Source organism: Atractosteus spatula, chromosome 1 (assembly GCF_055471065.1).
Source record: "Atractosteus spatula isolate fAtrSpa1 chromosome 1, fAtrSpa1.hap1, whole genome shotgun sequence".
Lineage (NCBI taxonomy): Eukaryota > Metazoa > Chordata > Actinopteri > Semionotiformes > Lepisosteidae > Atractosteus > Atractosteus spatula.
This window is the reverse complement of record NC_142706.1, coordinates 50,787,882-51,028,676: the sequence shown is the minus strand read 5'-3', so window position 1 is coordinate 51,028,676 and position 240,795 is coordinate 50,787,882. Positions and strand designations below refer to the sequence as shown.

General features: G+C 37.1%; 4 protein-coding genes across 5 annotated transcripts; 1 reads left to right on the top strand and 3 right to left on the bottom strand.

Moving 5' to 3' along the window:
- The first annotated feature begins 37,092 nt into the window (after window positions 1-37,092).
- On the top strand, window positions 37,093-138,079 carry fam13a (family with sequence similarity 13 member A). The gene is made up of 26 exons (XM_088909914.1): window positions 37,093-37,345; window positions 42,339-42,528; window positions 51,187-51,396; window positions 58,566-58,743; window positions 63,854-64,001; window positions 73,699-73,785; window positions 74,638-74,724; window positions 80,926-81,107; window positions 99,383-99,424; window positions 107,366-107,407; window positions 107,819-107,998; window positions 112,481-112,664; window positions 114,534-114,604; window positions 115,278-115,320; window positions 119,704-119,854; window positions 123,132-123,197; window positions 125,752-125,968; window positions 126,977-127,118; window positions 127,422-127,503; window positions 128,817-129,022; window positions 129,938-130,021; window positions 131,089-131,184; window positions 132,099-132,182; window positions 133,815-134,011; window positions 134,417-134,518; window positions 135,270-138,079. Exons 1-26 carry the CDS (start codon window positions 37,274-37,276, stop codon window positions 135,391-135,393), a joined length of 3,267 nt encoding a protein of 1,088 aa, XP_088766040.1. The 5' UTR covers window positions 37,093-37,273; the 3' UTR covers window positions 135,394-138,079.
- A 2,715-nt stretch (window positions 138,080-140,794) lies between these two features.
- Window positions 140,795-190,039, bottom strand: herc3 (HECT and RLD domain containing E3 ubiquitin protein ligase 3). Of its 2 annotated transcripts, XM_088909819.1 has the most exons (25): window positions 189,968-190,039; window positions 180,264-180,549; window positions 177,812-177,971; window positions 176,978-177,054; window positions 176,430-176,651; window positions 176,106-176,197; window positions 175,449-175,579; window positions 174,883-175,040; window positions 172,654-172,730; window positions 171,401-171,525; window positions 170,984-171,043; window positions 167,579-167,690; window positions 165,730-165,919; window positions 165,363-165,526; window positions 164,404-164,517; window positions 163,300-163,323; window positions 163,102-163,191; window positions 161,440-161,610; window positions 159,520-159,663; window positions 157,912-158,078; window positions 154,972-155,038; window positions 153,546-153,628; window positions 149,538-149,721; window positions 145,016-145,118; window positions 140,795-144,034 (listed from the first exon to the last, which is right to left on the bottom strand). In XM_088909819.1, exons 2-25 carry the CDS (start codon window positions 180,487-180,489, stop codon window positions 143,826-143,828), a joined length of 3,150 nt encoding a protein of 1,049 aa, XP_088765945.1. In that variant the 5' UTR covers window positions 180,490-180,549; window positions 189,968-190,039; the 3' UTR covers window positions 140,795-143,825. The 2 variants fall into 2 exon arrangements, with proteins under 2 accessions (XP_088765945.1, XP_088765955.1); XM_088909829.1 differs by lacking the exon at window positions 164,404-164,517.
- An 889-nt stretch (window positions 190,040-190,928) lies between these two features.
- Window positions 190,929-208,527, bottom strand: LOC148841233 (putative E3 ubiquitin-protein ligase HERC4). The gene is made up of 24 exons (XM_088909864.1): window positions 208,166-208,527; window positions 207,427-207,553; window positions 206,971-207,047; window positions 206,289-206,483; window positions 205,205-205,296; window positions 204,688-204,818; window positions 203,144-203,271; window positions 202,214-202,290; window positions 201,969-202,093; window positions 201,791-201,850; window positions 201,313-201,418; window positions 200,124-200,316; window positions 199,426-199,583; window positions 198,530-198,604; window positions 197,776-197,832; window positions 197,585-197,677; window positions 197,203-197,319; window positions 196,047-196,190; window positions 195,476-195,642; window positions 194,644-194,707; window positions 194,498-194,556; window positions 194,154-194,337; window positions 193,417-193,516; window positions 190,929-192,451 (listed from the first exon to the last, which is right to left on the bottom strand). Exons 1-24 carry the CDS (start codon window positions 208,389-208,391, stop codon window positions 192,237-192,239), a joined length of 2,970 nt encoding a protein of 989 aa, XP_088765990.1. The 5' UTR covers window positions 208,392-208,527; the 3' UTR covers window positions 190,929-192,236.
- Window positions 208,528-213,702: 5,175 nt separating this feature from the next.
- Window positions 213,703-237,538, bottom strand: LOC148841232 (putative E3 ubiquitin-protein ligase HERC4). Its single transcript, XM_088909853.1, has 23 exons — window positions 237,139-237,538; window positions 234,056-234,197; window positions 233,248-233,327; window positions 232,910-233,116; window positions 231,662-231,753; window positions 231,218-231,348; window positions 230,955-231,085; window positions 230,440-230,516; window positions 229,469-229,563; window positions 227,949-228,008; window positions 227,483-227,591; window positions 226,325-226,517; window positions 225,530-225,687; window positions 224,855-224,971; window positions 223,789-223,896; window positions 222,797-222,928; window positions 222,379-222,519; window positions 221,306-221,472; window positions 219,626-219,692; window positions 218,077-218,147; window positions 217,092-217,275; window positions 215,749-215,851; window positions 213,703-215,258 (listed from the first exon to the last, which is right to left on the bottom strand). The coding sequence occupies exons 1-23, from the start codon at window positions 237,356-237,358 to the stop codon at window positions 215,047-215,049; spliced, it is 2,997 nt and encodes a 998-aa protein (XP_088765979.1). The 5' UTR covers window positions 237,359-237,538; the 3' UTR covers window positions 213,703-215,046.
- Window positions 237,539-240,795: the final 3,257 nt, after the last annotated feature.

Here is a 240,795-nt window from a genome sequence, read left to right as displayed (position 1 = left end):
AACAATAATCGGTATATTGTGATTATCATCATCCTGTTGTGGATTGCATTCATTACGGGCTTTACGATCAATATATCACTGCTTGTCGGGGGACTTGGAGACAAGAAGATTACTTCAAGACGAGCCAACAGTATCAAACCATGTCCTTGACAGATAAGATGAACAGAAGAATTATCTTTTGATGCAAAAGCTTTCATTTTAGAGAGCTCACAGAGAAGTATAACAATGAAGAAAAAATGTGAAATCCTTAAGATGAAATTGATTCAAATGTAAAAAGTTTGAATTAGAGATCAACATAGAGAACTTAGGTATTATACGGAAATGTAGTTAACAGTTGACAAATTGAGCTCTTAAGTGATTTGTTTACAAGAAGCTAAAGACCAATATTGATTGAAAGTTGAAGACATGACTGTCTATACAATTTACCTTCTCCTTGGGCAACCATTGATTATTTACAATAAATTAAATTAGATTAAAAGTTTTCTTTATGTTGGCTACTTTATTTATGTTGGGTAACTATAGGTAACAATAATAAACAAGCTTCTATTTCAAAGGGCACAAGTTATGACTATAATAAACATGAGCACAGCAAAGTTTTTCATTTTTGTCTTCTGCATAAAGACATTTGCTTCTAGAAGTAGATAATACATTTGTGAGTCACTACAATGCACGGATTCAACAATCTTGGAAAAGACCCTCATCTTCCTCCTTGACTTGCTCACAGGTATTTGTGTGTGATTGGTGATAATTTATTGATCTCAAAGTGGAAATGTTCAGGGTGAGTACGTGTTGTGGTTACATGTTCTAATAAATTGTGTTCTATGGAGCTACTGTACATCTCGATATACTGTAGCAGTTAATATGCAGTGTAATTATATTGCAAAGGAATGTAGACCAGGTATGAAATGCAAGATCATGCTGAGCTCAGTTCAGAGGTCTTATTTTAATTAATAAGAGCTCAGCAAGAAATGAATCACACAGTGGGTCTTGTCTTTCACTATGAATGAAACCATAGCAATTTGCAGAGCTCACATTTTATTATAGCCAAACCAACAAAACCAAAAGCTCAAATTGTGGTCAGGAACTTTCGGCAAAACAATAAATTCACAGACCTGCTTAGACTTGTGTTTGTGAAACTACCAACCATTATGCTCCAACTATTAATACTTATATATATCACTTACATGTATATTAATATATTAATACTTTCAACTAGTCAGTTCACAAATTGTGTGTTATATTTGACCACTAACCACAGCTCTTTGAACCATAAAAGACTGAAATATATCATCATCTTATTTAAAACATCCTTAGTGCTCCCTAGGGATGTAGTAGGGATGTAGAGTAGGGATGCATTAAGAAATTGTCATTAGTTGCTTAATTGTAATACTTCTAAACAGGCTTTGAGGTCATTGACAGGCAACTGTACCTGTAATGAAGTACAGTAAATATCTTGTGTGATCAACTGTAAAACACTACATACACTACATAAAAACACTACATACAGTATGCCTAATTTAGAAAGTAAATTACTTAAATTTCAGCCAGACTGCTCAGGCTGGAACTAATACCAGATGACACAATGTCCTCCAGGAAGTATGTCTGATAGCCCTTCTTTGTGATATTAATGACATCTTGCTATGAACTGTTCTGTGGATTTACCACATTATATTGAGTTTCTGTGTATGAAGTTTCTGTCAACAATTAACAACTGTAAATTGGATTTAAAAAAGTAAATAAATTGTGATCTTTGATATTGTAATGTACCAGTGAAAAGTTTAATAAAGCTGGAATTCAGGCATTTGTAACCAGAAAGATTAAAAAAATATATTTATAGTATATTGTGTAAAGACATATTTGAGTGAACATTATTTGAGTGGCTAGCATTTGCTTGAAGTCTAGGTTCAGCCCTGCAGCCCAGAAATTGACAGTTTACATCTGGACTACTGTATGTCACTCTTAGGCCATGGGCAGAGGCCCTTATGACTTGCCTTTGAGTTTTCAGTATTATCAAAAAAGATCTCCAGTATGGCATCTCCAATACGGTAGCTTTGTTAGAGCAGGGATTATGCCTGTGTATTAATCTTTGGTCATCACTGGACACTGGTCATTGACATTTTTGGTTTCCTATAAAATTTTAACAACCAGAAGGTGAAGGACTCTGATTTGTGAAGCTGTGAACTTTACCATGTTACTGTAAGTAAGCACATTACTGATAAATGTAGGGGTACTGCATCTTCTACAGAGACTAAGACTTGGATCCAGATACTTACAAATTATTAAATTCATACCTATGTAGTCTGGAGCCAGCTGGCTTTCAAACATGCTAGAAGACTTTGGTTAAACCTGAGAGAGTAATATCAATTTAACATTGTCCTTCATAAGCATGCATTGATAATCGGTACACTGCTCCAGTTTTTAAATGCCCTTACTTTACACTCCAACCATACAGTGAAAAGAAATAAGAAAAAAAACTTCATAGTACTGCCTTCTGAGATACTAATTATCGTGTCTCACATCTTTCTCTGTGAGATAGTCGGGAATTTAAAAGTCCAAAAACAGTTAGTGTGACTTAAATCTTACAGAACGAATTTATATAGTCATATAGATTTGGAAAAGTCTCCCTCTTTTCTTCAGACATTCCATCTTTAACTTTTAAATTTTCTTTTACAATATGAAAATAATAGAGTGCAAATAATGTTAACATAATTATTCGTTATTATCATGGAATTGCACTTATAAATCTACCCTGTTTTTCAGAATTGGTTTTCTTTATGTTTTAATGAGGATGCTTGTGACATTGTATTTTTATAAGATATACACATTAATCAGATTGATACCAAGCATTGATCTCTCCAGGCTCCACATACTAAGGAAAGCAAGACAACTACTGAAAATCCAATATATTCATATAATGAAGAGTGAGCACTGGAATGAAACGTATTGATCAACCACAAAGGTAGATACACAATTATTTTGACTGAGGTTTTAAATTGTCTGGGTTAAAAATGTAATGTCTTGTCTGGGCTCTGGAATTTGTATTCTGAAATGCACTGACAGTAACAACCCATCAGAGCAGTCTGAATAATGTATAATGCCAGCAAGCCACAGCTGCTGAGACAAAGAAAACACTGTGTTTTCCCTCTGGGATGACCCAGCATGGAGACTTCAGGGAAGCTCTGAGGAAACAGGGAGCATTATTTAGCCTCATCTACTCTGTCTATTGCCATTTGGGAAAGCCAAAGTTTCAATTTTGTTAACCTAGTGCGAAGCACACTATATACCTTTTGGTTAGAATTATGCATAAAGTGCATGTTTGTTCACCCCTTTTATCTACATAAACATTGATATAACAGCTTAAAAATATAATTTCTTAAATTGTTATGGGACAGCTCTGCACAGAGTCTAATATTCTTAAAATTTGCCTTCAATGTCCTGATAGACCAATAGTCTAATTATCTTTGACAAGTTTTATCTGCTAACATACTGTAGGTAAACATGAACAGAAAAGCCTCTGGAATGAAATACAGATATCTTCCAAAGAATACTTAAAAATGTTTCTTTTTTTCAGGCAAGTTTGTTGCTTAGTTTGTGTTATTTATTACACAATTTCCAGGGGTCTCATCTTCTACTTGAGAGGTAAATCTTGAGCTATTTAATTTCCTTTTCCCAGTTCTTCTAAAAAATGTTGTGTTTCGTCTGATGTCTACTAGGTAAACAGAATGCATTTAGGAACTGCAAATCAAACTGCTAAGTTTATAGAATTAACTGACGCAAAAGATAGTTGTTTAGCCAAGGTGCCAAAAACATTGTTTTACAGAATTTATTGATGTCAGGACAAATGAATTGACAACTTGTATTAGCAATATGATTTCAATCAATAGAGTGTCACATCACATTTAAATGGATTGTGATATTTTGATTTTGCTAGCTGCAATTGGTCAAAAGAAAGATATGTCTACCTATTAGATGCATGTCTGTAAAATATCAAACTGCAATACATTTGAACATTGAGGAGTCCCGAGAATACATATAAAATCCCAAGCAAGGGAAAACACACAGGTTGTGCATAAATGTCAAGCTACACCAGCCTTAATTGGACTATACCCTGTGTTTCATGAAATATGTAAGTTGTTTTCGGTGTTGCCATTCCTTGCGGTTGAAATTCATGTTAAGCAAAATATGTTAAAGATTTAACTGCTTTAGTTTACAAACAGCTGAGCTTAGTGCGATTCAATTTTAACACAATATATACTGGAAAATGATACAAGTGGAGGGAAAATGTGAGTCTTAAAACTCTGCAGGTTCATGTCCTAAATGTTACCCTCACCTTTATCTTTTTTGATATACAGTATATCTTATGAGAATGAGACACTGAGCCTCCAACAGGTGTAAAATTTGTGATGCTATCTGTGGACCCACTGTATAAAGCAGACTAAAGCTGTATTTTAATTTTCTTTTATGGAGTATAAAGCTCCAATTCACAGTTCTTGTACAGGAGCCTTTCTACAGTTTTTGCTTAAAGTACCGAAACACTTTCGGGATATACTGTAGGGGAAAACACATTGACCTGATTCCCTAGGCAGTCCTAGTTCAAAACAAGACCAAACTCTCACAGGCTGTTGACCCTTCTAGCCATAATCAGACACATGAAGAGCAATGATATAAAAGATCTGCATCAGTGACAAAATGTTGTTTACATCTTCATTAGTGCTAGAAAATGTATTGTGGTAAAATTAAAATGACCTCTTTAGCATACAGTACTTTGCCCCTTTTTTAAATGGGAACTGCAGTCCCAATCTCTGAAACTACATACATTACTTGGTGGTATTTTGTAATATTTTACAAATTCCCAATTTTAACACAATGCAAACTGGGAAATGATACAAATGGAGGGAAAATGAGAGCCTTAAAACTCTACAGTTCCATGTCCTAAATTTATCCCTCACCCTTATCAGAATCGAGAACTTTGTAATAGTACTGTAAAGTCACCATATTGTCATGAATTGTGACGTGAAACGGCCCCGCCTCCTCGCTAGCCACTGTAATGAGTAATGGAATGTGATGTGTGAGCGAATAAGTACAGGTAATGCAGCAGACATTTCACTGCAGAAATGTTCCAACGTGATCTGCATGCAGAGTTAACAAGTAAGTAGTATTTGTTGGCAAAACTGTCTCATATTCGAAAGCATTATTTCTATTAGATTAAAAGAGAGGTATTCACAAGCCTGCTTGTTTACCATGTTATAGGGCCACTTCACCTTCACCAATCCCAGAATATGGAGCTGGAAATGACATTGTTTTTTTATGTAAATTGGAGGTTTTACACGCTACTATGTACATTTTTCTTTCACTGTGGTTTGAAATGAACTCATCAATGCTGATTCTTTCTAAACCCAAACTAAAAAAATAGCATTGCAGTTCCCCTTTAAGATTAAAGATTTATTTCTCTTCTCTTGGTTCGAAACAGAGAACAAGCCAGAATGAGTAAAAATTTCTTTCAATCACTACACACCATTGAAAAGTAATACTACACAGAAAATGTTAAAATAATAACATTGAGTGCCTGTTATTAGTGGGGATATAATAGTACTCTGCTTCCCTACAGAGCAGAAGAGGTATTCATGAAGTCTCCCCCAGGGTCTGCAGTCAGAGCCCTCTGGTTGTTGTCTTGTCTTCCTGCTTCTTATCCTTCAAGGCACAGGTGGGTTTATAAACCCTAAGTGATCAATCTAACCTTGGCATTAATGCCATGATGTCCTGGACATACAGTATGTATTTTTCATCACATTGAGTGACATTTACATATTAGGAGTTGACTGTTCAAACAATCTGATTAAAACACATGAGTGGCAGAGTACACATGAGTGGAAGCAGTAAAATCAATCTAACAATCTTGTGAACATTGCTAAAAATCCTTAAAAACAGTAACCTAATGAGAAGAAAAGATCCAAAGTAAGAGCAAAGCAAGAAATCAAAAGGAAAAAATAAGAAAATCAGAATGGAGTAAGAATGTACAGCATATATAATTGCTAAGAAACATAAATTGAAATACATTATGTACTGGAGTGTAATTTATAATACAAAATAATATTTGTATTATAAATTATGATTATTATTTAAATAAACCTGTTAATAATACATTTAAATGAAAAGTCTTACATTGGACTCATGCTCGTTTATTCTGTGTTATGAGTGCAGGTTTGCTGAACTACACTGCATGTTACAGTAAATCCATCTTTTGTTAATTACAGTATGAAATGCTTCAAAGTCCTCCCAAAGCTCTTTGCTGTTGAGCCCTGTAAGAGTTTAGAAATGTAATGCCACTAAATGTAATACAACTGAGTGTTTCATTTCACTGCTTTTTATAGAACATGATGCACAGCTACATTTGAGAAATATCCCATTTTTTAACAACGTTATTCAGGGAAATGATTACAGCGATTAAACACAGTAATGTATGAATGAAGATAGAACTCTTCTGACTGTTCAGGATGAGATAAAAAGAAAATTAAGCAAAACATTTGGTGTGAACTAAAGTTTTTTTCACACTGCAAATTGGAACTACTGTATTTCCCTTTTGTACCGCCTGTGTGTACTGAGGCAGTTGTTGATTCTGGATGAGGGACTCCACAGCAACAAACTAGGCACTCTGGAGAATTCACTAGTGAAAATTACAGCAGCTTGAGCAGATATGACAATGGCATAAATTCTTCATGGCATATAACAATTGTTCCAAATACAGTAAACATACTGTACGGTGATGATAACAACAAACCAAGAACTACAGTATGTGTTCATTTGGTGAGCGGTTTAGTTTTTCAATCATGTGTTTTAATTGCGGTTCCTAAATAGATACTTTACATGAAAATCAAGCTATTCATAAAGAAGTCAAGATTTTTGCTTTGCATAATAATGGAACAATATTAGTTTAACTTGGCTTAAAGTTGTGTATCTCTTCCCAGCAAGCAAAAGCAGGATTTTACTGTGTAAGCAAGGCTTTTAGTAACATCCTCCTGAGAAATGAAAATAAATGTCAGCAGCTTTATGGATTGTAGCTGAAAATGCACTTTCTGATGTTTTAGGTTATCCATTTCTGGTTTTAAGAATTTTCATTGGAAAAGACTAGCATGTGTACAGGGGATTATGTCACTATGAGTGTCAACTTGTGGTTTGTCGCTAAGTACTGAAAAGGGATTTATTTCCCATTCTTATGCTGTATCATGAAGCCATTCAATAAATGCAAACAATAAGAAATACACAGATGAGAAAAGTCTATGGGAAACATGGGTGGTTTGATGACTTGCAGAACAGGGCTATGCCTATAACTTGTGCAGTTCTATACTAGTACTTTTTTGGGGAAAATGTACTGTAGGTGTCAAATTTTATCAACACTAATTGTTATTAGTGTTTTACATTATTAGGGATATTAGCTATATCACCTTGCAACTCACAACTGGCAATCTACTGAAGTTCAGCAGGTGTGAGCCTGGCCAGTACCTGGATGGGAGACCTCCTGGGAAAAACTAAGGTTGCTGCTGCTGCTGGAAGAGGTGTTAGTGTGACCAGTAGGCAGCGCTCATCCTGCAGTCTGTGTGGGTCCTAATGCCCCAGTATAGTGACGGGGACACTATACTGTCAAAAGGTCCTTACTCTCTGTGGTCAATTGAAATTTCCAGGGCATTTCTGGTGTCTTGGACAAATTTCTCCCTGGCCTTTACCAAACATGGCCTCCTAATAATCCCCTATGAACTGCGTTTCTTGGCTTTATTAATCCTTTCCTCATCTGAAAGCTGATGTGTTGAGCATACTTTGGCTGCTGTTGCATTAACCAGGTGGGGCTACACATTGGTGGTGGCGGAGGGGAGTCCCCATTACCTGTAAAACAAAGTGCTATGTAAGTGTAAGGGATTAAGGAATTAATGAATTGACCTAATACAACTGTATTATTTCTTCCATAGTTCTGTGTACGTCTGACCACCCAAAGCATATACCCATAACAAACAGAATCACCTGAAGGATACCAACAGTTGCACAACCTCTCAGAATTAGAGAAGTTTATTAGAACAGAATGAGAGAAGATAACTCAGCAATGTGCAGCCTGTGAGTCTGTCTGTATGGAGTTTATTTAACTAAAGTTCGGGAGGGATGACAACAACCACGCTCAATCATTCCCAGCTGTCAGCGATTTGCAATCACCCCCTTCGTCCTTCCTCCACCAAACGCTATAAATACCAACGTGATTTCTCTCTCCCTCACGTGCGACTTTTGCATCCCACCTCCACCCCAGCTCCACCTCTGTAGGTGCCCCTTGGTTACCTTGTGGGGGGTCCTGGCCTCCTCGTCCTATGGCCAGGAGGTTGGCCCTCAGCCAAGCGGGTTAAGCCAAATATTCACTCTACAATAGTTTGTTATGCTTCGATTTTGGGCGTTGTCATTCCTCGTGAATTGAAAATGACCAGGCAAACTGGTCATTTTTAAACATTTTCTGTTCATCTGGCATTGCAGTACAGCTGCATTGCAATCTTACTGTGCTAGGAGCCCAGAGCATAGCATTTGCATTACATTACCTCTGCTGCTATCCCATCACTCGGACTGACAGAATCAGCACTCCGAGTTCTCATCAATCACTTGGTTTTTCCCTCTCAGACAAGTGTTGTAGCTTTGCTGCAGGAATACCAGAATTTAAGTAGGTTTATCCGAAGGGATAGGCATACTTTCTGATAGGTGACACTGCTTGATTTCTGTTCATGAAAAAATTTCCAATATCAAGAAAAGCAATGGAAATAAGCAACATTTAGAATTTGTTATTTTGAGGAGCATACAATGACCATTTATTTTTTCTACTTTATGAATGTCCTTGCATGTATTTTGTGTGCATCACAATTCTCATGCATCAATGTTTGCAAAGAGGACAAAAACTGTACATACTGTATGGCTTTCAGATTGGGCATTCTTCATATTTACAGTATGGAATTCTTTGAAGTAGTATTTAGGTTCTTTTCTCTGTCTTGCATATCTGTAGAAATTTAGTAGTGACCATTATGAGTATGACAAATATAGAACAAGAAATGAGGTATCATAAAGACAAATGGTAAGAAATCTATTTTGATGTGACAATTTATGGAAAAAATTATTTTGCAGACTATGGGTACTGAGCATTTGTGTTATTCTAATTACAGCTTCTTTGGTAACATTTAAGTTTATGTGTACATTCTAACAGTCCATAAACAATTCATTAACATGTTATAATCATTTATATAAAAAAAATCCCCAGCTCTAGCATTATGGTTAGAGTTGGTTCAGGGGTATGGTTCAGACTGTGGTAATGACATTTGCAACCCCTATTGTTGCTGTTTCTAGATTGTAAACAATCTAGCAACAATACCATTATCAATATTCCAATGTCATCTTATCATCAGCTCCGACAATAAGATAACTGCTACCAAATACACAATGATATGGGCCTTAATAAACGGGATTAGCACAAAATTTAAAAACAATCATAAGAGTTCATAATGTTTCTATTATTACTTAGCTTAATGTAAGGTATATTGCAATATGATGTATTTTTCAGTTCTTTTTTAAAGAAGTGTCTCACTCACTTCATTGACCCCCCAAAAACTTGTACTTCAGTAGCAAGAGTGGGGAATATATTTCCTTTGGGTGCCTTCAGAGCTATAATCCTCTCCTTTTGTGTTTCCAAAAATAGCAGGCGCTACTGGCCATTTGCAAGGTGAAAATGGCAATAGGCTGACCTCTGGTTTTCCTGAAACAACAACTATATGAAAATAGTGTTCTCTATCAGATAAAGCAAAACTGCTGTTCTCAGTGGCAGAGGATGATACGATTAATTCCTTTGTATTTAGTATGTTTTTGGACAATTATTTAGATGTGAATGTTTAAGGGGAAAATTAAACACATAACCACTGGAGAGTTACTGAATGAGAGACTAATTGTAAAGTCTTACATGCTTGCAAGACAAAAAAGATCAGCAGCATTTTTTTCAGCTGCTGTCCTCTCGTGCAGATGTCCCCATCACCTTATTCTTAATTCCTGAAAAAAATAAAACTGATTCCTCCCCTCATAAACAATGCACAGTACGACTGTTTCAAGAACTAACAAGATTTCCCACATTTTTCAGTCCAGGTACTGTAGTTTCAGTTCAAAATATCCAGAAGCACATCTGTTGCCGTCAAAACACAGAATCTTTTTACAAAGCAATGTATTGTCTGTTAAAGCTAGAAAAACATCAGAAATACTATATGTTTGGAACCATGGCTGTGTCCTTTCTTTTGCTTGTGCTAGAAGATCACAGTGCCCACAGGGGTTTGTATGAAGCTCACATTCTCATTTTTTTTACCTAGTAGCAGACACTGGAGACCAAGTGGATGTGTCTGACAGGCATTTTAATCGCCCTCAACTGTTACATAAGAGTCACAGCACCTTCATTATACCATTGATCCAGATAGAACGCTACAGTATCTTCTGAAGTAAAACCTGCTGCACATCAGATTTTCATGAACAAGTATGTATAGTATACATTTTTTTTTCTCCATGAGGTGATGTTGGAAGGTTTGTACTCAAAGACACATGTGGGCCTCCCAAGTGGCTCAATCACTACAGGTGCTCATTCAAGTACAGGCTGAGTGCCATAGTCATGGGTTTCAGCTTGGAACTTCTATCACAGTCCTGCCACAAGGTAAAAAAAAGGGAACTCAATTCATTCCGGCTATAGCTTTGTTCAGAATATGCACAGATATATTTTGGATTTTGATAAAAAGATCGAGTCCAGCTATCTAATTTCATTGAAAATAAAAGTGGCTTCATGAAGGCAGGTTTTTTTCTGTTTTAGGAAGAATATCTTGAATAGAATTCTGTAATTCACTGACTCACTCTCTCTGCTTGGCGTATTGGAGGAAAATGTAAGTCCTGGCTTGGACTGGTTGCTGTCCTGTGGTTGGAAAAGTCAGATTGCCAGTTCAGTTGGAGAGATTAAGAAGTCAGTGGTTGACCAGCAAAAAATGTGTTGGGTTCTTGATTTTAAGGTACAACATCATAATCTGGTGATTGGCTGAGATACTTAGTGGTGTACCTTTGGTATTCACCTTACAGATCACTTATTGGTGAACCTTCCTTTGGGTGATGAATAGTAACCTTTGACCTGTGGTTTTAGGAAGAAACAGCATATACATTGTCTGGACTCCATCTGTGCTATACTGTATATCTTTAAATGTACTGAATTGGACACAGCTTCATGATGTCTGTTATCAGAGGGGCCTCTTTAGCCAAACTCCTATGCAATCAGACAGGGACCAGGCTGCTTGGTCAAGGCACACAAGAAATTTTAGAAATCTTCAATGACTCTTAATTCTTATTGAAAGAATAGGCCTTGTCCCTACACTGGTATTGTTATGTATTACTGTAATGTAATAATAATAAAAAGACTGGCTCACTGAGTACCTAAAACTATTTTAATCCCTTTGTTTTAAGTACTGAATGAAGAGTATACTAATTATTACTTGACAGTGACAGTCTGTTACAAACACATGTCTTTAGAATACAGATGGGTTGGAATTATTATTTAAACCCGGTGCTCCAGAAGCTCAGGGCTCTGCATTGGAAGACAGATGCCCGGAGGCCCACATACCATCAAGTCGCCCTATGTCCGCAGCTTGAAGGCATATGCTCCCTAACGGCGTCCTGACCAAGCTGAGTCCGGGGCTCAGAGCGCCTGGCCTCGTCACTCCATTTTTAATTTCCTTGTTCCATGTCACTGTTCCTCTTTTTAATCGTCTTGTCTTGGATGGATCCGCTGGTTCTGGATTTTGAACTGCGCCCCAGATTTCCTACATTGGACTGTTTTTAGACTTGTTTGCCTGCGTTCTCCCCTTGCACCTGGATTCACTGTCGGCACCGCTCCCTGTTCGCCATCCCTTCCATTCCTAACCATGTTTTCCAGTCACTTCCGGATTATACCGTCTGCACAGGGTCCTAAACTACGCACTACACGGGGGTCAGGACCGGCTCCCGTCACACTTCAGTGGAAAACTGAAATTTTCAGACAAGTCTCACATTTTCCCACTTTTCTAAAACACTAATGCTGCAATCACATCTGAATGTTTTTTCAGTATCAGTCACAAAAAGAAAGCTTTATACACCAGACCAGTTAGACATACGTAGACAACAGAATTTCTGTACTCTTGTCTTTGAAGTGTATGTATCTTATAAACTACAGAAACTTAATTAGATTACATGTAATGTATACTCAGGAGTCTATTTCTTATTTATTATGCTGCTCAGTCCCTTATAGAATAGATGCAACAGTGGCTCCTGATTTATAGGTACACAGTGTGGCCTATGGCTGCACAACTATTGATTTTTCCTTCTGTTTTGTAAACGAGAAAATAATTTAAATTTTAAGGAAAAACCTCTAAATATCTTGTTAGAGTGGCTGTCTTATATCACAAAGAACATGTTTCTAAAAAAATCTACCAGTTCTCCCAGCCTGGTCCAGTGGTCATTTTTTGTTGTTCTCATTTGCAATTAAGGAAATTAGGGGAAACAGTTATGTATTTTTTCAGAATTACAGTAGCTATCTCTATTTCCAGTTACTATGGTAATGACCAAGAACATAGGATATTATCTTGTTATTGTTCTGCACATGGAAAGCACATAATTGTCATTTTGTCCTTGACTTTCCGTAGTGTTTCCCATTTCAGTAATACGACACTGATTTCCATAAAGCGAAACGATAAGCTAAATAAATTGAGAGCTATTGGAATTGCAAATGATTCAGCAATGATGCCAGCATAATAAATATTTGCATGTAGTAGCACATTTAACTCCAAGTAATTTACAATGTACTGCATGAATATTGTAGCTGTTCAGTTTTCCAAAGTAGTTTACAATAGATCTTTTCATAAAGAAAGACAATTTTATTGAAATTGAATGACACACTAAAAAGCCATTTTTAAAAGCCATACACAATATAATAAAGTAGAAGTTTTGTGTCAAACAAGATACTCATAAAAATTGTTAACTTTATCTTCAAACGGTTGTGTGAGGATCACCCTCACTCAGCATCAGTGAGATTTATATCAATCCTAGAGTGTTATGCATTTTCCACGTCTTAAATATGTTATTCAGATATGCACACTGTATATAGAACAGATGTTTGAGATTTTTCTCAATTATCCATTAGTTTGAAAGTATGAAAATTAATAAAATAATAAAATGAAATGGATGTTTAGAGATATATTAGCAAAACTGTTTTTAATCAATGACCAGTTGCTTAATGATATGACCCGATGGCAGTGACTACACTGGATTAAATGTGCTTTTCAGCAGGATTGATTTATGAATGGACTGCACACTAAAAAAAGTGCCACCACGCATGAAAAGGGATTTTTTCTATGTAACCTCTAAAAATCACATTTAGAACAATGGACTGACAAATCTGTATTTCAAAAAATGTGTAAAATATAAAACTGAGCTAATCCTAACATTTGGTGCTGTCCTCAGGGGTTTAATGTAGGGGGGAAAACACTCAACTTGTTTCACGTGGTCTTGGATCAAGATTTAATTCTCCCTGTGGCTTAGAATTTCACTTTGTTTTCTTCTTCGTTGCAGTGTCACCTCTCAGGTGATTATCCACAGGATAGTCCTTCAGTGACACACAGCTTATTTGGAATGCACTGCTAGAAGAAATAGACTTCTGTGAAACTAACTAGTTCCCAGAGAACAGATTAGTAATGTAAAACCTTTTGGGCTGTAACGGAAATATTGATCATAGATTGGCACACACATTGGCATTTCCTTAGATCAGCCTTAATAAACCGGACTTCTTTTTAGATTCCGGCTCTGAGAGCAATGAGGCGCATTATGACCACAAGGGAACAATTCGCTCTGAGAGATTCCAGGAATCCTATCCTGCCGACCTCCACTGTCTGTGAAACATCTCCATCCCACAGGTCTTCCTGCCTTAATATCAAATAACTAGTATGGCCTTGTAGTGGAGGCAGGGCAGCATGGCAAAGACGAACTTAAACTTTTCCAACAATCTGAAAATATGCGGTATGTAAACTACTGTTCGTACTCTTGTCCTACATGATGAAATTGATATTTACCACTGGCATTAATCAGAGGTAGCTGATTGCATCGGAGACTCTGGGAGCATATTTGTAACACCATCATGCGAATTGCTTTGAAAGCATTCAACATCAGTTAGTTGTGAAATTATAAGGATGTCTTTCAATTAATGATCGTAAGAGAATGCATGTTGCAGTCCACATTTTCATTGATCCCCACCCCCCAATTAACCAAAATTAATTTGAATTATTGTTGAGAAATAGTGCATTATAATATTAATATTTATATAGTACACATAATATTTTAGATATGCAACATTAATATTAATAAGCCTTGTTTTCTGAAATATCTGCAAAACCAAAGCTCCAATACATACAACAAAGTTTGTTGAAGTTAAAATCAAAGGTGATCCCTTATTGATGAAAAAAGAAATCTTCATATTGCCTTGGACTGACTTTGTAAGAGTGTGCCAGAAACAAGTATAGTAATGGGAAGAATGTTTTGCATTGGTGAGCTATTTGTGATCTATTAGTTTTATTGTTTGTAAGTGATAATCAATTCCATCTTTCAATTAACTGTACAAATCATTAGTCAAATACTACAAAAAGTGTGATCAATGGGAATTATTAAGTACAAAATCACAAGATTACATATAGAAATTTCAGCTTCCAATTGTCCTGACATATTACCTTTTTTCAGTCAATAAATAGCTTTTTTCAGGTGAACTAGCATTTTTTCCATATTTATCCTCTGTGATGACAATTGATCAAAAACTGTATAACAGGTTCAAGAAGAAGCTGCTACTCACTATGGTCACTGTTGTTCCTTTGTTTCTATTTTAGGGCACGTTAAGAAAATTGTCATTTGTTAAAATCCTGTAATTATGGGATAACCATGGTGACCCTACCTGTTAACCTTGAAAACAAAAACAGGTCACTTTTTGCAAGTTAGACTATTCTCACAACAACAGTTACAAACAAAAAGAGGTCATTCAGGCCATCTAGCCAATTTAGTAAGTACAGTAGTAGCTCAATCCAGGGATCTCATCCAGCTGTTTCATAAAAAAAGCCAGTAAAAGCCGTAAAATCTATGGATTTGTAAAATTTTAAAGCATAAGACATGATGTTCTATTTCTTCCATAGTCTCTCCATCCAATGAAAGGTCCACAGCGATTTGGAGCCTAACTTGTCAGACACTGGGCACAAACCAGAACGGCATCCTAGACGGGACACTAGTTCACCAAAATAATAATAATTGAATAACTGAAGCTGAAAGAAAATGTGTTTTATGGGAAGTAGGCACCACATGTATGAATTTCTGTTTTTCTGTTTCTTTAAGAACCTGGACTCTTAGCTTGTTCTGTGCTGTGTGGATAAAGTATCAGACTGCGTTAAACTTCATGCTGTCCTTGTGTGCCCTTGCTTAAGTATGTCACGTAGCTTTGTTATTGCCGGTTGGCTCAATGCTGGTCCAGGAGCCCGTCTGGCCGACCTCATCAGAGACCCAGCTGTCTGAGCAGCAGCGGTCCTTTGCCAGACACTGCCTGATTCGCAGCAGGGGGAACGCAGAAAACTGACAGCACAGCTTAAATAAGAACAAATTGGGTCCCGCAACATTCTTTAACCAAACAAACAAAAAGTAAAAGCAAAAACATATCCACCGCAGGGCTGTCTGCTTCATGATATGTGTGGCACTTGAACTAGCACACAATGCTGAAGCAGCTGCTTCCACTAAATTACCCATCACTCTTTGCACTAGAACTGTAAAAGCTTATGGCAGTACAGTCTGTATCATGCATTGCCAAAGCTCTCTTCCCTTATCTTAATGCCTCCTCTGAAATACTAAAAGATGGAATTCAAGTTCAAAGGGTTGTGGCTCAGTGTTCTCTGTACTTTGGCAAATCCTCATAGTGGCTCTTACTTTAATGCCTGCCCTGGAGTATTTCACACAGCTAAGCTCAAAGCCACAGTTATTACAGAGCTGCTGTCAAATGTGACAGTCTGCTGTATATACAGTAGGATGTTTCGTGCATGCATAGATATTCATTTGTTTTTACAAACATTATTGTCATGAAAATATAGGATCATGAGGAAAACCTAGTTTATAGTTAATATCCTGTAAATAAGCCTTGTTTTCATTAATATCTGTAACACCAAAGCTCAGATACTTACAGTATAATAAAGTTTGTTGATAAACAGTAGGGTACTCTAAGTTAATACTGTATGTGATCCCTTATTGATGAAAAGAGAAATCTTCATATTGCCATGCATGGACTCTGCAAGATTGTTAATAATGTTTTGCATTGTTTTGCATCTGTGGGCTATTTATTGGAGTGTCTTTCTCCCGGGTGCACACTGCAGATTTCTTCACCCTCCGGCGGTTGTCAGCTCCAGAAACAAACTGTCCCTGAGCTTTCAGTCAGGCGCACGTTTGGCTGACCATGGATTTAGTGCAGAGTGGGAAGCAGTTTAGCCAGAGGACATTGATGGTAACACATGGACAATTAGAAAAGCCATCTTCCCATGACACCCATGACAATGATTTCTGCTTTCATAACAGCTATTACCAGATAGCTGTAATCCATGGAATTTGAAGGTGCAGAGAATCTATGTAACTTTATATGTTCATAGAAGTTGTGTTCTGTGAGCAATCTTCAGCAAATGTACAGCTAAGTAACTGCACAGATTTCAAGGAGAACATAGATTGAAAATTATGATTTGACCAGAACTGGAGTAGTTATGTCAGAGTGTTTCGACAGCATTGCTGTCTCTCTGAGTTAGACTAAGACCAACAAGATGCTATAATGTTATAATGTATTTGAGAATTTTGAATACTTGGATCAGGTTATTTGTTGTCAGTTATTTCAGACACTTAGTGTAGGACTTTACTTCAGAAATATATCTGGTTGCTGGTGATGGTGACCAAAATTATATAGAATATTCTAAATAAAGTTTTACAATTGCATTGTACAATTTTAATATATCACCCCTTGATTGACATTCTGTGCCACTATATATCCTAATTATCTATTTGCCATCTTAATACTTACACACATTGTCTAGAAAATATAATTGATGTATCAATATAAACACCTAAGAACTTTTCTTAAATATGTTTTGTTACCCACATATAATATTTTATGTCTTACATTATGTCATCTGATTGGTATTTGCCAAGTGCTGCTTCAACAGTGTTTACAAATCATCCTTTTTTGACTTAACTAATAACTTGAGTGGTTTACTAACTATACCAGAATTTTTGATACATACCTGTATATATATTTTTGATACATATACTGTATATTAGGAAGAGCAGCAATCCTAGTATAGATCCTTGTGTACTCCACTTATTACATCACTCCATTTTCCCCAGTAAAATAATCTGCAAACTTAAAATTTAACTGATCTGATAATTGTTTCAATGTGATTTTGTTACATGGGATTGCATTTAGGATTCTATTCACTGTTAATTTCTAGAAAAGGGTTGTGTTGGCATTTTCTATTAAGGGACTGGGATTATAAACTCAAAGAATTGACAGATTAATTACCCAGAGAATTGTCTGTGTTACTGACATGCCAGCTGGGAAGACAGCATTTCACCCACTGTGAAGTGGAGGAACCTGGAAAATGGAATGATAATTACTTCATAAAAGTTTAGCCAAACTTACAGAAATTTACTGAAGAAAGAGAACACAACGTTTCGGCCGTGGAGCCTTCTTCAGGTGTGAGAGAGACAGGGCAGTAGGCAAAGGTAAAGTAGCGGGAGAACAAAGGTTGGGAGGGAGGAGGAGTGAGAGGCGGGAGCAGGGGACAGAAAGAGAGGCCAATCAAGAGGTGTGAAACTTCCAATGAATGGAGAAAATTTAAAAGAACAGTAGTCTGTCGTTAAGGGAAGGGAGAATGTGTGATCCTAGCTGCAGAATAATTTTAGTTTCGGTGGTCTTTCTGGTGTTCTCTAACTGACGTGTTAGAGAACACGTCAGAGCTGTGAAGATTAAAGATCTCTCCAAGCCCATTGTTTCTCATTTCACCTCTGACGGCCACGACCACTCTAATCTCTCCGTCTGTGTTCTCAAAGACGGTTTTCCGAACTCATACATCAGAAAGACCACCGAAACTAAAATTATTCTGCAGCTAGGATCACACATTCTCCCTTCCCTTAACGACAGACTACTGTTCTTTTAAATTTTCTCCATTCATTGGAAGTTTCACACCTCTTGATTGGCCTCTCTTTCTGTCCCCTGCTCCCGCCTCTCACTCCTCCTCCCTCCCAACCTTTGTTCTCCCGCTACTTTACCTTTGCCTACTGCCCTGTCTCTCTCACACCTGAAGAAGGCTCCACAGCCGAAACGTTGTGTTCTCTTTCTTCTTTTTTTCAGCATGGAATAAACCTATTACTTGTTCCTTTGCAGCCTACGCATGCTGACGCAGCTACCCACCTGAAATTTACTGAGTTTCTCTTTACAATGTGTTTTTCCTTGTTGTAATCTTCTGAATATATCTAAAAACAGATTGGTGACACTTCATTGATTAAGAGCTATTTTTTCATATAAAAGAAAACTGTTAATTCACAATTAGTTTCTATAACTAGGTCCGTACTTCCACTAATTACTAATTACAAGTTCAGGGGAAACAAGCTTACAATCTGTTTTCATACTGATTCCTCCACTGAACCAGAAGGTTAAACAGCCTGCTGGACAACTGACAACACATGACCTCCTCCAACAGAGCCCCAGCAGAGCCTAATCCCTAGGATAATATCCCCTTTGATAATTATGTTTACATATTGAACACTAATGTCAGGATTACTTTTTGAGCTCTAATCCTTTGTACGCCATGGATTTTGTCAGAGTTCAAAATTGAGATTAAATAGTTTTTGTAGAGTTCTATTTCTGTCTGAAGCACTATGAGCCACTCAGTGCAGTGTTTTATACAAGTCACTTTGAGAAAATTGCTACCACAAATATTCAGTGCCTTTATACCCTTCTGCCAGAAATCGGCATAAAAGAGGTAGCAATTTACAGCCACTATAGGCAGTTTCTCCACCTGCTGTCTCCATTATTTTCATTACTGCTGATAGCTAACAGTAATAGAAGAGTTCCTGTTAGGCAAGTCTTTCAGAGATATCTACAGTATGCTATCAAGACCATTGATATTCAAGACATCATCCTACTTACTTTCGGCTATGATTTTACAAGTGGGCAGTATTTTAATGTCAGCTGCAATGCAAAAACAAAATCAGATTCCAAAATCATTGTATTTGATTCATTACTGTATATTATTTAGTTAGACCCAAGAGAACCTTCTCCTTATGCTGTAGCTAAAACTGTCCTGTATGTGTTGAAACTTAAACGCAAAAAAACTGAATACTGGGGTTTATTTTAATCGTGAATAAACATGTAGCAATCAAAAAAAGTCACGTCTCTCACATAATTGTGCTACTGTACGTCTTGTAAGAAACACTTTGGGCATGTAGCTCTAGATTCAAGTTTAATCAAATTTATTCTTATAGACATTTTGGCTGTTACGAGGTTTAATGATTTTGGAAGCAGGTTTCTCACAGGAAGAACATGATTTTTGATACATCTTGCAGTGAGATTACCACTGTCAAAAACAAGCTGACTCCTGAACGTCATCGAACGCCACTTAAATGGTATGGCTTTCTGCAGCCATTTTTTTCTTGTGTGTACTTATGTATCAATTAATATTATCAATCAAAATACTTCCTGTCAGCTGGTGACTTCATGTTGCTGACGTTTCTACTAGCAACATTCTCAGAGCGAATTCCCTATCTGTTTCAATGAGGTATGGCATTGAAATGGTGCCATAACAATCACAAGCAATGCATGGCCATCTATCACTATCACTCATCTTTAGTAATGATGTAACTAATTATGGTTTACAGAAATATTTTGTCTGCTTATGAAGAACAAAATGCTTACAGGGCTCAGTGCTTAACCATGCAACATGACAATGACCCAGAAATATACAGATCATCCGGAGAAAGAATTGACTGGCCAAGTCACTCTCCAGATTTAATTAAATCTAATTGAACATGACTTTAGATACCCAAGAACAAGTTGAAGTCAGAACACCCCATAAATAGGCATAAACTCAAGTGGCTGCTGCCACATTATACAAAGAGTATAGTGAGCTCAGTGAATCACAGACTTCAAGCAGTTATTCCCTCTGACTAAACAAGTAACATTTTTCATTTTAAAGTGATTATTTCCCAATACTTATAGTTACTAGAAATCGTTAGATGGAACACGAAACATATTTTTTCAACTATTTTTTTGTTTAAATATGATCAAAAGTATGGATGGAATTAGCTAAAAAATAAAACATTCTACCGTGCCTATACAGTATTTCATATTAATTTCTTGGAAACAAATGCAAATTGCTTGACTGTAAGGTAAAATTAACTTGTCCAATATGTGTCCAATATGTACAGTGACTGCTTTCTTAATATTGGTGATTCTCTATGTAAAATGCATAACCATTTGAAAATGGGTTAAAAAAAAAATATGTGAAAAGAATTTTACCTCAACATGAAATTCCAGATTATGGGTGTTTCTCCTGAACCTGAATGAACTTATAGCAAGCAATGAAAGTCCTCTGTCATGTAGTTAAGATACCTCTTGTAAGAATCAGCCTGCAAAAGGGGAAGAAATAAGCATTTAATACCTCAGCTGTCACGTCTCGTACCTTCTCCCGTAAGTGCCCTGGCATTCCCACGCATACTAGATTCCACACACGCTCATCCAGGAACTAATTGTTACGAAGCGTCTTTCAGGACCCTATGCAGACGACACAATCCGGAAGGGAGTGAACACACACAGGGGGGAGACGAGGAACTGGGCTGGTAGAGAAACCAGGGGGGCGTGACAAAGGTGCTCCGGGGGGCATTGTTCAGGCAAACAGTCCAAGGGAGTCCGAGGCGAATTCATGAATGTAGCAATAGTCCAAGACCGGGTGATCCATCCTGACAAAGATGAACAAAGTTAAAAGCCGAAGTGGAATCTGGCGAGGGGTTGTAGACAGACATGACAAAGTTAAAAACCGGTGCGGGATCCGGCGAAGGGTCGGAGGGAAGAAAGGGGGAACGGAACCAGGCGCTCCAGGTCCAAGCCTCGGCTGGTTCAGGACATCTAGGAGGCGAATGCCACCTGAGCCGCAGACGTAGGGTGACTCGGTGATAGGAGAGCCTTCGGGCGTCCCTATTCCAACACAGAGCCCGGAACAGAGAGAGCGTCTGGCTTTTAAAGGTGGGCTGGAACAGGGAGCAGGTGCACAAAATAAAAAAAAGTGAACAAGCCGGAGCACCCTTAAGGGGGAGGGATTACAATTGTGACACTAATTATCCAATCACGTCTCTCTCTCTTCAATATTTAAACACTCTTCACCGGCTTACCCACGCTCACTATTGAAAAGTCTTCCTCAGCTTTCTCTTGTACGTGCCCTACTATTCTCGGCCCGACTCCTTTGTCTTCCCGACCTGGTTCTCCTAATTTTGAATTCGCTCTTGCCTAATGACTTGGATTTGGAATATTGGATTTACTTTTGCTTGTACTACCTTCCTCACGGCTTCGCACAGGGGTCCAACAACTCACCCCCGTCAGAACCTCTGACATCAGCAACTTCCCCTTCATTGTGTAGTTGTTTCTCAAGGACTGTCCTGTTCTGAATACATTTTATTTTATCCTGTAATATTCCCTCGCTTCTCCTTTGTGGCCTTTCTGGTTTCCTTTTTATTCACCAGTGCTTGACATTAATTGTACTTCTATTCTTTAACTTGGATCTTGTTGTTTTTAATCACTTCATAAAATGATATAATTTCCATCATATTGGTCCTAACAGATTTGTTGAACCGTATGGAGTACTGTTTTTTAAGGGCAAAACAGCATCACGCCACATCAGAAGATGCTGGTGTCGTCTCTCATCTGTCAACGTTACTCCTGAGCAGCTTCCAAGCATGCAGACAGGCTGCCTTCATCCATGTCAATAGCAGCAGGTGATCTTCATCACTCAGTAAGGCACGGTTGTATCTTTCATGGTTCCCAGGTTAATTAAAATTGTATCTTTCTAAAAGGCTATTTATACAGATTGTTAATATGCACATTTTGGCAATTTTAACTCAACTCAAATACCAAACACTGAACAGCTGGTGTTTTTATGCATTATGTGATGTAAGCTTAGTATTTTGTTATCCTGAAGAGCAAAGCTGCTCAAACAATAAACAAGCCTATTTGTTCACTAATTAGAATTTGAATACAACTTTTTATGCATTTATGAACTATTGATGTTAATTGTACCATGTTTTCAGTGAGCATCAGCTTCTTCACATTGCTGAGAAAACAATGGAATAAACAATATTAGACATTCTTTTTAATGTGTTTCTTATGCTTTAATTTGAGAAAATGTTATAGAGGTCTCTAATGTGGTCTTTGTAATGCTTTATCATTATTTATAGAACATTTTTCAACTATTTGTTCCCAGCAAAAAATCTTTGAAAGTAAAACTTTATGGCCCTAGATATCAATGCAATTCTTCCCCATCAACCCCATCATTCATAGCTCTTTTTCTTGACCTATTTTATTGGTTTTGTCAGGTAATATTTACTTTCCAACATTTAACAAGACAGAATGCCATTCAGTAGAAGGAATAGTTCCTTAAGTCGAATATGTAACCAAGATTAAAAACACAAAAAAAACCATATAAAAATAGCAATAAAAAATGTACAACATTCAAAATCATTTTTAGTCTTAAAAATGAAGGATCTGTTGACTACTTTGGTAAAGAAAAAGAATCTATATTTCTTCTCTGTTCAAATTATTGCTCTGCTAACTGGTAATTTACCAGCTTCCTCTCACAGATTATCAGGCCTTCAGTCCAAACTCAGACTGTCTAACATTAATGTAAACTAACTCATATTATACTGGCTGCAGCTTGAATAAACAGGAACATTATCAGAGCTTTCAGAATTCTTTCGGTAGCTACTGTAGAAAAAGGTAAAATTATAGTTGGAGTAAGTCCCTGTTGGTTTGATCAGATGACATAGTAATAAATCCTCTTAGGAATAAGAATAAGAAATGTCTTGAAATTGCTTGAAAAACAATTGAAATTTGGTCAAATCCTAAATGTTTCATACGAGGCAGTCGGAGATTCTGAATGGCTTTTGAGTAACTCAGCTGTCCTAAACAACACTAATGCCAAGCTGTGGAATACTGCCGAGACACGCTGTCTCCTGCCTTGTTATTGGATTAATTTCTAGTCTTAAATCTGAGTCATATCCCTTGGTTTCTGGAAAGTAACCAAGGTGCATTTAGAACATTAGTACATTTAATTCAGAGGGGGGCATGATATGTATACCATATATAAATCATTGAGGATAGGGGGTTAACTTTATTTTTTCTTGTCATTTAATCTTGATTTAGAACACAATAGATTAGACCTACGCAGTTTGTGACCCTTCCATTTCACTTCTTGGTAGCTCCTTGGCAAATGACTGAAGGAAAATGTAAGGTAACTATGTAAGGGCGTGGATTAGAAGGGTCACAAGTTGAGTATTGCACAAGATAAAAATCAAGTATAATGAGGGTAATTAATGAAATCTTCCATAAACAAGGTATTATTCTACAAATTATACTCAAAATGTGGACATACTGTATATCTAAGCTGGTCGGGAGGTAATGCCAAGTCTTGTCAGCTCAAAACATTAACATTATGTGAAACCTTTTTTTCTATAGAAATTGAAGGATGCCTGTTGAATCCTGGAGTGTTTTCTCACTGTTTTCCTGTCTTTATGCATGCCCTTATTTTGTAATACGAATTTGAACTACTTGTGAAGTGAAGAAAAACCAGGTCAGTTCTGTGTCTTAATTATTTTGTCTTTTAAGCTGGAAAACATAGTATGTTTAGTTGCTGAATATTCTGACACAGTCAGATCTCAGGCATTATAGAGTGTTGTCACTCATCTCTCTGTCACAGATGCATGCACGTCAGGAATGGCGTGTTTTACAATGCTTTTCATTGTGTGTGATTTACTCTCTATGTACTTATGGATGGGATTGGTGTGACTGTACCAAGAAGCCCTCGGCCTCTCCTGCTTGTCAATGATTCCCAAGATGAATCAGCCTTCAGGCCTGAAGAATTTAGTATACAGATATAGCTGCCACCACTCTAAGTTTCCAACTCTAAATTTCCCATTGGCCATTGGCCACAGCGAGCATTTTGTGCTTTTTATTGGCTAAAGTATTAAGAAATCAGTGTCATACATTAACTGGAGAGCCTGGGAGGGTGGGGGCTGATTTAAACCAGGATAAAGCTGTTGGAGAACTCACCGCCTTAATCAACTCATTCACATTCCAGCGCAGTTTCCAATTAACTAATCAGACAAACCTTCTTCCACCTGGCTACTTAAACCAGCCTGACACTCCACTCCTTGCTCAGTATTAGGTTTTACCTAGCTAGAGTTGCCCCGTGCCCCGTGCCCCGTGCCCCGTGCCCCGTGCCCCGTGCCCCAAGATGTCTAGGTTTTTGGTTCTGACCCCCTGGCTTCTTCTTCTGGGTTTCGACTTGGTTATTGTGGATCTCTCTGGTTTGGACTCTGCTTCCTTTGTTGACTTATGGTTTTTTGTCTCTCTCCCCTGAACTTTCTTTGTGGATTTACTGGTTTTTGACCCTGGCCTGACCTCCTGACCCCCGTTTCTGGATAAACTTCTACTTGTACTTTTGGGTTCTGAGGATTCTGCATAGGGTCATTCTGCCAGATTGTAAAAGCCTTTTGCCAGTGAAAGATTTAAAGTCTTTCATTGTTTTCTCCATAGAGAAGATAAACAGAAGATAAATTGGGTTGATAATTAATCAGTAAAACATTGAACAGAAAGAAAGGTATAAGTTTAGGGGATTGAATTGGAGGTTATGAATTATATTTAATTCATTTTACTGGCCTTTTGATTATTTGACTATGCCTTTCAAGCATATGCATTTTAGTAAAACTATGATTTGAGAAATACTCTTAAATACAGTCATGCTAATTAACAATTTGCACTTTTGGCGATATGACAATTGCAAATTATTCTCCTTGATAATAACACAATACCAGCACAATTTAGGTTCTTTCATTTGAAATTTACTGTACTGCCTTTTTTGTAGTTTTAATGATGTCTATTTTTTTATTTTCACTTGCAGGAAAACACTATAAAGAAATCTGTACATCGCCAGTTATTTTAATGTCACTATATCCTATTTGTGCTAGAGCAGTTCAATATTTTAAGCCTTTAGGACCCCTTGGGGGGGAAAAAGACCCACCAATGTCCATATTGACATTGCTATGGAGTTTTTTTAAAATCTGTATTACTTTTCCAAATACTGTACAAAGACAAGGAGCAGCAATGAATAATGAATGAGATAAATAACAGACACAGAAAGGGAGCTCACGTGTTAAAAAAGGAAAGGAGGCTAATTAAACAAGCTTTAAAGATAAAAACGGTTGAACATGCTGGAAATGTTGTGTTTTATTGAGCTGTCACTCTTACACACTCTTTCTCTGTCTTCAGGGCTAATTTGTAGAAGCTCCAGTGAGTGAAATGTACAGTAAATAATTTCAATATAGATCTTTGAAGACAGCTCTCACCTTCTCTGACGTTATCTCCTTTCAGGTCACTGGATTATAAAATGTATTTAAGAAGCAGCTTCGGTTTTTTCTGGTAATGGGTGAAATTGATTTTTTTATGAAGCATATTTCCTGGGTTAAAATAAGAACTCAGCAAAGCAATCACTGGCTTCGTAATGGTTGTTACCAATATTTTCAAATAGTCTGAGGCTGAGTACTTTTCATCTTTGTGACCAATTACTGTGCTTCATACAGATCAAAACATATTCTGCATCTTGGAAAAACAAATATCACCAGGTAGTAAAATGAATACTGTATATAATACCCATATGTACTTTCTCAGTCATTTTTCTTTTCAAGCATATTAGATCTTCTATTCACTAGCCTCTTAATCATACTATCATAATGCTGACTCTCTCTGATTTTATGATTATGATTTTTTTTCTGAATGTTGTTGAATTTTATTAATGAGCAACATACGTGTCTGCTTGTCTTTCTACTTTTAGGAACGAGCCGAGTGTCCAGGGGAAGCCAGAAATCCGAAGGGGACCGAGTACCGAAGCCGAAACGAGATCCGAGGTCGTAGTCCGTAGAGCAATCCGAGAATCCAGGGGTAGCCAATAATCCAAAACAGAGCGAAAGTAACCAATCCAAGCCGAGATCCGAAAAGCCGAAGTCCAAAGGGAAAAACCGCAAACCGAAAGCCAAGACGAACACAGAGTAGAAGAAGCGCAACCAGGAAGCTCGAAAGGGAAAACCAATACTGAGCAACGAGGTAGGGAAGGACAGGTGTATAAGTAGGATGAGACGGGGGTGTGGTGGTGAATGCGAAAACTGATAGGTGAACTGATGGATAGGGGCTACGCCTACTTCTGCCTCCTCTGTTGCCGAGAGGCAGGGATCGTAACATTACCCCCCCCTCTACGGGCGGCTCCTGACGCCCTAACTGGACGATCCGGGAAGTGAAGGTGGAAGTCTTGGATGAGGTTGGGATCCAGAATATCCTTCTCCGAAACCCACGAGCGCTCCTCCGGGCCGTAGCCTTCCCAATCGACGAGATATTGTAGGGCTCCACGAGACCATCGGGAATCCAGGATTTTATTGACCGTGTAAGCAGGGAGTCCATCAATTACTCGAGGCGGTGGGGGTTTTTGTTGCGGTTTAGACAGGGTGGATCTGTGAAAGGGTTTAAGGAGGGAAACATGGAAAGTAGGATGGATCCGAAGGGTAGGAGGCAAGGCCAGTCTGTAAGTTACAGGGGTGATCTGGGCGAGGACACGAAAAGGACCAATGTACCTGGGAGCAAGCTTGCCAGATGGTTGCCTAAGAGGGAGGTTACGAGTAGATAACCAAACAAACTGACCACGTCGAAGTCTGGGTGGGATACGACGGCGCCGATCAGTCACCTTCTTCTGCTGAGCGGAGGTGCGAAGAAGGGTGGCCTTGGCCTTCCTCCAAAAGGTCTTCAGGTTAGAGATGTAGTCCTGAACCGAAGGTACCTCTGTGTTGGGATGGGAGTCAGGGATAAGAGGAGGCTGATAACCTAAAGCACACTTAAAGGGAGACATGCCGGTAGCTGTGGTATACAAAGAATTGTGAGCATACTCTGCCCATGGGAGCAAGGACACCCAATTGTCATGGGTAGAGGAGATATAAGTCCGTAAATAGGTCAGCAGTTCCTGATTCATTCGTTCAGTCTGACCGTTGGCCTGAGGGTGATAAGCTGAGGTAAGTGAGACTGAGGCGCCCAGTGACTTACAGAAGGCCCTCCAAAATCGGGAGACAAACTGGGGGCCCCTATCAGAAACAATATCCTTAGGGATACCATGCAGTTGGAAGATATGTTGTACAAACAATTCCGCTAGTTCTCGAGCTGTCGGTAAGGCTGATAGGGGAATAAAATGGGCAGATTTAGAAAAACGGTCTACCACCACCATAATAGTCGTGTGTCCATGGCTGGGTGGAAGGTCAGTAATAAAATCTACTGAGAGGTGGGTCCAAGGACGGTCCGGGATGGGTAGGGGTTGAAGAAGGCCCGCTGCCCTCATCCGGGAAGACTTCGTTTGGGAGCAGATAGAGCAGGCCTGGACATATTCCTTGACATCCTTGGCCATAGTTGGCCACCAGAAGTCTCTGGAGATGAAATCCAAGGTACGGTGGAATCCAGGGTGTCCGGCGAAGCGGGAGTCATGTCCCCATTGTAAAACTGCCGATCTGACGGAATTAGAGACAAATAACTTGTCCTGAGGGCACTGAGGAGGTACCGTCTGTCCTACCAAGGCTCGTCGAACAATTACCTCAATGTCCCATCTTACAGCTGCCAGGAACTTACCAGACGGGATGATGGGTTCTGGAATCAATTCGGCCTCAGGGGGGTCGTGGATCCGTGAAAGGGCGTCTGCCTTGATGTTCTTGGAACCTGGAGTGTAGGTGATCAAGAAATTAAATCTGGAAAAAAAAAGGGACCACCTAGCCTGGCGAGGACAAAGACGTTTGGCCGACTGCAGATACTCCAGGTTTTTATGATCAGTGTAAATTAAAAAAGGGTGATGAGCACCCTCTAACCAGTGCCTCCATTCCTCCAATGCCAGCTTAATGGCCAAGAGCTCACGGTTACCGACGTCGTAGTTCATTTGGGCAGGTGATAGCTTCTTAGAGAAGAAGGCACAGGGATGAAGAATCTGTTTTTCTCCATGACGTTGGGAGAGAACAGCACCCACACCATGGCCAGAAGCATCCACTTCGACCACAAAGGGCAAAGTTGGATCCGGGTGTTTTAGGATGGGGGCTGTAGTGAACAGGTGTTTCAGACGCTGAAATGCTTCTTCGGCTTGAGGGGTCCATTTGCCTTGTTTAGGTCCTTTACGGGTCAAAGAGGTTATGGGAGTGACCACCGAGCTGAAATTTCGAATAAACTTCCTGTAAAAGTTAGCAAAGCCGAGAAATCGTTGAAATTGTTTTAGATTCTTGGGAGTGGGCCAATCAGTAATCGCCGAGACTTTACTCGAATCCATTTCCACCCCCTCCGGCGAGATGACGTACCCTAAAAAGTGAATCCTCGAAGCATGGAAGGTACACTTCTCTAGTTTGACATATAGCTTATTCTTAATGAGCCAGGAGAGTACTTCTCTGACATGGAGAACATGATCCTGGAAGGAGTCAGAAAAAATTAATATGTCATCTAGATAAACCAAGACAAATCTTTGTAGGAGATCCCGAAAAATGTCATTAATAAAAGATTGAAACACTGCTGGAGCATTAACCAAACCAAAGGGCATGACCAAATATTCGTAATGTCCATGGGTCGTCATAAACGCCGTCTTCCATTCATCCCCCTCCCGAATGCGGATTAGGTTATAGGCCCCTCGTAAATCCAGTTTTGTAAAGATCTTGGCTCCATGCACAGACTCAAGAGCTGCTGGAATTAGAGGCAAAGGGTACCGATTCTTGATGGTGATCTCATTGAGGCCACGATAGTCAATGCAGGGATGGAGCCCACCATCCTTCTTCTCCACAAAAAAAAAACTGGCACATGCTGGTGAAGTGGATGGACGTATAAGCCCAGCCTTCAGAGAATCTTGTATATAGACTTTCAGGGCCTCAGACTCAGAATTGGAGAGTGGAAAAATACGACCTTTGGGAGGGATAGTACCAGGCAAAAGGTCAATGGCACAATCGTAAGGTCGATGAGGGGGGAGGGCCAAGGCCTCCTGCTCATTAAAGGCTTCTTGTAGATCAGAGTATTGAGGGGGTATGGTAGGAACCCCTGAAGGGGACGTCGCCATGAGTGCAATCTTCACTGGTAGGCGACAGCATTTTCTAACACATCTGGGTCCCTAAGCTACTATCTCTTTACGGGACCAAGAAATGTGTGGGTCATGCTGCTGTAGCCAAGGAAAGCCTAGCACCAGAGGATGTGTTGGGGTCTCAAGGAGATAAAACCAGATGTCTTCCACATGGGTGGCGCCTATCTGCAGGCTTATAATTTCCGTTTGCCACCTAATAAGTCCTGGAGATACGGGGGAGCCATCAATAGACTGGACACGAAGAGGGGTAGACACCAGGGTCAAGGGTAGTTTCCAAGCTCGAGCGACGGCGGCGTCTATAAAGTTACCCGCCGCCCCCGAGTCTATAAAAGCAAGAAGAGGTCTCCTTTCATTACCCCAGAATAGTGTAGAAAAAATAAAAAATCCTGAGGAAAGGTGAGGGAATTGAGTATTCTCACTCACCTTAGGATTCTGAGAAGGTGGGCGGCACTTCAAAGATGAGTAAGCAGCAGGGCAGGCCGCTTTAAAGTGTCCAAATTTCCCACAGTACAGGCAGCGACCCTCTCTTTGGCGCCTCTCACGTTCTTCAGGGGTTACCCGGGTGCGGGCTATTTCCAAAGGTTGTTCTGAGTCGGCAGATCTGAAAGGTGATATCCGAGGAGCCTCTAGTATAGGGGACCGAGATCTCTCAGCACTCCTATGACGAATTCTGAGTTCTAATTGCAGTACCTGCGAAATAACTTCCTCCAAGGTATTGCCCAATGGCGGCATATTTACCAGATGGTCCTTAATTTCTTCACTAAGTCCTTGACGGAAAAAAAAAAAATAAGGACCTCATCGTCCCAGTGAGTCTCTGCTGCTGCTACTTGAAAATCAATAGCATAATCATGTACAGACCGACGCCCTTGGTGGATGGAGGAGAGGCGGAAGGCAGAGTCTTGGCCAACTATGGGACGACAAAAAACCCCCTTAAATTTTTCTAAAAAAAAATCATAATCCTGAATTTCAGGAGCCCTGCGATCCAACAGAGCAATAGCCCATTCCAAAGCGCGGCCGGTTAGCCGTGAAACTATGAAGGCGATCTTGTCCTGAGGAGAAAAAAAAGTCTCCGGGTGAAGCCTGAGAACCAGTGTACACTGTGCTAAGAAGCCCCGACATTTCGTAGGGTTGCCGTCAAACCTGTCAGGTGGAATTAGTGGAAGAGGCCGAGGAGCAGGTGTAGGAGCTGGCGGGGGCGGAGCCGAAGCGGCAGCTCCAGCGTTGCTTCCTCGATTGCCGATGGGCGGCATTGCAGACAGGTGCGCAGAGATCTGTTGGACAGAAGCCTGGAGCTGGAGTAAGGCTTGTCCGTGCTGATCCAAAGCCGAGCGAATCTCCTCTTGCTCCGCTGGGTCCATGTTAAAAGGCTCAGTATTCTGTTATGGGTTCGGTAACAGGGACCGAACCAGTGAGTGAACCCACTTGCAGGAGCAAACAAAACCAAGTCGTAATCCGAAAGCAAACCGTAATCGTAGGAACGAGCCGAGTGTCCAGGGGAAGCCAGAAATCCGAAGGGGACCGAGTACCGAAGCCGAAACGAGATCCGAGGTCGTAGTCCGTAGAGCAATCCGAGAATCCAGGGGTAGCCAGTAATCCAAAACAGAGAGAAAGTAACCAATCCAAGCCGAGATCCGAAAAGCCGAAGTCCAAAGGGAAAAACCGCAAACCGAAAGCCAAGACGAACACAGAGTAGAAGAAGCGCAACCAGGAAGCTCGAAAGGGAAAACCAATACTGAGCAACGAGGTAGGGAAGGACAGGTGTATAAGTAGGATGAGACGGGGGTGTGGTGGTGAATGCGAAAACTGATAGGTGAACTGATGGATAGGGGCTACGCCTACTTCTGCCTCCTCCGTTGCCGAGAGGCAGGGATCGTAACAGTGGTGGGAAGAGCAGAATACTCGCAAAAATATTTTAGAATTTAGTTCAAGTAGGTAGCTGTGTCAGCATGCGTAGGCTGCAAAGGAACAAGTAAAGGTTTATTCCATGCTGAAAAGAGAAAAAAAAACACGTTTCAGCTGTGGAGCCTTCTTTGAGTGTGAGTTTTAGGAGTTTGTTAACTCTCTAAAACCTAGCATTTTCGGCTATCTGTCTTTAGAGTGTAATGTAACATTTATCCAGTGAATTACAGTACATTTTAACAATTGTGCCAGTTTAAAGTGAAATGATATCATACCCAAACAGAATATATTATTTTTCAAAGTCAGTCAGAAAGTCAGATCAAGTGTTTGTTGGAATGCACTTTATAATCTTCTGGGGGTACAGCTATGTTGAAGTGCAACTGAATGTGCCTTGGGAAACACCTCAACCTTTATAGAGCCCTGTGAAAAATGCTGTAGAGTTCAGGGAGCTACAGGCACAGGGGGCTGCAAGTACCCTCAGGTGCCCTCAGTGGAGAATGACTTTGCCTGGTTGGGCAGGTGACAGACAGTGCCCACATTGCCTTTCCATGCTCACCACCTGTGGAGGAGACTGCCTGCAGGCATGAAGTGCTCCACAACAGGCTGGGGTGATGAAGCAGGTGAACCACTCATTCTCAAGGAGCACTGTGTGTCCTCTGTCTACGGTGTCCTGCTCTGGCCTCGGGGTATGAGATGAAGAGTGTGTGTGTGAGTCAAAACTATCACATCTAAAAAAAAAGGCCTTGGAGAGACTGTGGGACCAGCTTTCTGCTAAGAGGCTTTAATTTTTAATGTTTTACAACACAGAAAAATCACAGCAGGTCATGGTGCAATCAGTTTTATGATTAAAAATACCTCAGACAGCAGATGCAGTGTTTAGAAAAAATGATAAGACACACAGCATGTAAAATACATATTTGTGGTTTAATACGTGCCAAGAGCAAGTAGCTGGTAGACCATCTAACTCACAATAGTTCAAAATAGTTCACTGCATGAATACCGATTATAATTTTTACGCATTACTGTACTACTGTGAGTGAAAACAGTTTAGCACGCTTAAAACGTATTCAAGTTCCAATCTATTTGAGGGAGCGAAAGCCTGACAGTGGGTACGAGGCGGAGAGGAAATCCCCTGTCTTCACGAGGGAGGAACCAGATAGCTGTTGCAAGGGTAAAGACTGTGGAGGGAGGGCTGTAAGCAAAGAACATGGAAAAGGGGCGTTTAGTGACAAGAAGTTTACAGTATGTGTAATAGAACAGAATCTGCAAAAATAACAATTTGGCTTCCCCTCGAACTCGTGCTAAAGAACAAAATCATGTTTCATCCTCACCTTATCTCATCAGTCATCTTATGCGATTTCTTTTTAGATATGCAAAATTATATTTGTATATATTCGATAGTATAACTCAATAAATTGCATTTTTCCAAGTGTTGAGCAATTACTTTCAGCGGACGCAAAGCTAGAGCTCCATCTGCTGGTTAAAGTCTAAACTTACGGATGTGAGAACAGACTTTTTTATTTAAAACGCCACGCCAGTATTTACCTCCGAAGCCACTCGTGTATGTAGCTGTTCCTGTACGTTGAGTTTTTAATTATTTTATGAGAAATCGTTTTTAAAACACTGATTCTCAATAGTATAATTACGGTCTGTGAAACTGATTTTTTTAAGGCGGGGTGGTTTAAGGCACACACAATCGTATCGGCAGGACCTTTCCTGCTTACCATGACCTTAGAAGTCTGGTGTCTTAAAACATAGATTAAACAGGTTCACACAGGAGAGTGTGTATACCAAGGCTGGTATCTCTCCTTTCCAGCAGCTGCCCCCTTTCAGTAACTACCTGTAATGTAAAGGTACTGGTCATCTCAGGTTCTGCTAAAAATATTTACAGCTCTGTAACGGAGCATCTGGATCTGAGGTGTCAGTGACCACTAGTGGGCAGCTGCTGTAGGAATAGTCTCCAGCTTGCTGTAAAAAGATTTGATGCAATTGAAAATGTATATTTGTTCCATTTAGTTCTTAATATTTTGATTTGTACTGACTTAAGGTCTGCTGAAAAACAGAAAAGAAGCAAGGAGAATTTGGCCTTAACTCGGGAATGAGCTACTCCTGTCCTATAGGTTATGGGTGCTTTTCAGTTAACTGAGTTGCTCATCACTATCTAACTACTCAATATTAAGCCAGTGACTTTTTATCTTTTGATACTATGATCTCTGTAGATACTGCTACATAAGACTCCTGATATGAAGTTCTTAATCTCCTCCTGTAATAAAGTATCACTTGTTTTTGTTGTGGCTAGTATAAAAAAAATCTGCATTTTTTGGAATTACAGTAATATTGAAATACAGCACAAGGATTCTGCCTGACTGATCGGAGTGTGGTAGAATCCTTTTAGAAACACAAGAAGTAATTGAGAAAATTAACCAGAAAGCAGGGCAAAGTGGATTAGAATAAAATGCAGTGTAGTTATTAAAACCATTGCCCAAAGGCCCAGTCTAGCCTCTAATAAGTTTCAAGATGAATATGTTCTAACCCATAATCAATATAAAAAGAGGCAGAATTATGGTATTCTACTTGATCGAGACTCCTTTGGAGAAACTAGGCTCTGTCTGATAAATATCCTTGTGTTTTCTTAGGAGTCCACTGCAGGAATAATGCACCCGTTGACCTGGTGAGCATCAGACAGGCCCTGATTGTCCAGTTCTCTTCTAATAACAAGACTGATGCAGTCTTCCCTGCTAAAATGGAAAGCAGTTGATACTGCATATCTTCCTAGTTAGCCACACATCTTCATACTGCCGATCTATTAAAACATTTGGGATCCTGATCTTCCTGACAATTTAAAACTTGCTGCACTTTACGCTGTCAGCAAAATCTTTTTTGTGATTTGCAGTGACCAAATTTTGGACAATAATCGAATTTTGTTTTTCATATGTTTTTTTATAATTTTGTTTTACTATATGTTTAAAATGTGATTTATTCATCTTTCATATGAAATGTACCCTCTTGTCCTGAGTATGTCAGCTGAAGAAGTTACATTTTCAGTCCCGATTAGGTCCACCCTTTGCAGCAATGACTGCATCAGCACCTCATTGACTTAAGAGAGCTGGAATCACATCATAGGAAGTGGCTGATATGACTGAATGTCAGGAATTGGGCAAAAGGGCTATACTGGTCTTTCTGCTAACAAACGTGAAGTTTAAATACACTAGTGCATTTTGTTGCCACCTAGACTCATAGTTGCTGCTTGAGTGCGAGTTATGAAGTTTTATCCAAGGGCAAACAAACCAATTAAAGGATTTAATTGTTCAGTGACTTGGAAGATACATACACTCCTTAAAGTGCTATGTCAAAATGTCTTGAATCCTTATGGGCTGAAAATATGAAATATCTACTGTACCTGAAAATCTATCTTGCTATCATTGTGAATAGTTTGCCCAAACCTTGCATTTCTTGTAAAAGGGTATTAAATATACAGATGTTCAGGTGGGGAGCTGCGTCAGCATGCGTAGGCTGCAAAGGAACAAGTAAGAGGTTTATTCCATGCTGAAAAAAAGAAGAAAGAAAACACAACGTTTTGGCCGTGGAGCCTTCTTCAGGTGTGTTCTTCTTCAGGTCCACACCTGAAGAAGGCTCGACGGCCGAAACATTGTGTTTTCTTTCTTCTTTTTTTTCAGCATGGAATAAACCTATTACTTGTTCCTTAAATATGCAGATTTCCATTTGTGGAGTACACTGTGTCCTTAAAATATTTTAGAATGAAGAAAATGTGTTTTGTCCAGAGGGTTAGCAGAATCTTTCTGATCGGTTTCCTTAGCACTGTTAGGTTCAATCCTGCCTGTTGTTTCTCAAGTTAAACCATGTCCATTGCTCCTTGTAAAACCTGCAGTAAATCACAAGACACATGAAACAGTTTCAGATCATCGATGATCATTGTTGAATATGAGTTGCCAGGTGAGCTCAAATCTGCCTGCCAGGAAATGACAGTCATTTTCTCAATTCTAAACAGTAAAACTCAAAGCTGCTCTGAGCCTTCAGGCTTCAGATGAACATCACTTTATATTGGAAAAAGTGACAAGCAAACTATGCTGTTTTTATTTCCTCCATTCTATACAACCTAATTTTTATAATACAGGTGGGCAGTACATGCTGATAAATAACTGGTTGTTTAATTTAAAGGACAAGCCTTTAAAAAATAATATCTGTAATTAGAAGTATGAGTCAACTCAGAAATAATGATGAAATTGATTACTTGGTTCCTGACTTGTTCAGTGATTTTCCTTTTCCGTTAATCTGCTTTGGTGACGCTGGAGGCCCACTGGGATGTAAGTCAATGAGGGATGGCATGGGAGGTCCAAGGTGTGGTAAGTTTAATACCACAGTGTTCTTTGACAAGAATCCTTTTGCTTTTACTTACAGTACGTCTCTGCAGTGTAATTGAACACAACACGTTTCGTTTACGAAAGCCGCACTGCATTCGATTGAACTGAAGCCATGACCAAATGCTCTCACAATTGCTTTGCTAGAAATGAACATGGCTTTCAGCCCTCTGTAATTTTCAGTGAATTAAGAAAACAAACTCTTCTGATTACTTGATTGAAAGTGTTCTGAAACCTTGACAACTGTCCCAGGTGTTAGCAGAACAGCCAAGAATGGGGGGAAGAAGTTTTGAATAGAGTTTAAAGAGAAAAACAAAAGTAAATCTCTGAATAAATAATAAGAATTCTAACTTCCTACTAATGAATCACACTAAACGATGAAGAATTTGCCTTTTTGGTCAAAAACAAATAAGAATGAATCACTTTATTTTAACAAAAGTAAAGAGCAGACACCATAAAATAATGTTTTAACCACATTGACTGACTTTTGGTTTCATGGCGGGTCAAAAACTTTAAAATAATTCATTAATAAATAATTGAGGTTTTAATAGCAAAACTAATGTAAAAAATGGTTAAGGCATTTATTCTATGGAAAATTAAAAATGAGAAGTGATTTTGTTGTGTACTTAATTAGGTTTTCTTAATCCACCACATTTCAAGTAGTCAGGTCAAAACACAATAAAACACTATTCACTAAATTCTGTTCTCCATTCTTTGTTCTGATGGTGATGGATTCCCTGCTGCTGCATGTATTAACATAATAAAAGGTCCTGTTTTTTTTATAGAGAACTCCTCCTGCTCCTTAATTTATCCTTTCTTACACTTAGGTGAAATATCATGGACAGAAGTTTGCTCCTTGCCTTGAACTGGCCTGGTGTTGACTTAAATCCCCTCAAACAAGGTGAAAATCTGTAGTAATACTTCTTGTAATGTTTACTACTTCCAACTTGGGAAAAACAGTGAAAATGTTACAAGTTTCCCAACATTTAGTAATAGCATTCAGTATCCTACAAATAAATGTATAAATAATTAAAATACCTTTGTGAAACATGAGTACAAATTCAGTTAAAATTGTACACTCTAGTTTAGACTTAGAGTGAACATATTTGCTCAAGAGTATTTCACAGTGTCCAATACTAGAAGTCCTATCTCTTAACCTTTTAGTAAAAATGAATCTGTTTTCTCCTAAACTTTATCCTTAAGGGCAGCAATACTAATTTAAGGGAAGTTCTTTCAAAGTTGTGCTGTGTAGATCACGTGATCAGCACATCTAGCCAATAGAAACACGGAGCTCAGATTTCAGTCTGGAAGAGTGTCTGAGCTGTGACAGGATTGTAAATCGGAGCAGCCAACTAAGAACTCTGAGCACAGTGTTTCACAGAAATTTGGTGTTCACTATCTGCTGGATGCCACCTCTTTTGTAAAATTTGCTTTGCTTCAGTGGGATGGAAACTGGGGTGTTTGTTTCTTAGCCTAACATTAATGACCCAACAGCTTCATCTCTTTCTGCAGACTCTTCCTGAAAGAATGGGGGCAGGAGCACTAGCTATTTGTGTAAGTAGAAAGAGCCGGCTTTCTTTTTCATACATGTGGACTGTTCTGATGTTTTCTCCTTTTTCACTCCTTATGTGCTGTGTGGAAAATGACACACAATAGTCTTTTTTTAGTATGTTGCTCTTTCTTTCTACTAAGCACAGAAAGCATTTAAATCTACTGTCCATCCATGTCTGTAGCTACCACTGAGGACAAGGCCTGTTTCTACAAATTGTTTTAAACTAACAAAAACAGTTATGCTTCAACAGATACCGGGCAGAAAATATACAAACACCATTTCACTGGTGTACCATTATAAGATCATGATTTATAAATGAGTAGAGGAAGAAATCTTCCAAACTTTTTACCACAGTATTTTGTACTAAAAAAACTTGCAATACCATGAGACATTGCCAATAGGAAGTTTTGAAAATTAATTTGGTATTAGTCTTAAAAAAACATGTCGAAAGTCGTACTATTGTTTTTATAAAAAATATTGATATTTTTCTTACTCTTCTAATGTCTGTCTTTCTGTTTTGATCTGACATCACATTCAAACTTTGCTTTGTGATTTCAACATACAAGAATGAAATTTAGAATTGTTTCACTGAATTTAGCAATTGACCACTTAAATTAGTTATATTTGAATGAAACTTGATATTTGTGTCAAATGAACAAATTAGAAATGTGCAAAGTAAAAAAAAAAACTACAAAGAATTCTTTGTATAAGAAATGTTCATTCTTTTAAGTTCCAGTAAGACTTTTATTTACTTTGTCAGCATTGAAATACATTTGCTGTGGCATTTGTTTTTAGCATTTGTGATTCAAAGGATTTCGGTCTGAAATGTTTCTTCCAGTAAAGCTGGTGGAGGACTTTTTGACTGGGTTTAGTTGCACATGCAAATGCCAGAGCAGCTGTTGATGTTAATGCACTTCCTGTGGGTCCTGCCAGTTGTCATTTGGGCCACACACTGAGAGTGAGATGCATGCTGGAACTTGTTAAGGTTGAAGCCTGGGAAGAACTAAAAAGGAAAGAAATAAATGTAGAGCAAAAATAACTATTGTAATTTTTTTAAAGGTACAGTACGTATCTATGTTTTGAAACACAGATCTTTTCAGTCTCACGGGGAGTTCACCTTTTAGTAAAAATAAATCTGTTGAAAATGTTTAAAACTCTAATTCTCTGATGCAACTAATTGTGCATCTTCTCTGAAAGAAATGTAGTTTTCCAATGACTGGTTTTTAGTTATCTTTAGTGCAAGCAGGAGATAGCACAATTATAAATGTCATAAGTGTAAATGAACGGGTAAAGGTTATTTCCATGTTGAAAGGAAAAGAAAAGAGACACAATGTTGTGGCTGTGGAGCCTTCTTCAGGTGTGTGAATAAATCAGTTGTGTCATAAACATAATACACGCCAAGCTTGTATGAAGAGAGAAGTATTACAACTTCCTAGCCTGATCTTGTCAGATCTCAGAAGATAAGCAAGTCAGTACTGGGAACTGAGGTCCAGTATTGTGAGCAGGTGGTACTCTCCCATCTGGAACAGAATTCCTCAATTTGGCGAGCAGACATTCTGAATTGTAGGAGACATCAAACCAAGGTATTGATTACTTGGTCAGAAAAGAGTCTATGGCTCATTTGTAACAGTAGGAGTGTTAACTATAGTTTCCTGGCTAAATTACTCTTTGGGTTTGCACAATTGGAACTATCTGAATTTCCTCCCTACGTTAATTGAGGAAGTAATTTCTCACTACAGTACCAGATCTGCCATGTAGTGTGGATGCTGCCCATCACCCAGGTGAATACCACACCTTGAAGGGGGATGACATGAGTCCTTTCCTATAGCTAGAGCTGTGGGATCCCTTGGGATGCAAAAGGGCTATATCAATTCAATTAAGTATCAGTTCTTGGATAATATTATCTCTCAACAGACACCCAAGTAAATTAATGGACAAAGGAACTATAGTAGGGTATAGTATTCTTCTAAGACTGTTTGAAAGACAGTTCTTAAAAGCTTGTACATACATACTGGAGTCCAGATAAAGGTTTTAAATGCTGGAACTGCTAAAAATGTCATTGCAAAATCGTGGAGGAGGTCAGAGCAGTTTTATACATATGCCTGTAGGCACAAATTAATATGTAAACACTTTACAATAAAACATCTCATTGAGTAGAGGGGAACCAAATCAGAACAGGTTTCCTACAGTATAAGCTCTTTATTGCAAAGCTCAAGACCGTCTGTACAGTACATGTGTGGAGGAGGGGACTGCTGAGGGCACATATGTTAGCCAAACATATCAAAGGAAGGGCAGCTCAGACTGCCTGATCTTCTTTAGCACCTTCTACAAATTAGTACAACTAAATGAGGTCTGTAAGAAAAAAATGTGTAAAACACTACACAGTGTGTTGGGCAACCTGAGCCTTTTCAATTTGTTCATATCATATTTCTTAAGCTGGTTTTGTGACATACAGTACAGTATGTGATGGTCCTAAAATGAATTTTTGCACATGGTGTATACACACAATATGTGTACCATTTGCCCTGTTTCATGACATACATATTGATTTAAGGAAACTAAAATGATCAGAGCAACTAATGATGAACGTTTATACATTACTACATGATAAAAAAAAATCAGCTTTGACTTTAACTGAAACATCTTAGACTGAATGCCTGAGTGAACATTATTGTTTGTGATATTTAGAATAACTGTTTCACTGTATGTACACAGCAGCTCCTGGTGACAGCATTTGTTTCAGCTATTGCAATCTGTTAACAGCAACACTGTACTGTAGTAAAGTAGTGGCCATATGTCCATAGTGGCAATATACTGTACATTTCATTCTTGATTAAACTGTCTCACCCATAGACTAATATTATGAAAAAAAGACTATCATGTGTGTTTAGATATGTACTGTATTATAAATAATGTATTATATAATTTATATTTTGGATTATTTAAATATGATGTTTAATGTTTCTAAGAAAAGCATTATTTTACAATAAAAAACATACTGGGGTATAATGGAGAATATACTGTATGACTGACCCAGGTATAGGTCAGTACATTCCTGTTTGGTTAGTATGGTTTATATTTGAAATTCCTAAGGCAATTTTACATTCTGTTGCACCCATTTTTGAGACAAGAAAATACAGATACTAGGAAGGTGTGTGATTTGTTTATGCTTAATAAAGGACAACACTGCTACATTAGTACAAATTAAGGCAATCTCTCAGTCAGAAGATGACACATCCTCAAACCTACAGTTGTGTGTGTAGAAGGCTTTTTGAATCTGAAAATGGGGTGTGCTTGAAGATTGTAGCTTCTAGCGCTTGCTAGAAGAAGATACAGCAGATATATGAACCTACAGGACCGGGATTGAGAAATCCTGATTTACAGTACTGCAAAGCCAAGCAAACTGACCCCGTGTTGAAGTAACACGTCAAAGGACAGGGTACCCCACAACTGAGCCAACCTCCCCTCCCAGATGCACTGAAAGAGGCACTAGACATGCCCATGGTCAAAGTATTTTCTTTTCACCTTTAGACCACTTTCAGTGCAGTGGCTTTAGTGACACCAAAAAGTTTGAACTTAAGATTTTTGGAAATCTGAATGTAAATGAATACATTGGTCTGGGACCTGTAATAAAGCTGCATGATGTTGTTTTGAAAGTGGAACTTTCACTTGTTAATTTTACTTGTTGTTTTCAAAGATAAACTTCAAATGCTAAGTTGAAGGTTTTGTGCATCTATTAGTCTATTGTCTGTTGTGTGATGTATTTTAATAGATTAAATATGGACACTGTTTCTCAAACTTGAAAAGTTTAAGGTTTAAAAGAGCAGCATAGTGTAGTGGGTAAACTGTTGGACTGATAACTGACTGATGGTGGGTTCATGTCTCTACTGTAGACACTGCTGTTTACCCTTCAGTGAGGTACTTTATCCTGCCTGCTCCAGTTCACCCAGTTGTATAAATAAGAACCAGCACTGTTTGGGGGTATTCTCTGCAATGGACTGGTATCCTATCCAGAGGAGGAATCATAAATTCTGTAGTCTGTTTAATGCTACTGAAACCAGGATGGGCTGTAGTATGGACTTTGCCTTCTTACTGTTAGAGAGGAAAAGGCTTACTTATGTCCGTCAACTGAATAAAGTGGCTTTCTGGAGTATTTGCATGTGTCCATGACAGGATGTCTTTGACTAAAGACACTGTTACACATGATCACCAACAAAGACCTACAGCTTACCCACTTATAGCATGGTACAATATGCTACATACGATGTGATAAACATTGTGGGTTCAGTCTGTGTTTGTATCCAGACTTTCACTAAAAGGAGAGATTCTGCCAGTGTTGCTTTAATACAGTGAAAGACTCTGAAAAAACAGCAGTGGAGCTTTGTTTTGATATTTAAAATTAAAAATGTGTACCAGGGTATGTTCCCTGTTAAACTTGGTATAAGAGGTTGTGTCAATTTTACTGACGTTCCTGTTCCTCCTTTTCAAGAACCTTTTCAGCATGTTTGTAGCCTACAGCCCTATTCACAGTGGATCAGGCGATTGGGTGTGTGTGAGGGTGTTGGTTCATACCCTTAGCTCCTTTGCTCCTGCTGTTGTAATAGACTGTATTTGCCACAGGGAATGCATTTTTCGCATTGTTTCAATGTGCATTTAGATGTGACTGTTGGTCTGAGACACACTGTGCAAGTTCTCTCCGTAGGCTCTTGTGACAGCATGGCTAAGATCACGCCTCCTGGTGTAGCGGTTACTGTAGTGACACAAGCAAATAGCAACCAAATCCTGTCTTGGTAACAGGTGCATAGGTCACACCTCTCCCCTTTCTGCAATGAATTTTTGTTTTTATCACAAAAAGACAAGTGGATTTGGGTCAAAGCTGGAAACCAAAAGCTCTGTGCATTTTCTAGAGTGAACTCAATGTCCTACAAGTAGACAATAATGAACCCCCCCGTGGTGACTGTGGTGGACTGTGCACCTCTCCTCTGCTCTTTGCAGCATAACAGGACGGCGGTACAAATTAAAGAGGACATGAAGAAGATTGTGCAGCTGCCACTCATCAAGCAGAAAGAGCCCAGCATGTGGAAGGTGTTTGGCGTCTCACTCTCAGATCTCAAGAAGCAGGGCCTTCTGAAAGATGGGATTCCGCTGGTGGTGAGGAACATGGTGGAATACTTAATGGAGAACGGTAGGTACAGAATAATGTGAACCCAACATCCCAGCTGTGCTGTGGCCCATATTACTTTAGCCAAATGTACATTTGCATATTTATTTAATAACTATTGTAAAGAACCATGATTTAAATCATTGTTTAGATGTATCTTTTTCACTTTCAGTTATTTCCTTATAGCAAGGTGTACATGTCATGAGAAAAAAAACAGGTTGCAAGTGCTTTGATTTGCAAATATTCTCTGTATTTATAATATGATTATTTTACGGAAAGTATAAAGTATGGTTTTAAAAATGCCCTTTAGGGTTGTGGGAGTATGGAACAAGGCACCCAGCCGACATCTTTCAAGAAACAGCTGGATAAGATCCCCCAGATCAACTATCCATGAGCAACTAAACAAACCAGATGGGCCAAATGCTATTGTCTTGCTTGTTATATTTTCATGTTCTTGTAACTCCATTTATTTTAGCCTTTGGGGACATTCTTATCCCATTATTCATTTTCAAGAGAGCTTCAGTCATTTGAATAATGTTTGATACAGATGTGTACAAAGCTATTCTGTTCTAGAGTGCTGTGAATGATAATGAATTTGTGGTAATTACACTAGCCAATATCCAGACATACTGTACAACTTTGTGTTTTGTTTCTTATATCTGCATTTCTAGAAGGGCAGCAGGGTGTAATGCCAGTTAGTGCTACTGTCTCACAGCTTTTGGGTTCTGGATATGAGTTCTCACTGGGGACCTGTCTACTATCTGTCTATTGTTTGCATGTTCTCCTTGTGAACTTCCACAGATACAGTATGCTGTCTAGGTTCGTTGGCGTTTCTATATATCCCTGTGTGCTGTGTACTGACAACCCATCCCAGCTGTAGTCCTGTCTTGTGCATTATGCTTTCAGAGTATGTTGTGGGTTGCTGAGACTATAAGCAGTAATAAAGGCATCCTTGACAGATGATTCAGCACAGTGATAGTTTACAATGAGCTGTAACCAGACTCAGAAATCAAAATGGAAGGGATTTCTTCTTCCTCTATGGGCTTTTAATTTGCAGCAGTGTGGGATAGTGATTAGGGTTCTGGAGTTGTAACTGGAAGGTTATGTGTTCAAATCCTGGGTGTGCCAGTGATCCCACCATAAGCAAAGTACTGTACTTCACTCAGATTGCTGTGTAAATGGGTAAAATGACTTTGGATAAAAGTACCAGCCAAATAAACTAATATTAAACATTTCTATACAGTATATGTAAAGTGATCTGCCCCTTTGACATTTTCATAACAATACAAGCATCATAAATTCATGTTTTAAAGGTCATCTCTGTGTGCATGTTTTTTTTTAAATAAAGAGAACTTCTTTGGATGTTAGAAAGTGATCATCACAGTGTCATGTGAAAATGCTTAGAATAATAACTCTGGCCTCTGGAAGCTGGAAGGCATAGTTCAAGGTAATGTGGGAGAGGTGGAGCTGAAGTGTCATCTGAGTGCGAGATACAGTTTTTCTTCTTAGCCTTTTATGACATTGTCTTTTCACACTTTGGCTTTGTGTAAAGGTAATCTATCTTGCTGAAACATAAGACTTCATCGCCTTGAGTCATTGACAGTGTAAAAACTGTCACCATGGAACTACCCAGAGAATCCTTTGAAAAGTGCCCCAGTACATGTCAGGCCTCCTTGGAACTAAACTACACTGACCTTTTATATTTTTTGAAAGGTTTCTGTAGACTCAGGTGAAAGAGACATAATTCAAATAATCTTAGTCATATATCAAACAGGCATTCCATCCTATAGACTTTGACATCAATTACTTTATGGCTCCAGACACTGAATTTACAACTATGATGTTGACCATTTTTAATGAGTTTGAGCTGGTCATAGTAATGGTAATTTTCTCTCTTATTCACAGTCCTATTGGTTTAAATGAAAATAATCAGAAAACAGAATTAGAATATATTTAGATATTTCTAAACATTAAATTTTAAGAACAATTCCCAAAATCTCACATTAGCATAGAGTGATATTTTGCTTCTAATTTACAAATTGTATAAAGCCTGTGTACAGGATTTCACAGGCTGTTAAATCCTCATTCAATACTTTGCCACAGTTAAACATTCAACTGTAGTAGTTAAACTGGTTAACTCCAATGACTTTAAATACTTAAGCATGTGTTAATAGATCAGTGAACAGGAGCTCTGTTCTTTTGGTCTTGAATGTCAAATTTTAAAATGGTGTAATTGTGCCCTGTAATATGAGCCTTTGACTGGGCTGAACAAAAAAGCTCCTGATGAGATGTGGTCAGAAGATGAGTCACAGTGACATTTTCTCTTGCGCTACTTATATGGTTATTGCTGGCCTGTTGTCTGGAAATCATTGTTCAGAAATTCAATCACAAAAGTGTCCCTTTTAGGAGCAGATCTGGACAATTTCAGGACAATCCTGCCAGAAAGGCCTCTGGCATTAAGCTATGAATACTATTTTATTGGGTCTTTTTTCATAAACTACTCAATAGTAATAGTAGTGTTATGAAGCTATTTTGGTATGGTTAGTCTTTTATGACATTTGTTTTTATTAAAAAAATGAATAGGATTAACAGTAATTTGTGGTGGTTTAGCAGTGCAGGCTGCTTTCATGCTTCCTTCATAGGTGTAAAACATTTGTTACAACAAGTAGCAAATACTAGTTTGAAGGCTTTATATCCTTTTTAAAAACAAACCTGATTTCAGTGCCACTTACTGAGATCACCTTTAGAATGTAACAAGTAATAGGTTTATTCCATGCTGAAAAGAGAAGAAAGGGAACACAACGTTTCAGTTGTGGAGCCTTCTGTCACGATCCAGTTCCTTCCGGGCCCTATGCGGACGACACGATCCAGAATTGTGAAGACACAAGGGGAAAAATAGTCATGCAGGAAAGGGTCAGGATACAGGGGGGCGTGTCCAAGGTGAGCCGGTGTCCTGGGGAAGTGAGTCCGGGCGAACAAACAAAGCCAAAGTCCAAACGAGGAATCCAAAAGGGAGAGAAGAGTCCAAAGCCAGGAGATCCATCCAGGGATTATAACCATGAGCCGGGTAGGGACCGGCGGGGCAGGGGATCAGGAACAGAAAGTTAAAACCATAACGGAGCCAGACGCAGCAGGACCCCGGGCTCTCACGATGCGGAAATCAATGATGAGCCAGGAGTAAGGTCCACGTCTGGCTTTTAAGGGGGAGCGGGATTAGGGAACAGGTGCAGACAATGGGGCAGAACAAGGAAGGGCTGGAGCACCCTTAAGAGGAGGGGTTAGCGATCGTGACACCTTCTTTGGGTATGTTAACCTTTAGAATGCCTGCTTGATTGCTTGAATATAAAGGCTTATTCAATAATTCCATTAGATCCTTTAATGAACTATAGACTTCCAGCACTGATCCCAAAACAAATGGGTTCAACATCTTTTAACTTAATGCTGTTCTCTGGTAATCAACCATCAGGCATCAGGTAGTGAGTTTCAAGTAAACATACAACCCTGAAGTCTAAGGAGTTTTCAGAACAACTCAGGGACAAAGTTGTATAAAGGCTTTGAAGTAAATAATTCAAAAAGGAAATGGACCCAGTCACTGAGGAGCTGGGCAAGAAGGTAACTGGTTGGTGATGCCACTATGAGACCAATGACAACTTTGAAGGAGTTACAGAGTTCAGAAACTAAAATGGGCTAAAAATTTCCATGGGTCATAGGATTCTACACAGCAGGCTAGTATGGAATTGAAAACAAATCTCAATTCCCGAATGACATCTAAGTGATACTGCAGACATTTGGCAAAAGAGTTTGTGGTCGAACAATACAAAACTGGAATGTTTTGCTCTATGTACAAAGCCAGATATTTGATCCAAACCCGACAGTGCATCAATCTGTCAACACCATCTCTACTGTCAAACATAATGGTGGCAGAAATATGTTGCAGTTCTGCTGCTCATCAGCAGAGTCTGGGAATCTTGTCAAGACTGATGGGACCATAGAAGGAACAAAATACTGGCAAATCAGAGAAGAAAAAATGTTTTGGTCAATAGTCACACTATTACTTGAGAAGCCTAAACTACTGTAATATTTTTTGCTTCAAACTTCTTTTAGCCATCAACATATTTAAGATAACTGGGAAAACATTTACCTTTCATCAGGACTATAAACCAAAGCATAAGGCTAATGTTACACTGACATTGCTCAAGGATAAGAAAGTGAATGTCCTTGAGTGACCCAGTCAAAGTTCTGACTAGAATCCTATTGGGAATCTCTGGAAAGACTTGAAAACTGCTGTACAGAACTGAATCCCAAACAACCTGAGAGAGCTTGAGGAAATGTGTAAAAACAAGTGAGTAAAAATTGCATTTTGCAATTATGCAAAGTTGGTAGACCAATATATAAAGGCTTGTGGCTGCGATTGCTGCCAAAGTACCAGCAAATCTTAGAGGAAAAGAAATTGTTTCTTTCGTTTTTGCCTCATCATAAGCCAGACAGGGCTATATTTAGACATTTCTCTCTATGTTCCTCACACTCTTATTCAAAGGCTGTAGACTTAAGCAATCAACATATTTCATTTTTTCTCTTTAGTTTTTGCTTACATATATTGTAACATGTCTTAACCTTTCAGATCTTCAGTTTGAGCATTCAGCTTTTAAAGTTTAAAAAATGCGAATCCAACCTTTTAAAAAAGGGACACCATAGGAAGGGACTGGCTACTTTTTCAAGAAACTGTATCACTAAAGCAAAGTTCATGAAAAGGTCAAACATCAAGTCCTAGTCTCCAAATCCAGACCTTATTGCGCAGAATGCTGTGGCCAGAGGTGCCTTTTCAGCTTCTGACGTTCTGCCTCTAAGTGGGCCTCTGATCAGTCTAAACTGGGTCTGGGCTCCTCCATCTCTCTGCTATGTCTCCCCTACTTTTGTCTTGGGCCTTTGCCTGCATGCACCAATAGAAGTATTGGGCATCTCGCAGCTTCACCTCCAGACATCACAAGTCTCCCGGAAGTCCCGGGAGTCTCCAGAAAATCAGCGTCTCCTCCCTGACTCCCACAAGTGATCCATAATCTCCTGGAAATCGTCCCCGGGCTCCCAAATTTTTCACTTGGCGCGGTCCGAAAAATCATCAGCGAATTATCTAAGAAGATAATATGACCTTGAACCATCTGAGAATCTACTCAAATCTGCTAAACAAGCCGCATCTCTGTACAACGAAAGTTTTCAAAGAAAGTGAGATTATTCAACTGGAATGGTGAGTTACAGTATTGTAGCGAATCCGGGTTCTTGGGCAGCCAACATCCCTGTTATCCGCAGGGGCAGATTCGTTACAGTATCTATAGTGTATTGCATAAATATTATAGTATCCGTGAATTATTTAATTATATTGCTGTGATTTTTTTCAAGGACCCCCCCACCCCTGATCCGCAAGTTTTCACGGAAGGGACGACCCCCCTGTCATGATCGTAATCCCTCCTCTTAAGGGCGCTCCGGCCCTTTCGTATTTTAGTTTATTATGTGCACCTGCCCTCTGTTTGTCCCTCCTTATTTAAGCCTGGTGCTCTCGCTACTCCTGGCTCTGCATTGGAAGATGGACGCCTGGAGGCCCACCTAACATCAAGTCTCCCCACGTCCGCGACTTGAGGGCATAGGCTTCCAAACGCGTCCTGACCAGCTGAGTCCGGGGCTCGGAGCGCCTGGCCTTGTCAGTCAATTTTTAACTTCCTGGTTCCACGTCCCCATTCCTTGTTTTTACTCGTTTTTGTCTTGGATGGACCTCCCGGTTTTGGATATTGGACTGTGCCATGGTTTCCCTATTTGGACTGTTTTGAACCTGTTCGCCTGCGCCACATCCCCTGAGCACCTGATCACAGCCATCACGCCACCCTGTCTGCCATCCCATCCTGCTCCTGCTGTGTTTCCCTTGAAGTCTTATTCCAGTCACTTCCGGATTATACTGTCTGGATAGGGTCCTAAACTATGCATCGTGACACCCACCCCTCCCTGAAATCAATTTTTCAAAATTGGGATGTCTGCACCTCTGCCTGTCCAATCCATGATGACTTTACCTGACTCTCCCTTTTCAGTCCATCCTCTGCTTGCTTCAGGATTTGCCCTCGCGATACAGTTACGCACATGTATTCTGGTTAAACCACCTCACCATTGACTTGTCCACTTCATAACTTCCCTTCTCCCAGCATTAACAGCGTAGTCCCTAGTTCGGACTTTCTCTGTGGTACGCAATCATTGGCCAAGATGTAGCTGATAAGAGCAGCAGAATGAGTGACTAGCTGGCGACAGCCATCATCACTGCCATTGGCTCTAAATCTCAGGCAGCTCATTGGATGTGCCTGCCAAATCAGCACTAAGTATTCACAGCTGCCACACCAGCTCAAAATTATTTCAATACAGTTTCAGATGCATCCCCCCATTCTAGCTCATTCAGCCTTAACTCTGTTTATTGAAATATCTGATTTCCTCTCTGTACAGAGAAACTTAAGCAATTCCAGTTTACGTGAGTCTCTAAGGATTGTCCTCAATTCCAACGTTTTTGCCTCATCATAAGCCAGACAGGGCTATATTTAGACATTTCTCTCTATTTTCCTCACACTCTTATTCAATGTGAGAAGTTACACTCCTCAGTCGCTTAAAATATCCTATGCGCATTGCGCTTTGGGGTGCACCATAATTTATTTCTCATCCCTCCCATCACCCCATCTTTGCTGCAGCTGCCTGGCTCATGCCTCATTAAAGCAGAGGGGTTCCGACAGCCCCACCCTTAAAGAAGGATTCATAAAAGTTTCTCTTGGCCAAGCGAGTAATACCACTTAAAGCTCACCTATTTCAATCATGCCTCTTCTCTGTTGTGATTGGGGTTTGTCCAACCTACTTCAACATCTCTGAACAGAAAATTCCTCCTCCACCAGTGACTCACCCAGTCACAATAGAGACCAGTAAGACAACATTGAAGGCCCTGAAATGTCATCTAAAAGAGCTAGTAGCTCAGGAATGTAAACTGATCCAAAACTGCAGGGCTCTATGTAAGTGAAGAATTCGATTCTAAAAGATTCATGAGGCATGAAAATTAACCAGTGTTATTTTGCAAGAACTGCTGTAATGTGCTTTGTGCTACAATGACACTTCATGCAGTGGGTCTCTATACTAACTGCAAACCACACTGCGTTTATACAGTCAATCTGGGAGGTATTTCCTTGCACCTGAAGGAAACGTCTTTTAACTTATTATTAACATATATTTTTGGTAAGTCCATCTTCACTGAATATCTTTTGTTGTTTTCATCACATCTGTGAACTGAAGGAACAAACTAGGGTGTTCCTAGTGTGTTTTCAGCTTTGTCTCACTAGGTGTCAATGTTGTGCTTTCAATACTTATATAGAGAGCAGTTTCCATCACTTCATGAGTGCACTGTTGAGTGCCCTGTTACATGTACAGTAAAAAAAAAGGGGCTAAAGATAAAAATGTACAAAACAACAAGGGATTGGTCAAGAACAATTATGTAAATTAATTAAAATAATTAATTCAATAGAATTTTTATTTAACACTTTTCTTTGCTTTAAAGCTTGATTCCAAAACAAATAACTTTATTATGCTACAGTATATGGCTGATACAGTACTTTCTATCCATAACACCTTACCATAATAACAATCTAATAAGTACAGTATATATTATAATCTAATAAGGACGAAGTGTCTGTCTTAAGGGTACAACAGTGCACCCCCTGGGATTTCAAAATAATTTCAATTATTAAATGGGAAACACGGTGATGCAATGGTTAGCATTGATGCCTCACAGCACTGGGGCCTGAGATCAATTTCTGGGGTGCTATCTGCATGGGTTTTGTGTTCGCTTCCTCCAGGTGCTCTGGTTTCCTCCCACAGTTCAGGAACATGCTGGTAGATCAATTGGTTTCTGAGAATCTGGCCCTGAAATGAGTAGGAGTGTCTGTGTGTCTGCTCTGGTTGTCCTGTCCAGGTTGTATCCTGCCTCGCGCCTGTTGCTTGCTGGGATAGGCACTTAATTGAATAAGTGGTTAGAAAATAAATGGATGTATAATTATAATTATTATTTATTATATATATATTAATTATAATAATATAATTAATATTTTTTATAAATGAAAATATTTGGGAAATTTGTTTGTATAAAGTTTACACTTCCTGTCAAATCCTCAACTAATATCTGTGTAAACTGCACAGTGTCCTAGTATTCCCTAGACATTATTCATGGGTAATAGCTTTGTTTATGTGCATAACAACCTTGATTGGAATTCTGATGAAACTACACTGGTATGTGCTGGAGCACCATGTGAGAATCCGAGAGGAAAAAGAATCACAAAAAACTTGTTGGCATTCTGAACGGCACTCAATGCAGAATTGCGCCACATGGCTATTAAATTTAACTGTCAGATACTGTCAATAAGAATCCAGCAAGCAACAGCATGTGATAGCTTTTCACATAATTAACGGCATTCTTCACATGAGAAAACCAGTGCACTGTAACTATAATAAAACCTCAATTAAAATGTGCCTGTTCCATGATGTCAAAGAGACTCTTAGGACTGATTATAGCGATCTGTCTACAGGTGGCTTTGCTGCCTTCTTAAGTACCAGAGTAATGATAATGGGAGTGTTTCTCAGGCAGGGTCACTCATCTCCTCTTCTCTCCTAATGCAGGGATGCAGCAGGAAGGCCTGTTCCGAGTCAACGGGAATGTAAAAGCTGTGGAACGGCTGCGCAGGAGGTGCGAGAGCAGGGAGACGGTGGACCTTCTCCAGGAAGCAGACATTTGCTCAGTAGCCAGCCTCCTGAAACAGTTCCTCAGGGATCTCCCTGGGGGGGTGATCACCTCCACTGTTCAGACAGCACTGATACACCTGTACCACGGTGAGTGCAGTGCTATTTCAAACCGGGACAAAGAAGGGCCTGTTCGCTGTTTGCGTCCACTAATGATTTATCGCCTCCCAAAAGATTTTTGTCTTTGGAGAACAACATCCTTCAGGCTGCTCTGGGTTTTTATTTTACTATATTATAGTCTTTTTTCCCTTCCACTCTAAAAAGCAGAGCCTCTTTTTGTGTCATGATAACTTCTGTTGAAAAAAGTCAATCAAAGGTACAGTATTAATCTTAAAGTGTTGAGTTTGACAATGTGGTGGGTAGCTTGTTCAAGACTCCTATAGCCTCTCATGAAAAGAGGTGCCTCCTGTTATTGATTTTAAATATGCTGCCCCTTATAAATATGCTTCCTGTATTTAGTTATTTGTGTTGATTGTGAAGAAATCCATAGAGCTTACTTTACTCAAGCTTTCGTAATCTTCTCTGGTCAAGACTAAAAAGATTCAGTTCTTTTAGCCTATCGGAGTAGAACATTTCTTTGACTTGAATGTACTGTACCTAGATGTTCTTCTCTAGACTGGTTATTATTACTTCAGAGCAGTAATAACTTTGTTGAATCATGGTGACCAAACTGAGCAGTTTTTTTTTTTATTTCAACATCCATATACTGTAATAGTTGTATGATTACAACCTTTGAGTACTGTGGTGGTTCATCATTGGTTTAAAACATCTGCTTTCCATTTTCCAAATACCACAACACAATGGCCTCAACCAGATTGTCCTGTGCTCAAAAGAGATATAGTGGCATTTAATATCACCCTCTCGGGTTTCCATGAACTATGAGGAAACTTGATTTAGAGGACTTCTCTACTTGGAAGCGAATGCTCTATATCAGTGTTCAGACTGTGTATGGCAAGGAGAGATGTTTTGACAAAGGTCTGCATCAAGAAAAGTGTCCTGAGAGTCAATGGTACATGGGCAAGTCCAGTCTAGACCTTCACTTTCACAGTAGATCATGTGGTATCACAGGATCCATGGTTTATATTCCATACTGTAGTTTGGCTAGATCCTAATAAATGCGAGACAGGGATGAGATATGCAGAGTATATTTGGAGTAGAGAACCTGGCTGAGGGAATTTTGGTGGCCTCACCATAAGGATGAATATTATATAAGAAGGTGAAAGAAAGTGTGCGAGATTAAGACCTAACCTTCTTCCCAAATTTCTATTATAACTTTGTTATAACTCCATTTATGAGTATAAAACAAAGTCTGTTTGATGCAGATACTGTATTGACCATCTATCCATTTTTAACCGCTTCTTCCAATTCAGAGTTGTGGGGGAGCCAGAGCCTATCCAGACAAGCTATAACCCAAAAAAAACTCTTTTTGGGTTATAGAATTACATTTTTTGCTAAATCTCTTTATAGATTCACCAGAGCATTTGTCGGACCTAAATGCAAAATTCTGGATGAATAATTTATCAGACAGAGGCAGATAGTAAATATGGCATAATAGATGTCTACAGTCATGTTTGGAAGTCCAGGACTCAGGATACCTGTAGGTTAAAAGCTGAGATGTAAAAGCATTGAATGCTTACATCTCACCAGAAGACTGATGTATTTATGCAGAGTGACCTTAATACTCCTGCACTACACATGTGTTTCTAAATATTATGTGCAGATGGTGCACCCTCTGTGCCAGGAGAAATTCATATACATTACCTTCCCTCTGGTCACTGGGATTTGATTTCACTGCACATAGATGTAGATACTGTTTCACATTAACTTTTACATTATATGGCACCTCATGTCAGAATTGCATAATAAATGGTACTGATTATTTCAGGTTAAGTACCACTGAGTGAAAGGACTATTTCAGTTTTTAAAATGTCTTTTTTCTCTGTTTTTATCATTTTGCCTTAATTAGTATGAACAATCTCCAAAGAGCTTAACTCCGTATTATGAATGTTAATTCATCTCTCATGTTTTGAGCCAAGGAGAATTGTTTTCCGGAAGAAAGAAATTGTATTGTTTCTCACAAACAAAGATTGATTAAAAATTATGTAAATCTTACAAACAATCGTGTATGGGCCTATTTCCTCCCTATTATTATGCTTGTTCATGCTAGCTCATTAAAATACCTCCTTACCTGTTATGATATGACTTGGCCATGAAGCATGATTATGTGCATATTCATTAAAATTCATACTGGCAGTAATTATTCCTGTACAATTATGGTAGTGTTGAAATTACAATCAGAAGACACTTTCTCTTCATGCCAGTGTTGTTATAGTTAGTCTTGGAGATGATAGATAGGCTCAGAGTTATACTCATCTCTCTTTTATTAGTATTACATTACATGAAATAACACTGACTTCTTCTGTGTAATAGAAGTCAGTACCTAATTTTTACCTTTAATGAAACTTTATGAGTTGTTAAAAAGTATCTGAGGAGTTTCTTGAGGAGGTGGTGAGTCATTTCAACACAGGCAATAGAGCTTTCCATTCTCATTGTGCAGATCTCTTTGCTGTCTCCAAATGATTCTTGTCAAAATTATTCGTAGCATTTATTTTTCCAATGGTTGGGAAAATATTCGACAATATCACCCCTATTTAAACCCTTGTTAAATGTAAATGATTGTACTGTGGGCCCATGGTAATCTATGTATATTCTATTTGTGTTTGAATAATTCAGTTGTTCTTTTCAGAGGTGATAAGGAACAATAGACTTATTTGATGCGTTTCCTCAAAGACATGTTGCAATTTTAACAGTGTTTGTGTATCTCAAAGACAACTATTTCTCTTTGAGAAATTCATAAAAATGTTTACTGGAAAATTACATTCATTAGTCTAGCAAATGAAACCTGATGACTTGCAGAGTGAAGCACGGTGCAGTGTTAGAAATTATTTGTCCATAAATGTTCACCATTTTTTCCTTCAAATAAATGGTGGACAAAAACTTTGATTGCTTGGATACACTGTAGTACAGATTTAGTTGACCAGCAGACTAAAAAATGCTGTTTTTTGTCCTGCTGTGACTCAATTGCAGGTGCTCACAGGCGACTATGACTTCAGAGTCACACAGCACCATTCCTCCTCCCCCTGCAGGAGAATTTAACACTGTCTAGGGTCCAAGGGGGTGGTGTCTCCTTCTGTAACAGTCTCAGTGCGACTTTCCCTACTTCACTTTCGTATAGTTGAGTTGTTTGCCATCTACTGAACTCACAGACACAGGTCATTTGGCACTCCTACTGGGTACAGGGTTTGCTCTTGGAACATGTTGCCTAAAATGAACATGACTGGATGAAATAAGATATTGTTGTATGCAGTTAAATCATGAGTGCAGCTGCGAATGTCAATATACCGGGCTTTCACTGTATTTATTGTTTGGTACTTCCCAATGTACCCTTTAAAAAGAATGTGTCGATGCTTTAACTTCAATGACACTTAAGCTATAAATTAGATTTGCAGATTTGGACACTTGAATGAATGCATATAAAATACCTAATTCTGGCAATAAAGCCTAATCATATTAACCAGACTTCAGAAACTAAAGGAAAAAATATAATACCACACTAGAAATAAAGAACCACAGGCACAATTTAAAATAAAATACCAATATTATTTTTCCCCAAAATATGTGTTTAGTAGAAACTTTCCTATGTTGGGAAAGTTGAAAAAACTTCTTAAAAACAGATGAAGGATGACAAGCACATTTCAATTATTAATCAACAGATACAAATCATAATGCATTTTAAAAGTCTGTCAACTTTTTGCAGACATTCCTATCATCAAACTAAAAATTTTCACTTTACAGACATTTTCTTGATATAATTATATAAATCTGTATGTAATAATAACCAAAAACAACCATATCTCAATTGGATTTGTTATGGCATAAAATCAATTTTAATATACAGTACATTCTACAGTACATTGGGGTCTTTTTTCCACCTATAAAATAAATGTTTAAAGCATATGCAGACATTTTGCTATGAAACCCATAGCATTTAAATATTATTGTTAGATAATGCACATTTATTGGCTCTATACCAAATATGAATACTTTATCTAATTACATATTTTGAACACTCACTTTTAAGGTATGAGTTATAAAACTCAGAATACAATGTTACAAAACCTTATGAATTTTAATTACAAAGATAACTTCGATATCTCCTTATTTCTGCTTGGGTCAGTAAGATTACATTACAGCAGAGAAGACTTGAGAAAATGTTTAGCTTCAAACTATGAAAAGCAAGAATACATTAATAAGACCTGTTTTGGCAAAAGTAAATATATTTCTGTGTGTAGTATTTAACCTTTTTTTCTAGTAGGTCTTCAGTTTACAATAATGATCTTCTTAAAACAAGCCCCCAGTTCAAATCGATTACATCAAATTAAACTAGTCTAAAATATCAGTAGATCATGTAGAAATAACCCTTTTATGTTTTAAAAGTGTTAGTGAGATTACACTGTTATTGCGGTTTTTGGTGCTGTTTAAACAAATGGTTGTCATATGTTTGACTGTTTCCTCATTTTAACACCAAACCGGATTTTGGAGAAGTGCGCTTACTTAGTCATGTTAAATGGTAAAGTTTAGGTTAAACCAAAAATGATTTCAAAAGTACAGGAGTTTGGAGAATTTGAAAGCATATATTTGAAAACAAAATGTATAATAAATAATAATCCAAATCCTGGTTTGCCGCAGGAAAAGGTTTAGGCAAGGTGGTAACCTCCCGCAGATGACATGTGGCACGTTAACGTCAGTCCTGCCCCCAATACGCTGTCGACAGCTAGATTACTGTACTGGCTTGTGATCTAACTAGCTATCTGTATTATTGTAACTGGATAATAACAGTCCTATCCTGAACAAGACATTATTTGACCACATCAACTTGCCTGATAATATAGAATTCAAAGATTTAGATTACACATAATGCTGACCGAGGAAGAGCTTTGCGCTTAAACCACGTTGTTATTTGCCGTTTTCTGTCTGTATGACACCATCATTGTGTTCTTTTTTGCTTATCAGGCTGTGTATATCATTTTGTGCTCATTTAGGCCATAAGTATTTTTTCACTTTGAAAACTGTCTTCCACATCCATTATTATTCTTTAGAAATTATGTTCCTCACCAATGTCAGCAAGCGGCGAAAGGACACACTGTGACCTGATGATTCGGCTGCGAGGAAATGCTGTGTTTTTCTTCTGCGTTGATTACTAACATACAGTAGCTATCAAGCCTCCAAAGCTGTCTGCACACTATTTGTATTGATGGTTTCTTTTATTCATGTACAACAACCACAGAGGCACGCGTCTCTACAACAGTTTCAAAATGTTACATTCATTACGTAGTTTTTTTAACCAACTAGGCTTGATACAGATGTGTGAATTGTTCGGGCCAAGGTACAGTACAAGACTGTTAGATTTGGTCCCAATGCTTGAGATTTGAGAGCTATGCGATTACGTACAGTACCACCTCAGCTGCTAGCTGGCAAATGATCTTATAGCATAGGTGTAGTACTATGAAACAGTATTTCAATATAGATTTATGTGTACATTTTGTCTGTGTTCACGCATTTGTTTGGCAAGGCAGTGCTGGTTTTTCACCAGGCAGCACTCCTGGCCTGTATACAACTGGGAACTCTGGCCTGGTATTCTGTGTTGGGGTGTCCCAGCCACAGTTGGCTAAGGACGGGACTCAACCTGTGCTAAGGAAAACAGCTGTAAGTGCTTAAGAAAAGCTGCTTGGGAAGCCCCTTAGTGTGGATGGTTAATATTAAATACATTTATAATACAATTTTTAATACATTTGTAAGATACTATATACTGTATATTGATTTATTACAATTATTTATTATTATTCCTTACACTTATATAGTGCTTTTCTGGACACTCCACTCAAAGCGCTTTACAGGTCATGGGGACTTCCCTCCACCACCACCAATGTGCAGTCCCACCTGGATGATGTGACAGCAGCCAAAGTGCACCAATACGCTCACCACACATCAGCTATCAGTGGGGAGAAGAACAGAGTGATGAAGCCAATTAATAGATAAGGATTATTAGGATGCCATAAATGGTAAAGGCCAATTGAAAATGTGGCCAAGACGCTGGGGTAACACTCCTTCCTATTCTTTTCAAGAAACACCCTGGGACTTTTAATGACCACTGAGAGTCAGGACCTCAGTTTTACATACAGTATCATTGAGAAGAGTGCTTTTTTAAAGTATAGTGTCCCCATCACTACACTGGGGCATTAGGACCCACACAGGCTGCAGGGTGAGCACCCCCTACTTGCACCTCTAATATGTCTTCCAGGAGCAACTTTAATTTTTCCCAGGCCTCTCATCCAGGTATTGACCAGGCTCACACCCGCTGAGCTTTAATGGGTTGTGAGTCAGTTGAGAGTTGCAAGTTAGCTGCTGGCTAACTTATTCAACTTTGATTTTATAAACTAAGATATTTACAGAAGATATGTTACTACAGTACTATAATTACATAAACCAATGTTTTAATTAATTGTGTTAACTAAATAACGGTCTACTTTCATCTTTTTATCCACTTTGTTTTCTTTGCTTTTTAATTTGCTTTAATTTTGTGGTATGCGCGCTTAAGGTACTATAAAATACTTAAGATTATTATGTAAATATTGACATTAAAGTTTATATACAGTATTCACATTTTGTAAAGTGTTGATAAAGTGTATTGTTATTGTTTCTGTTATTAATATAAGACCTGTCACATTTTGGCACCTCCCCTTGAATTTTCCCAGTGAGACTCATATCATGTGGAGCTTTTCCTTAGTCTCCTATAATCCTGGATTTCCCATTGCTTTTGACTCCATCCATGACAGCCACTAAGACCTGTGCCTCAACCAAATTCTTGAACATACTGTCCTGTTTCTAATATTATCATTGCCCATTGGCCTTCAGTCCTGAGAAGCATCTGTGTGATCTAATCTAATCAGGGACAGAAAACTTAATAATGAAGATGATTGAGAACAATAGAGGACATACCCATGTGATGTAATCGGAAATATTTTTAATTTGCCTTTGAGGTCTCACTTAACTATTTCTTTACGCTCCTTGGGTTCAGTCGTACCATGCATGCTTACCTTTTTTCAGATCATCTGTTTTTGTTTTGATTCCCAGTCGTTGCATCTCTGTTGTGAAGTTCATTTATACAGTTCAATTTATACAGTTCTTTTACTTTGCAGATTATAACGAGGATCAATTAAAGCAAGATCTGAAAGAAATATTACAACAACTGCCTGAGATACATTACTGCCTGCTGAAATATCTGTGTCATTTTCTGACCCAAGTGGAGAAACAGCAGAAGGACAATCGAATGACAGTGTTCAATCTGGCCACCGTGTTTGGACCAAACGTCTTTCAGTAAGTAAAAATTTTAAAAAATGTGCTGGCTTATAAAATTGATAGATAGTTGGAAAAATGACTGTGTTAACGTCTGCCACAGGAAATGTATTATGAGATAAGGTATCAATAATAAAAGCAATAAAAATCTTGTTTACAAGGCATTTGGAAGTTTGTAGTTTTCAGTAGTTTACACTCACTGCTTTTTAGATTCAGTGTCCCTTCTCAAACTGGTAACTAGTTTTCACTACAACTTTTTAATCAAATCATTAGCTACAAAGCTCACAAATTATGTCAAGGTTTGTGATATTTTGACTGAACTCTAAAAATGGAAACATTTCTTTATCTTGCTTATGATCCTAATAAGAGCTTGCAGTTTTTACAATCTCATTAGAGAATTTAAAGAATATTAGAAGGGTAACAACCAGAGGAGGCTGGTTTTAAAAGAGGTTTTAAAAAATGCTTGTGTACATTACAAATGCATGAATAGGGTCTACTTTCCTATTGCATGCAGATTGCTGCTACTCGAGTCATTACATCACCTCAGCTGGAACATTCACCCAAGTATTCATCTGTACTGTGCCGTTCTATACATGAAACAGTTCTCAGTCAAAACAAGTGCATTACCTTGAACGCCTACTGGCTGCAATTTGACAATCTTTTCTTAGGATCTTTATCAAAACCCTAAATGCTTTGCAATACTGTATATTGTGTACTTTGTGACTTAGAGCACTCAGAAAAAATATTCAAATAAGTTGTGTTTATAATCGAAATAATAATGTGCTTGGGCTAGCGATATTTTGTATGTGTGTGGGGAGGAAACAGAGTGTCACTCAATTTTTATATTGATGTAAGTGTCCTGAGGCATTGAAAGATTCAGAAACACTACCTTAATATCCTATTGTCATGGGTGTGCACTACATTAGAAACATTTCCAGTGAGTACTGGCCCTGTGTGGAGCATGAAGAGCATCTCTTGTTTTCTTGAAAGACTACCATCAGTATCAGGAGATTTGATGGCCTTAAGTGTTTATAGTACCTGCAGCACTTGGGGTTCTATTTTTTACTTTACTCCTTGAAGATTTTCTTTGGATTCCACCCCTTTCCATTCTAGTTCAAATGCTTTTGAGTGGCTGAGTTCTAGCCCACAAAGTGGTGTTAAAGGAATGTATTGATGTAGAAAAAGAAAGGGGAAGAGGCTTTACTGGAGATGATGGTACACTACCTAATGCATCCTTTGGACTATTATACTGTTTCTGCTGGTGATGGGAGTAGTGCCCTCAGACTGGTTTTGTTTGGATGCTAACTAGATTGTTCCAGAAAACATTACCACTGTCCTTCCTGTGTTTGTTTACATGAACTGAATATAGAATTATGTTTTGATTACAAAAGTGGCTCATGCATAGTAATATGTCCTTTTTTCAATTTTCTACCCACTAATCAGGTTAATGAAAGACAAGCAAGGTTCATCCAGAATGTTTGCTTCAATATCACATATTAATATTAAATTAGTCTGGAAATATTGCAAACAGTGCACATGTTGCTAAGCAGATCTGCTTTGTTGCCTCAGTTGAGGTAATTAAATGGTACTTGAGGGGTCTCTATCTTTTTCATCTGTTGGCATTGACAAAAGCTGATTCTTTTGAAAAGAAACAAATCACTTTGTTTTGGAAATGTTTTAAACAGATGCTACAACACAAAGGGTACTATTGAATAAGAAATTAATTGAAAGAATTAAAATGTATGCAAATGATAAAGCATCTCATTTCTCTTCACAACCAGTGGACGTTTGTTAGAATGGTTATTGTGCCATTAATGATTGCTATTCTTAATTTGTAAACAAAAACAGAATGGAAAAAAAGGCCTCCCCATAAATTCATCAGGTTATTTATTGTGTTTGTTGCAAAATCGATCTCAACACAACTTAAAAAATCATTCTCAGTTTCTCATTTTGCTGCACATTTTTATGTGGAGGTGATAGCATCATGTAGTAAAAAAGTATTAGTCATAAACAGAAAGACTCATTCAAAGAGAAATGTAAAATAAAAAATGGACGACCTCTTACAACAGTTGAATATGATTTGCTATCTTGTTTAGATTGAACTCCATAATTACAAAACCTGAGTGATTTTTCATATGCTAATTAGCATAGCATTTATTACTGTAGAAAAAAACCCTTCATATGCATTAAGAATTCTTTAAGAGAACAATGGAATGTCTAAGCAATAACAAATACATTATAACAGTTCTTTTGAGGACTTGACTGTTGTGAACCCTACCTCTTTAGTGGAAGCATCTGCCAAAAGTTTTAATTTTACAATTAAATGAGTTAGAAGAAAGAATGTACTTCAAATTCACTTCTGATCTTTTTTCCAATTCTAGAATTATAAGGTAATGAGTTCCATGCCAGGTACAATGCAGTGCGTTTTTTCTGCTTACTACCCTACAGTATGTACTGTAGGTGTACAAAGTGTTTTAAATTTTAAGTATTTCAAACATCTACAGTATATCAACAAACGATGCCAGGAACTGTACAGTGACTTTTTTTGTCATTAGTCCAAAAATAAGCCCAATTCCAAGGGACACATGAAAGACTTTCATTTTTAAAAACAAAAATTCCCACGTCAAGCCTTCAGTGGTGAACCTGTGCTTCTCCTGGTATTTGCTTTCACATGTACAAGTTTGCGAGAAAATGCTGTCTGGCATCTTATCCTAGCTGGAATTGCATATTCTCCTGACCTGGGTTGTTGGGTTCAGAGTGAAAAGTCGGATATTCCATTTGACTGCTCTATAGCTAGGGACGCAAAGAAGCACTGGAATGGTAAATCAAATGCCATTTGAATAGAACTGAGGACCGAGGCTCAGAATGGAATTAAAGAGAGTGTACCTCCAAGTCAGAAATATACTGTAGCATAACAGAAACGAGGCTCTCTCTGCAACTCAAAATTGACACTTGAATCGACAGCCACAGTGCTCACCATAAGGCAACAAGCAAGGCTTTACTGCTTTTCTATTTTTCTTCTCCCAGAGCTGTACTGTTACTTTAAACCGTAACCAGTTCAGAATTCTCAAATACATCAAAATTGGTACTTATCCTGATCGATAGCTGACATTTCACAGCTTCTGGAACATTTTAGAATTATATTCTCACTGAGCACTCGTTTGCTTACTCATGTAAACAAATCAAACTTGTACTGGTCCTGATAAATGTGATGACCAAAACTTGTGTGCCATAACACTTTTATTTGCTCATACTATTACTAGTATAGACTGTGACTGTAGTAGCATTTAGACTGCAGTGAGTTTAGGGCTTGGAGTTCCACTTTCAGTCTCAGCTGTCATTTCATTGGAATCCTTCTCTGGAGCACGACACTAGAGCTTAGTTTGTAACTTGTTTTTCAATGAGGGTCATACAGGCTGTGCGTCCGTTTCTGTAGAAGTGTGTAATTATTGTGCACCTCTCACACCTGAAAAAGAAATTCATGATTTATTCATGTCAAGGGCAGCGTGGTGGCACAGTGGTTAGCATTGCTGCCCTGCTGCAAGATGGCCCTGGGTTCAATTCCTGGGATGCTATCTGCATGGAGCTTTAAGTGTTTCTGTAGGCTTCCTCTGGGTGCTCTGGTTTCTTACCACAGTCCAAAGACTCATTGGGAAATTAACTGACTTCTGGTACGTCCGTGTATGTGCACGCCCCACGATGGACTGATGTCCTGTCCCAGCTGTATCCTGCCTTGTTCCTGTTGATTGCTGGGATTGCCTGTGGCCCTGTACTGCATGAAATGGATGGATGTTTATAAAAGAGATGAGCTTTTTACTTTACTACAGTATAAATAGAAACATTATACTAGAGATACACATTTTCTATAGAAGAATGTCCAGAATAATTAATAGAGAAATAATTCATTCAATCTCTTACTCTAATGTTTTCATTTAATAAAACGTACTGTTTGCTTATGGGCACAGCGACATTTTGAATCTTTAAACATTTAAAGTCACTTGAATAATCCCAAGCAAGGCCATGTAAATGATTAACTACATAATATAAAATCAACAACAGAGAGAACTCATATCTAACCTCTGTTAATATTAACTGCAATATAGATTTAATTATTACTAATATTACACAGTTACATGTACTGTTGAGGTTAGGACTGGAGTTGGATTAAGCATTAGGGTTACCACCGAGATTTGAGATTGATGGTGGATGATGGCGTTAAGGTCAGGGATGTAAGATAGGTTTAGGGTCAGAACTAGGGCTGGAGATGATGTTAGGGTCAGGGTAGGGCTAGTGTTAGGGTTAAACTGAGACATGCAGCTAGGTTAAGGCTTAAGGTTGGAGACAAAGTTAAAGTTGGAAAGTTAATTAAGAGGGCAGCATGAAGGAGCTGTGGTAAGCACAGGGATCCTAGGAATTCCTGGAGTTCTATCTGTGTGATATTTGCATGTTTTCCGAGGTTCATGAGGGTTTCCTTCCACACTCCAAAAACTGTGGAGCTACAGTAGGTTGATTGGCTTCTGTAAAAATTGACCCTGGTGTGAGTGTTTGTGTTTGTCCTGTGATGAACTGAAATCCTTTCTAGGGTGTATCCTGCCTTGCGCCCAGTGTTTCCTGGGACAGGCACTGGGCCACCATGACCCTGAATTGGATAAGTAGTTATTGAAAGTGATGTGATAATTTGAGTTATGTAAGAAGACAACACCCATGGACACATCCATCATTTTAGGGTCCTATTTAAGTAAATGGGGTTCTACGTGTTTCCTGTTTGAATAAATATTTTTAATTATATTGTGCAATAATGTCGACTATGTACTGTAGCTTGATTGGTTAACTATGACCATAGACAGAACTGTGTCTAGGGAAGTGTTTTATGTCAGTTCTGAATGTTTTCTTTCAAAATTGGAATTGAACCAGGAATTAAAAGAGGAAGAGAGGAATGCTGTTTTATTCCCTGGTTTTCACTCTTTAACTGAATAAACACAGATGTTAGATGAACAGATGAACAGAAGGACCATAGAAAAGAGGATAAAAATTGTATGTTCGAGACATTTAATATGAGAGCTCTAAAAACACATAAAAGATTCATATTCATCTCAGCAGGCAATTCACAAACTCTTTTTTATTTTTGCAGTGTCTCAACTGGTGTTGAAGGCATGAAGGAGCAAGACATTTGCAACAAAATCATGGCTGTACTGATAGAAAACTACAGTACCATTTTTGAGACTGATGGCCACCAAGAAGAACTCAAAGAGGAGCATCCTAAAGTGATTACAGTTAGAGTGAGTACATTAAATAAGACATTTTTAAATGAAGGGTGGTAATGGTTAAGAGGAAGGCTGGAAAACGGATTTACTCAGATTTATCTACAGTATATAGGTGCAGAGCAGTGACACCAACATCAGCTTTGCTTTGTGAATTATTCTATTACATCACTAACAGATTGTAATATGGAACTGTTCAGAGGGTATATAATGTAAGCATTTGTTCTGACAGTTTAACAGGTCTGGTAGTTCTCTTCAGGGTTAAATCAAATGAATATACCATTAACTTTTCATCTTTATCTAAAATTGTTAATCTTTATGGAAACAATATTGTCTTAATAAACAAATATAACTGGGGTTCCAATATAACATTAACAGTAAACGCATTTGCTCAGAGCAAATCCTGCAACCCAGACCAAGGATCTCTAGTCCTGGTCCTGGAGAGCTCCAATCCAGGTGGCTTTGTAGGCCACCATTAGAGCAACAAATTCCAAAGATCTGGAAAAATCCCTGTGATCAAGTGATTTGTTAAGTTAGTTAACAGATATTTTTAGTATTAAAATTTACATACTCTTCAACAATCAAAAGCCACAGTTCTTTTAATTGAACACACTACTTGCTTGATGCATCAGTAGTTTGCAGGTTATGCTAGTCTTTGAAAACAGGTGACCCATGAGACTAACTGGAACAGGGCTCCCCAGGAACAGGGTTGGAGACGCCTGGACCAAACATTACATTTAAAGAATTGGTTCAAGTCCGAGTTATATCACAGTTCAACTGTGGCAACGATTCCCTAAGTGAACAACACATCATTGTCAAGGTGCACCATTAGTTGTCCACGGATGTCCTCCTTTCTGCAAAATGGGAACCCCTGCAATTTGGCAAGCACCTGTAAGTGTGTTAGTAAAAGATGTAATTAATTTCCTATCAGGTGCTGTGGAGCGTCTTGCGTGTTAAAATGGATATGAACCTGCTGGGTTTGTCGGAGGAGCAGGTCTGCAGGTTCTCCTTCTCTCTGTGTGTTATAAGATTTGATGTAGTAAAGCCAAGCCTTAAGCAACTGAAAGTTCCCTATTAGGTGGACATATAACAAGTAATTAAGTTGAGATATAAAGCAGAGAATAGAAGTGGAAGTGCATCTGAAACAGAAAACATGAGACACCTCTTTGCCCACCACTGACTACGAAATGAGCCAGATGGGCTGAATGCCCTCAATTGAACCTTTGTTATGTTACTACATAACTTGTGATTCCAATTTTGTGAAGCTATAGAATTTTCACTTTGCTATGAAAATATGCAAATAGAACAGGTAATTGATAAACAGATCATTAAAAAAGATAAGAAATGGACAGCAACATTTTTGATATGGTTATATGATCTCGGTGTAGTGACCCGACTGTCAAAACACCAAGTTTTAATGGAAAGGAAACAGGCAACAGTTTCCCATTCTGAGAGAAATGGAATTAAAAATATTGAGAGTTGTGTCACTCTAGTAGGGGCAGCATGGTGATGCAGTTGTTAGCGTTTCCTCCTGGCAGTGCTTGGTCCCTGGATTCATGCATGGAGTTTGTATGTTTACATGGGTTTTTGTGAAAACTATACCTGGTGTTAGAGTGTGCGTCTGTCTTTGTCTGCCTTGCAATGGACTGACGTGTTGTCTAGGGTATATTCAGCCTCTTACCATTGCTTGCCTGGATAGGCTCCAGCTCCCCCATGACCCTGAATGGGATTGAGCGATTAGAAAATGGATAGATGGATGTATCTAATAGGAACTCTGCCTTAATAACAAAATAATCTATGGTAATTGGCACAAAAATAGGATTTACTGTCCTCTGAGCAGAGAGCTGAGATGTTATGAACAGAATGTTCAAGTGTAATTTTCATCAAATCAGCTGGATTTCATGAGCATAAAACTAGAGTAGAAGACCATGCTGATTAATTATATGGCCTAGATGAAGCATATACAGTACAACAGAAAAAGCTCAAGAACAAAACACTGGGGAACACCACACTTGAGTAAAAAAAGATAGAGGAGGTTGAAAAATTGATGTCAAGGTATGAAAAGTCCTCAGCGGAGCAGATAAAGCTCTAATATCCCAAATTTTGTGTTTGAAAAGGAATCGGAATTTAAGAGGATGAAAGCTCAGCCTGCTACGCCAGTGCTTGGGTAGATCCTTTTATCAAGCCTTCTAAAGTGCACTTACCACTTACTTTTATCTTGACAGCAACTCCTTCATAAACTCCTTGTTTATGAACTCGGAGTCATATTTTATCCAAGCTCCAGGGAGAGGTGGTCAGTTTAAAAAAAAGCCTATCTAGGAATAAGAAGACAATTGGCTCTATTACCACTCAGTATTGCATTTATGGTCTTAAGCTGTCACAACTCAGGAATGTACCAAGGGCAGGGGCAATAGACTTCCAATCTAGAAGTGCCGTATCCATGATATTTGCCAGAGTCATAGGGCAGCACTACATCCTGTACGGCAGATGGAAAATTAGTGCAGGGGGTAGAGGAAGAAACATGAAGGGACAGAGTAGAAATAGCAATATGATTCCTAGAATGATAAGGGGGGGGAAGAAACAGGAACAGATGGAGAAGTGCATAGATTAATGTCAGCTGAAAACTATCAGCTAAAGTCTATGGTGGAGATACAGTATTAACAAGTTCCAAGCCCTGAGAAATAAGAATTATTCGAAATTCCATAAGACACACATACTACATAATATAATATAATAGAAATGTCTTATATTAAAGCATTTGCATTTAATTTAATCTTAATTCACAATAAATTTGCATTTAATTCACTCTTCACAACATTCTCACAAGTCTCTCAAGTCTCTTTTTTTTCTTTTGACATAATGTATCAGCCCAATCAGCAAATGTTGCTAGGGATATTGAACCCAGGAGCATGGGGTGATGGAAAATGGTCTGAATGATCGCTGTGTGTGCTTCACCACATTCCACTTAGTAATCATAGCCCTGAGGGATACTGAGCCCAGCGTGGTTATCACTGTCCAGCAGAATCTGACAGGTCCCTCAGAGATCACTTTACAAATAAGGAAAATGTGCTGGCTTAGTGAAAAGTGTCTCTGGTCATCTTACTCTGTTTAAAACTTTGCTTTGATCGCTCCTGCCTTTCTGGTGTAAGGGCAGTCTCTCGTGCATACAGTTTGGTATGAGAAACCTTATAACCCTTATATTAAAGTAATCATGAAAAACATCAAGTTGTCTTTTTATGCTTGGGTCTATGTTTTACATGATTGACATTCCAGAACAGTTTTGGAGTTATTACACATGAAAACATTAGCATAATTAACAAATCTTCTTTTTTCAAGTATAACAAAAATAGTGTCTGATGGTATCTGTAAGCACTGTCTGTGAGATAAAGCATTTTGACTAGTTTGCAGATGGCTTCCAAACACCTCTTCTACATTTTCACAACCCTCTGGATATGACCCAAACACCTGGACCTATAAATCTGTTAAAAACATGATCTCTGTTACAGTAATGCAGGTCAAACTTTCAGAGCAATTGTTTAGAACTGTAAGAACTGCATATCTGCTTGTAGGTTTTCTGATACAAGTAATAACCATGAAAAAGAGTCAATAACCACACATGTGAAGCATGTTAATAATCTCAAGAAATGGGAAAATTTGTCTGTTCTGTGAAGCCTAAAGGTGTAGTAGAAATATCCTTGTCTGATTTTTTTATTCATATAAACATTCCTTTTCTGGAAAATCAGAAGGTCAGCTCTAGGTCTTGCTAGGCGTTTACAGTTTCAATTGCATAGTGCTACAAACTGCAGTTTTATTGGACATTGCAAAACATGATTGTTTTTTTATTTCTGATTATGCTTTATGTTCTGCCAATACTTTGATAAGGGTATTTTATAACAAGTACATTCTGAGAAGTGTATTAAAACAAAATAATCTCTTGTAAATGAAAAAAGCCTTTTTTGTATCTCGGAATAATTTTTGGCAATCTGTGTATTGTAGCAATATTGGTTGGTGCAGTTGCCCTGGGGTCTGGATTCCTGCAGCTGTTAATTTTATCCAATTTATTTATATTTATTCGTGTGATTTTAAGATGAAAACAATTAGTAGCTACAGTATACATTCAATATGACTCTGGGTAATGGCTCTGTTGCCTGTACAAAGCTACAGTAAATCAAACACTATCATTGCTAGCTTTACATAGCTAAGTAATAAAGGATACTCTGTAAACTACACATCATGAGGAATAACAACATCCAAGAATCAGATGCTTTGCAAATGACCATAGAAGGAGGAGGCTTGACCGCCCCCCCCAATTAGAGAGAGGAGCTGCAAGGGTAGAGATGGAGTGGAGGCCGAATGAAAAATTCAAGAGGAGGTGTGTGCAAGAGTTATATACTGTATATATACAGTAGCGAACGCTAATGTTATGATTTAAAACAGCTGAGAGACTGGCTTGTCTATTGTTATGCCCACCAAACTTCAGTTGAGAATTTCCATATCATGGAGAATAACGACATCCAAGAATCAGATGCTTTGTGAATGGCTGTTCGGTATTTAAGTGTAATACATTTTGGCTTAATCTGTTTGGTTAAGAGAAAGCCTCCATGCTGTAGGACGAGGAGTCTAGAACCCCCAAAATCACCAATGCAGAAACAGATGGAAGGAACGTACAGGCACAGTGTCGAAAAATGCAATAAAAAGAGAAGGCAGACATTTAAAACCTCAAAAGAAACAAGTGAACCCCCAAACCACCAATGGAGAAATAGACAGAAGTCTATTCATGCCATGATCTCTCTTTAGGTTGTCATTTGTTGTTCAGTGGTCCTGTTTTGTCTTACTGATGGGGATCCGCAGTCTATCCTTGTTTATTGTGCCTCCATTTGGTGTCAGGTTACAGAGCTAGGCCCTCCCTTGTCTTAAATGGAGGTTTAATGTCAATCATGGGGAGCTGGGGGATGAGCCTAGGGTATTTAAACCCTGCACTGATGGTGGGGAAGGTAGTCTTGCTTGAGTGGGGTTTGTTCTATTGTGTTCTGGGCACTTTATTTTGTATGTTAATAGAGGATAATTCCTTTCCTTTCCTTTATTCCTTTCCTTTATTCTCTTTATTTGACTGGTTATTTTTTCTACCATGAGTCCATCCCTGATTTACTCGACGGGTGGTGATTTCACAAGAAGGAGCATGGAAATACAAACGTTAAATAAAGGAGGCTGTGTGAGGCCTGCTGACTGAGCCAGGGGAAAGACACCAGACAGACCCAGGGCCAAGGAGCTGGCATCAGGAGCAGTAGGAGCCCAGAGGGGGGGGAACCTGGGGCCCACTTGGATGCTAGGGACAGTGGAAACTGTAGGACGCCTGAAAGACACAGGAACCAAGGTGATGGCTTTAGCAGCAGCAGGGACTGAGAATGACGAACCTTAGAACAGAAGCAAAAGAAAATGCAGAAGAACATGAAGGAAAGAAGTTGTGAGGCTTGAAATTCTGAGGAACAAGGTTCACGTATATATATGAATAATCCCACAAATTGAACACGAGTCAAGTAGTATATTTTCTCTTTCATTTGTCTTGTTTTTGTTTTCCTGCTTGCTGTCCGAAGCACACTCCACATATAGCATTAATGAGATAAAAATCCAGTCTTGTTTTCTTTTTCCTGCCTGTTGTCTGAAGCACGGTTCACGAATTGAATATGAGTTATAGATATAGCAAAAGTCAGTAATGATTGTGATTAGGGACAGCTGGGTAAGAGTGCCTCTGTCCCTCCTGAACTTCAGTTAAGAACCTCCATTTATTTTCCATTTTGCTTTTCAGAATACAAATACTGGAAAAACAATTCAGACACATTATGAAACAGAATACACCAGGGGGTCATTTTCTATGTAGGTTTTTAAGTGACCGAGTAAAATATTTTGTATTTTTCCTGAGGGATGAAGCATAATTACTTTAATGAATTGATCCAAGGATCTCATCCAGTCATTTCTTGAATGAAGTGCTTTGAAGCTTGTTCTATACTCTCAGAGAGCTTTAGATAAACAAGTGCCTCCTGTTCTCAGTTTAAATGCACTTTCATGTAGTTTCCTCTTGTGTCCTCTGGGTCATGTTTCACTGTTCATTCTGAAGAATTCCACTGCATTGAGTTTGTTTATGCCTTTGAAGATTTTGAATATTGTATCAGGTACCTTTGTGGTCTTCTCTATTCAAAACGATAACGATAACAGTTCAGTTCCTCCAGTATGTCAGTGTTGGACATTTCCTTAAGCCCCTAAATGACTCTTAGTGCTTTTCTCTGGACTGATTGCAGAGCAGCATTATCCTTTCTACAGCAAAGAGCCCAAAATTGTACACAATGTTCCAGATAAGGCTTTATGACTGTATTATGCACGTTTAAATACTGTAACATCTAAATTTCCAAAACTTATGAATATGTGAGCAATCCATGATTGTCATTAAATACAATATCTAAATCACATACAGTAAGATGTATAGTAGCTGGTCAGAAAACTGTCTACAGCAGGGCTATACATCTTCCAATCCACAGCACTTATTTTGATGTACTGTAACCAGATCCTTTGTTGTTATATTGATCTTTCATATTAGCCATTAAGTAAATAAATAGCCAGTTGTCATAAAAAAGTTACTGATTGTAGGGGCCCCATCTTGTATGGTCACTGATCTGCAGGTTATTTAGAAATACAGTACAATAGTACAATTTTCATATAAAGTACTGCACTTATCTGTAGGCTGTAATGTAAAGCAGCAGTGTTCTGAGCACAGATGCTCCTGGAGCGTTTGCTTTATGTTGTTTTCTTCAGTGACACATCACACTTCAAACATGGTACTGTTTTTAAACATGCAGACTAAGCTTTCTGTTACAGTCAGATCAGTGTGATGTTCAGTTTTGCAGTTTTATCATGTAAGATAACCTACACATATTGTATTAACAACGTATGTGCATATATTTAGGCTTCTCTGTTTCCACTTGGTGATTCACATAGCTGATCACCCGCCAGTTCCACGTTCAGCTGAAAGAAGGAGGTTGTGTGCTGGGCCAGTCACCTGCCCAGGTAAAAAAACAACAGAACTGTACTATACAAATCAAGAGTGCATCTGAATGTGGACCATTTCCAATGAAAACCCAGAATGAGATGTTAGAGATGAGAATAAGAACATCTTACTGTCAACGTCTTCTCAGAGTGGGAACCTGGAATACATGAATCATGTACAAAATATTCAAGATAGCCCAGATCCTTGTCAGTGTGAAATGCTGCATTCAGGAAATTCTACGATATCTGAATACTGCTGGGCTGGTGCAGGACACACAACAAGTGAAGGAACAACCATTCTTTACTTGGGAAATGAGGGCACACACGAAGATGGTGTCATAAGTATGAAGAAGCCTGAACTCTTCAGGAACGTTGGTCCATTAACAAGCTACTGTACTTATCAGAGCCCCCTTGAATTACAAGCATTGCAAACTGACCCTGTTATAGAAGAAAGAAAATAAAACCGAATATTCCCTGAATGTATTCTTTCAAATTGTCATGAAACAATGGCTGGTGATGTGGTAACTCTTTAGTTTAAGAGTTGCAAAGTACACTAAATTCAAAGATAATAGGTTAATTGTCAATCAATAGAACAATGCAATGGACTATTGACAACAACTGAAATTTGTTATTAAATGTGTTATTTATAACATAACAGGAGCAGGTTACTAACATTCTGTTAATGCTTTGTTCAGCAATTACAGTTTATTAAAAATGATAAATAGAATGAAAATTAATTTGAAACCCCAAATCTAGAGTATGACTGGTAATTTCTTGTTGCAAGCTTCCAAATCAGTAAGATGCACAGAAAGAGAAAAACTCAATTCTGTACGATATTCTTTTCAAATCTATTTTGAAAAATAGATTTAAAAAAAATGAAGAGGTAGTCTAAGCCTGAACAAAATGTAAAGATTATTCTTAGTCACATGCATTGCCCTTATTTTCCATTTTTGGCTGTATTGACTAATCCTCACCCATCTATCTCAGGGTGATAAATTACTCTTTAGTATGGGTGTGTCTGCCAGATGTTTTGGTGGCTTGCACAGAAAGGAATGTATTCAGTGCTGGCTGCCTGTCAGGCAGTTTTTTGGAAAAAAATAAGAATTATTGAGATTTTATGAGACTCAAACTGAAGAAACAGTGGCAGTCTATTTTCTATTATTAGTCTGAATGTTCTGAATGTTTCAGAAATAATGTTCTGAAACATGAGAAATATAAAGGCACTTGACCCAGCAGCTCAACTAAAGCTGTAACATTAATGTCAAAACATAAGAATAGGAGACTAAGTTTACTAACAAGATAGGGCCATTGGGATGTTATTATATTATCTTAGTAATAATAATAATAATAATAATAATAATGACTTGAATACTACTGTAACTTGACTTTATGTAGACAAAGTGAATTAGAAGTATGCCTGAAGCTAATGCAATAGCTTGATTAGAAGTAATAAAAATTAATAATAATAATAATTGCTTACACTTATATAGCTCTTTTCTGGACACTCCACTCAAAGCGCTTTACAGGTAATGGGGATTTCCTCCACCACCACCACCAATGTGCAGCCCCACCTGGATGATGTGACGGCAGCCAAGTACACCAGTACACTCACCACACATCAGCTATCAGTGGGGAGGAGAGCAGAGTAATGAAGTCAATTCATAGATGGGGATTATTAGGAGGCCATGATTGGTAAGGGCCATTGGGAAATTTGGCCAGGATGCCGGGGTGACACCCCTCAAGAAACGCCCTGGGATTTTTAATGACCACAGAGAGACAGGACCTCAGTTTTATTTTGGATCCAATAGACAGCACCTTTTTACAGTATGTGCTTGTGCTTGTCACTATACTGAGGCATTAAGACCCACATGGACTACAGGGTGAGCGCCCCCTGCTGGCCCCACTAACACCTCTTCCAGCAGCAACCTTAGCTTTCCCAGATCTCCCATCCACGTACTGACCAGGCTCACACCTGCTGAGTTTCAGTTGGTTGCCAGTTGTGAGCTGCAGGGTGACCTGGCTGTTGGCTAGTATATTATTGATGGGAGGATCTAATTCATTTCTTCAAAGATGCCAAGTACCTTATTAGAAACATCAGCAGAAAAACCTTGTACAAAAAGTGCCTTCTATTTTTATTTCTCCGACTACGTCCTGGTAATTTTTTTGCTTTGTGCTCTACTAATGAAAATTTTAAAAGCATTGGGAGATGCCGATAATTATTTTTTTATATTTTAAAAATAAAAAATAAATTGGTATAAATTCCATCATATCATCCTTTGCTTTTGTATTTTTATGCTTAGATTATTACTTAGGGTGTCATCATTAAATTAACATTTAGGAAATTATAAGAAATGCAATTGTATAGCCTATATCTTGAAGGGCCCATTGATTTAAAAAAGGGGAGATAATGTAGGATAGAGCATGATTAAACTATCTATAAAAGTAAAGCCTGCATGGCACCCACACTCCTAATAAATAATACCTTTTCAAAACAATCTAATGCACATCATCATAATAAAGATTCAGTACAACTCTTTGAAGAGCTGCTAAACTTTAGGTTGGGACAATACATTCCATTTCAGCAGCTAGAAATTAAACATACAAGCCCCCAAAAAAGTGAAGTAAAGCTGAAGCGAACTAGGCTGACCTGACAACTCTGTGCTTTCTGATGTTTTAGGAAGCACGTTCTAGCATACCTGTGAGAGATACGTTGTCAAACACACTCGGAGTAGAGGTCCCAATTCCACTTCAAAGAAAGAAAAAGGTAGGTGCGGTGGAAGTCATTTGTAAATAATTCTCAGTTTTACCCATAAATTACTGTTTTTTCCATCTTCATCAGTTTTGATATATTGAAGACTTTGGACGAACTAAATCTAGCAGTAATCACATATTTGATTCCACCACACAACGTACACAAATATGTTTCAAAACATCACAAAGTAGTCATTAATATGGTGCTATTTGTACTGGAAACAAATGCGCGGATTCAGATACGTTTTACAAAAAGAGGTCTACAATGATTAACTTGGATCCCCTAAGGTACCTTTGAAATGTTATATATTAGACATTGTGGAATATATTATGTTCATACCTAGTACATCAAAATAAAAAATAAAATATGCCCTGAAGAAAACATAGATTAATATAATCCTCACTTTTAAACAAGGAGTACTTAATATGTGAAAGCATTCATATACCAGTTCTCCAAAAAATTAACACCATCCACAAATACAAAACATCTAAAACCAAGCCTAAACATAAGAACATATCAAAGGTTGCATATGAGAGGAAGCCATTTGGGCCCATCTAAATCACTTGGTTTCTACTAACTTATTTAACCGAGGATCTCATCCAGCTGATAAAAAAAAAAAGCCAGGGTACTCAGGCACTGAGGAAGTGAAAATAACATACAAATTGAAATTCATTTTCTGTCTATTAATTTGAAATTAAATCTTACTTCTATATTTATCACACTGACAAAAATACTATATTTATCACGCTGCCATCAACAATGGTGCTAGTAGGACCTCAGGCCATTTCTCTTCTGGAGTGAGTTTGTAACCTAATGACAAATATTTGTGATATCAAAGCTGTTAACAGTTTTCTTGTCTTACAGGCCACATACTGCCATGTACCTCAGCAACTGGACTTTCCAAGTGAATCAGCCTCTGAAATGTCAACATCTGTCACAAGGAAAAAGAAAGTATGTATTAATTTGTTTAGTACGCTGCTGATTTCAATAGAAACGTGAATTGTTTGTCAGAGAAACCCAAGGAGTGCGGTACCCCAATCTGTTATGTCTGCTATGGTTTTTCTTTGAAATTCAAATCTCTGTTGTTTCACACCTGAGGTCAAAAGTGAATAAAGGTTGGAAACCTTTATCTAGCTCCTGGTGGTCACTATATGGCAGAGTATATTTCACTCTGATAAGACAGAGGCATTTGATTTCATGCATTCCAATATCCATCCATCCATTTTCTAACTGCTTCATGCTATTCGTGGTCGCAGGGGACCATGAAAGACCCTATCCCAGAAAGCACTGGGCACAAGGCAGTGTACACCCTGGACAGGACGCCAGTACATTGCAGGGACACACACACACTCACACCAGGGCTGTTTTTTTCAGAAGCCAATTAACCCAATAGCGTGTCTTTGAACAATGGAAGGAAATTGGAGCACCTGAAGGAAACCCATGGAAACGCAGGGTGAAAATGTAAACTCCACGCTGATAGAGCCACAGGTCCAGAACTGAACCCAAGGCCCCAGTGCTGGGAGAAGCACAACTAACCACTGCGCCACCATGGCAACCAGCATTCTAATGTCCGTCATTTAATTCTCAGTGGAAAATGCTGTTTGTAAGACAAAACTGACTGCTTGGTTTAATACGCCTGAAAGATACTGATTTTCCATTTGTGTGTGGAAAATTCTGTATTTAATTAGATATGATGAATAAGGATGGTTACATCAGGGCTTATGTCCTTGTTTGCTTACCACGCTTTACGTTTTATCATCATAATCATGTGACTTATCTTTATTTTCTTTACATTTCCTGTTCTTTCCTAATGGTTTGTAAGTGAACCCAATAACCTTAAAAAGGGAAAGCATGACAGCCATGTGGACATATTAAACAAAAGGCAATAAATAAGCAATGAAATAATGATATTTTAAATGCCAGTGTGGATTGCAAGGTAAACAATTAGTTGAAATGTACAGTATGTAGCTTATTGATGGAAAAAATCACTTGATAGTGTCTGCTTTACTGCAGTTGTTTTCTAGTTTGCACAAATAACACAAGGACTAAGGGCAAACTGAGAAAACTTTCACTTATCAGTGTTTTCAGCTTATTGAAGCTGTGTGCTGACAAAGGTCATAACTAATCTGTAAATGTATGTAGATAACAATTCCTCAGCACACTTAACAAGCCTGCTCTTGGCATACAATTTAAAAGGACACATCCCTTCACTTTTGCTATACTGTCTTCAAATGGCCATACTGTAGTTGTGTGAAGCAGACTGGAAGAATATGTTTTAGATATTGTATGAGAGCAACAGCTAATGCCCACCTGTGAATCAAGAGACATGGTGCTTTAAGATAGAACTGATCTCCTAGACAACATACAGTAGGTGAGTTAAAATAAGAAGGCTTCTATAACACATACCGTACTATAAAATCTGACTGAGGATCTGAATTCATGCATTCATCTTGATTGGAAAGCTCTGTAACAGTGGAATGTTATTTTAATCTCTGTACCTCATTTTTAAATATATGCTTTTGTTCTCTTTTGCTTTTAACTGCATGTTCTGTTCTGTTTTCTTTGACTTAAAGTGAAGTGCCAAGGACAAATTCTGAACTGTGGTGATTTGACAGGTTTTAACTAGAAACAACATACAGCATAAAAGCTGTATACAGTACTGCAGTATAAAGTACTCTATGGATACAATGTGGTTCTAGATAATGATGTTTATAGTGGTACAGAACAATTAAACCTTGGCATAAGAAATTACAGGACAGAAAATAATTTAAATCCTCCAAATTTCTTCTTTAAAGTGGAATCACATACTATGTCTGGCTCTGACACTGAATGTTTTTAAGATATTCAGTACTTACTGCAAAGCATCCTTCAACCAATTAATTACACTTTTTCTCATAAAAGAGAAAATAAAATTTCTCATATACGTAACTTTAAAAAAAAATCCTTGTAAGTGAGGTAAGCCTAGCTTTATGTCTTTCAGTCTCTATGTTAAAGAAACTTTATCTGTGAAGCTGTTTTTAGTTCAACTAGTTATCTATTTACAAACTAATATAATCTACAAAAAACATGCAAAAGACATACTTTTACTACTTTTACTTAAATGTTAAACATGCTTTTTAGCCCTGCTCAAAAATCATAAAGTAAAGTTTTGTTTATTTTAGGAATAGTTTTCATATAAAATAGGTTTGTTTTTAAATTTTATTGGTATGTATTCCACTGTTAAAAAAGCCATTTGAGAGAACATTCTCAAGAAAATTTGTGAATTGTTAATTTCCTGTTTAGACATGTTCTGTTCAAGTGATTCAGCAAAATTGTTATAATTTAAATAGCAGCTTCACATAAAACAGAAGATTGCTAATATACACAAAAGCATTTAACTATTCCAATTTCATATTCAAAGAGCCTTATTCACATGACTGAATAATTATAGTCTTGAAAAGCTGATTTTAGAATGCTTTTTTTAGAATGTCCTGATGCTTCCAGTGTGGCTCAGGGTAGTAAACGTCAGGACCAGTCTTTTCTCTGAGTCTACCACTTGGCTCAGCAGAGCCTTGTGGTGGTAGTGGTCCTGGTCACTGCCTTTTAAATTACTCTATCCTGTATATTAATTAAAAAGAGGTCTGCACATATTTTTCTCTGTGAGTGAATAATGATTTCACCTTGACCAGGGCTTCTATGGGGTTTTCTGCCCATTTTGTGTATGGCCCATGATAGGACCCCACACTTTACCCAAATAGAAAAATTGGTTGCATGGCACTTTCAAATATTCTTGTCATCCTCACCCCCACTGGAGTGGTGTGAAGTAAACTAGTGTTACTGAGGCAGCCAGCCATGAATTTACTCACCTGTCAGTCAGTGTCGGTTGAAATGGTTACAGAATCAGACAGGAAGCCTGTTTCACCTGTGGGCGATTATGACCTCCTCCATCTCAGGTGAAACAGGCTAGTTAAGGTCTGATCTGGCAGGGCCCTGTGTTCTGTAATAGAGTTTACTCAGAGCCTGTAAAGTATCAACTTACCTATTTTCCTAGTTCCCATCTTTCTTTGTGCTTGCTTTGCTGGACCTTGACTCTGACTGTTTCCCTTGCCTCTACCCACCTTGCCTGTTCTGGGGTTCATCTCACCACTCACAGACCACTGCATAACTCCAACATAAGCAGTGGTTTTTACAATTCTAAAACAGATTTTTATTGATATTGTAGAGCCTACTCGCTATGGCATAGGATGCCTTGCTTGTGTTCTCCGTCAGCACCCTCAGTGGTTCTAGATGGGGCCCAATTACAGACACACCCTACACAAGAGTACACGCAGCCCCTCACAGTGTCAGTTTGTATTCTAAGAGGTTACAGGGGTCTACTGGTGATCAGTGTGTTGAAATAAAAATATGCTTAAGTAATGAAGATAGTAAAGGGGTGTAAAGGTTACTGTTTATATTTTCTAATTAAAATAAATAATTCCACTTTCATTTTAGCTTTACACTTACTATATGTTCAAAATTCACAAGCATTTTCAAATGCCAAAACTGAATTATCCCCACATTTTATTTTCAGCAAATAAATAACCTTTGTATTCAAAAGCTGGAGATTGTTCATTCGAGTCTCATTATCAGTGTGGGAAAGAACAGCTGTAGACTCACAGAAGGCAACAAACATTCTTAAAGTGTTATGTGCAAGTTTGATTAGTTGGCATAATATAACACTATCCAGTATATTGAAATCTAGCAGCTTCAGCTTTCAATTTGTCTAATAAGACCTACTGATACCTTAAAATATATGTTATTCTTGTTTTGGAATAGGGGTGTAACATGAATGTTACACTTTGAAACTATTGTGTCTGAGAAGCCTCTAACCATCTCTGGGACAATAGGTTCAATAGCTGGTGAAGACAACTTCTTTTGAGATACTATAGTTTACTAATTTCTGTAGCCTGTATACTATAGTATGTTATAATTTTCATAACACTATTTAATTGCTGCTCCTTAGCTTTTTTAACTGTGTGTTAAGCCTTCTATGCACAAGTTTTTTGCTTGAATTTCTCTATTTAAAGTTATTTTTTATATAAGCAGAAATGTTCCAACTCTAACCATCATGTTCTTGAAACAATGGTTTTTTAATAGGCTTTGGGCTCCAAATCTGTTTGCTACTGATTTACTGATTTCATGCCTGTGTTGAAGTGTTTTGTAGAAACTGACATCATTTGCCATTAATTGAAGACTTGCTGTTGTTAATGGCATGAGAATGTCCTTTCAATGACAACGTTTAATGTGCAGAAGAGTTCCAGCTGAAAAACCATTACCATTCCCTTCATTCAATGGATTTGTGCAAGTGAAAGACCATAGTTGTTGCTTAACCGGAGGGTCTACTGAGGCATGTAATTATTGCCTGGGGTAGAGCACACTTTCCACAGTTCATGGCACTAAAATGGGCTATTAACAACTTATTTTAAGTCATATTAATACTATTTTATAAAAGTAAATTTGTGTCCTCCTTTTCACACATGCTTTTCTTTGCCATTATAGGAAAATAGTGTTCAGATTGTTCTCTGCCTAATCAAACAAGGTCATGATATATCAGTGCATTCAGTATCTCATGCCAACACCGTGACCTTACTTTAACCTCCACTGTGCTCAAATGTTCTTCCTACCCTACACTGTACCCATGCGGTTTATAAGTGGCAAGAGCTTTTTATGCTGCACAGTCCTGCTTTGGACTTTGGTTCGGCATTATCAGATACTGATTTTACTTAAGACTAAGCTTCTGTTGACATTTTTCTGTTGAGGGCTAGAAGCTCAGTGATAACGTCATAGTTTAAGGTGTAACAATTCCAGCCTTAAAAAGGGAGCTTATATTTTTAGTTTGAAATTGATCAATCTCTGGTGGTGAGGATCCTGTAACTATATGCATTCCCAGTGATTTTGTTTTAACGTTTCCTGTGTTTTTCCTTTTACAAGAGGTGCATTTCTAGAGAAAAGTCTTAGTGTTGTACAGATATCCTTACGGAACAGTGGATTGTAGGCCACATTTTGCATAAACCATATTGCTGTTTGCGTAAACTGCATTCTATGCATTTATTTTTGCCAGGAAGCACATCTATCTTATAATCAGTAGGGAATAGATATTATATCAGATTATTAAAATTTAGGAAAACTTTGCTTTCTTTCTTTAAAGCACATGTGCTTCAGAAAGGTTCTTGCAAGGGCTATAATACATTTCTTAGATGTTGTTAAAATTTGTAGCCTAATTTGCTGAATTTGTAATTTATTGCCATCACCTGGTAATACACCACAAGGTCATTTTAAAAGCATACCTATCTACTGTAGTTGTCTGGGATCAGCTTTTATCCATCCTTCATACTAAAAGGATCTGCAAGCAGTGAAGAAGATGAATACTGAAATGATTATTAAGTTACGTTTCTTCATGCAATCTGCAGACTATCTTTTGTTGCAATTACAACCTAGACTTCAAAAGGTAAGTAAAACAGGGACTCTTCCATTGATATAAATATATTTTCCTTCTGTTTGATTCTGCTTTTCCTTGTTACAGTTTCATTTCTCCGATCACATTTTGACATGATCTGATGTGTAAATTCTTTGTCGTATTTTGCAGTTTATACTAGCCCAGCTTAGAATCGTCCGTTGTTCCTTGACACCTTGGCTCACGTCTGTTTTGCACAGGGAGAATGGAGAAGGGCAAACAGTGAGCCATTCATCTTTTAACACTGAGCAAGCTCCCCAACACATGACAGGAGAATTAGTGTAGCTCTGTGTGGAGCTGCAGCCCCTGTCACTGATTTCATTACATGCCTGAAGTCCTCCAGGAAGACATATGAGTCACAGTCCTGATGAGATACAGTACCAACAACTTACACTCATCTTTTTAGTGCAGCTGTGTACAGTACATCTCTGATTTATTAAGATGTTTCTGGGCCTCACATAGAAACATCAAGACCACGTGCACTAACAGTGGGTGTGAATGTTCCATGCGTCCTCCAGAGGTGTGAACATCTACCTCAAAGAAACAAGGTTAAGCATAAATCTTATGTATAGGAGATTTTTCTCAATTTAAAAAAAACGAAATAATTTGTTAAAAGCTTATTAGCATTTCCTTGTATTAGAACCCTTACAGGACCTTTGTTTCTTCTAATTTCCCTGCAGGTAAGGAAGTCAAAGAGTGAAGTGACGACCAGACCCATGCCTCCACCTGTATTGCAGCCAGAGCTGTCAGCAGGGGAACCACAGGTCAGACTCCGAAGCCTAGAGAAAGCCCAGAGTTTAGAAGACATGGACCTTTCCAATGACGAGCCTTTCATGGCCAAAAGCTCTGAGAGCTTGAGCAGGTTAGTAGTAATCTCTTTAATTAAATTTGCATGGTATGGCCTGTTTTTGTGAAAGCAAACTTTCAAAAACACATGTATTAGAAAAAGAAGAATGACATTAGAGATAATCTGTTTAATGAAGGCAATCCCGTCTATCCAAATACACAGGTGGACAGGAAGTAGATTTGGAGTTTCCAATCTGTGAAAATGGACAGTTACAAAATGAGCTGAAAGGAAAAGTTGGATTCTGGAAACTTGGCTGAGGCAAAACATAAATAAATGAATTCAGACACAAGCAAACTGTACTGGAAAGTGAGAGTTAAACTACTGGGTATAAATGCAGTTACAAATGTGGTAAAATAGCTGTTGTGCCAGCAGCAGTTAGGCCATTGAAGCCTGAAGTCAGTTCTAAATACTGTACTGCAAAAAGCAAACATTCACTTTCTTATCTAGTCAAGCCAGCTGTTCCCACTCTCTGTTAGAACAGTCTACATTCAAACTGAATATGTTCACTTATTTGCAACCTTAATTAAGAAAATTTGATTAATAATATTTTTAACATCGCAAACAAAACACTTGAATTGTTAGTTATGCAACATGATGGTTTGTCAGTCTGCAACACAAGCCAGGCATGTTGTTGAAGCCAATATCCTGAATTATTTTAAGAAATGCCTGGATAATATACTGTATTTGGATCAATTAGCTACTGAAAGCCCAAATGAGCTAAATGGAACAAATGGCCTTCACTTGTTGTAGCCATTATTTCAGCTCATATGAAAGTTAAAATGGAGTGTAGCTTGTGTTACACAAAGGGAGCTTTTTTTTAAATCATGTTCAAGTTTTGAAAGCACTATTAATATTTAAGAGTATGGAGTCTCTGCTCTTTTTTATCCTATTTATATTCTTTGTGAAAGCAAAGGAGGTAGAAAATTTATTTATGTGATTTTAATAATGTGCTTTGTTTAAAAATAAGCACACCAAATTAATAATAATTAACTAATTTATTTTAGTTTTGGAATGAACTTAAAATTGACTGAATTTGTTTAGTCTGGAGGTGGCACCATATAACCTGACTAGTTTTGATCTCTGACACTCAACACACTTCAAGACAGGATTCACGGTTTTACTTTTTGCTACTGAATTACATAACAGACTCCTCATTTTTGCTTTATATTTTATTGTTTTTTTTAAACTTTTTGATAAGCATGTTATCAAATTTTCTTTTTATGATAAAAGGATTAACAGCTCGAAATCTAGGCATTATTGGTAAACAGTTAATCTTTGCAGATTCGTATAATTCTTTAATACTTACATATTATATTTTAAGAAAAGTTGCCCTTTTTTACTGCTTATTAGGAATTGATTAAGATTCCTGGTAAACATGGGTATGTGTGTCTTAGAAAACAGATTGTTCATTGCAATTTTTACTCAGAAGTCATTAATTTACATATAAACCTACAATGCTAGAATATAAGAAAATCTTTTTTAATGAAGTGTAAGATACTACTTTCTGGATTGTTTTGTTTTTTAATATAAATAATATTGTATCATATTTCTATTTAATTTTTTTTTTCATGCTGTAGAACGACTTTCGTAGAATATCATGTGCACATCATATTTGATTAGGAATGCCTTTAAAAAGAATTTATATGGTTTTAGTGATATTTTATGACTATGTTTAAAGGTTACTGTTCTTCTTGGAAGAGCTGGACTGTGTAATGAGAAAGACTGGGTTAATATAAACACAAAGTCATTGCCATTCCTAAGAGCTGGGCAGATGTCTTGGAGCACACAATCATTTCCTCTTGGCACCAAATGTCCAGGTCCTAGTTTTAGGTTTTTAAGTTAAATAATCAATTAATTAAAAAAAACCTAGATGTCTCAATATGACATATAAATATCATGTTCCTAACTTCCAGAATTACACGTTTCAGTTTTTCATCCCTTCCTCCGTTCCATCTTCACTCTTGTAGCAGCTTCCTGACTTGTTCTTCAGCAAGGGAGGGTCTGACACCCTCATCCCCGCCATTAGGTTGACATTCTCTTCAGACAGGCGAGTTATGCCAATTAAGCAAACTAACTCACGTCTTGACCTTACGCTGAGGTTTGGCTAAATTACTGAAAGAGGTATAAGGGCAGAGAAGCATAGGAGAAACAACAAGGGACTTATTGGTAGAGAATTATTTTATGAAGTCTTATTTTCCAGATAAATATTTGTCTAATTCTGTGTATTACGATTAGTCATTAGTGGTAATTTGATTGAAGTATTTTAGACTCTGTCTTACTCCAATTGTACATAGTAGCCTGTAATGATTTGTTTTTTGTGATAGATTTGTTTGACAATGCCTTGTTTTAAGCTTTTGCCTATTTACTCTACCACCACTAAATTCTTCAAAGAGAATTAAAAAATCCATGTGACCTTGGTATTCCCTAATGAGTGGGAAAAAATGTTATTATTTATTCTCTAACACATATTTATTATTTAATCTTCATAATTTTTACTTAAACTGGAACTGGTAAACTGATTGGGATTGTTTTAATACTTAATTACTTAACCTTTATCATCCATTAACCCCTAGTACCCCCCACTGAAACTCTACAGGGTTAATGATGTCTATACTTTTAATCTCAACTTCTAAGACGGATAGAAGGGGAGTTCCAGTATTATAATTGAACTGAGATCTGAAATGATAAGATATATAGACAGGGTTGACTCAGAAGACTATTTCATACACAGCAGTGAAACAGTGGGGTCAGCACTGGAAACTAAAAGAAAAAAACATTAAGGATGTAGAATAAAAAACAGACTTTTTAGCTATATAGTAAAGGCTAAAGTGTACCAATCTGGGCTAATAAACCCTGTTAAGTAATGTCTGCACATAAATGTAGATTCACTCACTGTAGTTACAAAACTACCAAATGTTTTAAGATGATCCAAATGGTCTTCTCTTCTTTGCAACCTTTGTATTATTCTTAGGCTCTTGAAAATTGAACATGGGAGCAATTCATTTGAAAAGCTGAAGAGACTTTTTGTTCTTCTTGAGCTCATACTGTATGTTTTTTAACTCGTAAATATTATTTAAACATCAGCTGTTAATTTAGCCTTATGCAGGTTGTTTACATAACATTTACCAGAGAAATATATATTTTTTTCCTGGTGTGTCAATTCTGCTTTTTAGGGGATGCTGACTTAATTTCCGAGATAGGAAAAGATTTCCAAAATTTGCATTCACCTTGACCATACAGTATGTTAACTTGTAGTTTTATGAAAAGGCTTACGCTAATGTTATATTATACTAGTAGCACAAACTACAACTGAGGCCTAAACGTATTTGCACAAATGTAGCAGTATTTTTCAATTACAGTATATGCCGCTTGTGTTACGTTGAACTCCCATTTTGTTAACATTAATTCTCTTAATTGAATTCCCATTTTGTTAACATTAATTCACTTAATTTTCCTTCACCGGTAATATGCCTTTACCTTATTACCACAAACAACATCAAAAAGCACAATTAATTTAATAATTTCCTTATGCAGCCACCAATCACTCTATTGATTGCAAAAGAAGCTGTGCGGTGCGGACGTTTTCAGCTTTCAAAGAAAATGAGGCTTCATTATTCTCTCGCTGCCGTTTCAGAGCTTTCTTTCAGAGTATCAAAGAGAAATAAGATGTTGCACAATGTCACTCCTTTAATTTTGTCGGCTATGCTACTTCACAAAATGTAATGTGAAAACGATAAAATATGCTGTATTAAAGGATTCTTGGTAGGAAAAGATTACCTCCGTGTTACTTTTCTGACACTTGTAACTATTTAGCTGTTTATAACCCCATCGATCCAAGTTATAAATGTGTCCAGATCCAGGCACCATGATTCCACTGCAATGACAGCAAGATGCAGGGAGCCTAGGTGGGCATCCACGTGGCATCTGTATTACAGTTTTTGTATAGCAATTTCACTTTATAGTTTATATCAGCTACACAGAACGGTTAGAAAAATATCTTCTGATACTTAAGCTGTGTTGCTGTGGGTAGCAGGTGTGTATGAATGCACTGTGTTGTCAAACAGATAAAAGACAGCTGTTCATAAACCATTTGAGAGGGTGGGTTCAGCAGGGGCTCCCCTTGGCCTCTGTGGATGATGATCTCCATTTCCTTCTGCCGAAAAGAAAATTACTGGTTGCCTCTTGCAGGTTCTATTGCGATGGGGAAAGGAAAGAAATTGGGGTCAATCTGTTCTGGGTCACCTTCTTGTGCCTTTGAACTAGTGCACATGCCATCTACATACAGTACTGTAGCACGGGACCTTTGACACAGTTTAACTATGGTGAAGAATGTAGTGTGTGCATATACAGGTACATACAGTACATATCAGTAGAGGCTATTCAGGAAAAAAAAGTTATAGCTGAACAAATGTTCTTAAATATATTCTTACAGTCTATCAATGTATAAATATCAATATTATTTACAGAGGAAAATAGATATGGCTGCATAATTGAGCAAGATATAATATGATACAACAGCAGCCCCTTTCACTTGATTTAGTCCCCAGGTACTTTCTCCCTGTGGTGCTTCAGTAATTAGGCCATACATTGTCACACATACAACTGGAATGTTATCACACTAGCTCACTGGAGGGGCAGCTATAGAGGTCCTTGGACTTGTACAGCGTCAGTTAGGCTGTCATCAATTACCCAGACACTCGCACTTGAATTTCCCCTTATTAGTATAGTATTCTGTATATTTGTACAGTCACTAGCCTCAATCAGTGAGGTCTACATAAAACACTGGTTCATCACGAAAAAGGATTTGGTTCCACTGCAGGCAGGTTCACTTTGTGGTGCTGCTCCAAATGGCGCAGAGGGACTGTTCTCTTGATAAGTGGTTTATGCTAGTTCCTTTTTGCATTTTTCTTTCTTCATTTTCACTAGTTTCAACAGGTTCAATCACCTTCATCTACAGTATGTCCAGTCAACTCACTCGCTAATGAAGTGATTTAGCGCACACACAAGTAGTGTCACTCAAGGATAATAGTCAGCCATTAGTGATCAATTAGACAAAATGACACTAAAAACATTTAATATTCACAATTGATTTACTTTATTCTTCTTAAGACATACATGCATAATGATAAGCTTCTTGTCATGCTCGGTATAAGACTAGTTTTTTCTCCTCCATAGCTGTATATGTAACCGTTTGGGTAACTGCATTGCATTATTCCTAGTGTCAATATTGTGGCTTGATGTCATCTTCCTAATCGACATGGTCCAGCAGTTATGTAATGCGTGGTCAGAGGTCAGATTATGTCAACAAATAGTAACCCTCTATTTTGCATGAATCTTTTAAAATACGGGCAGCACAGTGGTTAGCACTCCTGCCTCTCAGTATTGGGGTCCTCGGTTCAATTCTTGGGGTGCCAGCTGCATGGGGTTGGAAGGTTCTCCTTATGTTTACACAGGTTTTCTCCCACAGTCCAAGCTCACACTGGTAAAGCTGGTTAATCGACTTCTGGGAAGACTGGCCCTGGTGTGAGAGTGTGGTTGTGTCTGTGTGTGCCCTGCCTTGGACTGGTCCACGGTGCATCTTGCCCTGCACCCTCCTGGGATAGGCTCTGGGCCACCATGACCCTGAACAGGATAAACAAGTTATTGAGAGGGATGTGATGGATGCGATTTTAAAATATGAAGAGGATGTCCCATAAGGACACCTATTTAAAAACTACTGCAGACAGTTTAGTGTTCATATATTGTACAATAGCAATACAGATGTATTTTAGGCTTATTTTGCACAATCTGTATTTCTGAATGCGTTTTCTTTAAGTAAATGAAAATCAGGCTGACTGTATCTATCAAACAGTGGCAGCAGTAAGGCGTTAACATCGGAAGTACTGATGTTATTTTGTCAGCTCTTGTTGAAAAGATGTAAATACACTGATACAATCTAGTATTGCAATCACACTACGAAAATGAAGACAACATTAAAAGAATTAATCACAGCAACTGACAAACAAATGTTAACCATTACTATTTAGTTTTTTAAGTTTGTAATGAAAAAAGCTAACCAAATCTTGATCGGTTTAAAAGTTACATTCCATTTATCATAAATCTATTAAAAATTCAAAGATCCTCGGTACTTCTTCTGGGGATAATAAAGTTAAAAATACATTAAAAAACAAATAAGCGGGAAATGTGTACTCTAACTATAGTAATTTTCCAAGAACACGCCGTATCGCTTTTCAAAATACCTTTCAAACTAGGCGTTTTTGAGCACAAACTTCAAAATCAGTCATGCATTCATGACTAACAATTCCAGATATTTGTATTGTTTATACAATGCACTGAAGCTTTGAAAGTACTTGTTAATTGAGTGCCTACGTCATTTCTGCCTGCGGCGGTTCTGTAACACGTGTCGCTCTGAGTATTCTTACCCAGTCATTCCCGCAAGAAACAAGAGCTACGTGCCAAACCTGACTGCTCTGTTCCGCACAGGACAGCGTGATGTGCTGCAGTTCCACACGTCTCTGGAAACTAGTCGGCACTGGAAACGTGAGGACATTTTTGACACATGCAAATCTACTTTGTTAAACAGTTCTTTTCTACCCTACAAATTCAAGTAAAAACGATGCTTTAAACGACTACAAGATAAAACACGAAGATCGTTCACATTTCTAACAACCAAACCCTCCTGATAACAAGTTAAGACTTGACGCCTATCCAGCGTTCTTAAACCGACCTCGATACTACCCCTAAGGTGGTACAGAACTTACATCGGGACTTTAATTGGCTCTCTCTATGCGATTGACATGTTGGCAAAGGTTGTCGGTAACTCTGAAGCAAATCTCCCAGCGGTGCTGTGTTACAGCCTGTCATTCCTTCTCTGATTGGATGACTGCCGAGCTGTGCTCGCTTGCAATGTGTGGGTCAAAGGGCATCGCAGTCCAACTGTAGCCAGGCATGCCTTTAACCCAGCCTTCCTAGGCTGTTTTACTGTCATATTGTTTATCCTGGTTTGCAGGCATTGCAGTCTATTTTGACTTAATTACCATACGACATATTTTGAGCATGTTTTCGAATGAAGAACTATAGATTTTTAAAATAAACAATAACAAAGCACAGGAACCTGTTGCACATTTTTCTTCTGTTATGTTGCAAACTTTTTTTGCCCTGTCAGAATGGCCTGTGAAATTCTGCCTCTGAAAAGGTAATCAATTTTAATAAGTTTTTTTAGCATACCATACTTGTGTGTGTTAAGTGGACATACTACATACAAATTAAGCTTTTTACCAGATATTTACATTTAGTTTCTGCTAGAAAGTGGATATGAAAAAGATTTAATTCAAATGTAACTATTAACCCATTACATCTTTATTCATTAAGAATAGGTGATCAAGCTTCTCTTATTTGAGCTACAGCAGGAAAATTGCATTAGGGGGATTGTTGCATAATAAACTTTACATCTGTTTCATTTTAGCAGCTTTGGTATGTGCTTTTTAAATATTGCAGTTTTTTAATGCATCAGGTTTTTTGACAGTATAAATTACCCATCTGAGGACTTGCATAAACTGTCATATTTCATAAATTAGATTTTTTGGAAAAGTACAAGCATTAATAAGATATGACTTATCTTGTGCTCTTCAGTGTGCACTGCCAGTGTGGGCCTTATTATACTGTATATAGCTGTCATTCATGATATTGTGTTTTGGAGTGCTTATTATAACATGTAAATGATGTAGTACAAGTCAGCTGTTCTTCTTCACAGTCCATTTTATGCTGTAGTATCACCTAGGTGAAAAATACCATTTTGTGTGTAAACACAAGCGTGTGAACTTTACACATAGGTAGTTCCCACTGATTTGAATAGTAATCATTGTATATTACAGACCCATTGTATTCACTCTTTCCAAACCTCTTGCATCTGCGAATCTTATACTGGTGCACAAAACAGGTAATACCTGGCTGGCAGTGCTATGCTAGAATTTAGGAGAAACCAGGGACACAGAATAAGCATGGAAAACTATACTGTGTAGAATCACAAGAGTAGCTAGACAGCAGAGCCATATTCAAGAAATAAGAGGTCTTTCTTTACAGGCACTTTTTCAGTAAAGAGGTTGAAGTTGGCCAAGTTTAAAAATATCAGGATTCTAAATTGGGGAACAATCGAAACACTGGAGTGTTTATCTATGTGTATTTGTACAGGGCATTGAGGTTACTAAAATAAAGTTTGGGCCAAAAAGTCATATCCCATTTATCAGGTGTTGTACTTGTGCTCTTTTGGAAGAGAGTGAGGCTGGTTGGTATAAATCTGCTCTCAGTGCCATCAGTCCAGGGTCACAGGTTGATAAGGCAGTCTGTTTTGTTGATATAATGGCTCCAGTGGTGATTACAATGCTGTGGTGAAACTGGACCTACTCAGATTATTTTATTAAAGAGGGGGGAAAAAAACTGTTTTATGTGGCTTGTCTAAATAAATTATAGCAGGGATGTAACCTTTTAAAAAACAAATGGCACAGAGGTCAACTGTTTTCAAATTCCACATTTTCAGATAGTTCTATCTGAAGGGAACACACTCTTTTGTGTATAATACAGTGTGCTAAAATGGAATTTGCTGTTTTCCAATGTTTCTAAAAGAGAAAATAAATAGGATGTGAAAAATAATTTTATCAGTAGTTTATTTAAGTTCCATCTCTCAGACTACTGTAGTTAATTATTTGACAGTATTATGTCATTTGCACTTTTCAGGCTATTCAAATCAGTAAGTCAGCTGATTAGATTCAGTTGCATGAATGAGTGTCTTGAACAAGATTAGGCTTGTCTTTTTGAATAAACCTTGAAAGGGTTGTTATTGTTCTTCAGTGACCATTTTAGTTCATTATTGTTCTCCAGTTTACCATTGGCTTAATATTATTTGAAATTTTCCATAAGCTCAGCAAGTAGCTACAGAACTATAAATAGATTTATATTTTATATAGGGTGACTATGATTGCTATGCTGTGCATTATAAAGCATTAACACTGAATTAACTAGACATTTATAGTGCATAGACTACATTGTTCATGGTGTAGCAGTGCATTGAGATCAAGTGCAAGAATCAAAATCAAGTGAGTTATAGAAAAGGTAACACAATATTGAATGGTATCTAAATACAGATGCAAGTGTAAACGTAAATCATATGGACAAATCCAGCATTTTGTGAGTTATCAATGGATTGGTTATATTGCTTTATCTTATTTTCATTTATAAATAACCTCCTAAAGTAAGTGTTAAGCTAAACTAAAGTTCTGTGTGTCCTGTATTTTTGGTAGATAACACCCTTGAAACCAAAATGCATTTGAAAGCCACATTTTTGTTTCACAATGCTTTTGTGAACTGTGCTCCTTCCTATCTTCATCTTTCATTGTCTTCCTAGCATCTTGTTTTTTTCTGCCTGTTCACTCTGCCTTTTGTCTGAATTCACCTTAATGCTATTCACTGGGAACTGTGATCAAAACTTATATATTGTCATGTGTTGTAATGAAGGATGATGAACACCTGATGACGTCTGTATGATTCTTAGTCTCTTACCCTCCAGGTATGCTGTGCTGAATTAACTTTCTTTGAAAATATTGGAAATGCTTGTTAAACAGCTTGGGTTCTTTACACGTACCATACATGAAATGTCATTCAGAGCACACTATTTGATTTTTAGCAGTGGTAATTATCCTTTCATGCTAATCTTACTTCTATATGGTGACTGCGGATGCTCATATAAATACAAGAAACTGTACTGACAAGAATATTATTATTATTATTATTATTATTATTAGTCTGCAGTCATACTGTAGATGTTTATCTGGCTTTGAGAATTTTGACACATCAAGGGTCACTCTTGATTTCATAGTATTTATTAATTTAAAATAGAAAGACTATAAAATGTATTAAATATTGATATATATATATATTAAATGTTATTGTCATGTGTTACTGTTTTAACAGGGCTTTAGGTAGTCGGTTTAACATGATAAAAAAATAGAAGGGTGTTTATAAGTTATTTTAGGGTTTAATTGCTTGAGTCTGTTTTTTTAAGCCAAAGGTCCTCACAAATGTGTGAGTTATATGTATAGACATGCAGTAAATGTTTATCATATGTGCAGATGGAGGATGGTATCATTACAGTTATTTATGTGCTTAATTTGAAACCCTGAAAAGACGTACAACAGCATAAACAACTGCTTTTAGAACAGGAGCAATCCGCATTTCTATTCGTAATTAAAATCTACAAGATAAGCCTTAAAGGGAGGATGTCTATAGTTGACATGGATAACGTCTCTACAGCTGTTCATCTTGTTACAATCTGGTACATTATGGGCTGGTTTCATGTAGCAAGATTAGCAATACTCCTAAATGTGTCTACGGTAGTTCATGATTAATGCCAATCAGGTCCTTGAAAGCACTGGTAAAAGTTTTTTTTTCCTAAGATTCATGAGAAACGTGGTTGGACTAATTTGTCAACAAGTGACATTATGACCATCTGTTGTCCATTTTCTAAAAATCTGTAATAAAGAAATGTTAAAGAAATGTTCCTAACAAACTTTTAAAGGTACAATATTCCAAAATCTATGTACAGTATACTGTCCCTATCAATGGCCCTGACAGCTGCTACAGATACCACATTTGTGTGGGCTGGGCAGACCATCAGGGAGGGACACAGAGTCTGTAATTACACACCTTCTCAGTGCAGCTATTAATTTGCTTTCTAGTTTCTAAACATTGATATGAAAGCATGGCATCTGTCATATTTTTTACTTGTATAAATAGCCTTTACAGAATTAGAGTATATTACCTTCAGTACTTGACTGTTTAAAATCTTTGCTTTAAAATATTCACTAGACCATTAACAGGTTACACTATTGCAGGAAGTTAGACATTGAAGTCATCAGCAATTCCTGGATCAAAATAGGCTGGGTGTGATTTATAAAACGTTTGTCAGAGCACAAAATGTACAATTCACAACTATTGCTTCTATAGGCCTAATAAACACATATATATGGAAAGAAGGCAGAGTTTTTAAAGATTGTTCCTGATTTAACCAGAATATCTTGACTTGATATGCTTTAAATGCAGCATTACCTCCTTGTAGCCTGATCTAGTAAGATCTCAGAAGCAAGGCTGGACATGGTCAGTGCCGGGATGGGAGACCTCCTAGGAAAACCAGGTAACTTCCGTACGTGGTACAGATGGACCAGTAGGTGACACCCTTCCTTCTGGACCAGAATTTCCAAAACCAACGTATCTGTATTGTGACCAAGAACACTATGCCATTTTTTAGACAAGATGTTAACAAAAACCTACAGTATACTGCCATTGTTAAAGATTTGGCACAGCACTCTTTGAAAGAGTAGAGGTGTTATCCCTGATGTCTGGCTAACTTCCACTTCGGACTTGTATTTACTGGCTGCTCTGTTTGGTAAAGTTCCCCCTTATGTCAGTTAGTGAAACAGTTTCTCACTTCTTGACTTTAATATGCTGTGTAGTCAGTCTGCTCTCACATGATGGATCACACATGGTCCATCACATGGGCGGGGCTGCACTTTAGTGCTGGTTGACATGGGTCTCCTCCTATACATAAAGCACTGTGGGATTCTTTGGGACAAAAAGTGCTATAAAATGCAAATATTTATTATTAAGTAATAAAACAGAATAGTTAACTTCAATGTTTATAACAAAATAACCCCGATTTCAACTTCTGTTCATTCAAAAGAGCAAGAAGTGTCTGTTAAAAAAAATCTGTTATTACTGTAAATAATTGAGGAAAAAATAGTATTTATTATCTTTTCGATATTTTTACCCAGCAGAATACCATATACAAAATAAAAAAATAATCCAGGCAAAAGTACACACTTGTAGAATTACTTTGGATTGAAAGTTTACTAGTAGATGGTATCATAGTACCAGAGATATTTTTGTAAAAACAGGCTTTTAGCAGTAATAAATGTAAATTCCTTTAAATGATCAGCATCATGTGATCTCTTGAGCTTCAAAGTAAGCTCAAGAGCTTCTGAACTTTTACACACTTAAGTTTCCATAACAAGAGTGTTTAAATCCTTTGTTTAGAACTTATAATGTAGGTACAGCTAGTACTCTAGTGGTGCATTGAGACTCATTCATAACACTACATTTCATGGAAAATCTGCACGTACGCTAAAATACAAATGGACATAAATGAAGTCTAATCTTTCCAAGCATAATCCAGCTCCCACAAGTAATTATGTGGCCAAATGGAATTGTTTTAATAGAGTGTTTTCATGCAGTTTCTGCCAGAATTTAAACTGGTGGTACACAATGTTTGTTCAGAAAGAGAAGGAGTTTAAATTGGTTATTTTCTATCAAAACATTCATTTTCATGAACCCGAGGAACCTTACATAAAACTAGATTGAAACAAGGGAAGTAAAGGTACTTAAACAGTTTTTAGGAAATTATTTATGTTAGAAGTTGCACAGTGCACATAATTACTATTATCTCTTTAATAAAAAGTACAAGTGCATAAAAAAATGTGTTAAGCTTTAGGACACATTATGAGATGTGAAAAGGTAAAAAGGTCAAATTGATTTTTCCACTAGTGTCTGAGATTCATTGCTTCTTATTGTGTTATTGCATTAATACTGTAGAAAAATGTTTTTGTCTCTTTCAGGTGAACTAATATAACCTTAAATGTTGCATGCTAAATCGTGTGTACAATAAAAAAAGAATTAGGAATTACATGACATCATATTTGCGGAATAATTTCAAGTGTTTTGGTCTCCAGAATCCTGAAGTTTTATATTGTGGAGGAAGCAGCCATTAGAAGGAAAAAAAGGGAAGCTCAAAGAGCTGTGAAGCAGCCAGTGAAGTAGAAAAATAAGCAGAATGATTCAGCATTTGAACATGGACCTGAAACTCTGCTTTAGCAATGGTGTGTTGGATCGGATTACATTACTTATTTCTTACCTTTCTCCATGAAACAGGTATAGTTGAGTTTAATTTAATCTTTAGGGCAAAACATAACTTGGATGGCAATATATTTTACAACTTGATGTTTTTCTGATGTATTATTAGCTTAGACCTGATGCTCATGCTTTTGAATGTCACTGTTCTTAGAATGCTGATATGATTTTAATAAAGTAGCTTCACAGGGAAGATGTAGATGGTTTGTATAAGTATTACATTTCAACCCAAAGTGTGGACATGGGTGTTATGGTCATGCAGGGGTTAGCATTGCTGCCTCGGAGCACTAGGGACCTGAGTTTCAGACCTGTTGTGCTCTTTCTGTGAAGTTCGTGTGTTGTCCCCACCCGTGTTTCTGTGGGTTTACTCTAGGTGCTCTGGTTTCTTTCCAGAAAGACATACTGGTAGATTAATTAGTTTCTAGGAAAATTGTCCCAGGTGTGAGTGTGTGCATGTCTGTGTGCCCTGTGCTGGACTGGCGTCTCATCCAGGGTGTACCCCGCCTTTCGCCCAGTACTTGCCAGAATAGGCTCCGACTCCTCCATGAGCCTGTACTGGATAAAGTGGTTAGAAAGGGTATAAATGGATGGATGGAAGTGTTGGGGACATGTTTCTACAATTATAGTTCTATTTTGTATCAAATTAATTTCTTAAAATCGGTATGGCAATTACCGCTGCTGCCTCACACTAATTGGGTCTTCAGTTCAAATCCAGACGGGGGCTTTCCACAGACATGCTGTCATGCCCAGTACACCTAGAGGGCGCTCTGCTTCTCTCCTGTTCCTAGTTTCCTGTGATTATTCATGTCTTTCTGGTGTGTCTTGTTGTGTAGCCTATTTACTTCCTGCTTCTGCTCTGCTCCTCGCTCAGCAGCGAGGTTCGGATGTCCTGAAACCCACCTAGCACCAGGTCGCCCCACATCCGCTACCTGAGGGCATAGGTTTCTATACGGCATTTCTTGAACAGCTGAGCCTGGGCTAACCCAGTCTTTTTTGCTCTCCTGCCATTCCACGGTTCGTCCTTTCTGACATCCATGATACATGCAGGCTGGGTTAATTGCTGTTTCTGAACTGCCCCTTTGTGTTGTATACATGTGTGCAGAGCTATAAATTGGTGTCCCAACCAGGGCCTACTCATGTCTTGTGTCTTTTGCTTCATGGATAGGTTGAGGGTGGTCAACTCTTAGAAATATGCAGCTTTCTGATAATCTATGTATGAAATTGATTATGGTAAATTTACTAATAAGCAGGTTACCATATATATATTTATTTTAATGCTACTTATAATGTATTAGTTAATAAACTGGTAAATTTTAGTTAATTTTGCCTTTCCAAGATAAAATAATGTGGTTGTTTTTGGTTTCATAATACACCTACAGTACATTGCTGTAACATTCAATACATTTACAGAGGTACTAGAAATGAGCAGTTATTGTGTACCACATTTAGAATCTTGGGTGCTTCGATATTTATGAATAATTTAAATCTGAGCTTTATATACAGTGCCTTGCGTTATCGAATCCCTTTGCTATAAATTGATTTAACAAATCAGATATTTAATGGACTCTGTGTGTACATGATTTTGGAATAAATATGACTGTCTCTGGTCCCTCAAGGGGACCTTTTCAAGGAAAGATTCAACCATGAAGACCAAGTCGCTTTCAATACACCTCAGGGATAAAGTTGTGGAAATGCACATACAGTATCAGCACAAGGGTATCAAAACTAAGACAATGCATATCTCTTTAAGCACAGTGAATTTGCTCTTTAAGAGGTACTGTAGAAGGCACCCAGAAACTGACTCGATCAGGCTGTCCCTCCAAACTAAGCAGCTGGACAAGGAGGAAACCTGGTTAGGATTATCACTGTGCGGTCAGAGTGACTTTGGAAGAGCTGCAGAGTGCAATGGCTTAGTCATGAGAAAATGGCACTAAGTAAAATCCATGTCACTCCACAAAATGGTATGGAACTGAACAAAAACCATCTCAAATCCAAAATAGAGCATGAAACAACACATTTCAGAAAAACTATAAACAAGTCAAAAGGTTTTTCTGGTCAGATGAGACAAAATGGGAACCTTTTAGTCTAAATGCACAGTGTTACATCTAGTGCGAATGAATTTCAAAGCATCACTCAGTCAGCATCATCCCTACTATGAAGCATTGTATTATGGTGCTATTTCGCATCAGCAGGTATTATGAAGTTTGTCAAGACACAGGGAAAAAAGCTCTATTTTCTTTTTAAATGCACTGTTATACTTTTTGAGTTTTGTATGAATGCTGCATCACTGAATGCACACTGCTTAAATATTATGATTTGATGTCAACTGTAGCCAACAAAAAACTGTTTCTGCAGCACCTCCACAATATCCATAAAAGGTTCCTTGGATTCCTTTTTTGTAAAGGATATTTCTGAAAACCTGTGTCATGAGACTAGATATGTCCAAGAAAATGGACAACAGAAATGATTGTGAAACCTGAAGAGTAGTTAACATAGAAAGGACAAAATTCAGTTTCAAGCACAAGTACTGTATGACACATCATGTACTGTATGAAGCACTGTATGGATTCACCCTCCTGGTACTTTAGCCTCTCCAAAACCTCTTCATAGACACCTAGAAAAAAAAACTAAATGGAAATTTGATATTTTTAAACAAAATGGGGGCTTATTTGAAGAAATCAGCTGCTTCAAAGCAGATTGTACTGGCTGTCCTACTGATTTTATCAAAGCTGAAGATGTTGTTATGATTGGAGAAGAGATGATTCTACTCACCATTAGAGATAACTGTCGTGAGAAATTGGAAGAATCCATAGTTAGTAATGTAGACCATTCACCTTCTCACATAACGTTTGCTATCTTTGTGGTTTGTGATCTGTGTGGTTTGCTATTGAAGTTTTTGAAGCAGCAGAGTATATGTACATTATGTTTTTGATGAGGATCCAAATAAAGATTTATTGTGTGTGCTTTCACTGCTTAAGAGGACTTCAGTAGAAGAATTATGTAGAGGTCTGGGTGAGTACATGTGATACAGACTCCACTGGAAGTTCTGTGTGGAAGTACAGTATATGTACTGACAGGACTTCTGCTGTAATTGTAAAACTTCATAGCTGGAGTTAAAGAGGTGGCACCAGAATGCAAATCTACCCATTGTATTGTTCACAATAACATTTCTGACTAGTTAATCATCTCCTGTGGTAAATGATATCTTGGGACTTTTAGCCAGTGAACCGGATTTTCATTTGTTTAAATCGCAGTGCAACGCAATCGGTTCGATCACAAGCAGTTTCTTCCTTTATACAGGCGTTTGCTGGTTATTAAGAGAAGAGCTGCAAATATTCTCTGGCAATGATTTTCCAAGAAGGGTCTTTCACTTCAGTGAACCCTTTTTAATCACCAGTGAGGACATATCGAGTTTTTCAAGAAGATAAGCTCATTGCAGTGAAAATGGCAGTGGTCTTTATTAAAATCAAGACAGAATATCCAGGATTTAGCTGCCTGGCTCTAAAAAACCTGCTGCTGCTTCTAATTACTCTCTAAAGCAGGTATGTCAGTGATAACTGTTAACAGAACCAAGCTGTAGAACAAAAGTGGCAAACCTTTTAATGTCTCTCTTTCTACCATCAAGCCTAGAATATAACTTGCTTGTGTCAGAGTTCCCTAAGATAACTATGGTTGGCAAGTTAGAAACTTTTGCATTAATAATGAACTAATAACAATGTGGTTTTAGTAGAGAACTCTGTCGGAGTTTAAGATCCAAAGGAACGAGCAGAGGTAAATTTTCTGCTGAAATTGCTAGAAAGAAAAAAAAAAACAACATAACATTTTTGCTGTGAAGCCTTCTTCAGGTGTGGTGAAAGTTAAATGCCAAGCATTTCATTTTATTTTATTCATCTTAACCACTGATGCCCAATTGCTGAACAATTAATGAATGGTAATTATTTGACTTATTGCAAAACTTAAATGCAAAGGAGTACTTTTAGAAATGTTTTTGATAAAAGCTATGCAAGGAAATAAGAAATGTTTAGTGCCAATGAAGCTGCTTACTTGGTGAATACTGTAGTAAAAGCTTTGCAGGCCTTTATTATCCTATTAACCTTTCTTTTTAGGTCTTTGCAAAACATAACAGGAAAAACGTCAATGCATTTGATACAGGATTAAATGGGAATTACTCCAGTTGGAAATGAGCTTGTTGTTTTAATCTCAAAACCTTTTCATATGATTCTTTTATATAGAGTATCTTGATCAGCATATTTCTTATTAGTGGAGAACTGTAGCTATTTCACTTCATTCAGATGTTTTTTTTAACTTAAACTAGATAATATGCTTTTTGCTGTACTTGTTGCAAAAACATAACGTTGAAATCCACTTAATAAAATACTACCTCCATTGAGTATATATTATCTAGTGTATTAGATTCACTTTATTCTGTCACTACTTGCAGTTTTATTTATGTACTAATTATGAATATCATAGTTACAGTACAGAGCCTTATCAAGCTGTTGTATCACAATTCCTGATTATATCCGAAAAATTAAGTGACAGCTTTTATTAGTATGCACCTTCTTATTATTGAATGAATATGTTAAAAACTTAAAAATGACTGGTTATGTTCATTGGAAATGGGGGTAGATACCAATTTTATCTGCGTCAGAGTATACTGTTACTAAAATCATATCTTAACAATATTACAAAAAATATCCTGCCTCTGGCTCTGTGTTCTGAACATCTCAACATTGAGTTCAATTGCTGATGCCGCTAATCTTAAAGTACACCGTTTTTATTTTTATTGTCCTTTAAATAGTCATAATATAAAGATTTTATGGTTTGTACCCCTGATATTGATATCAAAAGATTACAGCCTGTACAATATAGTATGTGCTGTTTGTTTTCTTTTACTGTTACACCCTTTAATCATAGCACAGTACTGTTTTTTATTGTTCTGCTCACATTGCAGGACAATGCATGTGCTGGTGAGTAATGAAAACCTTCAGAATGAAAAGGGTCTAATTTGGATATTGTTGCTCTTTGTTTGCATCAGGATGTGGGAAGTTAAGCAACCTAGATAGTGAGGTTCTTTATTCTTGCCTAATTCATCATGTTTAGTTGGCACAAGTCCACTTTTTGCCAGCTGCCTCTGAAGTATAGTCTAAAATTGATTATTTTTAACACTAAAGTGTGTCCCCAAATGAAGTGATTGAAACGTTACATAAGATTTTTACATTTTTTTAATGTTCCTAAAACATGCTTATATTATTGAGGTGCTATGTGTAAAAGGAGAATATCTTCAAAACCCTGTACAATAGTGTTATGCTGACTCATTAAATTTTGTGTTTCAGCTCAAAAGAAGATGACAGACCGATATCTCCATTTTATATGAGGTATGTCAATAATTTTTTATACTCTTCAAAAGTATCTTACCTTAAAGGGGAACTGCTCTGCTACTTTTTGATTTTGGGGTTAGAAAGAATCAGCATCGATGAGTACATTTCAAACCACAGTGAAAGTAAAATGTGCACACTGATATGTAAAACCTCTTTTGACAAAATAGACTAATTTTCAGGAACTCGCAGTGATTTAGAACAAGGCAACCAAACCTCCGGAGACGTGGAGCGGCCTTATTATATTGTAAACAAGCCAGCTTGTGAACACGTCTCTTCTAATCAAATAGAAATATTACTCTCGATTTTGAGACTGTTCTGCCGACAGATACTGCTTGTCAACTCTTCAGATCATGCATGTTTTCTGACAGGAGCATATGCTGGAATGATTAATAATAATAATAATAATAATTGCTTACACTTATATAGCACGTTTCTGGACACTCCACTCAAGTAATGGGGATCCCCTCCACCACCACCAATGTGCAGTATCCACCTGGATGCAAGTATTTCAGTGATACAGTTCTTTATTACCATAGTAGCTCTTTAAAAATAAACGTATATGTCCTTAAAAACAAATCCCCCTTTTCCCCAAGATAAAAAAAATGGAAATAGTCTAACAAACACTTGGTACTGTAGCTAGTAGTTGCTGTAATTGATGCATGGATCTGCTGGAGATGTTTCTTGAAAAAAGCAAGGGTACTGGCTTTAATGTCATGGCTAGGTAACTTGTTCCAGACTGAGTGCCCCATGTTCTTTGTTTTAAATGCACTTCCTCATACTTTCCAGTTGTGTTACGTGATCTTATCTTTACCTCTGAAACTATCTGCTGTGTTGTCTTTGCCAGTGCCTTTGAGGGTTTTGAAATCTTGTATCAGGCCCCCTGGTAATCTTCTCTGTTCAAGAATAAAAAAGCTCAATTGCTTCAGCCTCCGTGTAGGACATTCCTTTAAGCCCTGGAATGTATCCGGTTGCTCTTTTCTGCACTGATGCCAGAGCAGGAATATCTTTTCTATAATGTGGTGACCAAAATTGTATATAATATTCTAAATGATGCCCTACTGCTGCGTTATACAATTTGTACGTAACATGGATGGACTTAAATTCAATGCCTTTAACTATATAGCAAAGTTAAATTGGAATCTACAGTACATTGGCTTCCAGCATTTTCAAAGTAGTTCTAAGTGATATATTTGCTGATCTGTGTACAGCTTCCTTCAGTTATCGCATGGAAAAGAACAGTATTTGTTTTACACTCTAGGGCAGTACAGCGATGCAGTGGTTAGCATTGTTGCCTCGCAGCGCTGGTGCCCCGGGTTCAGTTCTCGGTTTGCTGTCTGTGTGAAGTATGTTCTCCCGGTGTTTGCATGGGTTTGCTTTAGGGCTCCATTTTCCTCCAACGGTCCAAAGACGTGCTGATAGGCAATTGCCTTGTGGTAAAATTGGCCCTGGTGTGAGTGTTTGTGCCTGTGTGCTCTGTGAAGGCCTGCCATCCTGTCCAGGATGTATCCCGTCTTGTTCCTAGTGCTGCCACTGTATCCCTGAATTGGTTAAGCGGTAATTGAACGTGATGTGATCATGATGTGATGTGTACGCTCTGAACTACTTCTACCCGAGGTATAACACATTATATGTTTTCTAGTTGAACATTTGTATTTCACTTCAGCTGTTTATTTTTGCTAAGATATTAAAGAGTGGTGCAGTATTACCTGTGTTTTGGTTTCAGAATGAAGACAGAATACAGAAAGAAAATGCGTCTTTGGATTAGCCAGTCTTTACAGTTCATAGTTGACATTGACATTTATTTAAGGAGAATTTGTTTCTTTCAGCGATACAAGGGAGATTGTGAGCCACAGGAAAAGGCTGTACGCTCTGGCTTTAACATTTGCAAGATGCCTTGGAAGCTCAGGGTCCCTTAAGGCAAGATGATTTGCTGTGCAAATTTTGGTTGAGCTGACACATCAACACCTACATCTGTCAGACTAATGGCAAAACGATATTGTACAAAAATAAAAGACTGTGTACAACAGAGCCAGTAAGCAGTAAAGCCAAGAAACAAAAGAAATTCACATATTACACTCACATCTAGTACAACTTACATCAAAAATAGGCAAAACAGCATTACAGAAATCTTCATTAAAACAAAGGACTGCAAATGTTTCTTTTAACATTTTTATAGTACCCCCATAGTATATCTGATTTTAGGCAATTTAAATGCTTTGACCACATAAACAAAGTAATTTTACAGTAGATTTCATACTGAAAGTAAAGAAAACATTCTGGCAATGGAGCTTTTCTGTGCACATAATGATAGAAGACTCCACAGCCAATTGATTTTTCTTTTTGTTTACTTTTCCAGTGTAGAAGTAAGCTTTGTTACATCTTTTCTTTTTAAAACTTGATATCTTGGCAAAGGTGCAAAACTAAAGGCGTTCTAAATTCATTGTGATAACATACTATTTGTGTTCATCTATGCACTCTAGATTGCTATGTCCTGTTCTTCTGAAACCTGCTGTTAAACAAAAAGCTGCCTACCCTCTCTTTGTCACATACACACTTCTAACCCAGCAGAAGGTCAGTAACCCTTGGTTCAGGGGGGATGGGAAGAAATCGCCACAAGTATAACAGGCCAAACACAACAGCAGTCTGTTCTCATTTGTAAGTTGCCGATGGAAATCCTGCTTCCAATGGTCCAGCATTTACAAGTTAAAACAAACTGTAGTTTACATCCGAAGCACCAATTTATTAGCACTCTGTAAAACGGCGTTTTAAAAATGCAATACATTGCAAAAAGTGACTATGATTCTTATCAGTCTGCAAAACCCCATATTATTGTTGCAGTCAAAATTCAAGATTCAAAAGTAATTTTGCATAGTTGGTTTCTATGATTTTAGCAGAACTGACAGGAGCGACGAGGTATTATTCTTTTATGTTTTTAAGCAGTGTTTTGCTTCTAAAAACATGATGAAGAATCAAGTGGCAGGAGGGAACAGTTTGTGGAGGTACACTGTGATCCAAACGTTTGGCCATTTCACAGTTACTGTACACGGCTGTGCAGAACAACCCGAGTGAGTGTACCACATTACTTGACAAAGATTTTTCTTAAAATATTTTTTTAAAATATTGAGATGTGAGTTCATATTGTAGATGTATGATTCTGCAACATCTGACGTTTAAGTTTTGTTATTATTATTTAGGTTAATATTCACCAGCACTTAAAATATGTCAGAAGGCACTCGTCTGATTAAACAGGACCCTGTGAGGTAAATACTTTTGATGTTGAATTCAGTTTTATGCAAAGCAGCAGCAATCTTAGATGCTATAGGGATAATACCAGCAGCGATATCTGCTTATTGAGGACCTTGTCTGGTTACTGGCCTCACCTCTGATGAGTAAAACCAATTTATTAATTTACAGTATGTATCTTTTTCAAGATTAGAATTTTGTAGACTATATACAGTATTTAGTTTGGAATCCATCTATCCATCCATTTTCTAATCTTCCTCTAATTCAGTCACAGGGGAGCCAGAGCCTATCCTGCCAAGTAAGGCAGGATACACTCTGGATGGGACGCCAGTCCATCACAGGGCACACACCCAGGGCCCATTTTCCAAGAAGCTGACTAACCCACCAGTATGTTTTTGGACTGTTCACCTGTAGGAACCTTATGTAAACACAGAGGGAACATAAAAAGTCCAGATAGATAGCATCCCAGGTTTGGATGTGAACACAGGGCCTCCGTGCGGCGAGGAAGCAATAATAAACACTGCGCCACTGTGTCACACTAGTTTGGAATATATTTGTTTCTTATTCTTTTTAGGTAAAAATCAAAACTTAGCAACTGTGCTTTGAAACATGAAACCACATGTTAAATAAATTTGAGATATGGGCAACACGGTAGAGTGTAGTGGTTAGTGCTGTTGTTTCCTGCACCCTCCCAGAGGGGCTGGTTAGGTTAACCGATATCCCTAGATTGTATATTATTGTACATAAGGTCAATAGGAATTGTTTAATTGTATAAGAAGGACAGGTGTTTATACTTTGAAGTGTTTGATGAGATCCAGTCCCTGTACACTTCAGAAATTGTTTTGTGGCAGAGATTTCATTTTCTAAAGGTTATTTATTATATGGCCTTGTTATTCTATGCCTGTACTGTACTGTATGTTTTCTGAATGTAGGATTCCAATGCACTGCATTTGTCATTCCTTTGGTAGTGGTTTAGTTCTTTTTTTCCAGCAACCAGTTTTCCTTACCTCACACTTAGTACTGTACGTCAAACTCAGCAGTGTTAGGGAAGGTGTCCTGAGGGTTGTTTACCAGAGGGTAAAAGAATGATAATCCTGTTTGCAGTTTCTTCTTGATACATCAAGAGAGAGGTCTGGAAATTTGCCACATAACTTCTGAGAGCACAGGATATGATCGTACCAAGCTGATCTTGCTCTGAGTAACTTCATTTGCAACATGCAGATTGCAGTTGTGGAATAGGTACAGAAAGTTCTGCTCACTGCACACTCTGCTCTGTCACTAGAGTACACTCTTGGGATTACAGGAGCCTGTTTTGTGACACTTTGGTATCTAAACAGTAATTATTTTAACTTGAACTTGAACTTGAACTTTATTGCCATATGTAACCGGTACATGTACTGGTACAATGGAATTCTTACTTACAGAAAGTCTCTCGATTGTTAAAACAAGGGCAAAGACAGTGCATCAAAACAATATACAAACAAACAGTAGACAATGTTCAAGTAAACAGTAAGCAGTTTGAATGTAAACAATGCAGACATGTAAACAATGACTGGAGATGTGCAATAAATAAATAAGAAATCATAATGAGGTAGATGGTATAGGTGTGGTCCAAGGGGCATGTTCGCCAATCGCACTTCTTGTGGATAGAAGGTATTGAGGAATTTGGTGGTAAGTGTCCGTATGCTCTTGTATCTCTTGCCTGAGGGCAGTGGGGTGAAGAGCTCATGCCCGGGGTGGTGACTGTCCTCTGTGATGGCCAATTCTACCTTGGCAGCAGTTCTCATAGAGCTGGTTAATCTTGGTGAGACCACAGCCGATGACCTTCTGGGCCATATTGACCATTCTCTGCAGTGCCTTTCTTTCTCGAGAAGAGGTGTTCCCGTAGCACATGGTGATCACAAGTACCACAAGTTCACCACCACAGGTACTGGCATCCCCCATCGCTTGAGGAAGCTCAAGAAATAAAGGCGCTGCTGAGCCTTCTTCAAGACAGAGTCAGTGTTCACAGTCCAGGTTAGATCTTTAGAAATGTGAATTCCCAAAAACCTGAAGCTGGTAACTGTTTCCATTTCCGTTCCATCAATACTGAGTGGGCTGTGAGTGTGTGGCCTGTGTCTCCGAAAGTCCACTATAAGCTCTTTCGTTTTATTTATGTTCAAGTCGAGGTTATTGCTATGTAGTTTCGGAAGGTATTGAGAGCTTGTATCTGGATAACCATGTCATCTATAGCAGACAATATTAAGGCAAGAATGATCAGATTTGCGTTGAGTTTGTCAGTGATCCCTTCACTGGTTCTGCATGCAGGTGTAAGGTATTGCTTAGTCGAGGGATGATTGAGCTTGGTTGCAATGAAATAAGCAAGTGTTTTCTTGTGTTATTTGTGACAGGAACCCCAGACTTTTTTCACTTTTTTACCTTGAAATAACTGAAGGACATTTCAGAGAAAGAGTAGCAAACTAAAAATTGACCGTTGTGTTTATCTCATTATTTTTTATATTAATGTAATGCTTTGAGATTTACAATATGGGCACCAATGTCAGCATGTTTAATAATGACATTATTCAATGATTAAAACATAATCTAGGCTGTTTGTAGTGGCTAAACAGGTTAGCACAGGAACACAGGAGAGACCATCACTGATTTCTGTGTCTGTACAGGAGCTGTAAAACTCTGATCCAGTTGGAGCAGTACAGTGTGGAAAACTGTATTTTTCAGAATACCACCAGTAAATCAGCACCTTAAATCATGGGTGCCCAACTTTTCTTCAGAGTTATCAGAATCAGCAAAGTTAATAATTAAAGAAATTATGAGTTTGTGTTGTTCAGTCATTAGTGTTTCATTAAGTACCTTATGATCTTTCCTTTTGCCAAACCTACTTTAATTATTATCCACCCCACCTATCCATCCATTTTCTAACCACTTCAGGGCCGTGGGGGAACCAGAGACTACCCTGACAAACACTTAACTTATAATACAAATGATAAATAATCTGAGTATTCTAAATTAGAATCTGTCTGTTTTTTTTAATGGCAGTTTCGTTCTTGATTTGTATGCAAGAGACATTTTACCATACTAAATTTAGTTAATTGGCCAATTTGTGTTACGGGATGCATGTTGGCTAGAACCTGTGAGGTGTGATTCTGAGGTGAATTTTCAGAAGAGAATGATGGTCAGGCAGTCACCATGGTTTTGAACTGAAACCCCACTTCAACACATCACATTTATTAAGCTTAAATGATACCTCCTATGTTTGGAATTAATTGGTGAAAGGGTTTTATTTTCTCAAGAGCAGTTCAGGATAGGTATCGACAACAGAACAAGTGGCTTTTAGGCCGCTGTCCTGTTTGAAGAAGGAACCCAGTTTTGCTGTATTGTATTTGTTGTGTCATCGTGATGATACCTACCAAGTTGGAGTTAATTGACCAAACCAACATATTATAGAAGAGTTACTAGAGTTACAGGCCGTGCTTCACCAAACATGTAATGACCTTCTGTGGGTGGAGAAACTTTTCAGATGGAAACATTACAAAGCTTTGGTTGTAGCTGAAGTCGGCCAAGTTTAATTTAAATTGTTGCAGCAATTCAGAAGAACGGGTAATTGAAAGGGGGTTTGAATGCACAGCTCAGACCTCTATCTTTGGTGATTCAAGCGGACCTGAATTTGTGTAATACATTTAATGGTTTATCTGTCACACTTTAGGTCTTTGAACATAAGTACTTTCAAAGTGGGAAGAAAACAATGTACAGTCACAACTAGTTTCCACTGCCTTGTTGGAAAAATAGTAAGCTGTGTTAAAATGAACTGAGTATTTAAAAAAATAGCATTTGAGTGTTTTGAGTACAATACTGGTAAAACCAGGATCTGGGATTTTATGTCTAAAGCAAGGTTTGACTCTACATTCCATTACTTTGCTTAAGAAGCCAAACATTGGTAGGGATGCAGCCTAATGTGTCTTGTGGTGCAGACAATCTGCTTTAAAGAACTGCATTTTATATACCGGAGCAGTCAGCACAGGAGCATGTCTGCTGCATCTGACTGGAATCATTGCTTTTTATGCAAATAAAAACACAAGGGTGCCTGGATGTACAGTAATTAGTATTCAAGAGGAGTATGCTGCTCTTGGAGGCGATCAGATCGGGGAGAACATTTGTAAAGTTACATTGCCCTTCTCTTCTTTCTGTGGAGAAATGGCTTTTTTTCTCCTCAGAGCAAAACTGCCTACAGCTTTATTGTGCAGCACCTTTACATTGCCTGTGGAGACACAGTGAGGAGGGAAACGGCTGCACTGCCACTTACAGCTCCCAGACAGATTGATACTGAGAGGAAGAGCCAAACTGAAATTCTCAGCTACGTCTAATCATTCTGCTTGTCTAATTCTCCTATATTGTGTTTGAACTGTGTGTGTTAGTGGGGTGCAGTGTAAGGTTAGCACTGTGAATCATGGGAAACTCTCCGTTACATGTTTTGGAGAGCCTCAGAACAGAAGAATGAGGCAGTGATGATCCCATCACACGGTTTCCTGAGGAGTAATTGCTGCTGACAGAGAGCTCAATCTAATCCAACATGTGGATTCGGTTAGCTGGCTTTGTATAGGACATCAGGAAACCCTGAGTGATGGGATGTTTTCTGCAGTTGCTGCCTAAGCTTCCAGTTGTCAAATAAATTAGTATTGTCTCTGCTTTTCTTTTCAGTGCCCAAGTGCCCTCTGTTAACAGCAAACCCGGCTCTGAAGAGTAAGCGGACTTGCATTTCAAATTAATAAAATTGAGAATTCCCTAATTTTCTATTTGCTTAATATCTGCTATCTGCTAATTTTGTTTTTAAAGTCTTATGAATTGCAAAAATCTTAAATTTCACACAGTGAAAGCAGTATTTGGTGTGAAAGAGTTTAGTATATGCTTTTATTTAACAAGATATATTCTAAATAATAGCATGTTTGAAGCTAATATAATGTCTGTTGAAAAACATTACAGAAGTAATTTGTTCTGTCTGTTTGCACGTTTTCTAAAATGAAACAGTGGATTTTTAAAAACACATTTCCACACACTAAACCCTTTAGTGTTGCTCTGTGACTTAGTTGACACTTTGTTGTTTCAGATTTACCAGTCACAGCAGCCTCCTGAAAAATAACCCTCTGTTTTCAGCCTTCTGGAAAAGACTATCAGGTCAGCAGTGGAGCAGCACCTCTTTGATATGCATGGGAGTGGAGGTCAAAGTTCAGAGGACTCTGAATCAGGGCTGTCCTCCACTTCCACAGCAGTGACGGCCAGGCAGAGACGCCGCCATCAGAAGGAACAGGATGAAGTGTGGAAACACAAAGACACGTAAGACCACTTACTATGAGTGCCTCTTCTGTGTTTCAGAGAAGAAGAGCCTGCTTAGAGCTGAACTCCCTTGACTCCAGATATGTCCTTAAATAGTTAGCCTGCACTATACAGCAGAGCCCAGTCACATGAAAAAAACTGCACTTCCAAGCAAAATTATTTTCTAATTTTACCATTGTATTTCAGTGTCTGTGGTGTGCATTCACTGTTACATTGTACAGCCTTGTTTCTGATTATCCTCCATTCAAATGCTAATCAATTCTATGGTTTTCTTCATACAAAACTAAACAACAAAAAAAATACATACAAGTATTATTATAAATGTCCTATTATACGCAGTATAGTAGATAGCAGTATTAAAATTAATCGTTTACACAGAACTGCGTAGCAAACCACTTTTCTGGATTTCTCATGGATTCCCATGTTGAAATGTGGTTTTGCTTTGCAGCGTTGTTGATTTATGTCATTACAGCAAAAAAGCATAGTTTTGCATTTAGAACTGATCTTCTTGTTTGAATACTGTCCTGTATGAAGATGCATGTGAAAGAATGTAGTTGATGGAAGCAGCAGATTGGGATAAAGTGCAAATATCAGTATTTAGCTGAGGACAGTGTAATTGTGCAAGTTGAAAAGGAAAACAACTAGGTCAAAACCATTTTTAAGAAATTCTCATTTAGTTTATGTACACTTCTGTTGCAAAACATACAATTCTGAATGCAGATTATGCTTAACTCAATTATCCAGTGAATTACCCAACACGGATAAAATAATTCATTTTGTTTATTTACATTCTATTTTCTAATGTCCTGAAAAACTGCTAACAGTAAGGCTGTTGCAGACTAATTTCTTATTTTGAGGTTCATGTATGTGTTATTGACTACTGTTGTTCCCCAAACAAGGTGAATTCTGTAGCTAGATAACTGGTCTTTTAAGAAATTACATTATTAAAACTGGATTTTGAGCACGTTATGATGTGATGAGATGAGATTGCAAGGCATGTAGCAGTTGTAGTGTTAATTTTAATACTGTTTTGCAGTGGTCTCCAACCATAGTCCAGGAGAGCTCCAGGAGAGCTTTTAAAACTTGAAAGCATTTAGAGATCATTTATAATAAAAATCTAACTGCCTTTCAGGTCTCAACCACCATAATTTGTTTAATTAAGCCAATTATATACTTAATTGATCCCTCACAAATGTTCCCAGTTGTTAGAAATAAGTAATTTAGGGTAACCTATAACAGTTAATGAATTGTGGTTTCAGGACCAGAGTTGGAGACCCTTAATTTTATTTGCAGCACGCTATACTGTATATAAAGTGTTTTTAATATATAAAAACATATACTAGTTGTGGCAGATCCCCCTTACCTGGTAGCATGAAGTACCTGTACTCATGAACCCCTTGTTAAATGTTACCTGCACCTTATTTGCTTAAACCTTTAATAAATCTGGAAAGCCGTGAAACCAGGACAGAGGGAGACCGACCCTGGTGTTAAACTTGCCTGCTTTTGGCCTCATTGAATTCACCTGTAGTCCCAGCTTTTAACTGATGAGAAAGCTGTGGTGCCCTTCTCCCTTCTAATCTCAACCTACAGAGAAAGCCCTGTTTTTCCCTCTTAACCTACTGGTGCTTCTCCCTTTTAAACTGCAAGAAATATGATCCTTCTCCCTGCTCTAAATGTTACCCTTAAATTAGTCTAATTACATGACTATGCAATTAGACATTAAGGCCTGTCTAATGAGTCTTTTTATTAGGAGAATGGTCAAACAGCCACAGCAGATCTGACTCTCTTCGGCTGGTGAGAATGCCTGTATTTTTTCTTTCTCTGGTCTCTCAGCCGCTCAGCCACATACCATCACAACACGGTGTTAAATGATGCCATACTAATACATCAACAAGGAGAAGGGGCTTTTCTTACAGAACATCTACAGTACATATACACTACATACAGTACACTTCCAACATGTAGTGAAGTGACTAAATATATTAAACCTTGTCCAGTTGATCAGCAGGTAGGTTGGACAGACTGGAAAACTTTACAGCAAACGTTTTGATTGCCCAAGGCAAGTTGACAAGCCTTAAAACTGGTAATTTTGCATAATTGTCTGTGTCAAGACTCCTCTATATTCAAAAGACCATAAAGACGTGCTTGTTTCTTTCATATCTGTGCTTGGTATTTTGCCATAGGTGTATAGTATATAGGCTCTGCACTGTACATGTATATAGGCTGCTATGTTTGATATTCAATTACTCTGTACTGTATATCTGACTTTTCTTTAGCAACAAACCTCAAGATCCTTACTCCCAATACAATTATTGGGATAAAATGATCATTTTATATTAAGGATAATTGTGGCATTCTGAAGCATGCTGGCTAGTGGGAAGATAAAGGTGGATAAAGAAGGTAGCGAATACATCATCAGCAGCGAAGATTACAGAGGCATCAATAAGTGTCCCTAGGCAGTCTTGCACAAATTCAAGGCACTGTACAGGTAGTTACATGCTAATCAGTGATAATGGAATGATGGAAAATAGAAAAAACTGCTAGTCTTAGCAGGTCTATGGTACATAAAGACTGAAAAACAAGAAGTACCTACTTGTGAAATTATGTGTGTCCTGCTAGCTCCATTGCTATGATATTCATAGGCCATTAACAAAATGGTTCACACAGTCACTTACTAGTGATACCCAGTGAGTGGAAAATTACTCATTTAACACCCATCCTTAAAAAGGATGACAAAGCTGAACCAAGTCATTATGGACTGTTAATGACTATTAACAGTTTGTAACTATTCAATTTAAGGTTATGGAAACAATAATTAGAACTAAAGTAAAGACACATCTGTACAGAGAAAGGATTCTGGGGATTTTCTTTTATATATGTATTGCGCATTTCCTTGGATAAGGGTGTAATCTAAATTACATGGTATGTTAACTTTCACAGGAGACATTTGATAAAGTTCGTCATAAAAAGTTGGAGGTGGTAGGTTTTTAAAGTAACCCATTACTTTTGTTTGAAAAGTAGGTAATGAATGGAAAATACTATACAGATGAGGGGTAAATGCTCTGTTAGAAGAAGAAGTTTAACAATTAGTGGAGTACCACAGGGTTCTGTATTAGGACTACTGCTCTTTTTAATTGATATAATTGGTCTTTTGTATATATTGGAATATGTAGTACAACAGTCAGGTTCTCAGCTAGTGCCCAATAGGAAATCAAAAAGATTTAAGCAACATTCAAGACTGGGCAAACACACAGGGGAAGGCATTTACTGTTGACAAGTGCAGAGTGTTACATGAGTGTAGCACAAACATAAGCTTTTAATTTAAGATGGGGAATGCTGAGCTTGAGGAAGCTACAAAAAGACCTTATTTATATTTTATATATCATATTCAAAAGACAAACAATGTTAGGCTTTATACAGAAGTTAAAGGTGTGTGATTTAAATCAGGGAATGTTATATTAAAATGGTGCAATGTGCTGGTAGGAAATTATTTTGAATGTTGTGTTCATTTCAATCCATGCAGTGCACACAATGTTTTATAATTAAAAGCACATTAAAAAATTCAGAAGGAGATTAAATATAGGATTTCTGTCTTCATGCTGAAAATGGTATTTTGCCTAAAAAAGCAAATTTGCCATGGTTAAACACTGTCTGGAATATCTTGGCGGGGACTGTGGATCTGTGGCACCATCTGTGGATATAAAATGGCATAATATGGGGTGATTTCTTTTCATTCATCTGCTCTTATACGATAACAAAATTTTGTTACGCCGGATGTCTGAATTATGTAGTTTTAATGAAGCTAAGACGGGATTGGAAGTTATGTTTTTGAAATCCTGGAATCCATGAGATCGGCTGTTTTTGTTCATGACGTCATACAGTGCCAGTTATAAAAAACTGTGAATGGAATCCGTCGTTACTGTGGTAGGAAACGTTTATAGCAAGATTAGCAAGATTCGTTTGCACAATGTCTGACTTTTGATTCCTTACAAACAGGTTTTTTGTTTTCCATGACAGAAGGCTATCTTGCATACTATAAATGACTAAATGGTAGCAGGGTAATAAAATGGTAATAAAATTTAAATAAAATTAAAGAACAAATATTTACATTCAGAAAAAAACACATGGCCCCATATTCAAATCAGTTAGGCACTTTAATTCCCTTTAGGAAACAACAGGAATTTCTCCACCTAAGTGTTTTGAATACATAGTTTATAGTCTGTTTTCAAAGTTACAAAGTCACATTTTGTTGGATAATTCATAATGAATGTAAGGCTGAGGCTTATAAGGCACTGAGACCTGAGACAACAGAATTTACCTAACCTTACAAAAAGATTGCGTAAGACAGGTTTGCTTGAATCTCGCAAATTTTAAAAAGACCTGTTGATTCACTAACAGATAATACTGCAAGTGTACCGAATCTGCTTTAAATTCTGTTCTTTGATTCTGTTTTGTGAAAAAGGGCACCTTTTCATTTTCTAGGGAAGATATCAATAAGGAGAACATTCCTTCAGTGCTGGGCAGCAGTGAAGATGGACAGCAGGCCCTGCAAGAAGCAGAAACGAAGCAGCGAGACAGTGGTCCCATTGAGGAGTGCACGAGACCGAAGAAGCACAAGTTCAACTCCAAACTTTTGGCGCACACCAAAAAGCAAGATGGCCCCATTGTAAGCATCCCAGTATTCTGCAAGCCAAGCAAAACAGGCTGATATGAAACTGCTGTGGTGTGCACATTTTCTGATTTACTGTGCTCTTGAATTAAATATTAGCCAATAATTTTATTGCTTTAAACTCTTCTCTTACATAATCTGTTTTCTTTGTTTTTTTCTCTACTTGCAGTCTTTTTGTTTCCTAAGAGTCATAATTGTAATTGTCACAGACTAGTGCTACTGGCAACATAGCTTATGATCAAGTTAATTGATGGGTAATTACATGCCTTTGTAACACTGTACCCATTTGCAAAACCACTCAGGTGTGATTGTTTTTCCCAATATAAAACGTGTTGATGCCTTTTAGTCCATTTCAGCCCATTTGAAAAAAAAAAAGTGCGGAGAGACCTGTTTAAGAGCGTGTTTGTTGGAAACCATTAGTACACTAACCATCGAGCATTGAACAAGAACAAGAACTGACATTACATAGTTTTCTCAGTATATAAAGTTATTATTTCTGTTAAACTGTCTAATTTATTATTGCTGTATTTGCTATATAATTTGAATCCTCACCATGTTCCTCTAGACATATGGATTTGCTCCTTAAGTGGAGATGTGGAGGTCACACTATAGGTTCAACACAGCTGTTGTTCAGTACAATATCACATGTAAGACTTGGATTCTTACAAAAGCCAGTCAGTGTCTGTCAGCGCAGCAGTGGCAGTCATTTAGCTGGTGTGGGCTGGCAGGGGGGTTGCTGATGCAACACCTTGTGTGGAATGCTTGCTCAGCTATTTCCAGGCCATTAGGAGGTTAAGCACAGTTCAACCTATATCTACGTTTCAGAGGAACAAAAAAGAGTTGTGGCATTAAGGTGAAGTTTGCGTGTTGCCTCGAATCAGAGCAGTAAGGTCAGATTTACATTGTTCCTGGAATCAAGAGTGCTTTTTTTTGTTGGGAAGTCAGGTTCACAAATACCAATTTTCAGAGAGTAAATAATGTTTCACAATTTAATGTAAAGTGCTCGGGCAAGGTTATCAAGTAATGTTTTTCTAAAGGCCCTGAACCATTTTTAAATGTTTTTAAAGATCTATTATTATTATTATTATTATTATTATTTGATTTTATCTGACAAGGATCTAAAACATTAAATTAAATTAAATTAAATGAGGTTAATATGTTGCTGTGTTTTTTCCTTTCTTGCAGAAGTCTGACAATGAGTTGTTGTTAATTATTTTTATCTTTTATATTTTGATTGCTTATTTTTGGTTTCTGTCCATGCTATAATGTAAGATGCCAAGGGGCAGCCAATGAATGAAGGTTAAATACCTGTTATTTTATGTGTTTATTTTCTGGTACCAAAAAAAAATGACAGTGTGGATTTAATTTTCTATACTTGTAAAGATTAATGATCTTACATATTTATTAAATGTGAGGTGTAGTGTACAAATGGTATTAATAAGTTGATTATCTTAAAGTGAAAGGAGCTCTGAAAAACACTTAATTTGGCATTTGTTCAAATAAGTTTGTTGGGAGTTTGAATACGTCTTGGATTATTAGATATTTATTTATTAGATATTTTTATTATTAGATTCTTAGTATTGTGGATTTATTTTTTTCTGTTTAATTGGCCTGCCTCCTATACAAAGTTGTCACATTGACATGATGTTTTCACATCTTATTCATCCCAACCTTCAAGTGAAATTCTGATTTTTCAAATTATTAATATTTGTATACCTGGTTCAATGTAGCAGAAAAATGTGTTGATGAACACCAGGCACTGTCTGTATTTTGGTGTTTTGGCTATGAATGCTGAAGGTTATTGAACATTTTATTGTCCATTCAAATACTATCCTTTTGCTAAATACTGTACTTGTCTCAATACAGGAATGCTTTGGAGCATCTAGACTGCAAGATAAACCAAGCACCAGCAACATGGAATCTGTAGAAGAAAAAAGGTAGGATTACAAAAATAATTTAATACATTTGTGTGAAAACATATATTTAATGAACAATTATTAGGTGAGCCTTCCAGTGTTGCATACTGTATCTTAAGCTTTAAAAGTTTTGTCTTTGCTTTATTTGAAACGCATTCACTCATGATTATTTCTCATAACAATGTCTTCTTAATTAAAATAACAAATGGCTTTCATGAGTCAAAATTATCTTTCTAGGACATTTATGATTTTATTGTTAATGATTGTTAAAGAAAACATGTTCACCAGAAACACAACACACACAGTATTAAAATGTTTATGAGTTGAATTCTAAGATCTTTGCAAGAGCAGCTTTCTTTTAATATTTAGGTACTGTATATCCAAGATACTGTGTAATGAAGACATAGAAAACAGTTTATTCAGGAATATGATAATCTGATAATCTCTTAGGGAGAGATTGCTGTTTTAAGCATAGCAGTATTGAGTTGCAACTGCTGTTTAAGAAGAATGGTATTTATTTTGCATATCTGATCAGCTAAACCTGAGATAAATCCAAAAATTGCTAATTTAAGCAAAATTTATGATTTTAATAATAATGCAAAGGATAGTTAGTGAAATGTGATGTTTGTGAAATTAAATGTGAAGTTTAAAAGTTACTGGAATTCTAAAACTGGGCTTTCTTTTCATTTTTAAGAAAGGGCAATCAAATTGAGGACGATACACTACCGTTACCCAAGGTGCGTTTTTCCCTGTCATTTTTCGACAGTAGGTTTCTCACTTAAGGTGGAAGGAATACAATAATTTTCTGAGTCTGGAATTTCATGTTAAAAGAATAAACTACATGACAACGGCCATTCCAGTTCATTTCTTCTTATGAAAGTTATTTCTATTTTTGTGTGTTTTAAAAACAGAAGTAAATTCAATTTAATTCTTAATTTAATCTTTAGTCATTTTGTCCTATTTATAAAGCTTTTGTGCTTGTAAAAGCATCAAATGATTATAAAATGCTTGTAAAAATCAAAACAGTTCTGTATTTTGTGTGTGGTTTTCCTCAAATATTTTTACATGCAAAAAATTACAAATGCAGAAAATGTAAGTACTAAAAAAGTATGTTTCCTAGAAAGCTCTAATGATTTCAATAATATTGTGATCCTGCATCCAGGAACACTAATGTTAAAATAGGACAAATTCCTATTTCTGTTAATTTTGTTTGAAATATTCAAATATTCAAAATATTCAAAGTCAGATTTTTGGAGATTTATTTATTTGTTTCTGGCATGAAGTTAGTGTTTTAGTATTTTAAACAGCAATTTAAACTGTTGCAGTTAGCCATTCCATGAAAATTGATCTATTTTTAAATCTCATTAAGATTTTATGTATTTTTTGTTTTACATCATAAACAAAGTGAGAATTGTTTTTGATTTGAGTCTTTACATACTGAATGTGAGATGTGCTTTGAATATGACAGATATAAACACTCATATAAATTGATGAACAAGATCTTACAAAACTATTTATTTTAGGTCTAGAATAGCAGGCAGGTGAAATAAGGTTTACTGCAGTGATTTAAAATCATTTGTTGAGCTACATTGCTTTATTGTAGGAATTACAAGAATGCTTCAGTCAGTAAAGACGGAGATGTAAAGAAAACAAAATAGTGTGTACATAACATGTGCATAACAGAAGTTGTTTCTCTGGATCAGATCCCAGTGTCTAGTGTCATTAGTACTGCAGTACTCATGCCGTCTGGAAAGGGGATGAAGGGAAGCCGGCAATTCTATCTCCATACACTCCTTATTCTATAGCTGTTCTGAACATTCTGTTCCCCCTGTGAATCCCCAGTGTTAGGTTACACAGGCCACCCCCAGAGTATGCTGAATCATCTATATGTAATATGGTATGTTTTTCAGTGTCTGCTGCTGCAAATCACCATTATGCTATAATTATAATAGCACTCAACAAAGCCTAAAGATTGCATATACTGAACTTCAACAGTAGTGAATAGAATTTGAGCTCAATGTGTACAGTATACAGTATATACTGTATATATATAAAACAAAAGCATTAAAAATGCTTGCTTCTTTAATGTGCTGTACATTTGCTGTATCGTGTATACGTTTATGACAAGGTATAGCACATTGCCTTTTAAATGTGATTGGGTTTTAGTTTAGATTGCTATAACTTTAACTTTAACAAGTAAATGTTGTCTATGTAGACAGCATCCTAATTGTGAAAATAAGCATCAGAATCCGGGCAGATCTCTTATTACATAAAATTAAAGTGCTCCTGAAGTTTGTGCTGCATACTGTAGTTAAAGCCATTACTTTTTCTCTGTTGTTTCTTTGTGGGGAACAAAAGTTTTTTTTTCTGGATGACAGACTTTGAAGGGAAGCATTATGGTTATTTTATGTGCTTATAAGTTGATTTACAAAGAAGATGGCATGCTAGAATGCAAGCGGTATATAGTTTCAGGAAAAAAAATGCATGAGTGGAAAAAACAATTCCACTTTCACAATTTGCTAGAAATGAAAAAAAATACTTTACTATCCTGCAAACAATGTGCTTTTTACTCTGTATACTGAGGAGCTAGAGTGCGCAGTCTTCTGTGTTTCAAGATCAATCCACATAGCGTATACAGCCAATAAAATCATGTTTTCTGCAGGATCTGACTGAAGCCTTTCCAACTTTATATAACAGGATGTATAAGTTTATTCAATATGCTTGGTGTTTGCGATAAAGTGCCTTTCCAAAATCCTTTTGGATTAATGTTCAGAATTAGCAGCAATAAAAGCAAATCAAAAGCAATGAGGATGTCAGAGTTATTAAAAAATTTGAAAGGAAGAACAACTCTTGTTGACCTGTAACGGACAACATTACATTGCAATAATTCAGTCTGTCCAGTCTTTGGTCTTTTTGATCAATTGATAGTTTCAAAAAGCTACAATCTTTCCTACCTAGGTGTATGTTAAGTGTATATTACACTTGAAGTGTAGAAAATAGGTCAAAAGTAGCTAATATTCTCATGTGAGTTACACTGCAGTTGTTCTAATTCAAAGTCAGAATTCATTGACAACTTGTTTGTTAATTCAACAAGTTTTCTTCCTTATACACTTGTTTAGATTCAGTCCCTATAAACAAAAGTGTTTTATGCCATCTTAAACATTTGGGTTGCATACTGCACAGATTTATGTTGTACAGTTTCATTCCTAGATAACAGGGGGTTTCTCTGACCTCATGAACAACAACACAAATGGCAGAAGGGAACTGGTTTCATAATCAGTTACATAAAAATTCCCATTGGTCTATAGTTTTTCTGCCTGAGACTGCATTTGTGCAGTATGTGTCATATGCTATTTTAAAGTTATTGAAGACAAAAAGTAATGAACTCAAGGGTATTAATTAGCTCTGACTGGTTCACAATGCCAGAGAGCATACTGTCTAAGGTGACAGCCACATACGGCTGTTTTGTCGTTAAGAGACTTACTGTATGACATATCTTGCCTTGAGCAGTGAAATGGTTATACATTTGTATGTATGTCTTACAAGGAGTGCCTCGCAGGGTTGTGGTGTTTTTTTAGAACAGACTATTTGTTTGGCTTGCCCCCAACAGTGAGGTTTTAGTGTAGTGTTGTAATATGGTGTGTTTGGAGTACGTTGTTAGTGGTGATATGATCCTCATTTAAGAGCTATCAGTTCCACTGTATTGCGGGTGTCTTGTTTAGAATCATTTTGTGTTTAAATTATGTCCTCTGTTAATTCAGAAAAAAAGAAACAGACATTTATTTTTGTTCACCTTACCTTATCAAACCAGCGATTGTATTGTGTATATGGGTTAGAGGCATTCCCAGCCCTCAGCTGTTCAATATAGCATAATGTTTTTCTCAAGTGTTTGCCTAAACAAGTTTCTATGCTCTGGAGACCCTAGAGCCTGTATTTAAACACAATTATATTAAAGCATGGTAAATGAAAAGGCTTTTTTCATCAGGCTTTTATTTTGTACTTTGTTTTGGAAAATAAAGAAGGACGTTGTTTAGACTTGAGCATCTGTGCATAAATGGGTTTATTTGCACAAGACAGAAATGGTGGACTAGAAAAATGAAAAATCAAAGTCAAAGAGATGATACTTTCCTTTAAAAATCAAGCGTGTAATTTTATTATGCTTATTCATAGTATGCTTATTTCTTATTCATCAAAATGAGAGAACATGCTTCTGCAAACTGAAAATGTTTATCACAGCCAGAAACAAACCAACACAGCACAGATTATAAAAATGCACTAACAATTAGAATAGGATGAGTCTGATGCAAGTGAAAATGTCTAGGATAGAGGAAATTTTCTGTTTGCTTTTGCTAACAAAACAGCTCAACAACAAAAAAGTAGCTGTCCCCTCTCATTACAGGGCAAAAGATGGAACACTAAGGGCGACACCTCTTTTCAGTAGAAATGTAGTACTTTATGCTTCAGTGCCTTGGCTTCCTTCCAGTTCATATTCTTCCAGATCCAGCTGAAAACAGCGGTACTCTTGCCTGTTACATTTATGTAGTTTCCTCCTGTAGTACCCAGGGCTGTTCCATAAATAGCCAAGTTCCACGCCCAGGAACATTACAAGCACAGGAAATCACAAAGTGTTCATGCAGCATAGCTGGCTCTAACTGAACTAAGCCTGATCAGTGTGCATGAATGCATTCACGTACACTGCCAATATTCTTAGCTTTTACTTAGCAGTGCCATAGTGAGAGATTGAGCATAAGCCTGAGGCTGCACTGGGTTTCACAATAAGGAAGAAAGCAAGCTGGAACGCTTGAAGCTGCCTTGCTGCAAAAAAAAAAGTCACACGCAGCCTTCAGACACGGAGTAATCCTCTGCACTTTCTCTTTTTTTTCTACTGGCTGGCTGAAGCAAACAGCTCAAGGGGCTCATAGTGGCTGTTCGCATATGCAGAGACAGGGAGAGAAAAAAAAACCTCAGGAAGACAGATGGGCGGATGTTTTGGCCAGCCCTGGTGACCAATTAGCATTCAGGGGTCACCCTGCGTTGGATGTGGAAGGCAGGGGCAGGCGGAGACGCTGTATTCCTGAACTTAAGGAGAGTGCAACTGCTGTTGTTGTTGATCACTGCAGACTTCAGCCATGAAGATCCAGGAGATTCAGACTGGCTGCGAGACAGCGAAGACACAAAGACACCAAGAAGCCGATGCATGTGAAGAAAGCTCAGTGCCTGAGGTTCCCAGGCTGGATTTGTCAGCCCTGACAGAGGATAGCAACTGGGGAGGTATTGTAGTGATTTCTTTCTTTTTGACACATGGATTGCTGCTGGAAAAGTACTGTACCTTCAAAGCCTGTATCTTAAAATGGTGCATTTTTTTGTTTTGAAATTAAAACTAGAGGTAAGATTTTCACCTCTGTATTCTGTTCTTGTTAAAATACAAAATATTGCTAATTTTCCAAAGGCTCCTTCTCCTGTATATTCCATGCTAAATAGAGAAGGGCGGTTACTTAAGGGTGAATGTAGGATCACCAGTACAGTATGTCTTGCATTGTTGTGGTTACAACATACATAAGTTTCACCTAGGGAAGAGATTTAAGTATAAATGAGGATGTGAATTACCAATTGATTGATACATATTTGAAGAGGCAATAATTGTTTTTGAAATGTAAAACCCATTTATTGTGTGTGCAACATTCTGATCAAGTTTGAAAATCCTAATACCTCAAATGAGAAAATGTGTAGTTACCTTGCTTAAAAATGACCGTGCATTACATGCGCAACACCCTCATTGAAAACAAGCATGGACAATGTATTTCCAAGGGACGTGATGCCAGTGAATTTATTATTTGGTTAAGCAAAGATTAGGAATACAGGTCCTTTGTAAGTTTTATGGTGGCAAGATTACAGTTCAGACTGAACTGAACACATTTCAATGAACACTTCTCTAGATTTTGTGCTTGCTGATTTATGCAGTTAATGTCTGAAGCCATTTAATTGGTGAACATTATTACATTTCTCAGATAGACTGAATGTTAGAATTTGATTTGAATTTTTAATTTTTAATTTCTCAAAAATAAATAGTGTGAATTTTGTTAAAAACGAGTGCAATAGAACTTAGGTTACTCATTGTAGGTTTTGCCTATTTTGAAACTTTAGTAATGCGTTTTTTTTTGTCAATGACTTAATCTATTTAAGCCATGAAGGTTTTACTGACTACTCATGTTTTTCAAGCTTTTTTGTTTGGGAGGAAGAGGGCAGTAAAGAGTTTATGATTTTTTGCTCTTTGGATCTTTTTTTCCCTCTCAAGTAGATGTCCAGCCCCCACAACAAACTGAAAGAGAGCCTTTAGCAGTTTGACTCAAATAAACAGACCTGATCGAGTACCTCTTATACTGTACTTGCTTTTTGAAACTTCTTCATTTGTTCCTGTGACAGAAAGTTATATTTCCTAAATTTACAACAACAAGAGTGATTTACCATCCCTGTGACCTTGGTAACACGAACCTCAGGGAAACAAAAATATTTAATATTGTCTTTTCAGTGTACCGAATCCAGTTATAATGCTGGAGCCTGACTGTATTGTCAGATCTTCCCAATACAATTTGAAGAACTTAAAATAGCTTTGTTAAACAGAGTGATAACTTTAATTAGAATACTACTGCCATTTTAACTCTTATTTATACAACTAGATAACAACAAATCTACTGTCGAATACTCAGAAAACATTTGTAGTTGCATTTCTCCTTTATTATTTGCTTATGCCATTTTTTCCGAATGATGATTTTTTGGGGCATTATATTATAGTTGTCTGAAGATTTTGATATTCATTTTCAATTTAAGATATAGTGGAGCTGCTTTTCCCCCATTCAGGAGTCAGTTATGATACCGTATAGGATTTTAGGCAAATGTAATAAGTGAAAATCTCTTCTTTTCAGTTAAACATCACACACTGCAATATAACAACTTAGAATTTTATATTGTGTTGTTGCCATTAAAGATTGAGAAAAACTTCTTTTGTGCACCAAAGAAAAAACAGTTATTATCTGGTGATTGTTGAGAAGAGAAGTCCCTTATACAGTATGTGCATATGCCTGTTGTTCATCCATGGAGTTCCAGTAAGCTGTGGTTTGGCTGCAGTAGCTGGACATGCGGCTAGTGTCTGCTCTGTGGGAGGAGGGGACACTGGCAGGTGGTGGGTGAGATCAGGGTTGTTCCAGACAATTCCTGTCCCAGCAGGGGAAGCATGAAGAAACAAACAAGAATCTCCTCAGTCAGGAAGAGTGTGGCAGAGATGAGGCTGAGGAACTTTGTTTGCCTCAAACATCTCGAAAGCCATATGACCCACAGTCAGTCAGTAATTGCATAAATTAGAATGAAAGGAAATTGTCTAAAGACCGCTTTCCTTTGTCTTATCAAGAACTGAAAAGTGTTTGCGAATGATATGTGTTTCATTTGCCCTTAAAAGTCTGCAGATTGTACAAAATCTAATTTCTCGCTGTACTTTGCTTCTCATGAGAATTTAATTTTTACACTTTATTTAGCTGGCGGTCCTTGTAGGGATTTCCACAGCTAATTACACTGTAGTTTGTTGACTTCTTATTATGTTTTTGTGATTGTGGGTCATCAAAATTTGTAGGGGTTAGAGTATAAACAGAAATAATGAAATATTCTAATTAAAAAAGGAAGAACTTTTATGTCATAAATAATTATTACATAAATTAATTTGTATTACAGTCGATTTAGGTACTGAGCACAATTAGTTCATTTTTAAGTGTACTTTAAATTTCTTTTTCTGTCCTTTCCATTAGAAAGTGGCATAAGCTAACTGCTTTCATCTACCTATAGCATGTTTTGAAAAATAAAATTCAAATAAGCACTTTGCATACTCTAACTTTTGAGAACATTCTAATTGAGGAAACCATAAAAATAAAACTGTTTATTTCAAACGGGAAAAACAGGAATAAATAAATGACAGAGCTTTGTTTATGGATATTAGAGAAACAATGAACTCAAGGTTCAAATTTCAAGACTTTGTCCTTCAAGACCACATCTGACTAAGTGGCAAAAGGTTTTTACTGTGACCTGAGGACACACAATACTGGATTTTGGGTCTGCATGAGGAAAGTTTTGTGTGTTTGACATATGATGGGGAGAAACACAACAGCTGGTATTTATACATATTGCTGACGTGTCAGTTATACTGTGGAGCTGCAGGAATGTTAGAGTGAGGCTTCTTAATATCTTGCGTCACTGCAAGTCCTAATTTCTATATCCTGTCTGGCAACAGAGTTGTACGTAGTATTTGAATCCTTGGTGGAGGGAGGGGGTACATGGAGAAATTAGATCTTAAATATATTTATTATTTATAGTTATTATGTGTTTCTTTAACGTTAATAAAACAAACTTATTAGGATGCATATCTGTGTATCCATTTGTTTTATTATTGTTTTCTTGTTGTACACAAGTTACTGTAGTACCAATCCTGTGGGATTGTGACAATGGATTCTTTTTCTGTCTCAGTCCTTCTCATGTGTGTTTTTTCCATTTCTTTTCTTGTTAGATTCATCTTTTTTTACTGTCCCTTTCATTGATTTCAAAAGCACTTGGCAACAGAATTACTGTGAGGGTAAGTGTCTCAGAGATAAACGCTGGGGATGCCCTTACAGGATAACAACCTTTATCCCCTGTGCACTTGAAGTAATAAACAGCGACACCTCTTTCTTCCTTATTTGCTCGGGCATGTGTAGACATGCCTACAAACCTCATCAGGTATATTTCCCGAGCTTTAAGTGGAGAAGTGATCAAAGTGTGGTTCCTACTTCTTCTGCCTATACAGTACATCAGTCTTTCCATTTATTACTGTGCAAGTATCATATCCAGTTTTGAAATAAGCAAAGCTAAATTTTTAAAATACCTGTCTAAAGTGTAAATAGAATAGTAAATAGAGTACAGTAAGTTCATTAAATTTATGATTTAATATACTTTTACCCATAACAATAAATTGTAGATAGAAGCTTGATTTAGGTTTGTCAAAGCTTGGCATCTTTTCTGTCAGGATGATAGAATGTATCTTATTGTAAAATCTGTTAAAAAAAAACTTTATTTGAAGGTCCATGTCTGTGAAGAATAGACGAACTAAAATAACTACAGTAACTTATTTTGATTAGTCATAATGCTTGCCAGAATTCTTCTGTAAATTATACAATTTGAAATACCAGTTTGTGGTTTTGAAAAGTCCCCTCTTTTTAGAGATTTCTTAACTGTATATTTATATGACATTCAAATTCATTCTTAAAATATACAATTAATATTCAGGTATAATGTGATGAGGGCATGTCTTTTTTAAATTAAATTATTTTCTCTAGCTTTGTGAAGATAGGCATGCAGTTTTTATACAGTATATTAACTGTGGCGACTCATCTACTGTATAATCAGTTAATATACAATAGTATATTATATACACTATATTATTCTTTATATATAGTATGTGATTTTGAGCACACTGTGTAAGGTATTAGACAACAGTGTAAGCAACATTTCACTTTCAGACCAGGAAAGTTCAGTAACATGCTCTTTCTCCAAACTATCCAGTGTTCAATTCATTGCTATTGTAGTTTTATAGTCAATGCAAATATTTCAAGTAAAAGGCAGTGTTTACTGTAGCAGAGTGTTTTATATTTCTTTTAAACATGTTATAACAAGGTATACACATAGAAATATATTTTGTAAGGTTAAAACCTATTATTTTTGTGAAACCCATCATCCATAAAATAATTAAAAGGTTATAATATAAAGTATATTAGGGAATATTATCCTAATTGATTGTAGACTGTAATGTGTACATATGAAAACCTGCACAGGAGAGGAGTCCATTCAGCCAACGTAGCCCATTCAGCTGCTAGTAGCTCATTGATCTGAGGATCCTGTGTGACCATTTCTTAAAAGAAGCCAGGATATCAGCTTCAACAACACTGCTAAATAGCTTGTTCTAGATTCACGCATTTTCTTTTGTGAATAGAAGTTCCTCCTGTTCTCGTTTATAAATGCTGATCTTTGGCTCATTTTATGAAAATAAAAAAAGAGCCTTATGCACTGTTTGTGGAGACACTACATCAGCATGAAAGCTATAATGGGATAGGCAGCGGTTAATTCCCTGCTGAAAAGTACATAAAGAGCCAAAACACTGCAGTTGTTTATTTCTTTCACTGTATTTTCCTTCACTGGTTGTGCTTCCATTCTCTAATTCTTTTAAATGGGTGGCATGTTTACTTTATTAGATCCATAAATAAATCTGCTCAATCAATTCCAACCTACTGACATTGATTTCTTCTAAGACTATAAACCTTCAAACAGGATGAGTCCATTTTACACAGCAAATCAGAATCAAAGCATTGAGGTATCTTAGTAAATTCACACCTTCAGACAAAAGCACTCAACAAACTTTCAAACACGTTAACCTAGAGTTTTATTTAACCTTGATTTGCTAATACAACTATTCTGACAGAAATCTTGTAAATAAAAAATAAGTAGTTAGTGTTTTCAATGTAAAGTTCAATTTCAATGTAAAAGATTACAAGGAAATAAATATAGCACTAGATGAATATCCATACAATGTCTGGACAATATATATGCACGATTTTTAGATTAATAATCTTTTAATTTTAAAATTTTACTTTCTCCAGAAATTCCGACACTGGTTAAACTGAACATGGAAAGCAATATTTTTTCAGTTTTTCTTGTGTGGTGTTTGTTTCTGAATACGACCCTAAACATTTCAATTTGCATAATGCAAGGCTACACCAGTTCTAGAGTCCACAAAACATGAGTCGATAACAATTTAGAGAGAGATTCGTTTGCCCAGTGAACTACCATTAAGTAACGCAAAATCAATTTGTCAATGACTATCAAATTTAATGACTGACATGTCCTGAAATGTATTCGAATTCTAAAGCAATTCTAATTTTTAATAATTTCCTAGCATTTGTGCAAATTTGAGCAGAAGAGGAATATGAAAAAAACACTTCTACTAAAAAAAAAAGAATATTTAGCCAGCAACGAAAAATCAAGGTCTTGCATGTTAGGTTAAAGCATTTGCCATGAGAAATGTGTAATGTCGGCTGTTTTATTAACTGGAGGGCATTGTCTGCACTGTGCTTGACACATGAATCTTTGCTTTCTAGAACCCATCCCGGCCTATTCAGCGTGGCACACAGATGACACGGATGGGGACGAGGCCCGTCTCTCCCCTCAGGCGGGGGGCCGACTCATCCGGCAGCTGCTGGAGGAAGACAGCGACCCCATGGTCTCACCCCGCTTCTACGCCTTTGGGCAAAGCCAGCAGTACCTGGATGACACCGAGGTCCCCCCTTCCCCGCCCAACGCTCACTCCTTCATGAGGTGAGGCTGGGAGCCTCATCACTCTGGGCTCTAGACTTTGGTGCTGTTAAAGGGGAACTGCAGGGCTAAGTTGGGGTTAGAAAGAACCGGCATTGATGAGTGCATTTCAAACCACGATAAAACTAAAATTTAACCTTCATAAAATGGAGCCACAGTAGCTTGTAAAACCTCCAAATTACATCTCAAAATTAATTTAATTTCCACGTATGCGCAGCACCATGTTGTGCGATTCAGAACGAGGCAACAAAACTTCAGGTGATGTGAAGTGGCCTTATTACATTGTAAACAAGCAGGCTTGTGAATACTTCTCTTCTAATCCAATAGAAATATTGCTCTTGAGTTTTAGACAGTTTTGCCAACAACGTACTTGTTAACTCTGCAAGCAGATCACGTTGGAACATTTCTGCAGTGAAATGTCTGCTACACATCCTGTACTTATTCGCTCACACATCACATTAGATTACATTATTATAGAGACTAGTGAGCAGGAAGGGCCACTTCATGTCACAATTTGTGGGAACTCAATGTGAGTTTGTGACAACATGATGACTTACAGTACTTTCACAAAGTTCACAATTTTATGTTTAATTCCAAATTTTTTTAATTTTTCTATACTGCCACTGAATTTATTTTGTTACTGAGATTTAATAACAGGTCTGGGAAATTGGGACTGCAGGTCTCCTTTAAATGTATTTAAATGTAGGGTTTCTGAATAACATTTTGTACTATAGGATAACCTACACTGGTAGTTTCCTGTTTCTAATGGATGTTGTTATGTGTGTATTGACTGGAATTCCTGACACTTGATCACATCATGAGTCACACGTGATAAGTCAGGTACAGATAGAAAAATAAACAGAAAAATAAGGCAATCTCTGTTTTGTAGTTGTGACACAGAAAGCCAATAAATTAATTTTGTTTTGTCCCCTTGCACATACAGCTGACTGTACCTTGTCTTTATTAAGGAACAGCTATTTGTAGCCTTACTGTTTGTTTGCCCAATTCCAGCCGTCGGCGAAGCTCTTCACTTGGCTCTTGTGAGGAGGACCGAGAGGAGCTAACGTCCGCTCAGTTGTCCAAGAAGATCCACAGCTTAAAGAAGAAGATTCACAAGTATGAAGAGAAGTTTGAGGAGGAGAGGAAGTACAGGGTAAGTTGAGGAAACCCTTAAGAGACTGATGGTGACTGATCAATAAAGGCAGTCACCTTAATGATCCTGAGTGAAAATCAGTAAATTTAGATAATGTGTTTTCTGAATCCTTAATTTTGTTTTTTATTAAAATACTTATCTTACATCGGCGAGGGAATGAAAATATTTCAAAATCTGGTGTAAATATTCCTGTACAGTTAACATCTGCTAAACTGTTTAAAATACATTCCAAGTTACACATCTAATATTTGCTGCATTTCTGTTCCTTTGAACATGAGAGCTGTCATATTTGTTTTCCCTCAGCCCTCTCACAGTGACAAGGCAGCTAACCCTGAGGTGCTTCGATGGATGAATGAACTTGCCAAGTTACGGAAAGAGCTAAAAGGTAAGTTGAGGCACTTTCGAGGGAAAGTCAAGACTGCAGAGATTTCAGGGCAGCTAGCACAACCTTAAAACAATAATAAGTGGACAAGCTTGTCCCCGTTTACTCTTTTTTGGAGTTAAAACACTTTTTGTATTATTGGCTGTGTTTTGTACTGCAGGTGATGACCTAGTGTAGGCATAAAAAGTACAAGGTGCAGGTCTGAGTATTGATGAAACCTGGAGTTTCATGTCCATCTGTGCTGTGGTTCATAAGAGGAGATTGAATTTGAATAATATAGCGATCGGGCTGAAGCCACAAACACTTGAACGTATGTTAATTCTGTTGGTCCATAGAATGGTATCTGTGATCTTTTGAAATTAATTGATAGAAACATAATTTGTTGAGTAGGTACAGGATTGATACAGATGACAAAACAAATGACCTCTCCAGCAGGAATCCTAGTGTATGCAAAAACTCTATGTTGCTGTGTTGTGATTGCATTGCCATTGGAATGATATTCACCAAATTCAGAGTTAGCTAGTCAAACCATCGTTAAAGAAGACCAGCTACAGTAACTATTGCTAATTATAGGGGCAGTGCACATTCCCAAACAGGTGATGAAGAAATCTGCCAAGTTTCAAGTCCATCAGCTTGGTTCTTTCTGTCTATGCTAGTTTGAATTATGCAAAGAAATGGCTGTGACCACCTGTGGGTGGGAGAACTATTGCTGCAACGTGTGAGATGCAATGAGAAGCAGCTTGTTAATGCTTATTAATGAAATGTGCAAAAATCAGTAGAATTGGTGAAGCAGTTCCCAAGACAAGGGCATTTTGAACAATGAGAACAACATGACAGGCATGCATCTTTATTGCAATTTGCAGGAGTGACCAACATTTTGTCATTCCTGCATATGGACAGATGTTAATGGTGTACACACTAGGATAGATAGATACTCTATTGATCCCGTGAGGGAAATTACAGAATACTGCACTTTGGGATACTTACCAATAGTGGGATACTCACCACGTTTAGAATTAATGGGCCCAACCAACTGACTACCAAATGGGAGTGATGCTAGAATTATACGTATAAAGTTTAGAGTTAATTGCCCAAACGCTTTTTGAGCAGGAGCATTTTCTTTATGGCCCTCAAAATGGTTTATGACCAGTACAGACCAGGAGGCCAAAAAAAGGTAATAAGACACTGGTTTGTTAGAGAATCCTTTAATACAAAGGCAGTCATGCCAGTAGGCTTAAACCCAATTTAGTTGTGCTGTCATTTTGTCATCAGCTATGGAGTTAGCAATGAAACATGTCTGTTTGGACCTGGTGCAGAGTTAAAGTTGAAGATGTCCGAGGAAGACATGCCCCCTGTGACCCGCCAGCGCAGCAACACCCTGCCCAAGAGCTTTGGCTCCCAGCTGGAGAAGGAGCCGACTGTGGAAAAGATACCCAAGCCCCCTGTGGAGGCCACCCTGGAGTCCGTGCTGAAGAAACTGCAGGAGAAGCGGGCAGAGGTCAGTCGCCCCGAGGATATCAAGGTATAGTGGTCATTCTCATGAAGTTTGAAATTTCCTAGCTCAGCATGTGAGATGCGTGATTTTGCAAAGGAATTTTACATTAATATACCACGTGTGCAAGGCAGAAACAAAATGATTTTAAAGATATTTTACATGATAGGATAGGTTCTGTAATCAGATTGTGCAATCTAAAATTATTAATTATTCATCTTTAAGAAGCAGACATTTTGTATACAGTGTTTATTTTGTTAGGCATTACATTGTTTAAAATTATTGATCTTTTTTACAGTGTACTTCATTTCATTTCTTGAAGGCACGTTTGTTACTAAAATGTGTAAATTAAAAGTAAAACTTAAGACTAGTTTTTGCTTGCTCTTCTGCATTTCCGTGTATTTCTTTATCAGAATATATTTCTTGTAGAGTTGTGAATCTTTTCTTAGATGTTTTAAAAAGCATTGTAAGACTTTTCGAAAGATTTTGAAAGCATTTCTGAAATTGTGTTCTGCATTGTTCTAGTTGTGTTGCTAGTCAATATCCAGCAATGACCGAAGCAATAATTATTTGCTGCTTTTAATCAAAATGTTCTGTACAAAGTGGTTTTCTCTTAATTTTTCAAGACATTACTGCAGCTACTCTTGCAGCTTTAAAGGAAGTTGTAATAATAATAATAATAATGGTACAGTATATTCATTTCTCAGGAGAATGAAAACTCATTCATATTCTTTTATTAAGCTATGTTACAGTTGGGCATTCTACAGATACTACATGAGAGAAATACCTTGCTCAGGAGTACAACCCACAACCCTAACCACTATTCCACACTGCTGCCTGATTATACTACTGATCCAAAGACAATTTATGGGCATTGTTTACACATGCTTTGTCTTAGTGCTTTATCAAATGTTTCACAACTTTTAATGTTCTCTTGTTTGACAGGACATGACCCGAGAGCAGATCAGTGCAGAGAAGGTTGCTCTACAGAAAGCTTTGCTGTACTATGAGAGCATTCATGGGAGACCGGTACGTACAGTATAGCCACTGCTGTGAGTCTTTTTGTGACATGTTTGTTTCTGGGGGGGGCAGTTGAAACATTCAGTAGTGTTTAATCAAATTATTGCATCTCAGAGATGGATTAAAATCATGTACTTGAAGAGTTGACCTAGATTGCAGAGGGAGAGCTACTAATGTCATAAACCCTATGAGCACACTAAGTATAAAAATCCAGGGCATTAACTCTTACCGCTACACATATAATCCAGCAATAGTCAATGTTGTCTAGTGGAATGTATTGCATGTACAGACTGAACATGTTAGTGATGTTCCTGTACTGCATGTTTTATGGACTTATTTTGAAAATATCTCATGCAAATCTAATTAGGTTTTGTCCAACCTGTTATTATTAGCTTTATAAACAGGCCCAGCTATTGTAGAAATACTGTACACACTGTATGTACAGGGGTTAGTATGGGGAGCTGCATCTGGCTGTAGCTACTGTACAAAGGAACAAGTAAAGGTTAAGCCCACATGGAAAAATAAAAAGAATACAGAAGAAACAACAAAAAGTTTGGTTCTGTTGAGCCTTTTCTGTTTTTTTACCAGGTATACTTCTGTTTTCATTTTATTTTTCAGCATGGAATTAAGTTCTGCATGTTCCATAGTGTATGTATGTTACACAACATGGAGCATATATGCTCTAGAATGTGGCTATTAGATGAAATTCAGCATTTTATATTTTGGTGCTCGTGTCTATGTTGTTTTTTTAAATAAAGCAGCTATGTTGTGCATTGTAATGCTAGAGAGAGATATAGTGTTTATTTAAAGGCTTGCTCAGTTTAACAAGTGGAAACCTGCCAGAAATGTCAGACATGGCTCTCAATGAAAAGGGAATAGATTGTCACTGAAAGCCCGCTGAGTGATTACATGGGCCTGTGAACAAATTGGAGAGCTCAGACATTCAAAATGAAAGTGACAACAGTGATGTCAGATGTTACAAATCTGGGTCACTGAATGATTTGGGTTGGAGCTTTTAGAATATGAAGCAGGGGAAAATGTGGTGAACTAAAAAGATTTTTTCCCTTTAATTTAAGGTTACAAAGAGTGAGAGACAAGTTATGAAGCCTCTCTATGATAGATACCGTCTGGTCAAGCAGATCCTTTGCAGAGCATCAACCATACCAGTCATTGTAAGTGACCTTTTTTTTAGTTTGGTTTCATGTTTAGAGCACAACATTTTCAATGCCTATTGAAAATAGTTGCCTCTCACTTTATAACTATGCACTAATTAATAAATGTAACAATCCACAGGTTTTAGGAGAACTGAATCAATAAATCCCCTTTTCTGCTAGACAGCCCTGCCACGTCTCTCATCACAGCAGTAAACTCAAGCCCAGAGAAGTTTCTGTGTTTTCAGTTTCAGGCTTCACTCAGGATGCAACCAATTCTAATGGACATAATAGTGTACTTCCTAAAGAACTGGATAGAGACAGCAAGATGACACCTAATGAGGAGTTTGTTAGTTTAGCTGTTGTCATTTCTATACACTTCACTGAATAAAGGTTATTGTTCCATAATATCTCTTACATGTTAATATTGTTGTCAATTTTCCTTTAATCCTTAATCTTTTTCTAATTCATTTTTATATTTTCACAACATTCACCACCTATAATAACAGGCCCCTTCATTACATCATGCCTACAAAGGGACATCTATAACTGTAATCTCTCGAAGCACAAATGTTAGATCCCCAGCAGTGGATCAGTGAGGTGTCAGCTCTTAAAAAGTGCTCCAAAGTAGTTGTAGGAACAATTTATTCACTGACCGTGAAGGAGTGATTTCAGTTATCAAAAATTCAGTGCAAAACAGAAATGTGTCATTCATATTCAAATTGTCCTAAAGGAAACGCTTGGAATACAGATGAGCCCAATGCAGTATTTGGGAGAAGCATGCTGTTATGTAGAAGAATAAAGTCTACAGCACAGTCTAGCTCCCCCTACAACACATCTTTTTCCAACCAACCACTTTCCTCTTGGAACAGGGAAGTAATTATACATAATATCAGGGCTCTGGATCGTAACATCCTTGTTAACACCTATCACAGGGCTCCCCTTCCAGCAAGCGCAGAGGTCCTTTGCTACAGCCAATTATCGAAGGCGAACCAGCATTGTTCTTCGAGGACATCAAGGTGAAGAGCCGCTGCTAAATTAATCAGTGATTGTAGCAGACCTTGCTGATTTCCTCTGATTGCAAGCTGTTGATTTTTATTTTCACGTGTTTATCAAATGTATCAAATCAGTAGACGCTTGATTGTAGACCCTTTTAGTGTGCTGTGACTGTCCCGATTGAACGTACAGATTTTTGAGCTTCCCTTCCCAAGGTGTTGAAAGGCATCATCCCAGCATGTAATTTCCTGTCAGCTGTTGGTGTTTCATTTGAAAACATGGAAATAAATGTAAATAGTGGATGTGAGCTTGCATGAAATAACCTTCTTCATTATGAATCTTGTACTTTATGTCCTAGTATGTTCCTAGTATGGCCTTTGTAGTGCTGCATAGTAGCATCCCTTTGGAAAATTCAGCAGACATTTACAGTAAATGGAGATGAAAAAATGTATCATGGTGTCTCTGCCAGTCTGTCTGTTATTGTCATGTTATGTATAAACAATGAACTAAAAAACAATCTGCCGCCTGATAAGTACAAAGTGAATGAAATTTCTAAAGTATCTCAGTATTTTATTGGTTTATGAATAGTTAATTGTGCTAAGTCTTGAAACATTGTTTTACATTAGCAGTCCAAAATATGTATTATGAAAGGAATATGTCAGAAAAGGGGAGTGCACAGTGGTTAGGATTAGTGCCTCGCAGTGCTGGGGTCCTGGGTTTGATTCTGTGCAATCTGCATGCAGTTTGTACTGTATGTTCTTTCCGTGTTTGTGTTCCCAAAGACATAGGTTAATTGGCTTATGTAAAATTAGCCCTGGCGTGAGTGTGTGTGTCTGTGTGTATCCTTGTGATGGACTGGCGTCGCATCTAGGGTGTATCCTGCCTTGTGCCCGTTGCTTGCTGGGATAAGCTCCGGCTCCCCCATGACCCTGCATTGGATATAGTGGTAGAAGATGGATGGATATTTCAGGAAAAAAAACAGGCACCCGAGGATCATTAAAGGGAAACTTTGACTTGTTTTCACACATGTTCAAAGACAGAATGAGTGTTGTACAGTAGGTGTGAATAGTAAGTATAAGTATGTCTCCCGGTGAACTACAGTACATACATAGATAGAAAGTATGAATTATGGCATTCCATAAAGGCTACCTCCTCAGAAAGCCAAGGAAAAGTACATGTTTTGTTGGAACAAATTTGTTCTATTTGTTTTTGGTAAAACAAATTTTTGGTCAAACAAATATCAGGTGCTTGGAATGTGCCTTCTGAAAGCCACATCAACATACTACAGACAGACAAGTACTTCTACTATTCCATTCGAACATCCTAGTGAGCTCTCTCGGTTAAAGTAGATTTTTTATTATATACCTATCAAGGAATGCAGCCTGTCAATTAACTTTGCTGTTTTTTTTGGATAGGTTTCAGTTCTTAGTTCCAGGTCCAAACTTGCTATTTTAATTTTGGGTAACAAAGAGCTTGGTTCTGTTGTCTGCATTGCCTCTCTAGCTCATCTCTCTTGGGGCTGTCTGGCTGAATGCGCTTGGAAAGCTAACCATGGTTGTGGTGGAGCTTCTACTAATGTGTGTGCAGGAGCACCTCTCCCAGCCTTCTTTGCGCGAAGACTAGCCAGCTTAAAATGCGGGTTTTCTTTCTTTCAGGAGGAAGAAGATGGCTCAGAGGATGAGAGCAACACAAAAGCTAACTTCACTGTGACCATGAAGCCTGAGTTCAACGTACGCAGCTTCTTGGACCAGCTGGACGAGGAGGTGGATGGTTTTATCTCCCCTGTTGATGAAATATCACCATCCAAGAATAACATGGATATGAGGCTGTCCAACCTTCACTCTGCTACCATGTAAGAGAATAAATTCTACAATGCTCTGCGTTCTACAGTACTGGTTTGAGAATACGAACAGGGTACAGAATATGTTTAAGAGTTATGAGGTCCTACTGGAGTGTTGTGTACACAGCCTGAAGTAATAAATAGTTTATGAAAATATGTTCAGTTTTTAATTGATGTGCTCTACTGTAAGATTATAGTTGCTTACACTGGTGTACTGTAAGCATCATACATTATACCTTATCTCACGTCACCCTCATGTAAAGTTTGCTTTCTACATTTTTAAAACATTTTCCATTACTTGTTGATGAACCCCTAACTACATCACCCATATCCTATGAATCACAAATGCTCAGTGATTTTCAGTAAGATTTCTCTGTGAGATTCGATCTAAAGAGCATTTTTTTTAAAAAAAACTAGGCCTGAACTGGTAGAGCAGCTTCAGGAAGCAAGGGAAGATAAGAAGAGAATCCGCAAGAAACTGAGGGAATTTGAAGACAAATTTTTCAGGCAAAATGGAAGGTAAGTTCCAACAGAACTTGAAATTGCAGCAGTGATACTTTGCAGCGAAACAACTAGTAACATTTGTCCAATACTGTATGTTATTTATCTTTTAGCCAAAGAAGACTTTTCATTACCAATGCTTACTTGATGTACTGTAGGGTAGATTTATAAACCACTAGTTTAAAAAGCATATTCAGCAAATTTTTCATTTTCATTGTTTGTATTTTAGTGTATTTTTTAATGATTTTGCATTGTGACACTTGCGATATTTGTAATATATTGTTGTGTTTTAGCTGTAGTCTTTATGACTTCTACTACATAAAATAATTAAACAATTAAATAATTCGACCATCTTTGTAATCTGAAAAGTAATTTATCTCATTAACCTTTAATGAGTTATAAATTTGAGTTATTAATGCAGAAAATGCGCACATTGATAACTTTTTCAGTAAGGTGACAGAATCTCATTTTAGTCACCCAATCAGATGCAGCTGAGTCAGTTTGTCTGCATAAACTAGCTTCAAAAATTGTCACAGAAAAAGGACTAATTTAAGTTTCAATCAATTCTCTAATGTTATTAACTGAATAGAGCCGGATCAGTGAATGTTTCTCCTGCGCTGTAAAGTTGCTCTAATCTGTAGAAAGTTAAGATAAGGCCTAAATTCTCTCATTAGTTATTCTGTCTTTTCAGCACAGCTATCTATTTATGTTTAATGTTTGTGTAATCAGGGCATCAATCATCACTTTTTATGTCTGTTGCCTTTTCCAGAAACGTGCAAAAAGAAGATCGCACACCTATGGCTGAGGAATATAATGAATATAAGCATGTAAAAGCAAAATTGAGGCTCCTGGAGGTTCTCATCAGCAAAAGAGATTCTTCAAAGATCATTTAAACAGAAGAAAGGCTGTGTTCCATGGAGTATTACATTACCAGCCAGAGGAGTAAATGATTGACAGTGGAGCAAACTGCCTTGCTTAAAGTGCCATACAAGAAGAGCCAGTAACACTGGCTGAAGGAAATTCATGGTGTGGATGTCTTACTTTTGGATTGCGTTTCTTCTTATGCCCACAGGAAACTAGCACTACACAGACAATATAAGTTAATATAATAAACCCTGAGCATGAGTATCGTTGACTTCAGCCTCCAGTCAGATCTCTACAGAATTTTGAAGCTCAAGATGTGTGGATTAAAAAGATATGTCATGGGGAATTGTGAAGTGATACATCCATGTTCATCAATAAGCTATAGCTGGGAAGGATTTTTGAACTGAACAATGAATCTCTTTGAAAACGTTTTTAAGTCTTGTGCTATTAATAAGTTCAAAGAATTCTCTGGGATAGAAAGTATAATTCTTAAATTCAAATTAAGAAAAAAAAAGATTCCCCAAAAAGACATTTCTAAAGAAAAGACATTTCTAGCTCACAAATGTGTGATAGCATCATAAACTGTTTTTTGGTACTAGACCAAAGATTACGTTTTCCCAGCTCAGAACAGTTCAGTTCTCTGAAGTTTGAATGGCACAGTGGTGTTTTTGTAAATGATTTACAAAGCTGTTTTATTTTCATAAATGTAATATTTCTAGTTGAATTTGTTTTGTAAAATATTGTGGAGAACCCAAATCAGTCTTGAAGATGATTCAGGCTAATTACAAATAGAAAAAGTCATAGATTTTACTGCTTAAGGTAAATTGCACATAAATTCACACTCTGCAAGACCTGTTCATAGTTTTCAGACTATGGTGCAGAGTACTTCAAAATTCATTGATTATGGTCAAGATTTAGTTCATTGTGAGATCAGTAGAAAAGTGTTGGATGGTCAAGAAAACATTTCTTTTTTTCAAAGTCCAATCACAAGGTTCTAAAAAAGTTTTTTGGGAATCATTAATTAATAATTAAACTGCCAAGACTAAGCAATTTACCTTAATGGCAACTCCAATCCCAGTGATGAAGATTTTAGAAAAGTATAAAAGTACCTTGATTGGAAATATTTTAAGAAGTCTTTTGAAATCTATGGTATGTATATAATACCAAGTCTGCGTGTTAAACACAGAACCTGTTTTGACAAACTTGCAGCACATGATTTATTGGATATTTTATGCTGGAGCTCTAAATAGTTATGCTTAGATAAACAATATATTCATCATGCATCCAGAAACATTTTGATCATTGTTACACATACAGTAGGACTTACAGATCCTTCAGAAGGACTGATATGATTACAAATTCACATTTCGTGTTCTGTGATTGATGCCATAAACCACTGGATTCCTTATGATTTGCAAGCATCGTAAACACAACATTGAATGATACCAGAACATCTACTTATTTTTAGTATTTCCAGTTACAGTAACTTTTTGAATACTTGATTGTAAGGGTAACCATTTAGGCCATGTGTTAAGTCTTGATGAGTGACTTGAATACACATGAAGGACCACCCTAGCTAGGTACTGATTGTACATTGTCAATAATAGCTCATACCCAACCAATTTCCCTAAGAAAACATGTTTTAGGCATGGACTGGGAACTTGTGCTAATACATGACTAACAGGTTACTCCTAAACTAAAGCATTACTATAAATTTTTGTCTTCAAAAAAACAAAAGTAAAATAAAGCCTTTACGCCGAGGAGACAATGGAAGAGCATTTTTAAAAATCTGTTCACTACATTATTTTTGGTTTAAAAGCAGACGTATTTCACAGATATGTGTAATCCAAAGAGAGTAGCATGGTTTCAGTAACACACACCAAAACAACAGGGAACAAGACATCAAATACTAATCACAAGTATTATGCAATGGAATTCAAATTACTGTACCTTGGACAGGCTGTTCTTTTCATGCAAAATGTAGTAAGTGCTGCCTTTCAGATTGTCAGTAACGAATATTGTATCTTTGGAAATCTTAAAAAATTAAGAGCACAAAATTAAAAGGAGCAAGACTTCAGTGCTCATTCACAATTCCTGTCACACTTTAATTATAGTGATTGCATTAAGAAATAACTGTTGATTATGTCTTCCTTTGACTGTGTTCTTCACATACTGCTTAATGAGTGATTTTCTGAATTGACTGAATTGCATTTTCTCAGAAAGAGGTGACTCAGTGTCTAGATGATCCGTATTTGTTCTTGACAATGCTTCTTAGCCCTTAATGTGTGCAAATGATCTGAAACAGACAGATAATCTGTAATGTATCTTGTTTCCTTGTGCCTGTTTATCAGTCTGTAGGCCTTTGCACGCAGCTGTGAATCATATTTTTTAATTCAACACAAAGGCTTAGACATAGAAAAAACTGGAGAACATCATTTTCAGAATGCCATTTAATTGCTTACTTTATGCATTCAACAGGTACACTGCTTTCTTTGTTAAAGTGGTCAGCAGCTTGTTCTTTTGTAGATATGGACCCAGATCTATGTTTACATTTCTAAGTAAGCAAGGCTTCTTTTTTCCAAAATGAATTATTACAGTGTGACTTCGTTTTTCTGAATGTAAACACTGATGGAAAAATAGGGATGTGTACATTTTAGTACATAATTGTATTTGTATTTTGTATATGTAATATATATATATAAAAGCCAACATTTTTACAGACTTTGTGTCACTCTTTCTCAGGGACAAACTTTAAAAGTCATGTTTATTTGTCTTTACAACATTATTGACTCCAACCAAAAACTAAAAATAAGCAGTCATTACTATCCTATAGTCCTGGTCACCCTATGCCACAATGCCTGTAAATAAATGGAGAGTCCCCAGATTTTCTTTTATTTTTCTCACTGAAAAAGCTACATACTGTACTCAATAAATCATCACTTAAACTGTCCGCAAGCGGTTCACCATAATTGGCACCCTAGAGAAGCCATGACTCTCACCTCACACCTTCTTATGTCATGACAAATACAGCTGTAGCCCTATTTACTGGCCGATCAATGTAGAGTCTTTATTCCCAGACTGAAAAACATTTATTAAGGCCACAGCACCACTTGTACTTGTATGGTATCATTCTTGTAATCTCTTGACTTTAAGTTTAAAAGGGAAGTCTAACCCAACCCTACAGTAACTCTACTTCAAACCTACCAAGAATGCAAGGGTTAATTTGTAAATACTTTAAACAGGGAGCAATGCTTTTTAAGTGGAAAAGATAATGTAGATATAGGTTGAAATAATACTTTTTTGTAGAATGTGTTAGCTAATTTAATATTTTGTATGATTGCTCAAACTAGTTTTAGCAGAGCATGACTCTAGGTTTAGATCATTGTTACCATTAGGGTTAGAAATACCATAAAAATTGACTAGGACTACTGCACATTTCACATGGCTTAATTCAGATGGTGTGAGGTTAACTTAGAATTTTTGTGTCAACTGAATCTCAGTGTCTGCTAATCCTGATACAGACTACTCCAATAAGAATGTCTAATGCTCATTAGAAACACTACATAGACATATTAGAATATTTTTCTACATTTGATTTGACATTGGAATTAATTTCCTTTGTCAACCAGGAATTTCTAAAAACCCATTCACTGTAGATGAATAAAGAAATCTAAATGTAGATTTATCCTGAAAGACAACTTAATGTAAAACAAATAGAACCTAATTAAAACCCATAGTTTTGCTGTAAAGAGCCTAGAAGCCCATATCTCCTATCACAACCCAACCATTTCATCAAGACTTTTTTTTCCCCCCTTGAAATCAGTTTTGTACCACATTATTTTTGCCACTTTACAACAGAACCAGGTGCAATGGTGAGAATTGCTACCTCACAGTGCTGGGGCCCTGGGATACTAACTGTGTTGCGTTTGCATGTTTTTTTCCTGTGTTTGCATGCGTTTCCTTCGGGTGCTCCAGTTTTCTCCCACTGCCTGAACACATCCTGGCAGGTTAATTGGCTTCTGAAAAAACAAATGGCCCTAGGAGTGAGTCTGTTTGTGGCTGTGTGTATCCTGCCTTGTGCCCGCTGCTTGCTGAGGTAGACTCTAGTCCCCCCCCCCCCCCCCCCACCATGAACCTGAATTCCAAGAAGAGTTAGAGATGGATGGATGGATGAACAATAGAAATATTTATAAAGCTGATTAGTATGAAGATAACCCATGTAGAAATTTCCCTTTCGAAACTAGAACTACAGATCTTATGTAAACCACTGAAGTTAAACATTTGCCAAATACATTTTGAACAGACGGGTGAAATGCTAAAGTTGGAATTAATTTTTTTGGGGGGGAAAAAAATAATAAACCAATTAATAAACTAAATACAGTGTATTAAAAATTGATGAACAGCCATGAAAGTCCTTTTTCACATGCACTGCCATAAACATGGTCATATTTCGATAGTATTAAAACAAGCCTGTTACTTAGGTAGCAGATAGTAATAGTCTCAAAATGATTTGCGATACTGTGCAAGAAATTAATTGATGTAGCATTTTTAGCAAGGATTTTTATCATCTTTTACAACCAAAGCCGGTTTTAATTGCTGTAAATCGATCTCAGCATTCACATACACCTAATTATCTGCCTCTGATACAGAAATAATACAGCTTAGACAAAATAGTCACAGACTGGAGACAAACATGTTTCTGTCTGGTTCTTTGGCCTTGCGCATGAAGATGAACCAGATGCAAATGGTAATGCAAAAGTCTGATACTAACACAAGCTAATATGATTGGTCCAATCAACATTACACTGTACTTTCCAGTTCTGTCAATACTATACTCTGTACTATCGTCTGTACTTACTGAACAGAACTATCTACCACTTGAATATGGTGAGGTTAGCTTGTCAAGGTACTTTATAAATAAGAGAGAATCTAAAAAGCTTAAATAGACTGCCAATTTGTGAGGGTGACATAGAAGAGGACATAAAGCTCATATTGCCTGAAAGGGCTTGAACAAATGCAGCAATCATGACATCAATATGGAGACTATTGTTAAGTATTAAGGATCTTAATGGAATGTTAAAAATTTGGACTTGGAAATGATAAAGCATTAAGAATGTTTAGGAGAAAGCATTTTCCATGTGTCACTTGTGATGAAGAACATACTGTATGTACAGTACACTTCTTTTTCATGTTTTGTACAGCAATCCATTCATTTTCTGCACAAATCAAAGCGGATTCATACTGTTCCTATATAAAAAGTAACAAAAGAAAACAACAAATCAAAGCTAATACACGTTGCTTTTTATGTATTCTTAAAACTCACATAAATCGCATAAACTGCATGTGATTTTAATCTGGAAGTACTAATTACCATCAATGTGGTCAAAGCCTTGTTCAGTGTTGAATAATGACTTCAGTAAAGAAATGCAACAGATGTAATGGATTTAATCAAATATTTTAAGCACAGATATCATACAAAATGTGAATAAAAACAGAGATCAAAGTCATGTTTCCAGTATGAACTGGGACACACCACCGAAAAAAGACTGCAAAATAACAGACTGTTATGGCTTGTCCTGCCACTCCAGTACACCTACAGCCAGCAGGCAAAGATTGGCGGCTTCTGGTATCCTTGATGAGTTGGTCCAGCAGATGTTTTATTGGACTCAGGTCAGGAGAAAACATTGTTCATGGCGAGATGTTGATATTGTGTTCCTGAAGTTATGATATCCGCTGTGTAGTCTTGTATTATTTGCTTTAAAATTACAATTTCCCATCTTCAATCAGCAAGAAAGGCATGCTTGTGTTAAATGAGACTACCACCTAAATTATCACCATTGCCATACCAAAAAGGTAACAGCATAATCTTTTCCGTGACTCCATATGTTGTCTTCTGCAAGGTTTGCCAAGCGCAGAATGAAATCCATTGGTGAATAAAACAATCTGCCACTATGTCACCTCCTTAGAGGCTTCCAGCCCATAGAAGATGGTAATTTCTCAGCTGTCATCACAGTACCCTTGAATGGCCTACAAAAATGCAGATCACTTCATGCATACAGTGAGCTAAACTCATTTTGCTGATACATGTGTAATTTTGTCCTGTAGATTCTCATGCTATAGCCACTGGATACTGAAAACGAATCTGCAGATGGTTTAAACAAAGGTGATGGTTTTGGGACAATGTGTTGTTCCTCTGCCATCGAGGACATGTGGATTGTCCCTCACAAAAGCAGTTACCTGGTTTCTAAATCTATTGTGCTGAGAAAGAACATTTCTTAACTATGGAGACTCACTAATGGAACACTGAGCAAGTGGCATTTAGAAAATCTCTTAACTTGAACTCAGGATATGAAAAGGCAATATCATTATGCATGCACCCAGGGAACTATTGATGTAAAACCTGTGCTGTCTCAGTACAGTATATAAATATATAGAATCTCAAACACTGTATATCCAACATAACCATTAGGAAGGATACATCTTAATGTATGTATGCTTGCTCGCGTTTGATGCTCATAGGTGCGCTGTGCGGCAATACTCACCGTTTAAAGTTAATAGTTTTAATCCCACTTTGATACCTATGCATAGAGTCATACAGTGGAGTATGGGGAGTTAAGTTAGGAGGTAAGTTTTTTTTACAAAGCTGCACTACATTGTTCCACTCTTGAAACTATAACATTTTTTAACAAGTTGTTAAATAGAACTGTTGCACATTCTAAATGTATTTAATCTGCTTAACTTTAAGGTTGTGCTATAATAATAATAATAATTGCTTACACTTATATAGCACTTTTCTGGACACTCCACTCAAAGTGCTTTACAGGTAATGGGGACTCCCCTCCACCACCACCAATGTGCAGCCCCACCTCGTGATGCGACGGCAGCCATAGTGCGCCAGAACGCTCACCACACATCAGCTATCAGTGGGGAGGAGAGCAGAGTAATGAAGCCAATTCATAGATATTAGTATTACCATCATTTAAAAAGCTACATTCTCAGTTGTGTTGGATATTTAACATGTTGGAAAACATTTAATCTCAGATCACTGGTTCTTATCAGTTGGTAGTACTCTAGTGATAGTGGATGAATAAACCCTGAATACCCTCGATGTGACATTGTAACATTCCCAAGCCCCTTAATTCTCTTTCATTTAGATAAGCCATAACTGTTGTATGATTAAAATCAGTAAACCTGTGAGCCTTTCAAGTATGCAGACATCACATGTGCAAGCTTAGAAGCATCACCACACATGTTGTCACATGTTTTGAAACTTGGATGGAAATGAAGAGCTACTGTAGATAATACTCGAGCAGGTTAACTGCTTAGTGTTTCACAATTTTCAGAGGTTAAATGTATTGCATATTACACCATTGATTTTAAGAAGTGTATGAAAATGTTTTTAAAATAGGAAGCAGATAAATTATGTTGCAGACCTGGTATTACACGCTTTAATCACTGGTGCATGTAAATGAGAATATTTCATTTAATACCAAGAACATATGAAAAACTATTACTTCAACTTTTACATCAGTTGTAAATGGAAAATGTAAATCGGATGATCCCATGTACAAAATACTCACATATTTGTACTACTGAGACCAACCAAACTCAAAGTGGTCTAAGGCTTTCAAATATTAGAGGCATTCCAGACTAGCTATATCGCTTGTCTCCTGTTGGTTTCAATAATAGCTGGAAAATGCTGATTAGATGCTTCAGAATTAATCCAGTGAGGAAAGCATAGGATAAAAAGCAGACTACGGTGACGTAGAGAAATAATCTAGCTAGTGATAAACTGGAGACCTGAGTTGACACTGCTTTCCTGCAGAGCTCCTCTCCTTAGTGCCTTATGCATCTGCTCACACTGCCTCTTTAAGAGAGATTATTCTGAATCAATCCTCATGGCGAGTAAAATTATTTGATAACTGTAGAAACATAACTCTTATTTACAATAATAATTTAAAAAAGGATTACATTTTTCTTCCCTATAAGCAAAGGAAACCAAGAATACAGTTCTGAATCAAAGGATATGAGCTGCACAGTCTAAATATTGAAATATTTGTAGGAATAATTAAGGGGGCAAACGAGACTCGATGGCATCCAACCCAAACACAATCTTGCAACAAAATCCAGCTGAAATCGCAGAAAGAGTGAGTCTTACATCATTAAGAACACTATGTTAGTGCCCTACACAAAATGTGAACCATCAGAGAAAGTTTTGGAAGCCAAATTTAAATACCAAAGATTTCAAGAAAAACCCATTAACTTTGCTTGCACATGAGAACTTTCCACATACACATTTTTTTTCAGTCTATACCACTGTCAAAACTACAAATAAAAATACCCTCAATACATAGAGCACACAGTCTCTGCTCTTTCACAAAGTCCCACAGAACTACTAAAGTGCAGAAGTGGTCCAGATGTACCCAACAGGGCCTGACTTTACTTGCTTGCATTGTTGATATCACACCAAACTGAATCCCTCATACTGTTCTATGGCCTGGGTGAGCCTTTTCCTGAGGATCTCTTTGGTCTTGTAGCGGGGCATGTCCAGCAGGTTATAGCAGGTGTGAGCTACTGGCAGGTAGTGGTCCTCTGCTGATGTTGATTGAATCACAACTCGCAGGCTCTCCATGCCATAAATGGGAATGCGATCACTGCCTGTGAGGAACACTGAGGAGAAAAACAAGACAATATTTCTGTAGGACATGCAGAAAGCTTCAATACAAAGCCACAGTTTTAATACAACCTTGTACTTGACACAGGACTTGTTCAGAATTTCTGGGAGCCGTAAAGAAACAGCTGTGTGTTCTTAGATCAGTATGTGCTTAGCAACCAAATGAGGAAAACCAAATGGCCTCATCTTGTTTGTGATATCTTTTTATGCTGCTTTCAATCCTGTTCAAAAAATAAATTTTTAAAAAATTTGATATATTAAAGTTGTTCTTTAATCTCTCTCTGATTTTGCTAAAATAGATTGTAGCAAAAATATAACCCAAGTATTTCAAAATATCCAATATGTGCTTTAATACTACACTAGAACATCTGAGGCCACTGCATGTGAGTACAGAGTAACCCATACAACAGACTTGTGCATGCACAAGGCCAAGAGAAATTGTACATTGTGTTCGTCTGGAAGCAAGACATAGCTTTAACACGCAAAAGTGAAATAATTTATTGACATTTGCTCTGTGTAGAATTTGTTCTGAATTAGGTTAAAGTGTTAATTTCATAAAACCTGTCTCCAGAAATCAATGGGTGAAAAACAGAAGGGCTCTGGGCTGTCAATGAAAACTCTGCTATGATGAAAAACAACTCATTCTGCCTCTGCGTTATGTGCTTTGCTCATGAAACAGCTCCCAGCCTCTCGGCAATCTTCCAAAAAGTGTAAGCAGAGCCATTTGGTGGTAAAATGACTTTGTAATCACTTATTTCTTTAAACAGATAACCTACAGTTTAAACACTTTGATATAGTACCTGACTTAAGGTGTGTCAGAGAGCAGAGGCTGTATAAAGCAACCTTCTACAATAACCATTAGATATAGTAAGAACAGTAAGATAAAACTCAGAACTAATAAGTAAAGAACTCAGTTATGAGGGCAAAATATTTAATAAAAACAATGAAAATGTGGCAGCAGACTCAAATCCACTTACACAGGAATTGTTTTTTCTTCTCCAGTGGAAATTCATGGAAGACCTCCCAGAACATCTTCACTGTGGGGTGAGTGGCTGAATATTCACCTTTGTAAACTGCATTCTGCGACAGAGAAAGAACTCCTGTAAGCTCAGTGCTTTAAGGAATATATTAAGATTTTATGTTAGCAAAGTAGAGAACCTTAATCACCTAGAAATAGCATAAAAAATACTATTACTTAAAAACAGGATTTACATACAAATACAGTCAAAACATGTTATAGTATATTAAGGAACCTGAAGAACAGTGAATACCTCAGGTGATGAATTACAAAGTGTGAACAAATATGACCTTCTTGTTTTCAATAAATTGTGAAAAACATTGTTCTGTGCAATGCTATTATGTGTACTGTAGAATAGTATTAGAAGTGAGACACATACTGTACACCAGTCTGTAACACAGCAATGCAAATCATCACATAGCATGTTGTATTTCACTTTGTTTTACACGATAAATGATAAATTGTGATTACATTAAGATTACAAATCCCAAACTACACAGGCACATTTCTTACAGCACTATACAGTAAAAGGAAAAGATTTAAAACATTTTCAAGGAGTCACGCATTTCTGCTCAGAGCATTTCTGCTCTTTTACCTTTATTGATGTGTGACTCACACACATTCTATTGATTTAGAGTGACATTTTGAGCTCTCTTCTCTTAAAGGAAATGCACAAGTCTAGTCTGATGTTTATATGCAACACATCTTCAACATGGCACAGATGACACCAGGACGGTAAACAGTGCAGACAGCAAGAGTGCATATTTTTTCTATTTCAGAACAGAAAAACCATACAGCTATCAAACTTTGTTAAAACACACAGTAAAAAGAGAACAAAAGAGTACAGGACACAAAAGACACAAAACAAGAAGCATATACATTTATGGCACCACTGACTGCAAAGCCTTGCATGGATGTAATCCTAGAGTCAGATTAACATATATACAGTAAATAGGATGGGCAAACATTCGAGGTGAAAATTCTTCCACGAGGAGGATACCTCGACAGCACTGAAAATTTTTGACGCTCCCTCTCTTTAAAGCCCTGGCCAAATACTCAGAGAGTATGTACAGTTAAAATTCAAACTGAATTAAAAACTACACATCTCAGTTAACATGGCAGTATTCCTATATTCCTGTAATGCCTAATAGTGTATTTCACTTTTTCAATATTAAATAATATGTAATTTTTCTAATAGTGTGCATGAGTAGTGGGTAGTCCGTTTCTAAGTCAGCACAATCAGGCATCTTGCCAATAGAGTAGCCAAGGTTAGGGTATCACATTGTTATTTAGACTAGTGTTGTTGGGCAAAACGCCAAAGATAGCTGGTGTTAAGGAAGATGCAATACGTTTTTCCAAAACTGAAGACCAAAATGGGATCAACTTTTTACAGGCCAAATGCATATGAAACAGGGAAATGGGTTCACCAATGCACTGGTCATAAGTTGGATTAGCATCATGGTAGATGTAACTCTGAGTACAGACTGGTGAGGACTATATCCTCCACAGAACAGGCTGAGCTAATGTTCCTTCTACCAGGCAACCTATTCACTATCCACTTAAACACCCTGTATCAAGGAGTGAGGGTAAATGCTATTGAAAATATCCTATGTACAGTATGTTGAAAAATGTGTACAGTACCCTTCCTTTAATTAATCTAGTCTAATTAGTAGAACCTACAGAGGGAAGAACAGTTTAAAAACAACAAGAACGACAATAATAATAATTTGTTAGACTTATATAGCGCTTTTCTGGACACTCCAATTCAAAGCTCTTTACAGGTAATAGGGACTACCCTCCAGTACCACCAATGTGTAGCCCCATGTTACGTCCCAGTGTGTGGTCCATTTGTGTTTTTGTTGCTATGTTCCACACTTCCTGACCTTGATTGTTCTCCCTCCCCCATTGGTCCATCATTACACCATTCTTTCCGTATTACATCATCATCAATTAGCTTCTCGGCCAATCAGAACTCAGTTTATTTAGTATATAACTCGGAGGTTATCTGAATGAAGGGGCCTTTTGTTTGACTTTGGTCCCGCTCGGCTCAGCTTTCGTTTCGCTTCGCTTCTTTCGTGTGTGTTTTCGTAAAGCTTCGGCTTTGTTGTTTTGTGTTCGTCTTCTCGTACTTTCGTTTGTTTGTGTGTTTATCCTTGTTTAGCCTTTACCTTGCCCAAACGTATTGTATCAACCTCTGTGTTCTTTTGTACCCTGTTACTTGTGTCTACTCTCGTTTGTATTCGTAGTTCACTTGTGTATTTGTGTGAACTTTTGTGTATAGGGTTAGTTTAGGTTGTCGGGTACATTCTGCACACATAGTTGGTGGTCTCTGTATTAGTAACACTAGTTTAGTACAGGTGAGTGCCGTTTTGTCTTGTATGGTTTTGGGTAGTCAGTGAAGGTTAGCTAGGGCGTTTGAAAACGCAGAAGACCGTGTGTTTCGGGTTTTCTTTTGTAGTTAGGTCAGCTTCCCTCACTTTCTTAGCCAGCTCCATTTTGTTTGTTTTCTTTTCTTTTGCACCACTCTAGTTCCCTACTCCTGTGTGTTATTGTGTCTTATTATGTACCAGTCACTTATTCACCTTAAAATAATCACTTTTGCACTAACACTTATCACGCTTCCTAAGTCCCTCACCAGAACCCACCTACATCCAAAAACTATCCTAAATGTTACACCCCTTTACCCTTACACACTTGGGGTCGGAACATTTTTGGGGGCTCGTCCGGGATATCAAATTCCCGTGCTAAGGTTGCAGAATTTTGGTGTTTGTACTTTTGTGCGTTTTGGGACTGGTTAGCATCATTTGGTATTTTTTTTGTGGAATAAGGACTGGTTTAGGATTCTGAGATTTGGATTGTGTTTTTTTGGCAAGGTAATTATGGCTACTTTTAATTTACGAAAGTTTGTGGAAACCAACTTTGAGAAGCTGGAGAGGTGTAGGTAGCACGAATTGCTCCAAACTGCAGATCACTTCGGGGTTCAGGTATCGACGCAAGCTCTTAAAAGGGACATTTAGAGAGCTGCGATTGATAAATTGGTGGAATTAGAGGTCTTTGCACTAGCGAGCAAGGACGCCGGTTCTCCTGGGGCTGGTGGTAAACCTGCTATGGTTGTGGAAGAACAGGACGAGGTGCAGGGGGTGGCTGAAGACTTAGCGGAGGCTGAGGTCAAGGCCACATTACCTTCCTTTGAACCGTTCTCTCTGGTCTCCACTGGGTCGAAAGATGAGATTCGCCTAAAAGTTCATCTGGCCCGCTTGCAAATGGAAGTGCAGGAAAAAGCCCAGGCACGCCAGGTAGAATTTGAGTTGCACCTTGCAATTCGTAAAATGGAGATTGAGGCGGAGAAAGGTTAAGCTCCGACAGCTTTAATTAGAAGCAAGAAGGAATGCTCCTGCTGCGCAGCTGACCCACTCTGAGGCCTCTAACATGTCTCCTTTGCAAGATCCACTCTTGACCACCTTCGATGTAAGTAAGCAGATTGCTTTGGTTCCTCTATTCAGGAAATCAGAAGTGATTCGTACTTTGGTGCATTCGAGCAAATTGCCACATCACTTCGCTGGCCTAAGGAGGTCTGGTCACTGCTTATGCAGTGTAGACTAGTGGGCAAAGCTCAAGATGTTTGCTCTACACTTTCTCTAGAAGAAAGTTTGGATTACAATATTGCGAAAGCTGCTATATTACGGGCTTACGAATTAGTTCGTAGTTCTGGATGATGCGTCGGCAGCTATAGTGGACCAGTACACTCACCACACATCAGCTATCAGTAGGAGGAGAACAGAGTAATGAAGCCAATTCATAGATGGGAAATATTAGGAGACCATGACTGGTAAAGGCCAATGGGAAATTTGGCCAGGACGCTGGGGTTACACCCCTACTCTTTTCAAGAAACACCCTGGGATTTTTAATGACCGCAGAGCAAGGTCCCAACTCTGGATTTCCTTCTCATCCGAAGTCTGGCCCCCTTATACAGTACAGTGTCCCCGTCACTATACTGGGGCATTAGGACCCAAACAGACCGCAGGGTGAGCGCCCCCTATTGGCTCCACTAACACCTCTTCCAGCAGCAACCTTAGCTTTCCCAGGAGGTCTCCCATCAAGGTACTGGTGAGGCTCACACCTGCTGAATTTCAATGGGTTGCCACTTGTGAGTTGCAGGGTGATAAAGCTGTCGGATAACATTGAGAACAGGCCTATGTGAGGTTCATAACATTCACATTTAAAAGGAAGATAGGATTGCATATGCCAGTGTCCAGAGGTCGCTTATTTCAACATACTTTCAAGGCAAATCTTGTCTCATCATATGCAACAGAAGGAGACAGAAGGTTAAAATATGGATACAGAAAACAAGGCCAAAAATATACTAATTCATGCTAAAACATGGGACATTAGACAGATAAGGCAGAAGAACTTAAATTACACTATTGCAAGGGTTACCCAGGGAGCCTTTTCCATGATTTCATGAACTTTACAACTCTTACCTTTTCCATCTCCTCCCAGTTATAGTTATTGTTTCCCACTACCATGGCCATGAGTTCGGAGGGCTGAAAGAGTGACAGGACCTTCCCTCCACAGACCTTCAGGAAACCGCTGGAGAAAGCAGTGTACAGCTCCTTCACAGAGTCATTGAAAACATAGTTCAGGTAGGCTTGTACAAACTCCTCCCTGAAAACAATACGACAAGAAGTAACTTCTCACCAGCAAGCCTCTAACCATCAGGCACTGCACTTAAAACAGTGAATATGAACTGTTATCACAAGACAGGCCATTGTGTGATACCAGTAAAATAATGAATGGAAAGGAATGAAAACGAGGTGAACACGTTTGACACTTAGTCTTTTTATGGTTCCATTTTAGTTTTCTTAATATTTCCATTTCTTCCAAACCTGCTTTTATGGCTCTTTATTCATATGAGGACAATTTGTTAAAAGCTACTAAAACCTGTTAAGTTAATACTAATAAAAATGTTTGAAGTTTTTTTTAACAGTAAATGTAAAACAAATACAGTCACCTGCATCTAAAAGGACAATGGGTTGTGGTTTCCAACCAATTTTGTAGTCATTCAATGCTGGTCTGATTCCTAATAACCTCCTCCCTTTTAAAAACTCATATACAACCTGCATCAATACAGTACATATATGCATAAAAAAGTAAAAATATTTTGAAAAGCCAGTCTGATATCAGGAGATGTTTTAATTTAATTACAAATATTGCACAGCAATATGGCTAAAAAATAATAAAATGTCTGTACTCCACGATCACCTGGCTAACTGTCACCTGGATCTGCAGCATACAAATTGCATGCATATCATAAAAATGAAAAAAAAAACAGTACTTTTCTAATTCAGATGCTAGGACTTTGGAAATGTAGAAAAGCTTCTTCAAAAAGTTAAGACCTAAAATATTTGTAAAATTCCTATAACAATGCTTTTTAAGTCACAATTATGTTATAAAACAATTTTGGCTGCAGGATATACACCCTCTTGCGGGATTTGGTCCTTCATACAATAATGTGAACATCTTAGGTCAAGCTGTTTGTTCCAAAATGTGAGTTCTTAAAATGAATGCCATATAAATATTATCACACAACTGTCTACCAACATGGCCTTTTTACCAGCATCAATACTGGTATGTGTATGTTTACATGTTCTGACTGCCCTTAACAAGGGTAAAAGGCACTTTGAGGCGTCTCAATTTTGCATGGTTAAAATATATAATTTTGAAATCAATTACTTAATAAAGTAGGTCTACCTATGGATTTTTTTAAATCTAGTGAATACAATTAAAACAATTTGTGCAGTTTCTTGAGGAAAAGGTTTTTAACAGAATCCCTTTTCATGTAACAAACTACAAACTACAGTGCTTTTTTAAAAAAAAACAACTTTCAAGCTCTCTTACCAGTTCTTTTAGCTGAAATACAATATCATACCTTCCAAACTGGTTGTTTCAGCACATAAGTATGTAGTTAGAAAGAAGGTTAAAAGGTTCAATATTGATGAGTCACCCGGACATCGCCTTGAAAAAACTAAGTTGTCCTAATAAAGACTACAAACATCCTGCTGTTTCAATTTTTTTTCACAGAAAGACTGAGACAGTTCTTATACAGAAAACCAACATAGAGAATGACCTGGAGTCTGGAATGCAGCAAAAAAGTGGAAAATCAAATCATCTTCTTTGCAATGTGACTTAAGAGAGGGTGTGATTAGGGTAACATCTCCAGCTTGTTCCATTACTCACAAGCAGGAGACAAGCAAAGACATCTCTGTGCTATCACATGCGCGTTTGTTCTAAAGTAAATAATCTTCTCACATCAGTTACAGTACCGCAAACTGTATTACAACTGATAATCTGTTACTGTATAATGGAATGTAATCCTTTGAAGAGATCCACTTAATGCTGCAGTGGTTAGCCCAAGTAATTCTCTGTAGGTCTGACACTGTGTGAACTGGTAACACTACATCATGTAAGAAAGTTGGAAACCTCCGTGAATGTTTTTGTAGGTATTAGCGGTTTCGTTCACAAGTGAAACAAAGTAAAAGGACTAAAATACTTTGATGATTTCACGTGTTGTGTTGGACTGCAGAAATGCACTCATGCACTGCATTAACAGTGCAGGCTGAGCTTCAGATTTGGAAAAGTTAGTATAACTGAAACCCCGAATATGCATCAAGGAAAATCAGAATAAAGGACTAAAGTGAGAAATGTCTGGGTCACTGACCGATTGCAAGCTAAACTAATTCCAGCATCTGCCCAGCAAACTAATATAGCTATGTTACATTTATATTCTTTGTGACACAAAGTTTATTTTGAAGACATAATACTCTGGCTGTTGCCAGCATTCCTTAATTTTGATTCCACTGTCAAAATGAAAACAAACGACCTGCATTTAAAATGGATTTTTGTGAAGCTGCCAAGAAACATTACTAATGTTGGCAGAATTTAGTAAATCTTGGCCCTCTGGATTTACATCTCAAGCCAAGCTAGAATGGGAAATTTTAATCAGGATTTTGTGTGCCTGCTCTGGTGTTCTGCATTTGTGAACATCCAGTCCCATCTGTTTAAATCAATCTGAAAAAAATCTAAAGAAAAAAATGATATATTTTATGGAGAAGATAAATAAAATAAATATGACTATTATGATAACTGATAAACTCATTAAAATAAATATGACTATTTTGTTATTAGAATGACCTTTATATAGAATATATTTAAATATTTTTATCAGGAGACCATAGGTTAAATATATATGCAACTTAATGTAAATTAAAACATTTTTAATTTAATTAAAAATGGGACAGCTCAACACAAAAAGTTAAGTTTGTGTGAGCGATATTCTAAGACACATAAAGCAATTAATAAACACTGTTGAAAAAAGTGAATGTAATTTAAAGTTCATTCACATGGGAACAGCACAACTGTGATGGCTTCTAACAAGACAGTACCTGCACATACCCGAAGTGTTTATGGGACATGCCTTAAAATAGTGATGTATAAGAAACTGCTTATTATGTTCACATTATTCTGTATTGTTTTCTGGTGCAGTACATATTTATATATGAAAATGAATATGTCATTTGGTGTAAATTGCTTTCTAATTTTTGATTAGTTATCTTCTGGTCTTTTCTGTTCTGCATTCACAACATGTATGGTCACTTGCTTTGTTAAGCTCCTTGGGGCAACATTGTTGTGAAAGGCGCTATATAAAAATTAATTGAATTGATTTGAATTTGGAGATCCACAATATTTCAGGCATAAATTACATAGCAGTCGATATTCATGATGTAAGCATTAACTTTCATTTTATTTCTTATTTACTTATTTTGCAGGGATGAATTTTCTGTTGGATGTAATGTCCCCCCCAAAATTGGCTTGTTTCTTTTATAAAGAAAGTTCAATAGTTAAACGACAAAATAATTTCCTGGTTTTGCTTTTTTTTCTACACCACGGTGCCTGATAAGGTTTTTGTAAAGAATACTGTGCCAAGGGAAGCCCTAGTAGTGACTTATCTAGTAGCTCTAGATAAGTTCTAGCTCTATCTAGTAGGTAAAGCTCACAAGAGTGGCTCAAAGCTGACCAAGGCCTGACTGTTCAGGTGGGCAATAAGGTCTGTAAGGTTATCAGTCTGAACAGAGCTAGGTTCATCATGGTCCTACATTCATTATATGCAATGGAAATAGAATGAGCTGGCTTATTTGATCAGTATAAGGTGTTTTTTTTAATTTTAGAAAAAAACATAATCTTTTTTATAAATATTAATAGAATGTTCATTTCCTACAGTGCAATACAGTAAACGTAGGTAAATCAAAGATTAGTTATTTGTAATAAATCTGGTATTATGGGAAAGACAGTTAAACTAAGCCAGGAAATAATACAAAAGAACAATTTTGCAATCTCCCATGGAATATCTCCCCCATGGAAAATACACTGTCCTGCATATTTTTGTGAGCCTGGCAAATTTTATAGCACACAAGTTGTGCGAGTATACTCACCTGTTGTCCTTGTTCACTGTGATGTTTTCTCCTTCTTGGACAAGCTCCTTGACTTCAGTTAGTCCATAGTTTTCCCTTGTGATCTGTAAAGAGAAATATTTTAGGGTGGTGAATGGCTCTGTGGCTAAGGATCTGCACCTGTGGCTGGAAGGCTTACGGCTGTGGCTGGTCGGCAAAGGAATCCTACTCTGTTGGGCCCCTGAGCAAGGCCCTTAACCCCAACTGCTCCAGGGGCGCCGTATAAATGGCTGACCCTGCGCTCTGACCCCAAGCTTCTCTCTCCCTGTCTGTGTCTCTCATGGAGAGCAAGCTGGGGTATGCAAAAAAGACAAATTCCTAATACAAGAAATTGTATATGGCCAATAAAGTGATCCTATCTTATCTTAAATCAACAAATATTTCATTTCTCATATCAGCTTGGCTGTTGGTTTTTTTTTTCACACTGAATTTCATTTGAAACAGAAAGGTAATAGCATCTACAAGTAAAAAAAGGGGCCTTTTGCTTACACTACCTCACAGTTATTATTCATGGAACTGCTTTATATATTCAAAGCCCTGTGATATTCAGCTTATTTGCTCTGCTTGTGCATAACCTAACAATGCTAATCTAATCATATGCATGATTTGTTCTTAAACACAACTTGTAACAAAACATTTAGAACATTTTACTATAATTATTATAAATCCTAGTATAAAAAGAAATCCTGCACTCTTTTAAGTGCTTTGATCCAAATCCTAGAAGACATTTCAAAATGTAAGTGACTTCCATTACAGAGCAACACAACTATGAAATATTTTCTAAAATGTCTAAAATATTTCCAGAAAACAGACAAAAGCACATAATAATAGTTGTCTTGACCCACATTTATTTTTTTTACTAATATAGTCAGCAATAAATTCCCACATGCTATACTCCACAAGTGTATAATTTGTGGCCTAATTTGTCCTAATTACAATTATCCTAGTCCCTTCTGCAGATTGACCCCTCAAACACAAAATCTTCTGCCAACAATCTGTTGATCCTCATGTAGTGGCTACTCTTCACTGGTTACTTTCACATCTGCAGCTGCACCTTGAGAGATACCAAACTAGCAGTCCTGTAGTAACTTGAATTAATGATCTCAATGCCTAATCAGCAAAACCCAAAGGACAAATCTGATTACCATGCTGCTTATCTAACTCTCTCATTTCCATGGATGAGACCATTATACAATAGACAACAGACTTCGTTCTCATAGTTGGCAAGAACTACATACTGTAGTTCCTTGTTTCAACAGAGCTACTTAGCCATTTTATTAAATACCACAATTTATCAAAAATACATTTCCTCACCTTAAATTCTTTTGGAATATTGACAACATTTATTAGCAGGCACCTGAGTTGCTGCTAAATATAAAGTTCACCTCCCCATGGCACTTGGACTTACAGCAAAATTCAGACAGAAGGACTCCTCCACATCATCCCCTTGATAATCCAGGAGCTGCTGAAGACTCCTGGAAAGAAAATGGCAGAAATAATAAGAAGCATTAGAAAGCACTCTGACAACAAAATAATAGAAAGATATCTAAGTGGCGTTATATTAGCTTTTCATAGGACTGCACATATGTTCAACACTAACTGCAGGCATAAAGACAAACACGAACGATGTTATACTGTATGCACAAAATATTACAGTAAAATATGAGTAGCAGCCCCTGCAACAAGAAAGAGATGAAGGGCTTTTGTGTTAAAGGTCATTGCCGCTCAATGTATACCTTAACTTTAAGAGAGAAAATATACGATGATATAAAAATAAATGCCAGACAAATCTGTGTTCAGAAGCTTAGGATGAATTTGAACTCATGTGAAAGCTATGTTACATTCAGTTCTTAATAGATCATCCTAAACATAAAGAGACTTACATCTTATAATAAAATTAATTAGTGCGTGACATTGGTTTAATTGGTGACAGACAGTAAGTCATTTCCTATTTTACTTCGGGGCAACTCATCTTCAGCCATCCAACAGGATCGGTACCTCCGAGTATCATAACCATTTTTAACCCTACAATCAGACAGTTTAAAACCCTGGAGAGTGTTTCAGAAGGAAGCAGACTATTTTAAACAGCTCTAGTGTTGAGTTACAGAACTGTGAGATCATCTACCAGCTGTGCCTGGATGAAAGGGACCTGCCTGAAAAGCCAACGAAATGCAGATCTTCTGGAAATTGCGCCAACATGTCAAGTAGAAATGTCATCAGCCAGCTTATTTATGTTGGTCTGCACTTACTACAGTACCAATAATAGCCAACGATGAAAAGGATTTAGCAGAGTTCCAGGAGAATATTTAATAGAAGACGATATCATGAATTGGAAAGCATGCCCTCTGGTGGACACTGCTGCTCTAGATGACCTCAAAAACAGTGGTTCCGGTTCCACAACATTAAGGAGAGGGTCGAATGTACTGATCCTCACAAAATCATACTATACCAAATACTGGAAGTATTTTTCTTTAAAGCCCCGTACTAATTAAGAATAATGTGTTTACAACTTATCCCCATACAAATGTATTTGTCTTATAATTAATTATAAACAATGCTCTCCTAAAAAAGATATGCTAATGTAAGGCAAAAATGCATCAAAGATGTCCTGCTTCAATTAATGGTGTTTTTTTTACAAAACAGCAATGCAAAGCTTAATTTCACAACAACATAACAGCTGTTAAACTCAGGTACAAAGGCAATGGTAAATTCCATGGGAGCAAAAACCAATGGATTTTATCATTTAAATCCCTTGGGAAATTAGAACCTTATATACTGGGGCTACCTCAAATTACACTCCTCATGAATAACAAACATGAGTTATGTCAAGTTGCTGAAAAGCACAAAATGCAGGGCAAGAATGTGTTTGAGATTTGCCTCCCTAGTCACCTTAGAGCTAAAGCTATAATCTGTTTTCTGAGAGAGGTAATTTAGAGATCAGTAAATGGTTGCACCACTTTCCCCTGGCCATCTGCAAACAATTAGCCCGTTAAGTATTAACACAATTGATTAAGGAAGCATTTCATTCAAAGTGCCTCAGCTGGTAAAAAATGTGCATAAAACACATGTGACATTTCTACCAGGCAAATACCTAATAACAACCTTGCCCTTAATCCTTTTGCATATATGTTAAAGACAGAATTAATCTGAATTACTGGATATGGGAATTTTCACATTCCTGTTACATAATGTATTACAATGTATTTGCTTAGAGGCTTACATTAACAATTTAGTTTTTGCAACACAATTCATAAAACTCAAGAAAAAATTTACATTAATACCCAAATTCTAACATTATCCCACTGGTGTGACACTAAAAGTAAAGCTGGGTACTGCATACAACTTTAAGAAATGTATGAAGTGAAAAGTATGAAAACATTTTAATTTAAAAATATAAAGCACAAAAAAGTGGTAACTGACATTAACATTACACTTTTGTGTCAACATTGTTTCATTAGCTGAAAGTCCTTACGGTGGCCCCACTTTCTTGCACGTGATTCATTCCTTCATAAACCATAAATGGAGGCATAACAGAAAATCATAAAAAAGTAACATGATAATACTAAAAGTCCTACTTCACAACACTCTAAATTAAGCTATCAGGTAAATCTTTAACAGTGGAATGATAACAGAAAACTAACAAAAATGATATAATATGTTATTCCATCATATTGGATATGTGCATATTATTTGGCATATTTAAAACTTATTAGGCTCTAATGTAATTTACCAATTTTTTTAAAGTTTAATGAATATACCCATCTGCAAAACAACATGTTCACACACAGCCCTCATATCCACACCCCTCATCAGCATTAGGGCTTTGTGTATTTAACATGAGTTTGGAAATTTCCGTTTGCTTAATATTTACCATATCAAATTTGCCTCAAGACTCCATTCTCCTACCTTTGTTCTCTGAGATTAGGTCCGAATTATTTCATGTGTTGACTTGCTAGGCTTGATGCTTCATTAATTTCTCTGAGCCGAAAGCAAATAATATGAACCAGTCAGCATGGGACTTGGACATCGATTTGTTTGATTCGTTGAAAGGATTCCTTCAAAATGAATGGTTTGTGAACTGCACAGTACAACTTGGAGGGAACACACAAGCCATGGTACTGTTCAAACTGGGGGAAAATATTTGGATGCTTTCATACTAGTCTTGACTAGATGAACATGACAAATAAAAAGAATGGAACTCTGGAAGCTTTATTTTTCTGATCTCTCTCTGTCTTACTCAGACCATTTACTTTTACGTAAATCTATGAACAAACAGTATTGATGGGTTGAAGATACAATACAGCATCTTTTCATATCATCCAGGTATGTGTGTGGGAGGTGGATGTACCTTCCTTCAGTGGGGGACAGCTCCTTCAGGTCCTCCAGAGAAGGAGGAACATCCAGCAGCTTCTTGTAGAGGGCCAGGGGGAAGTGCAGGTCTACCACAGTGGAATTATAGATCGCCAGGCCACATGTAATCCCAATGAGGTGGAACCAGTTGAGTTCAACAAAACACTGACCAAAAGCAAAGAGACATGAGCATTAAATCACAACTTTGCACTAAAGGCTAAAAATGGTAAGATGATAAATTACAAAACTTGCTTTTTTCCTGAAATATTGTCCTTACAACACACATTGAAATAAATGAAAAAAATATTGTGAGAAAATGTCACTCAGAGTTGTACTGTATGGTTTGAATAAAAAAATAACAAAAATAAACTGAAGTCACTTTAGTGGTTATAATACATTACAGCATCCCACATCTTTTCCTAGAAGCCTTACATGTAAGAATGGATTAGGAAACAGAGAGGGGACCCAGAGACCCAGAGAGGGGGTCTTTTTCCAGTTACTCCAGTCCACCCAGCTGTTTCAAAGGGGTCCAGCACTGCTGGGGATTTATCCCTATGATGGGCCAGCATGCCATCAAGTAGGGTGGAGGTATCACACGCTGTCTAGTCAAAAAGCAAGATGTCCAGTTTCTACAGAAAATAGGAGCTCTGGCCTGTTAAGCCACTGTAGCTCTGGCGGTGTCATGGACATTACCTTTACCAACGTTATATAACTACATACAGTATTTACTTAAATTTAATTCTGGCAAATGGATAATGGAAAGTCATTATCCTGCAAAAGGACATGGCTGTGAGACAAGGATATTAAATAATAAATTAAGCTCTACATGCAAAAAATGTTTACATGTTAGGCACAAGCATCAACATGGAAAAATGTATTTGCTGCTCATTTAACTGCTATACATTACTGACCTTCCTGTTTAATTTCAACTGCTTTACAGGTAGCCTACTTGTTACAGATAACTAAACTGATTATGCTGAAGCATTTAAAAAACATTCCTGATACTGCTTTAATCAAATCCGATATCAGACTGAAATCAAACTTGCATTGGGTTCAGTTATTTCCACTGTTTGATCCATTTTGTAAAAGCTTCAGCCACTTCAGGGTTGCAGGGGAGCCGGAGTCTATCCCGGCAAGCACTGTGCGACACGCAGGATACAACTTTGGTGGGACACCAGTCTGTGACAGGGAACGCACGCACGCACGCACGCACGCACGCACGCACGCACGCACGCACGCACGCACGCACGCACGCACGCAGTCACTCACTCACTCACTCATACCAGGGACATATTTCCCAAGAAGCAAATTAAACTACCAACATTTCTTTGGATTGTGAAAGAAAACCGGAGCTCTTGGCGTAAACTCACGTGAACACGGAGAAAACATAAAAATTCCACACAGATACTGTAGCACCCCAGGTCTGGAACTGAACCCGGGGCCCCAGCGCTGCGAGGCAGCAATGCTAAGCACTGTACCATCTCGCCACCCCTACTCTCTTTCATATACTGTACAGTACTACGAATCTACAGTGAATGCTCAAGTATCGTATCCTTCTCCATTGCTCTGTTATTATTGTACTTTGTTTCTTCACAGCATTACTCACTTTGTCTGAGAACCAAAGAAGGTTTGATTCTTCGTAATGGGTGAACATTCCATAGACTGGATCCAGCAGTTCTTTCAGGAGCAAAAGGAAGAACTCTTTTGTTACCCCTCCTGCATCTACAGCCTCTTCTCCATCAAAAATGACCTGGAATCAAAACATTACTGTCACAGAACAGGCCTTTCAGAGTAACACAATCACTGCCTTTCCAAAGAAGAAAATAAGTGAAAGGAGAAGAGTCCACACTGTAGTATAAACAAATCAAATTGATCATGTTTATTATGTGAACCACTCAATGTACAGTATGTAAGTGCAAATGTTAGGTTTTCAGGAGCAATTAAGGGAAGGAAAAATGAGTTTTATGAATTCATATGGGTATGATAATGTACAGTACCTGTGTAATTTGCTTATGCCAGTATAAATGACTGAGTTGACTGATAATGCATCTTAGATTATTTTCCAAACCAGACACCTACTTGTTCTCAAAATGCTGACATTACCAGAAAACTACATCTGGGAAGTCTAAACACAGTAGAAAGTGAAAGAACAGCAAAGAGGGGATCTGAAAACTGTAATGACATGTACCCAATAACCTATAATATTCCACACTATACCTTTCACAATCCACAACATGCAAATGTTTCTAAACAGATAACACAGACAACTAGACACGGAAGGAAGACTACTAATTTAGAATGCTATTATTAGTGTTAAAAAATGTGTTTTGAAATGTGTCAGTGTGAGGAACAAGGAAAATCCCACCCCGAAAAGAAAAGAAAAGCAAAATATCAAATAATATCAAATAAAAATATCAAATGCTTAGGCTTTGGCTCAGGTGTACACTGAACACAGCAAAATTAAAACATTCTTGTTCCCCTCTGTAATAAAACTACTCAATGAAGGTATGTAAATGTAGTCCCCCCATTACATACTTATTTATCCATTTATTTATCACATACTGTTGCTGTGATCTCATGTGAATTTATGTTTTGCTTATGTGTTTTGTACTTCTGTGGGAGAAGCCAAAGACAAATTTCCACAGCAATGGACAATAAAGTATCTGAGAATAAATAACCAGGGTATAACAATATACTCCAAAAATAGAACTGCACCCCGAATATACTGTAGTAAAAAATTCTCACGAACGGTTGAACCTCTTACAGTGCTGAGGTTGTGTATTATTCTTAAAGTCCAAGGGTGCAAGAGATGATATCTGTACCACACCCATGGAAGAATGGTTTTTATACCATCTTGTGCATTCCATACTATGTATTAACCAAATGTATGAAACCAGCAGTTATATCACCCTGCAGCTCACTACTGGTAGCCCACTGAAGCTAAACAAGTGTGAGTCTGGTCAGTACCTGGATGGGAGACCTCCTGGGAAAAGCTAAGGCTGCTGCGGGAAGAAGTCTGACCAGTGCTCACCCTGCAGTCTGTGTGGATCTTAATGCCCCAATATAGTAAAGGGGATACTATACTGTAAAAAGGTGCTGTCCTTTGAATAAGACTTAAACTGAAGTCCTGATTCTTCGGGTCATTAAAAATCCCAGGGTGTTTCTCAAAAAGAGTAGGGGTGTTACCCTGGCATCCTGGCCAAATTTCCCCCTAGCCTTAACTAATCATGGCCTCCTAATAATCCTCATCTATGAATTGGCTTCATCACTCTATTCTCCTCCCCACTGATAGCTGATGTGTGTTGAGCATAGTGGCACATCATCCAGGTGGATGCTGGTAGAGGGGAGTGCCCATTACCTGTAAAGTGCCTTGAGTGGAGTGTCCAGGAAAGCACTATATTATTATACTTAAATATTCTCATAGCCATTGGTATACCGATTAATGAATTTTCTGATAATGTGAGATTAAAGCATGAAACCTGTCTGTGATTTACAGTGTGTAGGCCTGTTCAAAGAGATCTCTGACCTTGAGTGGCTTCTTGAGGTCGATGTCGGAGTAGATGCTGAGCTCTCGTAGGGCGTCACTAACCAGGTTATCCCGCCTTACATGCAGCACCAGGAAGGGATTGCGGGCCAAGAGGGGCTCCAGTGTCAGCAGCATGAACATGTTGTGCAAATTGGCTCCACTCACGGCCATCTGGAGGAGGAAAAAGAAAAGCCCACCTCTGCACCAAACTGAGAATATAACCCACAGCTGAGAGCTGTGATTGTAGAATGAGAAGGTAGAGGCTTTTGTTGATATTTGTGTTCCTTGATATGGTACAGCCTCACTTAAAGAGGTACAGAACATCTCATTTGTAACAAGCACACATACATCATTTGAGGTCTGCCTGGGAAATGTATGACTTGTAAATCTCCAAAGGAGAGATAACACATTCTTTTGTTAACTATACAAGCTTGACAACCATTGAAAAACCCTCCGATGGACTGAAGTTTAATACAGATGAAGGATTGTATTAAACTGGGCACAGATGATAAAACAAACCTTCTATATCCAGGAGTCTTCTGCAGACATAAAATGAAGATTTTTTCATTATGTCTAAAACATTGATATAGCAGCATTCTTTTCAATGACTTTTTACACGCTCACAACCATTTTTATTTATGGGAAAGAAAACTGAACTTTTTGTTCCAGAAAAAACAGTGAATCAGAAAATCAACAAATACAACATAATGAGTAATTATTAAATGTACATCTGAGATAAATTTATTTTTTTAGCAAATTTATTGGGATTTGAAGTGTCTAAATAATAATGATTTATGTAAACATTTATTATTGACCTTAAAACGATATATTTAATTCTATATTAAAATTTAATCACTTAATAGTAATAAATCTTAAATCACTGTTATATTTTAATAAACATTAAATTATAGATAATTAATTATATAATATTCAAATGCAGATTTATACAATTATAATGTATAATACATACAGGCCCCTCCAAATATACAGGTAGAGCTGCCACATTTGTCTTTATTCATGATATAACTGCAGCAGAAGAATCAATTTGAAGTTTCCGAAAGCATTTTATGTGATTACATAGATGAAAATCGTTCCATACCTATTAGTCAGAGCTTTATCATCTAGCTTACAATGAACCAAAACCTATAGCCAATGCAACCAAGGAGTTCATCAGAAAAAAAGTCAAGAATCAAAGACTGACCATGTGAATCTCCAGATTTAAATCCAACTGAGCATGTATTTCTTACATGATGAAAAAAAAATGAAGTCAGAGCTCCCCAAGAACAGGCAAAAACTCAAAGTTACAGCAGGGAAGACTTGGCAAAGCATCTAAAATAATTCCATAAAGAGTCTGGTGAGCTCAATTGATTACAGACTTCATGCATCTACTGTCTCAAAGGATTATGCAAAAAGACACTGATATTTGCACACTGAAATATACTTAAACTGAATGTTGAAATCTCTCTATTGAACACAAATTACCTTTGTTCTAATATGACTAAATGTATGTCCTATATTAGGTCATACTTATCATTAGTATTTATCTCATGGTCGGAAATATAAATTGCCTGACGGTGAAGCAAAAATAACAATTTTGACTTTGCTTTCCTAATATTTTCAGAGGGCACTGTATAGAGTAGTTTCTCAATCTGCAAACATTACCTGCATCTGCAACTCAGCATCCGTCTGCAACATTGTTGTCTTGGCTTGAGCATTTAATATAAATGGATAGGCACACAAAGTCACCGAGGTCTGCAAATGAAATACAATTCTTTCAGACATATGAAATCAAGATTATTAAGGCATTTAGATAAATGTACAATATCTTATAAAATAATAAAAAAGGCAAATTATTTATACCTGTAGAGGAGGAGATCTAAGTTTCTGCAAAAATAGAAAGAAAGCATTGACATATTACATTCAAGAAAAAACAATTTACATATATAATTCATCCATCCGTCTTCTAACCACCTTAACCAATTCAGGGCTGTGGGGGGAGTCGGAGCCTATCCTAGCCAGCAACGGGCACAAGGCTACTCCCTGGATGGGACGCCAGTCCACTGCAGGGCACATTCAGATACCCACACTCACACCAGGGCCAATTTTCCAATTAACCTACTAGTGCAGTATGTTTTTGGATTGTGGGAGGAAATCAAAACACTTGGGGGAAACCTACACGAACATGGGAAGAACATACAAACACCCCAGGAATTGAATCAAGTCTCCCTGCATTACAATGTAAAAATGCTAACCACCACACCACTATGGCGCTCCATATACATATCTCAAATAAATATCTAAACATATGAACATATCTAACACATTTTTAGCACTTTATACTGCTTTCACATGAACATAATGATCCTTTTTCTTACAACTGATAAGTTATCAGTACTAGCCTAGAAACTGATAGATCAACGAACTGTACATTGAAGAAAGACTGGGCACATTTAATGTGGAATTTGTTCCAAATATGAATTATTTTTTAGTTTGGGCAATTCAGAGTTTTCAGTGCAAATCAGTCTCAAGACTTTATTTGTTAATGAAGTAAATAACAGCAAAGTTTGATATCATAGCCTGTACTTGGGAACCTGAAGTTCTTGATAACTGATTAAATGCTTCATAGGTATGCCAGTTCAGGCAGAAGGATGTGATGTCTTTCAAACAGTGCAGACGCATCTACTGTCGAATTTGCGTGCCAAACTAATATCTTATATTCCAGAAACTGTTTATTTGAGAGGGAGAAGGAGAAACAGTGCTGTTACAGAGGGAAATTCATTCTCTTTCTCCTCAGGAATGAAAACAGGGAGCACTGTGTGAGAAGACATAATTCTATTAGACGTGCAGATTTAACGCCCTCCTCAGAAAACCCCATAGATATACTACATTCCACAACGCTGCCAAAAGGTTTCTCTGCTCAGCATACAAGACTAGAGCCCACATAAAATAAAATACTACACTTACAATTTCAGCCTTACTCAGGAACCACTTCAGGTACTCTTCCTGAATATCCACAAGGCTTGTAATATCAGGTATATAGAAGTGATTGTAATCCACATGCTGGGCTTTAAGATTTACCTGAAATATGAAATATATGTAGTGCCTAACATTTGAGAAATTTAATTCAAAAGATTTAAGAAAAAACATATATTTTTGATGAAGAGAAACAGGAAAACTGACTCCAAGATCTATACTTTTGTAGATGTCCAAAGGAAAAAAAATTAAAATTTTAAAAAAGAAAAATCAAGTGCAGAAAACCAAAATTCCTCAGCATAAATACATCACAAAACTGGTCTGCTACATTTCAATTGTAATGATTCACATTTTCTTTAGCATAATCCAACAAAGACTTAGTTTCACCGTAAATTCTTGCCTGTAGTTTAGAAAAAATGTTAAAATCCAGCATACAAATTAATACTTGACCTGAATAATTGTTTTAGTATGATACAAATTTAAAAACTGATCTTGTATAGGAAATGAGTATAAAAATCAAAGCACGATAAAATATAAGATCTGTAGATATACTCAATGTTCAACTTGAACAACTTAAGTCAAAAATTAAAAATTGTGCAGCCTACAGTAAATAACCAATAAACAAACTGAACATAAAAATAAAACAGATCAGAGAAGTTAAACTTATGCATGTACTTAAGGAAGAGTACACTATTTTAATTGTATTTTGTAAATCTAATCCTTTGTGTTTCCTTAACAAAAACAACTGAATTTTCTAGAAGTGTTAGTGTGTTTTCCGAAGAAAAAAAATAATTCCCAATTTTTTTACTGAAATTTAAAGACAGGAACCAATCCAATTTGAAAGCCTCCAAGTAGGCACATACAGATACAATGCAATACAATACAATCTACAAAATAAGACAGTTGCACCTCACTAACTCTCTAGGAAACCAAGGGAATTGAGATTGTACCTTGTGTAACTTCTCCAGAAGTTTTAATGCAGCATTGATGTAGCTCTCCAGAAACACAGGGATCAACAAGGCTTTACCTCCAGTCAACAGAAACACCACAGTGCTTTTATACAACTCAATGAGTCGAGAGAAAACAGCACAGTCCAACAAGGTCCACCAGTTATCTAAAAAGAGGAGAGAAAGGGTAAAGATTTAAATATCCCATGCCAAATGATGCCAATGACACAAACTCATGACTATATAAGGTATTTAACTTCACCTCTCAAGTTATACCATTTCATTAGAAAAGTCAACACTATCCTCATAGTTTAAACAGACTAAGAACAATTTGCACCTGACAGTTACAGCAATGGTAATAAGGTCATACCAAGAACCTTGCTGGGATTTGTGTCCAGGCGGAGTATGGCCATGGCCAGGGGAACAGTCAAAGATATGTAATATTTAGAGTCTTGCAGCACTGGACATTCTGCCAGAATCAGATAGATGCGCATTGCTTCCACATCTGGAGGAGAACAGGGAAGCTGAGGAATCAGGAGGCTTTCAAAACTCTTTGTAGCCTAATGAAGATGAGGAGACATTTCATTAATAAGAAGAAAACACTAGACAGTACATGTGCAGAAGAAAACACTTTTTCCCTTCAGGTTGAAATGAGAAACAACCAAGAGAACCAAAAGAGAAGACACACTATGATTCTGTGTGCTGAGCTGCACTGCAGTTCTCCCTACAGGATTAACTTGCTTTTACTGCCTGCTTCTGTGTTCAATGGCACCCATGTGCTCCATGTGCACCCAAACTCCCTCAGAAAACTGTGTTTCCGTGCATCAGTGCTTTATACGCATCCAACTGTAAGCGGTCCACATCAGTGCCTCCGTTTTCTGCCCCTTGTCTCTGTGAACTCACTTGATGCTTCCTTGCACCTCGGTGCCTACACAAACCTCTTTAAATAGTGAGTTCCTTCATACAGCTCTCACCTCCTTGTCTGCCTGCTTCATTGTCTTCATGCATCTCTTTTATACAGTGCCAGTGACCTGCAAAAGCATTCACCCCCTTCCAATGAGGTACATTCGGATTTTTACTTGCAGTTTATGCTGCCATTTAACATATTTCACCCACAAAGGTATTTAAGTTTACAAGTTTTGATTTAAAGTATTCATTTTAGTGTGCATACGACATTTGTAATTCCACAACATACAGAGCATCACTGGAACGGGGTGAATACGTTTGCAAGGTGCTGCAAATTTGAACCTCAGTGCAGCTCTTCATATATTCAGTTCGTCATTACAACTCTCTTGTCATTATGTGCCTCATGGACAACCATAATCTCCTATGCAAGTCAGTGCCTTAATGTATCCTATTTGAACCTTTTCCGTCTTGAAAAGTAAAGATTACAAGAAGACCTGAAACAAATATTCAAAATCCTCTAAAAACACTGACAAAGTAAATGGATATTAGGCATTTGAATAAACCATGAAACACACATCAGAAGACACTAAGTGGAAACTAAGTGGGAGTTCATTTAAAACCTAAATCAGGAGCTGTGGGAGTCTGGCACAAGCTACCCAGCCAAGTTTGAGAAGTCAGTACCCTGGCTCCTTTCAAGAAATGCCTGGATGAGATCCTTCATAAATTAGCTGCCAGCTACCAAGAGGGCTAGATGTGACATGGTAGATGTCAACAGTCAATATTATCAATGACATTATGTTCCAGTGCCTATTATAGTTAGCTTTAAAGTACAGTATGAAAATGTGGGTTCATTCTAAACAAGGAAGACTTCCCTTTTTATTTGTTTCAAGGTGAGTTTTGAATGCATGGCCTACTTGCTGGTAATAATAATACCAAGAACAATTCCTTGTGTAACAGTATGAAAAGAAAAACAGTACATGCATACCATGAGTAACAAACAGCTGAGTGCAAAATCAAACGACATCTACTTTCTTAGATTAGTTTTAAATTTACAGTTCATTAGAATGTGGGAATTCAAATAAAATTAATGACAATGCATCCCATTCTTTGTACATGCCCACTTCCAAGTTATAAATCATATTGTGAGAATTTCCCTGGAATTTCATCATTTCATTATAAATTATGATCTCACCTATCTAATCCTAAGAATGAAATGTCTACCTGGAGAGTAACACAGATAAGAAAGTCACTGCCAGTCAATAGTGCTAATATTTAACACTTAAAATGTTAATAAGATAAAAAGTCAGTTTTACCTGTTCTAATAACCTGGAAAATGAAGGCTTCATGAGAGTTTCAAATAACAACCTGACAGAGCTCAAGTCGATCCCAGGAATTTTAGGATTGGTTTTAAAGTGTCCATCATCACTAGTCACATAAAAAGAAAAAGTGTCAAAAGTATTAAACCAAACTTTTGAGGCATTAGTATGAGTCATGTCTATGAAGGTGAAAGATCTGTATTTTCATAACTGGTTCCTTTAATGTCTTGGGGCTTCACAACAATACTGACATTGACAAAGAGTTTCTCGGAAAAAATACAAAGTGTCATGAAAAGACACAATCGCGTGTGCTGTTTATAACACAAGCTGACAGTGATACCACACACATCAGTTCCTTGATTACTCCCATATACATTCTCAACCATCAATAAGAAAGTGGCCAATCAGTGAAAGCCATCGGGGAACCATAAACTGCACGACTGGGTTCTCTGACATGAGTGATCATAGGATTTATGATATAATGTCCTGTTCTCCTTGCATTCCGCAGCGTCTTGAGAAAAACACCAACATTCTTCTTAAGCTCGACAGATGTACGCTTGGCACAATCTCAAAAAAGGTTGATTTATCAAAATCTTACATTCAAACTCAGTTTAAACTGATCCTTCATGATTAAAAAAGTATATTAAAAGTCACTGGTATGACCAGTTGTACGAAAAAGAAGCATGGAATAGTGGAAAAATATTTTAAAAATTCAATTACAGTAATAATATGCAAGTCATTTTTTCTTGCTAAGATGAGCTAATACATTTAATGTAATAATTCTTAAGAACTTAACGATTCCACTGGTTATTAAAGTTTTGAATTAATTTCATTTTGGTATTACTATCCTACTCTTCCTTTTATAAAAAAAAAACTGAGTGAAGTGTGCTACCTAATTTTTAAATGGAATTAAAAAAAAACTAAACTGCAGCAACAGAAAACAAAAACAGATATTTTTGTTTTATTCATCTATACATACAACAGTTTTAGAATGTCAGCTTGAGTTACACATAGATGGAGCAAATGCTCACACTGCAGTGAAAATCTTTTATGTTGGTATTGCTGAAGATAATACCCTTCAAATTTCAAATATGAGATCCTTGGATCAATTAACTATTAACTACCAAACAGACTACATGGGCTGAATGGTCTCCTCTCATCTGTAGCCTTTTTTATGTTTTTGTGCTGTTTCGATCCAAAGACGAGAGGACCAATCAGCTCCTAGCTTTGTATAATTTCCTTCATAAAGAGTAATGTAAAGGAGGGGAGTCAGGTTCTGGGACTCAGAAATGAAGTTTGCACACTCACATAAGAAGTATTTTGGCACATTTCTTCTTCACAAATGTATACAAATCATGTTGTGAGAAAAAGTTTGTGAACCCTTTAGAATTATATAGATTTCTACATGAATGGCTCCTAAAATGTGATCTGATCTTCATCTAAGTCATAGTAATAAAAAAGAGAGTCTTATTTAACAAACAAAACACACAACATTTTACATTGTCATCCTTATTAAACAAATGGTTTAAACAATCAAGGTCATTGATGGAAAAAGTATGTGAACCTCTAGGTTAATGACATCTTGAAAAGTGGGTAATTAGAGTCAGGTATTCCAATCAATGAGTCAGGTGTTCCAATCAACTCAGGTGTGGGTTTCACCTGCCCTGTTGTATAAAAAAATCATACAATTTCAGTTACCTGCTCTTCACAACAGAATTCTGTTGAAGTGTAATATGGCCCGATCAAAAGAGGACCTCAGAAGAAGAGTTGTTGAAGCTCATAAGACTAGAAAGGGTTACAAAAGGATTTCTAAAGACTTGGGCCTCCATCAGTCCACAGTCAGGAAGATAGTTTACAAATGGAAGAAATTCAGCACCGTTCGTACTTTCCCTAGGAGTGGGTGTCCTAGAAAGGTCAGTGCAAGGGCACGCCATACAATCCTCAAATAGGCGACAAAGAACCCTAAGGTGACAGCTAAGGATCTGCAGGCATCTCTTGCACTTGATAACATCTGTGTTCATGAGTCTACCATAAGACAAACACTGAACAAGAGTGGTGCTCATGGGAAGTTACCATGGAGGAAACCACTGCTCTCCAAAAAAATCATTGCTGCCCATCTCAGATTTGCTAAAGACCACCTGGATGTTCCACAGCACTACTGGAAAAATGTTCTGTGGACAGATGAGACAAAAGTTGAACTTTTTGGTAAATGTACACAGCATTATGTTTAGAGAAAACAAAACACTGCGTACCAACATGAAAACCTCATCCCAACTATGAAGCATGGTGGAGGGAGTATAATGGTGTGGGGCTGTCTTGCCGCCTCAGGGCCTGGAGGGCTTGCAATCATTGAGGGAACAATGAATTCCAAGTTCTATCAGGAATTTCTACAGCAGAATGTCAGGGTGTCTGTCTGTGATCTAAAACTCAAAAGTAGGGTCATGCAACATGACAATGATCCAAAACACAGGAGTAAATCAACAACAGAGTGGCTCAAACAGAAGACATTCTGTATTTTAGAAGGGCCAAGTTCCATTGAAATGCTGTGGTGTGATCTGAAGCAAGCCATTCAAGCAAGACATCCCAAAAATATACATGAACTGAAACAGTTTTGTATAGAGGAATGGGCCAAAATACCTCCTAACCGCTGCGCAGGTCTCATCAGCAGCTACAGAAAGCGTTTGTTGAGGTTATTGCCAATAAAGGAGGTTCCACTTCTTACTAAATTTAAGGGTTCACATACTTTTCCCATCAATTACGTTGATTGTTTAAACCATTTGTTCAATAAAGATATGGCAATGTAAAATGTTGTGTGTGTTGTTAAATAAGACTGTCTTTATTTATTATTATAGCTTGGATGAAGATCAGATCACATTTTAGGAGCCATTCATGCAGAAATCCATATAATTCCAAAGGGTTCACAAACTTTTTCTCACAACTGTATGTTGTATAAAAACAAAAAAATTACAGACTTTTTAAATGAAAGTCCATTACTATGTAATATCAAAAGTCTCACCATTTTTGAGTTCTGCTTTGCAGAACTGTAAACTAGTGGCGTGATTTCCTCTGAGATTGCCAGTACAGCTTGACACTTTCCCGCAAAAATTATGTCGAACAAAACAGAATAAAATGAACTACACTAAAACCTGTTGACACTTCTGTTTTAATGCACTGTACATTGCATATTTGTATGCAATCCAAATTTCTTAATGCTGTACAGTGATTAAGAAACAGAAGCAAAACCAACACAATACTGTACTTCCCATCTTTAAACACCGCTCTTGGTTTGCCTCTCCTATGCAGGGGGAGTTCACCTTACCTACACTTGCTCTCCTGCCTAATTCAGAACAAACAGCAACATGCCATGAAGAGATCATATTTCCCATTAGCTACAGCACTCACCTTTGGTCTAGGAAACTTGCATTCCAACAAGCAGTGGAAGAAAGGAGAAGGATTATATCACTGAAAAAGAAAATACATTTTTACTTAACATTCACAAATGGTAAAACTCTGACAAAAATGTAATTTCCTTATGTTTGATAGGATTATTATTTCATGTATGAATGTTAGCAAAAGATACAGTATTTAGCAAGTCTAATTCACCCCACTCTTTGTAATTTAGGTCAGAAATGGCTTGGAATGTAAGTAAAAGTAAAGTGGATTACTGAAATTAAATTCAATTTATTCAAAACTTCAAAATAGTTTATTGCACTATGGTACAAATTAATAAAACGTACTTAAGGATTAACAACATTAACTAGCAATAGTAAATAACAGCTTTATACCGCTATATACTTAGCAGCATACTGTTATACTTACTTAACAGTGCTGGAATCACTGTTCTCTGTAAGTTTTATTCTCCAAGTGTTTAAATTTTCACTGTTAATGACTGAGATACTTTTTCTGGAATTAAGAACACGGAAGTCTTCAGGGGCAACAGGCGACTGTAAAGGGAGAGAAGGAAAAAACCATGAAAACAAAATGATGGCACAAATACTTCTGTAATAATTAGAAATGTATAATTTTGGTGATTCTTAGTCATTGTGATAATCTTCTGAGCAGAGTACTGCAAATAAAAAAAACAACACTATCCATTATTAAATACAATTCTAGAATGGGAAATATGTGTTTGTGTCTTGAAAGGAAGTTACAGAACTTCTCCAGTGTAAGCTGCTTCCTGGCAGGTTCAACCATACTGTGGAAGCTTGAGAAATTTATCTCACTTAAATGCTCCTTCCTAAGATAATACATAGTACTAAGATAGAAGATATGTTATACAATTAGGAAGACATCCACAAACACAAAACATTACAGAACACTAAAACGTCCTGAAAGAAAATTACAATTAAGTTACAGTGAGATTTTACAATTATGTAAATTATAACTTGTCACTAAAACAGAGGATTTGAAAGCGATTGTTTTTTTGAAATAAGAGAATACTAAAACCAGTGGACACACCGGACTGAAGATAAAGAAGAAGAACATTTCTGACATGAGCCTTTCAACACATTCTTTTTATGATATTTTAATTTCTTCAAGGTGTAATAGTAGCCTACGGGTAATGAAAAGAACTAACTGGAAAATCTGAATAAATGAGACTCATTCAATGGTACTTATGAGGTGGAAATAATATTCAAACACACCTCTGTCAGGATGATCATCTCAGGAGTTCAGTTCTGGTGGAACCCAGCCAAAATACAAGTTTATCTTTCGGGCTAAAGGCCTGTGAATTTTATGAGCTGGTTCACATAAATTCTTCCATAATTAAGCATGCTTTCAATGAGCTTATATGCATTAAGAAGCTGGTCTTAATGTTAATATCTGAACACTGGCTGCTTATTGGTCAAACCCCCAAGTCTGTCCAGAGGTAAGTAGACACAGATGTTATATAATGGGTGGGACCCTATAAACCAAAAGTAAACAGATGAATCATTTAAATCAGGCCACTATGCATCCTCAATAAGACAGGAAACAGCACCCCCCGGTGGAAGCACTGGAAAACCCTCTAAGGTGGAAGGCATGCAGGCAAAGTTAAGAGAATTACAATACAAAAGTTCAGTTTTCCTCCCTACCTCAAAACTGGAGCACAACAAAAAGCTATGATCTCCACCACAATGAATTTGTCTAATGAAGCAACCTTCTGATTTTTCTGTTGGAAAAAAGAAAGAAATTATCCATCACAAAAACAAATGAAAAATAGAACTATTTTATAGTCTATTACAGTGACTCTACTGCTAACTCAGTTAACCTTAAGATACTGACTTATTGACAGACTATTGTTTACTGAAACCTGAAAACCTAAGGACACTGAACAAAATCCTTAATGTATGTCCCAATGTGATTATTTTTTAATACATCTATTATTTCAGCCTTTCCATTAATATTATACTGTTAATTAATGATTCTTAGTGAAGAACTTTTTATGCCATAATAACATCCTTTCAGATTTGTATGAACAAATTTGCATTCTAGAAATGCAAATCCTTAAACTACTAATATACTGTATACTGCACCTTCTTTCACTTCCACATTACATCTGAGTCTTTTTCAAGAACTTAAAAAATTACACAAGTGATTAGCACATGGAAATGGCAAAAACAATTTTCCTCTATAGATGGCCTTTTATTATTTATTCAAGAAGCTTTTTCTGCCTATTCAATCATTCTATACCATTAGATGAGCGGCTCCAGCAACATAAGCAAAATGTGCTGCAGATTTCTCTCAACCTGCATGGAAAATTCCTGTCTGCATTCTCACTGCCTGAAAACATTAGAAAAAAATCTTAACTGTCAGGATGTATACAATGGTGCATAACAGGCAATTAAACAGTTTTTAATCAAGAAAATGAACTTGCAACTGACTTCACTTATTGCAATGGTTTTATAAACAGGATTAATTTCAACACTTACAGTACACTACTGTTTATTGTGCAGAAACGAATTTGCCATCAAAACACAGACATTTCCCTTCAATCTGAAATCTGGATTGACCGTAGTTCCCAAGTGAGGGTAGTACGGAATAGGATGCATGAAAGGCACTCAGAGTGTGACATTCACCCAGACTTACTTTTATTTCCAGATAATCAAAAAAACAATCGAGATAAAAAGAGAAAAGTAAAATCTGATCACTTCCTTCTATTAAAGTAGCTGAGTACTAAATTGTCCTTAAAAAACTCAGTCCACAAAAACCTTATACAAGATTGTACTGCACTGGTGTATCTTATAATTCTCAGAGGACTTTCATTTAATTTGCAGTTGAATGCATTTTGGAGAGATCTAATAACAGTAATATCTGGAGTAGAATAGTGTTTCTAGTAACCATTTGTACATCAAGACCTATATCATGAATGCAAGTCAAATGCCTTTGGAACTGGACAAAATTTTTAAAAAATCTGATTTTTCATCCAGAATTACGTTTTTGTAAAGACCACATCAGCTTCCCGAAAGATTCACTATCGTAATCATTGAATGTGGCATTCCTTATTTTGACCTTTAATATCTTTCCAAGACTGTATCCAACAGAAATGCACAGCAGGGTGTTTTCAAATGGGAAAGGATTGGGAATGCAGGGGGAATTCTGTTGTCTGTATGATGAGCTAGTCTGGGAATGGAGTGTCAAGAGTAAGGGTCGTGTTTGCTCTCTATATAACATTCCAGACTCTTAGTGACAAAGTAGCAACCATTTAGAGTAGGTGACACATAGCTGCCACTATGTGCCAGCAACCCCACAGATAAGGTGGAGAAGTGGGAAATTACTTCACCAACTGAATTAAGGGGGGAATTTAGAGAGGTGTGATTCTGCAAGGACAAAGTGAAGCACTGGGGTTAACAATCCTACTCTTACGAACAATGCCATGGAATTTTTAATGACCATTTTTCTTTTTTTTTAATGGATCTCCTATAGCACAGCAACATCTGTCATCATATTAGGTCACTGATTGGAAATTCTGGATACTTCTTTGTCTACCATATGCCTAAGATATCTGGACAGGAATTTATAGGATTTCATGGTTTTCTGTCAATATTCTTACATTCCTCTTTACTTGCTATACTAGATGTAATACATACAAAAAACGTAATCATGTTTGCATAGGCATCTATGTTTGCAAGGCTTACAATTACCAAACTAAACATGTAATTCAAAAGCATTTTCCCCCTTTTAATATTTTCCTTTATTCTGTCCTCATAACAGCTGTAATAAGCAAGTGAATATCTCTTGGAGACATACAGTACTATACATCTGGGGTACTCTGTTTGGGTTGTTTAAAGAGAAACGTACTCAAAACCATCACACAAAATCACCTGGTGAGTGAAGGCTTTCTCTGTGGTAAAAAATGCTGCTCTTTACAGGTATTGGGCTTTTAGCATTCCCCCTGCAGCCAACTCCCAGTTGTCCTTTGGTGTTGCAGCCAAAAGCATAGACCACACCCGAGGAAGGCACAAACGCTAGGGTGTGCTGTCTAGAAGAAATAAAGAATCAAACATTCCAACTTGTTTTGCCTTACTGGCATGACTCAATAAAAGGGTTATCACTAACTGCACAGATATTCAGGCAGGAAGCTATACAGCCTCTCAATTACATTTCTATACTATAAGAAAAGATGACAGGATATGCATTCTAAAGAGGGTGCAATCTATTATTATTTTCTGAGAAAAGGAGGCTGGAAAACAGCCTTGTGTGTGTTTATGTTTTTTTTCCTCAACAATAGCAGTGTACTGTACATGTAAGATTATTTACTAACTTTAATACTAAATCACACAAGTAATTTGAGTTATATGGTACATGACCCAATTATGTATGTCATTATGTAGTAAGCAATTCTGGTCTGATGTATGAAAGTTCATAAAAAAAAGAGGAGTGTGTATACCTGCCACAGGCAATCTGAGATACTTCACTTCCCATCAGTTCAAGAACTCTTCTTGGAACTACTTCATTGTTTGTAGAATCATGTCCCAGCTGCCCCTGTGAGCCATCTCCAAATGTAAACAGACCACCATCCTGCCAAAGACGAAGAGAGAGAGATAACGCTTTTAAAAAAACAAACAGCTTCCATCCACAATGCACATCATCATCCATCACTACTGTCTGAATAATACTGTTTGAAAATGTATATTTCACACTTCTTTGTGTGGTTACTGTTGTGGTACTTGTTTAAATTAACAGGGAGCAGCACAAGAATTCTGCTGCAAAGGAACAAGAAGAGGTAGACTGCATGCTGAAAAATTAAAATTTGAATCATATTGTACTTATCGCTTCAAAGCCAAAATATTTTTCTTGATTTTTATTAGTTTTCAGCACAGAAATAACCTCTATTTGTTCCTTTGTTTAAATTTAACATCTAAACAGAAATTTTGTATTTTTTTCTAAAAGTATTGGTCATTGGTCAACAGGGAGTGGCTTATTGGTGGTTTCTAGGTCTAAGCAAAAAAAATAAGATAGATCTCTTCAAATTCTTTCAATACAACATTCATAAGACTAATATCGCTTCCATTCGGATGCAAAATAGAAAATTACAGAAATATACCTTTGTCAGGGCTGCTGTATGCTCATCTCCACAGCTGATGTAAACTACTTTCTGTGTTCTTAAAGACTTGATATGGCAAGGAACTGCACGTTCTGAAGAAAAAGCAAAATGAATATAAATATGCAGAATAATTTCAAAATAATTCAAAGAATATTATTGTGAGGGCTTGTTATGAACTTTGGCCCACAATACTTTGTAGATCTTACTACTTTTTGAAGTTTTTTTATACAGTTGAGTTTTTTGAAGTTATATACAGTAAAACTGCTCTTTTTACTGCGTACATACTGTACAGGACATCAAAATCAATGGAGAAATCATTTTTACCTTGCTCATCATTGAGCCCCAGCTGTCCTGCGCTGTTCCTCCCCCAGCCAAATACAGCCCCCGAGAGCGAGAGTGCGAAGCTGTGGTCTCCCCCTGCAGCGATCTGAGCCAGAGGAATGCCAGAGAGCGACTTGAGGGGCTGGGGAGAAAGCTTACTGGGCTCTCCTTTCCCCAAGCCCAGCTGCCCATTTGAGTTCTGTCCCCACGCAAAAATCTGTCCATCTAAACAAGACAGGGGTAAGTAAAAACTGAGTTACATTTAAAACATGCATCAGAATATCCCCTTTAGCTCAACTGAAACTCTCAAAAACTCTTCCATGCTTCAGGTATTCATCTTTTCCAGCATTAAGGTATCAACATTTCTTTGAACCAAGAAATATAAAATGCTGAGACTCAACAAGCTCACTTCAAAACTACTAATCAAACTCTGGTCTCATAGAGAGATAACTATCATAACTGATAATTTTTTAATTGAAAAAGGACAATTATTTTAATGCAAAATTTCAGTAATCAAAGCAAAATCAATTTGAAATGTTTTGTTTTCCTACCTTTAGAAAGGGCTAAGCAGTGCTTACTGCCACACATGACTTGAGTAATTCGGTGTTCACACAATTTTTTGATCAACCTGAAAGGGTTAAGTGGGAAGTTAAGATTGAATACAAGTCAGTGCTGTTTACAAAACCAAAAACATGTTGCAATACAATATTAAACATTTATATCATCTTAAAGCTGAGAATTAACTTATATTTATACAGAATGGCTTTTAATTGTATTTTAATAGCAATGTCTTTGATTAGACACTCAAGTCTGATTTTTGTAACATATTCCAAAAGTCTTAACACTTCCATGTTTTAAATGTTGAATGATCAAATAATTTCCATTTTTGAGTTTTGCTTTTATCTTCCTTTATACTTTACAGTGTGGAATTAACCTCACAAACTGAACTCTCCCTACTGAAATACTGTAGCTTCTTTGTTTATAAAACCTAGTTTGCAATAACCAACTGTTTAAGACTCAGTTGAAAAGATGCAGCCCCTATACTGCTGGGGAAGATATGATATATCCCTCTGTTAGAGCCAGTCTGTTAGGACTTCCCACCAGACTCCACTGTATTAACATCAAAGAGAGGAGCAGTACGTCTCAGTGACTTTCCAGTAAGCTTGCATGTGCCCGACAGTTCCACTGCTGGACTAAGCACAGAAAAAACCCAGGCCGTCCAACCCCATCAGCACACATCCAATTGTGTGCTGTCATTAGAAACTCTGGTTAAAACGATTTGGCCCAGGTTTGAACTGGCGATGCCTAAATCAATAGATTTCAATTTAAGCATTATGTAAAAAAATATGCTGCATGTTACATAACCTGACAGCATGGCCACACACCTGGGAACTCTGACAGTTTCCTCAGCAGTGCCAAGACCCAACTGCCCCTCACTCCCTGCCCCCCAGGAGAAGACCTGGCCTTGCTCATTGACTGCCAGAGAGTGAGCTTCCCCACAGCACACCGCTGCAATCTTCTGAGCATCTAGGGCTCCAACCAGCTCTGCAAAAGACATACATCCAGCTAAAGTACAAGCAGTAGAATGGCACTCAAAGTTATTGCTTTACACTTAATATTGGATGCTCAATAGCTAAAGGCCCATTTGCACTTGGCTTTATTTTACATGCCTTTACATTTATTTACACCATTGTGATTACTTTTTTTATACATTATTATTACATTAAATCATAAATAAGAAATTTAAACAAAATTCACAACATAGCTGTTACACCACAGAAAACCAGGGACTGAAATGAACAGGTTTTGTAGACGTCCGCTCTTTATAGTGCATGTCTTGGAACTGACAGAGAAAGGCAAAATCCCCCAAAGACACCTAAATGCTGTAACGCAGTAACCCCAAAATATAAGTGCAACAGCGTCATAAACACAAGCGGACACTGTGTGCGACATAACAATAGCCACCTGGGGGAGCAGCAGTACTTGCTACAGTACCTCCATCCATTGTTAATACCCAAATGTCAATAAGGATGACATTAATATAAAGTGATTAAAACTGTTTCCTTTGTTGATTCAGTATTTTTATAAACTCAACAAAAGAACATTGATGAATAAAGTAGTTCAGGTGGGGAGCTGCGTCAGCATGCGTAGGCTGCAAAGGAACAAGTAATAGGTTTATTCCATGCTGAAAAAAAGAAGAAAGAAAACGCAACGTTTCGGCCGTGGAGCCTTCTTCAGGTGCTCTCACACCTCAAGAAGGTGCCCCACGGCCGAAACGTTGTGTTTTCTTTCTTCTTTTTTTCAGCATGGAATAAACCTATTACTTGTTCCATTGATGAATTAAGCTGTTTCCTAAACAATAAAACACTAAATAGAAAATATGGTCAGATAGCCTTTTCAATGGCCAAATCAGTGTTGTACTGTAGGTTATGCTAGTCTGCTTATGCTGGACTAAAAAAAGCAATAAAGGTTTCAAATTTATTTCCTGGGATATTAACCAGGCTGTAATCGCCACACCCCTTAACACTCATCTAGCGTTGGAAGTCACACGTAATGTTTAAGTATTTAGTTGTAGTCTCTTGGTCAGAGTACTCGTCATCATGGACTTGGGTTTCACTGCTATATGGGCGACACTCAGATTTGTTTGCAGCCCAAATCAGATGCTACTGTTGCAGTTCCTGTGCTTCACACAAGTCTAAAATTAAAATATGGATTGGATGCAGCACAACTTTCTTCAATGTGACAAGAGTGAAGTTAGTTTCTGTTTTGCAGTGTTGGCAGCTTCAGTCTACACCCACTTGCGGTGATCAACTCTACTGCCAACCTGCTTGTGGCTTTATAGCGTGCACCTCCTGTGCACTTCACACCACCGCAAGTTTCTAAAAAGCAACAAACGCAGCAAGAAAATGAAAATTATTTTTAACTGGCCCCTTTTCTGGGGGCCATGTTCTTTTTTTACTTGGATTTTATTTTTTTTGAACGAACTAGACAACAGACAATGCCTTTGTCACAAGACAGTCTTAATGAACACATGGAGAATTGTAAGAATAAGCAAACACATCAAAAGCCAGCTCTACAAATGACATTATTGCACTGAAGTCCAGTGTTCGAGCTTTTCCTCAGGAACCCTTTTTACATCCGTTTGCTTCAATTATTTAATGGAGACATTGAGGTAAAATCAAAAAGAAGAAATGTTCTACAGACTGCATAACAGAGACAAAGAACTAAACAAAGAAGGAGCATATGGGGCTAAAGGCTCTGCTGAACAAAAGTTATTAGAATAGCAGGGAAATAAAGAAAATATTCTTAACACATTTTTTCTGTAGTACAATAGTAAAAGTAACTTTTTAGTAAAATAGTAAACGTTTAGCACTGCAAAAGTGGAAACAAACAGTTTACAAGATAAAACAGAATTAATCAAGAAAAATATATTTAGTGAGCATACTAAACATAGAAGTGAAAGACTACTCCCACCTTCATCTTCATATCTGAAGTGGCACTTCCTTATTTAGAATATTTCTTTAAGGAACTTTTTATGCACAGTGCATGGTGTCTGAAGCACCAAAACAGTTTCTAATGAAACTCCAGTAAAAAAAAAAATGGAGAGTGAACATGTTTTTTTTCTGTGGTAATGCTAAGAAAATGTAAATTAAAAAAGAGAAAAAAGTACTTTTTTACACAAACACAGAAGAAAGGCTGCATACAATGTGGATGTTTTTCAGATAGCTAGTAATAAGAACTTTAATTGAAAGAGCCAGGTGAGTAAGAAGTTCTTTCTCATGTATGCTACTTAAAAAAAAAACACCTTAGTTTGCCAACAGCACACTGGTCACCTACCAGGTCTGCCTCCTCCTTTTTCATGGCCCAGCTGGCCACAGCTGTTAGAGCCACAGGAATACAAACTCCCATCATGCAACAGGAAAACTGAATGTTGTCCTCCGCAGGCAATCTCCTTCAGTCCCCTACTGCTAAACACCTTGCAGCTCCGTGGCTCGTAGACAGTGGTTTCCAAGTCACCTAGGCCAAGCTGGCCTGTAGCCGTGTTGCCCCAGCACAGCATCATGCTTCAGGAATGCACTAGGCAAGGAGCCTCTCTCCACTATCCTTGAAACAAATGAGAGATCTGAAAACGCAGAGAAACATGTGCAGAGGTTAGTCAAATTAAAGGTCGACTTAGTTTAGAAGTCTGCACTTTGAGGATAAAGAGAAAAAGCGGTGCCATGCAATGATAAGAAACCTGGAAGTCGTTTCAATAACACAGGGTGGCTCTAATCCTGCTAATACAGCTAGAAACTCTCTCTCTCCCCGGTGACCACAATCCTTTGGAGCAACTCCAATCTGCAGCTCAAAGAGCAAGCCAAGCTGAGAGACACAGAAAACAAGTTAAAGCAGCTCAGCACCGTACAGGTGATTCCAATCACAGAAATATGGCAAATCGTGCCTGACTGGAATCAAAAACTCGAAAGAAACTGCGAACTACTGTACAGCGTATCAGAACAGTGTACGTAGTTTAGATGCATGATGCAACCAGGTTGCCTTGATATTTACATTATATTTGAAATATTTGAAAAACTGAAAAAAAATGTGTTTAGTCTTGAGCATGACAAATATCTCTGCCAATTCATAATGAGTACATTATGCAAGTTAGATCCTAAAAATATCTGGGAACACAAATAGATGCAGAACTCTCTTGGAAGGCACATGTAGACTTTATTTGTAATAAAGTTCAACAGTGAATTTACTTTCTCTTTGTTGTTGCTAGTTCTCAGATTCTGATCATGTTTTTCAGTTCTCTGGTACAAAATGTCATGGGATGGAATAATCGTCTGGTATAACAGTCTTTCTGTGCAACAAAAGCCAAGATGCGAAAGTCCAGACTTTTGGGGATGTGTTCTAAGATAGTGGGGCAGCCATTTGAGCAGAGCTTTCACAGTGCTTACTTTAAGAGTACAGTATGTGGAGAATAGCTATTAGTATCTCCTCTGATCTCTTCTGTTCTGAATGAAGAACACCAACTGATGCCTTCAAACAGATGTTTAAGGGTCCCTCAATGCAGACTTAACAAAACGAAGAATTCCTTTATCCCACATTCATACTACTCAATCAATGAGTTCACAATAAGGAGTACTGGTGTATGGGCTAGTGCAATCAGTGGAAAAATGAAGGGGTAACGTGCGGTTATATGGGTTTATAGTGATTGTGGGAGAAGTAAACTTATGTATGTATTTATATATGAAATGTTATATTTATTTTAATGCAATGTTTATTTGTACTGTTTTTATACGTTTTCTAAGTCCCTCTGTATGTGTAAAACATACAGTAGCCGCTTGGATGCAAAACACATTTTTTACAAGTATTATTGTACCATCAACAATAGACTAAACTGTTTCTATCTGCCAATAGCCTTAATACAGTCAACTCAAAACGTATTGGCACCCTTCATGAAATTGAGCAAAAATGATTGTATAAAATTAACAATACATATAATGATTCAAACGTTCTGCACAAACGTTTGGGGAAACTACTTACCTTCATTCTAATAAAAGTTATTCTTATTTTAAAAAGTTGTTTCCTAATAGTATTTTTCTCAAATGCATAGGCGTCAAAATTATTGGCATCCCAAAAGAATATTTAAAAAAAAAACAAACAAAGTGGCGTCTGTTATGAAATTCTATGCTTTTTAGTTGGTCTCAGTCTTCAGGAACTGTATTGCTGCCTTTCACCAGTTCCTGTTTGCCTGGGGTATAAATATGAGGTTGCACACGTGTAAAATCCCTTTGTCATCCAACACCATGGGTAAAACCAAAGAGCTTTCAGCTGAAAAGAGACAGATGGTTGTTGACCTACACAGATTAGGTAACGGATAAAAAAAAAAAACATAAACAGTTGAAAATACCACTAAGCACAGTCAGGGCAATAATCAAGAAGTTTCAAAAGTCAGGAACAGGTGCAAATTTGCCAAGAGGACACAAGTGCATATTGCCCCCAAGCACAGTGAGGAAGATGGTGAGGGAGGCAAAGAAGAATCCAAGGAGCACAGTTTAGTGGAATCTTGGGGTTATCAAGTTTCAAAATCAACTGTTAGACGCCACCTCCATGTCAACAAGCTCTTTGGAAGGGTAGCACGAAAGAAGAGCTTACTGAGCACATCCACAAATTGCAGCACCTCAAGTTTGCCAAGTGTCATTGGAACTATAATTGGAATTGTGTGTTCTAGTCATCAGCATGTTTGGTGACAAAAGAGGACTGCATACAAGGAAAAGCACCTGATACCCACAATAAAATATGGTGGTGGATCACTGATGCTTTGGGGCTCTTTTGCTGCTAGTTGTCCAGGGGCTCTTGTTAAGATCAATGGCATAATGAATTCCACTAAGTACCAGGATATTTTAGCCCAAAACCTGGTTTCCTCAGCCAGAGGGTTGAGACTTGGTTGTAGATGGACCTTTCAACAAGACAATGACCCCAAACATGCATCAAAATCAACACAGAAATGGTTGTGGGAACACAAAATCAATGTTTTGCAAAAGCCATCTCAGGCTCCGGACTTGACTCCTATTGAAAACCTGGGGTCGGAATTGAAGAGGACAGTTAACAAGTGCAAACCTAAGACTATCAAGGATCTTGAAATGTTCTGCATGGAGGAGTTGTCCAAGATCCCTCCAAAAGTGTGCTCCAACCATGACACACTTTACAGGAAGAGGCTCAGTTATCCAGGGGAGGCTTCACCAAATATTAATTGTAGGGTAGCCAATAATTTTGAAACCTATGTTTTTGCAGAAAAACGTGTACTACTCAATAAAATGTTTTGTGTTTGAAAAATTACTGTGTTAAAATAAAGGTATACGGCTTCCCCATTTGTTTGAGCCCAAAATATGCCTCACTGTATGTGTTGTTTATTTTATACATTTAATTTTTGCTCAATTTCATGAAGGGTGCAAATAATTCTTGAGTCAACTGTAGATTTATAAAGTACAGTCTGAGTAAATTGTGTTAAAAAATAAGGTCAGTAATGGTATGGCTAGCTCAAGCAAATTTGAAAACTAAAGGTTAACCGCCCTTTCAAAATAAATATTTCTTAAATATTATTTAAATATTTTGTATGATTAATAATACCACTCATGGCATTAACACATCCTGTGCAGGTTTCTTGCCAATATACTGTGTAAGACATACTGTACTATTATCATTAACAGCTTATACAGCCAGGGCTGCTCCATTTTGCTTTATGCTCTCTGTGCTAGAAATGTGTGAGGTAATATCTCTTATGCTGAAGGGGTGCTTGATGGGGAAAAAAGTAGTTCTGCTATCCTACCCAAAACATCACAGGACAGCACATATACTTCTGCTTGGTAAGGGAGTTGTTCTAGCCACTGGAAGCATGGGATCTCAGATGGACACAAAGCACATAACTGTTTGGTCTATGAGATGTAAATCTAGGCTGATCCAGACTGAGTAGGTATGGTCTTCAAGTACAGTACACATCTGCTTGCAAGATGTGCGAATGGTGTTGTAACAGCCACATTTTATATATTTGCTCAGCAGACACCCTTATCCAGGGCACTGTACAATATATAAATATATAAAGAAATTGATGTAGCAGTATATTAAACCGTACATACCAAACGTCTGACAGACAGCTTTTGTATTACAAATCAAAACACAGTAACTGTAACCCGTTTGAGAAACCTGCTGTTAACCTTACAGACATAAAAAGATTTAAAAAGTTCTACCAAGACATTAAGCAGGCATGATTTTTTAATACAATAGTTCCACTCACAACACAACAACTAAACAAAAAGCACTGCAGAAAAGCAGTTAATGCTCATTTCAGTTTCAGTAATAGCAGTTAATTTCAGCTGACTGAAATAATAATGCAAGTAAGCCAGTGACTGTGTACTTATTTAAAATGAATCTGTAAAGAATATAATCAATTAAAACTGCAATGTACTTTGATCAAAAGAGCACAATTCAGAAAATTACTTTAAGATAAAAAATTCAAGCAACTACTGTACATGTTTAAAAAGCCCTTACTCTAAAGTTATATATATATATAATTACCTAAATTCTGAAGTGCTCTAGCCACAGTGGCAGAAAGACTTTTGTTCTTTGATGCCATCAAAGCAACTTGTTTCTTTCAGAAAACATTTTTTTTCTGCACCACAAATAAATAGGCCAACACATGAACTTATCTAGTGCAACTAGCTATTGTGCTGCATATTTAGACTTCTCTGTTTTTCATTCATGTATCCGACATTTTATTCATATACTGTACTTATCAGGCTTGTGGCTTATTCTTTAATATTCACTTGCACAACATAATTAAAAAATCAGGACATTAATATCACAAAACAATGGTGACTATAAATTATATATTATATATTACTACAAACAGAAGAGAAACTCTTCCTTTGGGCACACATTAATACTTCACAATTGAAAGCTTTGCTGCTTTAGCAATCTGTTGTGTTTCAAACAGTATTTGTTTTTTCTCTCTCTCATACTGTGCTGAAATACTTTTCATACTGAAAGTGCAACACCCAGTATTGGCATTCAAACAGCAAAAATGACCTGGCAAAAAGAGTTTACAATGTAATGGAAAAAATATCAGATACATAAGCAGCTGAACGGAGACAAACATGACTTACTGATGTACGGTATGCAGTTACAGAGTTACTGATAGAGTCTGTTTATTTTCAGTATATAACCTTCAAGCAGTGTGTCTCAACTGACTCCCTACTAGTTGTGATTACTGTCACCTCCAGGTCACTAGCTTGAATAATTCAGCTTTTGCTTGAAGATAAAATTATTTTTGATGATGATGTTTGCTTGTAGGCTTGTTGTAAGCTGATCTGTTCACTTGTTAGGGCTCAAACAATTGCTACACTCTCAGCCCAAAGATTGGTCATTCCCAAAACCATTATCCCAACATCTAAAAACCTGAAAAAAAGTATTTTCTGAGAGGTTAGGCACAGGGTCACACTAGCGGCAGATACTGTTAAAGATCAGAAGCTAAGCAGAGCTGAGCCTAAGAAAAAATGTATTACATTTGCAAGTGATATTGGTGGACAAGTAGGTTTAGTCTTCCCTCTAGACCAGAATGTCCAATCCAATGCCTCACTGTGGTAACCAGGGTTATTATGTTCTTAAGGCATTTTCCCTGGATGTGACATCGGCACAGTGGCATGTATTGAGACAAATCTGCATCCAAAGGGAAAATGTTCTGAGAGAAACATTTCAGAAACAAAAACACAGATATTTAATCGTCCTGAGAATCATTACATCTGTATGACCAATTTTTTACAGAAGCCAATTAACCTACTGTACCGGTGTGTTTTTGGAGTGTGGGAGGAAACCAGAGCACATGGAGAAAACCCACATAAACACAGGGAGAACATGCAAATTCCACATAGACAGAACTGCAGGAATTGATCCCAAGACCCCCATGCTGCAAGGCAGCAATGCTAACCACTGCATCGCCTTGTCACCCTAATATGTCTATGGATCTCCAAATTACAATTTACGGGAAGGGTTATATTTGCATTGTTTTTGGACAATGATAACAGAAGGAGTAACTTGCACTGATCAAGAGCAATCCTCCCAAATCCTATTTGTTCTATCTAGAACGAGTTCAAGGGAAATGCATCATCATCTGAGATCCATCGGTTCTCACAAATTAAATCATAAGGCTCCTGCCTACATTTGACCTCGTTTTCCACTCTGAAGCTAATATGCAATACAATATACTTGCAGTATTACTGTCCCACATTGTAGCTTTCATTGCTTTCACTGAAACTGGCAATACAATACACATTACACCTCATATTGAGCAAAATAATATATTTCTTATGGATTAAGTCTCTATTCCTAAGGAACTGACTGGCCTAAATTGATTTTACTGCAGAACAGAAAATCAATGAGATTTTTTAAAAGCTGTGGAATTTATTCTAAACTCTTGATTTATAATTTTCCTGGCTTGACACAGTATGATGAGCTTTATTATAGCTTTTATGTCATTAACTCTCAAAATTTAGGAGAATTGAAGAGAAGTGGTCCATCATTGCCACTTTAAACAATACATTAATTATCACGTGACACATATTTTTGCATTCAGCTCTCTTTACACAACACCATTCCTTGTCCTTTTATGATTTTACAGAATTATTATATTATTTTCAATATCTCCCACATTAAAAAGTGTTTTAATTTTGCCACCGTTTTAGTTTGATAATGTGATATATCTCAGACGCCGAGCAATGCTGGGCCCAGTTATCACTGGGATGGGAGACCCCCAAGGAAAAGGAAGACGTAAGTGGTAATGGTGGACCAGGACGTGGCTCTCTTCCCACTGGACTAGAGCTGTGAAGGACTTCCTTGAGCAAATCATTTCAGTGAATCGATTCACGATTCCTCACTCATTTGATTAACTGTTATAATCCAGTTCAATAAAATGAATGTACTTTGGCATTATTTTTACTTATTTATTTTTGGCTATTTTTTTTTACCTTGCAAAGCCAACTGTACATGACAAATAGGCTAAGGTCTTGTCAACTATACTGTCTCTATTTGATACTTCCTTTAGGATTTTCCAAAAAATACAATTTTATCAAACTATACTGCTTCCCATCTGGAAGAAGAACAACTGCCCAGATGATGAATTTCACAGATCTTCTTATTTCCATTTACTTTCAGAAATGTGTACTCCTTGCTTAAGTCATTTGTTATTCAAATATAATATTTAGAAGTTCTGTCATTTAGTGAATCAAGCAAATTTCAGTGAATAACTATTTTAAGTGATTCAGTATATCAAATGAACATTGTTTTCAATTGATCAACTTAACTGAACTGAACCAAATGAACTGATTCACCAAAATGAAACTAACCATCCTGCATTGTTATGGACCACAAAAACACCAATGGATCCAGGAGGATAACAGAAGAGATTGTGCTGTAGAAGATGCCAACCTTCTGACGAGGTGTTAAACCAAAGGCCTGACTAACTCACTGGAGATTAAGGAGCCTTGGTGTCCTGGCCAAATTCAGCTTTGGGGTCAGATAATCTAGCCTTCCTGAATGTCCCACCTAATTCAACTAGTAAAGTACAACAGAGAAGTTCTCACTTCTCCCCTTGATCTGCTCTGTAGTGGACCTCTTGTTGCATTATTTGCTGTTAATAATGCAGCAACCCTAATTAAAATATACCATAAAACAATTTAGCATTTTTGTGCTGTCAGTGTATATTCAGATTAATTTGAAATCCATACAATGGATGTTTTTTATTATTTCCATGGGTTTCAGTTTGTTTCACCCTATTGTGCATTAAGCTAAACAGACTTGGCCTGGCAAGTACCCAGTCATATTCTGATAAGAAGTCATACTGTACAATGAATCTTATGTCTAGTCTTTAAATCACAATACTGCACTCTCAAACAAAAATCAGACTTGCACATATAGTAGATTTACTTGTGGAAGAAAATGTTAAGTATTAAGTCAAATTAGTAAGACCTAACACTATTCTGAGTAGACAGAAATTATGAAAGTTAAAAAAAGAATCACAGGTCAGAGTTCTTTAATGTTCAGTAAATAATTTGGCTGTAAAGAGCTAAACAGGGGATAGTTTACAAAGTATTAAACCAAACTAACCCATGATATACAAACTAAAACCTACAGGCTATACAGATCTGCAGCATGTTCCAGTTTCGAAAACACTGTATTCAAACACAAGCCAACTGTAATATAACTACTGTAGAAGTATGCAGAATCTTTAAAGAGGAAAATCAGATTCTTTACATGAAATACCCGTAAGTACTCTACAAACCAATGCCGAAAGGAGACAACTGTTGGTGACCAAAAAATGTATCCGAGCACAAGCAACAGTGAGACACTTTGATAGCAAGATTTAAAAAGGAAAATGAAACATTTCCACATAGCTGAAAAATACAGGTCCTTTCCCTAAATATAAGCAGATTCCCTCCAGTCCTCAAGGCTTGGTTTTGCTTAGTTAATGAGAATTCCCAGTGGTGAACTTTGTGAGCACCACTATGGCATTCCCACCCCTGTCCTTCCTTCTCCCCAGCCTCCCTGCTATACTTTGGGTGTCTTTTGCAGACTCCCCTTTATTAAATACAGAGTATACTGCACATGCTCGGAGATCAGATCTGGAAAAGGCCAGTTCCAAGTGCCATGGAACCATCTAGACTCCACTCAGTTTGGGGTTGTCGTTATCTAGTCAGATACCACTGTACTTGGGGCTGCTTATCTCGTGTGCGAATTGTGCAAATACCCCAATACATATCCCCCCCAGCCAGGAATTGTCATTACACGGTGCCAGAGTGACACGTAAAATAATTAGTAATGATATGGTGAATAACCTACGCACACAATGATATATATGTATAAAAGAAACAAATGGTCACGAAAATCAAAATTATTAGTATCGAAGTACTGTATATTAAAAGACAAAATAAAATAACTCCAGGCATATTTAAATAGGAAAGATCAAACTTATGTTTATGCTGAAGTGCTGCCGAGAGCAGATCCAGAAATATAAATGACATGGCTGATGCATTCATTCTAATTACTAAAACTGTAAAAACACAGAGATGAAGATGATGTCAGAGCATACAAAATACATTTAGATTTGCAAGATCTAAGTCTGTAAGCATGTAGCACAGATAACACATTAAACCGTAATATCTGAAGTCTTTGAGCACGTCGGAAATAAAATCAGAATATTGCGTGACGGGTTCCTCGGAGCAAAAATACACTATTGCAGTTTCATCTCGTTTGCAACCAAACATTATTAGGAAAACGACATGTAATAAATGGAGGAAAAAATCCCTTTAACTTCCAAAACTACAGAGCATGTTCATCTTATCGTTCCTGTGAATTTAGTTGTCAAAGTTCAATAATATTTAAATAATATAAAAGGGTGATTGTGTATGTACACCATGTTCCATGTGTGCCTTGCCTTTACTTTTACGATTGCTTAAATTCCCAAGCAAAACAACGACGACGACAATGAAAGTACGCACAAAAGATTATTACTGTAGCTGTCACTTCCGAAAACTTATACTACAGCGAGCAACGTACTCACTTATCTTTACTAATCTCCCAAGCTGAGTCACTGAACACAAATCCAGGGCAAAAAGTTAACAAGATAACCGTCTAATGGCAGCAAGCAAGGCAGAAGCGAGGCAATAGTCTTGAGTCTTGTGCCAGAGAGCTAGTCATTCACTGGCGAATATCTCAGTGATGAAGAGCTAAAGATGAGAAAAGCTGTGCGATTTCGAGAAATACAAACCGCAGGACTATGTATTTTTTTATAAATGGAAGTGCATACTGTAGCTGTGGCACAGCAAGTTAAATATTATCTGACGATAACATACGCGATTCACTGACTTCTATCCGTTTCAAAACCTCTTGCATTGCAGCTACATGCCGAACCTCATTTTAGAGTAATCAGGAACTACGTTGTCCACCGTTACATACATGTTAACCTCCCCGGAAAAAAGGGATTAACGAGTAAAACCTTTTCTCACCTGTGAAGACTCCTCATTCCTCTCCGTTCTGTTACTCGAAGCATAACAATAACAAGGAAGTTATGATTCGGATAGAAACCAGTCGTCACGGGTCACATGACCACAGTGTCACAAGTGCCCTGACTTATCTGTTTCTAGGGTAACGGAGAGTCACGGTAGTCTATTCCACATTTAACTGAACCAGAGGTTTGGCTGTAAAAACTCAATCATCTGTGCCTGATTTAAAACTAAAGTATATCCTTAATAATGTATTACTTTGTTACAGTTGTCTGACAGATTTGTGCTTAGCAAGCATTATCTTCCACTTCTACCCAACATATTTTTTTCATCTGTTTGCTAAGTACTATATTATGAATACAATATATTAGCCCTATGTAAAGTGTAAAATGGCGACACCCTACGTCTCCCGACGTTTCAATATAATTTGCAAGATTTTCTCAATTGATCTCGTGTCTGTATACAAATTAATAGAAAATGAAGTAAAAAATTGACCAACAGTTTCTCAAAAGTAAAGTACACCTTTTCTTTTAAACGTAGTCTACAGTGGAATGTACCCGGTTCAATCTTTTTTATATTAAATGGTTGTTGAGAAATGTCAATTGTAACAATACGTAAGACAGAAAAATGCAATGTATAAACCGTGAAAACAAATTAACATGAATCTTTATTTCCCGAAAACAGAAACCGTGTTTTGACACGTCTGAAGAAACAATACGAAAAGGAATTATTAATATAGGCTATAGCAGAACAAAATCTATGTTTTTGAGCAACTTTAATTTTATGAATAGTTCATGTCACCGATTGGGGTGACCTCTAAATCCAGAAATACTTTACTGTGTGCACAACTACTGTATGCCACCTAGCAATAATAAAAGAGTGCTAGGACCATTCTTCCCTTGCCCCAGTTTCTGTTTATATCCCAGAATCACCAGTGTATGTGCAGACCAGCAACAGACACTGGAACTGTTTAAGTCTCCTTTTTATTATCTAGCAATTATAACATTTAACACAACAATCAGACCCATTATATGAAACTCCAACATACATATGTACAGTCTCTTTCATAATCCTTCCTTCTCCAAAAGTCCTCTGCTCTCTCTCTGGCTGGGGCTTTCTGGAGTCCTCCCATCAAGGACTCATCTTGACTCATCTCCTGGGGGGACAGAAGTGCCCCCATGATGCTTTGGCTGTGGGCAGAGCCAACTGCCCACAGCTCATTCAAGAAATGGCTGTACACAGATGGCCAGGTGTAAAGATACATTGTTCAATCGCACCCAGTTCTTAGGGCCCCGATCTCATTGATAACAGGAACAGTCAAATCTGCTTAGCAGCCCCATCACCTCTGAATGATGTGGTAATTGCCATGTGCGAAGAGGGCGTGTGATCAGGACAGGATAAGGCATGAAACTGCATCAACCGTGGGGAATCACTGGCTCATCAATGAAGCTTAACATCAGACAGCCCTTGACATCTGGTGCCCTTACATCCATTCACTCTTCAATCTGTGACATTCAGTTATTACAAAACTGTTTTAAGGATCATTTTAAACAGCACAGCATCCCATTTCCTTCCAAAACAGCATGATACCTAACATAAAGTTAGGTATTTAAAAATGTTTAATGTTATTTTAAAATGTATTAATATTTATTATTTAATTTGCACAAAAACAATTTGTTTAATATGCTTACAACACTAGATGGTATTTTTTTGTATTTATATTTTATCAAATTAAAAATTTACAGCCCGAGTTCTATCTGCAATGTACATTGGTCTTATTTGAGTTGTAATAAACTGCAAAGTCAATAAATACAGTATATGCCTTCCTTAGTTAAGACTGCATATTAAAAAAGAAAGAAACGAATGCTTTTCAGTTAACAAAGATGACACATTTGATTTAAATGTTCATTAAAATGTAAAGGGGTTGGACACAAATATTTACAATATTGAAGAAACACTAGTAATCTGAGAAATTTGCAATTAATGAAACTGGCAAAGAATACAGATAACGAATGAGGACTGGCATGAACACTCAGAGTTGATGGATTTTAAAGGGCTATAAAAACCAAAGGTTTAGAAAGGTTGCATAATTGTACAGAAAACATTTTAGTGTTGTCCAGAGTATTAACTTCCAGCATTGCCATCAGGCACTTAATCCAAGGAATTTGAGAACTGTGGATTTTCATGTCTTTCTTCCAGCAGAACAAAAATCAAATAAAAAACTGAAGTAAAAAGTTAAAAGAAAACTGAAGGCCTTTGCAAAAAAGAAATTCTACAATGTTCCAAATTCTTCAAAAAATGTAATTGCATGCAGGAATTTGTTCCTCATAATGTCAATACTGCTGTAATTGGGAAGGTACAATATTCCATAGCAGGTGTTTGCAACGGGATAGTACTCATCAGGGTTAGTAATCTTTTTGTCCATTATAGTAAACTGCACGCTGGACAATCCTCCTACTGGCAACCTATCACTTCCAGTCATGAAGGCTGAAAAAAAAAACAGAAACAGTTTAAAACACCTTAACCAGGAAAAGAGAGCAACAGTCAAATTTTTTTCAGCTGACAAACTTTTCACACATTAGCAATTATGGTTGTCAAATTTAACATGAGCTGGGTTCATGAGCACTTTAAGAAAGTCCAGATACATCATTGTTGTGAAGATGTACAGTAACAATGCATGTGCAATTCACTCAAAAGATGTCTCTACAATTAACATGATTTCATACATGCTATAGCACTACAATTTATGTCAAAAAAGGAGCTCTAAATCCCTTCTGCTTAAAAGTCACAACATTAGTAAAATCACAGACATTGTGGATAGTGTTAAGATTGCAGCAATCACTAAATCTCTAACATCAGGACCGTTTCCAGTATGAAGTCATACCAGGCCCTCACCCCTGAAACAAGTGAGTAGCTCTCCATGTATAGAAGAGCACATTTATTCTAAAATCCAATGTGAAGTTTGTAGCCAACTTTACCGAGCCAGTGTGTGTTATCTGCATCCCTGCATGTGATACCTGGTCACTATTTTCTACTCTAAATACATACAGTACAGTACACTCTGATACAGTTTTGTAAAATGTAAAAATGGTGTGTTCAGACAGGGGAAATAGAATCACATGCTACAATCAAGCACTGAACAAAAACATAGGACAGAGACATTGTAAACATTGTTATTTGATTGGTTTCAGCATAAATATTGTCATCACTGAATACTACTTATACATTGAAGTTTTACTGATTTATTTAAATTTGGTTTCACTTAACATGCACCAGTTGACCAATTGTTCAAAGTATATCGATTAAGGCAGGTTTATCGATTGATTTAATAGAATTCATGTATTTTTAGAAATTTTGTCCTTTAATATAATGCATAAATACAAAAACATGGTAAATGCATTAATATTTAGAAAAATATTTGTCATTTTTAATCATCCTTAATAATAGCTTACATAGAAAGTTCTTCTTCTGTTGTTCAGTAAGTTCAGCAAAAACTACCCAGAAGTTTATGATTGTCTGATCAGTAGGTTCATACTCAATATATCTGGCATTCTGTTAAAAGAAAAAAAAACAGACAGAATAGTCTGACTAAGTTCTGACACTTGTAGATTAGCACAAAAGGAAACAAAGCTATTGTTTTTCTTCATTGAAAGCAAACCATTATGGAAATAATCATTAGATATTCAAAAGGAGCAGCTGAGATAGTAAAGCTGAACATAAAACATTTGTTTCCGACTGTGTTCAAAACACTACAATAATTATTATTCATGTATCGGTAATTTATTTTCAATTTTAGATGCTAGTAAATATGCAGTGACAAATGTTCTCTTAAGAGCATTTCAGATTTTTCTTTAATACTATATGTTCAACATCACCAGTTCTGAACTTATGCTTTTAGTGGTGGAGATCAGAGAAGGTGAGGAAACAGTACGAAAAGCAAGTCTGAAGTGCCTGAGTCTCTCTGGATAAGTCTGACATTTGCATAGTTATTAATCAAAATCCAAAACTGAGCTTGAACATCAAATGTGGGCCACAAGAACAAAGCACTATAAATTACATACCAGAACTGAAACATTTTTATGAAACAGTGGCTGCTTGTGTGTATTAAAGTGTATTTACTAGATAACTTCTAAAAAATGTTCAGCTAGTCTAGGATGCTACTAGTGAATTGATAATGGAGACCACTTACTTTTTTGAGCTCGTCCCACTCATAATTGACATTCCCATTCAACACTGCCATGAGCTCATCAGGGAGAAATATTTTCCACATATCGTTGGGGCAGCCTGTTGCAAACCCTCTCACAAAATCCTGGAATGGTTTCTGAACGGACTTATTGAACACATAGTCCACATATGCATCAACATATTGCTGTCTGTAAATAAATAAATAAATGTTAGTGCACAACCAGTATTTGTTAATGCATTCAAGAAAATGCCATTTCTAAAAAGGACAAGGATAAGGACATAATCGAGAAGCTTGTGCATATATGGACCAAATGAACATATTTTAGGGCTAAATTCAATAGTTTTTACCTGTTAAATCCGGTGACTAGAATTTCTCTTCCGTGTGGCACCACCTCATGTCCCTTTACCTGGAAAAAGAAGATGAGTTTAAAACAATTAATTAAAACAAAAAGAAACTGAATATCAGTGGTGCATCAAGAAAAAAATAAACTTACCGTAAAGTCCAAATCTAAGTTTTCTACAGCATCTTCATCTTCGTCAAGAAGTTCTTGCAGGCTCCTGATTAAAAAAGCAGAATAAAATAAAACAGACAATAAATAAACTTAAAAACTTTGGCTTCATGAGAATTGTATACTTCACATTCAGTATACTTCAATTTATTTTGTCAGTGTATGTATGAGGTTTATTAAAACATTTTAGACTGTTAGGAGAACTGAAATCTTATATGATGGATATTTCAGTTTTTACAAAACACATAATGTACAATAAATGTAATAAATGTAGTAGCAATGGTTCATTTGGATATGAAATAAAAGCTTCTGAAATGAAGGCAGAATTTTGAAATCCTGGTAACATATACTGTATGCCTGTCTCTCATTTGCAGTCTTTCACCCAGTTAAAACTGTCAGATTAAAGGGTATAATCAACACATAATACAATATAAAACAACTATCCATGCACTTTCTAACCACTTCCAATTCAGGGTCACAGGAGGGCCAGAGCCTATCCCGGCAAGCAACACAGCAATAGACACACATACATTCACACCTAGTGCCAATTTTCCCAGAAGCCAATTGACCTCCAAGTATGTTTTTATATTGTGGGAGGAAACCAGGGCACCCTGAGGAAACCCACTCAAACACAAAGACACGATAGCACCCCAGGTCCAGAACTGAACCCGGAGCCCCAGCGCTGAGAGGCAGCTAACCACTGAGCTTATCATACATTTTTTACGTATGTTATACACATCATACAATACACTAGAATTCTGCAGACTTTTATTAGAAAATCCAGCCTTTAAGTGAAGATAATGTATGTAGCAATTACCTTGCTTCTATGGGAGACAGGTCTTTCAGGTCTTCCAGGGTGGGCCTCACAGCCATCAACTTCTTGAACAGTGCCAAAGGGAAGTGGAAATTGACCACACATTGATTGTACAGGGCCATACCACAGATGATCCCCAGCAGAAAGAATATATCAGTGCTGCTGGTCTCCTGTAAGTCAGAGCAAACACAGCTTATTAGAAGAGGAAATCAATGGAAGCCATATCACAGTTTCTTTCCCCCATACCATGTCATTTCTGTCACTCTTTATATCACATCTTGACTTTTAGAAGAAGCAGTAAAGATTTGCCTGAGATTTAACTAGAGCTTACTCATCTTTAGACGATTTCCTAGTCTAAAGATCCTGTAAAAGAGAACTAATGGCTAGTATTGGAATAGTATCAGTAAAGTGAAATGATAATTGAACTAGCACAGTAACTGTTGCATCTGATACTGTATGATGTGAGTAGTAGTCTGCAGGCATGAAAAGAGAAAGTAAAAGAGGATCTGTAGACCCTCTGGGTTTTAAAATTGCCTGATGGCCAGTATCTAAAAGCACAATGTACAATACATACCACTTGAATGAACCACATGAGTCTGGAGTCTTCAAAGAGCTCAAATACTCCATGTTCCTGCAAAAGCAGCTCTCTTGCAATGACAGAGAAGAACTCTTGTGATGGGCCCCCATGGTCAATACCATCTTCTTCTTTGAACTTCACCTGAAAACATCAATAAACCACATAGTAATCAGACCTCAATTTAATCGTTTTCTTGATTTTTAAAGTCTAAGCCTACATACACTTAAAGTGAAACAATATCAGTAGCACAAAATATATATTAAATTGTACCCATGGGTTAGCTCAAGGCTCTTTGTAATTATAGTACATACTAAGCACTATGTGCCATATTTGTAACTTTAAATTATGTTGCTAATTGCAATAATAAACCACTGAAGTTTTTTTTTTATTTTTGCGTTTAAATACCATTTCTGAATTTAGTGCTGATGAAAAAATTGCTCTCTTTAGACATTGTTCTATTTTACTACTCAATTTAATAAGTCTACTAATAATTAAATGACAACAATGTCAACATTTTTGATGGCACATGATTTAGATTTATAACTGTCAGGTGCTCAGACATGACAACTTAAAGAGGTTTAAAATTGTATTTTTTTCTTCCATGTGTTCCCAGTATGAAACTGCCAAGTGCTAATTAATTCTGCACCATGAATCTAACACCATCACAGTGAAGACTAATACCCACACACACAATTCCTCTAAAATAAGCACTACTGATCCATTTCTCCATTTTATAGTGTGGGAACCCAACAGTGCCTTACATAGTATACTGAATGTAATGCAAGGTCACAGGACCACTACACGTTCCAGAGGTCACTGCTGTACAGAAGCTGAGGATACTTTGACTGAGTCTCCCAAGAATTGATTCCAATTCCATCCCTTAGGAATCTGAGCTACAGTACATAGCCCAGTCCCAGACCTGCAGTGCCAGAGTTCTTAGGCACCTGGGTATGTACTGTATACACTAGTAATGGCTATCTTTACATAGACCCTAGGCTGTATATTTGAAGTAACTAAATGAAACAGAATTTGTTTACAGATTTACTTTCTGCTGATCAGAAGAAAATTCAGACAATTTAGGTATTTTATATTTCTATATCATTCTTGTGATTTCTATGTGAATGTTCGGTATTTGTGTTTGTACTGGAACAACCTTCAATGGCCAGTAATAGTTGCATAAACTGCTTCTTAATTGCTGCAAGGTGTCACTCAGGAGGTTCTCCCTGTTCACACATATATAGTTTCCAATGGGGCTCCTGCAGGCATTATCCTGTGGTCAAAAAGCAGATTCAAAAACAAAAACATTTAAAAATAAATCAACAATATACTGTATAACAATGCATCTTATACATGGAAAGCAATTAAAACAGCATGTCTCAATTAATTTTTTACCAAAAAACAAATCATATTCAATACTACAATGTTTTGTCTCATTATTCTGCTTAATTTTTATTTGCTTGTACTTTGCGGTCATTAAACTTCCAAAGCATGGCTGAACAAAAAGGTTTTAATTATGAAGAGAGGGTAAAACTTACATTAAGAATTGCAAAGGTATTCATACTGAACATGAATTGTTTAGCTTTCATGTCAAAGATGCATGGATATGCTGTCAGCCGAAACAGATTTTTCTGAAAAGAAGAAAAGTAAAAAAAGAGGTTTTTGAACACATTCAACAAAAACATTTTTCACATATGTACAAGACTAAGGCAAACATTTAAAAACACACCAGATATGTAGTGTTTTTCAATATCATCTTCCAGTTCTCCGGGTGAACTCTTACTATCTGAAAAGACACAGTAAGTTAAATATCATAACGGCATTATTTCCCTATGGAAAAGAAAAGCACAAGGAATGTTTCCTACTACAGAAAATGTTTATATAACAATTACTTGGAAGAAGAACACAAAACTGTATCTAATTTTTAACAGACAACTAGACAATAAAAAACAGCCTTTTCTCAAATATATTTTTAAATGCAGGTACTCAAGTGAGCTGAATTATTTGTTTTTAACAGTCAAGAAATGCTCAGCCCCTGTGAACAACTTGTGCAAATAGATTATTTTTACTGCTAGCACCCTTTTATTGTGATTTTAAAAAAAATGAAATTCTACCTGAAATCATTCAAGGGGATGACAGTAATATTATTTTGAGAATTTAGGGCAATAAAATGTCAAGGGTTCACTGGAAGCAGATAACCTTAATATTCATTAAGGTATTTGATAATTAACAGTTGACTTAAACTTTGCCCAAACACATTAAGCAAAAACATAGCAGGGCACAGGGCACAAATCATTATCATTCATTTATTTTGGTTCTGGTTAATGACCATGAAGATCAAGAATAAAAAATTAAATAGAGAAATATAAATATAAACAGAACTCATTAAAGTCCAAACTTATATGCAAATAAAGTGCAATACTACAAAAAACACTCTGTAATTTTCTTATACTTTCATGTTTTGTGTATTAAATAATACTTACAGACTGAATGAGGAGTCGGATCTCATCTATGTTGAAATTACTGTCTTGAATCCTGTTGCCAGCTTTGGAGTTTACCTGTATACAAGTATTACAATACAACAAAGTTTATACAATCCATTTATCCACTTTCTTACAGCTTTATCCATTTTAGGGTCATGGGGGAGCAGGAGTATATCTCGGCAAGCATTGGCCACAAGGCAGGGTACACCCTGGACAAATGTCCAGTCCATTGCAGTGCTGGGAGGCAGCATTGCTAACCACTCATGCTACCCACAGTGAAGAGAGTAATGAGGGTAATTGCACATCTATGTCTTTTAAAAATATTTTATACTAACAAGAAAGCAAATTCCACTAAGACTTTTTCTTTAAAGATTAGTCAGGAATATGGAATTCTTCATAACATTAAAGAGATTGGCTTTTCAGAACTGTGGAAATATGCAGTAAACATTTAAAATCTGTTTTTGTTTTGTATGCTTGAAAAAGATGTTTCCAATTTTGCTGTTTATTAGAAAAAAAAAGCATGTGACTCAAAACTGGATGTTACATTGAAATAGTTTCCTTGTATGAAATAGCTTTCCCAATTATGTTGTGAAAAGCTTTTTTAAAAGTTTATAAGGTTCATAAGAAATGTACTATTTTAATTTAACAGGTATTGAACTTGCTTTGCACATCATGCACATATATCAATTGGTAAGCTACAAATACTGTAAACGTAGCATCTACTACATTAAGAGAATCAAAAATCTATGGCTGCTTCTCTTTGCATACTGTAGTTGTGTCCTGGACCGGTGGCCAAAATCTTCACAGTGAAACATTCCTTTATGCACGTGGAAAGCTGTGGTCTTAGGCCTGTATTATTTTCATAATGCCAGTAAAGTTTTATGGGTTATACATACCTTATATAATATCTGCAAAACACACACAGTTTTCTGAAGTGATGGCCAGTCATCGGAATAATCTGTTCTTATCTTGTACAAGTAACGACTAGATACTGTGTGGAAGATCTTCACAAGTGTTTGAAAGAAGGAAAGAGGAAGTGTAGACCATAAACCCTCTGAAAACAAACAAACAGTGATCTATTATCATATGAGAAACACACAAGGATTTTCCATTCCTTCATTTTCTAACCCCTTCTTCCAATTCAGGGAAGCCAGAGCCTATCCCAGCAAGCAATGGTCACAAGATATAGTACACCTTGGGTGGGACGCCAATCTATCACAGGGTACACACATTCACGTCAGGACCAATTTGCCCTGATGCCAATTAACCTATAAGTATTTTTGGAGTGAGTGAGGCAACCAGAGCAAGCAAAAGAAGAAGACGAAGACTAAGAAGAAGAAGAAGAAGAAGCAGAAGAAGAGACTTTTTTAACTGTATATTAAAAGCCTTAAACAAAAGATAGGTCTTTAAATGTTGCAATTGCCAGCAGTCACAGTGATTTCCACAAATATTGTGTTACACACACATACTCATGCAACACTTGGACAAAAAAAAACAAAATTAGCAAAAACAAGCTGCTTCATTTAAAAACACAAAAAAATCCCTTAGTGTCCTAGAAGAAATGCATTTCAACCGTTAGATTCGTGAATCTTACCAAGGAGTGTAAGACTGCTGGGCAGCAGTCTGAGAATCCTATCAGCAAGGGACACTGAGATGTCTCGAAGGCTCTGTTCTGTTTTTAAAACTCTAAGGAGCTCAGGTAAAATCAGGTAGACCCTGAACATTTCTACATTATCAGGATTTGAACACAAAGAAGGAATAAGCTTGTGCAGGACCACAGACTCCACCTGCAAGGAAAGAAAATGTTAAATGATTATGTTTAATTATTGTAATGATTAGTAAAACTTTTGTGATTACTTACACTTTGGAATAGAACAGAAACTTTTGAAGTTGTGTTACAAAGATAGCCGTTCACTGTAATGATCATTAACAATCACATTTTTGAAAATCCTCAAGGGCACTGAGAAAGTCAGAAAAATTGACTTCTAGAATCAGAAGTGAAACACAAACCAGTGAACACTACAGGAAACTATGTGGAAGTGCAGTTAGAACTGAGATTAGGAGGCAAAGGATCGGAGGATATGGAAATGGAAGAAGCTGCAGCCATGCTGTTGAAGCCGATACCCTGGCTTCTTACAAGAAATGAGGCTGAATGAGATCCTCAAATCAATAAGCTACTAACTACCAAATTAGTTAAATGGACAGAATGGCCATCTCTCCTTTGTAACTGTTCTAATAGTCTTATCAAGACATAAAGACAAATACTGCAGAATTAGCCAAATTGTAGCTTTCTGTAATAATAAGAACATCTATAATATAAGAACATCAGACATAACAGGAGGCCATTCTATTTTTCTTGCTCATTAGGTCTTCTAAGGGTTTCATCCTACAGTTTTTGAAGGATTTTGAAGGAATCCAGCAGCTGAGTAACTTGTTCCAGATTCCATAATGTAATTCCATATGTAAAGAGGTCACTCCTGTTATCACTTTTACATATACTTATTTGTAACTACCAGCTATAATTTTAGGGCCTTGTTTTTCTTAATCCACTGTGCTCACTTGGAGCTTGCTTGGCTTAATACAAGGCAAGCAGAGGTCACTCTGGCCACACAGTAGGAGAACTCAGAGACTTGCATTGCTAAGCACACTGCATGTTCTATATTATTAATTGAGCTAATATAAGTCAATTACCTTTCTTCTCCGGAGCTCTTCAAAGGATAATTTACCATTCCAATCAACTTTGAAGTTGAAAAACATAATCCTATCAAACAGATTAAATTTACCTGGGCTAACACTTTGTCATTTGTTGCCAGCTTTTCAAAAGCCAAACGTGCAAGAGACAAATCCAGACCCGACAATTCCTTTGTTGTTCTGTAATGTCTGTCATGCCTAATTAGGAGATAAAAGCATTTTAATATTAAGACAGACAGACAAATGAATATTATAAATATTATGTCATTCTTAGCTCTTGTCATATCGCAATGCCATGGCAGGCAGGTTAAGGGTGAAACAGCTGTCCATGTCTCCTAACCTGGACTTCATATGTGCAGAAGGCAGAATGATAAATCATATGATAGTTCCCTCTTTTATCGTGCGATAATAAAAGCTAAGAGCTAATTAGTAACAGAATTGAAGAGATTTATACCATTTGCCTTCTTTATGTCTCATGATGAAAACGGTAAAGACTTCTCATTCGGGAAAGCCCGTTCAAAATCCGACCAATAACATAATATTTTGACAGTAATACACATATAGTTTTACCTTTCTCCAAGAAAGCTTCCATTAAGACATGAAGCAGATGAGAATATCCTTGTAATTTCTCTGAGAAACATAAAAAAATGACATTTATTTTTTAACATTGATTATTAATGTATATTCGTGTTCTTCAAGTATGGATGAAAGTGGAAGTTGAATGCACAAATAGAACATTCACACTCACTTCTTTGTGTTTCTCCATGATTTAGGGTCACTCCTAGAGATCCATCTTTCAATCACTCTATCAGTTACTGTTAAAATCCTTTTATTGTCATTCCAAGATGTACTGTTTGCAGAATGTTCTGTACTCTATTAGAAAAAAAATTTGTAAGAAAAAAAACATTCTTACAAAAAAGTTTCAGTTTTATGCTGAGTGTGAAATACTGAAGTAAAACTTGAAAATAAAAAAGTTATTTCACTCCATATTACCTTAACTGGAGAGCACAAAACAAAAGACTGGTTTCCTCCAGCAACAATCCGATCTATTCTGATTTTGCTGCTTGTTTCTAAAGTAGTAAAAACACAAGATTGTTAATGATGAATCACATATTATTAACAATCATACTGTATCTGTTGAATCAAGAAATTAAACCAACAGCTCAGGTCTTATTAAACTGTCATAAGTCCAGGCATTATGTAAATTTAGAATATTGTAAATTTCACTAGATTGAACAATTGATTTGTGCTACAGGAGGATGTCTCACATTTCCTTTAATCTCACATAATTATCTGGCACTGTGAACATAAAACAATGTACACTATTGCACACTATTTTTCTGACATTTTTTAATAACAATATGAATATAATTTCTTTTAATAGATGAGGTTTTAGTTTATAATATAACAATTATGCAAAAACTTTCTGTATAAACAAGTGATCCGACTTCGTGGTACAGCTGAGTCACAGCCCTCCTGACTTTATAGGGAATTCAACACTCCAATGACTAAAGAATTGGAAATACAGTAGGTGCTCAAGCAGCTCAATGAAAACTGGAAGACATTGTGAGACAGAAGGGCTCAGGAATGAGGTATAACTTCTACAAACAATCTCAGAAATTGAATTACTGCCACTTCATGATCAACGATATTGTGAAAAACAAACTTCTGTTTTCAAAAGGCAACAAGCAAGTGTTTTCGGTGCTGTAGAAGGTTTCTTGAAGTTAAGCTTCTCATTCTTAGTTTTTTTTTGTATTAAACACTGCCTTGTACACAAAAGCAGGTGGCAGCAGGTGGCAGTATAGGCACTAATTTTGGAGAATGACCCCTATGGCTTAATCATGTACAGTATTGCGACATATCCCTGGAATGTGCATAAATAATAAAGGCTGTAATAAATCAGCAGAACAGACTCATACACACCTGGACACAGTTCAACAGGGAGAGGTACCTTTTGATTTCTGGAGCCACAGTTTCCTAGTTGTCTTTGCTCCCCACAACCAAATGAATAGATTGTTTTAGAGGAGGAAATGTAAGTAAGTGTATGGTACCTAGAAGTATGAGAAAGAAATAAACATCAGATAATAAAAGTTCATTGAGTTACGAGTAATAGGTTTATTCCATGCTGAAAAGAGAAGAAAGAAAACACAACGTTTCGCTTGTTCCTTTGTAGCCTACGCATGCTGACGCAGCTACCCACCTGAACTAGTTCAATGAGTTAAATATGTAACTATAAAGAGTTCAATTAGAGTGCTACACAGCACTCTAGTATTAATATTACTAACATTTTATAATATTTTAATGCTAATAGACTTTACTTAATATAGAAATCATGTCCATGCACATTACAATGCACTGAAACATACATCCCCAAAAATTATAAAGAAAAACAAAACAAAGAAGATACAATAATCATAAAACGTCCTTTTGAAATGTACGCTTTCAGACTACACATAAAAACTCTCAGTTTGGCCAATTCCCTGATTTCTTTTGGAATACTGTTCCAGAGCTGTGGGCTTTAATACTGAATGTCTCCTCACCCATAAAGTGATGGACAGTGGAGGAGACTAAGTAAACCAGTATCAGCTGAGAGAAAGCTGGATAGGGAGGAGTAAACAGATAATACATCGACTAGATACTGAGGAGCCACAACATGCAGAGGCTTTAATGCAAGCAAAAGGATTTTGAAATCCAAATTAAACCTCACAGAAAGGTGCAAGATCTCAGGATTCTTGCAGAAAAAATTAAAAATAGTTTGGAGAGTAGCTCTTGGGAAAACAAACACATTAGGTAGTTTGTTCACTTTAGACACAGAGAACATTGGATGCAGTGCAGCGATATTTCTAAGATGAAAAAAACTGATCTTCTTGGTGTTCAAAAGTCAATCCAGGATTGACTATAACCCCAAAATGCTTCATGTTGGATGTGCATCAGCAATGTCACATCAGTGGAGTGTATTATTTAAATGATAGGAGGTACCTAATAACTTAGTCTTATTACAATGAAGATGAAAAAAAAGTGTTATTCAAGCTTTGATTTAAGACTTGCGATCAAAGAGTGTTGAAACAGCTTCCTCAGTATCACCTATACTGTGGAAAGTGACTTGAATGTCATTGACAAATGATCATTCATAACATGTACAGTAGTGCTAGTATTTTGCCAAGACTATACACATCTAATTTACTTTATTTATAATGAATATAAATAGCAGAGGGAGCAGTACTGAGCCCTGTAGAACACCAGATGTAAGCAAGCTCACCTCACAGCTAGAGACTGTGTTCATGCTGAGCAAAATGTAAATGATTAAAGAGCAGTGAGAGATATCAAGCAACCAAATGTAGCACTAATCTGAGGTCTAAGAGAAATAAGATAAAGAGTGGATGAGGACCTGCTAGAGTGAGGGGACCATTAGGTATGTTAACAAGAAGAGTTTCAGGGCGATGCGATTGCCTTAGGTGTCACACTACCTGCCACAGGCTATCTGAGACACCTTCTTCCCCCACAGCTCAGCCACCAGCCGAGGCCTCAGTTCATTCCTGAGCGAGTTGTGTCCGAGCTGCCCATAGCTTCCCGATCCAAATGTGAACACTAGGCCATCCTGGCACAACAAGGAACCATAAATTCAAAACTTTAAAACACTCACAACTCATTGGCTCATTGCAATCATTAAAAATTGTATTTTCTAAGCAATTATGCATTAGAAATGTTTACATTTCATACAATTTACCACATGGACACTTCCTATGTTTCTCAACTAAGAACTGTGGTTAAACTAATGTCATGAGTGATGCAAAGAAAAGCATACTGTGTCTGTAACCCTACTGTCACAGTTCAGGTCTGTGCCTAGTAGAAATGAGAAACATGTTGTGATGTGTTTAGATCTGGTAACATTTGAATTGTGTTAGAGCCATAACCATGTGATACTGATGTCTAGCACCTTGTCACATTTGCAGTTTGAAATTCAATTAAAAAAAATCAGTAAACCTTTGTCAGAATGGCAGTGTGCTCCTCTCCACAAGATATAAAAACAGTCCCTTTGAATGCCAAAGACCGCACTGGAGTTGGGATATATCTGTCTGTAGAAAAAAAATAACTTTATTAACTTTATTATAAATAGTCACTTTCAATACCCATTTATCTAATTCAGGGTCACAGTGGCCTGAGGTCTATCCCTGGAAAGCACTGGGCGCAAGGCAGGAGCCAATCAACCTATGTAACCTACATACAAGTTATATATATACAGTAGGTTATAATACAGAGATACTTTAAATATTCAGATATATTTTGTTGTGTATGGTGGCTAATAGGTGACTTTTGGATTAATTCCTAACAGCAATATAATTTTTTCATTATAAAGAGGTACATCTACAAAAAAGCACTAATTGAAATGACTGTTTCAGCAGCACTGTTGTATGAACTTTGTATTTTCTATATTTTTCTTTTTATTTACTGTGTTTTCTTTTAGAATTTTACAGATATTCAAGCAACTCATGTGGAATTATATTCATGTGCTCTCTACATTGGTTTATAAAATTAGTATACTGAATTTCATCATTGTGATGTCCTAAAGCTTCTGTAGAATGGAAAATGTTGACAAGCTAAAGCTTTACAAATACAGTTCTTATGATTTTGATCAACCAACATTAAATCAAACCTTAGGCCCACCTACCAAACTAAAATTAAAAATCCAGTACCAATGGCTACTTTTGTTTTTCTAAAGGTTTTTTTGTGGAAATACACCATGAAATTCAACAGTGGAACTTTTGTAAGGCAGTGGGATTGAAATTTTTTATTTAATCCCACTGGTCCCTTGTTCATTCGAACACAAAATCTTCAAGTTTACAAAAAGTGGCAAAAATCTTAAAATATCAAAACCAAAAAATCACAACTTTCATTTTTCTGCATATTGCTAACTTTTAAACTTCAGTATTCCAGGTCCCCCAGGCCCAGCTATCCTGCGCTGTTTCTGCCCCAGCACAGCTCAGTGAAATATGTTTGACACACTGGAACTATACTGCTAAACACAGAGAATATTTTGTTTGTCTAAATTGGAGTAAAATGCTGTCACCTTGCGTATCCCCCAGGCCCAGCTGTCCCGCGCTGTTCCTCCCCCAGCCGAACACGGTCCCGGAGAGCGAGAGAGCGAAGCTGTGGTCTCCCCCTGCAGCGATCTGAGCAACGGGGATCCCCAACAGGGTTTCCAGGCGCTTGGGAGAACCACACTGTTCTACCTGAGGGTCTCTCCAATAAAACACTTCACCCTCTGTTTAAAACATAAGATTATAGCATTAGATTTTAATGCAATACATTGTAACTAATTTATTTTTATGAACATTTTAGCTAGAGAAGAAACATTCCAAGACATATTTTTACTGCTATTGCTATTATTAGATCTGATGCATATCCAATTGTAATTCATAATGCAAATCATATAATAGCAGCTTCTGCTTCTTATGAAAGTTGCTTTTCAGTAGAGTTTGCTCAGCCACTAAAAGCTCCATGATGGCATAGAACAAAACTAAACTTTAGCCTACTGCTAAGTGTGAATAACAAGACACAGTTCCTATTGGAGGGCTTCTGTCGGGTGAATTCTATTGGGCAGAGTCCAATCAAAATAACCCAGCAAGGGCTGGGTTTGTAACTCTTGCCTGGTGTATTGGAATTCACCTTGAATACACTCTTTTAATGGCATATTGGTAAAAAAAGTCATTTTTTAATTTTGATGTTAATTTAGCAAGGCTGTTCCATACCTTTTGTCAACACAAGGGAATGATAGTTCCCACAGGCAACTTGAATGATCTGTCTGTCGTTTAGGCTTGTCAGTAGCCTAGCAAAATACAAATTGTTAACATTTTTTTTTTGTGATTTAAAATAAACAAGAACTCTTTGAGTTCTAATTACATACTGTATATTTCTCACTTATGGCACTACAGAAATATTTTCTTCACAGAAAGGATGAAGGGTGACAGAGAGGTAATCAGATCACTGCATTTGCACGGCTCATTCATCCCAGCTGAAAATACAGCAGAATCCCCACTTGGTGAAGTCATTAAGCACCAACAGCCCCGCTCCACAGCAGTTAACATGAAAATGTGAAGCACAGACATTCACATAGCTACCTAGATAGTTTTACAACCATGCAAAATAGTGAAAAAATACAAAAACATGAGAACTAATGGAGATTTGAAAGAGGGTACATTAGTTACCTGGGGCTTTCCACATGAGATTCTTTGCAGTTTGACTCGAAAACTTTGCCTGTTTCTGAAACCAGCACAATTTGAGATGCCCTGCAGTCCAGAAGGTGGATTTTTTCCTTCTTCAAAACAAGGGACACTGCACAGTTCCAAAAATATAGTGTTATTTATGTTTAACAGTTTGATTCCAAAATTACTTACCAAGTCTACAATAAGACGCAAATACATTATAAATACAATGGAAAATCCAAATCAACAAATCATAATATGCTAAAAGGCAATGTTGGAATTCCTTCTTGATGCTCAAGCGTTTTTCTAAAATATTCCATTTAAATTCCTACAGAGGGCGCTCCATCCCCATAGACGGCATTCTTAGCCTGCGTAACTGCACTTTGTATGACAGCGAATTTACTGACGCTCTAATCAGCAGCTACTTAGCTAAATAATCTTTATGGTCTAACAATCTTTACTGAATATATAAATTGCATACGAAAGACTAGAATGATATTAACAACCTTTCAAGTTTTTTACTCAATTGCGTCGTACAATCAAACTAGACTTTTTCAGAAATACAGTGCCAAAATCTAAAACAATAAAAAATATACCAAATATATAGAAATTACTGTACAAAATAAAAATATAGTACAAAACGCTAAATGATATCTGTTTACTGTAGGCAAACAACCAATAAAATCTTGAGATGTTTTTTATATTTTATACTACTAATAACAATAACAGCAATAATATTTACATGTTTTTCTTCTCCGAGCTTGATTTCTCCCATCTCCTTTAATCCACACAGAGCCATTCCCATTGTGTTCAATAAAAGCAATTACTCCGTTTCCAACAGAAATGTCAGCTATCTTGGGTTTTCGAGGCACAATTTGATGGAGATCCTCTGCGTTAACGCCATCAACCTGAAAAACACTATCTTCTAAACCCAATTCCCGACAGGTAGTTTCTCCCCAGCAAAACATTACGGGAACCACAAAATGTCCAGTGATAAGAAATGTCTCCTTATCCTTCTGCTCAGAGAAGCTGTTGTCACGGTCTGCACCGAAACTGCCGAAAAGTTATAATGAAGGAACAGTCAGGTTTCTTCGTTTTATATACCATGAGTCCATCCGCATTTGTCACAGCTCTGATGCGAACTCTGTCGTAGGATCTAACTATTTGCTTATAATATCTGGTCCAAACCCCTCCTACCTGTTCTAGAAATGTAGAAATGTCATGTTCTAATGAATGGACTGGTTTTTAATTAAAAAAAAACATTTATCTTAAGCAACCACACATGAGAATCAGCAACATTACCCAATAAAAAACAAATACACGATAGGTACAAAATACACTTTTTTGTTTGAAATATTAACTACAAATTTTTTTCAGTGTTTAATATTCGTATCCTACTATCATCGTTTTACTTAATAAAAAGATATGTAGTATATTTAGTTAAGTACTTTGTATTAGAAAAAATAGAACAGCAAATAAAGATAATTTAGTGTTTTCGCCAGTGTTTACATCTGGAAATGGAAAACGAAACTTCATGAAAATTACTTCATGAAAAAGAAAACGAAACTGTTCCCAGTGTTAATCACGCCGAAAACGAAACTTGTGAGAGGATGACATTTTACCTATAATTCCTCTAGATGTCACTCTCGGGTACATAATCGTTAAAATCTAACACCTGAAATGTTTTACAAAACCGTTTGTAACATACTTTAGAAGATAGAGGACTTAATCTGAAACATTTTAAAATCTAAAATAAATCATCATAATAAAATGTATTACTTATATACTACTACAGCTACCACTAATAATAATTCCTTACTTTTACAGTAAATCGCGCTTTTCTGGACACTCCACTCAAGTTGTAAAAACTGTAATTTAATAATTAAGAGAGTCGAACCCAGTCGAACAGGTTCTTACAACTTCTGATCTGACTCAGTTTTGGACAACAATTATTTAAAGCTTCAATATACAACATACTGTAGGAATGCCAAAAGTCTCAGGGGAAAAAAAAGATGCAGATACATTAGGAACTAATTATCACTCGGCCTAAAGTGCCTTTGGGACCCAAAATCCAGCACCAAGTGTAAGAAATGTCTAAGTACTGTGGGAATGCTGAAAAATATCTGGTCCATACCCCTCCTACTATCATCGTTTTACTTAATAAAAAGATATTTAGTATATTTAAGTATATTTAGTTAAGTACTTTGTATGAGAAAAAATAGATCAGTAATTAAAGATAATTTAGTGTTTTCGCCAGTGTTTACATCTGGAAAGGGAAAACGAAACTTCATGAAAATTATTTCATTACAAATAAAAGGAAACTGTTCCCAGTGTTAATCACTCCGAAAACGAAACTTGTGAGAGGATGACATTTTACCTATAATTCCTCTAGATGTCACTCTCGGGTACATAATCGTTAAAATCTAACACCTGAAATGTTTTACAAAACTGTTTGTAATATACTTTAGAAGATAGAGGACTTAATCTGAAACATTTTAAAATCTAAAATAAATCATCATAATAAAATGTATTACTTATATACTACTATAGCTACTACTAATAATAATTCCTTACATATACAGTACATAGAGCTTTTCTGGACACTCCACTCAAACTGTAAAAACTGTAACTAATTTAATAATTGAGAGTTTAACCAGTCGAACAGGTTTTCTTACAACTTCTGATCTGACTCAGTTTTGGACAACAATTATTGAATGCATCAATATACAACATACTGTAGGAATGCCAAAAGTCTCAGGGGAAAAAAAAGATGCAGATACATTAGGAACAAATTATCACTCGGCCTAAAGTGCCTTTGGGACCCAAAATCCAGCACCAAGTGTAAGAAATGTCTAAGTACTGTGGGAATGCTAAGCCCAACCCTAGTTGGGGTTTCAACTGAGCAATCCTGTAATCTGTCTCTGAAGCCCTCTAGTCAGATTTGAAAATGTTCCTTAAACCAAAAAGTATGAGTCTCAAACCTCTTAGAAACTGATTGTTTTTATGGGGTCAACCCTCCACCACTATCTGTTAGCAGCCATATCACCCTGCAACTTAAAACTGAGAAACCACTAAAGCTAAGCATGTGTAAGCCTAGTTAGTACCTAGATGGGAGACTTCTTAGGAAAAACTAAAGTTGTTGCTGAAAGTGCTGTTAGTGGGGCCAGTAGGGGGTGCTCACCCTGTAGTCCATGTGGGTCCTAAAAATGGGGACTATGCTGTAAAAAGGTACTTTGTTCTTTGGATACCACAGCCTGTAAAAAACACTAAGGAGTCAAAGCAATGAAAAGAAAGTAGGGAGGATTTGCAGAAAAAAAAATCCAGTTAATATGTAGATTTGAACTACAGTACAGTTCCAAAAAATATTGCATTATGTTCAATTATGACAGGAATTTTAAGGTATACGCAAATGTTAATAAAATCAAGACATTCAAATAACTTTTGAAGCATTAAAATAATGTGTGATGAGCAAACATGATAAAAAATGCTTTCAGCAACATTTCTGGAAAGGGCTTCAACAGGTCTCAACTTCTGCAATACAACACATACCAGGAAACTGCTTTTTCTCTTTATCAAGATTGTAGAATACAGTTCAAAAGCTTCTGACAGTCTCAACTGTTGGGTGATATCGTTGAAACTTTGCAGTCTATCAAGAAAGCAAAAAGATTCTAGCATATAAACAAAAAAATGGTTTTACTACTTTAAAGCCAGATACAGTTTGGCATGTTGTTAATAAATATAATTTTGTCTTAAAACAAATTATTTTTATTAGAATTTACAATTTGTATTTGGCAGGAACATTACAGATGCATTCTTGAAAGGTTTCACCATAATTTATAAAATACTCTGTACCATGTGCATAAAAAGAAGGCTTAAAGGAGATTCTTGTGACTTCCTTACAAGCACCACTGTCCCTTTATCTTTTTTTACTTTTGATGAGCTAAAAGCAGAATGCTAATGTGTTTTGATCACAGTATTTGGTATTTATGATATCCCATTTTCCATGAACCTTTTAAAAATTATACTAAAATATCAGTTGTATTTTATGATTCATGATAGAATTTATGTCTGTTCTTCTTCTTCTTCTTCTTCTTTTTTTTTTCTGCTAGTTTTTTTTTTCAGGGGGGCAATAAAGTTTGATAAACAACGAGTGAAAGCTGTTTTCCTTCATATGAATGCCTAAACCCCTAAGCCAAATCCAGGATTTTACATATCCAGGGACGAGTCCAAAGAGATATCAAAAAACAAGCATAAATCCATGGCCAGGCGATCCATCCAAGACAGGAGATTAAAAACCAGAACCGGGTCGGGACTGGCAGGGGGAACGGGAACAGGCACAGAAAGTTAAAATCATAACGGAGCCAGACGCATCCAGGGCCCGGGCTCACATGATGCGGAAACCAATGCAGAGCCCTGATTAGCGTCAGCGTCTGGCTTTTAAGGGGGAACTGAAAAGGGGCTGGAATAAGGAACAGGTGCGGGGAATGAGGCAAAACAAGGAAGAGGCGGAGCGCCCTTAAGGGGGAGGGACTACAATCGTGATACAATCTACCTGCAGTACTAAGTGTTCTCAATGTACCCTCTGTACCTGGTGTGCTCAATCTACCCAAGTATTCAGTGATGTCAATGTATCCAACGTACCTGGTGCTGCTAATGTACCAGTGTACCCAATATGCCCAAGGTATTCAAAGTTCCTAAAGTACACAATGTTCCCATTGTACTCAATGTACTCAATTACCCCCTGACCCCATCTACCCAACATTCTCCACGTAACCAATGTAATCAATGTACTCAATGTACCTGATGTATCCAATGTACCCTATCTATCTGTGTCCACAATGTACACAATGTACCCAGTGTACTCAATATACTAAATTTACCCGATGTATTCAATGTACACAATGTTTCTGTTGTACTCAACGTACCCATTTTACTCAATCTACCAATGGACCTAGTGTACCTGGTGTACTCAAAGTACCAAATGTACTCAATGTTATTAATATTCCCAATTTACCTAGTGAACACAATGTATACAGTGTACTCAATGTACACAAAGCACCACAGTAACTTGGTTTACTCAATGTTTTCAATGTACAGTACTCTATGTATTCCATGTACCCAGTTTTCTCAGTGTACCCAATGTACTCAATATCTTCCCCATTTTGTGGTTCTTCATCCCATTTTCTGCCCTGCTTTGGTTTCTCAATGCAGGGTGTACTGCAGAACCTTGTTGCTTTATTATTGTTTTGTAACAATGAACTCAATATACAAACATAACATATTCAATTGTGTTTTCTCTCTTCTCTTTTCAGCATGAAATAAACCTATTACTTGTTCCTTTGCAGACTACGCATGCTGAGGCATCTACCCACCCACCCTAACATATTCAATGTACAAAATACACCCAATGTACCTGATGTACTTAAAGTAGGCAATGTACTCAATCTACCTGGTGTACTCAACGTACCCATGTACCTGGTGTGCTTAATCTACCTAATGTACCCAGTGTACTCTATGTACCCATGTACCTGATGTGCTCAATGCAAACAGCATAACCAATGTACTCAATGTACCCAAAGTACACAATAACGCACACCTGAAGAAGGCTCCACAGACGAAATGTTGTGTTTTTCTTCTCTTTTCAGCATGGAATAAACCTTTACTTGTTCCTTTGCAGCCTACGCATGTTGAGGCAGCTACCTACTTAAAGTACACAATATACTCATCGTACTCAATCTAATCAGTGTACCCAATCTAGCTGGTGTACTCATTTTACCCAGTGTATCCAATATAACCAATGTACTGTAAGCAGTATACACAATGTATGCAGTGTACTACTCATTGTACTCAGTGTACCATTTGTACCCAGTGTACTCAATCTACCCAATATACCCAATGTTTACAATGCACCCATTGTATTTAATAATCTCAATGTGCCTAATGTACTGAACATACCTGATGGACTCAATGTCAATGTTCCAATATAAGCAATGTACCAATGAATCCAGTGTACATGAGTGTACCCAGTGTATACAACTGCATCCAGTGTCATCAATAAAGTCAGGATCACTACCTGGGCCTTTAATCTCCTATCAGAGCTGTATATCTGTGAAAGTCCTGAGCCACGCTACCAGAGTTGATGTTCTTTCACGCATGTTTATGTTGTTATATGTTTGTGTATAATATTGTATTCATTACCTTTCATAATCTTGGGGACAGACAGGATGCAGGGCAAGCACAATATATTAATAATATAATAATATTCTTTATTTACTGGTTTCTGGTGCATTTACTGGTTAAATACAAAGAACTTACTTTACTGTCTGATTTTTTACAGACAGCTTTTATGTTTAATATTCAAAACTGTAGTTTACAATTTATGGTTAGGAATGTTCATTTCAGTTCTGTCAAATTAATCCAGGTAGAACATGGAAAGCAAAACATGAATGTATAGTCAGAACAAGAAAATGCCTTTAATAATGAGGTATTATTCCAACTGGTTCCTAAAAGGCAAAATAAAACAAATAATAAAACCTTTTTAATGGTATTAAGTGACTTCAAGTTCACAAACTAACACAATGTATTAAACAAAGGTGCAACATATTCTTATTTGTAAACTAATTAATACAGAAATTAAATTAATCAAACTCTTTTCTTAATTCTTGACATTCCCATTTACAATGATGATGTTGAAGATGATATAAAACAGGTTATGACATTATAATAGAACATAATATGATAAATATGATTGCATAATAATGATAAAACATTAAAATTAGAAATAAATATCCAGCATGGTAAACAGATCTTAAAATTACAATTACAATTAAAATTACTGCTCTCAGCAGTGACCTTAGTTTACATGTGTGAAAACTTACATGTTTACATGTTCTTCCAGTTACTATTTTTTGTCATATATTACAGTTACCATATGGTGCAAACTCATATTTCTTTAATATGAAATGAGGTAATAATTCCAGCCAACTTCCATAAGCACACTGAAGAGAAAAATATAAATTTGAATAGGTAAACACATTAACTATTATCAGAAAACTAGTTAGCTGTGGAAAGGGTTGCAGCAATCCCAGAAGTACTGACAATTTAGAGACATCAACTAATGTTGTCAGCATGTCTTCAGAAGGTAGGAGGCAACCAGAACACCCAGAGAAGACTCCCACACAAAAACAGGATAAACATCCAAACTTCACACAGAAGCCACACCATCTGGAATCACATCTGGGACCCAAGAGCTATGCAGCTTCAGAGCTAACCAGCCTGTCCCTGTGCTGTTGTAAAAAAATGTTTCTCCAGTTACAGTACATATTAGACACTGTGTTGTTCCACAGTGTTCAACAAGTAGAAAGGATCAGTTGTACAAACTGGACTATTCTAGCCAGGGCACCAACAACACACTTCAGAGCTGAGTGAAGGGAATGGCACAGTTATGCAGGCTGGCCATGGCATTTCAATTCTCAATATGTTTCTTTACAAAAGATCTATTCCTTAATCGCAAAATTAATTAATAAGACATTAATCAGGAATGCTACAGTATATGTTTAAACAGCGTGTCCTAGTTGACAGGAGATAAACAGGAAAGCATTCAAAAAGTACAGCAGTTGATCTTTATTCTTCCCAGAAGCCCCTATTGTGATTGATGGCTTCCAGAAACTTCACTCGGAGTCTCTCTTTAGTCTTGTATTTGGGAAGATTTAACAGACTGTGGCAAGTCAAAGCCTCTGGAAAGTGATCTTGAGTGAAATTGTACAAGACTTGGATTGTCATTTTAATGCAGCCCATGCCCAGAACCGGTGGTCGGTCACATCCAGTCAGAAACACTAAAATAAAAAGGCATTATAAATTGTTTTGAACATTTGAGTTGCCTTGTCACATTCAGTACTTGCTGAAAAAACTTTAAAGTTTTGTTTCCATTACATGAAACTTCATGATGTTTCACATGGCTTTGTACTTTGTTTCTGTCAGTTTCTGTCATTGCTAATGCCTTGATTTGATCAAACCTTTCAGCCTCTTGCCAGCTGTACTGTAAATTGTAAATGATGAAAGCTTAACACTAAGTTTCTACTTTCATTGAACACCATTAAATAATGTTTTTGTAATTTTCATTTGGCAAATGGTATTCTTGGTATGGAACAACAGGGATATCCCTTGAATTTTCAGTAAAAATATTTACTTACATTAAGCACAAAGTTGAGAAAAAGTAATTACAAAAATATTTCCAAAGAACAATTATAATTTTTTTGCTAAAGAAAAATATCTCCCATTAAAGTGTATTGAACCAGAAAAATCATTCATTAATACAGTACTTACACAGAAACGCCTTCTTGTGTTCTGTTGACAGCTCATTGAACACTTCCCAAAACATGAGTATATTGAAGTGGTTTGCATGATATTCTGGTCTATAAACGCAATTCTAGATAAAATGAAAAGTAGAAAATGTATATACTTTTTACAATATTTGCATAGTACAGAATGTATAATATTTTATATTAACCAGCTCTTTATTTGAAATAAAGAGATATTTTATTTGTCCAGGCAAGACAATAACTATGTGAGCTGTATTTTGACCCAAATTTATTACGTTTTCACTGTTTTCACAAACCCTAAACAGCCATATACCTAGAAATACAACATACACAATAGAAAGTCCAATATTTGTGATAATCTGGGTCTGTCAAACCATTGGTATAAGTTTCTATTTTAATTAAGGAAACTTGCTTAGGTTGATTTTGTTCTTTAGAGAAGATTACATTGCAATACCAAACAGAATGTCAATGATAAAGCATTAAGCAACACAATAACTGCCTTCAAGTAGAAGCTGCCGCAGTCGGAAAACACCAATGTGATGGCTTCTCTGAGGTGCATGTACCTTGCACTTATCAATGTTAATAGTGGCCAATCAAGATAATCCATCCATCCATTCTTTAAATGCTTTATCCAATTTAGGGTCACGATGCAGCCAGAGGCAATCCTGGCAATTAATGGATGCAAGACAGGATACACCTGAATGGGACACCAGTCCATTACAGAGCACACACAGACACATGCACACCCACACTTTGGAACAATTTTTCCAAAAGCCAATTAATCTCCCAGTAAGTCTTTGGACTGTGGGAGGAAACCCACACTAACATGGAGTGAAAATACAAACTCCACGTACAGTAGATAGCATCCCAGGTCCAGAAGTGAACCCAGGACTCCAGTGCTGTAAGGCTATACTGCAAACCACTGAGCCACTACAACACCATGCCATCCCACCATGTCTCCACTAGGGTACTGTGATTGGGAACCTCAGACAAAGTAGGGCTGAAAGTCCCAGGCTATTCTCTGAGCTGTCCTACCAGTGGTGGAACAACATACTGTACCTGTCAGAACTGGAGACGCACTACCCATTTTCCAGAAGAACATGAAAACTTTTTTTTAGGATATACTGTACCTAACACCAGAAGGCTGTGTCAAATTAACCCTTCCTGACTACTTGATACTTAACTGCCCTTATGATACAACTTCCCTAACTTGCAAGCAGCACTGAAACTCCTTAGGCCCATGTCACACATAAGTCACTTTGGTTAAAAGCACCTGGCAAACAAATACATGTAAAAGTGTTTCTTGACATCTTTATGAAGTGAGGAAGTGATAATTACAATTTTTACCTGCTTCAACGTCTCCCAGTCATAGTCTTCCTTCCCCACCACTGTCTCCATCAGTTCCTGTGGCTGAAAGATCTTCACCATGTCCATTTTACAGACTTGGTAAAAACCCCTCTTGAACTCTTCAAAAAGATTCTTTACAGATTTGTTGAACACATAGTCCACATAGGCACTGACAAATTGTTCCCTGAAAAAAAGAAAGAGATGGATCATCTTTCTGAACAGTGATCTGTTTTTACAATCAACCAATGTAAAAACGAAAAGTTCTTTGACTGCATTAATTCTACTCCATTCTATAACACCCCATTCGATATAAAAAAAGGTATCAGGTTTTTTACTTTTAAATAAGATCTTTGGATTTCTTTGTATGAACAACAATAAAATAAGATACAAATCATAAATTATTTATTAAAAACAATAATCAAAAGACAATAAAAATAGTATATTATTGCTATATTACAACAACAATATATATATTTGCCCTACATACTGTTTTGACTAGAATAGAATATTTTAGAAAACATTTGTTTCAACTGAAAAGTTCTGATTTACTTATCTACTGTACATCAGAATTTTAATGGTGATGAATGAGACACTGTATTAATGGTCACGTTATTGCAGATGCTGCCACATTGGTGACTGTGGATTACAGAACACTACTGTTACAATGAAGTTTATCAGAAGCTATTAGATTAGAAATATTTTACTACAAAGCAATATTGGTTATATTTACTATATTGTATTTATTATAACTATAACTATAATTTAATTATTAGTTATAATAAATACAATCTAGTAAATATTTAAGCTTCAGTAGAAAGGTTAGTGATGCACGTTACACAGATTGTTACTTTTGTTTTTAGGAATGGCGCATTGTACCATCTTCATTCCTTTTTTAAATATTACTAAATAAAGACCTATTAATTTTTTAATTTATATATAATTTAATTTATATACAGACATCCTCTACATTACATTAAATACATACTTGTTGGTATTAGTCACAGGTATGTCTTCTCCATCAGGATGCAAATTTACAACCATGCCATCCCAAGACACCTGTGTATTTAGAACAAATAGTGAAACAAGTGTTTTGTTGTGGTTTGTTTGTGGAATACATGTTTTACTCTTTTCTCACTTTTCGTACCAGAACAGAATGACCCAGAATGACCAACCTTTCTGCAACACAGTGAAGTGGCAAACAGTTACTCTAAATCACTTACTGGGGTTCCACAGAAATCCAAGGTGTATTTTTAAAATTTATTCTTTTAATCTTCCTTCTTTATTTTAGCATTCAATAAGCAATTTCTTGTGAGAGGTTATGTTTCCCTCAGATTGCAATGATCGCTAAATTTCTCTGCTCCTTTTTTTATCCTTCTAACTTTTTTCACAACAGTTATAGCCATTTTATTGGATAGGCACTATAGAAAAGTGGCAATGAAACCTATTGATTTTAAGCTGCTGGTTTACCCCCGCACTATCAAACCATTAAACTCCCAGCCTCTCTCACTCTCACCTCACCTCTCACCTATGATTTGAACCTCACAGTGCCTTCTTTCTTACCAAAACTCACACATTAAAATCTACCTCTACCTTACATGTCAAAAAGCTCACTCCCCATAATTTCTATCCTTTTATTTCATTCTGTTGATGCATGTTTTTGCACATCTGATGTTGTTTTTGCACATTACCTGTTACCTTTTTGTTGTTTTGCACATTTGTCTCTGTCTTTATTTTATTATACATTTGTATTTTTGTTTTTTTTGTACTACGTATCGTCTGAGAGCTAGCTAAATAGCATTTAGTTATACCATATACCTGTATATGAGTATAATGACAATAAACTTGAACTTGAACTTGAAAAGTATGTTAGATCTTGTCTTTTACTTATAAACATAACAAAAATCTATTTTTAATTGGCACAAATGTAATTGTAGTCAGGGAGTGGACTGCATCACAACTCATGTTTTATATTCGCAGTAGTGGAGACATGGGAACTCTCCTGAACTCTCACATCATAATTCTGTCTTACGATAAAATGTGCTTGAAATTGATTATACTTTTTATGCAGATACACTAGAACAACTTGGAAACTGTATGTTATATTTTTCTACATATTAATGTGGTATAAAATGTCCAAATGTTATCAAAGTAAAACACAGAATAACAAAGCCATATATTTCGTAATAAGAAACTGAATTACTTTGGTGGTTTATAATTCAAATACAACTCTTCACCCTTCAAATGAGGTACTAAATGTAAAGAAAAAAGATATCCAACATTCTTCATTCATTAAGAATTTGATTAGGTCTCTAATATCTTTCAGTTTCCTGTTGGTCTGTTGACATCATGGAGGAGAGAAAACAAGACGGGCAGGACTGTGCTCTGCACGGCTTTATACAGAGTATGCAGATAAACAAATCCCATGCAGTTGAGCATCAAGCTCATATAATACCTGGCTATATTTAGGTGAACGGTTAAGTTAAATATAAAAAGACAAACTACTGTATATCTGAGGAACGACATACTGTACATACATTGAATGACAGGCACAGGTTTTCTTCTATGTCATCATTACTGTAATCCAGAACGTCTTGTAGACTCCTAAGGACAAAATAATAAGAAAACGTCCCACATTAGACAACACAGGACAGGAAGAAGAAAATAAATATGTCTCTTTGATGTCACCCTTAAAATAAGTGTGCAGTTTGGATGTGGATCACTAACTCTAAGATTCTTGACTTGGCTTTGATAATAAATATAAATACATACTGGATAACTGCAAAGACTGTCATGCCCTCTACATCTAGAGGTCGCTCCTGCTCTGTCCTGTTCCTAGTTTCCCTGTGCTTTACTTGTTCTTCCGGTGTGTCTTGTTGTCTGGGGCTTTATATTTCCAGGCATCCCTATCCTCCTCGCTCGGCATTGGGATCAGTTGTCGAGAGGTTCGCCTCACCAGGTCGCACCACGTCTGCTACCTGAGGGCTAAAGTCTCGTTTCGACTCCGCCCGATACCTTCAGCCCAGATCGAACCCCTGTGTTTGCTCTGTTCCTGCTGCTATGCATAGGGTCCGCCTGTCTCGCTGGTCTCTCTCCACGGCTAGCCCCCGGCTTCTGTGACAATCAGTGAACCGTGTTTGGATGATTTTTTTAATCAAGCTGAATAATTATTTTCCAACTTGTCAGTGGGTACCACTTCTGGGGTTGCTGTGTTTGGTTGTGTGGACAGGTTTTCATTTTCATGAACTAGAAGCAACATTTACTGTATATGCTCTTTGTCAACTTTTTACCTTTTACCTACTGTATACAACTTTAACCTTTCCTTATTTCTCACTTTACACTTTATCTAAGCTACTGCAGCAGGATTGTTTTACTGCAGTCATTTTTTGATTTCACTATCATTTTTTAACAAGGAAAACTATGTTGATTGACACATTATATACAGTATAAGATCCTGATGACAATTTTAATGTATTCCTGTATTGTCTGTGATATTATTGAGTGAAATGGATTGTCAGTAGCCATATACATCTACTGTTAATATACATACTTGTGCATAAAAACATAAGAAACGTTACAAACAGGCAGAGACTGTTCAACACATCTACAGTAGCTCTCTGAGCTAAAGGAGGCCTAATGTTGAACATTATTAATGTTAACTGAAAAGAAGTCAACAGAGAGTGACACACTAGGCTCTGGTCCCAAATTATTTGAGATCAATAGTTCCGTATTCACTGTTTTGTCGAAAAAAAAATACAACACATTTAGTTTAAGAAGTCCACAGGACAAACTATTATACAAACTGCATCAATTCGGCACCTAAGGACTGGGGTAAAGGAGTTACAACGTCATTTACGCATGAATTATTTGAAGCAGCACCCTGAAAAATCTGGAGTCCTTTAAGTTTGGGATTAACTTTTGATTATGCAAATCAAGAAACAAAAAGTTGCAGAAAAAGACACTGATGTTTGTGGATGAGTAAAATAAATGTTAAAATCAAAGTTGTAATAAGACCTTAAGAAGCACTGCTTGGTGCCAGATGTAGGAATCTAGCTACTGTTATTTAGAAATAAGAAAGGAGTGGTAGGTTGGTGGGTAAAAGTGTAGTAAAGGTAAAATCGTTATTTTAAGAATACTTTACATTATGGGTCACCACAGTTCAATTCAAGTTATTTAACTTGTTTGCAAAATAGAGCCCTTATCTCATCATTACTTACTTTCCCACCCCGGGCTCCAGCTCCTTCAGGTCCTCCAGAGTTGGCTTCACATCAACCAGCTTCTTGAACAAAGCCAGAGGGAATGGGAGGTGCACCGTGTTGTAGTTGTTCATCGCAAGTCCACACAGAATCCCGAACAGATAGTATTTCTTCTTCTCCACTGAGGTCTAGAAGAGTTACAGAAATCTGCTAGAACTGAAAACTGTGCCATGTACTGTAGAGGTCTATTGATGAGTTCAGACAAACATCGTACTTCAAATATATTATTCAAATCTAAGAACATGAAAATGTTTTAGGACTAAAGAATACAATATTTAAGAAAAATGTTTCCTATTGTTTATTTTTTAATTTTTCTTTTCAGATAAACGGCTGCTAACATTTCTATTGCACAGTTCAAGAATTGTATTTGAAAACTGAGTGAAATTAAAATTGTTAAGAAAACTCATTCTTTTGCGGAAACGTTCTCAATTTTGTTATTTCAAGTGGAACCATTATTATAAATGGAGTCAAACTTGGATGGTTCTTGTCAAATTAACCCTAAGATGGCCTGAAACGCATGGTTACTTAAATACCATTTTAACAGCGATTTTAAACTGATTGCAAGATTGCCCAAAAAGATACATACTGTAGTTGAAGCAGGTAATTTTACAATTTTGCCCAAAAAGATACATAGTTGAAGCAGGAAATTTTACAATAGTTTCAATTGTTTTAGGCTCATATTTTGTGGTGTCAGAAAACATTTTCAAATCAGATGAGTGGAGGGCTATATGGTTTGCAACAGTAACTGTAAAGTACAAACATATGCTGAACAAGAACATTAATCACATGCTGCAAACATGAGTTTAATTTGTTTAAAAAATATAGAAATTCACCACGACTTGACCACCATGACCATGTGTAAGGAAAGCCTACAGTTAAATGTATTAGTTCTCACACCATTTAGACGACAATTAATTACTGTAGTTTGAAACACAAAACAGCATGTACTTTTTGATGCAAAAAAGCAACCTAGAAGGTTGAATTGCTCGAGGGATTTCAGTTTTTCAGTCAGCTGCAGAACCTGACTAGCTTACCTTGGAGGGAAACCACAGTAATGTTGACAATTCATTGTACCAGAACATGTTAGACTCAGGCTCTATCACTTTATCAAAAAAGTAGAGGAAGAAATCCTTTCTTAGGACTCCTGGGCGGTCTATCTCTCCAACAAACTCCACCTATGAAATATTCACATTAAAAATGAGTGTTCATACACTATTGGTCAAAAACAATGATATATTGATATATGAGATAACAGTTTAAACCTGGTTTATTGAAATTGCATACTAATCTGTGCAGCAAAAGGCATTTCCTTGATTTCCTTTTAAAAACATTATTACATTTACAGAAAATGAATCCAGTTTTAGTACAATGTTACAAAAACTTAGTTACCTACAACAGCAGCAGTAATAAAATTACACAGTAAACCCATCAATATAATCCCGCATTTCTTACCGTAAGCAATTTTCTCAAGTCTTCGACTGCTACGTTGCTCAGGATATTGAAGGCATCTTCAATCAGATTACAGCGTCTGACTGCAAGGTTCAGTGCATGTACTCCATTTGGGAAAATCACCCCATATGATAACTGAAATTACATTTAAATATTTTGAATACACAATACATTACAGGTAGAAAGGCTAGAAATAAGGTGAGGTCTTTAAAAGCAACATGCTTATTAACCATACCAAACCCATAATCCCAAATCCCCAAAACACAATGTAATAATGTTTTTGAATGTATTCCGCACATTTTCATCATTTTTAACAAACTTATTTTCCTATCAATTTTAACAAACCTAATTGAACTAAGACTGTTTTGACTTTACTGCATTTTAGCATTCTTATGATGACCATCGGTTTCTTTTTTTACATGTTAATTTTGCTATCAATTTTTCCATTTCATACTGCATTCAATTTTACTAAACAAATTATAAAATTAATTAAATATGCAGCAAAAAAGTCACCAAATATTCCAATAATTTGATTTTGAATATTTTTAATAATGTTTGTAACATGCCTATATCAGAATAATGTAATAAATATATTTACAAAGAATCAAAAATAACTGAACAATGAGATACTACAAAAGCATATTTTAACAAATGTGTTGAACTTTTTGAATACCCTTTATAGCGTGTCTATCTCAAGTTAGACAGGAGAGAATTACCACCAGATTGCATATATTTAAATTATTCAGTCTTTCCCGTTATTAACGCTTTAGTTTATACCAAAATATTAAAATGATGAATTTCTGCTTGTAAATATTTTCTGCTTGTAAACTATTTGATAATACCTGCTTGAAATCTTATATTGTAGAACAGGACAGATATGTCATTTATTTTTTTGTCTTTTGTGTCAAATAGTTGGCACATATCTTAAAAGTATGTTGTAAAATGTTATAAGACCTTTACAAATTAAAGTTTATGTCTTTCTGTAAATATCTTACCTTTTTTAAATGTGAGTTGGTATAAAACAGGTTCACCTTGACAGGCAAACTTAGGACAAAAGGAAACTTGCAGAACAGATCTGTTAGCTGCTCTATCCTCGTTATATCCTGCAATTCAATTATAATGAGCAGGTTATTTTGCCAAAACTGTAACAAAATTGCTGTAGAAAACACAGTAATAGTAATACCATTGCTAGTACAAGATTTTAAAATTTAAAACTATTTTACAACAAACAGCAATTGCATAGTGGGTTTACTTGAATAATTCAGAGCGATATACTGTATAGAGAAAAGTGTAATGTACCTTATGCATCATTTTGTAGTGCCTCTGTGCCTTTATCCAGAGGTAAGTAACATTTTAAAACTAAGTAGCACTGGACATTAATTTTAAGGAAGTGAAGGGAGAAGCCAGAGACACACAAAATACATTTTGTCCTCTTTTAGGTCTTTAGTCAAAATCCCAGCCAAACAATTTTGATCATTCTATAACACATAAAGGCCCTTTTCACCCAGCTCTGCGTCTGATAACAGAAACAGCTCTGCGTCACACATAGAAAATCAAGGTATTCAATATTTGCTTCATGACAGAGGTAATAATTGCAACAAAGCTGCAAGCTTTTTTTCCAGATAAGAATCAGTATTAGCATCAGCAATAATTTACTCATCAATCCATCCATTTTCTAATCCCTTCGTCCAATTCAGGGAGCTGTAGTATATCCTGGCAAGCAGTGGGCACAAGTCAGGATACACCCTGGATGGGATGCCAATCCATTGCAAGGCACAACCAGACACAAATACATACACACACTCACGTCAGGGGCAATTTTCCCAGAAACCAATTAACCAGCTTGTCTTGGACTGGCTGTGTGAGGAAACCTGAGCATCCCATCATTATTGTAACTATTAACAAACTGAAGCCCTATGAAATTTTTCAGAAACTTTTGTGCCAGATTAGGAATATAAATTGTAATCACTTTACTTTTTAGTTAAAAGTAGTTATGTTGACAAAAACAGTTCATTGTTTATCTGTATATGTTTTTATTTATTTCAAAAAGGCATTACTTACCTCAACAGAAGGATAAAACTCCCATTTATGCAGACTTTCATATGGGGGCAGAAATAGGAACATTTCGTTGAGGTAGAACATCTTTGCTGCAATGGATTTTTTAGCCTTTTTGTTTGACTGTCAGACAGAAGTTTGGTGAATATTGTTAATGTTAACAACTTCACAAGTTTTACCACTGGCACTTTGTCAGTACAGTAAACCTTTGGTTTAACAGACTTAAAATTTAATGGACAAAATCCACCCTATTAGTCATTTAAACTAAGAGTTTACTGTGATTCAGAGAAAAGAGATTCACGTAAATTGAGAAATGTCTGCCAACAGCTAAGGTGAAACAAGTGAAAGCATTGTTTTCCATATTTCTAAAATCAGAGAGTTAACTACTGTATGTTAGCTATGAGATCCTCTTTAAGCAAGTGTGTTCCATGTTTATTGTACATTTCTGCTAAAAAAACAACAATAAAATCTATGTACTGGGACAAGGACATAAAATACAATACATAAATGTTCCATTTTAATTAGTTGGAATCTGAACTATTGATACAAATTCAGTTTTTAAGAAAAAAGCTCTAGATTCTTAGTCACAAAAATCTCCTTAGAATATAAATTCTAAAACTATAACATTACTTCAGTAATGACCATGATCTAATTAAATAATTGCACATATTATTTAGATACCTTGTACAATATTTGCAACATTTGCAGAAGGTTGTAAAGTCTGTCTTTTACTTGATGAAGTCGGTAATAATTTTGTTTCAGACATTCCTCAGTTTGGTGTTTATACAACCTCACAAGGCATTTGAGGGATTCTCTTGGTAGGTCTGTCCATAAGGACTCTAAAAAAGAGAAATACTGATATTGTAGGTTGTACATTCATTTGTAATTACAATGATATACTGGCAGTGATAAGCACATAATCCACAACTTTTCTTTTTACTGTGTGGTGTTTAATTAGGAGAAGGCCCAACTGTTAGATCACACAGTGCTGTTTATAAACAGAATTGCAGCCTATTATATACAGTATTTGTATTCTTAATATATTTAATATGGATTAAATATATATCCAATATATATATATATAAATATATATCCAAATGGATGGATCGTTTTGTGTACGATCCATCCATTTTCTAACTGCTTCATTCAATAGGGGGTTTCGGGGGAGCAGAGGCCTATCTCAGCAAGCAACAGGCACAAGGCGGGATACACCCTGGGTGGGACACCAGTCCATCTTAAATCCTTCAATATGAAATATAAATACCCCAGATTTTATAGATCAGCTTTACGTATGCCACAAAGAAAGTTTCTGTAATCAGCCATCTTAGAAGAGACGTGAACACTCAAAACCATTCACTGAAATTCCAAAAACAGCCCACTGCCGGCTGCTACAAAATACCCAAGGTAATAATCAAATTCTGCTTGTTTCCCAGAGGAATAAAATCCACATGACAAATAGCCGAAGATTATAATTACCAAGCACATCCAGACTGTCAGAGTTTAGGCGAAGAACAGCAACAGCAAGACTATCTGCGACTTTACTGATGTTCTGCTCTGTATCGAGATGTCTGAGGAGTTCTGGCACTATAAGATAGACTCTAAAGGCCTCCACACCAGCAGGAGCTTCAGTGAGGGATGGCAGCAGCTTTTCACAGACCACAGCGACAACCTGCCATAGAAAATAAGTTGTTAATCATATCTGTACTATCAAAGATATTCCTTTCTCCATTCTTCTATGGCATCTGATGATGATCATAATAACACGCTATTGCCTTAAAACAGAATATTTGTATATACTACGGCATATTTCCAAAAGTATCATCTAGTTAGTTCTTGTAATTCACACATTGCCTGCATCACTTTTTTCCCCATTAAAAACAAACCTCAGGACAGAAGCAAGGCAGGACACACCCTGGGCCACATACTCACACCAGGGACAATCTTCCCAAGAGTCAACTAATCTACCAGTATGCCTTTGGACTGCGGGAAGAAACCAGAGCACCCAGAGAAATCCCACATAAGCACAAGGAGAACATACAAACTCCACATAGATAGCTCTCCAGGTCCAGAACCGAACCCAATAACCCAGTTCTGTGAAGCACCAATGCTAACCACTGTGCCATCAGGCTACAGCAGTCAAGATAATGCCATTGTAACTTGTATTTACATCTATGATGTTACTAATGCCCAAGATGTAGAACTTGAGGACTAGGATAACTGTGCTATATGTAGCACTTTAGAAATGCTTAACTTATTGCCAATTGTAGTAGTTTTATACTTGTAGCTCTTATAAATTGACAATCTTCATTTGAAAAACGTGATATTTGAAAAATTGTGACAAAATCACAATTAATCTCTTTACAGTTTCTGTAAAGACATGTAAATGTAAATCTGTAAATATACAGTTTCTTCTTTAGGGCAGTAGGATTGCTTGATGTCAGTTAATAAAATATAATAAACCAACCAGAAACATAAACCATTTCCAAATAAATTAAGTTTCTGACATTTTAAAGACTTAACAATCATCACTAGCATATAAACTATGACTGATCATACTTTTACATTATGTAATACAATAAGTCTGCCTCATACAGACATTTAAAAAAATGCTGCAGAAACCAATCCACAAAATACCTGAGTCAATATTTCACTGTTCTTTAATTTCTGGAAAACATGAAAGGTTTGCCGAAAATCAATTCCTGTCTTGGGGCTGTTGTGGCTGATTCTATAATGTTCATCTTTCCTGTTGACAAAAAGAAATCAACCATAAAGTTTTTTACAGAAACAACGGTACAAGGAAAGCAATTAGTAGTGAAATTGTACAAGATGAAACAGCATCATCCTGAAAAAAGTTGTAGCAAAAAGTGTTTTGTTCACTTACCTATAACACAAAATATGATAATATTTTATAAGACCATGAAACAAACATTGTAAAGCAGAGAGCAGAATAAAATGCACATGTAAAGTGAATATTAAAGACTATGGAAAAATGCAGAAAATGTTTTGAAAAGTCATAGGTTTCTAATTATTCCAATTCCAATAAATGATGGAAAAAGAAAAGTCTCCAATGAGACATCGTACATTGCAAGTTGTCTCTTACCTCTGTTTAAGAAAGCTTCCATTAAGACACGAGGAAGATCCGAAAACAAAGTTAATTTTACTGTATAAAGAAAGAAAACATAAAATATCAACTAAACCATCAATTCTATGATACCAGATGGCAGCATAAAATCAGGCTTCTTCCATATCACACATTTAAGAAAAAGTCATCCTGAATAAACTTTTATAGGCCAGCTACATTTTAATGTAAAAAAGAAAAAAAGAACAATCAGGATGTTCTACAGTAATGGAAAAGGCTAATTTCACTAGTTTCCTCAAGATCTGGGTCACACTTTAATAAAAGTCTGCATTTTATCACTGTTTCACCTAGAACTTATAATCTATTCTGAAAGGAAATGTCTACAATGGAGCGGTGTGGTGTCTCTGTGGCTAAGGATCTGCGCCTGTGGCTGGAAGGTTGCCGGTTTGTATCCCGCGGCCGGCAGAGGAATCCTACTCCGTTGGGCCCCTGAGCAAGGCCCTTAACCCCAGCTGCTCCAGGGCGCTGTATAAATGGCTGACCCTGCCCTCTGACCCCAAGCTTCTCTCCCTGTCTGTGTGTCTCATGGAGAGCAAGTTGGGGTAGACAAAAAGACAAATTCCTAATACAAGAAATTGTATATGGCCCATAAAGTGATCTTATCTTACAATAAATAGGTATTCCAGACAATCACTATATTACCTGTTATGTTTAGAAAGTAATTTGGCTTTAACCCACTACACTGAAGGGAGAACAACTGGCTAAGTGAACATGCTGTCCAGACCCCTCTAATAAGATGTACTGTAGCAAGGGGCTGCTGCAATATTGGAGGAATGGTGGGATGGATGGAGATGCGCTGTGCAGAAATTCTAAGTACATAAGAACAGTTCTAATGACAAATTCTAAGTTACAAAGGTATTTGGCCCACTTAGCCCATTTGATAGTCTGGTTTCTAGTTGATCCAAGAATCACATCCAGCCATTTCTTGAGAGAAGCCAGTGCATTGGCTTCAACAATATGGCTCAATTTTCCCACAGCCCTTTGCACAAAGAAGTTCTTCCTGTTCTAATTTGTAAACGCAAATGTTTCCATTTGTGTCCTCTGGTTCTTGTTTCACTTTTGACTCTGAAAACATCCACTGGGCTTATGTTATCAATGCCTTCAAGCATGTTAAATACTTGGATCACATCCCCTCATAGTTTTTACTTGTATGTTAAAGGTAAAGTAATACATCTTAGTTGATCTTCCCTAGAATGCACTTCTATGAACAAGGAGAGAAACCGGGCTTTCAGAAATTCAGGTTGAGACTCAAACCCTGTCCTACTTCATGAAGCCATGATGAACAATCACCATGCCTTACAGCATGAGGCTACTGTGTTATCAGTCACAGGGGAGGAAAGCCTGAATCAAATCTATAGTGAAGTGGTAATGTGATTAGTATAAAATTTGAAGAGTCTTCCTCCCAGACTTTTATTACTAGACCCGTTTAAACTAACTTTTAATTATTCATAGAATGTCTCAAGAAAAAAATGGAAACTTACTTTATTTTCTTTGAGCGGGATTTAGAAATCAACTCCTCTACCTCTGTATTATTTAATGTAGAAATGTTCTGGCTCACAGGAGTGTTTCCTGATGCCTTTGAAAAGAAATGAGAACTGTTACAACAGCAAACTGCGCTCGTATGTTAAGAGAAGTTTAGAATTATTTTCTTTCACATTGTACAACAAAAGAAAAACTATTTCCACTTGAATATTTATTTTTTAGGCAGTGTAAATTAAGATGATAAACTAACCCCCAAAACTGTAAAAATGTACAGAATCATTTAAATAGATGAATATTCTTATGGATATTACAATTGTCATAAAAGTCAACATCTGCACTTCTGGGGATTCATAGAAACCAGTAGAAACAAGGGATGGAACACAGGATAAGAGACAGGCAGGCAGAAACAGACAGAGAGAAAAGGTAGGAGGATCTTCAGGGAGAAGGAAGAGGTGACAGAGTAGAAGAAGCATGCCAGGCAATCGGACCTTCTTGGAATCAAACCTAAAGACCAAATTCTAGCTAATAATTGGAACCTTGTTTAAGTGAGCCTGTTGTCTGTTATTTTAGGGATCTCAATTTTTCTTTACATAAAACTCCCTAAAGGTGCTCTCACTGAAACCTAAAAGTACAAAAGTGACTAATAAATTAAAAATACCTAATATATTTGGTTATTTTTTTTTAATTGTATAATGCTAAACATGCCCAAAGAGGTCGGGCAGCCAGTTGACCTTGGACCCCTAGAGATTTTTGTCTCTCCTTACTAAGGAGTTTTTTGTTCCTCTCCTCCGTTGTCTTCTGGTCTGTTCTGTTCTGTTCTGTATTCACAACATGTATGATCACTTGCTTTGTTAAGAGCCTTGGGGCAACCTTGTTGTGAAAGGGGCTATATAGAAATACATTGAACTGAAAGAAAAAAAACTTTTAAAACTTTCTTCCTAATGTTAAATGTAGTCATATTTTTTCTTGCCTTTGGTGAAGAGCATAACACAAAGGATTGGTTTCCTCCAGCAAAAATTCTATCCACCTCAAGCTCAGTCCCATTTTCTATGAAAAATAAAACAACAATTAAACAGAGCAAAACCAAATCTCGTATCTCGTGAGCAAGCACAAACTGTTTGATTGGGAAACATATCCTGCAGGGTACTGCCTACTGATGAAACAAATCATAGTATGTGATAACTGGTGTATAAAGTTATACATACAGTATATACAGTAGATCATCACACAGATCTTGAATGCTGTACAGAAGGTGTCCCAAAAAGCATGTTGATATTTTTTATGTTCATGCCTCCCCTTGTCTCTTGATTAGATCTTATTTTGATCATTTCAATGCACTAGTTTTTAAACCACAGGATAATGAAACAGGGCATTTTGTTATGACCATACATGTGAATCTGCCCCATGAAATGATCCATGTGATACTATGCGTACAGTACGAATGACAATCCAGTTTAGAACGCATGCTTTGCAGATTAGGAATACCTGCGGCTGCTGTTGTGGCTGGAAGCGGAATTAGTTGCTTTTCTATGAAGCCCATTCCTAACTGTCCTTGTGCTCCACACCCAAAAGAGTAGACCTTCTGACAAGAGGAAACATAAGCCATCGTGTGGTTCCTAAAAGGAAGGACAATGTATGTGTACAGTATGTTTCCAAAACAACACAAAAAGCTTTAAATGTATTGTATAATAAAAATAACTGGCCTTTTCCCCCATAAGATCAAATCAGAGATGGCCATGTCACACTACCTGCCACAGGCTATCTGAGACACCTTCTTCCCCCACAGCTCAGCCACCAGCCGGGGCCTCAGTTCATTCCTGAGCGAGTTGTGTCCGAGCTGCCCATAGCTTCCCGATCCAAATGTGAACACTAGGCCATCCTGGAAAATTAAAGCAGTTTTCAAGTGAACAAATCATTTTGCAGCAAGATAAATGCCACAAGATTTCCATCTTGGCTTTGTTTCCAAGAGGATAATAAGTCCAAGGTGGCATTATGATGATAAACATCTGCATCTCCTACCATACAGTATATTGTAATTTAGTGAAAACCTGGTTTCACTAGGAGTTCCTTTTTTATTTTTAAAAAACTGAATCATATTAAAGGCTTTGTTAGATCCCCACGTGCAGCTTTACACCATGTGAAGTGTAATATCTAACTAATCTGCATGAAGTTCAGTAAATAACAACACCAACCTTAGTCAGGACTGCAGTATGTTCTTCCCCACAAGAAATGAACACCGTCTTCTTCAATTCCAGTGCCGTCACGGGTGTTGGAATACGTCTGTCTGTTTTGTTTTAAAAATTATGGAAGGATACATTTTAAATACAGGTGAGGTTTTTTACTATCTAATGTTTGATATTCTCATGAAGAGGGTGGGAGAACAATATGTCTAACATTCAATCAATGTTCACTTGCATATGAGGAACTATACGTGATAACACAGTTTCTAGGGAATTACGTTATACAAGTGAATTCCAAAATGAATATGAATATAATAAATAAAGTGCCAAATGATTTTAATATTAAGAAGTGTTATTAATTAATATGGTTATTTTTAACATTGGATATTATGCTTCCCTTTTTCCCTTTGTTAAAAGTCTAGTGTGCTGTTTAATTGGACATCTTTTCTTCACCCTGCAATGTTCTTTGCACATACTGTAGTATTGCCCTGAATCTGACTGTGACAGTGAGTGATATTGCTGCCTTAGAACATTGTGAATAATTCAGCCAATGTGTTATGCAGAAAAGCAGAAGGTATGTTATAAAATATATTACATGATATACTTAATTGTTTGATTTAGTGACGATTAATTAAAATAAAAATATTAAAAAATACATGAGACAAAAGTGGAAACATTTTATGCTCATTTCTGTTGTACCTTAAATTAAAAAAGGATATGTTAAAACTGCTGTGGAGAACAAATGGTGTAGGAGACTAGGAGACTAGGAAACACCAAACTTGTTTTACAGTATATGGTAGAGATTTAGAAAAGGCTACTTTCACAGTGTAAAGAACTGTTACTGCATGTTTGTAGCCCCTTCGGGATGCAGTTAAGACGGGAACTGAGCAGCATCTCTATGTATATTAAGGAGGCAGTAACAAACAAGAGCATACTGTACATAGTGACAGATATGCTCTTCTTTGCATGTGCATTATAATGTCCAAAAAACTATTCCTTACTACAACAAAACATATCTCATTTCTCATAGCACACCTCAGTGAAATATGTTTGACACACTGGAACTATACTGCTAAATACAGAAAATATTTTGTCTAAATTGGAGTAAAATGCTGTCACCTTGCGTATTCCCCCAGGCCCAGCTATCCTGCGCTGTTTCTGCCCCAGCACAGCTCAGTGAAATATGTTTGACACACTGGAACTATACTGCTAAACACAGAGAATTTTTTTTTTGTCTAAATTGGAGTAAAATGCTGTCACCTTGCGTATCCCCCAGGCCCAGCTGTCCCGCGCTGTTCCTCCCCCAGCCGAACACGGTCCCGGAGAGTGAGAGAGCGAAGCTGTGGTCTCCCCCTGCAGCGATCTGAGCAATGGGGATGCCCAACAGGGACTTGAGGCGCTGGACAGAGGGTACTTTATCTTTGTATTGTCTGGTCTGTTTGGTTTCCCAGGAAAACACTTCTCCTCCTGCCAGCCATGTTCAGTGTAAGAAATTCAATATCATTATTAAATTAATGATTCTACTGTATATTCTGCATTCATAAGTTAAACGTTCTAAAACCAATGGAAGCTGAAATAGTTTTTTTAGGTGACATTACCTCTAGAAAGTGCCAGTGAATGGTGGTTTCCACATGCAATCTGGATTATCTGTTGTGTGTTGTATATATTCTTTAGTGGCCTGAGGTAAACAAATCAAATTATTGAAAAATACAGGTGTCCTTTCCTTGAAATAAACAGATGCTTTGTATAGTACACATTGGAGTACAACAGGTACATTAGAGGGTAAAAATATGCATTCCTTTAAAAAATCCTATATGATGTTAATGACAAAAAAAAATGACAAAATGACAAAAAAAATCCTATATGATGTCTTCTGGTCTTTTGTTCTGTATTGACAAAATGTATCATCAATTGCATTGTTAAGCGCCTTGGGGCAACCTTGTTGTGAAAGGCGCTATATAAAAATAAATTGAATTGAATGACAAAACACACATGCTGCAGTGATGTAATGGCAAAACTCCCTCTTACTGAAACTGCTAGTTACTGCAAGAGACTCAGCTTGGGATTTTGGGCATGATCTGCCTCCTACTTATTATAAAGATTTTTGTCTTTAATCTTTCCTTTTTTCATATAATGCATGTGTAAGTATAGGACTTGTTGTACAGGAATAATTATTTACACGTGTTGCTTTAACCAAGAATGGATAACCTACTCTTAGTACATTAATAAATTTGGTAAAATCCATTAATTTAGTTTTTGTGACTAATAACTCCACTGCATAATATTCCTTTTCAATTTTTGCATATCTTTATTTTTTAATGTACAAATTAAAGTAGTAAATGTTTCTAGATTTTGAATGACTAGCCCAAACCCTCCTTTCTCTAGTAAAAAGAAAAAAAAACTTACTTTGCATATATCACTTTAGAGGGTTTGTGACAATACGCCTCAAAAATGCCTCCTGAATCTGAAACTAGTACAACATGGGTCATTCCGCAGCTCACAGAGACAATTTGCCTTTTTTCCTTCTGCTTCGGCAGTTCCACTTGCCCTGCACATACAAAGCACATGACTCATTCATAAACTGCATTAACCTTTGTTATTCTTTACATAGTAAACCCTTCTCTAATGCAGGCTTGCCCAACATAGATTTGATCATACATGAAACAATCAATTGGAACAAATCTGGGAACAAGTCTACCTAAATCCATGGTAATGTGCGCTCTACAATCCTTGAGTAATCTTTCTAAAATTCCTGTCATCATCTCACCTGCACTAGCAAACATCATTCTTTATCTCAGTCTCCTGACAGTTGTTAATGCAAAAGCTTCAATGAATTTATGATGACCTTTTCTGACCTTCTACATACTAGGTTAATATCCTTCACTTTAACCATATCATTAGGGTAATATCCTTGAAAATAATTATTGTATCAAAGCTAGGCACCTGAAAATTGTAGTGTAGAGAAAAAAAACCTCATAAGGTTACAGGATTAGTAGGAAAAGCAAATATCCAAGATACAGTAAGTTGTGTAGTGATATGAGTGTACAGTACAATCCCAAAGGGGGAAGAAAAGATCTAAGAATTTCTGCTTCTTTAAATACTAAGTTATGTCATGTACTGTACCTAGGGAAAATCATTGAAAAAAAAGAAAAATTGCTAAATGTTTGGAAATGTGAAGGAGCGAATTAGAAAGGCTTATGTGTGGATAGTGTTGCTGTGTGGGAGAAAGCCCGTAGCTTATACAAAAACCTGGTTGCCGACACAACACGAGACTGCAAGTGATTTTCAAGAAAGGTGAAGATTCTGCACAATTTAACCTTGGAATTTCTGGATTATATTAAGTACTGTATAAACCTTCGTCGACAAGCGTCAATGTGGATGAAATGTGATTATTTCTAAGAAATTAGGCTACAGGATGTACTTTTTAAAGGACCAGAAGGCTGCCTCTGGGTTCAAAGCATTTAAGAAGAAGCTTACCCCGCTTTTTTAAACTTAAGCTTTTGTCACTGTACTGTGCTGATAACCTGCACAAATTAAAATGCACAAATTAATAACTGCTGGTTGCTTGGCAACCTAGTCAGCAGGCAGGGACTACAATGTTGTTGATAAATGACTGGTTGAACAACAGGTTTGTGTATAAGGCCAAAGAGATTGAATGGGCAAGAAAGTTGAGTTCAAAATAATTTTAGATAGTGTCCCCAATAACAACCAAGAAACATTGCAATTTAGGTAACCTACTGTCAAGGCAATGTTTTTGCCACCTAACACCTAACAAGTCTGTAACCTATGGACCAAGGAGTTATAAAGACATGCAAATCATGTAATGTTACAGGCTTTAGACTCTGGTGCTGTTGAAAATGTAAAGGAATTTTGGAAATGATAAAACATCAAGGACTGTGTCGATGTTATTAAAATGTCATGGGATGAGGTGAAATCATCTAGGAAGAACGCATGCTGGCACAGGCATTGAGGCAATAATGGAACAAACAAATAAATAAATGTTAAAAGACAACATTAGAAACTTCACAACTTACAGAACTTGAAACAAATATTGTTAAGACGAAAGCAAAGCAATGAAAAAATCACAAATCCAAATTTTAAACCTAAAACAGACACTTTAACTCCTGACAGTCTTCAGCCATCAAGATCTAGAGCCTCTCCAAAGGATCTTTAACCTTCATCTTCATCTGCTTCGATGAAGTTTGAGGCTAAACATCACGATAGTCCGGAAGACACGTGGGCCTCAAACTGGTCCTCAGCTTACAAGTGCATTATTATCATCAAAAATATGTCATAAATATTTACACTTTCATCACACAATATATATTTTTTTTATATTTTCAGTTCTTACACAGTTCAGTATACAGTAGGTGCTATTCATTTGTGTGTAACAGTATGTGTTATGGAGTGAGAAAAGTAGGTGTAGGGCAGAAGCTTGGGGCATTACAGTATGTTTACTCCAAGTATGAGTATAATGGCAAGTTGATTTGTTAGGGTTTGGTGTGTTTTATTTCTCTCACTGTCTGCTTTCACCCTTTGATCAAGGCCTTCAACAAGCCCTCCTAGCACTAACAATGATTGAATGTGAGATTGAAGAAGAACAATGATTGAAGAACTTGGACATACAGTAGATGAAGAGAACTCGGAGAGGAAGGCTTGGGCACTGCCTTCTCCCCCCTGCTCCCTGGAATCTCTTGTGGGGAGCAGGGCAGGGGCAGTATAAAGGAACATATTGATTTTGGGGGGGAATTTTTGTTTTGAGTTACTGGGGACCGTGTGGTTGTGTGGGTGTCCCTTGTGGATAACATTTTTTCTTGTGTTCCGTTTATCGAGTCATAACTGATTGTAGTCGTTAGAGGTTTGAAAAATGCTATTATGTAGGATACCGGTCTTGTACTTGTCTGAGGGTGCACTGGTGGTCGCTGGAGGTACAGTACAATTAACCTGTTGAGGTAAGAAGTATTACCTCACTATTGATCTTGTCATACAGTAAGTGTGTTTAAAAACCTCCCTTCAAATTTGCTATTTTTAATGCAACGTTTAAATCGCCTTGAATAAAAGAAGACATCTGTTAAACTCAATATTTCGTCATCTTTATTTACTGTACTATAGGTGCACACGTGTCTGTTATCTCGATTTACAGTACATTTGCTGTAGAAACGAAAGCAAAACTTTGCTAGAATTCTACGCAGAAAGAAAACTAAAACTGGCTTTTTGTACTTGATTTCTTACGTTATGAGCTAGAAGCTACTCTGTTGTTATATATTGTTACAGTATATGTTACATGTTGGTTAATCCGTAGTACATGTACCGGAGAAAATAAGTAATCGTAAGTATTTTTGTGTTGGTGTGGTATATTGTCCAGACTAAACTACAAACTCTGAAAATTATGTAAATGAAAATATACCAGTTTTTCGTATATATGTACGTGAAAATACTGTATGACCGTATTGCAAATTACCATTACTTACGTATTAAATTATACTTACTCGATTTTCGTTTCTGTTGATGACCTTCTCCATCTCCATCCAGAAAAACAGAGATATTTCCACTTTCTTTAATAAATCCAAAAACACCATTTCCACATCCAATTTCAACAACTCGATTTCGTAGAAAAACAGGACTGGAATCGTTCCTCTCAGCATTGTCAGTGCCTACCCTCCCTGTTAAACCCAGCTCCTGGCACGACGCAGATCCCCAGCAAAACATCACTGCTTCTGAAGCCTTCGATATCCACACTGGAGTCCCAGACTTTTGTGGAAATTTATAACCAAACCCAGTTTGTAAATAAAATCGGCTGTTTACTAATATAAACACCACCGCTTGATTTTTGTCAGGCTACAAATAACACGAGTTCTCTAGCGCTGTCAAAGACATGATACGTGATATAAATAAAATGATTTTACTTTTAGACACGCCTCAGAGTTCATACCAGCATTGCAACATAATTGCATTTACAGTACTTGTTAAAGCAGAGATATAGGAGAAACGATACTTAACCCCTGACCTGAAAATGACGACGATAAAATAAATACATAAATACATAAAAATACATAAAAAACACCAAAGACATAATGATAGTGACAGTTTATTACATACAGTAGTACAATCAGGGCTCTACCTACAGTTGCTTTTTTTTGAAGGGGGGGGTCCAGATCACGATTACGCACACAGTAATAACGTGAAACGTGAATCTGTTAACTTACATAGTTAAAAGGTGTTAAAAACATCTCAATGAAGTAGCGTTGGACAGTACAGTACGTACTTTGGAGTGCGATGTGCATTCACCACTTACAACTATATGACTTTAATTTATAACCATTACAATATGGTTGCAATGCAAGTAAAATGTCACTCTTTACGTTTCACTACATTTTAGATGTAATAAACCTTAATAAAACTGATCATCATGTTTCTTTCCGAAATTAAATGAAGAGCATTCGGTGTAGCAGCAGCTAAAAACCGCACTGACATTGTCATCTTTTTAATTATCTACTGTATATCTGGCACTGAAGACCTTATAGTAGTTTTTCAAAGTAGTTTTGAATAATTTTTTTATTTATTCAATACTTTTATTGCAAAATGTTTTGTAATGCATTTGTACAAGAATAACTGCACATCTTTCAGTCTCGCAGACGGCGATTGCACTTTTTGCTGTTTTGCTATGGCCCTCCCTCCTGATGACAAAAACGTCTCAAAATTCTGACACTGTGGTGTGAGCCCCAATGTAACAGACTATGAAAACCATGCAGTACACGAAAATTTACTGTTCCGTTTTTTAACTTTGACCCTCTGAACATGGCATGTGAGGATTTATAGTCAACAAAATAGCGCACCTTCTGCTGATTTGCTTTGTCCCTCCTTCCTCATTACCAAAACATCTGAATAATACGACATTAAGATAAGAGAGACAAAATCACTCATCATGTATGAGTATTGAGAGCACTATTGAGAGCATCCTGACTGGTTGCATCACTGCCTGGTATGGGAACTGCTCCGCCCGGGATCGCAAAGTACTGCAGAGGGTGGTGAGGTCAGCGCAGCGCATCACCAGCTGTGAGCTACCAAGCATCCAGGATATCTACTCGGCTGGATGTCTGAAGAAGGCCAGGTCCATTCTCAAGGACCCCAGTCATCCCAGTCACAAACTGTTTTCCCTCCTACCGTCCGGTAAACGGTACCAAAGCATTCGGTCCAAGTCCAACAGACTACGGAACAGCTTCTACCTCCAGGCAATAAGACTGCTAAATAGTCAACCCGCAGCTCCTTCAGCAAATCACCTGTAATGGCTACATGGACACACAGTTTTCACTGTATTCAGCATAACTGCACTACATGTATATATTGCATACACCATGGACACATAACAGCTCTACTCATATTGAGTTTTATTCGATTTAAAAAAATGTAACCTCCATTTTGTGATTTTTGTGTTTTTGTGAATTTTGTGATTTTTGTATTCTTGTGATTTTTGTGAGCTCGCAGAAAAAGACATTTCATTGCCAGCAACCACTGCTGCACGCCGTATTGTTGTGCAGTTGATAAATAAACTTTGATTTGATTTGATTTGATGTACATTTGTAATTACAACACTTCACTGTTGCATTTCTGAGTTGTGATATTCTGAACATGGCATGTTAAAGTATATAGAAAATCTAGATCAGGACAGGCTAATTCCAATTCATAGTGATTTGTCATTGTCTTACTTTCTGAATGAAAAAAATGTATTTTTTCAGTGATTATGACACTTTGGTATGACATAAAATATACTTCAATGCCAGAATAAATAATCATGGAAAAAATGCTCACAGTGGACATTCATACTGTAGTTGTGATTATAGGAATGTTATATATCGGGTGGGTAGCTGCGTCAGCATGCGTAGGCTGCAAAGGAACAAGTAAAGGTTTATTCCATGCTGTGAATATCGCTTATCCTGTGAAAGGGAAAGGTCAGCGGGTATAGTAACCACAAGGTTAGGATTGGTGGTGGTATGAGGTGACATTGTGTGTCACACCACAGTGTCAGAATTGTGAGACGTTTTTATAATCAGGAGGGAGGGCCATAGCAAATAAGCAGAAAGTGCAATCGCCGTTTGCCACTGTCTTCTCACACGCCATGTTCAGAAGGTCATATTTAAAAAATGGTACAGTGAAATTTCCTGTAGTTCAGTATTTTGACAGTCTGTTACATTGTCTCTCACAACTCGGTGTCAGAATTGTGAAACTATTTTATAATCGGGGGGGAGGGCCTTAGTAATAAGCAGAAAGTGCAATCACCTTTTCCCAGTTCAAGTTCATGTTATTGTGAGTTTTTAAAATTGGTTTGAGATTTCAAAAAATATATTCCATACAAAAATGCAATTTGGACAGTCACTATTTATTTGGATATTCCCTTTCACCGAGGATGTCTACAGTATACGAATATTGTACAAAATGTGCTTTGTCAGGGTGGAAAAAGCAGAGCGAAGTGTTTAAAAACCCTAGAGTTAAACTACAGATTACTAGACTGGCCAGTCAGATGTACCCCCTTAAAACAAAGTTTCGTTTTAGAAGACTATTAGGAAACATGCAGGAAACCTTACAGAGGCTTGCTAATGAATTTACAAGTGCAAACACAACCAATGACTACTGATTGATAACCATTTTTCCCCACTAGATTTACCCGTGGCTCGTGAAAATTTAGATATAAAAAAACCATTGATTTCACCCCATGACTCTAGTTGAAAACTGGCATGTCTTCAGAGAGACCTGTCTCTATTACAGTTATTGATAAAAAAAAAAACTGCCCTCATCCAACCACCACCGGAAAGCTATTCTCTGCGGGGACATGATGAACTTGTTTCGGCAGCTTCAGTGGAACATTATTGAGTACCGCCATGCCACTGATTAACGGGGCTTCTACAAAAATAGGGTTGGAGTAGGGTGAAAAAAATTATTCTGTACCCCAGAAACAGCTTGAGCGACTCGGAAGTGGAGATTCTATCGAGAAGATGTGAAGAATTTATTTTCATGCATTATGCTAACACTTATTTATCATAATGACAGTAAAAATTAGATTAATTGTTTTATGCAATTGATGCATGAACTAATTAAGATTTGTGACATGTTTTGAATTGAAGTATACACGTGACTGCACATTCATATTT

Coding starts and splice junctions, on each gene's coding strand:
- LOC148841232 (XM_088909853.1), bottom strand. CDS start 237,358: ATGTTTTGCTGGGGATCTGCGTCGTGCCAGGAGCTGGGTTTAACAGGG. Junction 231,754..232,909: donor GGGCCTGGGGGATACGCAAG/GTGACAGCATTT, acceptor AAAACAAAACAG/ACAGACGTATTCCAACACCC. Junction 231,086..231,217: donor TCTCAGATAGCCTGTGGCAG/GTAGTGTGACAT, acceptor CCTTCCTTTTAG/GAACCACACGATGGCTTATG.
- herc3 (XM_088909819.1), bottom strand. CDS start 180,489: ATGATGCTGTGCTGGGGCAACACGGCTACAGGCCAGCTTGGCCTAGGT. Junction 165,527..165,729: donor AAATCCCAGCAAGGTTCTTG/GTATGACCTTAT, acceptor TCCTCTTTTTAG/ATAACTGGTGGACCTTGTTG. Junction 149,722..153,545: donor ACAGTGAACAAGGACAACAG/GTGAGTATACTC, acceptor TATTGTTTTCAG/GGAGGAGTTTGTACAAGCCT.
- fam13a (XM_088909914.1), top strand. CDS start 37,274: ATGACCCAACAGCTTCATCTCTTTCTGCAGACTCTTCCTGAAAGAATG. Junction 37,346..42,338: donor CAGGAGCACTAGCTATTTGT/GTAAGTAGAAAG, acceptor TGCTCTTTGCAG/CATAACAGGACGGCGGTACA. Junction 51,397..58,565: donor ACTGATACACCTGTACCACG/GTGAGTGCAGTG, acceptor TTTACTTTGCAG/ATTATAACGAGGATCAATTA.
- LOC148841233 (XM_088909864.1), bottom strand. CDS start 208,391: ATGTTTTGCTGGGGAGAAACTACCTGTCGGGAATTGGGTTTAGAAGAT. Junction 206,484..206,970: donor TTCCCTTGTGTTGACAAAAG/GTATGGAACAGC, acceptor TGTTTTAAACAG/AGGGTGAAGTGTTTTATTGG. Junction 205,297..206,288: donor GGGCCTGGGGGATACGCAAG/GTGACAGCATTT, acceptor TTTTTTCTACAG/ACAGATATATCCCAACTCCA.